At 35.9% G+C, this 246,228-nt stretch overlaps 17 protein-coding genes across 34 annotated transcripts; 11 read left to right on the top strand and 6 right to left on the bottom strand.

Annotated features, from left to right (window-relative positions):
- The first annotated feature begins 34,516 nt into the window (after nt 1-34,516).
- LOC126761806 (uncharacterized) lies at nt 34,517-38,279 on the top strand. The gene is made up of 2 exons (XM_050478213.1): nt 34,517-34,970; nt 37,553-38,279. Exons 1-2 carry the CDS (start codon nt 34,885-34,887, stop codon nt 37,878-37,880), a joined length of 414 nt encoding a protein of 137 aa, XP_050334170.1. The 5' UTR covers nt 34,517-34,884; the 3' UTR covers nt 37,881-38,279.
- LOC126761805 (tryptophan 5-hydroxylase 1) lies at nt 38,184-42,754 on the bottom strand. The gene is made up of 9 exons (XM_050478212.1): nt 42,478-42,754; nt 42,197-42,406; nt 40,520-40,664; nt 40,293-40,458; nt 40,175-40,225; nt 39,751-40,032; nt 39,557-39,683; nt 38,783-39,015; nt 38,184-38,715 (listed from the first exon to the last, which is right to left on the bottom strand). Exons 1-9 carry the CDS (start codon nt 42,592-42,594, stop codon nt 38,421-38,423), a joined length of 1,626 nt encoding a protein of 541 aa, XP_050334169.1. The 5' UTR covers nt 42,595-42,754; the 3' UTR covers nt 38,184-38,420.
- A 5,462-nt stretch (nt 42,755-48,216) lies between these two features.
- Nucleotides 48,217-55,152, top strand: LOC126763266 (JNK-interacting protein 1). Of its 2 annotated transcripts, none has more exons than XM_050480580.1 (5): nt 48,217-48,752; nt 49,163-49,572; nt 50,761-51,542; nt 51,621-51,802; nt 51,878-55,152. In XM_050480580.1, the coding sequence occupies exons 1-5, from the start codon at nt 48,643-48,645 to the stop codon at nt 51,948-51,950; spliced, it is 1,557 nt and encodes a 518-aa protein (XP_050336537.1). In that variant the 5' UTR covers nt 48,217-48,642; the 3' UTR covers nt 51,951-55,152. The 2 variants fall into 2 exon arrangements, with proteins under 2 accessions (XP_050336537.1, XP_050336538.1); XM_050480581.1 differs by having other exon boundaries at nt 50,782-51,542.
- Nucleotides 55,153-58,799: 3,647 nt separating this feature from the next.
- Nucleotides 58,800-75,998, bottom strand: LOC126763265 (PHD finger protein rhinoceros). Of its 5 annotated transcripts, none has more exons than XM_050480579.1 (8): nt 75,829-75,998; nt 74,058-74,559; nt 73,165-73,993; nt 72,843-73,037; nt 72,549-72,765; nt 72,263-72,452; nt 71,631-72,187; nt 58,800-71,422 (listed from the first exon to the last, which is right to left on the bottom strand). In XM_050480579.1, exons 3-8 carry the CDS (start codon nt 73,647-73,649, stop codon nt 60,890-60,892), a joined length of 12,177 nt encoding a protein of 4,058 aa, XP_050336536.1. In that variant the 5' UTR covers nt 73,650-73,993; nt 74,058-74,559; nt 75,829-75,998; the 3' UTR covers nt 58,800-60,889. The 5 variants fall into 5 exon arrangements, with proteins under 5 accessions (XP_050336536.1, XP_050336535.1, XP_050336532.1 ...); XM_050480578.1 differs by having other exon boundaries at nt 74,058-74,619; XM_050480575.1 differs by having other exon boundaries at nt 74,058-74,895.
- A 566-nt stretch (nt 75,999-76,564) lies between these two features.
- Nucleotides 76,565-78,961, top strand: LOC126762757 (BTB/POZ domain-containing protein 10). The gene is made up of 5 exons (XM_050479768.1): nt 76,565-77,204; nt 77,271-77,752; nt 78,002-78,199; nt 78,260-78,577; nt 78,645-78,961. Exons 1-5 carry the CDS (start codon nt 77,032-77,034, stop codon nt 78,839-78,841), a joined length of 1,368 nt encoding a protein of 455 aa, XP_050335725.1. The 5' UTR covers nt 76,565-77,031; the 3' UTR covers nt 78,842-78,961.
- Nucleotides 78,962-83,625, bottom strand: LOC126762755 (glycerol kinase). Its single transcript, XM_050479766.1, has 5 exons — nt 82,965-83,625; nt 82,798-82,899; nt 79,643-80,535; nt 79,344-79,581; nt 78,962-79,284 (listed from the first exon to the last, which is right to left on the bottom strand). The coding sequence occupies exons 1-5, from the start codon at nt 83,091-83,093 to the stop codon at nt 79,075-79,077; spliced, it is 1,572 nt and encodes a 523-aa protein (XP_050335723.1). The 5' UTR covers nt 83,094-83,625; the 3' UTR covers nt 78,962-79,074.
- LOC126762756 (nitrilase and fragile histidine triad fusion protein NitFhit) lies at nt 81,045-82,726 on the top strand. The gene has a single exon (XM_050479767.1). It carries the CDS (start codon nt 81,150-81,152, stop codon nt 82,557-82,559), a length of 1,410 nt encoding a protein of 469 aa, XP_050335724.1. The 5' UTR covers nt 81,045-81,149; the 3' UTR covers nt 82,560-82,726.
- Nucleotides 83,626-83,861: 236 nt separating the features above from the next.
- On the top strand, nt 83,862-89,506 carry LOC126762751 (serine/threonine-protein kinase PRP4 homolog). 4 transcript variants are annotated; one of them, XR_007667516.1, is made up of 12 exons: nt 83,862-84,041; nt 84,133-84,546; nt 84,612-85,713; nt 85,773-86,030; nt 86,111-86,343; nt 86,394-86,502; nt 86,569-87,001; nt 87,134-87,237; nt 87,307-87,583; nt 88,678-88,934; nt 88,986-89,085; nt 89,154-89,506. XR_007667516.1 is itself a non-coding variant. In XM_050479757.1 (9 exons), exons 1-9 carry the CDS (start codon nt 84,022-84,024, stop codon nt 87,508-87,510), a joined length of 2,877 nt encoding a protein of 958 aa, XP_050335714.1. In that variant the 5' UTR covers nt 83,862-84,021; the 3' UTR covers nt 87,511-88,108. The 4 variants fall into 4 exon arrangements, 1 of the variants encoding a protein (XP_050335714.1); XR_007667515.1 differs by having other exon boundaries at nt 89,015-89,085; XR_007667514.1 differs by having other exon boundaries at nt 88,678-88,776; nt 89,015-89,085.
- A 460-nt stretch (nt 89,507-89,966) lies between these two features.
- Nucleotides 89,967-91,384, bottom strand: LOC126762758 (uncharacterized protein C3orf38 homolog). 2 transcript variants are annotated; one of them, XM_050479770.1, is made up of 3 exons: nt 91,315-91,384; nt 90,938-91,166; nt 89,967-90,876 (listed from the first exon to the last, which is right to left on the bottom strand). In XM_050479770.1, the coding sequence occupies exons 2-3, from the start codon at nt 91,065-91,067 to the stop codon at nt 90,083-90,085; spliced, it is 924 nt and encodes a 307-aa protein (XP_050335727.1). In that variant the 5' UTR covers nt 91,068-91,166; nt 91,315-91,384; the 3' UTR covers nt 89,967-90,082. The 2 variants fall into 2 exon arrangements, with proteins under 2 accessions (XP_050335727.1, XP_050335726.1); XM_050479769.1 differs by having other exon boundaries at nt 90,938-91,239; nt 91,315-91,381.
- A 30-nt stretch (nt 91,385-91,414) lies between these two features.
- On the top strand, nt 91,415-92,401 carry LOC126762759 (uncharacterized). The gene is made up of 2 exons (XM_050479771.1): nt 91,415-91,840; nt 91,902-92,401. Exons 1-2 carry the CDS (start codon nt 91,508-91,510, stop codon nt 92,208-92,210), a joined length of 642 nt encoding a protein of 213 aa, XP_050335728.1. The 5' UTR covers nt 91,415-91,507; the 3' UTR covers nt 92,211-92,401.
- LOC126762760 (U6 snRNA-associated Sm-like protein LSm5) lies at nt 92,227-92,844 on the bottom strand. Its single transcript, XM_050479772.1, has 3 exons — nt 92,672-92,844; nt 92,407-92,603; nt 92,227-92,344 (listed from the first exon to the last, which is right to left on the bottom strand). Exons 1-3 carry the CDS (start codon nt 92,718-92,720, stop codon nt 92,315-92,317), a joined length of 276 nt encoding a protein of 91 aa, XP_050335729.1. The 5' UTR covers nt 92,721-92,844; the 3' UTR covers nt 92,227-92,314.
- A 398-nt stretch (nt 92,845-93,242) lies between these two features.
- LOC126762752 (uncharacterized) lies at nt 93,243-101,951 on the top strand. Its single transcript, XM_050479758.1, has 3 exons — nt 93,243-94,330; nt 97,323-97,685; nt 97,751-101,951. Exons 1-3 carry the CDS (start codon nt 94,103-94,105, stop codon nt 99,854-99,856), a joined length of 2,697 nt encoding a protein of 898 aa, XP_050335715.1. The 5' UTR covers nt 93,243-94,102; the 3' UTR covers nt 99,857-101,951.
- Nucleotides 101,952-104,850: 2,899 nt separating this feature from the next.
- LOC126762753 (protein SCAI) lies at nt 104,851-128,091 on the top strand. 6 transcript variants are annotated; one of them, XM_050479761.1, is made up of 10 exons: nt 104,851-106,127; nt 118,898-119,038; nt 119,102-119,284; nt 120,103-120,333; nt 120,417-120,539; nt 121,418-121,561; nt 121,628-121,941; nt 122,446-122,700; nt 122,774-122,977; nt 123,045-128,091. In XM_050479761.1, the coding sequence occupies exons 2-10, from the start codon at nt 118,941-118,943 to the stop codon at nt 123,287-123,289; spliced, it is 1,797 nt and encodes a 598-aa protein (XP_050335718.1). In that variant the 5' UTR covers nt 104,851-106,127; nt 118,898-118,940; the 3' UTR covers nt 123,290-128,091. The 6 variants fall into 6 exon arrangements, with proteins under 6 accessions (XP_050335718.1, XP_050335717.1, XP_050335720.1 ...); XM_050479760.1 differs by lacking the exon at nt 104,851-106,127 and adding an exon at nt 106,754-106,862; XM_050479763.1 differs by lacking the exon at nt 104,851-106,127 and adding an exon at nt 118,350-118,571.
- Nucleotides 128,092-128,825: 734 nt separating this feature from the next.
- LOC126762243 (transmembrane emp24 domain-containing protein B) lies at nt 128,826-130,213 on the top strand. Its single transcript, XM_050478843.1, has 4 exons — nt 128,826-129,130; nt 129,219-129,482; nt 129,578-129,745; nt 129,817-130,213. The coding sequence occupies exons 1-4, from the start codon at nt 128,903-128,905 to the stop codon at nt 129,871-129,873; spliced, it is 717 nt and encodes a 238-aa protein (XP_050334800.1). The 5' UTR covers nt 128,826-128,902; the 3' UTR covers nt 129,874-130,213.
- Nucleotides 130,214-133,803: 3,590 nt separating this feature from the next.
- On the top strand, nt 133,804-221,028 carry LOC126761150 (DNA-binding protein D-ETS-3). Of its 3 annotated transcripts, none has more exons than XM_050477105.1 (10): nt 133,804-133,855; nt 146,717-147,085; nt 147,147-147,484; nt 154,713-154,805; nt 181,112-181,162; nt 186,836-186,919; nt 190,327-190,374; nt 201,968-202,157; nt 220,471-220,679; nt 220,873-221,014. In XM_050477105.1, exons 2-10 carry the CDS (start codon nt 146,853-146,855, stop codon nt 221,007-221,009), a joined length of 1,383 nt encoding a protein of 460 aa, XP_050333062.1. In that variant the 5' UTR covers nt 133,804-133,855; nt 146,717-146,852; the 3' UTR covers nt 221,010-221,014. The 3 variants fall into 3 exon arrangements, with proteins under 3 accessions (XP_050333062.1, XP_050333061.1, XP_050333063.1); XM_050477104.1 differs by lacking the exon at nt 133,804-133,855 and adding an exon at nt 135,276-135,831; XM_050477106.1 differs by lacking the exons at nt 133,804-133,855; nt 146,717-147,085; nt 147,147-147,484; nt 154,713-154,805 and adding an exon at nt 177,847-179,256 and having other exon boundaries at nt 220,873-221,028.
- A 95-nt stretch (nt 221,029-221,123) lies between these two features.
- Nucleotides 221,124-221,780, top strand: LOC126761566 (sericin-1-like). Its single transcript, XM_050477870.1, has one exon. It carries the CDS (start codon nt 221,124-221,126, stop codon nt 221,778-221,780), a length of 657 nt encoding a protein of 218 aa, XP_050333827.1.
- Nucleotides 221,781-224,754: 2,974 nt separating this feature from the next.
- Nucleotides 224,755-236,755, bottom strand: LOC126761149 (protein lethal(3)malignant blood neoplasm 1). Of its 2 annotated transcripts, none has more exons than XM_050477103.1 (6): nt 236,260-236,755; nt 236,077-236,185; nt 226,918-227,055; nt 226,613-226,846; nt 225,755-225,847; nt 224,755-225,676 (listed from the first exon to the last, which is right to left on the bottom strand). In XM_050477103.1, exons 1-6 carry the CDS (start codon nt 236,299-236,301, stop codon nt 224,931-224,933), a joined length of 1,362 nt encoding a protein of 453 aa, XP_050333060.1. In that variant the 5' UTR covers nt 236,302-236,755; the 3' UTR covers nt 224,755-224,930. The 2 variants fall into 2 exon arrangements, with proteins under 2 accessions (XP_050333060.1, XP_050333059.1); XM_050477102.1 differs by having other exon boundaries at nt 225,965-226,846.
- Between the last annotated feature and the right edge of the window lie 9,473 nt (nt 236,756-246,228).

Raw genomic sequence — 246,228 nt, forward strand, 5'->3', positions numbered from 1 at the left:
AAACTATTACTCTGATCAGCTTGAGAATTTAAGGCAATATACATATATAATATAACAGAGATCTTATAAAATTAAATAAATCAATAAAAAGTCTCCTTTTTTGAAGGCGTGAAACCCATGGAGCCTCTCAACTCAAGCACGTTGTCATCGTCGTACCGTTGACATTAGAAAGATAGCAAAGGATCTCAACATCTCTTATAGATTGACTTGACACCTTTTGACTAATGTTTACCAATAGACCTGCATCTTTTGCAAAAAATTACGTTGAGTAGAGGTCGCAAAATATGCTTGATGAAATGTTTTTCAATTTTGCTCAGATGGTAAGTAACTAGATTTGAGCCTAATTTTATACGCACAATGGTTATCCATCGTCGATCTTCGGAAAATAACAAGTTTTGCACATTTAAGGTTAAATTTGAAAGTATGTAATGTTTTTTTTACTTCTTGTTTCTACCACTGCTTTGTAATCTGATCTCCGCTTGATAATCCTCGAAACCACTCAACTATTATCACCACACTAAGCTATGGGCGCTCAAGTGCAGGACAAAACCTAATCCAACAATTAAAATCTCTAATCTGCTAATTGTAACATGTTTTAATTGTTTTTACCGCACTATGTTTTCACTTATTTTTGCACTTTTTCTTTGTTTTTTCGCAGCACCAACACATGCATATGGTTGTGACAGTCCCCGCGAAATTACTACTCACATCCATTTATGCTTAAGCGGAGTATTTGTGTAGGGTCTCCTCATTTACTGCTACGCAGCACATGGACAGACAAATAATACACATATAACCATTTATATCTATGTATAAGTATGTGTATAGAAGAGACTACCAAGTCGAATTTGCTTCAGGTTTCTTTTTTCATCCTCGCGTGAAAATGAAGGAAGCCCACTAAATGGACAAGGAGAGCAGCAGCATTACCCACTTTATAAAATCACTAAAGATAAGCACATGCAATGGATAATGCTGAACGTCATTGAAGGCGACAAAAAGCCACCCAAAGCGGACGCCGGGTGTCAGGCAGTTCACAAATACATTATATCTGCATATGTATGTATGCATTAGTGAGCAGTGAACGTGTGTTGCAACGGCGTTCCATAGACATCTAACTGTTATGGTGCCAATCCTTTGTTCGGCATAATTTTTTGCTTGCGGTAAAGAAGTCGTTTATGATAAAAGTGGGAAAAAAGCAAATGCTTTTGCGGTTAAATTCTGTCTGTCAAATCAGTTGGCAGCAGACAACAAATGCACTCATTTGCTGCTTGACCTTGACTAGCGCACTAAATGCAAAATAAAACAGAGAAAGAAACCAAAATGAAGTTGGAAGATGGTTGCCCGCTTTTTTGGTTATTCTTAAAGTCGGTCATTAGATGGGAAGTTAAGTTTCAAAATCGAAAGTAGAGGTGGTTACTGAGCAAATGTGCAACCACGAGAGAATTAGAAAAAACGATTTGTTTAAATGAGCAAACGATATTTAGATATACTATACATATGTACATAGATAGAGAAATCAAGCACTATAAATATAAAAACAATGGCTGTAAATTTTAAAGAATGAGTGTCAGAGCACTATATTTTTTAATTTATTATTAAGGTCAAGAACTTAACTTTATTAAAAAATAAGGGTTTGAAAATATGTTTTAGAAATCATTTGGAGCAAGTAACCATCGCGGCAAGTTCAAATAATACCAACAAAACTCGCCGATACATTCTCATCCAAAACGTCCATCGTCTTGAGCTTTTCTTAATTCTAGTGGTGTTTAAAAGCATGGTCTTCGAGGAAACGCCACTTGTCCGCGACGAGAGACAATGCGATCTGCAAAAGTTTCCTTAAATAAATTGATTGTTTCTTTCGTTATTTGGCATGTAGCACCATCTTGTTGGAACCAAAGGTTGTCCAATCTTCCATTTAGGCATGAAAAAGTCATTAATCATTGCTCTAGAGCGTTCCACATTGACTATAACATTATGACTCTCTTCATTTTTAAAGAAATCTGGACCAATAATTCCCTCTGTCCATAGAAAATCGGCCGATAACGATAACCAAACCCCCAGATAGTGCGTTTAAGACATGCCATATCTGTACAAAAAACGAAATCGGGTCATACGTTTTCAAGACCCCAGATACCGAGTATGTAGACCTCAGTACCTATATCCGACTTTATACCATAAATACTGATGAATCTTTGACATATATTATTGAAATTCGGATAAAGCGTGATCCATTTCGAGGTTCCCTACTTTTTTAAAGAAAGAACACATTTCAATTTCTTTTGAAGATTATCTCTTTCAAATTTAGTCCGCGGCTACGACTCAGCTAGTCCATTCGTTGAGTATAATTTTCGATGACTCGTTCGAATTCGTTTCGACTGGTAACAGGCGATTGCTACACCTGGGGCCTATTTCACTAAACTACAATTCTACAAGTTTACAAGTTACAATCACAAGTTTAATTTTCACAAGTGTTGATAAATTGCGTTTCACTAAAATTTTGACAACACTTGTAGTTTTCTGCACTTGTAAACTACAATTTCTACAATTACAAGTTCTTGTATACTTGTGAATTTTTAAATAAAATAAAATATTTTTATAAAGTTATTTTGATAAATTAAACATATGTATGTGTAAATATATGTATATCGATAATTTGTTTTGATTGTCATCACATCCCTAATCAATCAAAACACATGTTGTGTGTGTTTAATGTTGTTTGCCCACTTGTTGTTAAAAATTGTTTATTTGTAAAAATGGCAAATGAACATAACAAAATTAGTGTAGTGCGGGAGATCTTAGCTGCCAAAGACATTCTCTTTGGTAAGTTTAGCGATAAACTTACCAAAGTGATGAAAATGGAAGAGTGGGAGAACATGCGTATTAGGTGTGTTGCACTTGGACTGGTTTCAAGTGCAAAAGACGCCAAATACGTACGTGATGTTTTTTGGGCAAACATCAAACGGGCGACACTGGTGAGTTTAATTAAAAAAAAAGTGTTAAAAATTTATATAGCAATTTTTCAAATTAAGGCTAAAAGGGACAACTCCAGAAAGACAGGGGCGGCTGGAGGCAGGGGCTGTAAATTATCCGAGTTGGATACCCTGGTCTTAGAAGTGATTGGGAAGGAGTCACCAACCTGCGATGGTATTCGGCCCCAAGAGAATGATGGTGAGGATATGTCATTGCAAGATTTGATTGGCATCACATTAAATGAAAGCAATGACAGTAACTCACCGTTGGTAATTACGGAAGTGACTGCTACCAAGAAGGAAGAAAAGCCAGTGCCTATACCTGAGAGCTCCCGAAAAAGAAGTGAGTACAATTAAATTATATTTAAAATTTGTCCTATCTTTTTTTTAATTTAGAGCGATGTATGGAAAATGGTTCTTCCGCCCACGGGGAAGCAGAAATTAAAAAATTGAAGATGGATGAAAAGGTGGAGTGCCAGATCGAAAACTTGAAGCTGCAGAATAAAAATTTCCACCTGAAAAATAAAGCTCTTCAGATTAAAATTTTGGAACAACTTTTTTTTAGTTCTTTATACTTTTTTTATTAATATTTTTCTTATTTGTAAATTAATTAAAATAATTTAAAATACTTTGTAGCCTAGCTTGGCCTCTAATGTCTGTTATGGTTTGGCTGTCTTCTTCTACAATATCGGAGTCACTAAGGTTAGTAATTGTGTAGTTTTCATCTTCTTCAGTGCGTGAAAAATTGCAAAGTGTGACCGCACAAGTAAAAACATCGCAGGCCATTTCTGGGCTCACCCGCAAATAATTTAAAATGGGAAATTTTTCCTTTAAAATACCAATTGCATTTTCCACAACTCTTCTGGTTGATTTATGGGCATTGAGGAATCTTCTTTTATTAGATAGTGGAGGAATCAGCCAATCTTTCAGCGGATATGCTGAATCACCTAGAATGATTCCATTCTGAATTGGACGCCAGCCGTTTTCCATTCTGCGGAACAAACAACTATTCCGCAAGACGCGAGAGTCGTGAGTACTCCCAGGCCAATTTGCATAGGAGTAATAAAACTGGAGATTGGGTCCGCAAACCACCATACACGAAATGGAGTGATTACCATGCCTATCAACATAAGCTTCTTCATGCTCTTTGGGTGCATCTATTTTTATTAAAGTGCCGTCCAAACAGCCGCAAACTAACGGCATGCCTCTGATCGCGTAGAATTTAGTAACCACTTGATCCACATTTTCTGGCCATCTTACATACGTTGCAAATAAGGCGGTATTTATTGCAGTAACTACGCTTTTTACCACTCTGCACACAGTGGCTTTGCTCACACCATGCAAGTCACCTATTGCATGGTATGTGGTTCCTGTTCCTAGCCAGCGTAACGTAATCAGCAGCTGCTGTTGCACCGTTAGAGAATGGCTTCTACTTGTCTTCCTCTCCAGTTTTTTTCACGTTTTAGCCTAAAACGCTCATTATACTCTAACGTGGATTCCAGGAATTCATATTCCAGACGTGGCCTAAATAGTCTTCTCCTTTTTAATGTGATTTCATTATCGCTTTCATCACTAAAATCGTATAATAAGTTCATTTTGCAAACACACAAAAAATATGAGCTTCTTAATATAATATAAGTTTCACTTGCACACGTGTTCATTTATTTATAATATATGTATGATTAGTGATGTTGCCGCTTATCGATAATTTGTAATAAACCAACAATGCCATTCGACTAATGTGTGTCATAAAATATTAAATATGTTTGATTTTGTGTTCATTTGAACTAATTTTTAAGAACAATTTGTTATAAATCAAATTCTAAATCAATTTATCATTCACTTGTAACTTGTAAAATGTTTTCTTAGGGTCTCCGTCGACCCTAAGGTTTTTTTCTACAATTCTACAAGTGTACAAGTGCAAATTTTGTTTAGTGAAACAAGATCACTTGTAAAAGTATCATTTGTACACTTGTGACTTGTAGAATTCACTTGTAGCTACAAACTTGTAATTGTATTTTTATGAAACACAATGATTCACAAGTTCACAATTTCACATGCAAAAACACTTGTAATTGTGAACTTGTAGTTTAGTGAAATAGGCCCATGGTGTTTTGTTCCAGAGCCTTAATCGACTTTGGGGTATCCACATGAATAATTCTATCGGTGTGATATCACATGATCTAAGTGGCCAATCGACCAGCCCAAAACGTAAAATTATCTGCTCACCGAAGCGTTCTCTCAATGCGACTTGTGGGAAGCGGCACTTAGCCTTCCTGGCTTGTTTTTGCTTAAAATAAACTGTTGAAATCAAAGCGTTTAGGCCAGTAACTTCACAAAACTTTTATCAAATATCAATATACATTGTTTTAGAAATTCTGATTAATGGTAATTCAATTTCCATAATTATTTATCAAAGTTAAGCATATTTGATGGCTCTACAGTGGCCTAATCTCCTAAATGTACTACTCGTATATGCTGAAATATTCAACCATATTAAATAATAGAGAATGAGCTCAAACGTCTGCCTACAAATTAGCACCAACATTAGCAATTTCGAAATAATCATTGTCCACTTTTTATAACTCTAAAGTACCGAGCATAAATGAAGTCTTCACATTACGTACCTTGAGCGCCGTCTACCCTTTCCAACGCCACCACTCAAACTACCACTTGATCTACGGACCCCACATTTGTTAAAAGCTAATCCTCGTTGTTTTCACAACTTAAACCAGAAATCAGCTCATCTTACGCTGTTAAGCTGTTGAGTTAAAATATTTTTACTATGCTTTCATGTTATTCTACTGGTTTCCGTGCACAACACATCAACATCAAATGCCAGAATATGCCGCATGCCACACGGGCGGTTTACCAAAGCAAGCGCACGCCAACCAAACCGCCACACCGTCTCACCGAATGGCCCATACGTTCACCAAAAAAAGGCAAAATTGTTGCACGAAAAAAGGCAACGGTACTGTAGCGGCACGCCAGCAGTAAATATTTTTGTTCATATCCTTGCTCTGCTGCTTTGTAGCTGTGTTTGTACGGGTATGCATGTGGCCGCACAGCTCGTGCTGTCCGCAAATGCGCCCCTTTGCCACGCGCCCGCTTGTTGCATGGTTTTTCTGCTACTTACTGCTTTGTTGTTTGACATGCTGAATCCTTAGAATAAATTCCTTTTTATATATACAATACTATATAAAATATAAATCTAAAGGATGTGCGCCACGTCCTTTTCATGCATGGCTGCGTCACCGAGACATCAGGACTTCACATTATGTGTGCGCCAGTGTGGATATGGTTGGCTCTGAGAGGCAGGCAGCAAAGCGTGTGCCAACCGTGGCACGCTCTGTTTGGGATGTTTATGCGAGCTTTTTCAACGTCCGAATCGGTGTGTGTGTGTGTGTTAAACCTGTGTCGACACTTGTTCTTTTGAATGCGAGGCGCTAGCGCCAAGCGTCTGCTTAAGTGGCTTTGCTATTCAGCGGCAGCACGTGAGTTAAACACGCGTCCTTATCGTCGCACATTTGTTTGCTTGCGCTTGTACATTTGTATGCGTGTGTGTGCAGTAAATGTGCCGTAAAGGATGCCAATTTTCCGGTCACTTAACCGACAAACCGAGAATGTTGCCACAGAATGTCATTTTTAAACGCCAGTTTGACCGTAAGGTTCACAAGTAAAGCGCGTCGAGCCATAGCAAGCGCCAACAGTTGACAATGGTCAATTTGCGAACGACCGTTTTTCAGTTTTTCGTGGGCACATACTATACATATGTATGTTATATTTATTTTTAACTGTGGATGTTTAATAAAGAGGAGGAATAAGTTTTTTTTTTGACGATGGTAAGAGCATTTCTCGAATTTTTAAGAAAAGCATATTATTCAAAATAGTATATTAAAAAGGTTTATAAAGTGAAAATATGCCGAGACCATGTGTTTGAATCTTCTTCGTTACTGGCGTGGACACCTCCTACGCGATTATAGCCGAGTAAACAACAATTTTTTCTTCTTTTCGCTATGTGGCGCCAATTGGATATTCCAAGCGAAGCCAGGTCCTTCTCCACTTGGTCCTTCCAACGGAGTGGAGGTCTTCCTCTTCCTCTGCTTCCCCCGGCGGGTATTGCGTCGAATACTTTCAGAGCTGGAGTGTTTTCATCCATCCGGACAACATGACTTAGCCAGCGTAGCCGCTGTCTTTTAATTCGCTGAACTATGTCAATGTCGTCGTATATCTCGTACAGCTCATCGTTCCATCGAATGCGATATTCGCTGTGGCCAACACGCAAAGAATCATAAATCTTTCGCAGAAACTTTCTCTCGAAATCTCATCAGATCTTGTCATGGTTCTTGCCTCTGCACCATATAGTAGAACGGAAATAATGAGCGACTTATAGAGTTTTGTTTTTGTTCGTCCAGAGGACTTTACTTCTCAATTGCCTACTTAGTCCGAAGTAGCACCTATTGGCAATAGATATTCTGCGTTGGATTTCGAGGATGACGTTGTTCTTGATGTTGATGCTGGTTCCAAGATTGACGAAATTATCTACGACATCGAAGTTATGACTGTCAACAGTTACGTGGGTTCCTAGTCGCGAATGCGACGACTGTTTGTTTGATGACATGTTTCCCCGTGGAGGTTGAATTTACAGACTGTTGGGCCAAAGATACCTTCCTTGCCTACCCTGGCGTTAAAGTCGCCAAGTTCGACGTGGCCGGGGCAGCTTTCATGGGTGTGCTCTAAGCGCTCATAGAAGGCATCTTTGGTCACATCGTCCTTCTCTTCTGTCGGGGCGTGGGCGAAAATCAGCGATATGTTGAACAACTTCGCTTTGATCCGGATTGTGGCTAGACGTTCATTCACCGGGGTGAATGACAGAACTCGGCGCCGGAGTCTCTTTCCCACCATCGCATCCCGTCCCGTCCATCGCATTTCTTGGACGGCGGTGATGTCAGCGTTCACTCTATCGAGGACATCAAACATCTGGGCAGCGGCATCTTCATTCCAGGATCGTTTCTGACCACTCCCAAGTGAATGGCAATCAGAGAACTTTCCTCACTTGCGGGAACTTCGAAAGAATCTTTTTTAATGACTTAGATTAGAAAACATCAACCTACGACTAGGGCGATTTCTATCAAATTGGAAAACTTGGCTCGCCTTTAAACCCCTTCTGGAGATATAGAGCTGCAGTGCCAGCTGCTATTTAGAATTATCTAAAATTCTTTAACAAACTAAGAAATATGTACCCTCTGCCCATGTAGTTAAATATGGTCATCTTAGTATACATAGGTATACTTATTTTCTGCGCATTCGAATGTTGGCTGCGGCAGTTCAAGGAAGCGACTCGGTATTAGCTTTAAAGATAGTGTTAAAGCGGCTGTCTCTTTTGATGCAACTTCAGGCGTCATATCGACTAGAGAACTAAAAAAAAATAATTTTTTGAGAATTTTTAAACCTATTGTAACCGGCTCCCAAAAGTCAATGAGGAAAATTTCTCAGAAAGGCTCGACCGATTAACTTGAAATTTTCGCACGACCTTCTTAGACATACATATTTGTCAGGTAAAGATCAAAGGAAACTACTTATCAAAAGTCTAAATATTGACTAGTCCTTCCATCATCACCTGTATGTATATATTTATTATAATAATAAACTTATTTGAGTTTTAGATTTGAGATAATTTCCAGAAGAAAAATCTTCCTCACCCCCAGACACTCGTTTTTACAGGTCCTCCTAGAGAACCCCCATGGAATCAAGGAAATCCAAAAGTTTTAAAAATGAATTGCCGACTGTTAAAGTATATTAAATTTTTTAAATTTTTATTAATTTAAAAAATAAAATGGATTTTCAAAAAATTACCTAATGACCTACCCTAATTATTTGTAAATATGTTTACGTGAGTTTATAAAATATACAAAGAGAAAACACTCATTTTAATTACCTAAAATTCCGACAAATAATCGGATAATTGCTGTAATAATAATCACTTCGGTTTTTGGTCAAAAAACAACTCTTAACTGAGCATTTGCATAAGCAAGGGTCGGACCGCCGAGCAGCTTCGCAGCTGTGATCCTTTGTATATGTATGTGCACATATACATATGTCTATTATTATATCTGTAATAAGAACAATATGCGGTTGGGTTAAGCTAGAAGGACACACGGCGGACTTCCTGGCGCGGATTGTAAAAATGTTCGCCTGTGGCGAAAGACAATGCTGATGTGTGAAATTGTTTTAACTTGATTATGTTGCGGCAAGGATTCTTGGCACTTTTGCAAAAACACAGTAATTTGAAATTAATTGAGGACTGAGCGTCAGCAGGCAAGTTTTGGATTATCAGCTTCCGTAATCTGTTATAATATAACATATAATATGTATATAAATAACACTGTGAAACATTTTTGGGATTATTGTCTGGGGGGTGAGAAATTCTAAGTCAGGGCGATGGTACTAGGTCAGTATAGTAAAACCCTCAAAGGGTTTGGCGTTTGTATGTGTCAGTTTTTTTTATGACCTTTTAAATTTTTTTCCTTATCTTGATGTGTTTTCGCTTAGTTGTAACATTTTGGCAAAAACGTAGTTTTTTTTTTATTAAATTTAAAAGGTCATAAACAAAACTGACACATACGAACGCCAAACCCTTTGAGGGTTTTACTATACTGAGCTAGTGCCATCACCCTGATTTGGAATTTCTTACCCCCAGATTAGCTATTGTACTGTGTAATGAGCCAATATAAGTCATTTAACAAAAAAATTATAAGCTGTGTTTTCAGATAACTAACACAAAGTCTAAGTTCATTGTCAGACCATTTCATTTTGATTAATTATTCAATAGACACAAATCCCGAATAAACAAAATTGTTCATGAGCGATCTATGATCTACATCAAAAGTTCAGCCATCCGTAAATGTTTTTTCCCTTAATGTTTGTTATTTTACCTTTCATTTCCGATGGGTTTCAATCGACTATGAATTTCCTTTTTCTCAAAAATCATTTACCCTGTTCTATGTCCATTTTCCTGAAGATATATTGATAAATAAAAAGCTTTCCATACAAAAACTTAATTTTGAGTGACCCTATATGGACAGATGATCAGATTCTTAAGGAGAAAAGTATGTGCGCAAAATATCAGTTGAATATCTCACGAAATGAGAAACTAGTTGGTCAGACGGATCCGCCTAAATCGAATCATCTTGTCACGCTGATTATTTATATTAAATATATTGTATGTATTATTGTCCGACTTTTCTTACTAGATTTTACAAACTTCTACTTAATTTACCATGTTCCGGGTATAGCAGACACGGTAGTAAGTTCCTCAGAAAATATGCCAAGCAACAAAAAAATGCCACACTTAAATCGTTTGCGACATCTAAAATAATTACAAAAACGCATTGTGAACTATCACTTTACTGGAATACATTTCAATTTGCTAAAAAGTATATTAATGGCTTCCCCCACTTGAAGTACGTTGCCAACGCCCCGTCTACACTATTTCTACATAAGATTCATTACCATAGGCCGGCAGGCAGCTGCGATCATTACGAGCTTTACAAGTCTTCCTACGAAAAAATTGCTGTCTTTCCATAAAAAAGGCTTTACATGTGCCTCCTGCTCGAGAAACCAACTGAAAAATGAAGAAAACCCAATAGGAAGTTTTTTATTATAAAAAGCAGCCTACACACATGGCAGGGATATACTTTATGCTTGCAGGGAGACTTGAGAATGGCAAAGGTGTCAGTGTATCCAGTTGCATATCGAAAAACTAAAGCTATTTGGTACTCACACACATTCATATGTACATATGTATGGATGTGTGCCGCCATCTTTCATGATAGCGGAGGAGCTTGCAGCAGAAATGCAGGGGTGAGTAGGGTTTATATGGAGGCTACAGACACCTAGATGACCATCATCAGTATGTGTAAGCATGTATGGGTGTGTGCATGTGTGTCCGGAAGCGCGGAAAATGTGCGAAAATAGATAATTTCATTGCTACTCTTAGTTGAAAGTGGCAGCTACAATCCTACTGTATCTTTAAGTCTTATATACGCGCCAAAGCAATACTAACACCCCTCTAAGTTTGTTTGTTTTAGGCTTAAAACATTCCCATTCATTCACTCGCTCACCAGTGTGCCATATATATGGTAGCACGCTTTCACTCACACTCACTTTTCCCCACTCTATATACAAGTACATCGAGTACCTTATGGAAGGATGCGAAATTGCGCAAAGAAGAAGAAGACAACGCTGCGAAATGATTGATTTATACGAACGAAACGAAATGCACGCGTAGGCGAATGGCCGAAAAAATCGCATGTATGCTTTTAGGCGTCTGTGTGTGTGCGAATAGAGGAACATTGAAGAAAGAGTAGGAAGCTGCCGACCAAAGCATACGCATTTGCACACAGCAACAACATGGACCTCATAAAAGTCGTACGTAGTTGAATCTTGACAACAATAACAACAATTAATCCCGGCAACACACCTCAGCTGCTCGGCAATTGTTGGCGCCTTGCCTTTGCCTTCGCCTGGCTATGGGCCAGTGCCAGAGCTTTCGATGAGGTGGTGTAGACGGAATATTCTTGAACCGAATTCATGCCTTAGACGCTTTTTGCTCGCATGCGATTTTCTGTGGCAGCTCCTACCGCTCAATAATCGTTAGGCACACCCATTTTGTGTACACATACAAACACACGCACAAGTTTTCCTGAAACTTAACACATACAGAGAAAAGGCACACATGAACAGTTACATACTTAACATTTTATACGCACTTTGTTTATTTACGCACACACCCACATATGCACAACGTACTTGCACTTGCACATCAGTTGCAGTTGCACACACATACAAATGTACGTAAATATTTGGCTTACAGGCTGCACTTTAGTTTTAGGCAAATCTAGACATGTAGTTTTAGTATTTGACATACACACAGGCGCACATACGCACACACGTATTCAGTGGAGAAAAGTCACACACACTTGCGCCTGCAAAGATACAAGACGTTAGATAGGCTGTGCAGTTAAGGGCGGAGCTTTTCATTTTCCTTTTTCATAGTTGTTATTGTTGCTGATAGCATGTAGCAATTCATGGCAGTTGCCGCCTTACACGTGCTACTCGCCAGGTTTCTATGGTATATGCTATACCTAGGCTGAATTTTTTCCTCGAATATGGCAATGGTTGGCTCTGTTTATGCATAAATTGATTGCAAACATTTTTTTCAGCGAAACTTTTCAATAATTAATTAAATTCAAAAAGGGGTTTGACATGTTATGCGCTGCCAGAAGAATTACTGAATTTTTCTATCAATTTATCTAACGTATAGATATCGTTTCGTAGTAGCACGTTTCATAGAAGTCTTAAGCTCTTAAGTCAGAAATCAAGACAAGTAACCTGTAGAAAAATATATTCCTAGAAAATTTTTTTTTTAAAAAACTGGTGAATGATATTAACAAATGTTCGAAAAATTCAGCATGTTAAACGTAAGGAACGTATTCCTTATAAAATTATCTTATCAAAATTTCCTAAAAAAGCATACATCAAAAGAATTTTGAGTTAAAGTAAACAAAAAATATCAAAACAACTTTATCTTAGAACATAAGAAATGTAAACAAACTATCAACTAGAAATAAGTAAAAGACTAGTTAGTATAAATAGCAGTAAGGTCCATTTAACAAGTTAGTCATAAGACTATTAATAAAAAAGGCACATCTTGGTGCATCTCAAAAATATATCTTTTGACTAATTTTTACTTTATGTAAACCAGCACTAAATGCCTGAGAGAAGTGTTGAAGTAAATGTCAATTAATTGAAGAATAAATCCTGTACAGCGGACAATACTTTTAGAAATGAATCAACAGCTGATTCTGAAAAAAAGGACCGCGGCGAATTCATCAGGATTCACAACGAACCCTGTAACAGCGGACAACGACGATTCCTGCAAAAGTTCCTGAAAAAGTCGAACAAAGCAAAAGATATAGGTCCTGAAATAGTGGATTATACTTTCAGTAAGATTCGCAATAGACCGTGAAATAGCGGGCAACAAATCCATAAGGATTGTAATTCGAAACGCTCCCTTTTTGTAAGGTGCTGATGAGTATAATGATTAAATGTTTTGGTATACCGTTATTTATATTCCTAAAGGCCTTGCAGTGCTTGTGTTACTCTATATACTATTAAATTCGCTTAGTTTTGTAGTTGCGCAGGTGAAGTTTTGTTAATTTTTTCCCAAATAGTAAATGCGTTACGATATAGAAGGTGAATTAAGTGCGACAGCTAATTACGAACAGTGGTTTAAAGAATTAAAATTCCTTCTGGTGCTAATTTGTATTAATTATATTATTGATTTCTGGTAAGGTTTTGTTTCAAAGTTGTGGTTTAAAATATGTTAAAATATATTATTCAAGTTTTTTAATGAGAAAAAGCTGCAGTTGTACACCTGCCCTGCTTGGTTACATTTTGACCTTCGTCAGTCTGGCAAGACGAACAAAGAAATTTTGAATCAGGTCAAAAAACTGTTTTCAATGCCCTTAAGCATATACAGAATTTTAAAACTATTTCCAATTTCATGAACGTTTTGGAGTGGCCTGCAGAGAACAAATCTGGGTTGATGGTACCAAAAATATAACAAATATGTATGCATTTCCTTTTTGATGAAATTAAGACGGCATTGCAAGCAACATTAGCGCTGTCAGAGTCTTATAACGTCAATTCGCAATAGATGTGAAGCAGTATTAAAGTGAAATGGTTAAGTAACAAAATACTAACTGAAAGTAAGCATTTTTTTAATTGCAGTATTTTTTGCTTATAAAATATTTTCGTTTCTAATTAGCTATCAACAGCTGTAAGAACGGCTGAACCATTTGAATATTTCATTTCTTTAAAAAAAAAAAACAAAAAATAAAAATAATAACGAAAACCTCACATCAATATATATAAAAGAAAGTCCTGTTTGTTACACTATTTATAACTCAAGAACGGTTAAACCGATTTGGCTGAAAGTTGGTGGGGAGGTAGCTTAGATTCAGGGTAAGTATATTTCGTTACTTTTTATAAATACAAAAATTATATTTTAAATCATAATCATTTGTTCAATATTCATGTAAGAATTATTTGAAAATTTTAGTAATTCAAAAATAGAAAGAAAGAAGTAAAAATTTGCAGTGCAGTATTTAAACGGGAACGATGAAGTATATACATACGTACAATTTCAAACTGATTCTTCCTAAAAAATGATAAAATTGCTAAATATTGGCAATGGTAGAATAGAACTGCAAATACGCAGTGCAATGGATTAAAACTGGCTCAGAAATCAGTAGATGAATAATATAATACGTGCATTCCAGAAGACTGATGTCATAACCTTGCCAGCCGTCGCTTGAGAACCGTTTCATAATATGCAGTCCACTAGGCTGACTATCGATTGGACCCGGTTGATTTCACTGGTGCACAGCCCAAATTCAACAGTATTTTTCCCTAAAAACCAATGCTTTATTAACGCACCAAATGCTTTTTGATTCATTTTTTTGTAAACTAACACAAGTTGATTCTCCAAAAATGCTATATCTCCCTAACTAATAATTGTAATCTAAATAATAGATCTCATATAGATGGTATTAGTAGTACTACGTATGTATGTAACAGCCACAGTATAACGTGGACGGGTCCTATAGTATAATATATAAACAAATTGGTTATGATAATATCAGCGAAAGCAAAAAAATTAAATAAATAAATGCACGATAATTAAAAAATTTATGTCTTTTGACTAATGTTTACTTCATGTAAAAATTAACTCTCTGAAGAGACCAAAACCTTCTGAATGACGATCAGCGGTAATGTAATCAAATTTCAAACAACATTTCATAATAAAATTTTATGTCGTTATCTCAAATAGTTTTTGTTTTTCAGCCACCCAAAGTGTAGCCGCTCAGGTCAATCAGTTTATGTTTAAAAAAATTCTCAAAACTACATTTTTCAGGTTTTTTGCAATCATAAATCGGAGACATGTTATCCGATCACTATATAATTTTTCTGCATAGAGTTCTCCGTAAAACCACCTCACAGTTTTTTATCTGATCAAAAATCGATTTTTTAAAAACCGAAAACCAGAGTTTTGGATAGAATTCGATTTTATTTTTACTTTTTTCGTCAACTTTTGATTTTTCTAATATAATTAATATGGACTATATGTTCTATGACGATGTCAAAGACGCTATGGTACTTTTTTAAATTATTTCTCGACCAATCGCCATAAGCCTTTTATTGAGCGATGGACTAATTGTGTAGGATCCAAATGGAATACATTTTTTTGGACGACATTCACGAAATTCGGCTTGGCTTAATACACGACCTCACTCGACGCTCAGTTAATCCACATTGGAAGTTGTAAAAAATAATATTGAGATAATATTCATATTTAAAGTCCGTTTGTCGAGATGAATATTTTAAGTTTCCGCAAATAACATATACATACATATAACGTTCATGTGTCAAAACGTTCTGATTATTTACAGTGTGTTTCCAGATTACAACACCAGGGTTGCCAAATATCGATATATATGAAGCAAACTACTTACTATAGTTTAATACTGAGAATTTGAACAGTCGGTTTACGAATTATTCCTGCCCACATATAATGATTTTCGTTATTCTGGGAGACCTTATGAAGAATGTGTCAGTCAGTACGACAGTTATTTTCATAAAATGGCGTGGAAACATGAGTAGTTTACTGTAAAACTGAACATTCTTCTAGCAATAAAATACATGAAAGAGTCATTAATGTAGCCCAAAGAGTTTGAATTTTTAAGAATTTAAGTGGATATGTTTTCTTAAGCATAATGTTGTAGCTGTAAGTTCTCAATATTTGATACCTCTTTTCCTTCCACGGAAAGGTTCCGAAAGTCTTTCACTAACCAAGGTTTTAGATGTGCAGAACTCTTTTAGTTGTTGTTTGTATCTATCGAATCCCCACCCAAAACTGATCCGAGAAGTAGGCGGCACTAAGGTTGTCTCAATCATAAGGCCAAGGCGAAAGTAGAAAGAGCCTCTATGAGGCTATTTGTTCAGAGCCAATCAGCATAAGAGTGAATCTTTTCAGTCTGCACCTACCACGGCATATTACTGACGAGGAGAGCAAGGTTTTAATGGGTCGGAGGCAGTTACGATATTAACCCTCCAGTCTAATATCGGGTGTTGGGTATCTTCGCACTATATGCAGGTGGCGGAATGACGCAACCAACAGCCCAAGGCTCTACCAAAATCTTAAAGAAAAAAGTATCCTAATCAATGTCCACTTCCAATCTATAATTCTGTTTGCAACAACTTGGAGGCGACCTGCTCTACATGGCAACCTATTAGTAGTGACATGACCTGTAGGGGAAAAAAAGACCCTGAAGAAATCTTACCATGCTAACTGTAAGCATATAAATATATATGGTTAAGTATGTATAAGCTATTGAAGTTTTCTAGTCTTTTCCGTATATATGTAGGTTTGTTTGCAACCCTTTTTGCACCCTGGGTTAGCAAAGTGCCCCGATTACCAAGTTGCATCAAGAAATTAAAATTTTTAATCAGATAATCCTGATCTTGTTGTGATGTCCATACTTGGTATTACCCGAATTTCACAAAACATTTATGAAATATCGATTTTAGTGGAAATAATTTAAGAATTTATCATCCTGAGAACTACCTGAGGTAACTATTTTCGAACTTAATTTTTTAAGTACTTCTAATTTTACTGTCGCGAACAGATTACCTAATCAAATAACACTCCAAAAGCATTTTGAAAAAGTGGCTTATATAATGTCTAATTTAGTCATAAGCACAGCGCAAATGCAGTCGTAAAACGAAAAAAAATACAAAAAAGTCAACGTCGAAAATTAAACATTGCACATCAATCAAAATTATCAAAATCACTTAAAACCCAGCAGAGCTGCAACGCTGAGCTGGCGCGATAGTGGTGGCCGGAGACAAACGTCAACTGTGCGTCAAATGTGCATGAATAATGGAAGATAAATAAGAGACACTCTTACTAAAACTAATATTGTGCACGGATCGGAGAAAAACGAGAAACGAAACGAATAATTTATAGAGCAAAAAGTATTCTTTCAATTTGTCTGCATTTAAATTGCAAACCGAAATCCAGGATATTCGATATAGTCCTTGCAGGATATTTATTTATTTCGTTTTTTTTTGTGGAAAATTTGATTTTGGAAGCATTTTGCACGAAAGTAAATCGGATAATGTGAGACCACTACTCATGCAAGTAGCTGTAAATATTGTATAAAATGAAGGATTCACACACGCACATACACATTCACACCTAGAGGACATTCAAATGAGTGTGAGTAAGGATGGGCAAATAGAAAATATTCAGTAACTCCACCAAAGATATTACTAAAACTAAACAGTGTAAAATAAAAACAACAGCAACAGTAACAACGACAACGACAACGATTTCAAATATTCAAGAGAACACCGTTGTACCGCAACGTTGACAGGAAGATTATTATATTGCAGGACATGGGAAAATATTCGACGGTTAAAAAATTTAAGCATCACTTCACATCGTCCATACGAAATGCAATGTTCCAGTCTTTAGGGAAAATACAACAAATTTAGCAAAGCGTTTGAAAGTAAAGAGCGACAAATAAGAAAATTGCAAGCAAGGACTTGATGGTCCTGATGGCCTGACAAAGTATTTTACAACATTTATACATATTCAAATTTGCTTACAAGCATTCTAACATGTGTGTAATATATTGTTTGAGGATTGAACGTGATTACATGACGGAAGAGTTTATAAAAAATTTAACCTAACCTCACACACACAATCTCACAAATGTGGACTAAATTTAGATGGATGGAATGTTCTGCCTGTTGGCTAACGCTTTTATCAAAATGACATTTACATCTATGTATCTTCACTATGAAATCTTTTTCAACAGTCTTCATGGTCTATTCGTGCATACTTGTCTTATCTAAGTACGAATTGATTGTAAATGCTCAAATTAAAATTTTTTGTAAAAAAAGCTAAAATAAGAATATATTGGTGTTCAACTTCTAGATATCAGGTCAATTGAAAAGTCCCCGACGACCATGGTAAAACACATTTATTTGGACAAAATTAATTTTTTTTATTCAGCGTAGTTCCCTTAAAGGATGATGAACTGATTATAAAGACCCTCCAACTTTTCTATGCCATTTCTGTAGTACGATTTGACCTTTGCAAAAATTGGAGTTTATTACGCTTGAACTGCTCCAAACACTGCTCCGAACCATTAAATCGTCGTCGCTTTTGGTCAAAAGTGAACTCGCGCGTCACCCAATTGGCGCAGAGTTTTCTCATACCCTAATATTGGTGTATGATATGATGTACACGTTTAGTTGATATTTATAGAAGAATGCCCGAACAACTTTACTTTACTGTCATCCAATATTGCTTTTTGATTTTTTCGTCGGTAACATCCTCTTTTGGGTATCCACCGTTCACCGTCTTCGGTGATCATTTCACCATGTCTCAACTTAGCATACCAATCCTTGATGGTTGATTTTTCTATGATAGTGTCACGAAATTCGCCATAATCACAAGTTTTTGTTTCAACTGTATTTTTCCCCTCAAAAGGCAATATTTTAACAACACGCGAAATTTCTTTTTTTACTTTTTTATCAGAAATAAAAAATACTTCATTTAAACTGATATAATGTGTGCTTTTCAGTTGACCTGTTATATGACAAATTTTGTCATCTATCTGTATGTATTGGTCGAAATAAATTTGGGATAAACGCCGTGTGAAGAAAAGCTGCTTATACAATTTGAGATTTTGTCGCCGTCATATTAATCCACGACGAATGAGAGTCAACACGCTTGCTCAATGAAATATCTGAAAACCCTTTCCAAACTGCGATTTTTTGATCATTAAGGGTCTAGGCAGTCCAGAACCTAAAAAAAATTAACTTGAGAAATGAGAAAGGAATCGAATTCGTATTTTCAACTTTGAGACCAAAAATTTATGTATTAATATTTTGATACAGAACTCGCAAAAAGCGATAGCCTGATTTCAAAAACTCCTGTTTCGCGTTTACAACCTTTTCCCAATGAAACATGTGTCAAAGAATTCTTGAACTATTCGAAAACGACTATAAATTTGTAGTCTTCCAATTGTCGGATAACAAAACAAATACTATCTGATCAAAATTGACTTGGACTAGTCAAATATGCGCGCAATTTAACAATTTTGTGTTTCTAAAGGAATAACGGCTACGTAATCATCGAAAGAAGCAGTGCTTGAAAATCAGCGATTTGACATTAGAGAGATAGCACACGATCTGAGCATCCCTCATTGATCGACTCAATACATTTTTGGGTATTAGGCGTGTCAACTATCTTAGATTGTCAAATGTGCTCCAAAAATGAGCCGAAGCCGAGAATCCACGTCAAAGGCGGTTAAACATCAAGATGATGTTCATCGTTTTTTTTTTTGATTATTGTGGTGTGGTTCACTGCGAACTCATTACGCTTTATAAGGAAAGCTACTTGGTCGTTTGAGGTGGAAGATTTGGATTTTTTTACCACGATAATGCCCCGTCACATTCTAACATAATTATGGCTGAAATTTCCTCAAGTGTAGCCACTTCCGGTCAGACGGTCCTGCGCTTTCCTTCTCAATCAGCCCACCAAACTCTTTGCCCGTAGCATTCATTTTGCGTTTCAATATCTAGCTAATGTTTATAACCAATACCCAGTTTTCATGAGAAGTTGAAAGAAGGAGCAGCAGTTTCGAAGACATTATACTTTATTATTAAAATAACGAAAATAATATTATTTTTAAGTACCGAACCAAGGACGTCATAACGCTCACACAGAACTATGACTATGACTATGCTAAGGCAGAATTATGGTATACTTCCATGTTCTACCCTATCAAATAATATATAAAACTCTCTCCAAACATCTCACCACTGTGAGACCCCACACAGATCCCCATTACCGCCAATGCATCAACATAATAAAAAGTTGAAAAACTCTTGACACGGGAAATAACATTGACCACGACTTTACTTTGAGGTACTGAACAGCGATGATGCAGCGACTCGGCATTAGTATGAGATGAAAAATATAGACACACATACTGATTGCATATTTTAAAAGTATTTCTAGAAGAGAAGGGCAAAAACTTAACAGAAAAGAACTATGACCGTCGCGTATAGCCTTCGCCAGGGTTGAGGCTGTCGCTAAAATGCTATGCTCTGACTACGTACAACAAAACCAAGTCGCTTCGAAAGGGTGACGTGAACACAAGCACATACAGAGGCACAACAATAAGCCCACGTGTAAGCAATGTATGCGCTGAGGCAAGTTGAGGGAGCCACACCGAAGGGTGAAGTAGCAACAGCTATGTGGAAAGACGCGCCTAACTGCTGACCGAGCATCGGCGACACCCTCATCATCAGCACCAACAGCTGACCGGCCACACGTGCGGAGCGCAGGATTGGAGATGGAAGCTGTAGGTTTGAACGGCGTTGACTGCGTCAAATAAAATAGCAGTAAAAGCAAAACGAGCGCCGCTAAGCACCTTCACAAACACAGGAGCAAATAGGTGTGTGTGTGAATTATCAGTGTGTGTGTGGTTGAGTTAAAACTTAACTCTTGCACAAAGGCTCACACTCGTGGCTCCCGTGTAGATATGTGAATCCTTTACCAGCTCGAGTTGAGATACGCGCTGAGGTGTTGCTATGTGCGGTGGCATACGAGGACGCGCGACTCAAGCACTGCCATTTTCGCGACGTATTGCTGGCACAAGCCAACGCTCTCCTGTGATGGAACAGTGCAAAAGGAAGGTGTCGAAATGACGTCCTGTTAGTCCTGCATGCAACACAGCAGAGCTCGGCACAACAGCATAGCGCGAATTATGAATAGATGATTGTTAGAGGGTACACATATTGTTTTTGTTGCTATTGCTGTTGCTGTGCGATAGTGAGGTGCGACGTGGCGCAGACACAGCAGGTCGGACAAGTGTAGAAGCAGCCACAACAGCATACTGACGGTCCAGCTAACAATAAGATATACACAAAATGCAGAAATGCAAAAGAAGCAATACAACAACAAGAAAAAATACAACCATGCATGAGTATGCTCCTGTGGCTAGCGAACGCTGCAGACGGCCATAGACAGCCAGCCACCCAAACTTCGAGAAACTCGTCGCCGAGCACATGTGCACTGGCAACTATGCATGTGTGTTTGTATGGATATGTAAGTGTGGGCTATGCTAGGTGTGGGTATGCGCTTGTACGGTTTTCGTACACGGTGAAATAGATTTTCATAACTTTTACTTGATTTTTACATTTGCACAATTTTATTCGCATTTTTATTTCTTTAATGTGTTTCTTGTTTTGCAAAGCGTTTTATTGTCCTAAAATCTTTTTACTTTGTCCGCCAATGCTTTTGCTTAACTTTGTAGTATTAACGAATTTTTTATATTTTTATTTTTATTTTCTTGTTTTGTGCCATTAAGCTTTTGATTTGATTCGCAATTTCTCTTTTTCAATTTTTATACACTTTTCGATTTGATTTTGTTGTCCAGTCATTTCCTTCCTGCGCGCATGCAAATGATGTTTAGCCCGCATCGCAGCACTTGACCCCCTCACCCACACTCGCGCCGCCCGCACACATTAGCTGCCTTTAGCATCTAAGCGCGATTGCACGGAACTCCGTCATCTGTGTCTGCGAAGGAAATTTATGCTGCATTCATTGAAAGCAGGTCCGCATAACATTACCCCCCCTTATCCCCTACCATTCCAATTCAACTATTGGCAATTTCACTGAAAATAATAAAAATTGAAAATTGCAGACAGAGGAGCGCATATTGGTAGAGGAGGGAGGGAGGTAGCTTGTGTTTGACAGCGGTGCGGGTAGTGCAATTCTAACGGCATTGCGCCATGCAGAGGTAGGGCGCATATGATATATGAACTTTTGTTGTCTGCGCTTATTATATTGATTCAATTTTTTCCTACTCTTTACTTGGAAATATTTTCCGCGTTTCTTACTCCTTTTTTACAGCGATTGCTTCAGCTTCAGCGTCATCATCAGCTAACCAATGTCATGAGTACCCACCAACTTCAAGCCACTACAACTATAACGTTATGTTGGTGAGGCTGGAGAGGTTGGCGAGGGCACCTGCTTGAGTAGAGTACACATATTATTGGTTCGTCCGCGTTGTATTGATGCATAGTGTCTGTTGTCTGAAGCAGTTTCTGCCATTGCGCGAGACGTCTATGTACAAATTAAATTTGAAGCTCCAAAACGAAATCGATTTATTGCAATTTTTTTGACATTTATAAGTGAAGGTGTTGCATTATTGAAATCTTATTTCATCAAATTAAAGTTATAATTAGTGACCCTATGCTCCTTGCAGGACTAACAGAAACACATAAGTATATGTATATACATACATATATATGTATATATATATACATATATAAAGTATCTATATATATAAAGTTTTTTACAATTTATTAGTTACAATACAATTTATATGAAAAATGTTTGGTTTATTTATCTTAATTTTTTTTATTTCGATAATTTTATTTGTTGTCTCGAGTCAAACTAACAAATCTTCAAATACTTCTTGACTTGTACCAACTATGTAAAGAACATCTCCAACATATTATAGATATCAGTAAGTAAGAAAAATAGAGAAAACATTCGCCGGCCTACTCCATTCGATCCTGTTATCTAATTGCTGTCGCTTCTTGGAAAGCAAGAGCAAACTTTCAAGCGAAATACTGCCTTGAAAAAGTTTTTCAATAGAATCTAAAAGACGTTACAGATGGCCTAAAATATATAAGTCATTCAATTTGTCCTACTATTTTTTGTAAAATTTAGTCAGTGAGTTCAGTAATTTTCATTTCATTATGTTATATTTCACTTGGAAATTGTCCAAGGCAAATTCATGTCATATCACGTATACATTTTCATTCATTTCATCGAGAAATAATCTTCTCACGTGAGGCCCATTTCTGATTTAAAAGTTTCATCAATAAACAAAGTTGACGCTAATGAAAACATTCAGTGAAGACATCGAAAACTTGCCACATGCGAATCGTTCATCGTAAAAAGTTAAAAAAACAGCTCCTCTTATCTCCGATACGATCGAAGTCGCAGACTTTGTCAAATGATACTTTTAAGCTTTAATTAGTAGGCAGTTTCTTCTCTCTCTTGCTCTGCCTTTTCTCCTTTTCTTCCACTTTCTCTCTGCATCTCTCTTCATCTTCCGTATGTACTTTAAAAGGCTTAACACTTTGATAACCAAGATTCCGACCGCTTTCAGGAGATATTACTTGATGATGAAAAAATTTTCGGAAGTATTTCCCATCTCAGTTCGTTTTATTCTTATAATAACAGCTATAATGAAAATCCCATTGTTTGCAAATAGTTCGTCTTTAATATTTTAAATGAACTCTGAAGAATAGAGTCTCCTCCTATCTTCTGCCAGAATTTCTCCTCTTAAAAAAAATACTGTCGAATCTGAAAACTTTAGTTTTAACATAATAAGCACTGACAAATATATGTTAATTGTATAGTTCTTATTCTTAAAAGCTTAATGAATTAACATACAAATTTCCCACAAAACAACAACAACTACACTCTCAAGAAAATCAGCTGCAAATCTTCAATAAATATTACAATACAAATAACCAAGAAAATCACAACAACTCTCCGCTTCGTATTCCCCCACAATTGCGGCAAATTTGTGCGAACATTATGAACAAAACAACAAAAGCTGCCACAGATTCTTCACACATTGCGAGGTAAATGTTGTCGAACATACAAGTTTACAAGCAATAAAATGGAGCAGTTGTTTTTAAGGAGCGAACACACAAACCAATTATCTGACAATACAAAGCCAATGACACACGCAAACGCACACACACACCCATATATATACGAAAATGTACGGGCTCACTTATAGTACGTGTTGCAAGTGAATCACAATGTGCGCTAAACCACAAACAATGCAGACGGAAGTGTCATGAAGACGTGCGACAGGTTCAAGCGTAAATTGCACAACAACACCAGCAAAGCACTGGGTATTCCCCAAGAATGTCTGCAAGTTGCAAATTATCGCACCAACGCCCACACTTAACTGTGACCCTCCCGCCTTTCAGGCATCCTTATTTTCTTGTGAACACGTCTGTATGTATTTCCATGCCTTTTCACCCGACAAAGTGCTGTGTGCGGTGGCTTTACCAACCCTCGACCACTTCAAGACAAGATATAGCACACAAGAGAAATCCACTTAAATAAAAAGTGCTGCAAATACTTCCTGCAACTCCGCCCCAAATATCCTGTTCCATCTACACTGTCGTTGTGTGTCTGAAGCGGTGTGTCACAGATCAGATGGTTAGGGTAAGGAGAACCAAGAAGTTAATAATGATGCGGAGAAGATGGCTAAGACGAACGACGGGCGGGAAGTTATGTAGTTTTTGAATGAAGCAAAGCGGAAATACACAAGTAGAGCAATTGCAGAAAGCAGCAGTGAGCTGCCGAGTGGTTGGGCGGAAAAGAAGAATGGAGATTTGTCGAAGTAGATTGCAGTTGAGTCCACATGCAATGCAAGGTCGTCTGTTGTCTGTTTGACCAGAAGTTCAAACACTGGCTTTTTGCTCGGATGCAGAAGGGAGGAGGAGCAAGGTAGCAGAGAGCAATGCAGAAATTTGCTGGAAAACTGCTGGAGACATTGCAGCAGGAAATGGGGAAACAAGCAATGTCCTTGACACAATTGTGGTTAACCACAAGCAGCAGACAGCATATAAACGTCTGAGAGAACAAATTACCGAAGAATGCAAACTTATGTGGCAACATGAAGATAATGCAAGCTTGTGTGTTAGGGGAAAGATGCCGTTATGAATCGGTGTGTTGCTGTATATCGTGAGAACCAATGCTTCGTATACGAGATGCAATACAGTAAGATGAGAGGAAGACATTGTGCAAGGGAGAAAAATGTTTTAGTCAAGTTCTAAAATTAGACAAAAAGAAACTATCGTATACTATTAACTACTTTAGCAAATAAGTGAAAGGCAGCAGCAGATTATTAATTCAAAATGTTTAGGTTCTGCCTTATTTTAAGTTAAAAGTCAGGTTTATCTGAATTATTCCATGTGGGAAAGGTATGAATTTTAGTAATTTTTTTCTATATTCTCAAATATATTTTCATAAAATAAAATATGGCCACCACCACCATCTGCATAACGCTTTCCTTTCATGTGATTTTTGGTCAAATAATCGGTCACAAGCGTCGATCGAATGTTGGATTCTGAGCAATTTTTGGTCCTCAGTCAATTTGTGCGGAACAAACCATGCACACACTATTTTGATCACGGATTTTGATTGGCCCACATGTTGATCTTCATTTATGTCCTCACGACCACTTTGAAAACTTTGAAACCACTCGTGAACTCTGCTACGGGATAGGCAATCCTCGCCATAAACTTGTTTCATCAATTGAAACGTTTCGGTAAAAGTTTTACCAATTTTAAAACATAATTTAATGTTGGCTCTTTGTTCGAAGCTCATTTTCGCACCGCTAACACAAACATACTGACACTTAAAACGCAATAACTTCACTTTCAATAGATGAAATGTCATGAAATTGAGCTGGACAATCGATAAAGATAGCAGATTCTAACGCACCAGTCGACATATAGATGGCGCAACCAGTGGGCGCTGGATTCAAAAAGTCCTGTTTACTTTGGAACGCACTTTGTATTGAAGTACAGTCGCTACATTTTTCAAATTCGCTTCAGTCATTACTCAGAGATCATATTTAGTACTAGAAGATCTATATACATATATCTCCATACAACGACCCATAAGCTTTTTGATCCTATCTAAAATCTTATTTTAGAGACCAAAATTTTAAGTAAACTCTAACTATTTTTAATGCCACCATTTTGCCAAATATGATTTTTTTCGGCCGTAGGTCTTTGTACAAATAATATTTTACAGAGAATTTTTTTTTTGGAATGACAAAGTTCCGAATGGTTATTGAAGATATCAACTAGTCTACAAAATATTTATCTCCCGGTAATATGCTATATTTAAAGTGAGATTTCTTGTATTTTACTTTTTTCGATCACAGATATTTCCAATCTTATTCATTCTAAATTGAACCAGTCGAATTAGTGCTCAAAAAAGATACTAAGCAAAATGTTTTGACAGATAGTTCCTTAAATAAAGTTTTTCGGTAACCAACAAAGATTTTATTAGAGAATAAATATTAGGTCCAGAGTATATTTTATACATATGTATGTATATACATATATATACGTATATTACATGGAGAGGGAAAATTACCCACTTTTAAATATAATTTATACTAGAAAAAAAGTTCAATTCCTTAGATCCATCTATCAACCTAAAAATGGAATTTTAAACAATTTTTATTGGCCATACAATACTACTTTCTTAGTTCCAACCTCAAGTTAAATCGATTACGACAAATATTCGCTACAAAAATACAAGTATACGCAACAATGCAACTCCGATATGTATCATTCGTACATAAATACTCTTCACAACCTTTGCTATCCGGCTCATATTTGCTGAGATGACTTACTGAAAAAGGTTTGCGAATAAGTCCTTAGATTTTAATTTACTCAAACAATCATTTAATTTGAAAGTGTTAGCATGCAAATATAAACATACGTACCTATGTATGGATGTGTGTACACTCCCACATATGAATGCTAGTATTAAAATCAAAGTCGGATTTCAAAGATGTCTGGACGCATGGCACCCAAAATGTATTTAACTAATAAGTAAAGTGCAAAGTGTATTATGCCTAACAACAAAAATGACACCCTTAGAAAGACTGAAAATTCAAACTACAGCCATAAAAGATATACTCGTATAGTATGTACACATACACAAGTGCGTGCATAAATGATTCGTAAGCGAGAAGAAGTGCATATGCGACTGGGTGCCGCTTACCTCCTCCCACAGATGAAGAAAGTGCTTGTTCATCTTGATAGTTGGCTGCCACACTTGCAGTCGAAACAATAGACCGGGCAAGAACGATTTCGAAGTGCGCTTAGGAGCACACGAACACACAAAATACTCGTAGGCAAATGAGGAAGTGCAACAAGCAAAAGCATTGCAAGGCGCATTTGACCTGTGCTGTCAAGCTGACCACTAACGCTTGCATACGCCAGCACTGGCTACTTTTATTCTAAAGTTTATTTATCTATATAAGTTATAGATGTGTAATATATTTGTTGTAAATCGAAGCACAACCACGCCAATGCTAAACTAGTCCAAAGAGGTCTGGTACTAGTTATTTCTTATAAGTATTCGTAATATCGTGGGCGTTATTTCCGTGTTATCAACATTAAGTGATTTAAAAGTACAGTGATTGTCCACCAAAAATCTATATGCTATAGTGGTCCGATCAAACATTTTCCTCGGAGCTTGTAGTGTTACCTTGGACAATATTCTATGCCAAATTTTTGAGAGATATCTCGTCAAGTAAAAAGTTGTCCATACAAGGGCTTGATTTTGATCGATCGAGGGACGAATTCGCGTAAAAATTTTCTGTCTAGATTTTTATTAGTAATCCCATAAATATTTTCCACCAATTTGAAGTTTTATGAAACTATTCCAAATTCTACTGCGATAACGTTGGAATTGTAAAACCCCACATACAGTCATACTCATGTGCGTCAGTGCATTCATGACTGGACTGGTATATAATGCAACAAGTGACCACAGGCTATACTGAGCTTAAGTGGCCAAGAAGCCAATATTGAAATTGTCCTTAGCGAAGAACCAACGCCAACACCAAAAACAACAGCACAGCCAACACCGGCTGCCACATACCGACGAAGCCGTTTGTCCCTTCTCAGTGTTAAACTGTAAGCTACTGTTGTTGTTGTGTAGTGTACGTACATTTTCTGTCAGCAGGATTGTAAGGAGCAAAACAGAAGGTTACAAATGACTTAGAATGCATTTAATTTAAACGTTCTCACTTGTGGCTACAAAAACATCAAATAATACATACATATCACTCAAGTGACGAACATGAGCATAAGCATACTTACACACACATACATATTTACAATGTGCGTCCGAGATTATCAGTTGCAAAAACAAAGACAAGGTTGTGGTAAGTTTTACGGGGTAACATCGTCAGCTCGAGTTGATGCCATAAGAAGATTGAGAAGTGTGAATTGAAACAATGTACAAATATAACAAGAGCTCTCGCATATGTTACACCTACATACATACATATGTATATATGTAAATACGTATAAGTGCTAGCCTTCAGTAAAAGTTTGTATTTGAGTTTACTAGAAAATTACCCAATAAAGTTAGATAGCGTTGTTGTTGTTTGTATCCATTGGGAATTGATGTTATGACGACATGACTTTGATTTTAAATCTCTTCAATTAATTGTGCAAACAACTGGACAGGGTCAAGTATGTCATCAATACAAGTTGGGAAAGTGTTGATCCTCGCACCAAAGGACGATCGGAATCCCAAGCTGTGGGCGCTGGTCTTTTTTGATACCCGGTATTTCTAAATAAGGATAACTAGAACCTTATAGAGCAAAAACGGTTTTTTGAGCTTACCATAATTTTCTTTAGGTGGCTCAACGCTTTGGACTCCATTTCTTCTTATAATTAAGGACCATCCGAACTTGAACTGAAAAACAATTTTCAAAACCGGAAATATTTAGTAATTAAAATTTTTCATAAGGCCTAACATGAGGTAACCTTACTGGTGCACGAACAATTGCTTGTAATCGCAAAATCAATCAGTGGGATGAATTTTAAACAATTTTTTTTTTACTTAAAAATTTAAAACTGTTCAGAATTTCGGCGCTAGAATTGTATTTTTAAAAATTTAAAAATAACGAGTGCCTAACTTATCAGGCTTTTCATGTATTTTATATACATACATATGTACATACATATGTATATTTAGTAAAATTATATGTAAGTTAATATTTATAGTATTTTCGCAAGGCAAATTTTTTAAATTAGATCAGCTATGATATAAACTGTTTATGGCTCCATCCAATCCATAATAAAACTCAATATGATTAAAATAAATGTAAAATATATATTGTTTAAGTATGTTATTAACTCGTAATCGTCGAACAACAATCTAAATTATTGTACCAAAGTCCTCACGTAAACTTAATAAGTTTGATATAAGATAAGATTACCATAGTTGAAGTTAAGCAATCGCCTGTAATAAAATTTATATTTAATAACATATTACTGATTAATAAATAAATAGATTACTCACGAGCATATAAAGGTAAACAAGTTATTAATGACTCTCAGAAATATAAGCCAAGTGCAAGATGTTACACTTACGGCTGATTGAATTTTAAAAATCGTTATTATTGATATTTTTTTTGTGCCGGCGCTCCTAAGGTTCACGTTTTAGATATCGTAACTTTTCGCAGGGGTACTCGGCAGAGATGAGGGAATTTCACCACAGACAAATTTTAACCGTGTTTCACCAGAGTTTTGCTGCAGGGGACTCGAAAATAGCAGAATTGAGCATTTTCGGTGTTAAATGAGAAATATAATGCTAATTTCAATGTAAAGAAATGTACGCCTTCAAATTCGTTTATCTTCTATGCGCAACCGCCTCGGCATATAATTTATAGATGATCGGTATACATTTGGTATCAAAGCATATACTTAGTATATGTATAAGTATTAAGGTGGGCCAAAAAAAATTTTTTATTTTTTTTTTCTTAGTTACCATGAAAATCTCATCCGACATGACTAAAAACAAGTTCTGGTAAGACCTGAGCTCTTAATATTAATATTAAGAGGTGCCTCATCGACATTTTCGAGTTCCCATATAAATAACACAGGAAATTTTGTTTTTTTTGTTCGGAGTTTTAATGTACACAAACAAATAATTGGTAAGTGTGGATCAACACTTATTCTTATAGGAAATTTAACGATCTACGAAAAAGGTCTAGAACATTTTTTGGCTGAGTCAACTCATTCAAAGTTATTCGTAGTTAAAGTCCAACAAAAAATTATAAAAAATGATTTCCACAATTTTTCATCTTACAGTAGAGGCCCGCTAATCCGGACACGGCCTAATCCGGATTCCACTGTAATCCGGACAGGGTTAAAAAATTCAAAATTTCTATTATGTTCCTTGTAATCCGGACCGACATTTTCTTTCCGTATCCTCTAATCCGGATCGCATGTTTATTATTCGCTACTTTCACTTTTATGCTTTATTGTTTTAAGTGTTTTGTTTTTTTTTTGGAACATACATATGTATTATTTGTTACAATAAACAAACAGAAATTTATAAATACTTTTTCTTAATACATAGTTCTAATATGTCTTTGGTAATCCGGATTCCCTTATATTCCGGATAGGGGCCGGTTTTAATTGATCCGGATTAGCGGGCCTCTACTGTATATTACAAATTGATGGCTAAGAAGCATAACAAATCATATTTTTCGTAAAACTTATCGAGTGTTTAGCGATGTAACCATAGAATTTTCACAAAATATCGACAATCGTTTAATAAAATCAATTTTGTAAGTACTTAATTTAAACAAAAACTTTGAACTCTACTCTGTGTGAGTGATGACTTAGAAACCTTAATCGTTGCCTGAAAAAATAATGTGTCCTATTTGCTCCTGACTCTCGGGAAATGTAAATTAATAAGAGCCATTTTCAGTAATTTTTCGATTGCATTACAACTTTTTATTTCATATCTCTCACATATTGTTTATTTCAAAATTAAACTAAAGTCTTTCTTGTTACAATCGGGAAATTTTTGTCGGTGATTTTTAACAACTTGCAATAAATATTGCAATTGTTCTTCATTTTTAGTAAGACATTTGTTGTACTCCTCTATTAAAGCAACACCTCTTTCTGCTACATCATTGACCACGCTGAGACGCTTAAAAAATTCCTGATTCTCTTGATAGCTTTCATCCTGTGACCAAGATTCCACATTTTTGTCAATGAAGTCAGTAGGTAAATCGAATGTTTGAAATATCTGATTGACTTTTTCGAAATAAAGTCACTCAGATCTACTGATAAGAATTGGTCTGAATTTCCTGGCTCAATTTCAATTTTTTTTTTTTGGATCAGTGTTTATTTCTTTTTTATACAAAGCTTGAAGGCAAAGGAAGGAAGGGAGTAGCGTTTTTGGCTGTTCCTGCCTGAGAATGTAAAGTATAGACAGAGAACATAAAAGTATAGAGAAGGTGCAGGTTCGACAGCGAACATTTGTTAGATTTTGTGCAAGGAATTCGCCGCATTTGTTAACATTGTAGGTCGGAATTCGCTTCGCAATTTTAATATTTTTTACAATTCTCTCTCATATTCTAACCGAGAATATGAAGATTTTATATGTATTTACGGCATATATTTCCTAAGCAGAAATAGAAATTTTGTTTGTTTATATTTTGTTTCATTTGTTTCACATAATATACTATTCTAATAAATATTTTTATATTATATTATATTTCCTACTAATAGAAATTAAATTTATCACAACAATATATACATATGTATGTATGTATGTATGTATGCATGTATGTACATCTTCTATCATATTAATCTTATGTCTCTGCACATGCTCATATCATAATCTTATTATGTATGTATTCGCATGTGCGCATTCAGAAATTCAAATCATGATTTTATCACTTATCAATATAATGTATTACATGCGCGCGCATTAATTTGCATGTTCATATACATATATGTATTTATATGTACATCTGTATATTTGTATACACTTCCGAACAACTAATGCATAAGCATACAAACATACATATGCGTACACATGTGAATATGTCACCAACAAAAAATTGAAGCATTGTGCCACAAAAACAACAATTGCCTAAATAGCATAAGCACCACAAGTCAATATGGCCAAATTGGCGAGGAACAAATGTAGTAAATCTTACAACAAAAACATTTTCATTCATAAACGCAGGCGCAAATTCCACAAGCGACCTCGCTTCATTCATAAAAACAGACGCCGTAACATCTCCCCGAGCATGCCTTCGCCTACAAGCGTCTTTTCGCGACGATGGCAAAAGCTAAAAATCATAAATTGAACAACTTTCTGATGCTTCTTCACAGAAAGAAGTGACAAAAGTGGCAACATAGCCGTTGTCGATTTACAATATTTGTCTAAAATATTTTTCCGTGACTCGCAAAAATCTGCGTCGATATGTATGCACACTCATACATCTTCATACATATTTACGCTGGTTTGTAGGCGGTTGGTTTGTACAGCGGCAAGGGAAGCGGTGACAATTGGCGGCCATTCGTTTATTTTTTTCGGCACAGCTTGGATTTTCTATCATCACATAAGTGCTGAACCAATGAGCGCGACAAATATTAGAATACACACGTTCTTAGGGACACAGTTATTGAGCCAGTTGCACAACTATATAACTGTGTCCATAAGAACGTGTGTATTTGACAGATGTCGCTTGCAGTCTGTCGTGCTCAATTTGTTCAGCACTTGACTCTTTGACAAAACGCAAGTTTCGCCCATTGGTTGACCGTGACAACGGAGATACGAAAGAAGCGTGCAACACTTGTTATTATGAATGTATGTACATATGTATATGGCTCACATTTGCTTTCGTAAACATACAGACAAATGTGCCAAAGAAATAATATATGTACATATGCATGTGTCATAGAAATTCTATTGGTACAAATATGGAAATGATAACGAAATAATGCGAAAATGCAAATTTCATGAAGGTCATTAATTTTTTTGAAGAAATGAAAGGAATGAATGAAGTGTTTATATGAGCACATTTAAGTTCATTTTATAATAGTCGAAATTAATATAATTTTTGAAATAATAATTTATTGGAAATTATTTTTTATCTAATTTTTTAAGATTTTGTAAAAAACTAAAATTTTTACAATTTTTCTGAAAAAAATGGTTCATATGATACAAGATCACGCATAAGTATGTGTCTCAGAGAATGCTTATTTACATTCGTTTTGTGACTTTGCATATTTTTCTTCCAAGCATTTCTCTTTATACATTCTCGCATGAATTCAGTCGTTTTACATATATTTCTGCCATTGCACGTGCTCAATTCTGCTAAATAGCAGCGAGAATGGTGAAATTCCGTGTCACAATCTTATAAGCTCTGTTCAGACAGAGAACGTAAAGTATATTTTAAGTTCTCTGGATAGACGTTCTCTGTCTATATTATACGTTCTCTGTTCTCTGTCTGTGATAAACGTTCTCTGTCTCTGATATACGTTCTCTGGTCAAGCTTAGTAAAGTCATCAACCCAAATGGTAGGCGTCAAGGAAAAGACATAAAAAGCTACTACAGGGACGGCGAATATAATTGACACAAAAGTTATGGAAAATATAGCCAGTCGATTGTTTTCTAAAGGAGTCTCAAAAAAACAAACTTAATATTTGTTGGACCAAATCTAATATTTGCTAGATTTGATTCGGGGTCTGGTATTTTCTTTTTTATGCAAATAGTCGCAAAAATCTGCTTACTGCATAGGTCATGGAACAAAAATGAGAATGGGAAACAGAGTCTACAAAACACTTCCATAAAGTAGATGCAATTTTCACTTTTATGTATATATGTATGTAAGTATATTGTTACAAATAATCTTTCAGTAATGCAACATACTAGTCAGCAAATATGGTACGACCGAAGTCACACTACACCAAAAAGCAGGAATTTTCCAATTGGATCGGTATTGTAACGACAGATTTTGTTTAATGCTTCATGTACTTCCTTCAAACATTGTATCCACTTTTGGATATATTTTTTGAGTAATACTATATCAATTTGACTGATTTTGAATAAAACCGGAAAAACATTAAAATAATAATTAAATAATTAAAATAATAATTATAATAATTAATAGTAGCAATAAAAATTATACTGTCTACCGACTAGAGATATGGACAGAGCAGCACCAAACAAACATTTTTTGTAACCGAGTGTAATGAGCTACTATAAGACTGGTATATTTATGACCAAACTCTGACAATTGACTTCTCGTGTAACAATATCAAGGGAAAAACTACCACTTGCTCGAATGGAACGGAGACGGTCCGTTGGTATGCTTCAGTATGGTTCAAACTAGTTGCTAAGTAATTTATAACTCGTTGATTTTTCGCATTCATTCATAGAAGTCGGTGAGATGGAAAAAGTCGGTGCACGTGCAACGAATACACAAATTTTCTCCCACTCAATACATACATATGCATATACAAAAACATACATATGGATACGTATGTATATATGTGTATCTATGTTCACGCTCTTTCTAGTAAAAGTGCATGATTTTCTTCTTCCCAACTGCGATTGTTGAGTTCTCAATCCACCACCACTAATACCGCTTATCTTTCGGCATAATCTTTTCGCTATCAGGCAGGCAGTTCCCGGCAACGATCGGTGCTGTGGAGAGAGTTCAAAGCCTGAAAATCTCATCTAACGCCGTTTGAGTATATGTTGCTGGTGAAGAGTAAAACGCTCAGTTGAAGCATGAAGTTCGGCGTAAGCGTACATAAAATATTCATTTCTTAAATAATTTAAATTTCGAATCGGACAGATAAATCAAGGGCAATGCAATATAAGCGACGCGACACTTTATCGCAAAGAAAAAATTAAAACAGTACAATTAATAAAGTGAAATAGAACTCTTATCAAGCATTAAAAAATATTTGTCTACAATATATCAATAGATTTGTATTAGTAAATAATTTAAATAAAATACAGCTTGGCATTAGTTGGAATAAATTAATAGTACGTTAAGCACTAAAATTAAACTCAGCGCTGCATTGAAGTTCATTACTTAAGGAATTCGATCAAAATCGGATTTGTGAACGTATAATTCAAAAATTCATGACTCTAAAGGATTTGGAAGTAATAGTTAGTGAGCTAAGGGTAATTGAAAACGGATCCAACAAAATGATGTCCAGAACCTTCAGGTACGTTTGGAAAATGGCGACGAATATGTGAAATGCATATGTATGTGTAACGATGTTAAACCATCTTTTTGGATTTTTGTGAAAAGAATATCTGTTAAAGATGTAATTGAGACCATTTTAAGAATTCAGTTAACTTGAGCGACACTTTAAAGAATTCTATCACGTTAGAAATATGCCGAACTCAAGGGTTATCGGTTTGCTTGATTATTTAAACCACTTATGGCCGATTGTGTACAATCACTCATTCCTACCTAGTTATTTTATGACGTAAGTATCGCGTGTTTTCCTTAGCTAGACTCCAAAGGTTACCACTTGAAGTTTCTAGAACACATTCTTTGAACTCATGATGAGTTTGTAGTAGATCCCTTACATTCTTAAGATGTTACTCATTTGGATTTTATTTTACATATGTACATACATACATACATATGTCCAGCAATGCAAATGGGTCTGGCAGTGAACGAGGGCAAGACGAAATATCTCCTGTCATCAAACAAACAGTCGTCGCACTCTCGACTTGGCACTCACGTCACTGTTGACAGTCATAACTTTGAAGTCGTAGATAATTTCGTCTATCTTAGAACCAGCGTAAACACCACCAACAATGTCAGCCTAGAAATCCAACGCAGGATAACTCTTGCCAACAGGTGCTACTTCGGACTGAGTAGGCAATTGAGATGCAAAGTCCTCTCTCGACAAACAAAAACCAAACTCTATAAGTCTCAGAGGCTTGGACGATGTCAACTACTGATGAGTCGACGTTGCGAGTTTTCGAGAGAAAAGTTCTGCGAAAGATTTATGGTCATTTGCGCGTTGGCCACGGCGAATATCGCATTCGATGGATAGATGAGCTGTATGAGATATATGACGACATTGACATAGTTCAACGAATTAAAAGACAGCGGCTGCGCTGGCTAGGACGAAAACACTTCACCTCTGAAAGTATTCGACGCTGTACCCGCCGGGGGAAGCAGAGAAAGAGGAAGACCTCCCCTCCGTTAGAAGGACCAGGTGGAGAAGGACCTGGCTACGCTTGGAATATCCAATTGGCGCCACGTAGCGAAAAGAAGAAACGACTGGCGCGCTGTTGTTAACTCGGCTATAATCGCGTAAGCGGTGTCTACGCAAATTAGGAAGAAGAAGACATATGTACATACATACATAGTATATACGTAGACTATATTTTAATATTATTATTACGTATATTCGTTTTCGCTAAAAATATTTTGCTTAGCCACAAGATAATAGAATTCATGAGAAATAATGAGGTATAAAACGATATTTGAATCAATTCCGAGCAGATCTGAACAATTTGTTCGAAGTCGTCACTTGCTTTGGACAATGAGCTATGCCAAATTTAGTGAAAATACCTTGCAAAGTAAAAAAAAACTTTATAGGATCTTAAGTTTGTTGTATCCTAATATAATCGGCAAATTTATGCGTTGGAATTTGTAAACCTCCTTTCTTAAGTTGATGAAAGCTACTTCTCTTAAAACCTTCTAGCGTAAGGTAGTCTTTCTTCCTGTTAATCAAACATAATGTACCAGAAGGTAACAATTCATAAAATATTTCATGGTACAAAATTATTGTCGGATGCAAAGCCAAGAAGAAATATGAAATTAAGAACCAGGGATGAAGTCTCTCGAATTTACCAATTTTGTCGACTATTTTCGTGATATGTCAAATATGGAATGTTTTAGGTTATTTGCCATATTTTTTGTGTACTTTTTAGGTTTCCCGTTACATAGAAATATTCATAAACTGCAAGCGATCTTCAAATGGTTATGTGAAGTACTATATTTTGATGGTGGAAACAGGAAGGGCCACTTTTACTACATTTCCATTAATGAAAATGAATTAATATTGGAAGGGATATGGATCCAAAGATATTGATAATATGAAGATTCTCAATCACCATACTCAACAAAAGTTATTACTGAATATCTAGTACTTCCAATGGGTTCAAATATTTTTTTAAGAATAACCAATACAATAACTCTAAGAATGAAGCACAAAAAATGTCTCAGGGTATAATTGGGTACCCTGCTAACTTAGTAACAGTGAATCAACAGAGTTTTTTTATTAAAATTTTTTCCAAGGTGTCTTCTATTTATTTTTTAGCTTTGTTTTTTTTTCATTAAGTAAATATGAATTTATGTATTATGATGTATAAGCGCTCAAGGAATGTCGCTTCTACAAGCAGCAGCTACTCGTTAACTCACTTGTAAACACACACCGTACAAAGTACAAAACTTAGGTACGAATAAAAATATTTATGATAGCAAAAAGTAAAAGAGAATCCGAAGATATCGACGCACACTCTGAAACATTAAAGAAACGAAAAAAGTTATATACACGTATTATATACATACATACATACATACATACATATGTTCCATACACTTGAGTTTTATCAGCCGATTTAATATTTTGGTTTTTCAATATTTTTTATGCACACATATTTTTATAGCGCCTAGCTACAATAAAATTAGCGTTTAAAAGCATAATTGCCAATGCCCCGTACTCAAGTGATATTTTATAATAATCTCGTGTCTCTCTCTTCCCTTCACAAATATTTGCAGATACTTCAAATTGATGTATATTGTGGCGGGTATTTTAATGAGCAATGAAAAAGTTTGCGAATCTGTTGATAAAATGCAAATCACGCCACGTGTTGAGGTAAAAGAGATTCTACAGCCGAAGAAAGTCTATAAAGGTGTCGAGAAAGCGTCGAGGAATTGGTTTCGCAGCTCCTACTGTTATATAGTTAGCGGCATTAAGCAGCGCGTATCGCCATTGTTGAGCATCTTCAATATTTGGACCATACCCAACTACTTGGTGGAGTGCTCGGCGAATTTTATCAGCAAACAATTCATCGGCAACGATTGTGATATGATTTACAATAGATAAATCGATTAAGGGATATGTAGTCGCTAGTTAAAATTAGTGTATAAGATTTGCTAAAATAGATTGTCTAGAAAAATGATTTCAAACACTAAATATTTCGAAACTCGAAGACTTGCAGAAGATCATGCTTCTGCAGGTGCTTATATTATAAACAAATAACTGTAGTTCTAATCTAGTATTAAGATCGAAACATTAGCTAAACGTATACGAGCGAATACACAATTTTTCTCATATTTGATAAGAAGTTTTACTGACACCATTTCATTATGAATATTTACCATAACTATGCGAATAAGTTTAAGCGCATTTATAATATTTTGTGTAGTTTAACTTTATTACTGTAAAACATTCACATACAGACGGAAATTTTTTAATAAATTTTGATATACATACATACATCCATTTCTTGAGTGTTCATTTTTTTAGTTTTTATGTTCAAAATAAATTTTTTTTTAGTTTTAATATCAATATTTATTCTTCAGAATTTGTTCCAGGGTCCAGCAGTTTCGGCATTTCGTCATCATCTCATAATACTTCAATCCTCTATTCACCAACCGAGTGCTGCGAGTTATCTGAATTATCTGGACTTACCGAGCTGCCGGGCGTTCGATCGCCGCGCACATGCAATGTTGTTTGCAACATATTTGCAATGCTGTCCACATCCAATTGTTCATCGTTTGCGGAAATCTTGCGCATTGCCTGACAAACCAGACTCAAATCGCCCTTTAGCTCACTCACAAAAGCGGTTATCTTCTGGGCATTCGAGAGCACCTCGACCTCTTGGGTATAAGGATTGTAGCGCACACCAAAGGGGCGTTGTATGCTATCAGCGAAATTTCTGATAAACGGAAATACTTGTTTGTATAAATTTATAAATAAATAAAAAAGTATGTGCGTGTATATACCTCATCTGCTCTTTGGCTTCCTCAAATGAATCGGTATAGTAGTAAGCATTTTGATATGAGGTTATGATGCATTCCTCTTGACACGTAACATCCGGATCGAATTTTTTGATTTTCTCTTTAGCGGTTATGGCATGCTGTAATTCAGCTATAGAGCTTAGTAGTCCAGCGCCGTATACCTTGAAAGTGTTATCCTGTTGCTTGCAGAGACCAAATTCCACCGTAAAGAAATATAGCTGGGGGGAAATATTTCTCAATTTATTGTGCTGGTTAAAGTTACAGATAACAAGCAGGAATATGTGGAATAATATTGCTTCCATCCGTAAAAGATGTGATTTTTTCAAACTATTTGATTGATCATCAAGATTGTAACTTTTTTTCTGCTTTGAAGCTTGAAAATTTTAAACAATGGGTTTAAACAAACCATCAAACTCCAGAATTTAGTTCAGTGTTATGTCTGTTCAATTGCCGAGAAATTTCAAGCGTTTCTGAGAAAATACGTTTTGCTATGAAGAATAAGGTTTGTTCGCTTTAAATTTAGCAGAACCAAAAAAACCTAAAGATGACTGACGCAATATGGTTTAATTGATTTGTCTGCTATTTAAGAACTAAAAGAAAAGGTATAGACTAAACAATTTTTTAAAATGGGTTTTCAATAAATTTTGAGAAACTGTAACAGCTATATTGTCTTAATAACTCTCCGAACCCTTTCACTTCCCATTTCTTTAACACATGAATAATAATAAAATATTTTAAGAAATTCAAATATTAACCAACCGTTGCCAACTTTTCAATATCTGCATCCGCGGCTCCCAACGAAGCCAAACCGATTTCCTGTGAGAACTGAGCAAAACTTGAATTAGCTAGTAATGGCATATGACCCAGAAGCTCATGACAGCAGTCACTTTATATGAAAAAAATAAAGAAAGTTTCATATTCTAAATAAACTTATCTAACACTGAAGAGCTTACGGTTCAGGCGTATAAAATGGATCCGATGAGTGTCGAATATACTGTGTACAATGGAAAACACGAAAAGCCAAGCCAGACAAAAAATCGCGTGGCGATAAGTAACCAGCAACTGGACGTAGCTGAAATCCCGTCTTACGCTTCAAGTAGTTACTAACATCCTCCAATTGCGGCACATTATCCTCACGGTAACCGCAGTACTTCACCAATTCAGGCCAATTTTCCATATACTCCGGCACAGCGTGCTTGATATAGAGTCGGTGAAGTTCACGGAAGACAGTACCCCTGTATTAAGATAATTGAGCACCAATAAAGTTGTATAAGAATTTTATCTAACATTTGTCTACTATTTTATCACCCATAAACTCAAACTCATACTATGTATATCTTGCGGTTTTATGAAGTTAGCACTACAACAAAAACTTACCAAGTTTTTATCTCCTCCGGTGTGTAGGTCACACGTGGTATTGCATGTCCACTATAGATTTTTTAATAATTGAGTGAATGTAAAGTAAAGTTAAAATAAATATTTTTTGGACGCCTACCTCTTGTAGTTGTTAGCAATAGCGGAAAATGTCTCGCGACGCTTGCGATAGACCGGGTCTTTGAAGCCTGGGTGGTCAGCATCCAGTTCCGAGCCATACATTAGCACATTTTGTGCTTTATCCAAATCGGATATTTTGCGTGGAAACCAGACCATTTCTCCAAAGTCTACCAAAGTTAGGAGAGTAAATTATTTTTTTCGTATATAAATAGTGGATTTGTGGCCTACCAAAACTGGAACAGGCTGATAATGATGGCGTTCGTGACATCGGATGTATGGTGGTGTAATTTACAGACTGCACCTCGCGGTTTAACATTTGCAGTACCTTATCCAAACGTCGAGCATCGCATTCCACATCGACGAGAACATCAGCCTTTATGTAAATAAATATTACGAGTGAAAGTGTAAATTATTACTATTAGTACTAGAAAGAAGATAATAGATTTTAAACCTCTTTAAGTTTGATTGGATTATGTATTTGTGAACTATTATAAATAAATACAATTATTTAAAAAAATATTTATAATATTTCTAAAGAAAAATAATAAATGCTGATCACAAAAAATTACAGAAAATCAGAAGTCAATAAATGTTTTCATAAGGAAGGGCTAAGTTCGGGTGTAACCGAACATTTGCTTGAAACAAAGCCAGGGACATACCTTAAGGTGCAAAACCAGAGGGGGGTAGTATCGACCCGATTGTTTTTATTTTTTGCTAACACTCCATACTATTAACACGCCACATACTAATAAAATGTTCCCAGAGGTCCTCACATAGCCTCACCAATCGTATGGCGTAAAGTCATCCGGATGTTAGATATTTGTTATATTAGGGCTATTAGGACTTAGCACAAATATACACAATTATCATTAAAACACGCTCTTTAATTTTCATTGAGATACCTCACATAGTCACCCGGAAGTTCGAAAACCTTTACATTATATATTAGAGGGCTAAAGGAAGTATTTATCCGATTCAACCCATTTTTGGCGGACAGATAAATATACCATTATCAAGAAAGGTTTCTCTGCATTTCAATTACATTTCTCACACATTTACCAATATTTTCGGTAAAAAGTAAACTATAAGTACTGTACATATTCGGTACCTAGGGGCTTGAAGAGTTTTTATTGGATTTGAACAATTTTTCGTTTCAGTAATTTTTAACAGTACCGTTATATGGGTAGTGAGAGGGATTATGACCCGGTGTCATTAATTTTCACACTATCGGTAGGGGTTCTTGTAAGATTTTTCTAGAGAATTTGGTTATTTTATCTTGAACAGTTTGAGGGATATGTAGTTAAAACCTAGTTTTCGAGGTATAAAATTGAAAAGAAGATTCCAATATAGAACAAAAGGTATATAATTTTGGAAAGCATCAAAAATTATAGTAAGAGGAAACGAAGGATAATATAACAAAAATAGAAGCAAAAAAATTTACGGGCGATCCAGGGCGGTGGGAGGAATGGGAGGGGCGTGGTTGTATTTTTAAGGATTAAAAACGGTTTACACGATTTCTGTCAAAACTACAAGTCTTGTAGAAAAAGTTATGCCGAAAAGTTGTAGACAATAAAAAAGTCTAAAACTTTTGTATTAACACCTTTTTCACATAACCTCAAAATCTATGAGAAACAATCAAATCTTCAACTTTTTGGGTTTTTTATCTAATACGAACCAATTCTTTTCCATAATTTGGTGTAAGCTTACCTTTTTATGTTCCAAAGACATAATTTTTTTTTTAAATATTAATGAGGTTTCCTTTATTTGGAATTAAAATCGAAAAAACTCTAATTTTCAATCAGAAATTCTCACGTCGAAATATTTTTCTAAAAAAGTTTTATTTTTTTTTTTGTACTCTTCTATCTTCTTAGTTACAAACTTTCCAGTTTCAATCGCTAAACTCACCTGATTAGTGGCCTTCTCCAACGGCGATAATTCCAAATGTAGGACATTAATGCCCAGTTCTTGAAATACTTGCAGTGCTCTAGCTAAATTCCCAACTTGATTCTTCAATGTGAAAATTATGGACACTCGATCTCCTGGTGAACTTTGGCGATTCGAATCGCTGAAATCAATACTACCTTTCTCACTGCCACTCGCGGAATTCGAGGTATCCTATAAGGTTTTTTTTTAAACGAAATAAAGTAGCCTTTTAAGCGTTAAATTTAGAAATCGAAAACGCTTACTAGACTGCGGTGTTCTTTGCGTAACGTATGTAGCGGGCTACCCTGTTTCACAGCCCACTCCTGCTCACCACTACGATAGAGCCAAAGACCCAGCAAACTTTTACCAGAAGCGCTCATTTTAATATAATTTATTTAAATTATTTTTTGCACAATTATCTTTTCTTTTCACAGTGAATTTGTAGAAAGTATGAATTGAATTAAAATCGCTTGTTGTTCAAAGCGAATGCGCGCTTTCGGCACAACTCGTCGGACCGATTTCCGAAAGGATACTGCAAGATCCGCAAGCTGTGCAACGCGCTTTTATAGCCTACATATGGGCAGCGGGATAATGACTGACTATATCCCCGAACTTTCACTTCACCTTCAACTACGAACTGTTCTGCTCGTATTAGCATTTGCCTTTGCTCCCTTCCCACCAGCAGTATCGTCAAAATATTCAACTGAGGCGAGATAGTCGTGCGAACTGACAAACAAACGTGCGTATGCGTGAAGATACATTTACGAGGATATAAAGACTGCAACTGATATTTACACATTGAGTTCTTAGCCCACCCACCGCCCCGCCCTTAGTCGCAGTAGCAACAAGTGAGTATCTACAGTGGCAAATACTCTACAAGTGGCAAGTTGGCGTGCTTAAGTTCTTGTGCTGCAAATATGTATGTGTTTAGTGATATACATATGTATACGAGTATGTTCCTCCTATCTCCCCCTCTATACCACTTAACTAACCGTGTTTGCGTGTTCATACGTTTGTCGTTTGCTAGATATGATTGGCCAAATCATGACACAGTCAGGAGGGCATATTCGACTTGCCACAAGAACACTGTCAAGAGAAAGCCCAGAAGCTGTTCCAGTTGACACTATCTATTGGTGGATGACGTAAAATTGTTGGCCTTTTGCGAAGTTGCATGAGTTAGCAAAAACCAAAATAACAAAAAACAGTCTCGACTCATTTAATTTCAATGAAAGGAAACTTTGTCGTATCTAAATTGTTTTGTTGTTGTCGTTTTTATCCCTTTGCAATCTTCAATTCATTATTTCAAGCGTGGTGGTTCATTTAAAGCAGGCTAAGCCTACGAAGCATGTGTATTTTATGCTGATTTTATCTATAAAATAATGCTGGTAATTAATGTTTCAGCCCCTTTAAATGTAAGAAATGAAAAAGAAATCTTCGATGTTGCTTCTTCTGACGTAGAAGAAGTTTCCTCATAAAGTGAGGCAACCAAAAGAAGTCGGTAATTAGTAAATTATGACTAAAGACGCATGCCCCGATTATTTAGTATGCCAGATCTGTACCTTAGTAATATATGATTTGCTGATTGTTGGTTCATTGGATTGTTTTTGAGTATTACCTTTGAGAAAGACAACTTCCTAAATTTAAAATGTTGCTGTTTGCCCAAGTAACTTTCTTTTTTTAGATGTGGCTTGGATAAGTGACTTAATTTTATCAACCAAATTGAGAATTCCATAAATATTAGTTAGCATTTCGAATCTCTAATTAATTTTATGAAAATAGAACACTCGGAAGAATGTCCTTATCGCTTGAGGAGCGGTCGAATAATGGAGTATAATAATCTTTAACCTCTAGCCTACAGCTTCAACGTTATTTAACACACTCTGAATAAAGAATTAATTATCTAATAATTCTATAAAGAAAGGGAGAAAGAGATAGAGCGAGAGAGAGAAACAGAGATCTCATCAAACATTATGCAAAAATATTTTATAAATTATTTAGTACCGGTGCATTGGGTATACTATGTATGTATAGCATACTGAGGTATTTATATTCACTCTTATCAGCAAAAATTTTAATCTTTTGGGCTTCAGATGCTTGCACTATTTTTAGTAAACAAAGCATAGTTTTTTGAATTAAAAAATGAATTTTTTCACGTGATTTCATTATTGAATCATCGTGAGCACAATAAACAAATTTCACATATATATTTTGATGATGGCGCCCCATCTTAGCCTTTCGCTTCAAAGTTTTTGATTCAAATCCATTATTTAACAAGCCTTTAGGTTTAATACATAATCGGCCACAGTCATTGTATTACCTATTTCGATATTCTCGATGTGAAATATATTTCAAAAAAGTACCATTTTTGTCCTTTTAGTAGAGTATACACCCTGTCTTTTTTATATCCTGAGCTCAGATAAGATCGGTTCATGTTCGGTCTGGTAGCATAGTTTTTCAACAATGACTTCTGCCGTAAATGTTTCTTTTGGGTGATTAGGAATTTGAAATTGAAAATTTAAGCAACTTAAGATTTTTTCAAGCCCTTTGTTGCATTCGTTGAAGCCTATTTTATCAATATATGAAGTTACCTGATATCAATGGTGAGTCATTGTATAAATAAATCGACGTAGATTACTCTAAATTTGAGTAGTTTTAAGGGATGATATGGCATAACATAAGTCCTCCCTTATATTCCTGTATGAGAAATGCAAAGTCAACCTCTTTTTTTATATCATATAATGCACCCTTTGACTTCTGAACTCGTTAAAGCATAAAGAAGCATCACAAAAATCTGTTAGTTCTCAACTGTTATATTTCAGTACATTTTTGAATCTGAAGACGCTATGGAAAAAATAATGAATTTCCAAAAACTATACCGAAATTTATTCTTACTGGATTTGAGATTCATATATAGACATGCTCAAAGTTAAAACAATGGGCAAGTATAGCCTCTGAAGAGTGGTCTGCTGCAACATGACCATTTTTCCATGAAACTTCCCAGCAAAATTTCGTGCTTCCGGAATTTGACTTCTAACATAATTGAGATATAAACTATCCTATATTTTAAGTAAGATCAAACTGGACACAGTATGCTAAATTTTAGTAAAATCGGTGCAGTAGTTTGGGAGTTTACCGTGGACACAACGTGACACATAGTTTCTATGTATATAAACATACTGATAAAAATGCTTAAACGCAACTAACTACTTTAATGAAAAAAATTTGCGCCTTCCTTTCAAACTATTGTTAACAAATCATCAAATGTAGCCTCAAGTAGTCACACTTAACATTGCGCTTCCATTTCCTCGCTCTCACTGAATAAACCGCAATAAATCGTTGATAATAGTCAAAGTGCTTTTATTTGTTAAACGACTCAAGATGTTTACCTTTCCCCGTGCACGGTAAAAAGCGCTGCTTTCAAGTTCATCATCAAAGTAAAGTGAAAGCGAATGCGTGAAGACGGTGTATCCTTCGGTTGGCGGCAACATCACGCTCTTCCAAGTGCTTCGATAGGCGATGTAAATGTAGGTGGGAGATCAATTGTGTGAAAGTGCTTGGAAATGTAAAAATAAAACTAGCTGCTTACTATTAAAATATGCGCATACGAAAGCATCGGACAACATACAATTGATGTAGGTGTGTGAAAATCGCTTGCGCTGCCTGCCAACGACTATTGACAGAGAGACGGACTTAATAAATGACCGACTAAATGATAAACTGACATTTTTCTCCATGCCCATGCAATCTGGTAACTGTGATACATGCATGCATGTGTATGTATGTATGTATGTAAAGAATAGCGGTATACAAAGGCGTATACTTAACGTTGTCCACAATACATCCTTTGGGTCTGCTTGAGCTGGTCTTCCTTTTCCGTTGCATTCAACAGCAAATTTCCTCAGAGGAGTTGAAGTCGCCTAGCATTTTGTACTGTTCTAAACATTTTTCGATTTTCTTCTTTTTCTTTTCATTTATTTTTGTTATTATTTATTTGTATGTCGTGTCTTTTCAATCGTCACTCAGTGATTGAAAGTAATTGTGTGCCAGTGAGTAAAACGTTTATTTGCCAAGCAAACCATTTATAGGCGCACTCTAGGGGATTTATATTATTCGATTTGGCTAAAAGCGCATATGAGCATACGTACACAGACACTAACATTTATATTTGCATGAGTGAATGTAAGTATATGTACATAGATATAAACAGAAACAATGTTACATAATTATGGTATGAAATGTATTATAGTATCTTAAGCAATTCTTGCATGTGTTTGCCGGATTATCCGTCACGGACACAATTTTCTTTAATTTCTATTTCCAAGGCGCCTCAGTTGCGTTAATGAAACGCATTCATAGATTTTTTTTGATCTATACATGATATGAGTAATGGATGCATAGACAACATGAATATGAAATATACAGTTTGATGTAAATTGTCTTATTCTCAGCCAAGCACCCTCATTCTGCAATACAAGAATTTATATAACCTACATACATATTTAGGTATATAAAGTGGAAGTGGTGGAAGGATTTCGCCAGCGTAACCAAATATGAATGGAACTCTCGGATTGTACAGTAAATTATTTATTTGCATACACACACACACACTTTCCTATGTACATATGTATGCTTATTGGTTTAAATACGCACGGAAACAAGACAAGGACTCAGTTATCGATTCAATCAAATTAAAAGTTTCTATGAGTCTGAATCAACAAGTCACATGCAATTGCTTGGGTGATATTGCCGTAACTAGTTGTGACATATAGTATGTATATTACATAGGCATTTATTTTCATACATAAATATATTTTAATTTATTTAATCCTTACATCGTAAGTTACAGTTGAACATTTCTATTTAAGTTTTAAGGGAATTAAGAAATTATTACTGTGTTAATTAACCCAATTAAATGTTCAATATTATTTCGATAAATATTTGTAAATTTTAGCACATACCAATATTCACATTTATTCTTATAAATAAGTAAAAAAAAAAACAACAAAAACCCGTTAACTTCAGAAATAAAATAGTTTTTGTGTGGTAGCCATAGATTAGCACGATATCGACGATTCCAACGAATGAGCAATTTCTTGGGTAAGAAAAGGCGTGTACAAGTTTTCAGTGAAATATCTCGAAAAGGGAGGGACTAGTTCGCTTTCATATAGACGTACATACCTTGCTGCATCGCGCTGATCATTTATAAATATAGTATACTTTATGGGGTCCGCGTTTCGTTCTGGGTGTTACAACATCATAACAAACTTACTATACAGGGTATAAAAATGTACACATAATAAATAATAAATTTTTTTATGATGCAATTGATGCAATAAATAAAGATATGATGTATCCAGAAACTTTCTAACCCTAAAATCGTTACACTTTAAAGATAACCTAAATTTTGACTAATTTAAGTCACAAACAAAAGAACGCAACTATCTATCTAATAAAAAGTTATATAGTCATATTAACTGTTATAATTCGAATAACATTAAATTTATACAACTGTCAGTTTTATGCACGAATGGCTATACTACACTCCACACTGCGCATGCTTGCTTGCCAGTACAATCTGACATTTTTCGCTGAATTCTTTCGTAAGTTCGTCTCTTCATTGTTGTAAACAGAGCCCAAATGTGGCTCAGCTACTTACTTATCGTACTGTCGAGCTTCTGCAAAAGTGACATTTAAATATCCCAAAACATCCCCAAACAACCCTCTGACACAGCTGAACACATGTCGTACCGAGACCGGGGAATGTGGTGGCACTGCTGTTGTAAACAAAAACAGCAACGCAAAACCCCGAACACACAACAGGACGCTTGAGTAAAATCGCGCCACCTCCCGCACGACCCAAATCCGCTCTTTATTCAAACCCAATTTAACGGTTTTACAGTTAAATTTCCTCTTACTGCTCTGAGCACAGCAGTGAGAACGGCCACCCGCCGCTGTTGTTGCGACAACCCCGCTACACTTTAGTCATCAAAGTCACTTCCAAGGCGCTCACCGTCTCTGCCATGGACATTTGCTGCAACCCAAACGAAGTGGAAGCCAAATCAGCCGAGCGACAAGCCAACAAAAACGAAAAGGAAATTATCGATCGAAGAGTGAAAAAGTCATTCGACGCCTGATTTGCTTTGGCAAAGAGGGCACACAAATAATTTTTTCGCAAAAATCATTTAAATACTTCAATTATTCCACAAAATCGCTGCGCAAAATTTTAATTATCGCAAATACAACGATACAAGTGTGTGCTAATATAGCGGGTGTGCTGTATTTGTGAGTGTTGAAAGTATAAAAAAATTGATTGAATTACGGAATCTGGTATTCAGCAAAAGACTTGGCCCGCACACACACACACCAGCAAGGATAAGCCCATAATATTAATAGACACATAGAGCGTAGAGGAGCAACGTTAAAGCATCATGGCAGACAGCGAATTCGAGGAGTTCCACAGGCCCATCTTTGAGCCACATCAGATACAAACTTATATGAGCCCTGGCCAAAAGAAAAATAACGCCCATACATTCTATTCGTAAGTAGTTCTACAGCAAACAAACAAAAATTTATGATTATAAAGTGCTAATGGATGTGTGGATGCAGATACATATAGCGTGGCACTTGAGAGCTCCGCACAAGCATAGCTTAAATAGTACGACTCTTCAGCGGTTGACGTGCGTGTGTGCAGTGTTTTGACATATTTCGTGTCGTCCACTTCTTATGTGTGTGTGCGTGTGTTTTTGTGCGTAAGTGCCTGCCTCAGTACGTGTCTTCTGTGAATGAAAAATCAATTGTACAAAATAATTTCTGAGAAGAAACTCCAAAAATCGTACTCGATTCACCGGCTTCGCATTGCATGGATTCCTAACTGTATACTACATGAATAACCTTAGCGATTTTCATTTAAATATATACGAGTACACTTATATGACTTTACCTCTGCAGCTTAATACCGAATGACGACCTCGAGGATTCTCCATCTTCGAAGAGTGATGCCTCTGATCAGGAAGATGCCGGCGGTGGAGATCTTTGCTGTGAAACAACAAAACTGCAGCGTCAAGTAGAGGATGATGAAATCGGTGACGGTCTTAAGGTGGTATCGCTCTCTTCGGATGGCTCGTTGGACACAAATGACTCCTTCAATTCACATCGTCATCATCCGTTGAATCATCAGGATGCAATTGGTGGCCTGGTTGGCATTGGTACAGGTGCTGGCACGGGCAATACAACCGGCACTGATTGCGTAGTCGGTTCGCAATTATTACTTTCTCCCAATACAGCTGCTGCAATTGGTGCGACCCAGCAGCAACAACGACGTCGACGAAAATTACCGGAAATACCAAAGAATAAGAAATGTAAGTTCCGAGTAGTGGTTCCAATTGTACATACATACATACATCCAGTTGTATGTAATAATCATTCGTGTTTTACTGTTTTAGTGCTTGTGATCTGTTTGTGTACTTGAAATTTGTAGTTTAAAGTTGTACATAGTTGACATGCAATAACTCAACACAAATACTCTAACGCTTTAATAGAATAGAATTTAATAGAGGTTTATACTGCGACCCAAGAACCATTGTGCCCTCCCCTCTATACACGTACTCCCGAAGGCGCAGCACTCTGATGAATTCCAGAAACTTAAACCGTAAACCTGCGTCCACAGATTGCAGTGCAATCTAGAATCAGGTACTGAATAGTTTCCGACTCCAGATCGCATAATCGGCAGTTCGCACAAGAGGCTATGCCCATATTCGACAGTTGCTTCTTGAGCCTACATATGTATATTGCTCAGTGTAGAATGCAACTAGTAGACGGAATTTGTTTCTCTCATTGTACTAACGCTTACAAAATTTTTTTCTAGATATGCTCATGCTTCGAATTCCGGTATATTGTTGAGTCTTCTACAAAATCTAAGTATAGATTTCAACAAATTTTAAAATAATCTAGCCAATAGACGGCCGTTTTTCATAATTTTTTTCAGAATTTTTGAACATTCTACTCGATGCTTTTCTTACTTACCAGCACATTTGAAGTTCACAATCTGATGATCTGTATGGAACGACTTCTCACTCATGCATATCATTCATTCATTCACATTGCATTTGATACGAAAAATTTCCTTCGCCAATTTTATGATTCAACGATTCGTTATTCCATTAATAAGAGCATATGGGGAGGTCAATTCAATATCGTTTATCACTACCACTTGGTAAAAAGGGGGATGATGCAAATCTTTCTAACCTAGCATTTTAAAGCTTGCGCCAAGCATATTATTCATACTCGAGATGACAATACAAGTATATTAGACGAGACAAGATTAAAGTTTGAATAATTCCCCTACAAAATGAATTAAAGTCTAGTCATTAAGAATGATAATCATTGTGATAGACGTATTATACCCACCACATACTGTAGTCATCTCTTCCGTAGACATTTTTCATTTCCTTTCAACAAAATTTGCATCGACTATCATTTGCACCAATTGGAGACGTTTGTTATTTGTAGTGAGTTTTTAATGTGCTCCTCGAACGCATTCGTTGCAGCTTCCATTCTACATCTTTTAGGTGGTGGATATGGGCAGACTACATTGGCTGACGAAATGAATAATGGGCGCAATCAATCGAACGACAACAATAACGCCATCACAGGCAATACTGTTAACGGCAATTTGAACGGTTTAAATGGTGGCACCACAGTACGAAATAATCAACGCTCATTTTTGACACTGAAATGTGGTTATCTACTAGATGAGGACTCCAGTCCAGATTCCGAACGTTTACAGAGTTTGGGCGATGTGGATAGTGGCCACAGTACAGCACATTCCCCAAATGATTTCAAAAGTATGTCACCACAAATCACTTCCCCCGTTTCACAATCACCATTTCCTCAGCCATTCGGTGGTGTGCCCTTCTCCCAACTGGAAATGCTTGAAGCTACACATCGTGGCTTACACAAGTTTATACCTCGTCATCATGATGAAATCGAAATTGAAATTGGCGATGCTATTTACGTACAAAAAGAGGCTGACGATCTCTGGTGTGAGGGTGTAAATCTGCGCACTGGTCGACAGGGTATTTTTCCCTCAGCCTATGCGGTTGATTTGGATTACAATGAGTTCGATCCGACGGTGCAACAGGTGAAGAAGGAGCGTTATTTACTCGGTTACTTGGGTTCGGTAGAGACATTAGCTCACAAGGGAACCGGTGTTGTGTGCCAAGCAGTGCGTAAGATTGTTGGTGAATATGGCAACTCACCAGCCGGTCAAGTGTGCATACTGGAGGTGTCGGATCAGGGTTTGCGCATGGTAGACCGTTCGGGACCAAATGTAAGTTATTGGGTGTATCAATTCCATGAAAATCAAAAACGAATTGGTGACCGTTGTAATTTTTTTATTTACTTACAGAAGAAGGACAAGAAACCCTGCATCGATTACTTCTACTCACTAAAGAATGTCTCATTCTGTGCATTTCATCCACGTGATCATCGCTTTATTGGCTTCATAACGAAGCATCCAACGGTGCAACGTTTCGCATGTCATGTCTTCAAGGGCTCTGAGTCGACACGCCCCGTAGCCGAAGCCGTGGGGTGAGTTAAAATAATTTATTACTTTTAATTGCTTAAAAAAATGTTTTTAATTTTGTTGCTTGCTTACTTTTGCAGTCGAGCATTTCAACGTTTCTATCAGAAATTCATAGAAACAGCATATCCGATTGAAGATATATACATAGAGTAAGCTGTAAGCTATTCGTATTGACTGGTTCATAAAATGGATGCGCTGTGCTACTATTGCATAGAAATTGCTAGTGCTGGTTTGTGGTTTACGCTTATTTTCCCCCAAACACACGTTAACACAAATAAAAAAAAAATAAAAATGTTGTCTTCAACAAGTGTGAAGTGAGTACTTTTAGCGGGTGATATGTACTCTCAAGCTCGTGTTTATTTAAAGAAAATAATTAAATTATATAAAAAATGAAGTGAAACAAAAAATATATAAAGTTTCAAATTATTCCAAATTAATTGAGCAACAACAATTACTTAGGAGAATAATTAGTAATAGTCGTTTAGTTATCATAGTCAGAAGTATTCGTGAAAACACAATTCGCCCGTTCTATTGATCCAAATAGTTTTTTAGATTTGTAGTTGAAGAAGTAGGCTTATTCGAAAATTTCAAGTCAAAGCATGGATGATAAACTTGGACGAAATATTTACATCAATTTAATATTTTTTTTACAAGATTATTATTCATATTTTAATGTTTTTAATTTTTCTAATTTTCTAATTTTTGTGAATTTTGTGTCAAAACGTCAAATCGATTAGAGCAAAATTGACGAAGTCATGAGTATTTTCATACCTGACTTATAAACGTTTAACATCTGATTTCAAAATTTTGGGGCGTTTTCATCCAAACTCACGTTTTCAAAATGATACCCTTTATAAATTGTTCCAACGCACTGCACTTTTTCCGGAGGGTTATTTTCAAATTTAAAAAAAAAATTATTTTACAATAATAAATTTGCGTGATATTTTCGCTAAAAGCCAAAAATTACATTTGGAAAAACCGTCTCGGAGTTACCTAGGAAAACAATTTATTAACGAATGATAATTTCTAATGATCTATCAGCAAGTCAACGAAGTTTTGAGGAACACCGCAAACTTACCTTTTCCAATGGCGCTCCAGAGTAATGGCTTCCATTTTCGTATTTTTAACTGCTTTATAAAAAACTAATTAAAATGAGTCTTGTTTTACAAAAATTTAATAAATTATACTATTTCATATAATTCATTACTTTTTCACATTTTTCTCTTTTCTCTGGAAAGTAAAGAGTAAGGTTCTCTTCGAGCGAATATAACAAAAATTCGAACAATTTTTAATAAGGTATTTGATGTTCATTTTAAAAAATTTGTAGGAATTTAAAAGCTTTTAGAAAATGAAATTATAATGTTGAAGAATATTTGAATAAAATAAGAAAAAAAAAAACAAATAATAATGAGAAGCTGAAGCTGGAGCTGGAGCAGAGTTATAATTGCAGTTTGAGTTCTAATAATTATTCAATAAGTTTGTTATAATCAACGGTCTACAAATTTTTCCTCATTTTATTTATAAAAAATGGATTCATTGTCAACGTTTGATTCAGTAGTGAATGGAAAGCAGAAAACTATATATACAACTCAAAAATAAACTTTCAGAATTTATCATTATAATGGTATATAATAAGATGAAAAAAAATATTATGTTCTAATTTATCCCCCTCGCAATCATTACCGTCCGTGGTTATGTTAAAAACTCATTAGCTCATTTCATTAATCATTAAAGAAATATTATATATTATTAATTGTACATTTCTTAAACTTTAAACTAATTTATAATAAATAAGCAAGTAAATATTAATATGTGTGCTAATATATGTTTATAAGTTCTTACTGACTATGATTAGTTGTAAGCTTTCAATTTCTACTTAAGATGATAGTTTAATATCGGTTAATAAATATTTTTGCAATATAAATACATGCATACATGAAAATCAAAATCGTTTTTTATAACAAATATAGTTTTTCAAAAACATTTCTTTCTTGTTTCTGAAAATAAAAAATTTGAAAATAAGAAGAATGCTCATTTATTTCACCAAAAAGAACCCATTAAATTTTTTTTATAATTTTCGATAACAAATAAGAGTGTAAATAGTATAGAAAATGTGAGAGAAATAAGTTGTAGGAATATGTCGGAATGCGCGCTTTAGAAATGAGTGATATGTAAAAGATGTTGAAAAATCATTTAAATATATTTAATGTTTAAGAAAGGAACAGTGGAGCGACCTTGTGAGAAAAGCATGTCTAAAACTATTTTTTTAAGCAAACTCAAAACAGATAATGAATTGTTGATTTTTTCGAAAAGTACATTATTCTAAAATAAACTACACGCATTTTCAAAAACTCAATTAACACCAAACAATAGCAATCAAAAGTTTTCGAAGAGCTAGTACTATTAAAACACAAACAAAAGCATACATGTCAATACATAAAAAAAGAAAAAATCAAAAACAAAAAAAAATATGTTTATATATGCATATAAAATAATTACAGCTATAACAGATTAAATAAAAAAAATACAATTAAGTTATAAAAATTCAAAAAAATTTCATTACACAAATAGCAATATGAAATGCAAAAATTCAGTTCTATAATTTTTTAAATTTTTTGTGAATTTTCAAAAACATTTTTCAAGGTAGGGCACCTTCATGAGTTCTTCTTCTTTCATTCCACACCATTTATATATGCTTAAGTTTTTTACTCTCTATTTAAATATACTACTCTTTTAGTGTCACTAGAATTCTAAATTTTTTTCTAAATTAAAAATCTTTCCATCAACGCATTTATTTTAGCAAATACGTATGTAGCTCAACTTGATTTCCTTGCTATCAAATGCACAAACACGTACACACAAAAAGCATATGAATCTAAAGCTCACCAGAATTGTTGGCGACTTCAAAACAAATAAAGAATAGCTTTCGAAAGATTTGAAGATTGTAAGTCAAATTTGTTGATATTTGTAGAAAGAAAAGGCGATTTAATTAAATCAACTAAATAAAACAAAACAAAAAAACAATTATATGCAATTACATACAAACATAAATGCATATTTTTAATTGAGTCAATAAACGAAAATTTCTTCTGTGAAAAACAATAAAGAACAAAAACACACACACATACATATATACATATTTACTATCATACATACAGTACTTACGCGTATGTTACACTCACAATTTCGATAAATAGAAATCAGTTACATGCATAAGAATTATTACATAAACTACTAATAAATATATACATACATATATACAATATACAAATATATATTGTAAAACATAAAGAAAAAGAAAAATGAGAATAATATTTAAATAAATGTATATACTACGTACATATACAATTATGAACTTGGTTGAGCGTTTTTAATAGTTTAGAGTGTCCAGCAATTTTGGATTATGATCAGAAAACTGAAAAAAATCAAGGTAAGGAACTCTCACGCCTTCGAATTATTGCAGTCACAAGGTTTAATGACTTTTTGCATTTGCAATATGAGATGTTACGCTCTTTATGATTTAAGTGAAACGAATATGATAAAATAACAAACCTTGCTGAACACACTGACAAAATTGATATAGTAAATCCGTTTGCAAACAAGGTCGTCATCAGCTGTCAAATCTTCGCCATGCCTTTTGATTGACGCGGTATAAATTCTGGGCACCGGTTATGCAGAGCAGAATATCGCTAATAGAAAGCATCAAACATACAACAAACAAAAAAAACTAAATTTTCTATTAAATGCCTAACGCATCTTTGGTTATTAAACGTCGGATCCAATCTGAGCATACATGAGTTAGCAAGTATACATCTGATCAAAAATGATCCGGACTAATAAAAAAGGAACATTTTTATCCATACAAAATAAAAACTCACTTTCGAAATCGGTAATGATGCGTTTGATGAATGTCGGTCGTCAGCTACTGTGTCAAGTAAATTTTCTAGTCTACCATTGATATGGTTCATACCCAAAACTATATATGAGGTGAGTCGATTTATAAGAGATGTTGAGGTCCTCTGCTATCTTTGATGTTATCGTCATTAACAGAGACGGATAGAGGACTGTTTTGGTGACTTCACTACCTTCACTGAATGTTTTGTGCAACTCAAATATTTGTATTCATGATAAATTAGATTCTTCTAAAACTTCTGCAACATTTTCAACGATTCCATAGCAGTGATTCTAAGGGAAACGCAAAATTTCAATTGAGATTGTTGTTAAATTTTTTACATTTTATCGATTCGGTTTGCGCGTGCAGTTTAAATGAACGAGTCCGTCTCAAAAAAGCTCTTGAGTTTTTAATGGTAGTCAAGAAAAATACAATATCGGCTGACCGAACAGCAACAGAAGAAGGGTTTAAAGCGGTAAGCGTTACCTAACACAAAAGCCATGGAATTTATAGCAGTAAATACTTCGTGATGGATGCTTAGTCCTTCGAATGAAAGTTCTCAATCAAGCTAGTATACCGTATATGCTATGCAATATACTCTCGTTTCAAATTAAACCACTTTGCTTTAATATTTATGCATACATTATTCTATTTTCTATTTATATTACAAACTAAATATCTGTACACACTTTTCTTCTGATTACCATCGTTTTCATACTATTTTGTTTTAATTTGGATATTTTAGGCTTATAATTATGTTAATATCAATGTCAATAACATATTGATCTATATTATAGATATTTTTAAATGAGTGTTCTGTTTAACCTACTATATATTACTTAACATACTTTTAATAAAAATACATATGTATATACAATTGTCGAACTTAACTAATTTCATATATGTATATTGCTAACAGCATGTTATGTGTTACTATTATATGCATATGATATATAATATTATATGTATGTATGTATATATAAATGCATATAATTCACGTATATGCTTATTCATTGAGTTTAATATATAGATTTGGTAAGGTTATTTTTATGTTTGCCTTTTCCTTGCCATATTTCAATTATAGTTTAATTCATTTAAATTTTGTATTCATTAGTTAATTTTATGTTTTAATTTTTAACTTTTAAATTTGTTTATTATTTTTTGGCATTTTATTGTTTTATTATTTGTTTTGTTGAAAAATTTATACAAATAGCATGTAAAAATGTAGTAATTGCAATATTCAGAAATTAAATATTATTTCTCATTTTGCTTTTTATTTCCCTAATACGTATGTATGTATGTATGTATCTACATATGTACACAGTTAATATCATACAAGACTCTCGGGCATTTCCATAAGTTTTGTATGTGTTTATTTATATACATATGGATGTATTAAAACATAAAGCATTTGATTGTTGAAGTTCTTTATATTTAATTTTTTTCTTTTATAAGAAATAAAAATAGTTTAAAAAAAAAAATTGTTTTCATAAAAAATTTCTTAATTAATTTTATAGGCATATTTGAGAGGGTTTTCAATCAACCTAATATTTATTTATCAAATTGTTTATGTATTTTAATTTGTATTAATAATATTCTAAATATTACGGGAAATTACTTACTGTCGTGTAATTCGCGCAATGAATTATTGTTTTTTTAAGAGCGGTTTTAACAATTAACAATTTAATTATAATTTATTTTTTTGTTGTTGTTATAATTATATTATAATATATTACTGTTAAATTTTTAATGTTTACACAATTATTTTGTTCCAAAGATTAATATTTACTTTTAAACACTATTTGATCCTCATAAATATATTTTTTTTTAAGCAGAGTTGCCAATATCTAAAAAAAAGTAATTTGAAAATATGACTACCAACAAACTAATTTGGACTTATTTATTAATAAATTATGTATTATTATTTACTACATTTAATGTAACGAGAAGTTCATTGAAATTTCATTTTTAAATTATTTTCAAATTATAGTATTTCGAAGTCCTTAAGAGATAGCCAACTGTATACTATTATTTTTTCACGTTATTGTTGTTCATTTTTTTTAATATTTTCTACTACTCGACTATAACTGTTATCTCAAGGGTGCAACTATGCCATCATATGCATGTATAGTACAGACTATACTATAATACATTGTAATCTCTTTAAAAATATATATATATTACAACAACTACACTTTTCTGTACAAATGTACATTTGTGAGTATTAAGGAGCCTCAGAACGACAAGCAGATAACACACCTCGTCAGTCTTACTTTGCACAATTAATTCTCTATTTCCTTACTACTCGTATTTATTGTTAACACTATAAAGATAATTGACGATTGTACGAATTTACAGGCATCGACTAAATATTTACTCACATCTGATGCTGCACTCACGAATATAACTGCAATTTTCCGTCCTTTCATTAACTTTATTTGAAATGCATTTTAAATAACAACGAAAAATGTGCTTGATTTGGCAAAATTTGGAGAGTAGGAGAGTGACATATTGAATAAAAACTTAAATAGTAGAAAGAAAATATATCATCTTAATGAGACATGTAAAACTGTGTTGCGTTCAATTTGATACAATTTTCCACAAAAAACGAAAGAAAGCTCAAATTTAGCAAACGAGTAGGAACGCATCGAATACGGCAAAGAAAAGTTGAATTTGGTTTAAGCTTAGGAACAAATCCATGAAAACGCTATCACAATTTAACTGGTTACTTAAGCCCTTACTGAAATTCAAAGCAGAAGAGATCGTGACTTTTTGCAAACAAAAAATATATCTTAAAATAAATTTCGATTTGTTATCACGTTGATGAATGAAAATTCTTAAGTTGACTTACCCAATATTATAAACAACGCATGAAGAAGTGAAGAGGAATACGAGTATACTGGGATAATGCAACTGCTCTGTGTTCTCCTAAATTTTATTTCAAAATGACTTCTAAACCGATATAGCAACTTTGCAACCAATCAATTACTTATGGATATAGACAGACCTACATACATGCATACGTCAAAATTGACCAAGACACCTTTCCCCGTTACCCACAAACGTATTATAGTATATAGGATATACATAAGTACGTTCAATTGAAAGTGTTTATTAATTTTGGAATATGTTTATTCTTAATTGCTTGTTTTACTTAAACATTAATTAGTTTCAGTTAATCAATTAATTAAATTTAATACAATAATAAATTTAATATAATAATAATCATCATCAGCATTATCAAGTTTCTATTTATGTTTAAAACTAATTTCTGCGATGCCATTTGCATACTTTACCACTGTATTAATATATATATATATATCATCTATATGTATATATATTAATCGTATTTATATGTATATCATATATTTATTTCAGTTTACTGCGGGTTTTTTGGCATTTTATTATTTAATTCTCAACTGTATTAACATTAACTTTCCACTTATTTGATTTTTTTTTTTATTTTTTTATTTTTTTAATTATACTAACTTTCCATGTAATGTGTGTATGTATTTACGCTTTTTTTATTTTTTAATTTGCCAGTTATAAGTATTTTATATATACTCTTTATATAATAATTGTTTTTATTTTCACTTATGCATCTAAAACAAATTAAAAATTTAGTAATTGAAAATACAAATACAAATAAAAACATACTATTGTTGCCACGCTAAACTCATGCCTTACATATCTACAAATTGGGTGGTATGTACACATCATACAAACATACTCACTGTAAGGACTAAGTTGCTTTTGTTTTTTCGTTTAATTTATAATTTTTTTTTATTTACTAACTGCTAAGGGATCCTTCCTTTTGTTCTAAACTAATACGACGGCGACTTTTGTTTAACAATGCTTTTTTCTCTAATAATATATTTATAATATTTTACAAATATTTTATTTGTGTTGTATGTATGTATGTATATATATTACAACTGCGCATTTAAATGTCATTTAGTTTAAAATTGGAGCTTTCATTAGGACCCAAAATATACAAATGGTATTTAAAATTTTTTATTCTAAAAAATCGTTGATGAAACGTGGTAATGGTTGTGCCAACGCCAACGCCAATACTAAACATGCAAAAAAGCCAAACCGCTGACAACTAGCGCTCAGTATGCCGTTTATCACAAAGGAAATTAGAATAAACTAAAACTATGTAGAACCTGCATTGGACACGTTAGGATCATTGTTTTATGCCGCCTCAGTCAAACAAGTAAATCTTTCAGTCTAATCTAAGTTTGCAATGCGACTTATGAACATACATACAAACATTTCTCGAAATTAGTTTACTAAAAAGCATTTTTATTAAATGGTATTTAAGCATCGAAATGAACAAATCGAGAAAGGCAATTTTAGTTCATAGAAATTTTTCAAATATGTAAAAAAAAACAAGTAATTTTTATTAGACTTAATTTTTTTGGGTTAAACCACTTAGTTATCGGCGTGTAAAATCATCATATAACTAAATGTTGGACTTTAAATAAAATTATTTATAACAAAATATGAACATAATATACAAGTTTTAATGTACAATGTTTTTCTTGCGGAATAACATGTTACGGAACATTTCAATACAAAGAAAAAAATTTCGCCCATCACATAATCGAGCTGACATGCGCTTTCTTTATGTAATAATTGATTCAATAAATATAAAAATAATTTTTCTAATAAAATAATTCAACCTAAAAATATACATAGTTTTAATATAGTATCTATTTTTACGACAAATTTCTTTTAAAGCATTTGAATGCATATATGCTGTGTAACTATGGGCATTTGACTTGCTGTGCACATTTAATGAAAAACAACATGGCTCGGGGAGTGGTGTGTGTGTGTCCCAATCAAGTAGTTAAAAAGTTATACACGTTAAAATGCGTTTTTTTATTTTTTCAAATAAAATGATGTTTAGTTGTGATTCTTATTGTTCTTTTGATAAAATTCTGACATATTATACACTTTTTCCCTAAAAACATACTAAACAAAAATTTTTAATTATATTAAAAGAATTAAGCTCCAACACTCAACCTGTACGCTTCGCTATGCGCCGAGCGATTTTTCTGCTCTCAATGCTTAGCCTTATTTATTCCTTTGCACATGCGCCCACTTTCTGTTCGTTTACTAACTAACTACATATATATATAACTAATGGCGCCCACTAAAACCGCTGATGTTTGAGCGGGGACCAATTTCGTGATTATCATCTGACTTCGCAGTCTTTGTTTAATGGAAGTAAACCACTATTACTGTTGTTATTGTTGTTGTTATTATTATTGTTATTGTGACTATTACTGCTGCTATTGTTGTTGTTGTTGTTGGTATTATTGGCTGTATTGTGGCTGCTGTTTAGACTGCCACCGCTTATACTACTACCACTGGCGCTGGCACTGCTACTGCTACTACTGGCACTATGGCTATGACTGTTGCTGTTGCCACTGCTGTGCTCATTACAGTTAACGGTAAGTGGTGCTATGGGCGCAAAAGCGTTACTCATAGTTCCATTTTCGCCCCCTAAACCCGTGCTTATGGACATGGCTTCGGCCAGGGAGCTCGCCGTGTTGGAATCATGCACATCAACACCTTTACACGTATCGATGACCAGACGGGGGGATGGTGTGCTCGCTTCTTTTGGCGTCGACGAAAGCGGATCGGTTTCTTCGCGATTACTAATGCCACCTGCGATGTTGACGGTGCCAAAATTATTTAGCACATCGACAACATTCGGTGTTGTGCGATCGCCGCTTATATTGCAGTTGTAATTTGCCGAGTCGTCGCCGGTGAAATCGCTAATGGTTTTGGTGGTTGGCGTAGTGTGTGCTGAAGATAATGTCGTTGGTGCCAATTGGTTGATGTTTGTGTTGCCACCAGGTGTTGAAGCGGGTGTGATTGTTGGCGTGGAGGTTGTTGTTGGTGTACGCTTTTCTTTTTTCTTTTTATTTCCTATAACATAACCACCACCATCAGAGGCTCTCGCCAATTTCAAACGTATCGGCGCAGCGTTCATTGGTGGTGTGGCTGCAGCTTCAGCGGAGGTGGAACGTTCTGGATTCTCGGGCACATCAGCTTTTCGTTTACCTATGCGTATAATCAACTTTGGTGGTTCACCTGGTGAGGCACTTGCCATATTCTCAACAACAGTCGCTGCCATACCCATATCACCCACTCCAGACGCTGGAGAAGTTTGCTTCTCCTTATTACGTCTCTTCTCTTTTTTGTCTTTCTTCGGTTTGGAAGACTTTGGTTTTTTAGCAGGTGGTAATATAGAGGTATCTAATAGGCTACTACTAGCACCACGTCGAGTGCGTTCTTCATCATCTTCGCCAAAGTCTTGCATAACCATTTTACGATAGTTCATCGACTCTCGGCGATAATCCTCTAAAGTGGGCGGTGTGTAATTTGATGTCAAACGTTTCTTAGGCGGACAGCTAACCATTCGGCGCGACATATCATATTGATAGGTGTTATCGTATGTATTACCACTAATTGCCGTTGCACTCGCACTTCCATCGGCTAAGCCACGAATCTTGATCTTCAGTTTCGGTGTGGGCTCATCTTCAGAACCCTCAAGCGTTTTGCTGCGTCCCCGTCGCTTTCCAGCACTTGATGCTGCCCCAGTTTTTCCTCCACGCTCATCAGTGCTGCCTGATGAACAAGCGCTACGCCGACGTCCATCGTTACCCAAAACTGTGCTGCTATCATTCAAATCATTAACTCCATCCATTGAACGTAGTTCGCGTCCTGAATTTTTCTTAGAACGTTTCGAACTTCCTTGCAGACCCAACTCGCTACCGTATTCATCAAGCGTACCACCCAAGCCATCACCCTTGCGTAAACTATCAACGGTATTTGTCAAACCTACGTCATTAGGTGGCAGTCCTCCAGATGAATCATCCATATTGGTGTCCTTTTGCACCACATACAGGCTGAGCAACTCCTTTTTACGCATGCGTCGAGAGTTCATGCCACCGCTGCTATTATTCCCACCGCCACTTACGGACGTACCACTAACCACACCGGCCGAAATTTGGCTATGAATTGAAACAGATGTTTGCACAATGCCAGCAGCTGCTTGTGTCATATTGGTCGTGTGTACACTTATCGAGGTACTCGATGAATTGTAACTGTAACTGCCGTCAGGACAAGCAAGTGGTCCTTTGATTTTCAATTTAAGCTGATTACGCGAATCGGAGAGTGAAGCCTTTGTTGTGAGCGTTGTATCCGAATCGATAGAGACCTCTTCGGAGGTGGTCTCCATTGAAGTCTGCAAATCAGCTGGCATTATAAGGTCCGAAATAATGGAGGATGCACAGGTATTCGAGAGACCACTGCCAGTAGTGTTTACGTTATTTAACGCCGACACAGTGCTCGTATTTCCTATTAGACTTGACGCAGTCGCACCAACATTTCCACCGATGTTGCCTGCAGTTGTATTATTGCCGCTTGCAGCTGGTGTTAATTGCTTTGTGGAGATGGTAGAACCTGTTGCACGTAACGCCGATTGGAATTCCTTTTCATCCTCCTCATCGAACTCGGGAAGTGTTTGCTCTGCAGCACCAGAATCAAAGTCACTCAACAAATTATTGTTGTATGTTTCTTGTGAAGCTGATGCTTCGTAAACATTGTAAGTACGCATGTCCACCGGACCCGGCAGCACAGGCTGTACAATGGAATGTAAAAGTGATTGCTGTGTACTGGAGTGATCACAACTGCTCGCATTGTTCGCTTTGAGTGCGTCTGCTAAATGCGATGTGCTACGACTGCCACTGCCGCTGTTGTTACAGTTCACCAAACCACTAGCGGTGGCAGAATTTGTTACGCTGGCGCCAGCACCGCGAACTTTGCAACTGCCATACCCCGATGGACTGGTGTACTTTTGCGCATCGGGCGTGGTCTGTTGATGTGGATGGGACAATGCCGCCTGTTGATTGCAACGAGCATCAAATGAACGTCGACGATCGCGCAGCGATTGCAAGTTCTCGACGCCCGGTGCTGTCAGATCCTCATCGTAATTGAATTCGAATGGCGTACCGACCAAATTGTTCACATAATGAGTGTTGCCATCATGCTGTATCTGCGGTGGCAGCGGTATGACCGCGTTGGTGGCGCTACTACCACGTCCTCGACCACGACCACGCCCACGGCCGCGCGAACCAGCGCCGGTACCACGTGGTGCACGCTGCCGTGGTTTACCCGCCAACGTATGCGTCAATGGATCGTATTTAGGTGGCGGCGGTGGCGGCTTCTGTGGAATGTTTGTGTATTCAGTCAGCGCTTGTTGCTGTTGTTGTGTCTGCTGTTGTTGTTGTTGCTGCATTTGTAACTGCTTACTAAGCAGCTCCATTTGGCGCGGCGATTTGCCAGGGGATTTGTGCTGAATTTGTGGCGACTTGTGCGAGTTGCGTGTAGTTTGTTGTTGTTGCTGATTGTATCGTGAAGATGAACGCTTTGACGGCGACTCCTTTGTGGGTGATGTGTTTTGCGGTGTCTGCGCCTGTTGCTGTTGCTGTTGTTGTTGATGTTGATTCGAAGACGGCACGGGCATTATGGCTTCGGCGCAGGTACTCATCATTTGATTGTACAAGCCAGGCGCGGCAGCGTTATCCGACGGCACACCCATGCCATACTGTGCAGTTTGCGGTTGCTGTTGCGATACCGCGGATTGTTGGGCATGCATGGCATGCTGATGGTGGTGCGGTGAATGATGATCCAACAGTGATGGGCCACCCGGTGTACCAACTATGGCCGCCGTTAATGCCAAGTTGTGCGTTGATGATGTAAATGCAGCGCCGCCGTATTGAGTTTGCGGCGCTGTACCAGCCATGGCGCTGTTTGGAACTGTTGTGTTGGGATCATTACTACGCATACCATACATTCCAACGTCATTAGCCGGTTGCTGTTGTTGCTGCTGCTGCTGCTGAGCAGTTGTTGTTGTCATCGCAACATTGCCACTCATACTTGTCGATGTTGGATACATAGCACCGACGGAAGAATTGGGCACAAAAGGCATTTGACTCATTACCGGCATAGCCGCAGGAGTATTGTGAAAAAGGCCGACAGAACCACCGTTATACTGATTATTACCTTGATTTGGTGTGGTCTGGCGTTGTTGCTGTTGTGGCGTGTGCGTGGGCGTTGTTTGCTGCTGGTTATAGCCTTGATTATAACGCATTATCGAATCGATGCCATTGACCAAAGGCGACTGCTGTTGCGCTGATTGCTGTTGGGTATGGGTAAACGGTATATCGTAGCTGTCAACCCGGTTGAAGTAGCCCTTATTACAATTTTGCGCTACCGCTGCCTGTTGCAGTGAGGCTCCCTGAGTGTTAAGTGCATTGTTGCTCACCAAATCCTTAGACTGCAAATGTGGGGGTGGTTGTTGTTGTTGTTGCATGGAGTGACTCACTTGTTGCAAATGCTGTAGGTTTTGTTTTTGCTGATGCTGCAGCTGTTGATGTTGTTGTTGCTGTTGCATTTCCATTGCGCTTGCTTGGTCGTTAGATTCGGAAACTGAACTAGGTGATGACGAGCGTCGTGCTGCGATCATTTCATTCTCATTCCAGAGCCGCGTGGCGCGCAACGCATATGGCGATTGCATCCGTGTATTCTCATCATAATCACAATCAACCACTAGCTTGTTGTTAGTACTTACACCTCTGTTAGCACCGGTAAAGTCAATATTATTCTTTGCAGTTGCGGCAGCATGCAAATCCACAAAATCTGGCGCTCCAGGCACCGCATTAACATTTCCTTCCGTGGTGTTTGGCATTTTGTTGAAACAAGCTCCACCCTTGATGTTGGCTTTGTTGGCGAGTTCCTTTTCGAGGAACGAAGTTATCTCTGCCACATCCGGTGGTGGTGGTTGTGGCTGTGTCTGTTGTGTCTGTCCATAGTTGCCCGTATGCTGTTGCGCTTGCTGCTGTTGTAACGGTGAAATTGGTACATTGCATATATCAGGCGCGACATTTTTATCCATGAAACCCACTACCGGCTCGGGGAATGTCAATGCACCGAGATTATTATTGCTGTTGTTCGTATTCGGCAAATTAGCGTTGGCAACCACATTCATTGTGTTCATTGAAGCATTCGAGTTCGGTGTTGCATTTGGTGTTGTGACTACAGAATGCGGCGTACGGTTGTATGCATTGGAAGTGGGTGTCAATGTGGCGGGTGGTGTAGTCAAGACATTGCCGTCTTTCACTTCATTAATATTTGACTGGTCTAGCGGCAACAACGATCCACTGTTGGCTTTGTTGCTGTGACGAGCGAATAGGCAACTACTTACATCAGCGACTTCAGCTGCTGCTTCTGCATTCTCCTTTTGTACATGTATAATGTCTTCAGGATCGGCAGCATTGTGGAATGGAAATACTGAGGGTATGGCAGGTGTGGGAGGAGGCTTCAATAGGTCGGCTTCCTTAGGCTCATCAGTGCGTATGCGCTTTTTACGCAGCTTTTCAACCAAATTACGAGTAGCAAGAAAACTATCTTCCTCCGTTAGTTCTTTAGTTGATGTGCCCAAGAGGCTCAGACTATCAGCCGGCTCATCCAGCACCGAATCAGCATTCGCATTTGCTGAAAATGAAGAAGCTGCACTCATCAAAGCATTTGCAAATGCGTTTTGTTGGTGTTGTCGCTGCTTTTGATGTACATTATCTTCCATATCGAGTATGGTGTCTACAATCGGTTGGTGTCGGCTATTACTGCTATTCATTTCGGCTATGTTCGTAGTGCCTTGAGAGTTTTCATCCAAATTGTTCTGAGATTCTTGTAATGTAATGTTAAGAGGTGTTGGCGGTATGCTAATATTGCCTTCGATATTAGATTTTTGTATAGGCGTTCCGCCAGATATGTCAACCACCAAAGCAGGTGAGGACGAAGGCGAGGCAGGTGTTTGTGGTACCGATGTTGTTTGTGTAATTTGGCCAGTAATCTCTTGTTGTTGTTGCTGATCCTCCTGTCGCTGAGAATGTTGCTGCTGCGTTTGTTGTTTTTGTTGGTGAAGAATTTGTGGTGGTTGCTGTTGTTGTTGTTGTTGTTTGAGTCGATCACTACCCGTAGAATTTGAATTCGAATCCAACTCAATAATTTCTGGCGGTTCGGGCGGTATAACGGCCACTGCCGGCGATGAGGATGACGCTGAGTATTTGCTGGCATTAGCCGCCATTTTACGTTCCTCTTCAAGCTCCCGCAATAGCTCCATCTCATTTAGTAAGTGTTGAGTGTGATGTGTATGCTCCTCTTCGGGTGATAATGGCGGACTTCCAGGTCGTGTACGTCGATGTCTTCTATGCAGACGTCGTCGTCTTCTACCGCCAGTAACGGAGCTTCGTTCATCCGATGCATTCGAGAGTTCGTCATCAGACACCGATGTTGCTGGGGATGGCGGGGAAGCTGGCATGGGTGCTGCTGGTGGCCGTTCGTCGATATCCTCCAAATCACAAATCTTACTCGATGGTAGCGTCGTATGTGTCGGTGCCGTAGTTAACTCCTCATCAATATCCATTGGTACCTCACCACTTTCATTTTTCGTATCAATAATAATCTTCGGAGGCTCAGGTGGAACTGCAGGTGTTGCATCAACTATTGGTGTTGATGTTGACGTTGATGTCGTCGTTGACGCTATTTCTTTGGCATCTGATTTTTCGTCCACAATATTTGTTGGTAACAGTGAGGCCGGTAGCGGTGTTCCAGTATCCATTGCACCAAACATGGAACTTCTGCTTGCTTCTTGCTCTAATTTATTTAACAGTTTATCCAACGAACCTTGATTTTTATTCTGGTTTTTGCTGTTACCCTGCTGACTTGTAGCAATTGAGCTATTTGAATTGCTATTTGAAGCCTTTCGCTGCGTTATTTCCTCGGTTAGCGTGAGAACAGTTTTACTCTTTTCACTATCACTTTCGGATATGCGATCAGAAGTTGAAGATATTGAGTGTGTTAACGATATTGACTTCGGTGACTTTGATTGCAGCTTTTGTTCTACCTTTTTATCTGTTTCAGTCGTTAACTGCGATGAATGAGGTGGCGACGACGGGCCGGACTTTGATCGACGCATTGCGCGAGTACATATTGAATTCAGTTGAGCCGAAGCAGTACCTTCCTCCTCATCGTCCACAACAATAGCCGCATCTGTTGGAGCTTGTTTGACCGCCGGCTTCTTTACCTTATCATCCAAGGATAATTTACGTTTGGTCGATTTCGGCTGTTTATTTTCTGCTGCAGACTCTTCAACAGTGACGGCATTACCACTGCTACTACTTGTGTTGCTAATATTGCGTCGCAACTGCTTTTGTGGAGAGCTTTTGGGCGACTTGGTAGTTGTAGTCGCACTGGTAGTGTTATTAGAGGATGAGTTATGTCGTGCCGCGGCAGGTGGCTTGTCAATTGATTTACGAGGTGATCGTTTATTGGCGGCGGTTGCGCGAGTAAGCCGTTCTTCCTCCTCAGCCACTTCACTTTCTGCATCACTGGAGTCACTGCTACTACCGCTGTCACTACTGCCATCCGATGAGGATGAACTAGTGCTACCATCTGAACCAGAACTTGAGGACTCTGACAATACTGCAGCCGCAGTAGACTTCTTGGTAGGAGTTTGTTGTTGCTGTTGTTGTGACGATATTTCCACAGATGTATCCTTAGAGCGACGTCTGCTACTTGTGGGAGTCTTAGCTACTGTTGTTACGGCTTCTTTCGAAGTGAGAGATGTGTTATCCCGCATAGACATTCGTCGCATAGGCGGCATGCGGGTACTTCGACCGTCGGGTGTTCTCAATTTGCTTTCCTTCTCATTGCGTTCTTGTCGCTCTCTCTCTTCAAGCATCGCTTCATTTACGGTAGGAAGTTTACCACTGCTTTTAAGTTGCTCAGCAGCCTTTTTAGCAGCTTGTCTTTGGGGCACATAAGCTACGAGAATATTGTTCGCCTTCAATTCATTTGTTTTAGGAGTCGTTGGAGCACTAGATTTACCAGCATCAACCGTCGTTTGATCGATAGAATGACGTGTACTCCTCTCGGTTGCTATTGGTGCGGATTTTGCATGGTGAACATCGGACGTTTTACTGGCATTCTTTTCATCCTTACGGCCTCGACTCGGTGAGTTGAACTCGTTTTTGGAAGCTTGTTCACTGTCTTTCTGCGCTGATATTGGAACTGTAACGGATTCTGTTTCGCGGTTTATCTTCGGTGGCCGTCCGCGCTTTCCTGTTACTCGTTCCCTTTCTTTATCTTTACTTCTTTCCTTCTCCTTTTCTTTTTCTTTGGAGTCGATTTCAGCAGCCTTACCCACACTACTGCTGAAAGTTTTATCTTTGGCACGCGTTTTGTCAGCCTTATCAGCCTCACTCTTCATGCCAGATTCCTTTGCCTTAACCCTCTCACTTTCTTTGTCAGAGCGCTGTTCTTTGGCCTTTTCTGTTGTTTCTCGATCGGACATATTTAAAGTATTTACCGTACCAACCGCTACCCCAGTAGAAGTCGTGTAAATACCTGTTGAACGCATATTTTCCGACGCCTTTTTCGCCGCCTGTCGCTGTGGTACAACCAATAAGTCCGCTGTTATCTTATTTTGTCGTTCGATTGCCGCCGCGCTAGTCTTTTTACCTCGACTATGAGCATCAACTGTGGATTTACTTAAGCCGCCTGACGACTGTTTTTGATCCGACTTTCGCTCAAGTGTTCTTTGTGTATTTATAGTCTTTGACGTCGACTCCTTCTTCCCACGATTGTTTAAGGCTGTGGATGACTGCTGTTGTTGCTGCAACGTGAATTCCTTAAGTGCTGCCTTGGTACGTATAGTTTGTTGGTTTTGCGAATCGCTTACATTACTCTCCATGGCGCGTTCGTCCTTATCGACTTCGCCGCCAGAGAGGCTCTCGGAATCTGAGTAAATTTGTTGAACAATAGACGCCGTTCGACCCATCAGGGACGAAATTGGGCCAGCATTTGTGGATATCGCTCCACTCGTGCCGTTTGTATTTCTATCAGCCCCTTTTAGTGGCAACAACTCCTCACTTTCGTCGCTGGATGTACTCTCAGAGCCCTTCTCTTGTTGCAACTGTTTGGCCATTTGTGATAGGAAGTCTCGTCCACGATTCGCTGTGACCGGCGGTGCTCCTGTTGTTGGCGCAGTAGATGACGACGTTGTTGTTGTTGTGCTGAGGGTAGTAGATTTCTTCGGACTAATATGGTTTTGTTTTGTTGACTTAGATTGTTGGTGTTGATGTTTGGCAGGTACTGATCGGTTATCTGGTTCGTCATCACTAGAACTGGACAGAACTGTTGGCGCAGAAGTATCACCTCGTCCAGTTCCTGTGGCGGCGATGTTATTGCTAGCACTTTTTCGCCTTTGCTTCTGTCGCAATTCCGCGGATCGCACATAACTTTGCTTCTTTTTATTTTGATTTGAAGCTGCCGCAATGGCATGTGTTGTGCTACCTGTTCTTGCAGGTGATAGTTTTCTTGCGGCTGCTCTAGCGGATTGCGCACCACTGCCGGCACTTGATGTCGATGCAGTTGTGCATGAGCCTGAGTCTGATTCATCATCGGAACCAGAACTGCCCGAATCGGTTGACGTTCCTTCTTCCTCCGATGACGAGTCATCATCACCGGAGGATGAACTCCCTGACGAATTATTATTAGACGACTGACTACTGTCATGCGTGCGTTTTGTCGAGCCTTTAATTGTAGATCTCTTCTCACCGACATTTCCGCTTTTCGTACCACGAGAACGCGATTCTGTTGACATCGTACGATTATTCGAAACATTGCTATTAACTGTGTTACTTTTCGAAGCCGAAAGTCGATTTTTCTCCGGAACTGTTGAGTTTGCGGCACAACCACCCGTGGCACCAGTTGAACTGCGGCGACTAGAATTGATCTGTTTTTCACTACCCGTTCCTGTGCCTGCTGCCGATGACGTAGACGACGGCGCAACCAACGCACCGCCCGCTTGTGCTATTGCTATTGCACCATTGTTTACTTTCTTATTTGGCGAGATTTTATTACTATTGCTATTATTGTTGCCAGCACCCGGAACACTCGCACTAGAAGTGCCCGAGTTTGCACTCGTGTTTGCAGTTGTATTTGCCGTTGCCGTGGAATTATGCGTATTCTTTCGTTTTGTGGGTGATGTTGATGTGCGCGCACCTGTACCTCTGCCTGTTCCCTTATTTCCCTTCACATTACCTAAAAGCTTCTCTAAAATGAAGTTAATATTTTGATATTGTGCAGGAATACTTTCACCGCTATTCGATGAATAAAACCTATCGTACAGCGTTGGGCCGTCATTTGCGTAAATAACGGCATTTTTGAAGCTCTCATCTAAGTTAGCATCAATCACCGCATTGGGCACATTGGAAACACCACTACCAACTTCCCGCAAACTATCATCGCTAAGCACTGAAATTTGCTTGTAAAATACCTGTTCGCGCAGCTTGAAAAGCGATCGCGAGAGCTTTTCCCGCCTACTAACCATATAACAAAGATTTCTTACACGCTCCAAGTCCTGACGTAAATGTACGACCAACTTGTGATTCTCGAGATCCTGTTGTTCCTGTTTACGCGCTATCATTTCTACGTCCTCAGACTTGGGTGGAATCAGAGCACGATTATGCCGCGATTTTCGTTTCAACTTCCAGTAATTGTAAATCGATTCAATGGCATCGTCATCCACATCGAACAAATGGCAACTGATGTCCTTGATGTTGACATGTTTATCAAATTCAGCCTCGACTTCCTGTTAAAAGAACATTATAAAGAAAATTATGAACAAACACATAAAAATGTATATATTAATATTCAAAGTTTCAAAAATAACAGTTTCTCCCTAAAAAATATTGATTGAGAGAGCTTATACAAAAAACAGCTGCTAAGGAAATTTGGATCGCATCTCCCATGTTTACTTCAAAAGCCATTTAATTTCAAATCGAATGCTCTGCACTCACCTGTAAGCGTTGAGCCCGCGCTTGATTGCGTTCTTCTGATGTCATATCGGATTTTCGACTTTTGCGTCGCCGGCAATCGTCCTCTTCATTAGCTGCACCATGTGTACTGTTATGTTTATTTGTGCTACTGCTATGTGTACCACTACCATCCTTTTTTCCTTTACTAACACTGTGCTTTTGGCAATATGAACGCAGTTTAACACCATCCTCCGCGTTACCCTCTTCAATAATTGCTCGCATCTCAAGGCCATGTTGAAAAGCGCATGTCACGTGGTAAGCGGTTTTACAGGTTTTTACCGAACATTGTATGCAAGCTCCAACACGTGCCCGACACAAAATGCAAACAAGTGCCCAACGACTCGAAGGAATGCTCGAGATCTTCGTGATAGGTTCCATACGATCTACACAACCAATGCTTACTTCAGGTATCCATAGGGCACAGGAAACATGCGCCCAATGTTTGCCAGATTTAGTGGATTTCATTGCGCCTCCTTTGTTCGGACATAGTACACAATCCGGTTTAATACCCATCGAACACGTCCGACAAAGCCATTGTCCTAATCAGAAATATGTAAAAATGTAATTAGAAAGTGCGATATTATTTAATCCTCTAGCTTTGGTGGTTTACGAACCTGATGGAATCGCTGTAATACCATAACATGCCTGATGTACGCAAATATTGCAATTATCACAGAATACCATTTCATTCGCTTCCTCAGAGTCGGGAGATCTGCATACGTCACAGATAACGTTTTCATCATATTCGATACCAAGACCTTCCTCGTTTTTCAGGATTACTTGTATTTGCTCCCAACATCGTATCTGCACGCACGAACAAATGAATTATAACATTACAATTTGTTATTTCTAATTTTATACCACTAAATATAAAAATCAACTAAACTAGTTAATACACACCTCTAATTCTTCGATAACGCGTTCAAATTGTGTTTCCGTTATGGAATAAGCACCGTACTGCGCTCGATCGGAATTGAGTAATAGCAGCCAAGCTTCATCGACCGGATCAATATCGTAGGCACATGTATTCTCTGCTTGAGTGACCACATTTGTAAGACAATGTAACTCACTGGAGTAAGTATCGTCTTTCGTAATGCGCAGGAAGCGATTTTTGGGACTAAGAATCAGATGTATATAAATTATTATTACAATACTTGATCATGTGTCTATGTTTAATAAGTTGAGGGTACTTACAGTTTAAAGTCATGCGCAGGTGGCACTATTGGTTCTGGCAGCACGTAAACGGTGGGCTCTGGCAAAGAATCGGGATTTACAGGCACCTGCACACCCTTTTCCCACTCTTGCTTCCACTGATCGTTTACTACGAGATACTCGTAATTAGCCAAAGGCTCTGAATCCGGCAATTTCATTGCACTTATGAGATCCTTGCTGTTAGTAAAATTATAAAGTGGTTTCATATACATAACATAAACGTGATTTCATACAATTTATTTACTAATTGGAAATCATATAACATATAACTTTGGAAGTTAATAAGTTTACCCTTAATACATACCGATAGAGCTCTGCTGGTGCCTCCGTTGAACTTCGATTGTAAATACTTGAAATTTTAATATCTGCCACTGAACGCGGTTGCCACGCTGCCGCCGAGGATGAAGAACCCTGGCTGGCTGCTACTTTAGCACTTGTGGAAGCTAATGCGGCCATTTCTTCTGGTATTAAAGCGACTACGCTGTTTTGCTCATTTTCAGCATTACTATTGCTTATTGAAGAGGAAGCGGTATATGGTAAACTTATAGGTGCACTACCTACTACGCTACCACTATGACTGCCACCATTTCCGCCACCAATGCTGCCATTGAGCCCACTTCCTACTCCACTTCCACCGCCGCCTCCACCACTTCCGGCACTTCCACTGCCATTGCTACCCCCACCACCATTGGGCGGCCGACCTTTGCGTCGCTTTGTTGGCGGAGGTTGTGGCTCGACGTCGAGCCTTTGATGATGTTGATGATTACCGCGTTTACCTCTTTGTGACATCTTTCATTGGTAACAGTTGATTTCTATTCGCTCAAGTGAACTCAAGAAAACACAAATTACTCAACGGTTTACGTATTTTAGGAGAATAAATCTAGTAATTAAATTGTCACTTTTTACACCGCTTTAATTGATGTGTTTAGGCACAACATTAAATAATTGTGTTGTGATTTTCTATTTGGTTTGGTGACTCTTAGTAAATGGTGCAGTTTTTATTTATTTTTTTTATTTTTGATTGCTTTATGCACTAACGCGTAGTTGCTGGATTTTTATTGTGATTGGATAAACACTACTATAACTTTGAAAGTGTTCTCTTTTGCACTTTTGAATAATTTTTATTATTAGACCTGAAATTAGATTTATTATTATAATGTTGTGGAGATCAGTTTTAATATCAGCAAAAAGACTTACTACATGCTTAAATCCTTAAGTGGCTAACCAAATGCTGTCTTTGTTGTTGCTTCAGTTTTTGCTGGAAATGAGCATGTGGTACAGGTTGTACACTGGTCCCCACTTTTATTGAAAAAGTATGTGTTAATATTTTTGCGTTGGGATTCGGAATTTTAGCCACTTTACGTATGCACGTACGATAGTGGCGGGGCGTTAAGTCTCGTACACGTCGTCGCAAGCGTCGGGAAAACATGGAGCGAGACGCTGCTTCTTGTCCGTGCCCGTAACGCGCCACTTTGATGAATTTTGAAAACTGCTCCAACAAAGCTACAGCTACGTGTTTATAACACGTCCCGCCCACTTGAACTATTCAAGAAGAGCGTTAGTGTTTACCAATTGGTAGCAAGGAAATTATGCCGCTGACTAATGACCATAGAATTGGTACGATGAATGTTAGGTATGATATAGCCTTTGATGATTATTATTTGCGCGTATATTATTAACAATCACGTTTATGTTTTCGCTAAGTTACAGAGATAAACACTTTAAAATAATTTGATGTCAGTTAAACTGGGTATTGCAGCTAATCGGGTAAAGTATATATTATTGTTATTGGCTAAATTGTTCTTTTTACCGATTTATCGCCTTCTTTTAGAATGAGTTTCCGTCTTTATTGTGCATCAGTTTTCGCAGTGTGTATTTTGTGTATATTTTCTTTTGTTTTTCAAGATCTCCTTGCACTTTGGAAAATATCTAATGGGTTTACATATTTCGAAAGTCTCAAACACGTTATATCCATCAAATAGTATAATTCAAAAATGTTAGTTTTTTGTTGGCCTTTCGAATTTACATTATATACCTGATTTTGAAAAAGTTAAATATAAATTAAAAATAAATTTTAAGAAATCTCTGCGTTTTACTTTGATGCCTTGCACTGCGTTTATGCTCTTCGCTATTCGTCTTTTCGATTGATATCTACTTCTTGCTCACTCTCACCTATTCACTTTCTCACTCTTACATACAGACACAAATTACTTGGTGCACCGTTCGATTTCCACTTTATATACTATGATTTGGAAGCGATGCACATAAGGAATAACACTAACATCTCAAAGGAGAATCACAATAAGGTGGAGCAGAACGCTCACCGAATTGATCCTCCTTTTCATCATTCATTGTTTTTTACATAATATTATTCAACTGATTACATGCGAATAAATTAATAGTTTACACTGTTTTTGTTTTTTCTCCACATATTCGTTGGCCTGTGCCTTCCTCAAATTCGCCGGGAAATTCTAAAAATTGCATTATTTCACCAACAGATGACACTAATAATATGCGGCGAATTCCGCGCAATTGCAAAACTAAATACACTGCAAAACCACATTAAGCGCACTAGCCGTCGCCCACGAACCCTTTATATACACGTGTGAGTGAACGGGACAGTCACATATGCGGTAAAGTCTTTTGGTAAAATTAAATGGTAAATTTTTGCTCGTATAGAGTACATGCAATATATCCACGATATGAAAATTATTTTATACAAAATCTTATTTTCACCACTAAATTAGGACACCGATTAGAAACATATATTTTATATTAAATTATTCTCTCTTCAATATCTATTTGTGAATATATATTGCGAAGAGCACAATACTTTTTCTACGCTGGTGCTGTTTCCTACTTGTTCCCTTTTTTGCGAATAGCTACAATCGAAAGCTAAGAAAATTAACTTTTGCCGCCGCAATTTCTCGTCGTACACATTTTCATTCACTACACATACAACTTTTACCATTTTTTAATGCGCAAAGCGCACCTTTGTTTTAGTTTATATTTTTTTACGAGAAATTCGATAAATTCACACCGTAGAAATTGCTTTTCTTCAATTTCTTTTATATTTACAAGACGTCGTCGCCATTATTAATTTTTCGACACTCCATTTTTACTTCGCCTTAGCCACTTCTTCGCTGCACTTGTCATTCCTTCAATAAGCCGCCAGATGGCTAATCCGACACTTTAAACTGATTGCATTATTGTGAATGAAATCAATCAGTGATGTGATTATTATCGTCTCAATCATCTCTCGTAATAGCAAGTAGAAAACAATTTCTTATCAGATTAAAACCGTAAATATAATATTGGTATTTCGAAACATATACTCCATATAGTTTGAACTGCAGCTGTTAAAAGAATTAACAGAAAAAACATTATGAAATATGTTTGCCACAAAAACCTTAATTTAAAATAAATTAATGAAAATACTAAATTTGTTAAAAACATATTAGAAGATAAGTTTAGCCTAAAATTTACCCACAATAGTATATATTAACTGAAAAAAATTTTAAATAAATAATGGCTTGTTCTTTAAATACATTTAAAATAATGAATTCAACTGATCACTTATTTTGTAGTGAAAACTTATTAGCTAAGCAAACCAATTATAATTTTGAAAACATCAGTGCTAATTGCATCTCTAGGTATATTGTGGAGGGTATTGTGATGTTGACACTTCAGTTAAATAGATTAGAATGAAAACCATGGTGAATAGTAATGTGAAAATTTCTAAAATTTTTAGCGCTTACTAGACATTTATACTATACTCGATTACGCTTTGGTAAAACTGCTCAAATTTTTACAGCCTTAAAATAATCTGCCAAATTATCAAGTACTTTCTAACAATAACCATTTTGGAGAAAAACATAACAAAATTAAAAGTTTCTTAGTCACTATAAAAACAACAAGATAAGAAAGCAAGCGAAACAAGTCACCAATATCATTAAACGCAGAAGGGGTGTGGGGTTGAATGGCTCATGTAATTTTCCAATTTCTCAAAAACAAAGGAATAGTAAGAAAGTGTTCTTGGTACATTGGACAAATCGGCGAAGATAGACGCGAGGAAAGCGGTGGAAACAACAAACGTCGGGTGACCATCGACAATTAAAAAGAGGGTTGGAGTTTAAGAAGCAATTGTAGCTTCGTCAGTCCAACGGAAACGATGTCAACAACTTCTCCAAATTCTGGAAATAGTAGTAGTAGCAACAACAACTCTACAAAAGCGACAAAACAAAGTCAACTTGACGTCGGCGACTCCTACAGTGACAGCAGTAGTATTGAAGAAAATCTTGAAGCTGAGGAACGACGTCGTAGAATTTTGAAAAATAGAAATAGGTAAAGTATTGTAAAAAAAGTATATTTTTTCTACATATTTCTTTAATTATTCATTGATTCCTGTAGGAGCAGCGGGTATTTACAACGCAACATTTGCAGTAAATCACAGCCCCATCATCAGCTGACACAGCAGAGAATCAATATGAATGCGGCAAGTGGTGCTATTCCGAAACATGACAAGACGGCCACAACAGGCGCTAGTTTATCTAATAATCCTGGTAGTGGTGCTATAATGCGTCCCGGGGATCGTATTGCATTGTTAGTGGACAATGTCCGTTTCGTCATTGAACAAGCTTTGGTAACTGCACATCCAAACACCATGTTAGGAACAATGTTCAGTTCAGGCTTTCAATTTGTCCATCCTAATGAACGCGGCGAATACGAAGTAGCTGAAGGGATTTCACACACAGTTTTCCGTGCAATTTTGGAGTACTATAAAACTGGAATAATACGCTGTCCTCCAACTGTATCTGTACCAGAACTAAAAGAGGCGTGTGATTATTTACTGATACCATTTGATGCGACCACAGTTCGATGCCAAAATTTACGTGAGTTTTTTCAAAATATATCTATATACATATACATACAAAACAGTTAAACATCAAGGAATCGATAATATATTATTATAAGATTTAGAACACCATTACTCATAAAAATCTGTACCAAATTAGTATTATTTAGTAGCATTCTTCTCTCTCCCCTCTTTCTCGTTGTTGTTTCGACTTTTTAATACGTACTTATTTCCCCTTCCCCCATATACGTTTATATGTTCGCACGCATGTATTCTCGTCTAAAAGGAGGTTTACTACATGAACTCAGCAACGAAGGTGCCCGCCAACAATTTGAAGTTTTTCTTGAAGATCTAATACTGCCCTTAATGGTTGCATCAGCTCAACGTGGTGACCGAGAATGTCATGTTGTAGTTTTATTAGACGACGACGTTGTAGACTGGGATGAAGAATTTCCTCCTCAAATGGGTGAAGAATACTGCCAAAGTAAGTAATTGAAAAATATTTGATATTTCTGTTACCAGCTTAAAATATGTATAATTCCAGCTGTGCACAGCACCGCTATGCATCGATTTTTTAAATACATTGAGAATCGTGACGTTGCCAAGCAAGTAATGAAAGACCGTGGATTAAAGAAAATACGTTGTGGAATCGAAGGATATCCAACGCACAAAGAGAAAATTCGTCGAAGACCAGGTGGTAGAGCAGAGGTAATTTACAGCTACGTACAACGTCCTTTTATACACATGTCTTGGGAGAAGGAGGAAGCAAAAAGTCGTCACGTTGACTTTCAATGTGTTAAATCAAAATCAGTAACAAATTTGGCAGAGGCTAATGCAGATCCTCCTTTAGAACTCGACGCAAGTAATATACACAATTATTAATAATAAAATGTACTCATTTAAAAGAAAACGATTCATATATAACTTAGGTGGCAATCCAATAAGGCCTCCAGAAGTGAATATTAATGCTGAGGCACGTGTACCTTTCGTTCCTGAAGTTGAAGTGGCCGGCGGTGGAGGCATTGATGCACCTGTCGCAGTAGCCGTTGACGAAGCGGCAGGTGGAGTAATAATGCTTAACGAACTTGAACAGGCCTCTGGTGGAACTATCGAAGAGTCAATCTAAATCCACATGTCCTAACACACAAAACTTAGCATTTGTGAGAACTCATTTATGATATATAGACGTATGTATTTACTCACTGATTCTTCATATGTATAACCAAATACAACTATGATATTAATATACGTTTTCTATTTACTAAAAACCGATTTTTTTTTTATTTGGATGAATTTAGAACTCAACATTTCATAAGCATGTAAATTTAAAACAGAAAAAAGTTATTCACTATCCGAAACTTAGAAGTCGAGTTTCGAAGCTTCGGTCAATGTTGAAGTATCCCAATTCATACAACGTTCCACAGCCATTTTCCACTTTTTGTAACGCATATTCCTTTCGTGATTTCCAATAGTTGGTTTAAAAGTGGTCATTTGACCTGAGCTGCCAGCAAGCGGTGCAGTGATGTCAAAGCTAGGTTTTACAACCATATAAGCCGCCAAAGCCGCTCCCTAATATAGTAAATACATTTGAAAATCTATATAAAAAAACATTTCTTCCTTAATCATACCAAAGCAGTTGTTTCTTGCATTTTAGCGCGAACCACACTAATGCCTACCAGATCGGCTTGCAATTGTAAAAATAAATTATTCGCGGTCATACCACCATCAACCATTAATTTCGTCATTGGTATGCCACAGTCTTTACGCATTGATTCTAAAATGTCTCGTACTTGAAAGCAGATAGCCTCAAGAGTAGCACGTACAATATGTTCACTGGTTGTTTCTTCACTCAAACCACAAATGACACTGAAATAAGGTGTATCCACTGCGTTTATATTATATCCAAGTATGAGTGTAGAGGACTTACCCGCGAGCCTCTTGATTCCAATATGGTGCATACAGTCCACTGAATGCCGGAACAAAATAAACATCTAAAGAGTTATCGACTTTGCTGGCCATCTCTTCAACTTGACTAACCGAATCGAATAACTCCAAATTATTTTTCATCCAATTTATGGCCGCGCCAGCAATCGCAACACTACCTTCTAATGCATACATTAGCGGAGCTCGTGGTCCCAATTGATACCCGACTGTTGTTAATAAACCATGCTTGGATTGCACCATTGATGTTCCCGTATTATAGAGAAGAAAACATCCCGTTCCATACGTGGATTTGGCAAGCCCATGGCTTAAGCATTGTTGGCCTACAAGTGCCGCCTGTTGATCTCCTAAACATGACGTAATGGGGACACCTTTTAAAATGCCAACCGTTACATCACCATAATGCTCTGCACTTGAACGTATTTGTGGTAACATAGAAAGTGGTAAGCCAAAAAACCGCAACAGATGTGGGTCCCATCTTAACGTCTCTATGTTCATTAGCATGGTACGAGAGGCATTTGTCACATCAGTTAGGTGAACCCCTCCATTAGGACCTCCTGTCAATTTATAAATCAGCCAAGTATCGACTGTCCCAACTTGACAGTTATTGGCTTCCATGGCCCTTTGAACTTCTCCAACATGGTCGCGCATCCAACGCATTTTCAACGCAGAGAAATACGGGGAAAGGGGGAGACCACATAGCGGTTTTAAATAATTGATATTACGTGATTTGTTTGGTATTGTCTCAACTAGTTCATCAACCGTACTAGATGTGCGATTATCTAGCCAAATAATGGCATTATGTAATGGTCTACCCGTCTCCCGATCCCAAACAATAGTTGATTCCCTTTGGTTAGTAATACCTATAGCAACGATGTCCTTAAAATATATAGCACGGAAGTATTTTAATGGAATTAATGCATTAAATGTACATTTTAAAGATGTATGTATCATAAGTCAAATTCATATAATAATAATAAAGAGTTTAAAGAAAAATTGGTTTGCAAAAAATATGTGTATGTATACATACATACATACATACATATTTATAGAATTGTTCGCAGTTAGAAAATTAGTGGAGTATATATGGAGGCGTCATACATACATACATACAAATATACTTCTTACAGAAAAACATTTTTAAAACATTACCACTAGCTTTTTAAAGGTATACATATGTATGTAGATATATCATTGCCTTTAAAATATTTGTGCATAATATACATTTTCTTATTACAATTAAAGTAAAATACAATTAAGTTCGAATAAATTTTTTAATTAAACTGATTCTCATCAGAATAAATATATTTTTGACTATGGAAATAAAAATAACAACCCTGGCCCAATGGTGAAACAGCACAGATGGTGAGTAACTTATTTGTCACTCAATTAATTTGACATTTTTTTCACAAATAGAAAATAAACGGAATAAGACAATAAAAGCAGAAAACACAGTATATACTGTGACCAAGTTTTGAAAAGTGGCCTTATCAATGCTTTTCTTCCAAAGACTAAAGCGATTTGTAGGTGGAACTGTTCCTTCAGACTATTTTGGCTTTGCCAATATTTCATCAAAAATGTCCTCCAACCAAGCATCCAAGGTTATTGCTATCGGGCAGATGTGTGCCTCGAACAATAAAGCTAACAATATGAAACAAGTTGAAGAATTATTTTGCAAAGCGAAAACGCAAAAAGCGACATTTTTATTTCTGCCAGAATGCTGTGATTTCGTAGGGGAACACCGAAAACAAACATTGGAGTTGTCAGAACCTTTGGAAGGTGCAACTATGGCTCAGTATAAGGAATTGGCTAAAACCAATAAAATGTGGGTATCACTGGGTGGTATTCATGAGTCTATACTCGATACAAACAATGATAAAACCGATAAAATATATAATACACATGTACTGGTTAATGATTTTGGTGAAGTTGTGAGCGTCTATCGAAAGTTACATCTATTCGATGTCGAAACAGAGGAAATGCGTTTTCGTGAATCAGATGTAGTGACACCAGGTTCCCATCTGGTATCCCCAGTCAACACTCCTATAGGTTTATTGGGCATGCAAATATGTTATGATCTACGATTTGGTGAAGCTAGTTCTATTTTACGCAAATTTGGAGCCCAAATACTCACGTATCCATCAGCATTTGCTTACTCGACGGGTAAAGCTCATTGGGAGGTATTATTACGAGCGCGTGCCATTGAAAATCAATGCTATGTTATTGCCGCAGCTCAAATTGGTGCACACAACAGTAAGCGTACCAGTTGGGGTCATGCTCTAATCGTTGACCCCTGGGGGAAGGTGTTGGCGAATTGTGAGGAAAACGATTTGACGATCGCAACAGCAGAAATTGATTTAAACAAAAATTATTTTGTACAAAAGAGCATGCCAGTAATGCGACACAAGCGTAATGATGTTTACTCACTAACTTCCTTTGGAATGGGAACAATAGATATTACTCAAGATTATAATTTTGCTAATAATATTATCAAAAAGGAAACTGTATTTTACGAAACCGAGCATTGTTTTGCATTTACTAATCTACGCTGCGTTGTAGAGGGACATGTATTGGTTTCAACAAAGCGAGTGACTCAGCGTCTGGATAGTTTGTTGTGTCACGAAATTTGTGATCTCTTCTCAACAGTTTGTAAGGTGCAAAGAATGCTTGAGAATTTTTATAAAACAACTTCTGCAACAGTCACCGTTCAGGATGGTCCCGATGCCGGTCAAACAGTACCGCATGTACATTTCCACATTCTGCCTCGCCGTCCACGGGACTTTAAGGAAAACGACCATATTTATACTAAAATGGACGATCGATGTTTGGATCAACCTGATCGCTCACTAGAGGATCGTATAATAGAAGCTCAAAAGTACCGCAGCTTCATGAATAGACAATAAACTTATATTGCTGCATCAAGCAAAGAAATAAGCTTTTGTAAAATAGGGATGGGTAATGAAATGTTGAATGTGTAAAAATTGTTATTAATTTGTATTTATCTATGTACATATATACATATATAACTAAATTAATAAAAAAATATATATATTTTCCTTAAATAATAAAAGGACTATTTGAATCATGCTAAAAAATACTAGTTTACGTGTATAGTAAATATATATGTATATTGATATTTACCTCAACCGAACCTCCTAGTTTCTGGAGTTTCTTTACGGCTTCCTCAATGCACTCAATTACCACATTATATATAACAATAGGATCTTGTTCCACCCATCCTTCCTACAAAAATTGTTAATAATTTACTTATATTGTAAATATGCATTTTTAAATATTTTAATCCAAACCTGCGGATAAATAGATGGTACGGGAATTTGGTGATAACAAACGACATTGTTGGTACCGGCTCGAAAAATCATAAAACGGGCTGATGTTGTTCCTTCATCAATGGATCCCACTAATTTTCCAAGAGACATATTATTCAAATTTATTTTTCTGTTGACAAAAAAGGCGACTTCTTTATTTTCGTGCTGTGTGGTTTTTGATGTTTCCACCGTTGAACTTTGATATTTACGCCGATAATAGCAGATTGATATTACTTTTATTGAAAAGTTCTTGACAACAGATATCCCAGTATGAAAGAATTTGTATAATCTGCGTAAACATATGTATAAACAAGCTTTTTACCAAAAGTTATTAATTATTTATTTGCTATTTTTCACTGTTATCGTTGTTTATCTTTTTCCGGTTTTGCATAAATTTATGACATAAGAAACTGATAAGAATTCAACACGGTCGCATTTATAAGCATTGTACTGCAAAATTACTCAACGTGCATGTATGTGTATTATAAAATAATATATTATGATTGTGTTTTATTTGTTTACTTTTGTATGAACTCTTCAATATTCTGACATTTTATTATGTTTTTAATACCCCGGACCTTACAGAGTCAAGATGATGTCAATTTCTTCTTTCAAATTATATTATTAATTTATATCAAGAATTTTAAGTGGTTTCCATGATGACGACGCCTTGAAACTATTATCGATTAGCAAGTTGCTTGTAGGTCACATCACAGCTTTCAATTTCCGTCAATTTTTACAAATAGTTCGTGTGATTAATTTGAAAGCAAGTTCCTGAACATGTAACAGCAGTGAAAGTGCTTGCTGTGAAAAGTTTTATTCTTGTTAAAATAGTACCCTGTATTTCTGGTTTCAATCGCAGCTAAGTTCGCTTAAAGCATTGCAATATTTTATTAGCAAATATTGGTATGGAAAAATATCATTTTACAAAAAATTGTGGAATTTATTTACATAGCGTGCAAAGACATTATTTATATTGACAAAAGCCAATTGGCTAGCTAAATTTTTAGGTGATTCCATAAACAAATACATATATACCATGTCTAGCGAAGATCAAAGGTAAATAGTTATGGAAAATACATTTGAGGTTATGACTCCTCCGTGTTTAATATAACAAAAGTGTGTATATTGAAAAATTTTCACTTCACAGTTATGACTCTAGTGATTCAACCATGGAAAAACGTTTTAAATATGCTTCGGGTTCACACAAAAAATCTAAAAAGGAAAAGAAACATAGAAAAACCAGTAAAAGTGAGAAATCTCATAGGAAGCACAAGAAGTCAAAGAAAAGACACCACAAACACAGCGAGTCGTCAGTTTCTGAAGATACCGGTGACAAACACCGTAGTGGCGCTCTTAATGAAAAGTTCACAGAAATAATGCACAAAGTCAGCAAAGATGTCAATCCACGAGGTGATCAACAAGCAAATGGAGGTGGGTTCAGCATAACAAAGACAAATCTTCAAACTGACCCCGGAAGTCTGGTAGAGGAGATTACCAAGACAATTCAAAATAATATTTATCCTACTATGGAAGTAGCATCATCCGGCAGTGAAAGTGAAATGTAAGTTAGGTGTCTTTAATGTCAAGATATATGTGTTATTGACATTCTTATTTCGCTGAATACAGTCAAAATGATGTAGCTAGTCCAGATGTTGCTATCATAGAAGACGAACTCAATCTCGAAGAATTAATGAAACAGAAGGCTTTACTTCAAGCTCGTTTAGGTGCATATTTATCAGAGTCCGATAGTGAAGATAGTCCCCCCAATGAAGTTCCAATCATAAACCGCAGTATTTACAAAGAAACAGCAGAGGAAACTGCATGCGATGAAAAAATTAATACTAACAGCAAACAGGCAGTCAAAACGCGTTCATTGTCAGCTTCATCGTCAATCAGTAAAAATGTTATTAGTAAACACAGTAAAAAATATATTTCAAATGAACCTGATGTTATATTATTGGATGATTCTAGCGGAGGACATCATACTCCTGAATCTAAGCGCAAATCATCTCGTCCTTATGTCGATAGTAAAGATGAGCGTATGCCATCACCTCGCAGGAAGTCGTTAGGTGACCATTACCAACATCGTCATGCTCACCAGGAGTTTCAGGAAACGCGTGGACCTAGTTCACGAGATCGACATCCACACACCGGCAAACGGAGCCGCAGTCGATCGTTGCGTAGAGAATCGGAGACAAATATTCATCGACGTCGTGACGACAGCCACAACCGTGGCCGGCATCGGCGTGATATACATGATCAAAACAGAAACAAAGAAGATCTTCGACTTGAAATAAATCGCGATAAACAACGCGAACGTGAAAATAGCCGTGACCGTGATCGCCGTGGGCGAGATGATCGAATTAGGCAGCAAGAGCGTAGTGGTGGAGATTGTTACGGTAACTCTCGTGGCCGAGAGCGTGAACGTGATCGAGACCATAGAATGCGTTCCCATAGCCGCAGTAAATTTGAATCGGATCGGCGACGGGTGGAACGAGAGCGTCAACGCGATGGAAAATCCGAACGAGACAGCTGGAGAGGTGAAGATCGTGGTCGAGAACGTGACAAGGATCGCTACCGTGGATCGCTCAGTGAAGGTCAAAAAGCTGAAATCAAAGACACAAGTAGTGATGACGGCGACAATTTAGATATTGACATTAACGAGGATGAAGACGAAGAGGAAAAAATTATAGAGATGAGAAGAAAGCAGCGCGAAGAGTTGTTAAAGGTAATATACTGCGTTTATAATGTATTAAAGCATATAAAGATATTTTTTTGTATTACCAGAAACTTGGTGGTAAAAAGGAGGCATCACCACCAAAAAATTTCACACATTCTCAAAGGGATTGCAGTCCACCTATCAAATATGATTTAGAAGACCCTGCGCCGTTGATACAAAACGCTCCAACAAAGGGTTCAGTTGAAGAGCCCAGCCATGCGGAGGATAAGGACATGGATGAAGATAAAAAAATAAAAAATTCTACAAAAGAAAAACGGCCCGAGTGGGATATGTTTGCAGATCAAGATGTGGATTCTAATTTCGATGTGAGTCGATTGCTTGTAACTGTCTTCATTTCAGCTTAAATCAATTGAAGTTTTCATTAAAAAAAAATTTTTTTGTTCAGTCTCCTAATACAATAGTATTAAATAAAACACAAATTGAAAATCCTGCATTGACTGACAATTGGGACGATGCCGAAGGATACTATCGTGTGCGCATTGGAGAAATTCTCGACAACCGTTATGTCGTTAGTGGGTACACTGGACAAGGTGTATTCAGTAACGTAGTAAGAGCTCGTGATCAAGCGCGTGGAAATGCCAACGTGGCTGTAAAAATTATACGTAATAACGAAATAATGTAAGAAAATATATAATTTTAAATTCCTTTTATGAAACCAATTATTTTAGGCACAAAACTGGTCTGCGTGAATTGGAGATTCTGAAGAAGTTAAATGATGCTGATCCAGAAGATAGATTTCATTGCTTACGACTTTTCCGACATTTTTTTCACAAACAGGTTAGAATCAATCGCGTACATTAAAAAAAAATTATAATTAGTAATAATTTTTGTCCTTCAATTTAGCATCTATGTATGGTATTTGAACCACTATCTATGAACCTGCGAGAAGTGCTTAAAAAATATGGCAAAAATGTAGGTTTACACATCAAAGCGGTGCGGAGCTATACCCAACAATTGTTTTTGGCTCTTAAGCTGCTCAAAAAGACGGGCATACTCCATGCAGATATTAAGCCCGACAACATTTTAGTGAATGAGAATAATTTGTGTTTGAAGCTTTGTGATTTTGGTTCTGCATCAACTATTAACGACAACGAAATTACACCATATTTGATATCGCGCTTTTATCGTGCACCAGAAATAATATTGGGCATTACATATGACTATGGTATTGACATGTGGTCCGCGGGTTGTACAATATATGAGTTATACACGGGTAAAATACTCTTTAGTGGAAAGAGTAACAACCAAATGCTGAAATTTTTCATGGACTTAAAAGGTAATACCATTAAGAAATTTCTTTCCATCAGGCTTGCAAATAATGCATTAATTTAATTTTATAAATCAAGCGACACGTTCCACAAATAATTGTCAAAAAAGCAATAAATATTTTCTCAATTTCTCATTCCAGGGAAAATACCAAATCGAATTATTCGCAAGGGTCAATTCAAAGACCAACATTTTGATCAGAGCTGCAACTTCCTTTATCATGAAATTGACAAAATCACAGAACGGGTAATTATTTTATTAGTATACGTAAATGAATTGTTTTATTTACTTTAGTAAAAAAATTATTATTTGTAGGAAAAAATCGTTGTTATGCCTGTAATAAAAGCTACCCGAAATTTGCAACAAGAACTTATTGCTGACCAGAATTTACCAGATGATCAACAACGTAAAGTAACGCAACTAAAAGATCTATTGGATAATATGTTTGCACTTGATCCATCGAAACGGATTTCCTTGAATCAAGCACTCACACATCCTTTCATTCAAGAAAAGATGTAGGCGGCGTTTTAAATAGTAACGGTTTTGATGCTATTTGAACCGATATGCGAAATAATAACGGACGCCACACAATGTAATTCTTTCCTCATATGCTGCTAGTAATGTATTTTATACATGCTGGCAGTTTTAGTGTTTATAAATTAAGTATTATACAATTATTTATACACAATTTATATGATACATCTTCTACAAATGTTTAATGTACACAAGTGTAGTGTACACGCAGGTATTAGAGAAGGATGACAGAACTGAACACATTGAGTTGCCGTTTAATATTAATTTAGTTTCATTTTGAAATCTCGGCTAGTTTGAGAAGTTATTAAGAATTATTTTTGCCAAAGTACAAAACCAATAGATTCTGTCAGCTCATGTCAACTAGTAGAGTTCTAAGTTTGTCCTACATAATATAACCTGCACTGTTATATAAATTGGAATGTAAATCGAATTGAAATCAATAATTTAATTTGATTAATGTGTCTAAACATCATGATAATATGAAAATCCAGGAGTTTTAGTATCATATTAAACGGTCTTAGTTAATATTTCAAATATTGCAAGATGTTTTAATTTTTATTAAAGTCAACTTATGCATATAATATTCGACAATATTTTGATTTACCATGCATTACAATTAATTTACTTTTTTATAAAACCAGCATCACTATTCGAATTTCTTCTTTTCTTTTAAAAATCGCATATGAAACATTAAAATTAACATTAATTTCTTAAAAGTTGTAATAAGAAATGTTTATTTTTACATATGGAAACTATCCATGGAATGAAAAATAATCGAAATACATATGTGCAAAAATATTGCACAATGTACGTAAAAGTAAAATGGTTCTATTCCAGTTTTGACTGAAACATGTTCATAAGTGGAGGAGTTTTTAAAAATTAGTTGATTTTTTTTCTTTGTCGTACTATTAGTGATATCTAAATATATACATATATATATAATGTATAAATCAAATTTGTATATAATTTAAATTTTGTTTTCCTTTCGAAAACAATGCTCAATTTTAACTTAAAAAAGGATCAAAGTGTTCTCAAAAATAACAAAATCGTACATAAAAACATGTATAGATTGAGGTTCTCCCGCATGTATTAATACCAGTACTATAATTTATTTATGTCCAAACAATGCTATAGTATTTAATTTAATTTCAGAATTGGTCGCTGTGCAACGCATAAGCGCAGGCGTGCTGATGCCTATTACCACATTTTGCGACGAACGAGAGTACAGCATGTTTTATGTTAATTGCGCTGGTAATAATAATTTGGGATTGAAGCTATACTTATTTTGATAAAATGAACCTAAATTAAAATTTCGTAAAAATCTCCATTTCGGAGCAGCGTGAGAATCGATTTGCTTGCACGGATCACATCCCAAATCATTTTCGACGCCATGTGATTGCAATGGAGATGTAAACGAAATTATGAACTTTAAAAAATGTACACTACATTTTTATCTAAAGCAAATTTTGTTTTTCTCTTAATTTTTCAGAAGGCTGTTATACAGCGATGTTAAATGCTTTAACTAAAGTCTGTGTAAAAATTAAATTTATTTCATCGGCAGTAAGTTTATCATTTTGTAAGGTCAAACGAAACCAAATTGTTTTAAGAAATTATTTAAATTTTTTAAGGAAAGGGAAGGATACATTGCCTTTTTCAAAAAACCTAACTGCTGAGCTCGTACGTTTGGAGGAGCTGAGGAATTGGATTGAATGAAAACTGCAAGATAAAGTTCAGAAATTAAGGTAATTTGTTGGTCAAGAAAAGCGATGAAAATATTTTATAATTGTTTTTATGTAACGTTAACTTCGGCTGCACTGAAGCTAGAGAAACCTTCACATATAAAAAAATTCCATAGAAGATTAGATACTAAATTTCGATCGATCAGTTTGTATGACAGCTAAATGGTCCGATTTGAATAATTTCCTCGGAGACTGTACCGTTGCCTTAAACAATATTCCAAAATAAATTTCGTGAAGCCAAATTTTAAAGTAAAAAAGTTTTTCATACAAGAACATGATATTGATGGTTCAGTTTATATAACAGCTATATGCTATAGTGTTCGATATCCCCGGTTCCAGCAAATGAGCACCTTCTTGGGAATAAAAGATGTGTGCTAGATTTCACATAGATATCTCAGACGGAGGTGCATGGCTATATATTTTATAAGGTCTTCAACGTTTCTTTCTGAGTTTGCCTTAGTGACAAACTTAATGTACACAGTTCCGGGTAAAAACGTGTATAATCGAGTTCTGCATCCAGAAATCAGCAAATACTTCGCGTTATAAAGCTAAAATTACGAGCTGCCTTGTAATTTTAATTCATTAACTCTTAGATAAAAAGTGTTTTTATTTTCTAGACATAAATCCTGCAATACACTTATTTCAATCAATACTTTTATATAGTCTTCGCTTTTCTTGCCTCCGACAGTATAACTTTCGAAATATTTTTTAACAACTTTATTTAAACAAATAAATACAAATGAAATCAGACTATTTTAATAAATATACCTAGTAATTCCAAATAAATAATTATAATAGTGATGTTATATGTATATATCCTACGTAATTTCACCTTCCGGTATCGGCAAGCAAAGTGCTTCTTTGAGTGTTTCACTTTCGCATAAGCTAGGCATTGATGCGGCTATCTGACTGCGTAAAATGCATTGCATTGTTTTCACTTTCCAATTGTTCTCAGCAAATGGATCACGTAGCAGTCCAAATGTACATTCAAATACCCCAACGCAATTCTGTTCAGTGTGAAGCGTACCACATGCCAGTACCAACACTAAGCCATGCACATTCATTCGTCCTTGAACGCCAGCATGTGTAAGATTCGGATTGAAGAAGAAACCAAATTGTTCTTTTGATTTTAGAAGATTTGAAATAACTTCGCTATCACCAGCAGCTTCGTAATCATTAATTTGATCCGTAGCAGCTATACGCAGTTGGAGCGTTGCATCTGTCCAAAAATCTTCGACTTTTAATTCTTTTGTATTAAGATTGTTAAAAAACCATTCTGTAAATTTGCGAGCTAGCAAGTGAATGGGGTAAGGAGCCTCTTTATTATTACAGTCGTTAACTGTGGAATCGACCTGACTGAAAAAAGATTTTTCTTGTGATGAAGTCGTTTGATTGTGAACACTATCATTATTATGAGTTATGTGTTCATTTTTGGTTTGGAAAGTATTCCAATATTCTATAATTTTTGTAATTAATGCGCCCTTGGTGAAGTCTGCATTAACTTGAATTTTTCTGTGATGTAGATATTTAAATAGCATTTCTCGAGTTATGGCTCGTTTGTTCAGCAAGGTTAGAGTATCGCCAATTTGTATATATGCATAGTCAAGTGCTTCTGTAGAAGAAAAGTGATTAGGGATTTACTAAATTATGACTAATTTGTTTATGTACTACACCTTGCGCTGTTGCAACGTCGCATATATTTTTTGTGACTGATCTCGCCACTTGTAATAATGCAGGTACATTCTGCTCCTCGCTTACTAAAAAGTCTACAATACCCAATTTTTCCCGCTCGGTGATTGGCATGACTCTTTTTTTCTAAAATTGATATTTGTCCTTATTTTATCCACAACATTATGACAAAAATGTAAACAACTGAATCCGCTGTTTCCTAACTAACCAGAGCTGCATGAAATATAGTAAAAATATTGCGCCGTAATGTTAGACGAGTGAATTTTTTCGTAAATCCTAACAACTACTGTAAATTAAAATAAAAAAAAGAAAATCTTAATAATATTAATGTAATAATGTTAACAGTTAAAATATAACAAACTTTTATTTTAACAACGTATAATTAACCACACAATTGTAGTCATATTTTACATCACTATCGGTAACATTTTATTGTTTGACAGTTGTTACTGTCAATTTAATTGAAGCAGTCTTCAATTTAGTTTGTGCAACTTTTGGTTAAGAATAGAATTTTTTATTGAGATTATCATTGTGCAATAAATAAATTTGAATAAATGAAAATGCGTTTAGTTGAGAAAAACGAAGAACGAGCTTTTATCATCGATTGTCTTAAAGTATACAAGTCTCTTCCAGCGTTATGGGACGCCAAATCGCCGGAATACCGCAAGAAAGATAAAAAGAATGAAGCTTATGAGATTTTAGTTCGTAAATTTCGAGAGAAGTATACAAACATAAATCGGAAAGATGTGACCAAAAAAATTAATACGCTGCGAACCAATTTTCGCAAAGAAGTAAAACGTCTTTCACAAGAAAGACGTGATGTGTCCAAATTATGGTACTTTGACGACATGAAATTTCTAATAGACCATATAGAAATGAAAGAAGAGGTAAGCTACCAACAATATCTGTATAAAACAAAGCTACATTTAAATATGTATATTTTAATAGAATTTCCATATTGTGTACGAAGACGGCGAACCGTTAAATATAGAAATCATTGATGAATCATCTACACTTCCCGACAAAAGTATTAAACTAAATAAAAGTGAATATGGAATGCAGTCGAGCGCTGCGAACATTTCTCATACTGGATCATTAGGCGAGTATGAACTTAAGTTGGCCGAGACTTGGGCTATGGAACTGCAAAAGATGACGCCCGAACAACAGATTTACGCTAAGAAAGCCATTAATGATATAATTTATGAAGGCCAGCTAGGAAACTTATACCGAGATTGTGTACAAATTTACCCGCCATGAATAAGAATGATAAAACTTGTATAACTTTGAGTTGTATTCAATAGTCCTTAATACTAAAGTTAAAACTCTAAAATATATTTGTAAATTTTCCACCACTCGTTATTTCATTCCGGTATATCCCCGCCGGGAACTAACTATAAAAGAAAATATGTAATATTATATAGAAATAAAAGCAGAGAAAATTGAAAGTATTTGCCATTGTTATGTTGTTGCCATTGAGCAGAATTTGGTCGAGTTTAGTGATACGCCTTCCTTCTGGCGTGTTTTCGTATTCCGTCACATCATCCAATAACATATTTACGAAATCATCGAATCCCAATAACGTACCCACCATCTCTTTATCGTTCTTCATTATAATGTGAATCCGAGATCCAATACATTTGTCCACAAGTTCTGCGTAAGCAATGAAAATTAGTTAGGGTTGCTACGATTTGTTGAACGTATGAATATGAGATACTAACCAAGTGGTAATAAAGTTGACACATTTGAAGGTGGTGGTACGGCAGTCATATTTCACTTATTTTATTTATTAAATAAATTTTACAAAATTACTGGTGAAAACTAAAAGACAAAGCAAATATCTGTGTTCTTCTAGCAGCTGTAACAATTGTCACATTTCATGCCGGTAGTGTAGGGTTGCCTACTACAATTCAGACATTTAAAGTATTTGTTTATGAATGAGAGTAATCGGCTAACGATCAAATTATAAAGTAGTAATTTAATAGGTTTTTGATATTAAACTTTTTAGCGTATTAAAAATGTTGCACTTATTTCATTCAAATACTACTTTTTTGTTTAAATAATTATTGAATAAATCTATCTAGCATAAACAGCTGCTTATCGATTGCTTTGTTTATTGTTCTCACCCGATACATGGCGCCTGCGCATAGGCTAACATTTTCCAACTGCAACATGTGCGCTATAAAATCAGTTGTTCAAATGCACTGCAATCAGTATACAAAAATTCATACAGACATAAAATTGAAATGCATATAATATATATGTGTTTGTATATATTACCGTTATACATAGATGGGAGCACTTCCGCTCACTGCTAAGCAGTATTGATGATGTGAATATACATACATGTACTAATAACTGAATGTTGAGGTGGTTGCTTTAAACCAAACATAATGTGATATGACCTCAAAGACAAACATAAATAAATATGTAAATATGTTTTAACCAGTATGTCTGTAGGTGGCATTTGGGCATGACATTATCAATTTCGCCTTTTTGTGGTTAAAAGTACCACAGTATGGTCTATGACTTCGGCTTGCGCAGAACAACGAGCGGAAAACACAATAAAAACTGTATTAAATTAAAAAAATTTATAAGCATTTTTAATAATATCGGAAATATTTATCAAAAGCTAAAAAATCTATAGTGAAAAAATTGAAAAAAGGGGAAGCCGGAAAATATTAACATTTGCATGTTGAATGAGTAAACCCAGTGAAGCGTGAGGAGTTTTTGTTTCTCGTCGCTGCTGCCTGACTTGTGCATTTTTGTACGTTTGTGCGGGCGGATACAAACATAAATATGTATACATATGTATGCATATACAATTAAATTACTTCAATACCAATTATATAATATTAATGACGCGAACTAAATAAAGTACACAAAGAATACCCGAAATTTTATGGGAGATATCCAAATGTCTTTTACCATAAGAGCAAGGACTAATCAATAGCATATACCCATACATATACATATATATAGTGTGTATCCAAGAATATATGCGATTTATAGTTCATAGTTAAGCCAAAGCGAAAGTTTGTACACAAAATGTGAATAAAAACCTATGTAGCGGTTATATAGCCGATAGAAGTGCATTTGCCAAATTTTAACTCATTTAGAAGAAAGTAAAGAATTCTTAATTGAATGCGAGTATGGCCACGGTTAATGCAAATCCTATCAGTAACAGTTGCCAAAGCATCGCCTCGGCTGGCGGCCCGAGTGCTGGCAGTTTGGGTACGATTGTTATTGGCGGCGCGGCACCGGCCCAACAACGTTCAACAACCCACTATGTCAACGGCACTGGCAGTTTGGGCCGTCTCAAGTATCACAATAAGCACAAGAGTCTGGATGCCAGTGATGAGGAGCTCGATTATTCGCAGGTTTGTATGCTAAAGCGATTGACGTTTATTCTTTTCAAATATACATACATATTTACACATACATACATATATGTATGTTTGGCTTGAAGTTTCACGACTGAAGTCGGGCGGGGAAATCCATATTGCAAAGTGCCTATTAGTAATAATAGTTATTTAATTAATTATGTGTGTATAGGCGCATGTATTTCAAAATAATTTGCAGCCAACTGTGCAACAAATATTCCAATGATTATTGTAATCGAACGCTTTATTAAAATATTAGTTGCTGCTAGTCGAAAAATAACTGGAGAAAATGTTTGTTATATTTATACTATAGGGCTAGGTTGAGTAGATTGGAAAAATGGAACGTTTATCATCCTTAGGAATTTTTTATGCAATATTTTATATGTATATAATAATTTGTATTACTTTCCGTGTTGCTGATGATGAATATAAGTCATAAAGCAAAAATCATGCTGTCATGCTGCACATGAAAAGATTTTTCAGTTGAATGGCTTTTCACTAGGGTTGTTCAGTGTATGGGACTCAGTTTATTTTTGTAGGTAGGTAGGTATTATTTTTGTTGTAGAAAATAAAATAAAAATTAAAAACTTCCTCTTCAGTTGCAAAATTCTTATTTTCTATTTTATATATTTAATAAGAACTGATGAGTAAATCAAATGTTATTACAAACATTTTGTATGAAAAATGTTCAAAACATTCGTTTGCACATCTCATCAGATGCTGCACACTTCTGATAAAAATAGACTCCTGAGCCATGTCAAGGCTAAAGCAATTTCTGACATATGTATTGTAAATCTTTTTGACAATTTCGACGCCATATTTATAAACCCATGCCTTTGATGAATTTCGATTCCTCAGTTACGTTGTCAGGGCACTCTGTTGCGACCTCTACTAGATGTCGTTTTTGCAAAAGATTGAAGTATTTTGATATGAGATTAGTAATGACCCAAAATATTAACCAAAATGTGTCGTGTCATTCCTTAAAAAGTTGCTGAGATCCTATGTTATCTCTCTGATGCCAACTCGACGATTTTCAAGCATTGTTTCTTTAACTTTTTCGATGTTATTGTCATTAACAAAGGTGGGCGGACATCTAAGATGAGGCAGACAGGCTCTTAATGACTTCACCTTCACTGAATGTTTTGTGTCATTGAAATGCTTATGCAATATGGATCAGTCGGGGTCAAATTTAATCAGATAATGTAGGACCACAGCTCCTTCAAACAGCCACCACTTACTTACTTATTTATAAAATGTTAAAAGAATCAAACACGTGCACCACATAGGTCATCAGTGTCAAACTGGCGGTGATATGTGTGGTCAAGATCATTTGCAGAGTTTAGTCATGTGTTAATAATCGGAAAGGGGTGTCAATGGCACACGTTTTTAACTTAGCGTCTCGTGTAATTGTTACTGCATGTATGTATGTATGTACATACATACATATAAGTATATATAGTTTAAACAAATATATAATTAAACTATTAATTATAGCTCTGGTACTGAAATTTATCCTCAACTCTGTCCTAAATGAACTCTTTGGGAATGGAAAGCAGAGCAAATGAATTGGCAACTAAGTATATACATAGTATATCAGATACTTTTTCAAAATTTTGATAAGATTACCATCTTTCTATAGAGGACGTCATTTCTAACATAAAAAGAGGTGCACCCATTATAGTGCAAAGAACTTTATTTTAGCAGACTTGAATAACTTTAGAATATGAATCAACTGCGCTGTCCTTGAGTTAAATTCCATACGACCAGATTTGTTTAAACTATATAAAATCGTTTCAATATCTCTCAAAAAGTCGTAAACTTCACTGTGTGGTTATCTAGCAATGGATTCCATTCAAGTTGTCAAGAATACAGAGAAGTGCATTACTACACAATTTGATTTATCTGTAGTTACTTAAAATATAATTATAATTTTCAAATCTATTTGCCTTCAACTCATTAAAAGTTGAAGGTTTATGGCGCCACTAATGAATACATGCAAAAGTATGTATGTATGTACAGGCTTATATACCTGTGGCTAAGTGGTATATAGTGACATATTTAAAACATACAGTTTGTGAACAAATGTTCCCTAGTTGTTTGTAATTTATATACACTCAACTATAGTAACATATAAATATATAAATAAATATGTATTTATGTACATATGTAGTTACCAGGGGATGGCTTAGGAAAAGTTGTCATTAACTAACGAGAATTTCATGCGCTTAGAAATGGTGAGCAATGCCTCTGGGCGTGACAACAACCAACAAGAAAATTATTTCAATGCTCATTCACATGTATGTAGCCAGGCTGTATGTAAGTGTGTAGGAGTACTATGATGTTTTACTGCTGCTTTTTGTTTATTAGAATTCTTGATGGACTCGTAACATGAAAAGACTTGCCAGTTTTCTAGTTATTTATAGTGAAACAACGTTACCTATTTATTAATCCGTGAATTGTTTGGCTCTCAAAGGCTCACCTTGTATCAACAAGATTTACCAACAACAAGAGAGCTCCATCAATTCATTATATTTAGACAAAAACTCTGAGTTTTTTGCATCTACAAGTATCTTAACGGAATAATTAGTTTTCAAACTGGCAAAATTAATCAAAATGGTCAGTTATGATCACTTATTTTGACTAATAGATTCTATAATCCAGACAGCTACTCTCTCAAGTCTACATATTGACCACGAAAAATGTCTTAATGTCTTTAAATATGATCCTTAATTTCATAGCAAAAAATTCCCATAATAACCGTCTTTCAGATTCCCCTTGGAGACCGCATCTGAGTCAGTGCATTTTTTTGGAGAAAGTTCGCCGGATGAAAACCCCAATTTTTTCCCTAGTCTCTGTTGTGTACCAGTGGGTCCGAATTTCGTTGACTTTATTCAGGCTACGGTTTATTTGTATAGTATTTCGTGCATTTAAATATAGTAAATTGTTACGTTTAAAAAACTAAACTCTCTTCTCTCTTGCTCCGTTCTAGATGTCACAGTCAACGCATATCATTGGACGTGTCAGATCGGAACGTTTTCTAGCAATGAAACCCGATGAAGATCGTCGTAGACGTACCATTATCATTGAAAAGAAGAATGACTCGTATGGCTTTACACTGCAGAGCTATGGCATACATTACAAGAAGGATCAAGAAGTAGAAATGATCACTTATGTCGATTACGTGGAGTATGATGGACCGGCTTATAAAGCTGGTATGCGTGAAGGTGATGTTATACTCTCCATAAACGGTAGTGATATGGAGAAAGCTGATCATAAGACAATTGTCGATTTTATAAAGAGCTGTGATACGCGCATGCGTATGGTTGTGCTTTTTGAAGACTGTGTGCGTAAGGTATGTATGAATCCATAATTTATTGTAGTAATATTTTGTTGTAATCACTTACTTGCCTCTCACAGGTGGATCTCCACATGCGCTACATACAATTACAAAACTTATTGCACAGCAAAATGAATGAACTGGAACGAATTTGCCTGCGAGAACGTGAACTACTCGAAGGCAAGTGGAAGACACATAGCTTACCAGCGCGCAAAAAAGCCACCACGTCACCGACTGACGCCGAAAGCGGTACATCGCCAACAGATGGTGAGAATGTGGCGTACTATCGACCGGCACTTTCCACTGAAGATGTTCCCAGTATGGCAAGATTTCAGTCGCAACAGCAGGCTATCATACCGCCACCAGCACAATTTACGCTCACCTATCATTACTTGGATCCGACCTATCGTTATGTAATTAAACCGGTCACATCCAATAGCAGCGGCGAGCATTTAGCTACCTCCAGTGGTGGTCCTGAGGGCATACAGCGTAGTCCAAGTGATCAGCACTTCATTTTACGTCATACAGAATCGGTTGACACGGCCACAGGCTTGGCGAGTCTTTCCCATCGCAGCGCCTTGAGTCAAGGACAGAGCGGAGCCAGTGCACAAGCACCAGTACCGCCACCGCGAACTTGTGAAAAACATAAGCCGCCAAATAAACAGCACTCAGTGGAACAACAGCATTACCAACAACAACAGCAGCAGCAACATCAACAAACTACAACGCCAGTTATGGCACAAAAAGCACACAAGTCCTCAAAGCATTGCTATGGCCATTCATGTAATCCCTGTATCGGTCATTTTCGGTGGAAATCGGCGGAAAAAGCAGCAGCTACTGCTGCGGCTGCAATGGGTGGTGCTGGCGGTATGACCGTCGCAGGGGGCAATGGTAATGGCAATGGCAATGGCGACAATATCAGTTTAGATGCCTATGATCTGGCAAGTCCGTGCTGTGATGCGCATTGCGTGCCAACGCGACGTCGTACACGTCATAAGGAACACACACACAAGCATAAACATCGTGATCGCGAGCGTGATTCAAAGGAACGTCAACCTAGACCTAAGTCGCAGACTTCACACACCTCGCCGAGTATTACGCGTCATCACATGCATCATCATCATCATCATACTGCACAAGACATGCTACAACAGCAGCCACAGCTACAGCAACAACAACAACAGCAGCAACATCATCACCACCATCATCTTTCACCACAACAACAACAACAACAGCAACAGCAACACCAACATCTTCAACAGTCACAGCCACAGCCACACGGTAATTGTGATTCTCACAATGGCAGCATGCGCTCTCGTTATTATGATTTGACCACCGGTCTAATGAGCCATTGTAGTCTACATTCTTGTACATCGAGTGAGTTCGCGCCAGCCGACTCTACTTCTTATACCACATCGCTTAGTACGGACACCTTGTACTGGGATCCAAAGAGTGAGCATTCAGCATCCCGACAACACTCCACCAAATCTCGCCAGTCTTACCAACAATACCCGCAACAACATGCACAACAGTCACAACAACAGCCGCATACACAACACCATCAACAGCAGCAACAGCCAACGGCGCACGTACACGGCGTCTATCAACAACGTTATCACATTACTGCCACACAAGTGCAACCTTCGCAGATCTATCCGCAAGCCACATACGTGCAAAAGCCGAAGTCATGGGATAATCTGACAACCAAAGCGGTGGGCGGTTACGGCTTTGGCTATGGCTACTTGGACACGGTGACCGTGAAGCCCGCTATGAAACTGCAAATCGCACAACAACGTCACTCCATACCACGTAAAAATCCCTACGGTCGCTACTCCACTTACACTGATGTGGAAAACTATGCGCCACCGCCATCACAATTCGTCGAAGAACTTATTACGACAACGACAACAACGAAGATTATGGCTAAATCAACGGAAGAACTCATTGCAGCACCGGTACCGCAAACAACGTGTGATTGTATGACGAAGCAGCAACAACAAGCCCTCAAGGCGGCACAATATCAAATTAATCAGGCGGCAAAAGTTTCGCATCACAACAACTGTCAGATGGGCTACTATTCCCACTTACCACGTCCGACATTGGACGCCGGCACTTCCACAGTGCAGACGACAACAACTGGCGTTTCGGGAGATGTGGCGACGGTATCCGAAGTGACACGATTGTAGGCCACGCTCGTTTAGACCAATCAAATAGGAAAGTGAAAATTGGTCTAAATAAGAATTGTCTACATTGGAAAGGATGAGCTAGTAGAGAGTGGAAAAGTGGAAACAAAAATTAAGTTAAGGTCGGCCACAGCAAATTTAGAAGCTTATTGAAGATTTGCAGACAAAACTCTGTTGTTTTAGATTTTGTAGGTACAGGTTATGTAGTTTAAATAAGATTATTTTATAGCACAATATATTGGTGTGACTGGCATTATTCAATTGGCGTTTTTTAATTCCGATAATAAGTCCGTATAAATTAAAAATCATCGGCGCTTCGTAAGCTATTTAATTTCTATTTGTGGCTTAACATCACGCTAATATGGGATCTGGGTTTAAAATTCATTAAACCAAACAATTTTATACTTCAAGCTGCTACAAGTCTGTTGATAATCTGATGGCATAAGTGTGCTCTAAGGAATATACGATAGGAGCGAAATACAATAGAACTACAAAAATATAGTATGAAATAATCATGAAGAATCTTCTTTAGGAACCTCTATAAATTTGAAGAAGTAATATGTATCAAATACCGGACAGATATGTGTAAAAACGTGCTAAGAATTTTTAATAATAAGGCAGTAATAGATTAGTTCAGTTAATATTTAGTTAGGTTACGTTGAAATGCCAAGTCATAGTTTTGAAAAAAAAATGTAGAAAATAGCCCTTTTTTAAATTTAACTGCCTTAGTTGGGTGTCTATGTAGATAATGCCAAATTCCATCTCCTACAAAGTTCTCTGCATAAATAAATAAAAGGAAAAGTAAAATCCGAACTTATGACTATGTTCATATATGTATGTATATGTATGACCTTAGATATTAAAAACATTAAAGAGACAAAGAAACTATTATAAAACGTACAGCCAAATATATTGACATATTATATTGCACAATATACTGAAATTTTACTCATCCGTTACATACAACGATATTACAAGAAAACGAAACGTTACACAAGCCAAGTTTTAAGCATTTTTAACGAAACTCTCGAACAAACTTTAAAACGTAAAAAAAGACTCGAAAAGTAAACAATGCAATAACAAATTTGTAGGAGTTTATATGTATTATATGCATATAGTGTTTATGTATGCTTGTGTAGAGTAGAGCCGTGGGCAGTGTTTTAGACAAACCGAAGTAATAATAATAATAGAGTTCCGAAACAATTACTTTAAAGTTCAAACAGCCAAATTAAAGATAATTACAATATATGCCAGCAACAAAACGATTTCGTTCATACAGTGAAGGGTAAAATAGTTTTTATAGTTTTTTTATTAGGGTAACTTAACTATAGTTATTGTATATACATACATACATATGTATTACGTATGAAGTGTTATAACTAGTGCTCATATTTAACCAAAGATAAATAAAATTTTAACGTAGCAATACAGGAGTAACGTTATAAGCTTGCACTAAACTGCGAATACGTATCAGTAGTACTTATTAACCAAAATTTAAAATATTATTAAAATTTATTTAGTATTTTGCCTATAAATTATAGTTATTATCTTTTTTATTAAAGACTGAATTGCATGCCCACCTTTAGGTCTACTTATGTCTGCTAAGCTTAAAATTTGTTGTTGCAACAACTTTCTCAAGATTTTAACAGAATAATTAAAAGCAAATGATTTTATTTCAATGAATTGTGATATTACATAGCACATACTTAAATATTATATACTTGTAAAGTTTCTGATGTATGAAGCAGCAATTTCTGCATTTAGTTTAACAATACTTAATAAGCACAAGAATATAGATAATATTGAGGAATAAACCAAATATATACACACACATACTTATATGTTACATACATATGTACGTTCATACATACAAAGTGTAAGTTATATAATTGTGACGCATACAACATATTACTTTGCATTTTTTAAGAGGCACACACCGTAGGTATGAGGTACATATGTACATATGTACATACATATATATACATTGAAAATAGCTGCATATGTGTTTAAAAGGAATAAATTGCAAATAATAAACTGTGTTAAATATAGGAAAAATTTGATTTGTGTTCGGAAACTAAATATCGCTAATATACAAGTATATTTTTTCAAATCATTATTTTACGAGTTGAAGAGGTAAGCAAACTACTAAAAAACCAAAAAAAATAAACTCTTGGAAAATTAATATTTCATATGTAGCAATAACTAGGAAGAAGCCGTATAAAGGATTTCATCGACGGCATTTTGGTAACGACCTATCGAGCCCCAAATCTGTTCATGCGCTGACTACTCACTTTATTTCATTTCTCTGCAAGCGCATTTTCGCAAAAGAAATGGGACGATTCTGACAAAACTATAAAAGATGTTTGAAATCTTTGGTGACTGTTTGTACGTGCAAGCCAAACTTAAGATATTTTAAGGAAACCATCGGGCCACGCCCACAAAAAGCCAATAATCGAATGCTATAAAGTGTCATAAGTAAGCAGGAAATTGAGATATACATTGTATAACAGTCTGGACTAAAGCTCTTTAAAAGGTGGGCGTGGCCCCACCTTCTAATAATTTTAATTTATATATCCCGCAAACCATGCGTGGGGTTGACTTACCATAGGCCTCTTTCTAAACCTCATATCCTTAATAAAATAAATGCAGATTCTCTGGTTGACGTTTGGTTTTGACATCAACTCAATATATTAAATTTAACCTTTCGTTTGGAAGTAAAATATAGCAATAAAACTAAATAAGTCCGTAATATATGATAGAACTTAATTTGGTTGCAATCCATTGACGATATCGTCGAATAATGACGGTCGAACACCTATAGGGAACACCCTATAAATAAAATGATCTACATGAGTTGAGTCGATTTAGTCAAATCCGTCCTTTTGTATTTGTGAAGATTATTATAGCTTCGGTGCAACCGAAGTCAACTTGTTTCTAGGTTTTCTTTTTTTTTTTTGTGAAGTATGATACTGATGTACACAAAAGGTCATTGACTTTATAAAATGTATAACAAACACTTCATCGACTTCATAAACTGTAAACAAAAGGGACATTGATTCCAAAGGTTGTGGGCTTGGCTATATGTAAACAAAAGGGACACTAATCTCATAAAAAGTATACAAATAGGTCATTGACCTCTGAAAAATGGTCTACATGTATACAAAGGGGTCATTGACCCCAAATGTAAACAAAGGTTGTTGACTTTACTAAAAATAAGTGAAGGTTGTGGACTTGGTTAAATGTAAACAAAAGTGCCATTGATCCCATAAAAAGTAATCAAATTAGCGTATACCTGCCATACAAACTGATCGATCAATGTCAAGATAAAAATCGTTTTATACCCTTTATGTTATAAGAAATGGCCCTGTGAAAGGTATTGGAGCTTCGATGTAACTGTAGTAAAAGTTTTTTGAGTTTAATATAATTTAATATAATTTTTACTTCACCAGAAGGTATTTCCCCTGCTTTGATTCTTGCGAGTTGCAAGAGTATAAAAGTTTTGTTACACCTGAACTGCACTTTCTTATTTGTTTTAACTTGAAAAACATTGTCAAAAAATGCTCTTTTCAAATCGCTGCCCTTCCGATTGGATTTCCAATTATTTAAGTAAGCTTGGATGTAGTTATGGTTATAAATATTAAGTAAAAAAAATTGTTTTTTGGTTTCAAGATCCTGAGGCTAAAATTTAACAAGAGGTCGACTATGTCGCCCCGCAGCGTTGCGTTCATGAACGCTTCAAGAATTTTGAAACAAGGTGTAATTTTGTATGTCAAAGTTTAAGAATTAACTAATGAAATAGAAAACTTGCGCGAATATAAATATATAAAAATGCGACAAGATAATAAATCAAGATCGGGAAGTATTGTTGAAGCCATTTGGTACTAATGAAGGTTTAAACAAGTGCCATCGTTCTCTTGTCATCTAATGCTAAAAAAGCTCTTCAGGTTCGCTTGCTCCGCTTGTTTACTATAAAAAAAAATAGTAGGACTTTGTTCATAATTTTAAAACTCTTAATTTATTTTTCAAAATATATGTCGTCCTCCTTAAAGTAATACCCCTTGGTTTTAATATACTTGTGCCAACGTTTTTTTCAATACTCGATACAGTTGTTAAAGTCAATTTTCGGAATATGTAATGTCTTCAATTGACTCAAAATGGTTTCGCCGGAGCGGTCGTTTAGTTTTCCAGAGGTCACTCGGAGCTAAATCAGGTGGTTCGTCGTCAACACGTTCTCGGGCATTTGACATACATATATGTCACTGACAGTCTTACCAACCTAGAAATCATATTTCCAAGAATGGGTTTTCGCGCGTAATTTAAATTAAAAAGTCCTACTAATTTTTGCCCACAGTAGTAAACTGCAAACGCCACAGATCTTAGTTTAAGGTACATACATACATATATATACAATTTACAGTATTTAGTACCAGGATTAATACCGAAAACGTAAATGATATTATTAATAGAAATAAGTAATTTAGAGGGCTGTTGGCAAAAAATAATTAAATCGCTGCAACACTTCGTAGAAGAAATAATTTTGAATTTCGTTATTTTCAAAATGAATTATTATATATTTTTTTGTGAATATTATTATTTAACCATTAAACAATCTGTTGAGAAAGTAAATACAAGCACCTTTCCTTTAAACACATTCGTCGTTTATTTTTGTAAAAGTGTAACTCTGCAAATATATTTCTATGACATTTGGTGAACCCTGTTGTAATTGTAAGGCGGTGAGTAATAAACGATTTTGAAATATCTGCATTTACTTTGGGAAACGTAAGCTTAGTACAATACTCACTGTGAGCGCTAAAGCAGCGCCCACACAAAAACTACGAAACTACCCTCAGCAATCAAATTGTTGGCGAAATGCTCAGCACTTTCTGCTCACAATGCTCACAATGCTCACTGCGCATGCGCATACTTAAGTTAGGTCGTTGTGGTGTGTGCGGTGTGTAAAAAATCAATAAGCCACCCTTCGTTAAAAATGTAAATCCGAAAAAGTTCAATATCGAAACAATACGTAGACGTAAGTGAGCACAATTTTAAATAGGAAAAAATCATCAAATAATTGCTAGTAAACTAGTTTTAAATTAATGAAAACCAATTAATCATTTAGTGTAAAAGTATAGCCATTAAAAACAATAGAAATTTCATTCAAAATAACGATGAAAAGTTGATATATTGATGATGAAAACTTTTTACATGCCAAGTAGCTAGTCAGTGTGAAATAGTGAGTTACCAACAACAACAACAATAGTTACACAAAAAAGAAAAAGCGAACACCGAACGAAAGAACACCACAGAACCGGCAAATCCGCACATACGAACATATGTCAAAATTTGAACGACAGCAGTACAAGCAAAAGCAGCGACTAAAAAGGCACACATTTCGAGTCCGAGTTCGAGGACGGGTCCGAGCCAGGCGCAGTAACGCGAAATTGGTCAGGCGAACGCGTGTACAGGGCAGCAGGGCACAACGGGAGTCGCCGTAAATCTACCAACTGTAAGCGCCACAAAACGCTATTCGTGGACTCACTAAAATGCCGCGAATGCCGATTTACTTCCAGTTTTTAATAGAACTCTGCGATTAGGTCTCGAAAAAAATCCAAAGCAAGCGGGCAAATGCTATGAATTTATTGTTTCAAGCGATGCCTCGAAGTGTGCTCTCATCAACGGAATCGAACAACGGGCCGAAATTGTTTTTCCGCACCGCGAAGTAAAACGTGTGGGTGTTTAATATCGCTGTGATATCGTGACGTATGTATGTGTGAGCAGTGGTCATTGCAAAAAAAATCTAAAATATACATATATGTATCACGCCTAAAAGCACACTGCAGGTTTGCTATGCGAGCATGTGTAGGTGAGTCTGTCTGCCGTGCAGAACATGTAAGGACCTTAAACACAAAGAAAGCAGTAACAAGCGCGGCAAAGTGTGAAACAGCGAAGTAACGTTGAGTCAAAGTAAACCGAAAACAGCAGAATTCATGCGAAAAGACAACGACGACGAAAAGGCATTCAAGTGCAGAAGACGAATTGAATGCAAAGATAAATACGAAGACAGCAGCAGCAGCAGCAACTGCAACAACAACAACAGCAAGCTAGCCAGTCAGTGAAGCCGGGCAGCGCTGGCACGGAAACGCTTGTAGTGGGTGTCTCGCCGCGGAGTGGCAACTGCTCAGCGGCAGCGTATTCGAGTAAGCGGCAGCGGCGCTAAGGATAATGGCGAAGAGCAAAAACACGACAACACAATGAGCTGCGGTTTCACAAAAAGGTAAACGTGTTTGGAAATGCTTCCGTATTAACTGCAAACACACACATACATACGCGGTTAGTGGTTTGTGGAGTGCGAGTGTGTGTCTGTGTGCTTGTACGCGTGCACGCGCAGGACTCGTAGGCGCCAGCAACGGCACGGTGACTCTGTGCGTGGTTGCAGTGGTCAAGTTTTGTGCTTGTGTGTATTTAGAAGCGCCAAAAAGATTTGTGTAAATTTTAATAAGAGTCAATAAGAGTTTTAGCTGTTGTTTAATTAATTCATATTCGCATCCATTAATATTATATAGCGATAATTACCTCGTTTAGAGCGTGCAGCATATGCGATTACTTTGTCAAAGGTCAATATGCCACTTCCACTTACCAATATACTTACATACGTATATGGCTAAGTGAGCATGTGTGATTTCTGTCTGTTGTGTTAAATTCGTTGAATGAAGTTCTGAAAATCAGTTCGTATTGCAGGGGTAAATATGTATATTTCCACTACGATGCCTTCACGAGCTCGAATCGGAATCGCAGTCAATGCCGTTATCGCCAGTAGAACGTGTGCCGATGCTAAATGCAGATGCGGAAGTGAAACTAGAAAGTCGTGTAGTTGTCAAATGAGTTGTGAGCGAGGTGCGTGTGTGGAGAGTAGTTGCTTGAGTGGCTTTACGAAAATGTTGGCTGTCAAATCGTGCCAAAAGCAAATATTTATAAATGTTAAATAAATTAGGCTAGGTCAATAGGCATGGTAAGTGAATGAGTATGCGTGTGTGTCTTTACGTACATAAACCTACTTATGAATAGTGAATAAAAGTGTTAATTGAATTAATGGTTACTGAAATATAAAAAATCGTAAAAAGGTAAAAGAAAGTCAATAACCGTAACAAAAGGCTAAAAAAGTGATTCAGATCACAATGAAAAGCGGGTCTAACGACAAATAAACAAAAGTTCTAAAGTGAAAAAAATAGAAAATCTAAACCACTAAATTAAACAAAATAGGGGTGAAGAGTGAGTGATCTATTTCCACATTAATAAAAATTAAATCAGAAATATACTCTAATATAATATCATATATATGTATGCACGTATGACAAGTGATAATATAAAAAATATAAAAACGCTTTATATATTTAAAAAGAATGTTTAAAAATCAACTATTTATGACGATGTATATATGTATGCAATTGAGCACATTGAGGTCCTTTTCAGCATCACAACCACAAAAAACACAGAATCACCGCCTTGGCACCCTAAAAGTAGGCCACTGCATTTGTATTTCCGCATACATAACTTAAAACGTACACAACTCTATAAATAATTTATCTATAAATATATTTGTGTGCGTGTATGTGAAAGTGTAAAAGCTTATTTACACATTATTTATGCTTGCATATTCGTCTATGTACATATTTGGCAATCATCTAGCGTACTTTCAAAATTAAAATGATGTGTATGTATACACGTGGTTGCCATACAAACCAACCGATAAAAATCAAGTCAAGGAAAACTTTTTTACCACATATCTTCACGAAATTTGACATCGATTATTATCCTAGGTAACGGGAAGATCGCTATAACATACATCTGCCATACAAACAGAGCGATCAAAATCAAAATAAAGATCTTTTTATAGCCTCTTATGCTAACTATAAGAAATACACCTGTTAGGGCGAAGTTATCGCCTTTAAATAATTGTGGAAGTTTTAATGAGACAATGCTATTTTTTCATTACAGAATATTTTACTTTATACCTAGTACTACTACCAGTAAGGTCGTGTATATTATTATAGTGTAGTATACCGCAAAGCCTTCATTTCGTATTCGCTGAATTGCGTGACTTAATTTCTATTATTGAATTAAATACCAGCTATAATTAAATCGAAAAACCCGTTACATTACTGAAGTGAGTGTGTGTGTTTGAAATGTGTTAATTGCTGATAGTATTCTATTGCTGAGCAATTAAAAAAGTGTTTTCTTGGAAAAGACTTAATTGTGAATCACCATCATCTTACACCACATACAGACTCTGAAAAAGCAACGTTGAAATATTTATTTTCTTTAGAAATATATGGTAATCATCAAAAGCAATAGTAACAATAAGTGAATACACTTTTATAACTTCTTACCGCTTGTGTGCAGAATTAAGTCTGTTGAGAGCCATGATTACCAAGCAGGTGTTCGGAAGCCAATAAATAATTATGGAAGTTGTATTCTGTCTAAAATCTAATTTAATTACCCTCAATATTAGTATTCAAATTTGAGCTTCACAATAGATTTATATTTTCCATGCTTCTTAAAGGAGAACTAGGATATTATAGTTGTATACCGCCATCCATATGTAGTCATCGTGAATGTGTATATTAAATGTCTGACTAATGCTTAAAGCCCGGTGTTTTGTGTTTTGGTTTTTAACAAATCCAAATTCTTATTAAATTGCTTATCATTAATATTTCTTAAAGTTTACCAAAATTTTTATAAATACCTCATCCCCACATAACCAAGCGTCATAAACGCCTGGATAGTTCTTGGCCTAAATCAAAAGGACCATCTAAGTAGTGTATCGTGAACTATCAAAGTAATCAGAAATTATCCGTACTATTTCGAGATAAAAATTATTAGGTTAAGAAGAATTGAGAGAAGGGATTACGCAGGATGGTGTTCTTTGCCCGCTACTATTTAATTTTTTATCTCAAAACTCTCGTAAACACCAGAGAAAAGAAAGAATGATCTCTACGTATAAGTAGATCTTTATATCATACCGATATGATGTTGAAATTCCGACTAAGATTTTAGGCAATAACTTGAAAACCTGTAATTCGCTACACCGCATACATAGCCGCAACAAAATCCTCAAGTCGCTAGCCGTTACCATACAAGAAAATCTTCTGGCCGATCTGGCCTACGTAGCACCGATATGGTCGCCTGGTTGTAGTGAACAAAGCTTGAGATGTGTCAGAATACTTCACTCCGTAAGACGTCACCTGGCGAAAACCTATATAGACCTACATGATACCGGTTAAGGAATACAATGCACTCGCTTCCAGCATTTCTGCTTAAATGTTTTCATAGAAATCATCATGTTGTTGTTTTTATACCCTTGCAACCTGTTGCTACAGAGTATAATAATTTTGTTCACCTAACGGTTGTACGTATAACCTAAAACTAATCGAGTTAGATATAGGGCTATATATGCATAAATGATCAAGATGACGAGAAAAGTTGAAATTCGGGTGACTGTTTGTCTGTCCGTGCATAATGTAGCTTGTATCTTGATGAAACTTAGTACGCGGGTTGCTTAGTACAAAAAAATTATGAGTACGGAGATGAGCGTAATCGGATTTTTGCCACGCCCACAAAATTCCATTAACGAAAGTATATAAAGTGCCTTAGCTAAGCACAAAATATAGATATAAAACTAGCGATCGCAGTAGCAAGGCGCACCTGTGACCCGTGTATAATAAGTTAAACCACTAAGGCTAGAACAACCAAATTTTCTCAGCGCAAATATTATAAGAACCAACTAAAAGTGTGAAAATAACCCCGGTCACCCCCCCATATACAAAACAAACTAAAAACGCAATAAATCTAATAACTCATTGCATTAGAGACATTAAATTTTACTTCCGAGATGGTATGAGAGGGCTTTTGGGAGCTGATGTAAAAATTGGACGAAGAGCTTGGCACCGTGGTACCGCCCATATTTTGTTGATATCACATATCTCGGGACCCGACCAACCGATTTCGACTAAGCTAGGTACTTAGCATTCTCCTGTATTCCTATGTTACAGTGCGAAAATGTGCAAAATCGGACTACAACCACGTCTGAAAATATCGATCAATGCGGGAGACATAAAATTGAAATTCAGACAGAATCCTTTCCTGACAATACTAATTCTGTGTATCAAAAATGGGTTGAATCGGGTCACCACTTCCCTGAGTCCCCACTTCCGGGTGACTTTTTTCTGGTTCTTCTGGATCGACCAATATTTGAGTTATCTCAATGAAAATTACAAAACATGTTTTATTCATAACAGTATGTCGTTGTGCTTAAAAGAGATAAAATTGGGTGAAAAATTCAGCTAGCCCCATATAACGATTACCAGGATTTTCGAACATCCACTTGACTTTGTTCCATATGATTGGTGATTGCATGTAAGGTACCTTAATGAAACGCAAGGAACATTTTTTGAGTATGTGGTATATTAATAGTATGTGGTTCCGGTTGATACTACCCTCCACTAATATTTACTACATATGTATAGTGATTTCCATTTTTCTAACAAATCTTATGCCGAATATGTCGGCCAGAGTGTGAGTTAAATATATAATATATGTATATATAAAATTGCTTGGATTCCGATCCTTTGGTTGACATTTTCCACCTTAAGGTATTTCCCTGGCATTGGTTCTTCGAAGAGTGTAAAATGTTTGGTTGCACCCGAACTTAGCCCTTTCTTACTTGTTTCGTTTTGCAATTGTTATGACTTTATTAGCAAATAAATAATGTAATATGTTTATTGCGTGCCAACAATTTTTGTATAGTGGCACATATACACATACATCCGAGTTATTCGCTGAAATAATTATAATAATTACGTATCAAATCAATAAACCTTTAAGACAACCATTAAATGCGCACAAATAAACAAGGAAATTGTTTAAGTAATAAAATCATATATAAAAGGTTTCTACACTAACTAATACATAGACATAATACTGAAATAAACTTCAATGTAGGTTAATTTCTTTTTTGCATACTCGCTAATAAACCGTTATATGCATATGTAACGTGTCAGTGTAGACTTGCATGTGACAAATATTTCTCACTTTTCAATACTGAAAAGGCTGACAACAACCATAAAGCACATCTATAAACAGTAACAAGTCCTTTCAACTCTTTCGGCTGTCGTCGAAATTGCCGTTAAGGACGTATGTCTACATATATATTTTGAGTATATTTATGTGAGGATTTAATTGATTTGAGCGCGTAAAATTAACCAATTTTTGGATCGATGCGAACAATATATAGACGCACATATGTATGTACATATACACCGGTATGCATATACATACAGCACGCATGTATAAATTGATATAGAAAGCTTACTACCATCCATTTATGGTAGGTAGGTTATCGAACCCAGTAGTATTATCCACAAACAAAATAATAAATGACCTGAATAATGAATATGAACTCAATTAGAGCGTGTTTTTTAATTCAGAAAAGTTCCAAAATAGCAAATAAGGAATGGGTAGGTTCAGTTGCAGCCGATTATTATATAACAAACTCACATTATGTCAATAAAATGTCTCGGGAAAGTTCTTCCCTTACACCGGTTTCATTTAATTTAAAACAAAATAGCCTCAGAAAAATTGTCAATCGTACTTAAGATAATTGACAATTTTATCGATATATGTATTTGGCATAAAATCATCTAGAATAACGAGAAACATTATATTTAGTATACATATAAGTATGTAGTATTTGCGGGCTGTACTAACTCATAGACTGAAATGGAGTGAAAGACTTTGGCAGAGTACATCTCCGAAAATTCATTAGTTTAATTTTTGATGTTAACCGAACTCAAACGGAAATTTAAAAATCACATATGTATTCCCCGATAATTTCGCTATAAATCTGCAAATGCACGGAGAACTTAACATTCGGTATCAAAGCTTCAAAAGTTATAGTCAGATAGTGACTAATTGAGGGTTAGGGTAGTTATCATCCGATTTTACCTGTTTTCATACCGTATTAAGGAATGTCAGAAAGAAATGAGTGGAAAATTGATATTGAAGTGATGGCGGATTGGGAAATATGAGCATTAAATCTACTAAAGTGCGAGGCCACGTCTCTTTTGTAAGAACCCGTAAAACTTCAGTGCTCCTCTCGCTATAGTTCTACGCAATAGTTTTAGTCTTTGTAGCTTAATTTAAAGGCATTGATATTTTTCCGGTTAACTGTATTTTTTGTATCTGCAATATAGACCTCTTCAAAGTAGCAAGGAATGTCTGAAGGAAGCTTCATCTATCTCAATTTATATTCAGACTTCAACTCGTCTTAACTTCCTTATCAAATTGAAATGTGTTACACTAAACCTATCTCAATTGGTTTTAGATGTTACAAACAATGGTAACAATACTATTATACCCTATGCATCAAAATGGCACATCAAGTGTTAATTGAGCCCGATAGGGCGGCACTCCTACCTACCTACCATTATACCCTATGAATCATTTTGCGGGAGTATAAAATATAAGTTTGTCCATATTTTTGAGGAATTAAGTGTGGAACAGTACTTATCTAAAAATAAATGTTTTTCACGGATTCACGGAGCACCAGCGTTGGTGGACTTTTTGAGTTTGTGTGCTTATTTAAATACATACATATGAACAAATAAGTAACTTCCATTATATATACAAGGTGCGTTCCAAAGTAAACAGGACTTTTTGAATCTAGCGCCCCCTGCTGGCGCCATCTATATGTCGACTGGTGCGTTAGAATCTGCTATCTTTATCGATTGTCCAGTGAGAATTTCATGACGTTTCATCGATTGGTGAAGTTACTGCGTTTTAAGTGTGAGTATGTTTGTGTTATCGGTGCGAAAATGAGCTTCGAACAAAGAGCCAACATTAAATTTTGTTTCAAAATTGGTAAAACTTTTACCGAAACGTTTCAATTGATGAAACAAGTTTATGGCGATAATTGCCTATCCCGTAGCAGAGTGCACGAGTGGTTTCAACGGTTTCAAAGTGTCGTGAGGACATCCTTGTAAATGGCGATCAACATGTGGGCCAATTAAAATCCGTGATCACCGGAAATTCCATCGAATAAATCATTGAAATTCATGGAAATGGAATTGAACATCGCCAAAACATCGATTTATCGCATTTTGACTGAACATTTAGGCTTACGATAGGTGTGTGCACGGTTTGTTCCGCACAAATTGACTGACGGCCTGGTATGGCACCGTGCGCCTTCTTTATTTTCGGAAAAATGCAGTGCCCACGAAAGGAAACGTTATGCAGATGTAGAGGCCATTCAAAAGGATTGCACCGGCATACTGGCGGCCATACCGGCCAACGAGCTAAAATACTCGTCCGACATGATTTTGGATCATGAAAAAAGCTGTATTGGAGCAGAAGGAGACTATTTTGAATAAAATAAATTGATTTGACCGAAAAAAACAGTTTTTCTGTTTTTTATAAGTCCTGTTTACCTTGGAACGCACCTTGTATTTAGTAGTTTGGTCGACGATAATAATATATATAATAAGTACAGTTTGAAATGCTTGCTATTTGCACAAAACCGTTAAACTAACTGAGCAAGCAACTGAATGAAAGGCAGGTGCAGACAATGACTTATGACGTGGTAGACTGCAGAACACTAGACAAATTGGGAGCAACGTAGACGAGAAGGCAGATGAGCCAGTGTGACAGTTTAGACGATGCGTTGAAACTGTCTTAAAATTTTATTATCTTCCACTGTTAGGCAACTGCTAACGCACGCCGCTCAAAATTTAAACATTTCAGCAGCCTAAATGATGATTTTATTTATAGCCTGCCGCAGGTTAAAGCGTTATAGTATATACAGAGTACAGGTTGAAAAAGCACTTAAACGAATCCAGCAGCACACATACACATACACGTGCATAAAAAATACCTGCAAATAGTTCAAAAATATAAAGAGGTGAACCAAACACACATTTGGAAATAAATAAGTTAGATATGTATATGAATATGTATGCATGAGAATAGCTACTGAAAAATGCTGCATAGTTTGAGGCGCGTCCGCTGGTTTGAAGTACGATGTAACAAACGTGTTGATGAGCAGTAAGTGCGAATATGAGTTTTTCGTTTCGCCAACTATTCAGCGTTCTCTCGCTGCTCGTTAGACTACATTTATTCTGACTCTTGCTATATATGCACCCAGTGATATGTACAGTATACATACATACATATATGGTATGGGTTTTTATTTATTTTTTGGTGTTTTTTTCTTCATGTGATTCACTACTAAGTTGGATTTTCCAGTCAGCACGTACGTACTTTGAGCAGCTTTCCACTATAGAAATAGAAAAATACGCTATGAAGTTTATTTAGCGTTGGCGGCATGCTCTATGCGTCGGCGACGAGAACGATGGCGGAGCATTCGTCTGGATTTGTCGACATTTGCTGTTTGTTGTTCTATAGCAATTGAAAGGCAGTAAGCAAATACTTGTACAAATACTTATATGAATACATATATACACATATGCATATATAAGTATGATTGTGCAGGTTAATGAATTGATGAGATGTTCCCAGTGAATGATAAATGTAGTACGAAACGAGTGAATATTGGGCGTTTTGGAGTGAACTATGCTTATAATATTTTCAAAGGGCATATAACTAATAACAGTTATAGGTAACTTTAAGCTGTTAACTCTCTTATAAATATTTACATATATACAATAATACATTTTACAGGTGAATTCCTTAAAGCATAAAACAATGTAAAAATATCTTTATCTCGATTTTGATCGGTCACTTTGTAAGGCAGTCATATTCAATATTTTTGAAGATTGTAGTGGTGTCGTAGACAGTCATCCGTGCCGAATTTCGTGAAGATGTCTTTTTAAATGAGAAAGTTTTTCATATAAGAACTTGATTTGATCGGTCATTTTGTAAGGCAGCTGTATGCTAAAGCGCGCCGATTCTGACAAATAAGCAGCTTCTTGTGGTGAAAGAAACGTGTGCAAAATTGTTATTTAAACAAGAAAAAACGTTAACTTCGGTTGCACCGAAGTTAAATGCCCTTCACAGGTGCATTTTTGTTAGTAACTATGTGTTCAGTTGGTATGGAATCTATATGCTATAGTATTCCGTTCTGAAAAAATTTTTGGGAGATTATATTGTTACCTTAAGCAGTAATCCATGCCAAATTTCGTGAATATAACTTGCCAAATGTGAAAGTTTTCCATACAAGAACTTGATTCCGATCGTTCAGTTTGTATGGCAGCTATGAGCAACTTCTTGAAGAGAAAATGACGTTTGCAAAATTTCAAAACGATATCTTAAAAACTGAGGGAATAGTTCGTATATATACAGACAGACAGACGGACGGACAGACGGATATGGCTAAATCGACTCAGCTCGACATACTGATCATTGATATATATAGTTTAGAGGGTCTCCGATGCTTTCTTCTGGGTGTTACAAACTTCGTGACAAACTTTATAAACCCTGTTCAGGGTATAAAAACTGAGGGATTAGTTCGCGTATATGCAGGCGGACGGACTTCTTCGAAGTTTTTTCTGGGTGTTGCAAAGTTCATGGCAAACATAGTATACGCTGTTCAGGTTATAAAAAACAATAATATTGCAGTATAAGTCTTAGCACTTATAAAACTCAATCAGTCCAAATGTGATATAATTTTTCACTAATCCTCTAAAACATGTATTTACTGCTGGGTGAAACTGTGTAAACTTTGGAAACTTGAGTCGTCCCTGTCAGTTTGTCAAACTGTCTACCAAATGCTGCATTATTTATACACAAAGATGTATTCATAGCCATTATTGTTATTGTTGTTACTATGTACACTTGTTGTACAAGCATCATTTACTACTATTTGTTATTGTTGTTGGAACTTTTTCAACGCATCTTTGTATATACATAGTTGTGATTATTGTTTGCCTGTTTTTGTTTCTCTTCATTTCCTGTTCTCAAACCATAGAAATTTAAATATTGGAAATTGAACGCTTTAAAAGTAGTGAAACTCAAGTGTACAATATAGGAAATTAAAATCAAATTTTCTTTTCAATTTAAACGAAAATTTGTATGGTATGTATTTGAAAATTGTATATTCGCTGTTATATGCTTCTTTAATCATGAAAATTATAGAAAATTTGAATCTACTGAATTTTTCGAATTTATCTCCGCTGTTTATGGTATAACTGAAGATTGATTAAAAACTGTGCCGTATTTAAAAATCATTATAACCTTTCAAAAATTTAAGAATCCTCAGTCATATTTAAAATTATTCGCTTAACAAAAACAGTTTCCTGTGCGCAAAAGCCAACCGCAGCCAAATAACAATGCGTTTAAAAACTGCAATGAATGCAATAAAAGCAACAATTGCTGGCAACAAAAGTAGATAAGCGCCAAATTTCGCAGTTTTCGTCCAAACCCTTTATGCAAGTGCAGCCTATTTCTTTGTGTTTTGAAATCAATGCATTTGAAAGCAGTAACCATGCGAACGGCTGCGTGTGACATCCTTGGCGTATACGTAATTTTTTCATTCTCATAGACAGTTAAAGAGCGCAACCGAGTTTCCGCACACATTTCGGCACATGCATTTTGAAAATGTTACAATGTACCAGTTTTGGTTTAACCCATTTCATATTTAACTGTTTTGTTTGTGTGCAAAGGCTCTTTATTTTTTGAATTTTTAGTTGGCTACTAATATTTCCTCGTCTATTTCTTGCCTCATTGCATATGACGCGTGACGCGGTGTTCGCACTTGACTTAATATTAACACAAGCACATTCTCCTCTCACATATATGTATATATATTATTTATATATATATATATATGTAATGTATATGTATATAATGTATATGTATGTATATATATGTATATTTAATGTCTCACGTGTGTGTGTGTGTGTTAGGTATTACTTTCTCGCTCTTATTCCGTGCTTTCGCATTAGTGGTTTTTTACAGAAGTATTTTTATGCTTTCTGCCTACTCTACATTTTATGTCTACACCCTTGTGTAGTTGTGTGTATTTGTATATGTTTAAAATAGGTGCACTTTTATGTTGCTAAAATAAGTAAGTCAATAGTGGCCCCGTAGCACAATAACAAGGCGCTAGAGTTTTGAGGGCTATAATGAGCGGCGTGCACTTAAATACAAACATACATATATGCAAATATGCAAATGGGGCATTCCACATGCGTTAGGCGACCCCGATTTTAAAGTGTTTGTGTAATTTAATTTACACATTTTATGAGGGAGAAATGTTAGTCCACCTTATTTCTTCGGAAAACTTACATATTAGGATTATTTTATAAATACAGGTAATAACACGAGTATATTCTTTGCAGAATTGAGAAAAATGTTCAATCACTAAAAGTTTAACTAATTCGTAGATACTGATCTGATCTCTCAAAGTTGCAAGGAAAACTTCTTTATTTGACAAGATATAGATATAGATATAGATCTTTTTGTAACATTTTATGTTATAAAAATGCACCTGTGAAGGATATTTAAACTTCGGTACTGTGGCTGCAATGTTTTCTTATTAATTATTGTTTATAATTTTTTTTTTTGCAAAAATATGTTTATATAACAAGATGTACTATATGTAAAACCAAAAATTTTATATAAAAATTGTATTGGCATAAAATATAAGACACATGTGGGAAAATCGCCCAATAAAAAAATAATTCCACTTTAGAATAAAATAAAATATGAATTATTTTTCTAATAAAAAATTTAAGCATTTGCTTTGAATTTTTTGATTTCTTTTACAATATCCAAATACAACGTTATATCCATTTCGCTTGGAATCACTCACATTCTAATCTAAATACCAGTGCCTTAGCATGCAAAAATATTCGTACGTATTTTGTGTTTCTTCTCCATTATGTACATTTTTGTATATTACGAAAATATTTACCACTATCCAGCAGTTATCGATGTATCGAACACAGAAAATAAAACAAAATCATCGAATACTTGTGCTAAGTTACCCCAAAAGCCGATGCTTCATCTCCCCTTGGCACGTCAAGTGTGACACTTATATTCTACATTTAACCGCACGGTGCCTCTCGTGCCTTTGGCACCACTTTTACTGCCACAGCAGCACCTACGCCAAGTCGCCTTTCACTCGTGTACGAATATGTAATTGATTCTCCCGGCAGCCTGTCATTGAGTGCAGATTTTTCATATTATCATTTTTTTCCATTCCCATATTTTGTTGTCTTTCAAGTGCAATCAGATATGTAGCTAATAGTACACACGAGCACATATATAGATATGTGCATATGTCTGTGCATAGTTGGCAAACAAATGGGTGTACCCACCTCGCTACATACATGTGTATGTGTGTGTATGTGCATATTCATACAACAGCTGCTGTTGATGATGATGATCATATCGGACTAGTGTTGTTGCCGCCAAGTTTGGCGTCGATGATGCCTTCAGCAGCGTTTATTGAATCAAAAGATGATTCAGTTTGTTTATTTGAGCCACTGACGTCTACCACGTTCACCGCACCGCGCCGAACCGCACGTGCTCGGTTTCTTAAAACTATTTTGCTTTGAACGATTTAATTGGCAATGTTGGTGAGTACGCGTGTGTGTGTGTGAGAATATTAGATACATTCAAGTGCTTAATCGCTTTTTCAATGTGAGTGCCACTCATAGATATCTGCTGCAGGCCCCCGCACACCCGGTAGATGGTCATCACTTTCGTAAGTATGCCACAGACGTCGCCGCTACAACCGCAATTCGCATTTCCCCATTCATTCGGTATGCCAGTATTTCATAGTTCAGTAGACAAATGTGAAAGAGCGCAATGAGTTTTTGAATTTGTACGGTGAGGGCGATAATACAAAAAAACTGAAACAATTTTGTATTAAAAATGAAAAATTGTTTTTATGTAAAGCCTGCACCGCTTGCTTTTTGTATGATAACTACACTTTTCTTCTAATGACCAATATCATTTCAATTAATCTCTACCTAAATTACTTGTACTCATTCATATTTTGTATTCCCACGTCTTGGTACTACATTTCAGCTCCTTAATAAATTACACATAACACATTAGAAATTGAAACGGTATGGTGAAAATGGAATCCACAGAAGAACAGGATCGAAAGTTAGTATTGGAGTTTTGTCATTTGCTCGAAAAGTCTAAGCAACTCTTCAATGGACTCAGGTAAGCTAATCTATATTTTCGGTCAGTAAATTTGAATATTCATATTTAATTGTTTCCCTGCAGAGACCTGCCACAATATGGTCACAGGCAGTGGCAGGCGTATTTCGGACGCACTTTTGATGTTTACACGAAATTATGGAAATTCCAGCAACAGCATCGCATGGTATTGGACTCGAAATACGGATTGAAGCGTTGGCAAATAGGCGAAATTGCAAGCAAAATAGGACAGCTTTATTATCATTACTAGTAAGTACTCTAAAATACATTTGTTATTGCGAAGCGGGTGCATACTTAGAAGTCTCTATTTCTTTTTAAAATTTAAACTTGAATCGTTATAAATTAGAATTTAGTAGAAGAAATCTTAGATAGATGATCAAGGGATGTGTTTGTAAATTAAGTAATTTACGTCACATTGTGAACATAGTCTTGTAATAGATGTGGATATTGAATGTTACAGAAATCCATTTATCCATAATTTTACGCACGAAAATCGTTTGTTTTATAACTTCTGTACTTTCTACATATTTTTCGCACTTTCGATTATTACCCATTCTCTTTACTGAAAATATATTTAGTTTTATTTCTCTGCATAATCCTTAAAATTAAGAAAAAAAATTATTTCCAAGAAATTTTATAACAATACGTTTACTTTAATTCTCCTATATAGCCCTAACGTTAGGTTTGGTTAGGTCGTAGGGTTGATCCTAATCGTTGGATCTTAATTAGACCTTAAATCTCGCATTCGCACAAGTTTTGGTTGTTAACAAGCGCTAGCCAGGCTCACTTTAGGTCCATAAGCTCAGCGCTAGCATTCAAAAGACATCGGAATAGCAACTCGCTTCCAATCGGATAAAAGGGTTGATGGAGAGCTCCGGACAGAGGAATGTAGACTTTAGATCTTGAAAAAAAGTTGAGGTATCGATAGATTTTCGCACGATCGATTATTTTCTAGAAAACACATAAAACTGAATACTGAATTAACAGAATCAAGTTTTTATAACTAGCAAATTCTTTATACCGGTATCAAACTGTTTATAAATAATCATTACTCTTTTATTTCCCAGCTTAAGAACCAGCGAAACGAACTACCTGAACGAAGCTTATCAATTTTATGCAGCTATTAGGGGTAGGGCTTATTACTCGCGTGCGATCAAAGAAGATCGGCCCGATTTAATGGTGAAGAAGTTGCGTTACTATGCGCGATTTATTGTTGTTTGTTTGCTGTTGAAGAAAATGAAGCTTGTTCGTGAGTTAGTGACAGAACTGGAAAAGCAAATACAGGAATACACAACAACGTAATTATGAATAAATGCAAAGCATACCATTTTTGATTTAAAAATAGTCTAAGAATTTCAACAAAATCGATTTTTCATTGCAGTTACGAGCCAGAAGACCATTTAGAATGGTCATTAGTTTTAGAAGAGATCAAAGGTTTTATAAAAGCTGAAGCTGCCGTGGCTGTTCTTCATGCGGATTCCAATCCCATCATACTTTCACACAGGTGAGCCAAAACGCAAAATTAAACACGGACGCCGTTAAAACGCCGTCGCCCGCGCCCGTGCTTTCTGTGGGAGGAAATAGAATTTAATTAATACCTAAAAAACTAACTTACTAACTAACTAAAAAAAGAGTAAAATAATACTGCGTGTTGAATTGTACATATTTATTTTGGGAGGTACTCTGGTTACATATTAGTTTCGAACTTTAATTTGATTTGGCAAAAACAAAAACAAAAAAAGAAAATATTCTTTAACAATAAGTTATGTTTATGGTTATTAATAACATTTTGTTGTTTTAAGCGATACGATATTTATATATAGGTTATTGTGCTTATCACAGAAGACTTGAAACATCCGAAACAATCATATAACAACATCAAAGTCATGTATGCATACATTATTTTCATTCTCAATCGCCAGCACATTTCACGCATTCATTCATAATTACATAATTACATAATTACAGCGCATAACTGTTTTATTTTGCCGCCACTTTCGAACACGAAATGCTATTTTTATTTTGTTCTGCATGTTTTATGGTTTTCACGAGTAAATTGCTTATGACATTGTTGTTGTTATCATTATTGTTGTTAAGTTAACTCCATCTCACCGATCAACGCGCCACTTGCACACACATGTCAGTCAGTTGATCAGTCAAATCACAACCTCACTTCACACTCCAGCAAATCCCTTCGCCGCAATTTTCATATTCAGTGCGTGTCGTGAAACAATCGGCACGCCCACTGCCCACTTCCACACACTCACCACCTTCCCACACACTCACACCATTTATAGCATCACATTCTCAATTCTTCTGTGAAAGCACGGGCCCACACTGCCGTCTCTTTAGAATAGCTTGACTTCACCAACTGATATTCAGTGGTTCCGGTTCTAGGTTGTCGCCGCTAACGACGCCACCATGTGAACGTTCGCCGCACATGACGTTGAGCCTGCAGGAGATACTCATTGTTGGCTCGGCGTGCGAACAAGCGAAGTTCTCTGAGTTAACAATGGACATGTTTAGGTAAAGTCAAATGCAGTCTAATTTAAACGTTGGAAAATTGAATATTTATTCTTTTTATTGTTGTAGAATGTTACAAACGCTCGAACGGGAACCAACGGAATCAACGCATCCGATGAGCATCACACATGGCATGCACGGGCACGATGCCAGCCCGGCTGCCAGCCGCATACCACCATATGGTGTTCCAGGTTCTAAGGGTTACTTAGAAAATGGCCGTCATTATAGAGACAATCCTCACAAATATTTACTATACAAGCCTTCTATTAGTCAACTTCTGGTGTTCTTAGCTAGTGGATTTAAAGAATTGCCTCCAGGAGGCGCATTACTCTTATATATGTCAGCTGATGGTTGTTTCTCGACTACAAAACATCCAGAGGACTGTAAGTAACAGAATCCTTAGTTTCTAATTATTCTGACTAGATTTTCTTAAATGAGGAAAAGTTTCTTACTAAAGTGGTTCTATTTGTCATGCAAGTCAAATTTTTTAGTGAGCAATCCGTCGAACATGTACTACTTTTTAAAGAGTACTTTGATTGTCATTAAATAATATAATGTATTTAAAGAGGTTTCGGCAGTCACTGTGGTTAAAACTATCCCTAGTGTCTGTTAAACTATATGGAAACGTCTCAGAACTACCACATTTTGTATATAATCTTTGACATCACTCTGAAGTCACTAGTTGGACACAACATAAAAAGATTTGAGAAATATTGTATTTGATGAAACAACATAAACTATCCTGATAGAAATTTTAACAAATTAAGTACCGAACCTATTTCTTCGCTGTGCTATTCTGTCAAAAGAAAAATATACATATTGTAGAACCTGTGCTGCTAAAATGTTAAATATTGTTTCAGTGACTATTGTATTTATTAAATTTATAGATGGCTATGAATTGGGTGGCCTTGCTACGAGCGTCAAGCGTGATGGCGTCGAAGGCGGTGGCATAGCGTGCCGAGGGAAGTCCTACAAGGAGAATCATTGTTTGTATCCCGGAGACTTGTATCCATTCACACGAAGACCAATGTTCATTATCATCGATTCGGATAATTCGTTTGTCTTTCAACACATCCCCCGGTACTTTGGCCAACCATTAGTCATATTAATGTCACCGCAGGATGTACCGCCCGCATTCCAAGGTAATCAAATTCATATCTTCCACATAAATATGTTACCTACTCATCACTCATAATTTCAATTACTTTTGTACAGCTGATGTCCAACATCATGGTTCACTGTTCACATTGTTCCTGCATTCCCCCCTGACGGCGCTCTGCTACATCTGTAATGTCGGTGATGTGCCCATACATCATTGGGAGCGCTGCCAATCGCACGTAGACCGCTTCATAACAGAGGCATCAAGACTTGTGACGCGCTGTCGCATCGATGAAATCGAGCAGGGCATAGGTTTTATAGGTACATACATACTTCATTTGAGTGTAGGTAATAAGATTGTGTGTGATTAAAATGATTTGCTTTGCAGACTCATCGTACGTACAGTTCTTCGGTGATGACTTCTTACGAACGCTAATACTACGTTTCGTCTTCTGTGATGTTGTACTGAGATTGCATCGTGGCTTTCGTGGACGTCATATGAGACCACGATGCGAGCCACCATTGCCATCCAATGAGTTACTCGAGCATCCATCACTGTCGCATATTATATTCCAATTAGCGTCGGCGCTCGATGTGCGCGGCCATTTCTCCGACGGACCCGAATGCGACTGATGATTTTTTAGTAATACTTGTAAAAATATTTATTATTTAAATTTTCTTGTAAAGCAAACAATAGTCATTAGTAGTACAGCAATAGCAAGACAAACACGCAAGTTGGCAAAAGTTAACTCTGGCAATGGCAATATGATTGGGAGTGATTATAAGATTGCGAGCAGAAGAAATAAATTTAATTATTACGATATTTATTATAATAAAATTATTGTAATTTTCTATGAAATATATATAACTATTTACATTTATTTTTTTCTTAGTATCGGTTCCATAGCGACTTTTTTACAACATACATACTTAGGTGCATACAAGAAAGTTTGTAAAAGAAATATAATTAATTACAAATGCAGTAATTGTAAAAAAACTAAAAATGGAAAAAATAAAAATAAATAATTTTATTTCTTTTCTCACAATTAATTATAATAAACTGTAGATAAACTTTATGGTTTATGACAGCTAACAAATTTTACAACTGAGCGAAATAAAAGAGATATAATTATTGCGATAAATTAGTGCTAAACCAGAAAAATATTGCTGAGCTTCAATTGATGCAGAATAAAAACAAAGTCTTGAAGACGTATTTACATGCATACATGTAAAACTACGTATGTATGGATAACGCTAAGAAAAATTTGTAAAGTTAAAAGCCGAAATATATTTATATGTATATGGGCAGTATAGAAAACTATCAAGAGTATACGCTTTGACAAAGAGGATATACAAATTTCTACTTGCTGTGCTTAAATGACTTGCAAGTAATTTATTTATAATTTTTAAAAAGTAATCTATTTCTTTTTAATACTTTCCTTTTAAAAAGCTTAACTGATAAAGTTAAGCATAAGTTCAGCCTGTTGATAGGTCATATATACATATGTGTCAAATATTATTAAGTATTTGTTCTACAATCTGTGAAAATTTGGTTCGAGCAGAAAAACACTGTAGTTGTTGCCATTTTTGCGATTCCTGTTTAAATTATAGAATTTTAGACTTTTTCAATCTGAAAAATAATTTCTTGATAAACAAAGAAATACGTACATGTTTAATACTTTTCTACATTGGAATCCGAAGAAAGAACAATCCAGCTTGTTCCAAACTTTGATTATCATTTCATTTAAAGTTATATAACAAATTTGTTTCGAATTAAATGGCAAAACATACCAATTTTAATATTTCTATTTGAATTTTGCAAAATTTGTTAGATATTTATTTTTGTATACGTAGAAATCAGGTCTATTTAATTAGTCACAATTTATCTAGCAATTTTGCGTTGGCATTTTACTGAAAACTTTAATAATTTTTTTTTAGAACTTTGAAATATTCTTTTTATTTATGAATTGTTTCGACTTTTAACTTATTTAGTATATAAACTATACCATCTTTTAAGTTGGATCAAATCGGTGCATAAGTATTGCACTATACTCCGGACAAAACGTGACCACGTATTTTTAGTTGAGATATAAACAATACTGTCCTTGAAGAGTTGCATGAAATTGGACATAATGTGCTTAATTCGACCAAAATTGTTACGTATCTTCATCCATTCAAACTTGTAAAAATCTACATTCGGGCGCATAAATTTGAATAATTAGGGCGGTCTTTTTTTCAATAATTTTTTTCTGTGTCCAAATAGCTTTTATATTTTAGAAATTAAATTTCAAGCCAGATTTCTCTGTGTTTTTTTAACAACGGCTAGCAAAGTCATTTAAGTACAGCAATCGCTGTTGTTGCGTCCGGGTATGAGTATAAAAGCTTTAAATATTAGGATGCCTACAGGCATCCAGTGCTGTTAGTTAAGATGAAGCTTTAAAAGCTGCAATTAATTCAGTTAAGTACTTACATGTATCTATTATTCTCTACCTCTTATTTAACTAGTCTTTCTGCCAACCAAAAGGCAACTAGAACAAAAACAAACAAAATGTCCTTTATGCTCATGACTGGTCACACAAAACACAACAGTTGAACACCGATTTGCTAATTCATAAGTTGTATGCAAATACATGAAAAATGAAAACGCAGAAAAAATTTAATAAAAATACAAATAAAACTTAAGTATTATAATGAAAGAGAAGTAAATATTATAAAAGCCGGAAATACAGTTAAATTTAGCTCACTTTCTACATATACGCAAATGAAAAAATAAGCATTAAAACTTATAATTAATACATAAAGCAAAACAGAAAACTAAAAATAATTACAAATAATTCAAAAAGAAAAAGAAAATCGAGCAAAAACGTACGAAGCAAACTGTATTTTTACTATATGAATAAACAAAAATCGCGGTAGGTTTGTGTGAATGGCTACACAGGAACAACATTCATTTGTAATATACATAATGCGCTAGGTATGTTGATGATAAATATGACAAATTAATATAAATACATAAATACATAAAAAAATATACTCATTTTATAATATATTTTTGCGGGAAAAATTTTATACGATGCAATGAAACAAAAGTATATATATAAATACCATAACTATAAATTTAAATTACGATAAAATAGCATATACATACATACTTATAATTATATATACATACATATATATAAATAATAGATTTATACTAATGAATTATGATATATAGTATACAAAATCCAGTGAAATCAGCAAAGCAAATCAATAGCATTAAATAGGCAAATGAGAGCAGCAAATAGCGTGGGAGACGAACGAAATTTATATATACACTCAAACATATATGTGACATCAAACAAAAGAGCAAAAGCGTGTAATAATGGTGAAATGGCAAAATGACTGTAGTATGTATTGACAACATTATGCTGACGATGATTATTACAGAAACTAAAAATTAAAAAACAATAGCAAAAGTGTGGAAAATCGGACAAAAACGTTTGATATTTCTTAGGAAACTGAGATTACTGGGGGATATAGCAAAAAATGTCTATACAAATTTGTTTCATCACAAACCTCTTCCTATGCTTTTTCGTAAATGCAATGTTTCCACAATGCGGCTGAGGGGGGCTGGTTTTTAAGCAATTTGAGGAGTCCAAAATATAACTCGCATTAAATCTTTGATCTTGTTGTTTGAGCAATACTTATATTTAAATTTTTTAATTTGGAAACTTATATGACCATGTGATTTTTAAAACTATATAAATTTCCATAAATGCATATTTTTCAAGACGAATTAACCCTCAGTCCATTGTAAGATGTTTATCTTGCTAAAAAATGTTTGCCTAAAATTGCCAGCATATTTATACAAACATAGTTATTTACCTTATATACATACCTGTAGTGTACTGCAATAAATTTCGATTATAACCTTTGGAGTTTCTATTAATTACGCTTTGTTAAATGACCGTTATATACTATATACTGTTCGCGTGCAAAAAAAATTTACAAGTCAAAATCCTTAGTAGTATATACAAAAATACATAAGTTGGTGGAATTTATAAAACCCAAAAGTACTTACGTAACCATGAAGTAATTTCCTCTCTCAAAAAACCAAAAAAAAAATAAAAATCGGAAAAAACCACGCCCATAAGAGTTTCAAACTTGCCACCTACATTTGTTTAATCATTTTCAAAGTGAAAACGAAAAAAAAATAAAACAAAACAATTATGTAATAACTTAAAGTAATATTAAAAAATATACATACATACAATATATATATATATATATTAAATTTTGTAATTAACTGGTGGGTCATGCAGGGCAATCTGGTTGGCGTTCAATGAATGAAGACTCGCTTGAGAGCCGGTAAAAATATTTAATAAATTCAACATAAATCTTAGCAAATATACTAAACTGCGAAAGTATAAACAACAAATTATGGCAGCCAAGCAAAAAAATTTATGAAATAAACAATATTCTGCATTTAATCAACTAACATATTGATATACAAACTCATTGCAAGCATTTACATAGGAGCAACAACTACATACTTATGTACATACGTGTACTTTCAGCCAATACACACATACACATACATACATACAAAAGAAGTCCAAGAAAGTTAGTTTCTAACAAATTGAGAATAAATTTAAGCGCTTTCATCCATTTGTACCCCCCAAATCTGATCAATGCATATATAAGTACAGTACATACATACAAACAAACAAACAAACATACGTAGTAGCAAATTAGGGGTTCACTGCCGTAATGTCCGGCCAAAGGCTCCACTTATTCATATACTCCCACGCAAACGAACATAGATAATACATTCATACATATTACAATAACAGTAAAGTGTGGCAGGTGTACCATATAAATAAAACAACAAAAATCCTTAATGCATTTAATGTCAAACAACCAAACGAATTGGAATTAACTGTATTAATTGAAGCTGTTATGCATAAATAATTACATACGTCATATACATACCACATACATAGATGCGAAGTGCAGGCATGCTAACATATACATACATACATATTCGTAAATGCACACTAGTACATGTGCACCAATACAAAAGGCAAAAACATCATCATTATCACGTTCATAATCATTAGCAAAACGAATTGGTAGTGGAAGGTGATTTCTTAAGGCAAATACAATATAACAATAGTTGAAGGCAGGCATACATACATATGTATGTATGTATTTGAATCGAATTCATTGCTCGATTACTCGAGATATGACAACAACAAAATTGTAAACAATAATAAGAAAATGTATAGAAGATGGAAATGATAAAAGGTAAATAGCATAGCAAATCAAATAAATGAAAAAGTAATAACGAAATGGCAAATGCAAAACAGCAAAATATTATACATACAATATAAAGAATAAAATAAAATGCTGAAAATGCGAGAAAAAATAAAGCACACGTTCGAAAAAATGCACTTGAGTTTCTATTTACTTTAATCGAAGCAGGGCTGCGTATATTTTACTTTAATAATTTTTGATTGAGAAGTAAAGTTTCAATTCCAAACATTTTAAATAAAATTTAAAATTTCTATTTTATTTTGCGATTAAAAGTTAATAGTCAAATTAATATAATTAATTTAATTAGAAATTAGATTTTTAACTTTAAATCAGAAAGAAAAGTTAATTGTCTAATTTATGCAATTAATTTCTAATTTATTAGACTTTCTATTTTTTGATTCTACTTAATTCGATTTTTAATTTTTAATCCAGAATTTCGGCGTTAAAATACAAATAATTTTTAATTAATAAATTATGTATATTAATAATTTTTGATTGGAAAATAATTAAGTAACAAGCTTTTTAATTCAAAATCCAATCCGTTTATTAGTCAAAATGTCCTCTCCTATTTTAAAATAATAATTAAAGATATCTGATTTATAAGAAATAATTATTTTTTATACCCATGCAGGTTTCAACAAAAAAAGAATTATTTAATTATGTTTATTCTCCGTCCAAACATTTTAAAAATAATACTATTATCACAAGTACAACATACTTAGCATTCAGAAAGTATTCGGTTCAAAAAATAGCTGCGCTTTTTGTGGTGGTGGCAACCTTTATGTTTACAAATAGGTTTGCAGCTGTCAAAACGACGTTGCACTGATTTCAGCGATTTGTATACATAGCCTTGTTTTTGTTGTTGTTTCATTTTGTGCTGTCATCCGTTGTTTTGACCACAGCGCTTACAGCAAGCGAATCAGAAACAGTGAAAGTCAAAACAAAAAGATGAGTTTTTTGACGTGGCACACAAGTTTATTACTATCGGCATTTATTTTAATTTGTCTCTTAACATTCACGACGTCGAATGATGAAACAACACAGGAAATACATAAACCGTGGTATGAGAATCTGCCAGCGGTAGCCATGGACTATAAGGTGCACATTGACGCTGGCAAAGAGGATTGCTACTACCAATACGTGCAGGCGGGTGCCACATTCTACGTATCGTTCAGTGTAAGTTCGGAGTACAGCTGTTTGGCAGGAACTCCAAATATTTGAATGTGTAGTAGTGTTGATTTGTTTGGAAATTCCTAATATTTAGGTTGTACGCGGCGGTGATGGTATGGCCGGCTTTGCAGTGCGCAATCCGCAGAATCAAATTGTGAAGCCATATCAGTGGCAGGCAACTGCTGATTATACCGACCAAGTATCGCCCGGTGGTTATTATTCCGTTTGCATTGATAATCAGTTCTCACGTTTTGCCGGCAAGTTGGTTAACATTTACATCACAGTCGTGAAATATGATGCGTGGGACAAATATGCCAAAGAAATTGAAGAGCTGCAACTGAATTTGCAAAATTTCACAGTAAGTAGTGGAACTTATTGAAAATTCTCCAACAGACTGGGAAGATTGTTCTTTAAAACGATTTTCTGTTATTTATTTCAAAATATTTATTTAAGGTTACTCTTGGCACTGTGGAGCGTAACATCAACGACATGTTGAACTATCAGTCCTACAGCAGAAATCGTGAAGCACGTGATTTTGCATTACTCAATGATAATAACGGTTACATTCAAACTTTCTCCATCTGCCAAATTGCCGTCATTATTGTGGCATGTTCCATACAGGTTGGTCACGTTTACAATTTTCTTAAATTTAAAAGTGTAAAATTACATAATAAAATTTAATTAAATTTTAGGTCTTTTTCGTTCGGAAACTTTTCGATGTGAAATTGTCATCGAAATCACGAATTTAAATTTAAGTGACTTGTGCTTCCAACATCTAATTTTATTTGTTGCTACTCAAGCTGCTGAGCTACGAACAAATACAAGGAGTTCTTTGAATTTTAACGCATTTTTGTAACCAAACACTACCATTTTTGCACTAAGAAATTTCCATTTTGCCACTTATTTACTTTTCGATGAAAGGAGGAATTAAAAAGACTTAATTGAAGCATTCTTTGAAATCATATACTAATGTGCTCTTTTTGACAGTTTATCACATAAATGTTCATAAATATTTTCCAGCTTAACATGTATGTAAGTGAGAATGTGTGTATTTTTATAAAATAAAAGAAGTTGTATGAAAAAGGGAAAGATATTTTTGTGTTATTATCGGTTATCATTCTAACATAATTTTGAGGAACTTTGACTGTCATTAACCAGATATACATATGTATGTACATATAGTCATGGACTGAGAAACAGCACAAATATAATTATTTAAATCAGTTTTTATTTTTATCAAATAAGTGCATCGCAGTAATTTTTTACGTTAGGGCGCCCACACAGTGGACGCTCAAAGCCGAGCCGAGCGATTTTTCCCATTTACGCTCTATTCGGATTTGAACGTTGAACCTACGGGCAGCCTAAGTTTATCTCTTGATTCCCACAACTTCTAACGGTAAATTGGGTTTAGCGTATCCAGTAGATTTGTACAAAGGCGCCTCATTGATGCTCAGTTTTATGGACGAATGTGCCGAAAACAACTATTGCTATCCAAAAGAAGCGAAAGAGCAAGGCTGAACTTTAATAAGGAACATTTAGAAAGGGACATACAATCTTGGAAATGAGTACTTTAGAGCGATGAAACACAGGTGAATCGTATTGGATCCGACGGCAAACAATTTTTTCATCGCCCAAGTATTCAGGCATATATGTATCTCCAGATACACAACTAAAACCGTTAAGCATGGTGGTGTTATAGTCTGGGGTGCGTCCGAGATTGCGTTTTCCTGGTACGGCATTTAAACATTGGTGATGTTATATGATAGAATGGGCAAATTTAATTCTCAAAATTACTATGGAAGAATTCGAACCGATGCCTGTGAATAGAATTTTTACGCATGATTATGATCCAAACAACGTAGCTAAAAATGTGAAGAATTGGCTCACGGTAGAAATTATTGACGTCCTGAGCTAGCCAGCGTAAAGTCCCAAATGAAGCCCCATTGAAAATTTATGGAGCGATCTTAAGATTGCTAAGAAAAATTCAAAAATGGACTGGGATCGAGAAGGCATGGTACGCAATTCCTCAAGGTTGGTGCTGGAAGTTAGTGGAGCGACAATGCCAAGCAATTTTGAAAAATTTTTGCTAAGTATTAACGTTGTGAGTGCTTAAAAGCAATAACACTTAAAACATTTCTAATAAATTTTCTTAATTTCTGTAGAAGCGGTCTACTGTGCTACTTCCATGTCCACACAAAAATACGCCATTGGGAATCCTCCTGACTCGTGCTGGCTTTGGGGCCAACCCGGGCGCGGAGGAATTCTTCTGCAGGTTTCAACATTTTACGTAAAGCTCGCGATCGATTTAATGGTGGAGGCCTAGCCTTCATACTGCACAACACTGTGCAATATCGTCTTATCGATGGCGACATCGACCACACGGAAACTACCCGTGAACATCAGGGTATATAGGTGATTTTAACGCGCACCACGATCTTTGGCATTTCTACCTGTCATTCTGCCTGACATTCTTTACAATGAATTACGAAGCTCCCACCAGAATTATGGGCAACTGTAATAGCTCGTCCGAGATTACCATTGTTAGTGGAGGTCTGATAAATAGCATAAACTGGTACCTTTGAGAACTCTCGCATCAACACCTTCCCCGCTTTACGCATTCCTATGGACATAATTGTTGGTGAACGCAAGTTGATCTCAAATGATCGCAACAGCTACGGCTCGCTTCATTCTGGCTGAAAGAATAGCGGAACTCCGCCCTAATTTCCCGGGCGAAGCAGCTGTTTAAGCTAACGAGCGCGACACCTTGTGCCATGTCGATCCCTATGATCCCCGAATAAGAGATTTCAACTTGGAGATTTGGCAAATGATAAACCAATATAAGCGGACAAAATGGATAGAGCACTTTAAGTCCTATGGCCTCTCCACCGGTGTGAGTAAGCTTTGGACTACTGTGAAGGCTTTGTTGAAACTCAATTCAATGGCTATGCCTCTTCGGACCCGAAGAAGTGAGCGCGCGTGCTATTTTAGCCGGCATTTACGCTGCACCCTTCGGTAGACAAAGCCAAACGATGATTGGCCCTGGTGGAATCAACATGCTGATGGTAAAACAGCTAGGCTCGCTAAAGTACAGAGCCGCAAGAAAATCCTTAAGCCGCTAGCCGGCAGCACAAAGTAAAGGACAAAGAAACGTTGTTGGCAACTTTCAAGGCAATCAGCCGGTCAGTCCGGATGTTAAGAAACGCAGGCGAGGAAGCTTCTACGACAGGATGCGTATTGGTATCTCCTATGAAACACCTGCATAATGAACTCCTCTCCAAATATTTTTGTTTTATTTTATAGTTACGTATTTAGTGTGTTGTGTCTTTCCAAACAAAAGAAAAATATTAAAAATGAAATTACAAAATGAACCGAAATTTTTTTAGAAAAAAATTAAATGAATTAAAATTTAATTAAACTTATTTTTTCCCGCTCCATGATAACTTTTTGGTAATAAATGTTTAAAACAAAAATCCTTTTCCAAAATTTTTAAAATATATGTATGTGTGTTATTTTTGATTTTTCTATCAAATAACCATCGTCGATCCAACATCGGGATGCCCTTAGTTCTCTCGCATAGGACTTCTTTAATTGTTATTGCTTTAGTGCTCCAAATTTTTTTATATTTTTTAAAATTTTGTTATTTTTCAGTTAGTTATTATTTGTTATTATATTTTAGAAAAGAAAAACTGCTCTCTATACTAGAGTAAATCACACCACTGTAGGCTTGGGGTCGTAGACAATAAAATTTAAAGTTATAATTAAGTACAGTGTGTTTTAAAACTGTTATGAATACATAGTAATGAGATCATTTTATAATATTTTATTTTCTTAAAAATCTTGGTCATTTGCTTTACATATGTATGTATATATCTTTAAATAAAGCCTTAAAAAATGCATTATAATTTTTATATATACAAATTAAATGCATATTAAAAATAAATAAGTCGATGAAGTCGATGAAGTTTAGCAAATTCACTCACTCAATGACGTGACAATTATCACAGACACTGTAGAGCTTAAAATAATTACTGCAGAGCCATTGCTTCCAGCTTCAACCCCCAAAAGCTGGACGCGGGAGCTTGCTGCGCGTAAAGTGCGTAAACTCCGCCCACCACGAAGAGATAAAAACCCAAATAGTCGCTATGGAGCTGCATGCGTGAACGAGTGTGTGCGTGGTCGTGTACGTGTGTTGGTGCTGTTGCTCATCCGCTCGTTGGCTAGCAAGCGCATTTTGTTTGCTTATCAGCTTTGCGCGGCGCATGCGCTGCATGAACATTTAAACTAACCACATGTTTTATGATATGTCTGTATATATGTTTGTGTATGGGTACATATGTGTATGTATGGGTATGTGTAAATGTTAGAGCATGCAAGTTCAACCATTCGGGAAAGATATCTATGTGGAGGGTTAACATCCGTCGCATCCTTATAAGGATGAGATAACAACAACACCACCAACAAAGTATTGTTACAAAACCTAGTAGGAATAGCAGCAACAACTGTGGTTTCTAGTTGCGATTATCTCGCTGATGGTAAGACGGTCTGTAACAGCAGCTGCAGCAACGGTGGTGACAATAACAAAGACGACACCGGCGAGCGCAGCGAGAAATGTAGGAGGAGTGTGCAAACCGCAAATGCCAGGACGATGGCACACAGTACACAAGTGCTAGTCTGTGTGTTGGTGTAGCAAGTGAGACGCCATCTTAAAACGAAATGGATGATCTGCTAGATGTAAGTATGCATATACATACATACATATATACATATATGTATGAAGCAGTATTACTTACATATTCACGACATGTATATGTACACGCATGTAAACTAAAACGCTGTGTAAACTGCCTGGTATGGCCAGCTTTGCTTTGTGTTGCAACAACAACAAGCACGCCAACAACTTTGGATAAGCGGACTGGAGCGAAAAAAAACACACATAAAATATATTTAATATTATTTGAGAGTTAACTACAGCAAGAACAAAAGTAAAAGTATACAAATTGCGGCTGCCGCGTCAAAAAAGAGCTGCGCAACCGCCGCTGCGGCCATAATAATGTAAATTACGTTATTTTGCGGTTAAATTTCGCCGCCCTTATGTGCGTGCCGCTATGCTGCAGCACAACAACCACCGAAGGAGTGTGAAACAGTAGGAGTTGCAGAAACAACAGCCACCCGAGCCACCGCCGCCGCCATCGTCGACGAAGCTGCAACCGCAGATGCAGCGACCACAAATCCTAACGGCGCTCCATATACTTACCGACAATATAATATAAAGAAATTACAAACCACACATAAAAATCACTAAGTACATGTATCCTCCGGTGCGAGTATGTGTGTGTGTGTGTGGGTGGGCGGGTGTGCGGCAGAGTATTGCACGCTCAACGCTGCTCATCAGGACGAGTTAGAGCAAATAAATAACTAATAGTGCATGGCAGTCGCATAGCGTTGCACGAACGGACAGTGCGCCAGTTAGTCAGTTACCGTTAGGCGGGTAGTTCAAAACAAATCATAGCAAAATCATTTCCACACCAACACACACACATAAACACAATCGTTGACAACTACCAAATGCTCACACAAACGCCAAGTGAATGCCAATATAATGTATTTTCAAGCACACACACAGATACTGGATGCCCAAGTTAACGAGAAAATGGTGTTCTGGCAATAGTGTGAGTGTTGCAAATAACAAATAACTATAATAAGAAAAGAGCGAAGAAATTGTTGAGCCGTTCATATGTCAATGCGGACGGTAGGTGGATGCTCTTAAATCAAATTTGGCGGCTAGACTATATTTTGGCATTTGTCGCGATTGGCGGCGTGAAGCAAATCTAATTAATCGAAGAAAAAAGCTGGTGTTTAAATTGTGGCGTATAAATATTTAGTGAAAACAACATTTTAAAATACCGTCGCTTGGCTCTTGCTCTCACATATTCGATCTCGTTTCACTGAATTTTTTGATTTATTCACTATTAATTTCACTTTCCTAGACATAATACAATTTCGGTTTCCTTCAGACGTCGCTGTCCGATTTCGTGTGCGATAATGCGTGTATTTACATATGTGGTTGTATGTGTTTGCATGAAAAAAATGTGGTATTTACGGGAATAATTGATTTTGAACGCAAAACTATAACAACAATAACAAGAAATATTCGTGAATCGCGCCAACATATTAATTGTTTGTGAAATAATAAAAAAATACACTGTGCAACCAAATATAGTAAATAGTAAAGAATTTAGATTTCCGTGCAAATAAAACTTTGCCGGCCTTGGCTTGCATTGCTGACAAATTCTCACTTCCGCTTTACAACGCGTGTCATTTGGAACATGGCGTCGGCAATTGTCGTGTTACGTATACGCGCTGGTGAACGACTCTGCACAATTGATTCTACATTTATATACAAACTAACTACGATTTTATAAGAAAAATGTCAAAATTATTTAAGTAAATCGTTGGTAGTGAATTTAGATACCAAAATATTTACAAAAGTTTAAAACATAACAAAGATGTTCAAGAATATTTTTGAAAAAAAAATTCCATTGAAAAATAAAAAAAAAATATATTAGTATAAAATATTTAACAACTTAGTTTAAACTATAAAAATTTAAATTTAAAATTTTATAAAAAAAGAGGAAACTTTTATTAGAAAACCAGAGAGGCAATGTGTTTCTTTGTTAAATCGTTTCAGTAAATCACATCAATATTAGGTAAAGTATAAAATCATTTCACGAATTACAAATGCAATAAAAATAATAATTTTTATACCCTGAACATAGTTTCTTAAATTTGCTACGAAGTTTGTAACACCCAAAAGAAAACGTCGAAGACCCTATAAGGTGTATATACATATAACTGATTAGCATGATGAGTTGCGTCGATTTAGCCACGTCTATCTCTAAAATTTTGCACACGTCTTTTGTGAAGGGTATTCTAGCCTTGGTGCAACCGAAGTTAACGTTCTTTCCTGTTTTAATACAAATAAGTTTTAAAAACAAAATTTTCAAGTTGAATATGTTTTAAAATCCAAGTTCTACTAACCATAAAAAAAAAGTTAAATGTTTCGAAATCACTTCTCGACTTCTAATTCGTATCAAAAAATCCATTTGTGCTGAATAAATGAGAAATGCTCTCTCAAAGTTATGGATGTTTATTTGTGCTAACTTTTTGTAAATTAACTATTTGATCAAATAAGATTATCGAATTGTTTTGCCTTTATTAACTTTGGGTGTCCTTGTCCAGTTAGTACCTATGCTGTACTTATATGACTAAAAATTTACTTGATGAAAAATGCTAAAGAGCTGTTTCGCAGATGTTAAGGTGGAATCATTTCCCCACTTACTACCTGACAGTCTCACTAATACAAGATCAAGGTTAGATTATTTTGGCCCTCATTCTTTTATATCTAAAAAAATCGAAATCAATCGTTTGAGATGATTATTGATAAAATATTTATTATACTTTCCATCGACAAATTAAGGCTTATTACGCATTCAGGAATATTTTGAATTTACAAAGGATTTCGTGTTTGTTCGAAACCGATTTTGATAAACTTTTAAATAATTAATAAATAGGGGAAACTACGTCTTCGAATTGTGAAAAGATAGTTTTGGGCTTCCTAATTTGAAATAAGGCTAATTTTTTTGAGTTTAATTGAACGTTGTTGGGTGGAGTCGCCAATAGTTTCGATTAATGTAAGAAAATAACAATACGTTTATGCGAATTTTTAGCTGTTGACTGATATTCTTGAATGATGAAGGTTACAAGTTGGTCAGTTCTGAAGGGTGGTAAAAACCTCTCGTATTCGCAGATAGGAAAGCAAAATAAATAAATCTTCCACAAAAATGATAACATGAAAAGTAGCATGATTACGTCGATAAAAATAACGAATATAACTTTTGACTCTTGCATTTAAGATATATACTTTCAAATCGTGTTTATCAAAGCTGACTAATGGGATCGAAAATTGTTTTATATTAATTGAGAAAAGTTGTGCTCATAACCGAGAATATTTTGGAAACATTTAAACTAAGGTCAAAGCTCTCTAAATTGAAATAAATTAATACAAAAATAATAAACCTTGAAATGTCTAACAAATCGGGCAAATGTATAACCCCCAAAAGCAAAAAGTTATACATTATTTCCAGTGAACCACAAAAATCATAAAAAATCAAAATCGGATTCATCTTATTTTCAATAAAGTTTTTAAAATTTATTTCTTGCATACAGACCGACTTGCAAAATAAACCATTGCTTACACAGGACAAACATACATACATATGTATGTACCTATATTCTTTCTTTGGCACATTTGTCCGTATGCTTACGAAAACAAACCATAAAACCATATTTTCCCATAAATTGAACAGCATTTCGAAATCCGTTCAAATTGCTTTGATTGGAAAGATATCTGAAATATTCAGAGAAGTTACAACATTTTTCAAGTTTCAAGATCGAAACGTAACACTGTTTTACCTCTATTTTTGGGCAAAAAAATTGTGCAGCTTTGTGTGAAAAAGTGGGTACAAAGACAGATGCCGTTCTACAATTCACAGTCACCCTTCCAGAAATCGTTCAAGTACTGCCAAAAATAAGCGAATGGACGAATAGGAACGACTGCAGTAAAAGCGTCGAATCTTGAAACAGTGCTGTGCAACTTCGAATTTATTACATATTGGAATTTTCTGATGTTTTGTCACTGACGCAGCCACTTAGTGTGATTCTGCAGAACGAATCAATCGACCTTGCGAAAGCATCAAACGTTATAACAACATTGGTTGCAACACTGAACACACGAAGAATGCATGCTGATCATAACTTTAATAAATTTTTTTTCAAATGCTACATAGATAGCTGGAAATTAGACTCTGTGAAAAAAACCCAAAAACATGTGATCGTCAGAGTCAACGAAACGATTACGAAACTCTTACAGGTTTCTGCAGGTTTTCCCATGAAGTTCTTGAAAGTTTTAATTTGAATCAGCTGTTACCAAAATTTAATCTAAATTTGGAAGAGAAGGATTTAACTGTAATCATTGAATGCCTAGTTAGACGTTTTGGGAAAATCTTTACCGGAAATAAAGAACTGCAAAAAACGAAGCTCAAAGCAGAAGTAGCGCTTTATCAACAACAATGGAAAAAGAAAATGACTACGAGAACACAAATGCTTTTTGCATTAGAAACTCTCAGCACTTGCGAGGGCTCAGAACAACGATGCTCCAGAAAAGATTGAACGGTTTAGCATTCTTCAACATAAACTAGGTCATTACTGTGGAACCAGAAGAAATAATAGAAAGATTTAGTAAAATGAGCAAACTCCGTATTGATTTTATGCTGTAAATTAAGTGTTGAAATATGTATAGAAAATCAAATTATAGTTTAAAGCTCAACATTTCTCAAAACAATTATAAAATCATAAAGTTGTGTGTAAAAGTTTTCGGAGATCGCTTCAACTGTGCTAGTTCGCCAATATTTGCATGCTTTAATACGCAAATTTTTTATTAATCAGACACAGTAAATATAATAAAAACGTTATTTTTTTAATAATGTTAAATATGTACTTTAGAGCGGGCAAATCGGCTTGCTCTAATGTATATATAGTACATCTGCTATATTTGTTTAAAAAATGGTTAGGTTGTACCCTTAACAGGGTTTAAACGTAAACGTCGGCAGCCTTATGAAGTATATACTTAAACGATCAGAATGATGATATGAGTTTATTTAGCCATGTTCATCTGACCGTCTCTCTGTCTATATAATGGTTGTCAAAAAAGTCTTGCGGTATTTTTATTGGATTTTTTTTATTGAAATTGAAATGAATTTTTGATGACTCATGCCCAGCTCTTGACCGATGCTACGGCTGCTACTATGTCGGTCTCTTTCGACCAATTCAGCCTTCCGGAGCGTGGCGCATCTTCGACCACCTCTACACCAGAACGAAAACGTTGAAACCATCGTTGTGCGGTGGAAATGGAAACTGTATCGTGTCCATAACTGCACAAATTTTATTGGCGGCTTGAGATGCATTTTTGCCTTTATCGTAGTACTACTGTAAAATATGCCGTATTTTCTCTTTATTTTGCTCCATGTTTGCGACGATATAACTCACGAACGCCTTAAAAGAATCGACAATCAGTCAAACACGTGTTAGCGCGTGAAATGAGCTTTCCAAAAAGGTATAGCATGACGATGCGACGAATATAACTAGAACTACCCGCTTTCAGCGCCAACTAGTGAAAATACCACAAGACTTTTTTGACAATCTATTATACGCCAATTGGGGTCTCAGATTTTAAGAAACCGATCAAAAGTTTTATGACGTCCTGTCTTCCCTAAGAAGCTGCTCATTTGTCGCAACCTCCGATATACTATATATATAGAAAAAAATTATTTGACAAGTTATCTTCAACAAATCCGGCATAGAATTTTGACTGCAATCTGTTGCAATCTCTGAATAAATATTGCACCACTGTAGAATATAGCTGTCATACAAACTGACCGATTAAAGTCAGTATATATAAATTTATTTTCCTTTACCAAGTAACATTTTTGATGGAAATCGTTGGCTTGTTATTAATAAAGTTCTGCAGGTACAAAAAGTGGATTGATCATTACTTAAATACGAAAGGATTTAAAACACGAAAGGGTTCTGAAAGACTGTAAAAATAATCAAAATAATAATGGGGATATGTGTAAGCTCTATGCGAAGTGGATACTGATCCTTTCTCTCCAATCATGGATTCATTAAATCCGGATCTTGCTCTGGTAAATTTTCTGTATTCTCAGATCATAAGCAGTGGTTGTTGGAATGAATCACCTGAGGCCTATTTTGAACCAACAGGCTGGTTAAGGTTGGCAAAGTAAGCGTTGCATTGGTTTTAAGGAGGGTATATCCTGAAGCCTCAGTAAACAATTTCAGGCATTTTTGCATTTAAAATTTTCAATATAGAAAATCTTCGTAGATATTAATTAATTTCAGTTGACAGACGCTAATTGCAAAGGCGAAGTTGAATAAAGAACTAATATGTGTTTACTTGAACCATATCGATTAAAATATCTGCAGCAGAAAAAGTAATCTTAGAAAAGGAAAAAAAAACTTTCAATATCTTAAATTTTTTGGGAAGCATGAGACAATTTGGGGAAAGTAGTTAACCAAATCATAATATTGAATCTTTTTTTCAAAATAAGTTTCAATAACTTGAAAATTCCAATTCCATCGTCAATATTTCACAAAATTATATAGTTACTATAAGAACCTCTTGAAAATTAGTCATATAATTCAGAGTAATCTGATATGAATACATATAATCTCATAATTTGTTTATGCTACCACCCACTTCTTGCTCCTGGGCACACGACCTCTTTTTAAGTGTCATAAAACTGAGATTACAAACCATTAAGGCGCTGCTACCGTCATTGTTAATTAAAAATAAAGTGCACTGATTAAATAGATGCTGCTATCGAGGGTTGTAAAGTTGTGTGTTTGCTGAAGTACGAATTGTAGGTTGGCCTTTCGAATGCCGAGGAGTTGCCGAAAAAAGTGATAATGATGTTGAAACATATTTTTTGCATTTATCGGGCCGCAACAATCACACCGTCAACTACTGTCTTAGCAACCACCAAGCAGTCAGTGCCGGTGCCTTGGTTCGCCGACATCTCGTTACGCAACACGCGCTAAGCCATCCGCCAGCAGCTTCCGGTGCGAACGGCGATAGCAGCCGAACACATTAGCTGTTGTATGACCGTTTTGCAGCGGCGGTATCGACTCCCCCTCATCCTCTCAAAGTGCTTTCAATGCTTGCTGGTATTGGCTGATGATATATGCTCGTTTTAACTTTACTCACATAAGTATAAGAGGGAGGGGTGGGATATGTGGGATGGCAAAGGCGTGTGTTGGCCGTTTATTATAATGTCAAATGCTTCATTTTGCATAGAAAGTTTGTTGTTTTGCTGTTTGTTGGTAAATATAATATTTTTACTTTGTTGTTTTTGCCTTATAAAGTTGTTATCGATAGGTTTATTGAAAATTGTGTTATCATTAGAGCTTCGGAGTTTGAGTAGTCTATAAAAAGTGTTATATTTCCAACTCATTGTATCTAAGGTTGCTCTATATTTTCTCATAAAAGAATAAAAAAGACATGGAGTGAGGCTCTTTAATAGCTTTATGATGGGAATATGGAAAAGGTCTCAACGATATTGAACAATCGATAATGAATCTTGGGAGTGCTGAAATTGTAGAATTTCAGTGGGACGACAACATTTTATATTCAAATAGAATTTAGATAATATATAACAAAGTTATTCACGAGAATGGTACAAGTATACTGCAATATTATTTTACGGTTTGGTTAAGCTTTTACATCTAATTTTGAAAGACATATGTATAACACATTAGAAGAGGAAAATTCAAAGAAGTTAAAAAAAAATTACCAGGTTGATCCATTTTCCATTATAACGTCTGATCAAATTTGACCTGGACTGGTCCATTTAAACTGGACGCGAATCGAACAGGCAAAATTTTTTTCATAGATTGGTTCAATCTTCTTTCTGTGTTTGCCTTCGACACGAAAAGTGTGTTTAGCGATTTTTACCAAAAGTAGTTGAACAACGAGTTTGCTAGAAATTTGTTGTTTTCAATTGAACAAGTGCTACGGACCCTAAAAACACAAGTATTCGAATGACACAAAGCATTCAATGAAAGTAATCGAGAGCTTGGCTCATGTGAGGCGTCTTTCCACCTCTAGCAATGGCAAAAACACCGAAAAAGTCAAAGAAACAGTGCTCGGAAATCGTCGTGTTGGCATCAGAGGGAAAGCATAAGGTCTGAACATCTCTTGTGGATCTTCCCAATGACTTTTGGTGTGTGAAGTCGATGTTAGACTCTACCAAAAGAGCAGAATCTTGCACAAAAACTACATCCAGTAGAGGTGGCAAAGATAAGCTTCACAACATAGCAGAGGGCCTTACATTCATCAAACGCTCTCTTACTAGTGATGAGTCTTGGTTTTATGAATAAAAACAGAAGATACTGAAGACTATCTCGACCGAGGCTTGTACTTGTTCGAAAGGGGTCTATTTTGCAGGCGATAATATACATTTGAATTAAAATATCTAAAAACGACGCCTACCTTAACTTAAAATTTCGTCACTTAGCGGCATTTTCTCCAATAATATCGAAGTTTGGCATATGAAATTCAAAAGTGCTATGTCAGATCAATTTAAAAATTAGGCAACCAATACCTTGTTATAATTAAAACACTTTTTTTGCTCCTGATAACCGAAATAAAGAGGTTCGAAGGACTAATCTTTGATGTACAGAGAGACAGGGGAGGAGCAAAAATGAGTACAAGTTTGTGCTTCATGTTCGTTCGTTGGATGAACGCTTAAGGTCACTCGAGATCTACACGCACTTAATTTTTCCGAAAATGGTCGGGATGGTAAGGATTTTACACATCGGACTGCTATTAGAAATTCAATGGAAAAAATCTCTCAATTTTGAAGCCTTCGATTTACTCAATTTCATTAAGATCAAGCTAAAGCTATAATTTTATTTAAGTACAAATACACATTTTTGGAATATTTTGCACAGACCTTTATTAGCCAATTTCGAGAATAATGGCTTTGCTCACACATTTGGTTGGTGTATAAATTTTGGAGGCATAAATCAAACTACTACCAACATCCGATGATATCTCGAGGACAAGCAAATTTGAATATGAACAACAACAAAACATTGTAACAACAAATACGTGGGCAGACCCAAAACACCTACTCGTAAATACGAGTGTACATATACCATAATTTGTTTGCGAAATCTATGCACATAGGGAAGTTAAAACGTTAAGCCCTTCATGAAAAGCACACAGCGGATACAAGATACCCGTTGAACGCATTGCATCTGCTTTTGTCCGAACTCGAGTTATATGTGAGGTTATGTGAGTTTGCAAAGCCATTCAGAAGAGCAGTGTTCCCATTGCAATTTGCGAGAGGTGCAGTAGAGCTGGGTGGTGGGTGGCTTCGGTTACTAGCTGGAATGGAAATTTACGCTCAAATAGTTGCGCACGAAATATGAGGCACACAAACGTATTCATGTATGTATACTACATAATATGTGAATATCCAAAGACCGTCATGCCCATTGTAAATACATAACTATCTATTGCAGCATTGTGTAAATTTAAATGGAATAATGTTGCTGTGCCACTTTGCAAATGTTATGTTTCTGCGTTTGTTTGCAAGGTGTATTTCTGCATATATATACGAGTATCTACAGGTTCTACAGTATAGTGGACCCACCTCACAAACAGGATAAAGCAGTCACCTACGCATTATAGTTATGCCGTAAATTCGGCGAGCCCATAAATTATACGCATAATTTATGCAGCAATAACAATAACAATGCAGAATGTGTAACAACAATAACAACAATGGTAGCGAAGAAACAAATAATTATTTTAGTGCAGCATGACAGCTGACAGTTAACGAAAATATGAGCCGTGAATGGTTAGAACGTGCGTTGTGGAGCAGGTATTACTACACGTACAGTATAGGAGAGGTCAAAAGTAGCCTGCAAGAAATAGCATTGGTTTAAAAATTTAAACTCTCTCTTTTCCATGTATTTTTTAGTGTTACTTCTAATTTTAAATTTGTTCAAATTCATATATAGAAGATCTACATTATAATTAACCATAGTTGGAATAATGAAATTCTCATGGAAATCCTTGTACCTATTGGCAAAAGACTAACCAGCCAAATCAGACGATTTCCATTATTTTAGCGATATTTTCGGCAATTGGTCTTTCAGAGCAAGGCGCATCTTTGACATAAAATGAATGCATGATTACTGCTATGGTATTTTGTCTTGTGTGTTCGCCTTCATGGAAAAAATGTATGATAGTAGTATTTTTTGTTTGCTGGTGTCCATTTGTCACGGGTGTGAGAGATCTGAGAAGAATTTCTAGTACAAAATATTATCTTTCTAACGCGAGATATACATATGTATGTTAAACCATTTAGTGGAAAATTATTGAATTTATTTCACTAGTCCTCATATACATATTTTAATTTGCAGTACATATTATATAAAGATTCTTCCTTTTGGAAAACTTTCAAGATGCTTCAGATATTGTTATTTGAAATTGTTATTAAGAGATTAATATTAAATACTGAGTAAATATCGAAGAAAAAAAAAAAGAAGTTCTGACCAGATTATGTTGAGCGCGCCTCTTAATAGGGGTCCTTAAACATATTTATTTCATTAAATATAAGTATACATTTAGTATAAATACTTTTCTCTGATAAATTCTTTATTATACCCTGAACAGGGTATCTTAAGTTTATCACGAAATTTGTAACACCCAGAGGGAAGCGTCGGAGCCCTATAAAGTATATACATATATAAATGATCGGTATGTTGAGCTGAGTCGATTTAGCCATGTCCATCAGTCTGTCAGTCCGTCTGTCTGTATATATACGAACTAGTCCCTCAGTTTTCAAGATATGGTTTTGAAATTTTGCAAACGTCATTTTCTCTTCAAGAAGCTGCTCATTTGTCGGAACAGCCGATATCGGATCACTATAACATATAGCTGCCATACAAACTGAACGATTTTCACAAAAGTTGGCTAAGGCAACAATGTAATCTCCGAAGAAATTGTTCAGATCGGTTAACTATAGCATATAGCTGCCATACAAACTGAATGATCGGAATCAAATGCTTGCATGGGAAACTTCCTCCTTTGACGATATGTGACCTGGTCTACGAAAAGGGAGCTAACGTGCGAAAACTAGTTTTCTAGGAAAAGCTGTTAAAAATAATCGTCAGTTTCTCGTTATCTCATTAATTGTTCTCCTTTTTTTTGACACCTAAGCCCCCTTTCCGTAGACCAGGTCACATATAGATATGTATCTTCACGAAATTTGGTATGAGTAATTGTTCATAGAAATTATGTAATATAGGCAGAATTTATTCAGATCGGCTCACTATAGCATATAGCTGCCATACAAATCGAACGATCGGAATCAAGGGCTTGTATGGAAAACTTTCGCGTTTGACGTGGTATCTTCACGAAATATGACATGGATTACTGCTTGAGGTAATAATGTAATATACGAAGAAATTGTTCAGATCGGCTTACTATAGCATATAGCTGCCATGTTAATTGAACACATAGTTACTAAAAGAAATGCACCTGTGAAGGATATAATAGTTTCGGTGCAGCCGAATTCAACGTTTTTTCTTGTTCTAAATAAATTTTAAAACGGCGTTACGAGCTCGCTATGAAACAGTCGAGTGCTCAGGGTTTACTCCACTTATAATTATTCCCGCCAGCCTTTTTTATACTATATGTGTGTAACTCCTATATATAATAATGCTACTATTTATAACCATGTATGTATCTCTAGTGGGAAGCCTATTTATCTCTGCTAGATTTCATAGCTGCTACATAATTACATGCAAATATACCTTGGCCTTATTTACTATGGGGGAGTATAGCATGAAAATGACTGTTAATTATATCTGCAAAGGTAAACGCAGTTATGAATAGTGGCGATACAGTTATGCATTTAAATGGGAAAATGTATGGGTAAGCGTATATACTATATAAACATGGCTGCCATTTATCAAATACAAACACATTTGTAATTTATCTATGCATTCATTCTCGCAGAATTGCAATACAGTGCAAGCGCTGGCAATTAAAGTTGCAATTTAAATTTCGCAATAATTGCAGTCATAATTTGAAATTCGGAGAATTACGTATGGAAATTTATTCTTGAGAAATGTTTCAAATTATTTTTGTGAGCTAAAAGTCCTGGAGCTCTTTCCACAAATAAAGGAAATAGTTTTTTTACCCCGTTAGTAATAAATAAAATTAATTCTTCGCTAGAAATTTAAGTGCTCCCATGACGTTTGAATGTGTGATGAGGTGAGCACTCAACTATGAAAGTTATAAACGAGTATTTAATCGGGTTCTTAAATGAAAAAACTTCGAGTAAATGTTTGTTGATAGTAAATTTATAGGGGGATGACGAAATTCAAAAAAAAAGTGAGTGGGATCATACTAAAACTGACTTAAGCAGGAAAATTTCCGTGAATCAATAGATAATTTGTTCGAAATTCTTAGTTTTCTATTCTGAATTCTATCTGTTAAAGAAGAGAACGGTGGATAAATTTACACTACTTGTTTTCACAAGAAAGCTATAATAACCTTCGCAAATGAAGATGTTTTCAATACAAGGAATTGATTTTTATCGATCAGTGTTTATGGCAGCTATATCCTACAGTATGCCGATATCGGCGGTTCTGACAAATGAGCAGCTTCTTGGCTAGAAAAGTCTGTGTGCAAAATTTCAGAAGCATAATCCAAAAACTATGTATGTAAGTCTTTATAGGGTCTCCGACGTTTTCTCTTGTTCATACTAAACTTTGTGGTAAACTTGTTTAGGGTATGCAGCAATTTAATTCTTGAAAAATATTGTTGTCAACCTTTTACCAGCTGTTTAGCTGTATCAGGTCTCTTCCTCCAACTATTTCTCTGTTCTCAAATCCATATATCACCACTCCAGCTAATGCTACTTTCTCTTTATTACCTAGACTCAAGTGGACAACAGGTGTTCCGCCACCAACTCAGCATAACCCGCACCAACAGCAGCTCGAACACATCAACAACTTGCAGCAACATTGTCAGTACGCGCGGCAATTAGCAAACGAGCATACATACGACACAGTCATGTATGAGAATTCCTGTTCATATCAAACCGCGCTCGATCTAAAGCGCGTCTCGCCGCCCACACTGGCGCAGGTGAAGACCGAAGACTGCTTGACGCTCGGCCAGTGCTCACCCGATTGGTCCACATATCGCTTCCATCAGTCCACGTTCGAGCAGCTGAAGCAAAGTGTTGAGAAAGCGAAGGCGGCATTGCAAGATCGCAGCAGCTTCTTCGGCGCTTCCAGTGCGTTTAGGTGAGAGACATAAAATAATAACAAAAACACAATATTACAAATTTTTAACATTAATATTTAGTGACATTTATTCAACGCAACGGCTGAGCGATACGCTTGGCGACACTTTGCCTAATGTGCAACCGACAAATGGGAGCAATTGCATCGGCATTGTGCACAACAGCGGCGGCATTAGCGGCAATTCGGTGGCGAGCGCGCCGAGTTTAGTGCTGAACGGCAATTGCATCACCACCGTCTCATCGGCCACCACGGGGCAACGCTATCGCTTAGATAGCCTACAACCGGTGACCGGTTGTTCACCCGTCTCACAGCATGGCGTCATCAGCGCGAACAGTGCACCGCCACCGCTGACACCCGGCGCACACGAAGCGGTCGGCGCGGTGGAGGGCAAGTCGAGAGGTAAGTGTCCAAAGAAGACATCAAACTTTCCAAAAAAAATAAAAATAAAAATAAAAATAAAATAATAGTAAGGATATTTAATATTTTAGTTACTAAACACAGGATGTGCATTTCCTCAGTAGTAAAAATAAAAGGAGAGCGAGTAAAACATTTCACTTAAGTGCAACTTTAATATATGCATATCCCTCGAATACTATATTTTACCGAAGGTAGTTACGAGAATTCGCAGGATCATAACTTGCTAATTCAATTTCCACAAAGGTGGTGTCTTCTTTAATTTTTTGTTTTTGGCCAATAAACAGGCCACTCGAAGGTCGTACGTACACTGCTGCTGTCTGCCAAAACTGTAAAAACATCATTATACTCGGTGCAACTTTTTTTGCCACATTTTTTGTGATGAATTTGTGCCAAACATGCAAACCGCGAATAACACGGACATTTCCCATTTAAAAAGCCTACAGACACGAGCCACACAACTACCCACTCGACGCTGAACATCGTGTGATGGGTCTATTTGTGGCGCTGTACAAATTGCACCAACGAGTAAAAAGTTAACTTGCAACAAAATCACTTAACTCGTTCGAGATTAAAAAACAACATTATAAAGCCAAAAAAAATCGAAGTATGAGAGAGGTTGCTTGTGGGCATGTCCTCCTGCACATATGCACACAAACGCTGGTTTTACCTTCGCTCCATTCATGCCATCTATTCTACGCGGTGGCAATAAAATGGTCACTTGGCCTGAGTCTTCGCGTACCTTATGGCTTGAGTTACAGGTTTCATCCGTTTTATACGACGACATCACATCGAGCCAACAGCTCCCATGTGCGGTGAGAGTGTGAGTCTCGGGCGTGACAATTCGCGGTTTATCACCTACAATTGGTGTATCCACTTTATTTTATTATTTTAAAAATTCATATATTTTGGCAGGAAAAGGTTTATTCTCTCGTCTGTTCTTTTTTCATCTGTTGCACTTGTAACACCATAAAATGTTAGTTGGTAATGTCTGAATTTCTACTAGTACGTATATTTATTGTAAATCTAAAAATAAATTTTAAGATTTGTCTTATCTCAGTTCAGACTAACTTTCCGCTTGACATCAGAAATCCTGACATTAATCCATGTACATATTTGGCACTGAGAAATTGCCACGCTCTTTCCATGGCTTAGTTAATTTCAAATATCTGCTTGACAACTAAAGGTTTTTTATTGTCAAAGCGAAGGATGGGTTTACACACGTAAACATTCATTGCAGTTACACGGGCGACAAGAGTTCAGCACCTTGAGTCGGTTAATCCTCTGCATTTCCTTTCATATCATACGCTTCATTTATGGAGAGGAGAAAAATATTTTTAATTATCTAATTAGAGCCCTTTCATCGTCCTTTTGAATACAAAGAACCGGTTTGGGCGCCAAAGATATATAACATCAGCGTCATTCTGAGAATTTCAAATCAGCACATAAGCTTATTAATATCTACCTACTTAATACCAGAGTCTATAACTCTTAAACCATCTGGTAGTAGAGGAGCTTTACTCGATGTTTCCAATTTGTTTCAACTAAAGAAGTGACCCCATCAAAAAAGCTTGAGCGGTATACTCCAATTTAAAGAAGTATTTGCTGAAATTGAACCGCAGTTGAAAGAATTTATTTCGGTAAACCTCACTCAAATATGGTGAACTTAAAAATTTGTTTGCTTATTTATCGCAAATAAAGTTAGTTTGATTTAGATTATTCAATATTATTCCGATTTCATTTGAATGGCTATTAAACAATTAGAAAAATATTTTGCTATATCCAGCTCCTTTACCAACTCTCCCCTCAAATCCATTATTTTTGCGACCATTACTTCCCTGTTTAGTATGTTGATAGTTTTTTTCCTTCCTGAAGATATTAGCTACCCGGACAGAGATATTCCACGTACATAACTACATACATAGTTCTAGAAACATAACATTTGATCAAATTTTACTCAGACATACCAAAAAAATTCATGTCAACGTATTTTAATATAAAAGTACAAAAAATTGGCTTCTGAAATTAAATTTTTTCTTCGCCTCTGCCGGCGTATGGAGGACATATGGAGATCAAAGTTCACACGAACATAAAGTACCAATCAAGGAAAATAAATTTAATTGGCTGTAGTGGTCATCACTCTTTTAAGTGATGTGTTCTAAGCCTTGCATTAAATATTTTTTATGTAGAGATGCGAAACTCATGTTGGCGAAATGTTAAACTATTTCAACTTCTGTTGATCCTTAAATATAAATATAAATTAAATTGATTACACAAATCATATTAGAAGACTTAGACTGCAGCTCCGGACTAGAGATTTCAGGCACTTTGTTATTCAACGTTTTACTCAGCCAACATTCTCTTAAGCTTCACATGAATTAAAATCTAAATGGTATGAAAAACGTGGTATACATATGTATATTTTTAGCTTCAACCATTGTGTAGAAATTTCATAAAAGTAATTTAAAAGAAATTTTACTTTAGGTTCGGACTTGTGTCAAGTAAATATGAATCGCCTATTGAAATGACCTCTCCTACAAAAATTTCCAAGAACGGCTATTAAATCATAATTAAAGCGATTTATGTGACAAAAGAATGAAAGGAATTCTCACAAGCAGTCAAGCAAAGATGGATGAGCTTTGATTTGAATAAATTGCTCGTAAATTCTTCAACGCATACCATTGTGAGTGGATAACGCAAAGCGTTTGCCGTTGGCCACAAAACTCAAAGCTTTTGGTGCTCAAAACAGCTTCACGACAGCGCTATGGGGCCACATAGCCAGTGATATCCGTTCTCCGCTTCGAAGATGAGGTGTGCGGAGTTACCTCGGCGAAATGCTTATTTCTCGCTGCCCAAAAATTCTGTCGGACCAAAGTGGAAGTGAAAAGTTATCAGCATGGTAATAAATAATAAAAATCGCTGTAATAAAAAATGTGACCAAAATTGTCAGTCGAAAGCCAAAGTTATGTAGATGGCCAGCCGGTTACATAACTACTTAACATACATACTTTTCCATAAGCTAAGTGGTGGCGTGCACGCCCTGATGACTTTGCAGGCTTTCACTGGTCGTCTTTATTATGCTTTTACTTGGGTGATAGTAAATATTTCCTTACTGTTTCGTTTCTTATGATAATTTTTGCAAATTGCGAGGGTGGCGCTGTCGTCCAAGCCAATATGCGCGTGGGTGGCTAGAGAAAAGGGTTCAGTCGCAATACGCACACTTATAAACAACCACATGTACACAGCTAAACGATGGTGGCATTTTCATTTCGACCTTTTCTTTATGCCTCATATTTCGTTTGCTGGTCGGTTGCTGTTATGTGGCCCTTTGATGGCGCGCGGTACCTAAAGATGCCCCGAAGAAGTTTATATGCTGGAAAATAACAAAAGTTCGCCCACAAAAGCGCAAAGTATAAATACGTATAAGATACAGGGCATGGGCATAGATATATGTAAGTACAGCCATATATGTATGTATGCATGCGTTTAACCTTTGTGTTTCTTCCATATGCGTGGGTGTGTGGGTGCAGCACGCATTGTGCTCTGCTAGCGAATCCTTTTTGTGTACTTTTATGATCATTATTATTGTTATTACTGCTGTTGTTGTTGTTGGCATGCTTGTTGGCCTGGCTGTCGTTAAGCCAAAGTTATCTCATGCCACAATTTAAGCTTCCTAACAAGCGTGTTCTGTAGTGTGCATGTAAGTGTGTGTGTTTGTGAAATGTATCAGTGTGCGTTGATGCGCTATGCTTGGCTTGCTTGAAAAGAATCTCTCATGCGTAACTCATTATTTTTCTTTCGCAGTGAAAATAATTGCAGAAATTGTGAAGATGGCATTTTTTCTGTTTTTTCTGTTTTTGTTTCGTATGCAACCACCCGCATTAAATACACATGTGTACACATACCATATAATCCTATAGAACCGACCGCCTATAACTACTATATACTCGTATTGTCTGATTTATTCTCGTACTCTCGGGTATGTAAAGATTCTTTAATCAGAAAACTTATGAATACTTAATTGGGGAAGAGAAAATTTATAAATTAAGAAAATATTTTTCTATGATATATGTATGTACATATGAGTATTTTGGGTTATAATTAATATAGAGTAAATCAGTACTTTCTGTAATGGCTTTCTGTAAAGAAAAAAAACTTTTTCCGAATGAAAATGTAACTTTATTCTTCGACATAATATATGTATATCTAAAGGAATTTATTTGTGAATACTGATTCGATCTACCTCTCTCCTCTATCACACGTAACCACAAAAGCTTAGTACTCTCATGGAATCCAGAAACGTGCTGTGAAGTGATATAATTCGTATTACAATACAAGAATCCGATGGTCTACAGATTGCTGTGTATTCTAGAATCAGACGATTAGGAGTTTCTAGCTCCATTTCACAAATCCAATAGTTTTCACAAGAGTATACTATATCTACATTCGACATGTCTTTCTTAAGCCCTCGTTGTCCAATGTAAAGTAGCAGTAGATGAAATTTGTCTCTGTGAAAATTTATAATGTTCTTAACCCCGGTCGAGACCAACGGTTTGATACACTTAGTCGAGACCAATGGTGTTTGGCTAGGCCAAGTGGTGTTTACATACATTTGTATGGAAATACGTGTTGTATTTACGCTCATATATGTATGTACAATATACATAGATACATTTTTGAAATTTCTTACCTCTCAATTTGGTTGAAATCAAATTGACTGCCTTGTTCACGCTTGGCGTGGCAATAGCGTTCACAAAAAATATAACATTTTGAGAAAAATTACATTTTTCTTAACCTTTAAAACGCTCTAGCGGCTAAAGTATTTGACCTACATAAACATACAAACCAATTTATACATGTAACGAACATGAAAACAGATAAATCAACCGTGCGAAGTGATAGAAACATACCAAAGTTCATACATTTTCATACAAAATATATGGGGTCCAGCCAAGCACCATTGGTGCACTAAGGTGTAATATTATAATATCCTTTTTTCGTCCTTTTCGATACGATATCCTTGAATTTTTTTTCTGAATTCTATAGACAATAAAATTCTAGGAAGCTATCTGGAAGCGCAAGTCGATTGCTACACTCTAAATATATTTAAATAACATTTAAAAACAAAATATGCCTGGCCAGACCCGAGGGTCTCGATGAGGGTTAAACTGTGTTATGTTGTAATCCTTCTAATTAGCACATGTCTGCTGCTTTCAGTTCATATCTGTCCTTGTCCACAATCTCCTCCTTAGAGCATGCAGAAAGAGGGGTAAGTTCATCTGCTAATTCATTGTTGGCTGCTGCTTTAAGACCCGGCACTCACATGAGGTGCACACGGTTGCAGACCGAGAGGCTCTTGAGTCAAGCGTCTTGACTATCGTTCGTTGGAGATTTATATCCCTCAGACCTCAGTTTTAAATATGATCGGAGAACATTCTATGGGTATGAAAAGTTTAGATTGCCTTTCAGCTTTTGTGTGAAGTTTACCATTTTGGTAATGTTGTCCTTTCAACTTCTGGACTTAGAAGTCTGCGATGCTTTTGATGCCCGTGCAATCGCGCTTTATGTAACTGTCGGCCTTACGATTATAGTATAAGAGTACAACCATCAGATGATCTTTGGCTTATAGACCCGAAAATTTCCACCTACGCGTTTGCAAATCATGAGTGCATTTGTGGCTTCAAGTCAGTGCAAGATACATACACATGCCTATTCCACCTTGTGAGCCCCAGGTACATTATTTGATCGCCTGCGGCGCTGCGAGTGGTAATAGGCAGGATCAAATCAGTTTCTTTAGGACTTCTGGCTATTTTAAAATACAGAGAGATAGGTATGGTATTGGCTTTGTGTCTTTAATTTTTCAAACTCAGGCCAGAAGTACATATGTGCGAGGTTGGAAAATTAAGGAGTAATTTAATTTATCGCTGACCTTTCTTCTTCAAAATTGAGGATATACCAGAGAACTTAATTGGCTTTGATTTAACAAAAAAACCTCTGAAGGAACCAAGTAGCCAGCCAATTTCTAATTGTGCCTTGGGAAAAAACACTCACAATTTCCAAGAGTGAACTTTCTGATGGAGCAGTAACAGAACTCAAATTTCTTAAACAAACTAAACAAATGTTTGATAAATTCTTTTCATTCATAATTTGCCATTATTTGCTAAAACGAAGGGAAACCCATTGTTTGTGGGCTAAAGAAGTGCTCACACATCGGCAGTATTTAAAGCTTTCATGGTATCCTTATCGACGCGTGTGCTTCATTGTACAACAACTTCATATACACAAACACATTCACCTAAGCGTAAATTCAATTGTCCGCGTATGCGTGTGTGTTTCGGCGTGTCACGCTACAGAATCAATGAAGAGCGCACGCTCGCACGCGCATTAAACAGCTACTTGAGCGTAACGCGCATCAATACACCGTTAAAAGGATAACGTGGCATCTTTGTTTGTTTCTTGCTGGTCACATTCTAACATTTTAATCTCAAGTTTGTTTATACTAAACAAAGATTTACGCCAATTAGACCACGCTATTTACAACAACAATAATTGCGTGCAACATACTTGTAAAAGAACATCAGTCAGCTCCACCCCTTCGATTAATGAGTTTGCAAAAATGTTATTGAATATGAAACGTTATCGATAGTGGTGGTAGTGGTGGTGCCGATACTGGTGGATGTGTTATTAGTCGTGTGCGTCCTTCGCTCTGCTTCGGTACATTAGACGCGTCCGGCCGCTTGTTCCTATATGTACCGTTCTCTTCATTTTTTCACCCTTCTGCATATAAGACCAACTGGTATACGGCTTTGAAGAGATTTCTAAAGATCTAACCGTAGCCATTCAGCAAATTGTCAATATCAACATCCAGAAATAATTGCTGTGATTATGTGACAATTATCTGTGCAACAATAACGATGTCGAAATTTATGTCACTAGGGATCGGCTGCTTTGTGGGAAAATGAAGCCACTCGACTTCTGATAGTCCATAAATAATTGCTGTGAGACCATGTGGCTCGGAACAAATTCAAAAGGGTGTTTTGGTATTATTAAAAAGTAACTGTACATTTTAGATATGCAAATCAGTTATGCAGACTCAAAACGAAAATAAATACAACTTAAAATAATTAGTGGTTATACTTTTACTTACTTATAAAACATTATCTAGATACATACATACATATTATGCATAATTCAAAAGGATTTTTTTTTACAGAAAAATTGTCCTCTCTGTGTTCGTCTTCTTCCACGCCACATGCGGTAAGCACGAGTAGTGAGAATCATCGTAGCTCCAGCAAATGCATAACCGGTAAGTTCACCAGTTTTTATTTTATGCATATAAATTTGTAAAGCATAATTTTATAATTAATTTAACCTCAAATCTACCTATCACCGCTATGGGAACTTACGTGCGTAACAATATGCATTTGCTGCTGAATTCCTAAAAAAGTTTTCTTGCCGTTTCTGGGCAGCTTTTTATGACGCAGCTTTTTATGGCGCAGCTAGGACAATAACCCATAACGGTAATAATGTGTTGCATAAAGCCGACGATAGAGCGCGTTGTGAATTAACTTTCTTGGGGTTGCATAATCAATACGAAATTCGTAATACCTATATATATTTATATGGGGATGTATATCCATGATTGATGATTGAAAATTCAGTATATCGTCCTTAGACACAGCTTAGTGACCAGTTGATATTTTCAAATACTGATCTATAGTATAGATCAACGTAACAACCCGTGTTGTTTATTTAGTAGCGATTAGTAATTGTATTATTATTATGGTCCAAAGCAAGCAAGTTTTTACAAATCTTTCCTACATTTTTGAAAACCATAAATAAAAAAAATTACAACAAGCTGTTGTCAGTAGGGGCGGTCGTATAAGTTTTGGCTTCGATTTTTTTAGGTTGCCTTTTATATTTCGGGATTTCGCAACCCTAGTTTTGCAATCTGACAACTCAAAACGTTGTTTACAGTTACCTAAAATATTCATCTTGGTCAAAAATTGGAATTAAAAAGCGAATATTATCGCGCGACTATTTTTTACAACTTTCAACGACTACAGTGCGTCAATGAACTTAATTCAATTTTTGGCGATGAAGTTCCATCAAGAGCCAGTGTTTATTGGTTGTATGGTGAATTCAATTGAAGTCGTAGTACACTCCAAATTCAGCTCTTGTTGCGGAAACTATTATTGTTGTGCGCAAACTGATATTGCAAAATCGTTATGTTACCTATCGTGAGATTGAGACAATTATAAGCATTAGTGGGACTAGCATGTAGTAGATTCAATATTGCATGAATTGTTTCATTGTAGAAAAAAAATGTTCCACTTGGGATACCACACAATTAGTTGATCGCTTAAAAAAAGGCTGGTGTCGATTGGTCGAGCGAAATTTTAAAAACATATGATAACGGTGCTTCAAAACATGTATATGACAACGCGACAGATGATGTAGGGGCCCGAAAGTAAACAGCAGTCTACTGTATGGTTATTTCAAATGAGCCGAATCTGGCAAAAGCTGCTCGACCACGAAGCACTTCCAAGCAAATGGTTGCCTATTTTTTGGGGAAAATGGATCAACGACACCACTAGAACAACGCATTCGATGAATCTGACCTAATGTTTCAAAGGAGAGAATTGGTTTCTTTTTTGACTGCATTCACGACGGACTCTTTTGTCTCTCAAGCCGGTTTTTTGTAGGCGAGGGAACGACAAGGAAAGGCACTTAGTCGCTTATGATCGGGTGGCACGCTTTGTGTTCTTGTTCATAATATTCCACTATTACTAAATTCGTTATTCATTTTCATTTTGAAATTCTTAATATGGTTGCAATTGCGCTCGGTTTCATCTGAATACTTATGTACAATGTATTCGGAAATTTAAACGTTATCGTATACAAATATGCCTAAGATAATAGAAATATTTAATGAGCGACATAAAAAAAGAGAATTTGCCGATAAAGAGCGAAAAAAGAGTCCGCGTGGGAACGCAGTCTTTCCGAGAGCTTGCGATTTAGTTTATGAAAATGGCGCAGAATACACAAATTTGGCATCAGGGTTATTAGAATTCATCGGTGGCCTGGGTATATTTTCTCTACATCTCTTAAGTAATGGTTAAAATAAGAGAGATAAATAGATAATTGATGAAGCAATGAAGGAAGGACTCTCATCTTTTTTCTTGACTTCTCACACGGGAGTCAAATTATTTGGTGTTCCTGTCGCTGTATCAGGTAAACGATGGTTCCCTTTGAAATCTCTCCTATGCAGATTAAACAGAAAATTGTATGTTTTTTCTCTGCCTCAATATTTCTTAGCTCTTCTTTGGTATTGTGAGTTTAGTAAACTATTGCTTGAAGTTTTTATGTAAAGTGTGTACGTTTTATGTAAGTTAATATAAAAACTTCCGGTCCACTTAGTCAGTATTGACCAGCAGATAGGCGTAAAAGTCTCTATCTGGGGTCTTTACCGAGATCGCGCTATATAGTTATTTTATCAAACCAACCATATTATAATTATCTTAATTTCTCTCAAAAAGGCTAATCGTTTATTAGAGAATTCAGAGTTCCGAAATGATTGTTTACTTAGATTTATGAGAGCAATCGAGATTCTCATTAATAAATAAACAAACGAGGTATCAGTGACGACTTTAAGTACTTTAGCTTGACTAATCGTCGATTTAAATAATCCCCTTGACATACACTTCAACGTTATATGCTTGACAGTGGGAATCGCTCTCATCGCTGAATGCAGCTCAGATAGTGGGACGCGTGGACGCACAACGGGGCAGTGCAGTGGGAAAGTTTGTAAACAATTGTCAAGATGATTTGATTAACACATTGCTACTGTAAACATACATGCGAAAAAATCACAACACAACAACAAGTAATCGCTCGCTTAAGTGCACTTCAGCGGTAATCCTATTAAAAATGGCATGTAACAGACGTTCACTGACAGTTTACTGGCTGAAACACCCCAAAGAAAGTAAAATTCGACACACACACACACACACACACACACACACACACACTAATAATAGAATAGACTGTGTCATACAAGTCAGTGCAGTGCAGAACTATTATTGCTGTTGTTGTTGATGATGGTGGTGGTACGCAGTAAAGCTGGCTCTTCGTATTGTTGCTGGAACAATGAAGCTAATCGAGGAGATCATAAAATGATCAAAACGCAATTGCAAGGCACGCGAACGCAGTGGAGTGAGGTGAGATGTGGGTTGAGCGGCAGCGGGTTAGGGAGCAAGATTTAGCTGGTACACGAATGGTTAGCGTGGGAAAAGCGGTACGAGTAAAAAAATAGCAACAATTAATAAAAGTGTGCGTTTGTAATAAATTTTCGTGAATTGATTTGTTGAAGTGGAATGAGAGAGTCCGTGAACGAACTAGTTGAAAGCGTGATTCAGCAGCATAATACATGTGTAGGGTGTTCTTAAAAGCTTTTTAGGTGATTTATGAGCATAAGTTAGTGCTGCATATTGAAATTGTGATTTCATGTGTAAAAGCCAATTGAGTATTAGGAAAATATTATACATAAATATTGACTAAACTTGAATAGGGAATTCATTGAAAACAGTTAGAATGCAGATTTTCAATTTTATATCAAAAGATGACTAAAATGAGTCTAATAAGTTAAACCAAGACTATTGAATAGACTAAAGATAATACAACGTCAAAGGCAAACATATTTTTTTATGAAAATATAATAGCGGAATTGGATTACAAGCTTGTTACAAGGACTCTTTGAGAGTGGATGATCCCATTTTTGAGGGACAAACAATTGCAAACACTAATGAGAATTTTCGTGTTTTGAAAAAAATATTTATTCATTCTTCTAAGTTAATGTTGTCGTCTACAAAATAATCCCCTATCGATATTATGCCCTTATGCTAGCGCTTCTTGCAATCGTCGAAACACTTCTCAAACTTGATTGTTGGGATAGCCATTAGCTTTTTCAGCGATTTTCATATACATATCTTGTAAAACGACGACTCTTTCTTTTGGTTCTCTCTATTTTTGGAAATAGGAAAAATTTACATAAAGCCATATCTGAATATGGAGGCTGGTGTGGTTTCAGTATTATTTTTGGCCAAAAATTTACGAACAAGCAACGTTTTCACAAAATAAAATCGTTACAGCTGAAAATTTTATCGTACTTCAGGGACATCTCTATCAAAAAATTTTGACAATCGAATCCTCCTGCGAAATTTTAAATTTTTATTATAGATTATTCTCAGAATACACGTAAACCTTTCAATAATCTTTCTATTTTCTATATTCTACTAAAGGACCCGTCCACGTTTTACTGTGGCTGTTACGTATATACATACATAGGTAGTACTACTAATACCATCTTTATGATTTCTATTATTTAGATTATAACTATTAGTCAATGAGAAGGTGAGGCAACATGTGTTAGTTTACAAAAAAATAAATCAAGAAGCATTTCGTGTCTTAATAAAGCATTGGTGTTTGGGGGAAAAGTAATGTTGAATTTGCTCTGTGCAATGCTTCGAAAATATTTCTGTATATCTCAAATTATAATAGACCTTTATATCAACACTCCAGTTATTCTGCTATATTTTTATGCTAGATATCGCGTTTGGTTTTTAAAAATGCATTTGCATGCTTCGCCCATAATCTAGCAAAGTATCCGCAATGCCTTGACGACTAAAATCAATCAATTGATGCCACACTGAATATAAGAGCTGGTTAATTTGGTTCCTTTCATTACTATACCTATAATAAGAGAGATATGCTGACAGTCCTATAAAGTTCCTTAAAGAGCTCTCTACATTTCTAATATTCTCTCAGTTCAAAGTAACAAGTTACCAGTTTAGGCCAGAGTGAGAAGTGATGGAGTTGGTGTGCTTGAGATACTGGACGGAAATATGTTTCAAGAATGTTAGAGTATATCCGTCTATGGACGTTGCTTATTTGAAGGAGCTATTTTGAGGGTGCGAAAAAGCCCTTTATGAATGTTAAGAATTTCATTATTTGTAAAATACTTAGAAATTTGCCAGTTTCGGAAAATATTACTATAATAGTTATAAATTTCAATTCTCAAATGAAAAAAATGTTTCAAATCGCAAGTTTCCCAGCCTTTTTGACCATTTCGCGAAGGCCCTTCCACCTCACTACCCAAAATATAAGTTTAGCGCTATTAAATAGTAGAACATTTTCCATATTGTTTCGATCAGCATTAATACCAACAAAAACTAAGCTCAATTGGAGTAACAATGAAAGCAACAACAATTACATTATCGACAACATCAGCATGGCATGATTTATGATGGCAACTCGCGTGCAATCTTGGACACTCATTGCTTCTAACACACACATGCCCATATGGGCATGCATATCATTGCCGTCACCACCGTTCGACCTGCAACGGTAACACGCACCGTCAAGCACCAAATCACCAACTCATGAAAGCAAACGAGCAATAAAGCCAAAAGCAAAAAGGTCCCAAGGGATGATAATGACTTTGGAAAAAGTCAAACGTCGGTTTCTCCTAGGGCGGAGAGTGAAAAGTGGCTAATGGTCGCAAGTGAAGTGAACTGCGAAAAGGGCCATGCATAAAAATATTTACACATATAATAAAAATTCATGCGAAAAGACTAGCACCCATACACAGACACACACATTTACTATATCGGCATGAACAGATCGAGCTTCTCGCATGCTGTGTCTCATATTGTCGGAGGTGGTAAGAGCAGAACTACATATGTAAGGTTAGATGCCCATTAATTTTGCGAAATGTGAGAAAATTTTGCGGTGCGAACTATGAAAATATAATATTTAGGAAGCTTTTTCTTAATGCCTTTGTTATGGAAATTTTAATTGCATGGCGAACAAAGTTTTACTATAAGCTATAAAGGTCATTTGAAGTTCAATACAAATCGTGAACTTTGGAACTGACTGGGGGAATTACTGGTATTAAAAAGATTTCGAGGGTTTATGCCTTCTGCGGGGAGGAGGGATGTTAGATTTAGTTTTTGTAACAAAGAAAGAAAGAAGAAAAGAAAATTTTTTCATGCCAATTTCATAATCGAAATTTATTATTCATATATAAAAATATGAAATTAAATATATCCTCGTAGATAAATCACCTTAGCCCACATTTATATCTCATTTGGCTCCCCACAAATGTTTAAAGTCACAACTTATGAAAAAATCAATGTAAATCTTTCTACAGAACTTCCAGATTAGAATGGTTTTGGAATTCCCCCGTTCGATTTGCTTCATTCAAGATAGCCTCACAACGAGTGTTATCTCTCAGAGAAGGGGAGAGGATAACCCACCATCTTGTTGTGTTATCCTTCCGCTGACAGAGACGTGTAGCGCTGTGCTCATTCAATCTTCGACTCTAAAGCTAAATAAAAGTAAAGCTCCCAAATTTTTTTTTCATTTCCAGAAGTAAATTAAGTCGCCTGCAATTAAAGATGAGTCTTACAGCATTCTAGTTGAAAAAAATGCAAATATTTTTACATTTGCATCTCTGACAAGCCGTCGACAGACGTGCCAACAAGCTAAGCGCGTCAGTGCGCGAAATATGACATGAGAAACTTGGCACCGAATTTCATTTCATAAAATTTTAGTACCTATTGTACAACTCACAGCACAGAAAATGGCCAAATATTAAAAAAAAGTTGCTACTGCTCATCTCCATTCACCATTTTCCATTTATTTACGGAGGATATACTCGTTTATACGCATGTTTCTACATATTTATATAGGTACGTGCTGCCAAAAAGGCGACGCTTTCATTTGGTGAATTAAATTTCAACTTTAGCGACACACGCGGTGCCAATAAGGACACCGTGGATAAGCGGCTGCCCAAAATGAATGCTGCTCTACTCTATACTATAGGTACAAAATACCCAGCACTGACGCTGCAAACTAGTCTAGTTATTTATACTGGTTTCTAACTACAATTTTCTGAATAAAATTAAACTAGCCCGAAAAACATTCTATATACATACATATATATATATACATATATATAAAATTGGTAAATTTAAGGCCACCAAATTTACTACATCTTTAAGTACATTTACTAAAGAAAGCTTTACTTAGTGGGTTAAAAATTATTCTTGTTTTTGGTGGGTCCGTTTAATTAAAATCTGACAACAGAGATCTTCTATGAGACAGACATGTAAAAATCTCCAATTGTTTTAGAAAAAAAGTTGTTTGGTGGACTAGTTCGACTTGTAGCTGGTAAAAGTTGAAAATGACTAAACTTTTCCTTATACGAGTACTATGAAGGTACTGAGTAGGATTTAAAATACTAACGCTTTTCTAAATCTATTTTAAGGAATGGGTTAAATATAATAATTAATGCTTACATCTTTGCTAGCAGTCTGTTCTTTATGTGTTTTTTGCTTTTATTCGTCAACTACAGGGTCCTACAAAATTTAACAAATTTCAGAAACTGAAGTGGTTTTTATGTCGAAAATTGAGCTTTAGCCATTGGGGCGGCTTACATTGACCGCAAGGTGATAACAAATATTAGTATATAGATTTAGTTTCGGTCGGATTTCGACCTCTTTAATATCTACTAGGCAGTCACTTAGTTCCTTCGTTCTCTCAAATTTGAAATTATATTATATGTATGCTCAAAACTCCTTTTGTCAATATTCTAAATATTCTAAAATGGCACTAAATGTGCTGCGAATATAAAATTTAACGTTGTATTATTTTGTTTAAATATATTTCCATTTAATGTTGAGACAATTTAATTTATATTACTATGGAACTTTTCAAAATTCAAATCTGGACATATTTGACGGGGAAATTCGCACCACTCGCTGCATGCTGTTAGATAATTTCATGCTGTCCTATGTTATGTATGCGCACATGCCCTGCAGGAAAAACGACCAAGAGCTGAATGTGCGCAATTATATCGCATTTACCGGCAGTATTACATGGTATAACGTTTTTTCCACAAAACTACATCGATGGTGAGTGTTGCTACATTTCTTTATAATCCTACCTCTGGGCAGTTTGATCTAGTACCAAAATTAATATTTGAAAGTAAGGAGCGGTAAAGTTCAGTTCAACCATATACAATATAAGCTGCCTTCGTTTCGATAAGCATTGGATAGTGGAGAATCGAACAAGCTATAATAAAACTTGCGCTCACCGGTAAATTTTATTAATTTTTTACACTTACTTGTCTTTTAAACCATTTACTGTCGTAAAAACTGTTAAACAAAACTTATTAGCATTGAAGATTGTGGTTATACCACTTTAATAAGGTGTACGTATACTTTCTAGAATCGAATTTAACTCGCATTTGTCGTTGCAGTTAAAAGTGCGTATCTTGACGAGTGAGAGCGCATTCACAAATGGCGAATCGAAGACAGCTTTTGTCTATTATGGTTGAGATATGTTTGCCAAATATGTATACTTTCGAAAAGTGGATTTCATCAAATTTCTAATAATAATTTTTCAATGTAATAACAAAAGATAAACGTATATAAGATCAATTAAATATCTGCCCGCCTAATTAAGGCTCACCCTACTGGGTATACACAAACAATAAAGTCATGAACATACATATGTTTGTGTATAATATACATATGAATTTGTTTGCACTTGCAGTTACGAATTCGACTTCAGTCAGTTGTTTTTGTAAGAGCAGCTGTTGGCTGAGCCCAGCTCAAATTGTCTGTTCGCCTTGGTATCAGCGCTGGTGCCGCCACTACTGACGACGCCGAAGATTATGTCGATTATTCAGGCTGATGATTATCAGCTAAATGTTCTATGCAATGCCATTTGTGCCGTGAAGTTTATTAAAATCCAAATGCTTATGTTACAAAATTAAATTGCGAATCGCTGTGCTGACTGCTGAGCGCTCACTGGTGTTTTGGCCCACCATAAAAAAGGGGAGGGGAAAGTAATTTGTGCCTGAATATTTCGTTGAGCGGCCGGAAATTAAATTACGTAGATGGGTGTGGTGTTACAGTAAATGAAATTGGGAGCAAAAACGGTTGTGGAGTGGCAGGCGTGTCATGACGAAATATGTTCAGACTGTCAAAGTCTGAAATTATTATTAAATTGCTGAGAATTCGTTCAGCACTAACGATATTGAGCAAAAATGTCGCAGATATTTAAAAATCTGATCGCAAATTTACACGGGTTAAAAGGCAATTCATTCCAAAAAGCATCAGGAAAGCACGCTCATCAAACCTGGATATGTGCAATTTTGTATGTATTTCGCATATAAATGTGTATATTTATGCACAAAAATACACGTATATAATTGCGCGTTCCTCTAACATACAAACACCGTTTACCTCAAAACGGAAACGGAACTTCCAACCGGAGGTAACGCTGTCGAAACGTCTCCGGCTGAGAAACCACATTGCCGACGCGCGCAACAGTCAACGCGCACAAATCGCTATTGCCATTGCATTGCCATTTCGAAACGTTTGCATTAGATTTGTGGCCATTTTCACATCTCCCGTCCCTCAACCCGGTGTGGCGGCATTTTTCCTCTACTTGAAGTGACCAATAAATATTTGTTGACCATTTGCGCGCAATTTACTTGTCAATGCGATTTATGTGTCTATGCGATTTTGTCTCTACAAAGTGCGAGTGAAGCGTGTGTGAGCGCCGTAAGTCTAAGTCGAAGTGTATTGCTAAATGTTGTGGTGTCGATAGCTTAATTTATGGCTATTGCCCTGACAAAGTGAAATTGTGGCAAATTTTCGTTGAGGTCACTCACTTTCGTTAGCTGACGTTGAAATGTTGAAATGGGAAATACTAGTCGCTGTTGTACGGTGGTGAAAGAGTTTAACAATTAATACTTTACCTATGGATACTAACTTTGCTTAGAACTCTCTTCCCTATTGGCAAAAAAACGGAACACAAGCTTATTTTGAGGCAAATTTTTAACAACCAAAATCATTCTCAACAAAGAGGAAGAGATAGTAATCGTTTGGTGCCAGATCCGGATTGTAAGATGCACGAGAACTCCCGTTAACACATGAGACTTTAATACACTAAACTTCTTCTGTAACTATAAAATATGATATGTTTTCCCTTTCATTCAGTTTTGACACTTGTTTAAACGATACTGAGCTAGACAATACAAAAACTGTCCCAGAGGTTTTTTCGGCACAAAATCGATAAGATTTTTTAATCTTATAAATACAGCGTAACCCGATCGCACTTTACAACGCAAGATAAGGATTTCTAAATCATCTTTTGCCCAAGCATCGCCACAATTTCCAAACTGGTTGTTCGGATCTATTTAAACAGATCGATCAAAATCGGAATAAAGATCTTTTTCTACCCCACTTATGTTTTCTTAACATTGCGTTTAAACTCCTTAGAAGAAATACTTTATGTGGTTTCTTCATTTATTTCAGGGAATTGACGCCATCAATACATATGTATATATTACCGCTGTCTTCAAAGTTTTATATTCGGCACACGCATCTAAATTCTATAGGGAATTGAGGTTATGTGCTAATGAAGACATCACGACCCAATAATACATTTTCGTTAACTAAATAGAGATGACAGGCGAATTTTCGTTTTATTTATAAATGTGTAGTTTATTTAGCGCGTGGGAAGCATATTGCGCTCTACTGAAGGGATGGCACGCAAGTGGCAGGTAATATAAAAATCATGCACGTTCTTATTGGGAACTCTGCACACACATAACTACCACCTAAGATATGGATGTCTGTGTGGTCGTCGAAATGACAAAGTCAATCTGCGCAATTGACAGTGGCCATGGCCTGTCGACAATTTGCCTATGTGCGCACATATATACGAACACCCATATCTATACTATATATGGAAAATGTGGCCTGTGTATCGAGTTACCCAGCCGTCTATGGCAAGCTGTAACCGCAGTAATTTATAGCGTTTGACACGTGAACTGAACTGGTAGCGCCGCCACCCCTGCAGTAGCTCGCTGCGTGGACACACGACCGTCACCAGCCACCAGTCAGTAGATAGCAGACACTGTACGCTGCTGTCAACCTGAACTCATTGCATTGCTGTCTCTTCGCTCTGGTTGCAATGTTAATTGTTTGTTTGCTGTTTGTTGTTTGTTGTCATTGCTGGTTAAGTGTTGGGGTGGGTTTGACTTAGCGATGCCACAATATGTGATTATCAGTTTTACTAGATGATTTGTCACGCATTTTTTCGGGTACTCTGTTCGAGAGTGTGTGAAAGTTATTGTGGCAGAAATAAATTTCACAAAGAAGTCAACAATGCAACATTGACATTTTTTAATATGATCATAGGAGAGTACTGCTGTTTGTTGTTTTCCAGTCGGGCAACAATTGTTGTAGGTCAAAAGGGTGCATTGGCGTCTTTTGTGTCAACCAATTGCGCAATTATCGGTTGCATTGTTCAGTCGCACTAGTAATCGGACAGTGACAATATGTTGAAGGTCGTTTAGGTTTTATAATTTGTTTACAGAGACAATATATTGTTGTGAGGGTCCAGGTGCGACAGTTAGATAATTATTTAGTGTGGGAAATTCTCAAAAACTTTTTGTAAATTTTTCTATGGGAAGCTTATTTTTGTGTGTGTGCGTGTATTGTAACCTGAGCGAAGTTGCTAATTGGGGGTTACAACCTCAGCAGGTTTAAATATGTAATCAACCTTCCTAGGCATAAACTTAGACTACTTGTCGCGTTCTACACTGGCCACTGCAAACTGAAGAACCACTTACACAACATGGGCCTAGCTTCTAGCGTAAATTGTCGGTTCTGCGAGAGGGAGCCTGAAACAGCAGAACATCTGCTAATTGACTTCATACCAGTCCGCAGACGAAGGTTAAAGACCCTTGGATTCATGTTTCTAAGTAGGAATCATATCGCATCGCTGGCACCCAGCAGTATATTGGATTTTATCAATATGCTGGGACTAGGGGAGTCTTTGTGATTTAGGAGAGGGCACAATAGACTTAAGGTCGCGGTGAATTCCTCGTCTATCAATCAGTCAATCAATCCGATATATTCGGAAAGTTAATTTGTTGTTGTATTTATAATTTTATTATACTTTCGCAACAATGTTGCTAAGAGAGTATTATAGTTTTGTTCACATAACGGTTGTTTGTAAGTCCTAAAACTAAAAGAGTCAGATATAGGGTTATATATACCAAAGTGATCAGGGTGACGAGTAGAGTCGAAATCCGCATGTCTGTCTGTCCGTCCGTCCGTCCGTGCAAGCTGTAACTTGAGTAAAAATTGAGATATCATGATAAAACTTGGTACACGTATTCCTTGGCTCCATAAGAAGGCCACAAAATGGCGGAAACCGAAAACCTATAAAGTGTCATAACTAAGCCATAAATAAAGATATTAAAGTGAAATTTGGCACAATGAGGGGCATATTTGGACGTAATTTTTTTGGAAAAGTGGGCGTGGCACCGCCCCCTACTAAGTTTTTTGTACGTATCTCGGAAACTACTATAGCTATGTCAACCAAACTCTACAGAGTCGTTTTCTCCAGGCATTTCCATATACAGTTCAAAAATGGAAGAAATCGGATAATAACCACGCCCACCTCCCGTACAAAGGTTATGTTGAAAATCACTAAAAGTGCGTTAACCGACTAACAAACAACGTCAGAAACACTAAATTTTACGGAAGAAATTGCAGAAGGAATCTGCACCCAGGCTTTTTTTTTTAAACTGAAAATGGGCGTGGCCTCGCCCACTTATGGACCAAAAACCATTTCTCAACAACAACTAATCTAATTAATTTTACTGCAAAATAAAAAAATATGTAAATGACGGATAATGAAATCTCGATTATCACTTCATCATGCGAGAGTATAAAATGTTCGGTGACACCCAAACTTAGCCCTTCCTTACTTGTTATCGAAGGGTTTTCTCTATCTACCAGAAGACACTTGGTTACACTTTGATCGAATGTAGTTTGTTGTTGTTGAAGAATTGTTGGGTGCATTTAAAAAGTTTTACGAACAAGATGGAGATTTCGGCTGCACAGGTTCATTTCTTATTACATAAAAGGGTTATAAAAAGATATTTATCTTCATTTTGATCAATCAGTTTTTACGACATCTATACCTTATAGTGGCTTATTATCGGCGGATCCCACAAATTAGTATCTTCTTGGAAAGAAAAGAAGACTGACATTCTCAGTTCGTTATAGGGTGCCAGGGCTGGAGAATTCTGTGGATAGGTGTACCAACATAACGCAACAACATTCGAAAATCGAATATATGTAGCATACATAAAATTTAGGATACTATTGGTAGAAATCTCGTACACCTGTTAATGATTCATTAAAATGTGATTATGTATTTTGCTTTTATTATTCTTCCAAATTCGAAAAATGAAAAGTTGTGCTTGGTGTTTTTAACGACAGGGTGGGCTAAGAAGATATCTTTGGTACAAAAGTCGGAAAATTCTGCCTCCATGGCGGAACATCCCCAAATGGGTTGAGGCTGATCGATTTCGCAGGGACCCGAAATATGGTTGTTTTTAGTACCAGATTACATTAAACGAAAATTCTTCACGCTAGTTGTCTATCCCGGAATCGAAAAGTATCTTGTAGCGAAGTTACGCACCCGACTGTGTACATACATACTTATGTACGACTTCGAAAAGCTACTATCACAACCCACAGTGAAACGGTCTTCTACTCTACTCGAATTGCACTCCTGAGAGCACTCATTACCAACTCGGTATAAGGGAACTGTGGGACGGCATTTCAAGCCCCTTACGTACAGCTGCAAGCGAAACCATTGGTTTTCGTAAAGGTCAAAAGAAAAGCTGGTACAAAGAGGACTGCCGTGCCGCACTTTTTTAGTGAACGGTAGTGAAAGTGTAACATCTGGTGATGGCTAACGCGATTATCTAATCGACGACGATGAAAAGATGTTCCATTGCCCGCCTATGATGAGGTTCGAAAAGCAATTACCTGCCTCAAGAACAACAAAGCGACAGGGACCGATGGCTTACCGGCCGAGCTGTTCAAATACGGCGGCGAAAAACTGACAGGGTGCAAACATCAATTTCTTTGCAAGATATGGTCGAATGAAAGCATGCCCGACGATTGTAACCTAATATGCATAATCCAAAAAGAAGGGCCAAACAATCTGTACCGATTACCGTGAGATAAGCCTCCTGAATATCGCATGCAAGGTCTTATCGAGCGTAGTGTGTAAAAGACTGAAGCCCACCGTCAACAAACTGATTGGACCTTATTAGTTTGGCTTTAGAGCTGGAAATCTACTATTGTCCTGATTTTCACAGAAGTGCTAAATAGGGAAGGTACCATCTTCTATAAGAGTTTACAGCTGCTGGCGTACACCGATAATATTTGTATTATTGGCCTCAACAACAGTCGATAGAACGATGAGATGTACGAGATATATGGCGGCTGCGCTGGTCAGATCATGTTGTCCGGATGGAAGAGAACACTCGAGCTTTGAAGGTTTTCGATTCAGGACCCGACGGTGGAAGCAGAGGAAGAGAAAGACCTCCACTCCGTTGGAGAGATCAGGTGGAGAAGGATCTGGCTGCACTTTGTATCTCAAATCGGCGCCAAATAGCGAAAAAATGAATCCACTGGCACGCTGTTGTTATTTCGGTTATCTACGCCAGTAAATAAGAAGAAGAAGACAAATATAAATTTGAGAAATATTTTAATTTTGATTATTAAGCATGTTATCTACACTAATATTATAAAGAGGAAAGATTTGTACCTATTTTTGTATGTTTGTATGTTTGTAATGAATAGGCTCAAAAAGTACTGGGCCGATTTAAAAAAATCTTTCACCAATAGAATGCTACATTCTTCGAATTTGACATAGGCTACATTTCATTTTGAAAAAAATTAGGGATCCTTGGTAAAATTTGAACAATGCAACCGAAGGTGTAGAAAAATGAGTCTTAAAATGTCTTTCGTCGAATGCGCTGCCGAAAATATTAGCGATAGAACAAAATAATGTACAAAAAACTCCGCGGTAGCATATGTCCAACTATTGTAGTTATGTCACTACAACAACTTTTTTCATTTTAAATATTAATGAAAATGCTAACCAAATTCAAACCATGCTATTTATGGGTTTATATTAATGTGTATTTCAACTCAAAGAATACAGTACAGCCAGTGGAAACACCGCCACCAACAAAATTAACATTGACGAGTTTTTTCTCAACTTTCGTCAGTGATCCGTTTACGAGAACGTTGCTCTATTCGGAAATACCCTGATATTATACATGGAATGCATCGTCGAAGAAATAGTTGCGCAGAAAGCAAGGCTCTCAACAAATGCATTAGGACGAATTTACACAATCCACCCGAAAAACGACGACTGCTTCTACCTTCGGTTGCTATTGATTAATGTACGCGGTTCAACTTTATTTGAGTCATTGCGTACTGTGAATGGTACGGTGTGTGCAAGTTTTGGAGAAGTAAGCCAGCAATTACAATTGCTGGAACACGTTAATCACTAGAATGAAAATGAAGTTCGCACACTTTTCGTGATAAATCATTTCGACATATCAGCCTTCAAATCCGCGTCAATTATGGGATACGAACAAAAAAGACATTGCCGAAGACATTTTACATTGTATTCACTAAAAATTGTAAATCGTAGAATTTCGGTTGATACTTCCGGTGGTTCGATACCAATTCCATCTTCCCTTTGTCAATTCACGAAAGATGAACTCATCACAAATGTTCGGACATTGGCCAAATTATCGTAACTACGATTCCTTAAGTGCACGCGCAATGTTAGCTGCCAAAAATACCGATGTTGTTGACTTAAACTGGAAGATTCAAAGTCAAATTCCGGGAGACTTGCGCACATACAAATCGATCGATCGTCTTGACAATGAAGACGGCGCCGTGAATTATCCAGTGGTATTTCTAAATTCTTTGGACAGGCTTGGTTGCCACCGCATCATTTGCGTCTCAAAGTAGGATCGGTCGTTTTTATGTTTCGCAATCATCATGCCACGAAACTGTGTAATGGAACCCGACTGATTGTGACGCACCTATCGAATACAAGGGGCAGAATGCTTGATTCTACGAATTTCTTTGAGTTCTAACGATTTCCCATTTCAGTTCAAACGTATTCGTTTCCAGTGAAAATTGCATGTGAGATGATAATCAACAAGACACAAGGATAGTCGCTAGAAGAGTGTGGCATAAATTTGGAAATTCTATGTTTTTCACAAGGGAAGGTGTTCGTGGCGTGCTCACGAGTTGGAAAACCATCTTTTCGGTGCACCAGAACAAAAACCAAAAAATGTTGTTTATCAAGCTGCGTTACATGGAAAAAAAAAACAAAAATTAAATGATAAATTTAACTTTATTTTCATTTCAAAACACATAATTTCACGCAGGACAACGGCTGCGGGGTCAGCTAGTAATCTATATGAGAAAAGAATTCCAAATTTGGTTATGAATTATTTTACTATACTAACATGTAATTACAAATACAGAACCACTTGGCATGAGCAGTAAAAGTGTTTAGCCATGCGCCATAGCCAAAAATTAAAGAATAACTGCGTAACACATTAATGGCGGAAATAAGTAGCTGCCACTCAACAAATTCGCATTATTGCATTTTGATCCGCAAAAAATGTCTGGTTTACGCACAGCAGCGGGGCATGGTCACACCACGTGTGCGACCAAAAGTACCAACATAAATGTAGGCACAACAACAAATGCAACAATAACAACATTTATGCTGAAAAAGAGCAAAAAAAAATCAAAAAAAAAAATACTAAAAAACAGCAATGAAGCAGCGGGCGTTGCTAAAATCATAATAACAACAAGAAGTTTATAAGCCAAGGAGCAGTTAAGTTACTGAAGAAATGAGCAATAGTTGGTGGTGGAAGCTGGTGGTAAATCGAGCGACACGTGCCAATCGCGTGTTACATCATTCATACGTCATTAATGGGCACGTGTTGTTGTAACAACAACAATAACGCAAACAAATATGCGCACACGCAAGCCTATCAAGCGTCTATGTGGATTTTGTTGGTATTGGTGTTGTTCTTGTTGTTATTTTTATTATTTATTGTTGTTGTTGCGTGTTAGTTAATGTTTGTTGTTGATTTAGCAGAGCGTTGGCAGCCGTACAAATATCGTGTTGCATCAATATTGCTGCAACACAGCGACAGTCAATATGTTGCTTAAGAAAACAAATCGCGCACTGATTGCGTTCCTTATTATTAAAACGGTCGCGCCCAATCAAGATAGCGAACGCAACGTATATCTGCGTACAAATAATACTACGACGATTTGTGGACCAGCGACTGGCGACTGGGTACTGGTCCCTCTGGCTTCGGTGAACATTAGTAATGCCGGTTGATTGAGCCATGAGCGAGCTGTGATGTTTGCGTTGATGTCTGGTTGACTTTCGGTGTTAGATGATCAACACGCAGCAAGTGTGGGCGGTGGCAGGGACGTGCTGGTGGTGATGCACAGTCTCAAGCGCAAGAGAAGGCGTGTTTTTGAGCCACCCAACAACAACAAAGAGGGTAAATCGCATTTTGGTCATAACACTGAATGGTGTTTAATGGATTGGAGTATGACTTTAAACGCGTACCAGTGCTAGCAGTGTGTGTATGTATTTGTATATATGTATTGCGTACATTAATTCAGAAAATGTGTCGGTAATTAGCATACAACGCCTCGAAGCATTACTTGAATGTGCCACACTCCTCCCGCACTTAGCTCCAAGGGTTATTATTTGCTGCTCGGACATTTTGCACGCTCGGTTACGCTTAATGCGTTCGACAGCAAATTGCTTTTGGACCACCCACACAACTTTAGAGCTTGGTCACGCTGGCATGAAGCATGAAGTAAATGTCTAGAATAATACTATATACATTCTATATTCTAGGTTCTTTGCTTAGCACGTAGCTTAAATCCCATGAATGTATGTGCTTGTGTGTGTTAAAACCTCTCATTAGTTACCACAAACGCCTTTATTCTACACACCCAGAGCAAAATATTTAATTATTTACCATGGCGTATGAGTAACGTACTCTATTAAATATACATAAGCCCTTGTAGGTGTGTATTGGATGGTGTATGTGAATGTGAAGTTAACATTTCGCAACGGCAAATAAATGATATTAAACTTCGGCAACAATTTGATTTGAGTGACTACACCAACAATGTATATATATATATATACATATATATTCTTTTAGTATTTCTACAACTACAATTTTCGTTATTCTTTAAGGCGTTCGTCTGATATGCTCCGTTTGCCTTTTCTTGTTATAAAAAGCAGAAATTTCAAGTGCGCAAAAGTTCAATTTACGAGCCGCTTTAAGCCAACATACACACAAATCCACAAAGCACTATAAGCACACTGCCATGGTTGTCAGTAGTTGCAAACAGAATTGCGCTTTCTGTGTGGAGCCATGCGAGCTATTGGTGTGGTTGAAATGAATGGCTCGTAAAGAGATTGCCTTTGGCGTTTGCAAAAGTTTGCTTTCTATTTTTGCATGTTTTTGCTTCTCAACTTTGTTTGTTGTTGTTGCTTTGAGGCGTTTTTAATTTTGTTTTTTTGTTTTTCAATGAACTCAAAAATTAATTAAATACCTCACACTTTTCATTTCCTCTCACAACGCCGGCTGCTGGCACGCTGGCGTCAAAATGAATTTTCCAGTACACAGCCTAAGAGGAGCAAAATCACTGGCTGCTTTTGTATTGGTGTGTGTGCATAAGTATGAAATATGTACGTATGCAGCAAGACTGGTAGGAAATTTAAGATTTGTTTATGAAGTAATCTGGTAACACCTATTTTCCATTTAGCACAAATTTCTGGAAACTCAATGATTTTACTTTCGCACTCTCTCGTTTTTCAATTTCATTTGAAAAGCAATACTACTTTCTTTAAGTAATGAAGAAATCTTAGGTTCTTACTGAATTCCTCTATAAAGTAAATAAAAATGTTGTGAACTTGAGAATCTTAACAAAACATTGTCGAAAAAGGTTTCTATAAGCTCTTTTTAGTTAATATGCTCTCATTATTCTGACATTACACTCCGAAAAATATGTATATATGAAAAAAATGGTTTTCTTTAGCCATCAAATCGTATTATAAGGTGCTTTTTTAACTTTATACAATGTAATAGGACGGTAAATGCGTCGAAATAAGTATTTCACCAGGTCGCTTCTTATATTTCGGGAATAACAATTTGATATTTTTGATATTATTTCATACTTTTGACATACGACCGTCATTTGCGTTGTTTACAGTAACTTAAAACATTTATTTCGTCCAAAAACTGGAATAATATTACGAACATTTTTGCTCTCTTATTTTCTGCAGTCTTCGTCGTGGATTAACTGAGCAACAGTTTATCGGTGAATTTAATTCATCTGCATAAAGGACTAGTGTTTAGCGGTTGTACGGTGTGACTATCGAGGTCGTAAATTACTCTAAAACGAATTTCGTGAATGTCGCCAAAATTAGAACTTGTTCCGGAAACTATTGATGCTCTGCGTAAACTGATACTGAAAGGTCGTCATGTGACGTTTTTTGTCATTCAAGATGGTAAACCGGTCAGAATATGAGTGCAAGCATTTCACTAAGTGTTATAAAATCCCAAGTTATATGAAATAAGTCGATTCGTATCTTTTTCTATTCTTATTCTTCCTTTTTGATATCGAAATTGTGTAAAGTTTTCTAAAATGTCCAGCAGAACTGACATAAGTTACGAAACAATATAATATCCTTTATATGAAAAACCATAGAAAAATTGATAACCTGGGGTTTTGGACTGCGCCGAATTCTCCGAATCTGGCTCCCAGAGACTTTTTCCTCTACTCAGACTTCAAACAGATGCTCGCTGTATAGGAATCAATCAAATCAACGGCAATGTCTTCATTCTTCTTCGCTGAGAATGAGACACATTTTTAAGCAAATTACAACTTGACACAGCAAAGATTTCGACGACCAATTGCTTTTTGGCTCTGGAAGGCAACTAAATTGATTGAAAACATGGAACTTCGCAAACAGAAACTAATTTTCTTTAAATTTTGAAATAACTGAAGGTCAGACTGTTGGAAGATATTAAAAGTACTACTTTGATGGAAATCGTTTATTTGCGTATCGTATTTAGTGGGTAGTACCGTTATCTATCTTTGAGGTAGTAATTAGTGCGGAGAACTAAAAGTTTTTGAAAAAGAGTGTTAAGCAATAAGAGAGCTTTGAGAAAATAGGACCTCATTAACATGGCACTTGTAGAAGCTTTCATAGAAATTGTCCTACGAGGCCCTTTACATATGTATACTATATGTATATCAATATTTGCGAATTGTGCGAACGTACAAGGTATTTATACGCTAAGCTACAAGCTTTAATATTCCCATAACTAAATGACGTGCTAAGGGCACATAACATGCATACATATGCACATTATATATGTATATGCGTATATAAGCGCTTGTAGTTATGTTGAAATGTTTAATTTGCAGGCGTTACTAATGACTTGCATACACCGTTGCACACCCAAATATACACATTTACACATATACTATAAGAACATACAATGCTTACTACAATCAGCCAGTAAGTCGGCGGCGTGAGTGGGCACCACTTAACTGTTCCTTCCTCTATCATATGCCAACGGTGTGCGTAGAACTCATTCGCATTCCTAGCCATTCATTCTCAAAGACTCCTTAGCCTACAATCAAAAACACTATGACACACGCCCAAACGCTTAAGGAAAGTTAGAGAAAAAATCGTACTTATTGAGCACAGTGTCGCCGGCCCGCCTTGAACCGACCGCTCAATCGTCCCGTTAGTACTTGGGCGCTGCACCCACGCTTTGCGCCTCACGTTTGCGGCTACATGAGTGTTTAAAGTTAGTAGCTGTTTGCTTGCATTATGAGCACCATAATAGTTGCCACCAACTAGTAGCATATCCCTAACTAAAGAAATATGTAAACATACACATACACACATACATATTGATATATATCATAGTTGTTATACCATGGTGCTAGAGCCACCATTGTGTTGTTCAGTCTTCGCGCTAACGAAGCGCCCCACAAGTCACTGCTCAACGCCACCAAGTCTTGTGTCAGAATGAAGGAAAGAGCAAGCCAGCGTCTGGGCATGCGAGAAAGAGAGTGCGCGCGACGCGAGGAGTTTGACGTGGTGTGCGATGGTGGATACCCATTACCCTAGCAATATTTATGTGTGTGTTGGATACGTGAGTGAGTGTGGAGTGCGGCGACAATGACGACGAAACGGTAATATCCTTGTGTTTGGTGGAAGGAAAAAGGAAGTGGATAATACATCCGTCCTTGTTGCTTCGTGTGTCACCCACTAGAAAGGGCACCGCACGCTTACTTCGTGCTGTTGGTGCTGGCAATGGTGTTCTTGTGTGGGGAGCCGTTCTGCGGAGAGAGGCTTCGACTTGCCATACACATCCAAACAGAAAATGGTGTGTGAGAAGTTGATTACGGAATAGGTATTAATTTTTCCCGAGTTGTGGCCCTACGATAGAAATTTTATGCTGAAATTTTGAAGCCTTTTTCAAGTTTTGACTGGTCTTGAATTTTTAGTATTCCCCTTTTTTCTTGTTCTATTCCTCTGATATTGTCCCGGAAATTCGCCAGGTATACTGCTAATAATATCCCTGTTCTTGTCCTTAATGTGAAATAAGCTGTTATATTAGGAGGAATAATTCTCGGTTATGTTTTACAGCGATGATTGAGAGACAGTGACATTGATTATAGCTTACGGTGGTTGTATGATATTTTTTGTATTAGAAGTAGCTTTTTATTCAGTGATCGTAGGCTGATACTGATGGAAAAGATTTAAATTTTTAAAAATAATATCGTATTCGGTCATTAATGACTACGCCGAAAATTAATAATCAAATCGTTGATATGTTGGAGTTCTTCTATAATTATTCATATCAAATATTTCGATAGTTAATATATTATAAAACAGGTCTGAAACTGGAATCTAATTTTTTTCCATTTATCAAATATTTTGTCCATTTGTAAAATGCTTAAATTTATGTGGTTAGATATTTTCCAGAACACAATAGTTTCTTCTTGTATCATAACAGTGCCTCGATTGGAATGAAAAGTTAGTTTCAGGCTATATTTAATCTTTATTTAATGATGTTAGCATTTTCTGATTAGTTTTGATGATAATAATATCAAATAAAAAAAAATTGTGTTCATGAAAATGGCTCTAAATATTTGTTTCACTTTTGCTAACAGTTTTTATTTGTAATGTTTAGATTTAATAAGAATTTATATATTTTGAATATTTAAAAATACTAAATATGTATATCTTTACTTTTGACAAAAGTTCGATTTCCACGTATAACCACAATACGAGTATTATAGGTATAGTGATGTACGCTTATTAACCCAGATCGCACTTGCAGACTTTCAGCGGTGCGCAATTTTGCATATCACATTTGTATATATTTTTATTTTATTTTTTTGTTTACATATTTTTCAATATTAATTTGTATGTTTTTCAATAATTTGGCAAAAATTTCCGACTATTTTCCTTGTGCGTTTCCTTTCTTCCTACCCACATATCCTGCCTAGTCGCACGCCAGCACCGCACGCGCTCTCACTCTCTCCGCAAGCAGTTGAATCTCTCGTCAACTCATTGATGCGTAGAAACATTTGTAAAGCTCGTTTTTGTATTGAGAATAATCAGCGCACACGCACGCAGTATGTATGCGTATGTATTTGTGCATCTAGAAATGTGTGCGTACGTCGACTGTTTTTGTGTGCGCGCTGTGCATGTGTGAGTAGGCCACACCTTGTCTTGACGCTGATTGGTGTACCAACGGAAAATGGGTTGTTGGTGTGTGAGCAGGGCTTCAAGTGTTGGTGTTGGCAGCAATATGGGTGCTTTATGCATGTACCGTTATTAATGTTGCACGTATGTGTAGTATTAGTGCTTTAGTGTATTTCTCTTGATATTAACGCGCTAACGCTGGGATTAAGCGAACATGCCTACAACAAATGCAGAGCAACACCCCTAAAGTGTAGTTGAGGCTATGAAATCGAAACGACACTAGTGAGCAAAACCAACTGCGCAAACCTTTGGTGGGTGGGTGTTGTACATGTGTGTGTAGCGAAGTCAAGCTTCGAGCCAACCAACCCACATTCACCACATCCGCAAACTCACCCCTGTTGCTGGTGTGCTTTTCGCTCAATGCGGTTGGTAGTGGGTGTGTTGGCGGTGCACAGCATGGCAGGGGGTTGTTCGGTGTGGCACGATGCGGCGACTGCAATCGGGCTGCGGCAGAGCCCGGTAACTGGGCAGGATATGCGCGATTTGGTGACGGAATGAAATCAATTGTTACGTTGCCGTGCCACAGATCGGTCGCAATCCGGTGTAATAAAGACGAACGTGCAAAGTATTCCATACATAAATATATTACAAAAATAATACGAACTGAACTGAAGTGTTTGTTGTAGTTTTACATAATCCACATTGTACTTTAAGGCCTACAGCGCCACAGGTGTAAACATAAGTACATAAATATTAGGAAATAATCCTTGAGTAAAAGCAAACATTTTCAGAATTGAAAATTTTCAAGGGAATTTCTATTGATGAGGCACAGCGTTGCTAAAAAGACTAAGCAAATTGTTGTACGAACAGCGCCGACTTAATTAATTACATATTTATTCACTTAAATACAGACAAACCTATGCGCAAACATAACGCCAATACGATTACGCACTTGAAAAGATATAAATAAGTAGTGCTGAAGTGCTTGTGCCGACAACGAACAGTCAGCGTTCCAGCGAAGGCGGCGGCAGCGGCAGTGACCATAGTTGTCCGGAAGTCGAGGTGTCCGGTAACGGTAACCGGTTCCGATCGTCATTTTTCCCGTTCCTTTTCCTGTTCCGCCAGTGTGCCAAAGTAAGGTACCATCTAGCCCGACCGCGCGCTACCAGAGGCCAGCGCGCTCTTACACATCTACGCTGGTGTGTAACATTTGAAAGCGCTCACCTATACATTTACACTTAATATATGTATTACAAATACTTAGGCATAGTCACATATAAATAAATTCACATTCAGTGAATGCGCGTTGCTACATTTGAAATAAATTAAATTGAAGGAGTGTCGGTTACGGCAATTCACATCTTGTGCCGACCGCCCACAAACATTTGCGAGCGCGCATTAAGCATTAGAAAACCTTTTGTGTGTAAGTTAGTGAAAACGGCGAACCAAATTGTCGGTCTCCGGTGTTATTACCTTCCGGTGTGACCGGCACAATTACATACAAATATAAATATTTGAAGGATTCGGTTGCGGTTTGACGTGAGCGCATGTTTCCACATACTAATTTTGCCATTTTATTGCTCACAAGTGTATAAACTTGAAAGCTGTTAAACATTTTTTGAGCTATAAACCGTTTTGTTCTTTCGAATTCTTGCGACTTTTATGACTAATTTAAATTTGTGTTCTTTTGCGACCAACAAAATTGTTTTTATTCAATTAACATTGTGCTATTCGCTCTCAAAAACTGTAAAAGTAGAAACTGAGCTGGTTTGGTGCAACTCTTAGTGGAAAGTTAACTGTAAACAATTGTGAGCGCATCGCGAGTTTTTTGGTGCAACTGCGCACATTTGCCGTCGGCGGTGTGCTGGATAACGCAAAAATTGCCGCCGCCCATTTGTGTCCTGGTGCCATGATGCTTGACATTAAAACATCAGCTGATTATTTGTCACGTTCGACGGGAAGTTTTAGCAATTTTTCAATGTTATTCGCAGGTGAGTTCCGCAATATATTGTAAGATGTTTTAATTTTAAGCAGTTGTGAAGTCTTATAGTTGGCTAATAGTGAAAGTAGTTTTCTGGATATATGGTGAATAAAAATATTGAAGAGATTTTGTGACGAAATGAATTGATGATTATATAAGGTAAAACTTAATGTTTTATTTAGCATAGTTAGAATAATCCGATAAAATATCCACCATCAGAAATGGATCTATTTTATTGCGATTTGGTAGTGATTCGCAGATGGAAATTCGGTCCATGGGGCTTTTTTCGGCGTTAAGTATAAGAAGAGCGCAATTTTATACTTTTTTTAATGAAAATGTTAAAAAACCAATTATACATTGTGACAATTGAAGAATAATCTGTTAAATTTTCATAGAGAATTATTAAAAAATACGGCAAAGACAACAATTTTCCTGGATCTTCTCGGAAAAAAGTTGAATTGTGCTGTCTTTCATAAATTCGTACCGAAATATGTGAAATCAAAATCATATCGTTAAATAATCGATATTTCAATTTTTCACTTTTTGGAACACTTTGAAGGAAAAAACGAGATTTTTTTTTAAAAATTGGTTTATTTGTTATAAAACTCTTTACTCGTATTTCGTAAATTGTAAATTACATTTAAAACTTGAAAACGTTCAGGTCAGTAGTTTTGAACTTATGAGGGATACTGAAAGCGTGAGGTTCGAAAAACACATTCTTAAGCTCTGAAATCTGATGTCACTCGTATACGCTCAAAAGACAGGTATAAAAGTACTCATAACTTTGTCTAGTTTGCTCCAAACATCTTGAAATTTAGACATATCATTCTTCAGAAATTATGCATTAATTTCAAATAAAATGGAAACCACTTAACTCATGTGACACTTGTACATCGAACTACCTTTTCTTATTTGCATGCTTTCAAACGGAAATATTTAGTTCCTGGACAATCGAAACAGTGCTAACCAGACGGTTAAACTTGTCGATTTCCACTATTTTATCGATTATCTTAAAAATTGATCTTTCAGATATATCAAAGTTATCGGAACTGAATCTTTGTGTGAAATTTAGTACGAAATCTTATTGTCAGGCGATCTTTACCACAGAAAGAAATTTAACAAAGCTACTTAAGTGTTTTAGGTTTTTAATGTTATCAAGAGCATAAGTATTTGAGAGGCAGAAAGCATACAGTGAAGGTCATGAAGTCAATGAAAGCTTGTTTTATTCGAGTCGTCCATCCAAGTTAGAGAAACAGAGCTTGAAAATCTTCGTGTTGATATTGTTTTGTGTACGAAGCGTGCATCTTAGTTAAAACGGCGTCGAGTAGAAGTCGCAATAGAGATGCTTGATGATGGAACTAAGCGCACTACATTCATTAAACGCATTATTGTTGCTGATGAGACATAGGTTTATGAATATGACGTCGCAACTGTCTAAAAATTAGCCGAAACCGAAAAAACCAAGTATACCATGAATACGTTCCACGGGGCCAAATGGTTCATAAATAATACTACTTGGCCGCGAAAAGGCGTCTATGTGAAGCAATACGTTTCCAAGTACCGGATTTGTGGGCGGAAAATTCATGGATTTTCGACTACGATAATACGCCGTTACATTCGAACCCCATTGTGACTGACTTTTTAGCAAAACATGTTTATCGTTCAGCCAATGTATTAAATATATTTGTTTCCGCTTGACTTTTTGCTGTTTTCGAAATTGAAAAGTCCTCTTCACACAGTGTCTTTTTGAATCCGCGTACTCTTCCTATTTCAAATATCTGGCATATTTCTTTATATACATACACATTCTTACATCCTTCCTTAATTATAAATGTTGTAATTGCATTTTATCGTTTTCATTGCAGATTCTTCGTACAAGTCCTCTTGGGGATCACATGGCTCCTCGCAGTCGCAGGGTAAGTTAAACTACATTCTATAGACTTTGCCTAATTTATTATTGTATTTGCGCTGTAAGAGAATATAACTGTTGCATTTGCAAAAGAAAAATTTAACAGTTTGCTTTTTATGTGAAACCTGAACGACAATAAAATGTGATTTGTAATTTAAGGCTCATATGGACTTAGTGTTTACTTACAGTAAAAAAATAATGTAAATAACTTATACATATGTATAACATTGTTAATAAACTTTTGAAGTGCCTAAAATTACTGAAAATTCACTGTAAAACTTCTAAGTGGCAATAATGAAAGTTGTTCTTGGTTTCAAAGTTTCTCAGCACCTGCGGTAGAACGCGCCCATTTACAGGTTCACACCCATGATACAAATAGTACATATACACCATACATAGATGGAGATGGGTGTGTGTGCATGTGTCTACCTTAGTTCAATAAACCGCCGCCTACAAGAAAGACACACTCATACACACATATATATCTGTTAAAATGACAGCGCAAAGGTGTGAAAATCATTTCTTGTATTCGATTAGTCCTTGTGAACACGCACATTAAAGGCGTTGCCCATTCATGTGTGTAAACTTAAGCAAATGTATGCATAGAGGAGAAAAATACACTCATACATACATATGAACATAAGTACCCTGCAAGAAAGTGTCATTGGCAGCAGTTGGCTTACAATAAATATTTTTCACTCCAATTCATGCCATTTATGCTTTTCCTAAAGGGTAGCTGGGCATTATTAATGCGCCTAAATGGTTATGCCCTTTTTCCCCTCACAAAAGCCATACACACATACATACATATGTATGTATTTGTGCATTTTGTTTGACATCATTCGACAATTTTCTACAATAAGCTCACTCAAGCGTGCAATTTAAACAAATCGACAATCAATAACAACACATAATATATTCATACAAATGGGCTCGTACTTGCACACACACTTGCATACATATGTTTAGTCAATTGAATGACTGGTTGAAAGATCGGATGGAGAAATCGTAATCTTAACCAGAAACATGGGTTTTGCACGTAAATATATGCGCATTTGGGTTGGGCGATTTGTTTGAAGATAATGGCGTGAAAAGATGATTGTGTATGAAAGCGAATTTACTTAAGTTATTTAGGTGTGAGGATAGCTCTTGGTTTGTTGATTGACATGTAGTGCGAGGGAGGGGAACTTATTAGCTCTCTAATGTGCTCAATCTGATTGATCTTTCAACTAATAAAATATTTTTTTTTTTTTTTTTTTTTGCGGGTGAGGGGGTGGAAAATGTCTTCCGCATCATCGGTGCTATCGTCACAGCAGCGGTATGTGCCACTTGCAGGTCACTAAAAACCCCCCCTCTAAGAAACCGTCGCCCACCCTGGGACCGCGTTTGCATTACTTCAGGGTGGCGTTCCATTTTTCTCATTGAGAGATTTACATCTGCGCACCTGCGTCCAGGTCCTGCTTTTTGCTGCGAAGCAAAATCGCTCCGAAATTCTTGGTGATCTCCCAGTTTGCTTCACTCTCCAACATGACTAAATTGTCCGCGTTTATTGGGCCAACCAGGTTTTCTACGGCGGTGCGTTCTTGTTGCCAGCGCACACATTCAAAGAATGTGTGTTCAGCGTCGTCTTCTGCCGCCGATACTGTCCGGTACGCTGATGCAACTCTGAGGACTGCGGTGCGGTGCACTCTGGCCATTACCTTACGCCGATTTTCCTTTTTAAGAGCGTGTGCCCAGATCTCGGCTCCGTATAGTAAGAAGCTTATTGTCGTCGACATTAGGAGCTTTCTCTTTAATAAAATAAATATGTGTGATATAATATAGATAGTAAGTACTCATTTCACTAATTTTAAAGTAATCTATCAGTGATATTTTGATTACAATTTAGTGGAAGGTAATCAGAAAAAAGTATTGTCTTTTTGATGAGTATGCTCGACATGTCTTTTACTTTTCAAACATTGTTAAAAAAGTAGAAAACTGAAATAGAAGACGTTATAAGTCTCGACTAGGATAGTCATCAGTGCCGTCTGCGAAAGACTCTTAATGGCTTCAGTGGACAGATAGCGCGTTTCGCGAAGCGAATTTTTAGTTTCAAAAACAAAAAAGTCATAAGAAGCCAAATATGGCACATACGGTTGCTGAGCCAGAACCTTTGTTTGGTGTTTGGCCAAAAAGTCAGTCATAATCATTCTTGAATGAGACGGCATAAATTTTTGAATTTTCAGTACTTTACGATAAATTGGTTTACTTAGACGACTCAACACTGCCAAGTAGCATCTTTATTGACCGTTTGAACCTGTGTAACGATTTCATGGGGAACCGCACCACAATAATCAAGAAAAGCACCGACTGCGGGTTGGGTTCATTTTTAGAGCACCATTCGCTAGATTATTGAATACTTTCGACATCATATTCATAAACCCACACCTCGTTACTAGTGCTGATGCGTTTGATGAAAGGTTCTCATTTTCGTTGTCAAGCATTACTTTTTTGACTTCTACTCGGCGTCATTTTTGTAAAAGATTCAGCTTTTTTGGTACGAGTAGAGCATTAAAACGCTTCCTACCCAAAACATTAACCAAAACATGTTGAATCGATCCCTAAGGGATGTTTTTAAAGTACTGTTCCTTTAATTAATTTTTTTAAGTTGTGGCAGTCAACTACTTTTTTTCTTAATAATTAAATCTTTTCAAAACTCTTCTACAATATTTTGAACGATTTCATAACCGTGATTCCATTAAAAACACTAAATTTCAAGCAAACTTGTTCTTTAATGTTTTTTCTTAGTAAAAATCGTCTGACTAATTTCTCGTGTCGTAAAGAAGCAAATAATTGGTATATGACGATCAAACCTCACACGAACATAAAAAAGGCTTATACCAAATCTGGGAAAAGGATACAGATTATAATATGGCTCTTCATTTAAAATTTCTTTTTACCAATTTTTTATATTTACTCAAAATTGTTGCCATTAAATAAATTTTGTGCAACATTTCATATAAAAAGTCACTCTTATACATCGCTACGCATAAGTAAGTGAAAAAGTTTGTATTCAATCACTGCATGTCCTGTCAAGTTTCAGCTTCGTTGCATGTGACTCACAACATAAAGCACAAACTCAATGGAATACGAAAACCCAAAAGTTTGGCTTTAACACCATCACACACGGCCTTAAAGTCACTCCACCTCCCCGTTGTGCGTTGCACGCTTGTCGCTTGAGTGGCATCACAAAGGACATCATCAGCGACATCACTGTCACACCACATCACACCAATTCGCAACGCCAGCAAACACATTGTTGTTGCTGCACAAAGTTAACTGTGATTGCGCTTTTTGTTGCTGGCTGCGTACACTCGTGCGTTGTTGTACGCGTGTTCTCGCAAAGTGACAACCAAAAGAGAAAAATAATAGCACGAGCATGTTGTTTTTGTCTGCCGTATTGCTGTTGCTGTTGCTGCCGGCGGTGTCACAGTTGTGTGCCATCGCCTGTGGGTGTAATTTCTATAGCGCCTACTTTTGTCACTTCTTCTTCGCTTTTTTGGCAACACAACAACTTTCATTGTTCTTCGGCTGGCCGCTTTGTGTTGTGTGCGATTGGCTGTGTTGCGCTCGTGGTTTGTGTTGTTGCATGTTTTTCTTTCGCACTGTTGCGTTCTGGAACAATTTTAAATTGAATCGCTTGCGGCATTGTTTCATCGCTTTGTAATCACAATCTATTAAAAAGTTCCTCATGCCAACAACCTTTGGTGGTGATTTCGCTTTTGTTTTGGTGTTTTTGTTTTTTACTATTTTGAGTGTCATTTGGTGTTTGTGCAATGCTCTGAAAAAGGGTATTTTATGCACCGATCGGTTTGCGGTTGATAAGATATTAGCCCCGAGGTGGCTTCTTAAGCTGACAGTCATAATTTGATGATTTTATGTCACTTTGAAGTGCTCTCTGCAGAAGACATGCTTTTGTAGGGAGAGAGTAATTTAGTTATGTATGTACCATAATTTAGAGTTCAGGGTTTTGTGATATTCAGCATATTACGGTTTAGTTTTCGGTTGACTGAGGACCCAAATATTTTGTACTTTATGAAGGTTGTATGTAATTTGGATTTGTTTATAACACCAAAGTATTGAGAAAAACCTTTGGACGTCAGTTTCTAGTCGTTCTTTGACAATGCTAGCTTGTGGAATTTTATAGTAGTATTCAGTTTCATCTACTTGGCCGTGGTTAAAAGGATTCTTCAAACCTATATAGTATGTCTCCCCATAGTTCTGTTTCTCAGTTTGTTTTAACGGTATTTGAACTGAAAAATATTTACTTTAGTAAACATAACCAAAATGACTAAAATACAATACGGTTCCATACTTTTGCTTTATTTCTTGAAATAGCATGAGGTCTATTGAAATAACCCAATGGGATTTGATTCGACGGTTTTGTGTGAATGGAAATTGCCGAACTTTTCTCTAGAGTTTTCATACCATATACTAAGTGAAGTTACATAGGTGCTATTTAAACTGTATATGGATTAATACATACATTTATTTGTAGCATATAAAACATTTGTTACCTCTTGTTACCTCATCTTGATTTATGCTAATGCCGTTACTATTGCTTGGCTTCAGCATTCACCAAAAGCTGACACAAATAGATTTTCTTTTATTTCCAAGTTCGAAGCAATGAGGATCTTAGCGGATACAGGATTCTATAATAAGTTTGCCACCAAGTTTGTCGGAAACTCTATAAGGTGTGTATATAAAAGAACAGCGTCACGGGCTGACTCGATTTAACTATGATGTTTGTCTGTAACATATCTACGCGAAATAGTCCCTTAGTTTTCGGGATGTCGTTCTGAAATTTCGCACCGTCTATATCGGATCACTATAAATTAGAGTTGCCATAGAAACTATCCAACTAAAATTAAGTCCTCTTTGGAAAAGTTTTTATTTTTAATATATTTTAACGCAGTATGACATGAGATGATCCGGGACTAGTCCTTAAATCTCCGACTAAATTGTTTAGATCGGACCTCTGTAGCATGTAGCCGTCATACACACCGACCGAACCAAATCGTCATATAAGCGATATTTTTATACCTTTTTATGCTTTAAGAAATGTACCTGTGGAGGGGTGTGGTCGAAGTTACCGTGTTCTCTTGTTATTTTTCCTTTTAGTATAGACTTGTATGTAGGTTCCAAAAGTTGAAAAATCCCTTCAATTCAAATTCTTAACTAGCACTCGAATAATATTAAGTAGTCGAAAAAGCTTTTTCGTATTTCTAGTCAAACTTCAAGCTATTTTTTTACATTTATAATAAAAAAGAAATAAACAAATACTATGTGTACCATTTTGATCACCTACTTTTATAGCGAATTTCTTCTTTATTTTCACTCATTTTTGAACAGCTGTAACTTTTTTTCAACTTCTACTAGATATATACGACTGCAACGACATCTGTTGACAAAATACGAAAAGACTTTTTCGACTACCCAATATTTTATGAAAAAAATCTGAGCATGTGAAAATATGTGATGTGATAATTGCGCTAATTAAAAGTTGTCTGGCACCTCTCTCTCTTTTTATTGGCATACTTTCTATATATCCAGAATTGAGAAAAGTTTAAAATTGTATGAAAATTAAATTAAGATACTAACCTCAAATTACAAAATTTAAAATTTTTTAAATTCCTTTTAGGCTACAGCTCAAATGCGCTAAGCAGCGTGGGCGTGAGCGTCGGCAAGTCTTCGCTTGATCCGCATTCACATCTCAGACAGCCTGGTAAGTACAAAAAATTTATTTTTTAACTACGAATAATTTGAATACGCTCCATTCTCATATTACGCTCGAAAAGAATGAAAACTAAAGAGATTTGGAATATTTTACCCTCATAGTGTACTGAAAGATGTGGGATTTTATGCCAAATTGCCGCATGCCAATTCCACTGAGTGCCACTTAAATGAAAACCTTAAAACGAGAACAAAAAATAGAAGTAAATATTTTAAAAATGCTTTAAAAGCGCTGCAGAACGAGTGAAATCTATTTGTGTTGCATGCGTGTGTGGAAATATTGCCACAAAACAATGCGAAATCAAAGCGACATTGACACAGAGACGAAACAAAAAGCGACAGAACGACAACAACACTTAGGCCACCACACGCATCAAGTAACTATTGTTGCAAGTGAATGTGTGCAATTGTGCGCAAGGTAAAACACTCCATACACTCCACTTTAAAGTGTGCCCAAATACTCGAAAAGCAAAAAATCCAAAATAAAAGCAAAGCTACTTCGTATTGTGAGTGCTTTGAAGGCTGAATGACTGGCTCACTGGCTGGCTAGCGCATTAAGGTTGCCACATTTTATAAACATATTTACATGCAGTAGCAAATCAAACCGAAATTCGCCACTTCACAGACACTCGAAAGACAAATAAAGAGTTTTATATTCGAGAAAGAGAGTGTAAAATGTGGAGGAAAATGAAACATGACTAGAAGCGACCGAAATGAAACAATTGAAATGCCTTGAAACGTTCTCAATTAAGGTTGAAGCTGTAGAAAAACTGCGAGCTAGCGCAGATTAGGTGAGCCAGGGGTGGGCGGAAATCAGCGAATTCGAATATAAAAGTGCAACGAAGTGTAGTTGAATTCGTACACGGAGGCTTGGTGTTTGAGTTAGTGCTCATTTGCGGTATCTGGCTTGTCAAAATTGACATTCAATGCGTTTTGATTTTTATGCGGCATACATATATGAATGGGAAAAATACAGTTACAAGTATATGCGTGAAATGTGTCGAAGTGTCACGAAGATGAACGCGTGCCATTGTGGACAATAGGAGGCACGCGTCAGAAGGTCGTACAACGACTAAAACTAACATACTAAAAGCCGAATGTCTGACTTTTGTTAAGATTTCAATGGAGAAAGGTTTTTTGGTTCGCAAAAATGCACAAAAAGGCAGAGAGATGTGCATATATGTACCATATAGTAAAATCTACATATTATCGGTTATATCATGCGTGAGTAGACTGATATATTGAACAAAGACTTATGCTAGAAATTCAGTCTGCTCCGGACAGGAAGCTGGACTGACAGGCTAGCAGCAGAGTATACCAGTTATAAGAGAAAATGCGATCTACGAGCGCGTGCTGAGCGTCAGACCAGTAATTGTTAAATAATAAATGCAAAAAAACTCGACGCATATTAAGGAAATGTAACCTTCCTGCAGCTATTGTGCAAGCCATTAGCGAGCGGCGAGCACACATTATTGCGTTTATTTTGCAAATGCAATTGCTTTCCGCTGAGTACTTACATACATAATACTCGTATGTATAACATATATGCTTGTATGAATATAACATTGAAACAATGCGAACGCTGAAGCCTCGACAGTAATGCCGCTTAATAAAGAATCTGGGCAAATTTTAGTGAATGTGTGCCTCATGAGTGCTTACAAGTGGTGGTGGCAGGATATGAAAAACATAAATACTGTATTTCAGCGCATGACTGCCGTCGCATACATATTTACGAATTCATTTAGTCGACAATAGTCGCAATGTTGGGCAACAGGCTGAAAACTTTCAAGCATCATACGCTTAGAAAACAACACTCAAGTTTCGGTACTCGCAAATGTATTTTCGAAATGCATTTAGGCAACCGTCGAGTGCTCTGCTGTGTATGGAAAACTTGCGAAGAAGGATATGCCTGTATAAATGTGCGACCAGAAGTCCTTGGGTACACTTATTGACGTGCCATTTTTTTAATATAAATAAATCGGAAACGCTTGCAGGCCGTACCGGAATGGCACTAAGTAATGCATATTTCTGTATTCCGTTATAAATATAAGTTATAAGAACGTATAAGTTTTTTCTTTTTTCAATCAGAAATGGAATTATGCAGATATTTTATTCTTGCTTCACTTCTGATGTAGGAAGACTTCGTAAAGTATGTGCAAAGTTCTGAGATTGTCATATATCATCATCTTTTATACTCTTGCAACATGTTTCCACAAACGGTTGTATGTATCACATAAGCCAAAGCATCTGTCCCGCTATAGGGTTATACATATATACTATATATGTATAAATGATCAGGGTGACGAGAAAAATGAAAATCTGGGAGACTGTCTGTCTGTCCGTCCAAACAAGCTGTAACTTGAGTAAAAATTGAGATATTTTGATGAAACTTTATATGCGTAATCGGACCATTGCACTCCCACAAAACGCCACTAACCGAAAACCTATAAAGTGTTATAACTAAGCACTTAATTAAGACATAAAACTTTCATTTGACACAGGGGATTGCGGCAGCAAGGGGCACCTGTGGGGAACAAATATTGAAAAAGTGGAATGAATGAAACTAGTTTAACCCGGCGTAAAATACACGAAAGTAAACATGAAAGTTCAAATTTGGGTTTCCATAGTGCATAGCATATCAGACTCTCCAGGGCACAGAAAGCATCGATGAATGAAATATTCATCAATATTTTGTTTTGTAAATACTTTTCTCTGGACAACTTTATATCATCTATCTATCGCCTTCAAAATAGTTTTCAGAGGCAATAGAAGCATTGTAACGCTCGTGGTACGAGTCACGTTTCATACCAAAAACGTTAACCAAAATGGTTGAGTCGACCCTTGAGAGATGTTTAGATCTTCTTCCTGACAAATCTTGTCTCAAATAATTATGTTTGTAGTGTTCGTAGACTCTCCAAAACACTCTTGCAACATTTTCAAAGATAGGAAATCATTTTCTCGATTTGGTTTGCACGCATGGTTTAAATATACCCGCCCGGGCCATATTTGTTAGATGGTATGTGTACTCATATGCATCGCTTAATGAATGTCTGAAAAAAAAATTTCTGAGATCCCTGTTCAGTTGAAACGAGGTCATATATATGTATATATTCAGTTAAGGTTGGTCTTATAATTGTGAACTGAAAATTAGACCTTCGAGTGTTTCCTCTGATAGAACTTGCTTTAATTTTCTTGTAATGTATTTATTACATACATATAATTTTTAACACAAGCAAAGTGTTCATTTCATTATTACGTACATTTATAATAATACTTGTAAAGGGCCTCGCCTATAAAACGAAGTATATCGTGCGAGTGCCGCTTTAAATATATTTTAGACATATAAAGTATGCAAATTAAGTATTAACAGTATTTATTTATTTAAATTGTTTTTTCCAGATCCATATCAAATGTTTGGGCCTACCAGTAGTCGACTAGCCAGCTCTGGTGAGTGACGTAATGCTATACATATGTATATAAATTTATACGGAGTTGTGCGAATACAGTTATTATACTATTTAGTTGAATGTTTTAGGCGCGTATTGGTTTTAAAGTCATAAAAGCATAAAGATGCAGGTGTTGAGATTAAATCGGCGCACGCACGCCAACAGCTCGAACACACTCCAATGTGACAACTAAAATGTCAAGCGGCTGTCAAGTGAGCACGTGCACAACTTTGGTAAGAGTATCGAGCCAACTTATTGCCTGGTGGCTGCATTCGGATGGGAGTTTACCCCACGCATTTTGCAGGTTAAAAAGTTTCTTTGTAAGTGCGTGTGTGTGCACAGAAGTAAGTTAATAGAAAAGCTACTTAAAATTCACTTTCAACATGCTATTACGAAAAATTCGTGCAATGCTGTTCATTTGCATAAACATATGTACATTTGTATGAATGCAGCTGAACGAAATTCTTGAAAATATTTATTAGTGTGAATACAAATCCCTATTAGGTGTAACTGAGCCAAGTGTGTGATTTTTATCACTCAAAAGTCATTGTCTCTGGCAAGCGACCACGGCACTGTCTGTCTGCGTTCAGGGGGTTCTCCCGAAACACCTTTGAATTAATTATAGTTTAACGCAACTACAAATTATTTGAGTTACCCTTGCAGATCTCCATCCATAACGAAGTGCGACTGGGTGTGTGGCGTGCGCCGACCAGACAAGGTGTTTCGTGAAATTATCCCTTTCGTAGTTCGAACTAGCTACATTTTCATAGGGGTGCGGCCCGAATTGGGTTACATGATTTTTTCTTCCTGCCTTTGTAAAATTATCATATTTTTATTGTGTGCAATTTACTTGTATTTTTGTGTGTGTAAATATGGCGCACGTGATCTAGAAAGTTATCATTTGACTTTTGTGAGAAAAGAATCAAGTTCTTGTTTTCAGACAGTGCGAAACGGTTTGGCGCATTGTATGAAAGGGTTATGTGTTAGGTGGCATTTAATGAACTATTATGTTTGGTTACGTGGTTCCAGATTGTAGCTGTCATCAATTACAGCTCTTTTTGATCGAAATAAAGTGTTAATGTAGCGCGCTTCGAGTTCATTAAAAATTCATAACGTATGCCTTTTGTATGTTTTATGGGCGCGGCTGGCTTAAATAAATGCCCATTAATCTTGTGGGCCTATAGGGTGGGCATATATATATATTTACCTCTTTAACGGTCAGTTGACATTTTAAGCTTTTATATTCGGAGCCAGAATTTTATTAACTCATTAATGAGTTCTGTTAGAAAATTTTGTGTGTGAGATATATATAAGGATCAGTGAAAACCATTTTGAAAGATAATTTGGGCATAAGAAACGCGAAAGCTCGATTGGTATCAAAATCACTTAATTTTTTCGAAAAACAGCGTCGTCTGTGAAACAATGTTTTTCTACTCTCGGGATATCATAAAACGTATTATTACTGGCGATGAGCCTTGGATATATGCTTACGACTTAAAAACAGACTATTAATCGATCGAATATCGGGGCGAAGGTGAGCCGAAGTCGAAAAAACCACAAAGCAGGTCAAAAATCAAGGTTATGTTGACAGTTTTGTACAGTATCGAGGTGTAGTGCACTTCGAATTCCTTTCGACCGGTTGAACTGTTAACAAGGAATACTATTTGTGTGAAATGCGCAGTTTGCGGGAAGCTATTCGCAAAAAGAGGTCGGAAATATTGGCCAAAAACTCCTGGTTTCTGCACAACGATAATTTTCAAAGAATATCCTGCCGCAGCCATCGTATTCGACTGATTTAGCTCCTTGTGACTTCTGGCTTTTCAGCAAACCACTGCGGGGAAACCATTTTGTGTCAATTGAAGACATTAAACGTTGAAGGCTTTTCCGGATATTGAATTTAACAACTGTTTCTAGGATTCGAAAAAGCGTTGGCACAAGTGTATTGGGGCCAAGAGGTCTTACTTTCAGGAGGACGACATGGATTTCGAAGAATAAATTAAGAATTTCAAAATTACTATCTTTTGCCCACAGCAATATATGTATGACCAAAAACTTGATATGACAGAGCGTAAAAAAGTTTTGGAGAGATAAAAAATGTAGTATCTTTCTTTTCGTATGTGCAGATTAATTGATACATTTTATTAGTTTTTACTTCAAGCCCATACATTATTAATTTTGGACTCTTGAAGGATCCTTTTTGACATCGGCTACTACTTCGGTTACAGGTTAGGTATACTAGATCAAACATTGGCCTTATAAAATGAGCAGTGAATTTTGGTCAAACTTATAGTACAAGTAAAATGGTTATAGAATCACCCAAATACCTGTTCCCAAATCAGAATCCACATATAACTCAATACTTAATTGCAAACAGAAGAAAACGCGGAAGTATCCACGGATATGTTTAGGCCTTCCACTATCGATTCGGTCAGAACTTTAAAGAAAACAAGAAAAAACCGTTTACTTTGGCTGCACCGAAGCTATAAAACCTTTCACTAATCAAAAAGATCCGGATAAAAGGGCGTGTGGAAAACTTCAGACCGATATCTCAAAAAAGAAGTTTGATTTCAACTCCTTTTCGATAATATTTGGAACAAGTTAATAACTTCAGAATTATTGCAAACAACCAATGGTTTGGCACATTTTCTTCTAAAATTGCATTATAACATTACTGCCAACTATATTTAAATGTTCATTTATTTTCTGAAATGATCTTTCCTATGACGCTTCTAAGAATTTTAATATCAACAACTTGTTAGTATTTTCAAAAATAAATCTGACAAAAAACAAATGTGCTAGCTTTGTTCTAGTTAAAATAGTCGGATATATCACTAACAAAACTCACGTAAAGTCGCAATCAACTCATTTAAAGAATTTCGATACTGAAATAAAATCTTGAAACCCACTTTATTTATGGATTTTCAGCACGAAAATTGTGTTCATAACGGTAACAAAACGACACCTTTGGCTGCTCAAGCAACGGCATTAGACGAAAGAGTTAGCAAAAACATGAAATTTAAGAATACATAGGCACACAAAAAGTGGATTTTAAATGTCCCACTTCTACATATTTTATTTCTGACTAACAGACGAAATAAACAAACAAAACACGAGCAATATTTATAGGCAAGACATAACCTGGCTGACTGCTTGGCATATGCTGACCTTATTTTGCATAACCTTTACAACCGTGAACCACAATTGCGAAATGTTTTTGACTCGCCAACCGCCAGCCGCCAACAACCAAACGGCTACCAGCGCCAAAACACGACTGCTGCACACACACATACTTAAGTCTTTGTATGCGTGTATTTACATGGCTTCGTCAGCTAAGGGCGTGCATGGGGTTTGTGTCTCAAAAATCCATACTTTCTCCAACCAATTCAACGTCGAAAACGCCATTTTATAACGTCCTCGTCTCCCCTGAAAGCTAACGGAATTAGCATAAAAATGTCCTATCGCGCCCACTATTTTCCGGCGCGACAACCAAATTGTGTCCATGTGCGGCTGCACGACACTAACAACTGCATGTGCGTGCGTGTATACCATATATAGTATATAAGGTTGGTTGGACTGTGAGTGGCCCGCCTGGTCACAGTTGCCTCGTAATGGTGGCGCGTTTGTGTGTTCGCGTGCATTTAAATTTGAGCTCCATTTTGATGAACCTACAGACTGACTTGCCAGAACGGAAGGACGGCTGTCTGAGTGGGTGGTCATGTTGCGCTTTCGTCTTTTATGTTATTCTCATTCAATTTTCCTTCTTGCCACAGCAGGCTCGTGTTGTTTCTTAAAGTTGTCGTGACTTCTCGAGACTTGCACGCTATCAAGGCGTTGTATTTCAGTACGAAGCGCCAACTTGTACTCTACTGCCTCGTTGTACCTTGTTGCTGGCCTGCTCACAGACCCTACATACAAGCGCTTGTGTTAATTCTCTGCAGTTTTTTAGCTCCACGAAACTTATTTTCTTCGCTGCCTTCCTTATTTAACTGCACTCAAGTTGTACTGTCGTTACGACTATGTCTAAAAAAAGAAAAAAAAAAGAAATCGTGGTAAAATATTGTGAAAACTCATTTTCAGCTCCGGTTTGACTGCCGTGCGCTTTCGCTCTGATGGTGGCAAAAATGCTGTTTTTGATTAATTATGGCTTCCTTTTTACACGGAACCGCTTTGTTACAGCAGGTCCGGTCCGCTTGGACTACGTGCTTGGGACGCTTGCTTAGACCCTGCCACGGAGTGACGTTAGCCTCCAGCCAAGTTTCGCCTAAATGCACTTAAGCATGCAACACGAAAATTATTGCAACTTGCTTTTGTTCAGATTTACTTCTGTGATATGTGTATGCGAAAGTTATTGCTTCACTTTAGTTTAATATATTATTTTTTTGAATATCCTTTTTATAACGGTGCAGCGCACTAAGTGAAATTGTAAGATAAAGAAATTAAGGGCGTTACTTGCAGAGAGTTCCTTTTTCGGTGTTTTTTAAAGTTTAAGGGAGATAAATGTCTAAGATTTATATATAAATATATAATATATATTTTTTGGGGTATTTGTTCATAGTGTACTCTCGATACTCAGAATATTTATTTGACGTTTGATGACGTCACTAATCGTTTTGAAATATTTTGTATGGAGTTATATTGATTCTGTAATGGAAAACTTTTCACAGACCAGAAGAAGTAGAGTTTGAGTACGCCATATGGCTGCCACACATAAACATCATGGACCGAATTTCCACCTGTGTATCGCTTCCGTTTCAGAAAAATGGTTAATTTATGACAATTTCAAGTGAAAACGGTCTGGTCGAATATTGGTGAGCCGACGCAAACAGAGTCCAACCCTGGACTGATGGTCAGAAAGGTTTTGCTATATGTTTGGTGGGAGTGACAGGGAAAGTGACATCTATTACGAACATCTTTCTTACAGCAAAACTCCTATGTCAGACCTTCTCTATCAACTGCTGCTCCATCAGAAGGAAGAAATCGCTTAGCAAATTTACCAATAGGAGAGGAATTATGTTTCATATAGACAAGGTCAGGCCACACATATCATTAGTGACGCGCCAGAAGCTCCAGAAGCTTGGTTCCTGTTTATGGCGAATGATATTCGTAGTGAAAAACTTGCCTATAGGGACGATGGTTTCTATGATATAAAATTACCTTCAAAATTGCAACAAGTTATCAACCAAAACGTTGCGTATTTGACTTAAATCCAAAAAAGGGGATTTCTTTTTGTTAATCCTTATAATAAAAATTTTAAAAAAGGATTGGCTCAATGTCATATACAGAAAATCTCATCATGCCTAATGAGATGATTTTTTTTAGATATTCTCTACTTCCATATTTTTATACCTCTCTGTATTCATTAAAAATGATGGTAACATCGACTCATTTCTTTTCAATTATGAATCATTTTATGCATATCTATAACATATGTATGTAGGGTTTTCACAAGTCTCATAAAGTTATAAGTTATAACGATTCCAAAACATAGCATTGAGAATTGTAAATGTGTAAACAAATTTTTTTATGAAATCTAACAACATTTTTTTTAAACAAGTGTAAAAATTTATAATTTTACGATGCTTTACGGCGGGTTGTGAGTACCCCAATATACCAATAGTATAAGTACATACTTATGTAAGTATATGTTTTAGATTCTTTAGAAATCTTCTCAAATACTGCGACTTTTTAGAATGTAGTTTTTGATATTAATACTAATCCACTTAAAATTTAAAAATATTTACATTTTCGATCCAATTAACTTCAAATTCAATAATATTTCTCAGAACAAAATATACATATGTATATGTAAATATTTAATGGAGTCACTGAAAATGTTGAAGGTGAATAATACTATAGAATATTGCTTTATTTACGCCATGCTTTTCAAAGTATACGCAATCATAAATCGCTTAATCATTTGGCAATTAGGTGCTTTGTGGCAAACAGTAAAAGCGTTGAAAAGGAGATCGAATTGAATACAAGTAAAAGACGATAAGACAATACCCCATAGGAAAATCAAAGGTAATATTTGCTCAAAAAACCATTAGTAACATATGCTGGTCTTAATTTACAGGCTTAGACAATAATTGAATAGAGGTAAAAAATTTCATGAAAATAACATGTTTCGAAATAACTTATCCCAACTATTTTTATACCCTGAACAGGGTATATTTATTTATAAATTCACTTGTCCGGTTTACATAACTTTGAGTGCTGCTGAAAATCATTAATTCATATTTCCCAACCGGGTTCAAACTCTTCGCAATGAGTGTGCGCAGCAATAAGGGATGAATGATTCTGAATACACCACAAATTTCGAATGAAAATGTCAGCCCCAAAAGAAAGTGCGCTGTGTCTTTTAGTGTATGTCTGGGCATAGCTTGACTGTATGAATGAAAGTGTGGTATATATATAAATATCTATGGGCCCTTTTGTTATTGAGCCTTTCATGCCTTTTTAACACCACTCATGTGTGATAATGCCAACAACATCATGAATATTGCGTTAATTGCAAATCATCGTAAGCACTGACAAGCAAAGAAGCAATAAAAACAGTGTACTGCCTGTCTACAGCAGAACTGTGAAGATGGAGACAGTTGGGGTATTATATTTTAGAGATCTTAAAGCTGATTTGAGCAGAATTTGCACGTAGCTTATATTTCTGTGGCCAATAATTTGATTGTAATAGAGAGGTTTTAGGAGCAGTATGAAGGTATGTATATTCTGCGTCTATTTCTGTACACAAGTATGCTTGAACATCATACATATAAATATATTTCTATATATGGATTTGTACAATATCGTCATATTAATAATCTATTGTTTCTCATGATTTGCAACATTTTACGGTCACGTGGCTGTTAATTGCTTTTAAATGTGTTGACAACATAATTACTTCAAATAACAACAAAACAATTGTCTTTTTAATATAACTGACTTCTATTTTTCACTTTTTGCCGCTTCGATTCTGCTCTCATGAAAAAAAAACATATGAAGACGATAACTAAATTATCAAATCGCTTTGAAAAAAGATAACATGTAGATTGCTGATTAGAAAGTTCTTAACGGATCAATCTTAATTCGATTTCGGCTTATTTTTTAACATCGGCTTATTCGTTTCGCCTTTTTTCTCAGTTTCCTTGAATCATATGTCTGACCGTTAAAGCTAAGTTTTATGAAGTAAAACGAGAATCGCACTTTTAGATCCATCACTATATTACAATTAAAATCGTAGTTTACTCCGTTTTCAACGTCAGCTATGAAAATAGGTAGATATTTCTGATATAGCGATGGTTGCACTAAACTAAACTAAGAATAAAGGAGCTTCAATATTAGTACAAATGGCAAAAAAAATTTCTAAGTATTGGAAAAATACGGTTTTATGCAATAGAAACTTCGAAATATCAGAACTTCCGGAAATAGTAATGTAAATAAAATTGCAATAAGCAAATAGTAACCATCCGTAAATGTTGGAAATATTCAAATCATCGGAATTCAGTTAGTTTTACTGTTGTATTGCTATTCTGAATGTCTTTGAAATCGACAGCAGAATAAAAACTTGAAGAGCTGAGCCGATTTGGCCATGTAAACGTACTTTTCTTCTCAAGAAGCTGATCATTTGCTGGAACCGCTGATATCAGACCACTACGAGGTGTGTTCAAAAGGTATCGCGAATTTTGTGTTTTTTCAAAAATTATTTATTTATTCATGAATATCTATTTTGGCCCCTTGAAAGTAATCCCCATGAGATATTATACACTTGTGCCAACGGTTTTTCCAATCTTCGAAGCACTTCAAAAAAGACGGCTTTCGATGCCGTCTTTATCCCGTCAAGAGAAGCGTAACGTCGTCCTTTCATGAGCCTCTTCAGTTTAGGGAACAAGAAAAAATCACAGGGGGCCAGATCTGGGGAATACGGTGGCTGCGGCATCATTAGTGTGTTGTTTTTGGCCAAAATGTCGCGCACAAGCAACGATGTGTGAGCAGGGGCGTTATCGTGGTGCAAAAGCCAATTTTTGTTCTTCCACAAATGCCAATCGATATATTTAGGTCCTCAGCTACTTCTCTAACGGTGATTCGTCGATTGGCCAATACCATTTTCTCCACTTCATTAATTTTTTCAACTGTTTTTGAAGTGCTCGGGCGTCCGGCACGCTCTTCGTCGTTCACATCTTCTCGCCCTTCTGAGAACATTTTGTACCACCGATAAACGTTGCTTCGGTCCAAGGTAGCTTCTCCGTATACCACAGTCAACATTCGGAATGCATCCGCGCACTTAATTTCGTTTTTCACAAAAAAATTTGATACAGGTTCTTTGATCCATTTTTTTGAATAGGTAAAAATCGAAGACGATCCAAAACACGTGCAAGCAAGGCAGCTGTCAACAATTAAATGAACATTCAAAATGGCCGAGCTTGTCGGCATAAGTGAGAGATATGAGTACCAACATAACGCCACAAAAAATTCGAAATTCGAATATACGTAACCCGCGAAAATTCAAAATTCGCGATACTTTTTGAACACACCTCGTATATCGTATAGCTGCTCAGTCAGCTTTGTAAGGTTAGGTTAGCTTTTAAGATTAATCCCAAGGATACAGTTTGCACGTGGACAGTAAGAGACGTTTCTAAACCCGCACACACTGACAAAATTACCAAAAGTGGTTTAATCTTACTTCTTAAAGCGCTGCGATATACATATTTTATTTCAGTTTCTCGGAATACGCGTATATGTATCAATATTGTTACCGCTGGAGCTTTATAAATTAGATGCCGCTTTAAACATTTATCTCATTGGGAAACTGAACGTATCGAGTGTGATCAGTAGATTACTCTATCCGATGGTATTTTTGCATCGCCGATTTTTCTTCGATTATGAATCGGAGTAAAGTGCTCGTATGGAAAATTCTTTTATGTGACGAGATATCTTCACGCCTTTTGGCAAAACTTATTATCCAAGGCAACGCTTCAACCTTCGAATATTTTGTTTGGATCGGACTATTATACTGTCGTACAGACTGATGGTTTATAACCAAGTTCTTTTATGTAAAACTGTTTTCTATTTTAAATAATATAAAGAGTATTATAATCGAACTTAATTTGTTTCTTATTTTAATGAATACATGTATATGTATTAATAAATGTTATATATACACATATATAAAACCCCTCCCACTCATATAAATTTCATTTACTTTAACATCAAAGCAAAAATAAATCAACTAATTGCTTCCGCTTTTTATTCAATTAACATTTTTGTCGCGGCTTTAAGCGCAGTTACTTTTATGTAGCCTCTGCCTTTGAAATTAACACAAACTACTAGGCAGCCGCTAGTCAGATTACATATGTAGGAGAGAATACTTTTTGGCCTTAGCCACTTTGATGCCACATTCGTGTCGTGGAAAAGTGGCTGCAGCTGAAGCAAATTAACTGAAACAGAAGCTCAAAGCAAAGTACCAAAGCTCTAAAGCACTTTTGCTCTGGCAGTAAGTGCCTTTGAAAATAAAAGGGTAACCTGAAATAGTTTTTTGACTGCTTTTTACTGTTTACCTGTAAGTGTTGGAAAGTGGAAAAATGATGCAAATATTTTAATTTATTACTATAAGCAACGCTCGCTGACTTGCTTGCTTTCTTCTTATACTTTTCATGTCCTTTATATAACACATAAGTAAATTTGTATGAGTACAGTTTTGTGCACAAAAAGAGCCCCAGCTGGCAGCGAGGGTTAGAGCACACCAGAAGGTAGTAACGGTCCGTCTCCTACTGCTCGCACGTAATGGCCTGACGTGGGTAATTAAAATATTAGCGCATGAATTTTTATTGCAAAATTATTTTCCGCTGCAAAAGTGTTAAAAGTTTAAGAAAAACTTGACATTTTAATGTACGCTTTGATGTTGCTGGTGGAAAAAATCAAAAATTACAGGAAATGTTGCATTAGCACACGTAAGGCAAGCAATATGCAATTATTGTAGAGAAAATGTTTAGTATTACAAAAACGCATATAAAACTGTAAATGTATGCAATATTTTTTCATTGGCTTGTGATTTCGATTCAAGTTGATGGATGATGGAATGCATATGAAAAATGAAATTATAAAGAAAATAATTGTTAAGTTGAAGTAATGGACTTAATGTGGCGAAGTCCATTACTTCATGGTACTCTCTTACTACTACCCTAAATATGTTTAGCGTAATCAATTTTTACAGTTTTGAGCTTTGCTTTCAAAGTGATGAAGCTCCACCAAATGTCATATGTATAACAGCCTCTCAGATCGATGAAGTTTATAATTTTTAGTTTTAATTAGTAAAACTTCAATGAAAAATTGCTCAGGCAGCTTTTATAAAGAATTAACGAAAAATAATCTAGAAACCTATTAAATATTCACATATACGAGTATACTACGGCCAATAAAGGAAATCCTTATACAACAGCTAAGCATTGTGAGTTTAATGATTTTAAATGCATACATGTGTTTATTATTATATACTATATATGTATATACATATATAAAGGAAATTGTACTAAGTCATTTGTTGGAGGTACCGGATATGACTTATGGTGAGTTAGCATGCTAAAAGTAAAGTACTGAAAAAACTAGGCGAAATTGCTAATTCCACGGTTATGGTTGTCGACTACCAGCGGCGACGCAGTGTCACACTTTCAGGCACTAGTAATTTGGAAATGACGCAAAGTGGTCGACGTCAGAATTTAATTAATATAAATGGGGAAGGAAATTTATATTTCGTCGGGGTAAAAAGAAAGAAATTAAAAACTATGTAACAGAAATTTAATTAAAATCTTAGTTTTTGAAAATCCCAATATATATTTTGCTATATATACATACATATGTACATCTTATTATAAGCTCTAATTTTCTATATGCTATAGAATTATACTCAAGAAAGGTATAGGTTGTAGATATACTTTTTATTTGATATTTTTTACACTTTAAATATTATCTTTAATATGACAGTAACTTCTTTGGTTTATTTCCGGGGTTTAAATGAAAATTGGTGACCACGTATTTTTATGCCTTGCACAAGTTTGTAGCACCTAGAGAAACGAGAAGACACTACACTTATGAGTTGAGTTTTTGCACACGTTTTGTTATCTCCAAGAAGCTGTTCATTTGTCAGAATCGCTCATATCGAACCACTATTGACAAAGGCTGCCCTACAAAGTGATCGATCAAAATCAAGCATTTGTACGGATCTAGTTTATTTGACACAATGAATGACAAGATTTGGCATGGATTACAATCTCCGAAAAAATTTATCAGAACGAGTGACAATATCAACGATCAAAGATCTTGAAATAAATCTTTGGTATTTGGGTTGGGTATTATGGAAGTCAATGCTTTTTTGAATCAGAAAATGAGGAAGCAAACGTTAGATGGTAGATTTGTTTTGATATGTGGAAATTATCCGATTTAGTTGACACCCGTTAGATAAAAATTGATTTTATTACCTCTTTGCATACACAATATTTTATAAAAAATTTAAAAAATGGAATATGCATTAAATAAATATAGACTTTTATACTTTATTTATAAATATATTATTATTAACCTATTTTTTTTTATTTCACCTCAAACAGGTTCGGGACAAATACAGTTATGGCAATTTCTTCTTGAACTACTATCCGACTCCGGCAATGCGGCTTGCATTACCTGGGAAGGCACAAACGGTGAATTCAAATTAACCGACCCTGATGAGGTGGCCAGACGTTGGGGTGAACGCAAATCAAAACCGAATATGAATTATGATAAGCTGAGTCGTGCGTTAAGGTAAGTTGAATGCACAACAACAATAATCTTTTATGAATTAGAAAAAAACGACTCATAAATATGAAAGTCTGAATAGAGCAAAACGAAGAAAAAAATCAAAACTTTTTTTCCTTACTACAATTGTTGCTGCGACGCACGGCACAAAGCACTGACAATCGACTGAATCGACTGTGACAAATCCGATTTGTGACAAAACAAAAATAAAGGATGCGCACATTAAAAAGACAGTTGTTAGTGTGGTTTAGGTACAGCGAATTAAATGTTAATACCTTCAGCGTTACATAAACAAATTGAAACGGAGCAGGGTGGTTCGTGGAATTTTCACTGTGACTATATATGAGTAGATATGTGTGTATGTGCCCGTTAGGCTCACCCTTCTCCATAATGATGCCGCTTTAGTGCTTAATTAGTAATCACTGCGGCGCACAAGTGGCCACATAGCGTGAATGCCACATTGCCAGCGCTTCTGTGATGACTGCTCAGCTTGAACCGCTTTATTAAGGTCGGTCTTTAGGGCACATGATGAGCGAAATTATTGTGTTCAACGGTTGTGATTGGAATACTTAACTAGATTATGTTGTCTTGAAGACTGTGTGTACAATACATAAGGGCATATCAGGCTCATTACACACCTTTCGAGCGCTATCGAGCTCATTGCTATCTAGATTGCACATATGTATGTACACTTAGTAATAGCAACGTTGTCCTTGTGTGAGATTAGCTCTCTCAAAATGCGAGCATGTGTACAATTTGCCGGCATTTATCAGGATAATTGGGCATTGATTAGTGCTATTGGTCTTTGTAGACATCCATCGATTGCTTATTTTTTCAAAAAAGAAGCAAAAATCATGCAAAAATTGCTATTTTCAAACCAAAAATCAAAATGTTATATTTCTGCATTTTCATTGATTGATTTGTGTGCTTTGCGATTAAAGTGCCGAACCGCCCAATCATTCTGAATGCAATAATATAAATTTTGTTTGTATTCTTACGTTTACTAGGTAAGCTCACATATGCCATATGTCACTGTTTTCCGTGCGTATGTATGTGTATGTTGCAACAAATTGTTTTTCGTCTGCCAAAATCAAATAAAAGAGCACAGCATACTTTTCGGATTGGAAATGAAAAAGTAAATGAAAAATTGTGGTGTGTTTTGTGCACCCGCAGTGGTGATGGCGAAAGCAAAAGCCAGCAACAACAAAGATGAAATGTAATTTGAAAATTTTTATTTGACAATAAATGCCCACTGTGCAGTTTAATTGCATTTATAAAGGTTTTTTAACAGCAAAGGGGAAGTAGAAGTATAGAACAATCTTGTATTTGCGAAGTGGTAATCTTTTTTTGACACATCTTTGACGTCATATCTTTTTTCCTAACGAAAGTTAACCTAACTTTTATTAGAAATTTTTTTGAAGAAATCAATATTTTTTCGAAAAATACTATTTTAATTTGTTTTTTGATATTATACAGATATCAATTAATTCTCGCTCATTTCTTTACTCCCCAAGGAGCTGTCCAGTTGGCGGAACCTATTTGGAAATTCTCTCAAATTGTTGTTTGATCTCTTTCAATATTTATAAACAAACAAGTCATTTAAACTCTTCACATTCACTTACAAATAAAAAATGGATCCACACAATTTGTACATAACTATACAGTTTTCCGCTAAAACTATTTACTTTTTCAAAAAAGTTTTAGCTACGAAATTCGTCTAAAATCAAAAACTGACCGAAACACCAAACTAATTGAAGAATATGAAAGACGAGAACTACAATTCTGCCGTTTAACTCCCTAAAAACAAAAACAAAGCAATCAAGCTAATCCAACAACACCCCTGAGCAAGATTGATTGGCAAATAAACAAGTAGAGAAAAAAGGATTAAAGTAAGCCATTTAGTGACAGCTTCAAGTGTCCAACAGTCAAACAACACCGAAAAGGACAAATAACACACAACACACACATGCAAACACTGAGTGTCAAATGCTGACAACGACGCTCCAAGGTACCATACCATTTTAGGGTTAATGTTGTACATTAACACATGAATAAACAGCTCAAATGAGGCATTAAGGCGACAGCCAGACACTTTGACGCCAACAATGAGGATGTGCCGTACATGCTTAAAAGGATGCCGCGCTGATCTGAGGTTGATGTAGCTGATGACTAGCTTTTACTTAATGCTATTGTTGCCTGATTGAGCTAGTGTTAATCACAAACACTCCCATGACACATATGTGCCGCAAACACACATACTCCCACACATATGCACCGTGGTATGGTATAACAAACACACCGTAAACGACAAGTGTTTGAATGGTTAATTTTGTGCGCATATAAAAATGAAAGCATACTTTAGGGCACATACGAGCATCTGCAGAAGCCGCTGACTTGAGTTTCTTAGTAAACATCAAAGTTAAATTGAGCGTTGAACAGCATAAGAATGATGCACTTTTAGCTGTCTACGCGCGATGAGATGCATTAGTGATTCGCTTAACTCCTTCACTGCTACCGCCTTTTAAATGCCAAACATAAAAAGAAGCCAGCTTTGACATCACACATACTCACACACACACTTCTGATTGTGAGTGAGATGAATGTGGTTCAAGTAAGCATAATCGGTAGCTTCATTATCAGCAACACCAACGCTGGCAGCATTATCACTCACATTATCACCAGTTTTCTTTCAGAGGTGTGTTGTTGTTGGCATTTCTGCCAACGACATCAAAGTGATTGTGGACTGAAAATCATTGGCAGCCGCAATTTCACTTGACAACATTTGCATGCATTATCGACGACTCCGCTTTTGATTGTTGTAATATACACACATATCTACATATGTTGTTGTTGTGGTTGGCAGTTGTGTGTAAGAAAATTCGCAAAAATCACAGCCACCAAATTGGCTTAAAGATACGACAATTCTTCCATTTTTTTGCCTTTATTTTTTTGTCTGCAAATCCGCTGGCACTTTTCCACTTGAGCTGGCATTCCAGTTGAGATTACTTTGGCTTATTTGCGTATTTACACATGCGAAGTGACAACAATGACAGTACTTTCGGTCATACTCGTATGTCTGCACTCGCACACCATTTGAAGTATAAGTGTGTGTTTGCATATACATATATGAATATGTGCGTGTGTATTGAAGTGTGTATGAGTACTTTTTCTCTTTGCTGATTGCAAATGACAGCCCAATTGACAGCATTTTTTCTCTCATTTTATAAAGGATTCTTTAAAAGGGGTAAGTAAGGCTCTATTTTCTATTCGGACAGCTTTTACTAAATAATATGTACATAGCAAATTGGGTGGAGAATTGGTCAATTGGCATTGATTTGGGCACTTTTGTGTAAATATGAAAATATTGAAAAGGACGCTGATAAAAAGTAAATACATTTTCCGCTATTCGCTATAAAAATATACATGCTAAAGACAGTTACTGACCTTACGCTCCTACTAGAGTTACACAAAATACTAAACTCAGCTATATTTCAAGGAATAGAAGTTTTGGAAGACAAAAATCTTAAAATATAAAAGAACACTTTATAGTATAGTAAAATTTTTTGTTGCCCTGGATATTTTGATAGTTTCAAGTGTGCAGATTAAAGTTATTCATGAAATATTGAATGACTAGAAGTTTTTATAATATTTGTATTTCTTGTTTATTGATTAGATATTGACTTTTTAATCACGAATACTAAAATCTCGTGATCCCCACTCTTAGGTTCATTACGGGGAAAAATTATGCGGAAGGCTTTAAGATTTAATAAAAACTAGCTGACCCCGCAGCCGTTGTCCTGCGTGAAATTATATGCTTTGAAATGAAAAAAAGTTGAAATTATATTGTGTCGAAAATGATTTATTTTCGATTTTTCTACATTTTTTTAATGTAGCGCAGCTTAATAAACATCATTTTTTTGATTTCTGTTCTGGTGCGTAAATATAGAAAGAAGATGGGCTTCCAACTCGTCAACACGCCACTGGCCAATTTTCCCTGGAAATTGAATACGTTTGAAAGGAAATGGCTGTCCCTTGTATTCGATAACTGCGTCATAATCAGTCGGGTTCCATTACACAGTTTCGGCGCATGAAGATTGTGAAACATAATAATGACAGATCCAACTTTGAGACGCAAATGATGCTGGGGCATACCAAGGCTCTCCAAAGAATTTGGAAATTTCACTGGATAATTTACGGTTTCGTCTTAATTGTCAAGACGATCGATCGATTTATATGAGTTCAGTTTAAGTCATTAACATCGGTATTTTTATACTCTCGCAACAAAGTTGCTAAGGAGAGTATTATAGTTTTGTTCACATAACGGTTGTTTGTAAGTCCTAAAACTAAAAGAGTCAGATATAGGGCTATATATACCAAAGTGATCAGGGTGACGAGTAGAGTCGAAATCCGGATGTCTGTCTGTCCGTCCGTCCGTGCAAGCTGTAACTTGAGTAAAAATTGAGATGTCATGATGAAACTTGGTACACGTATTCCTTGGCTCCATAAGAATGTTAAGTTCGAAGATGGGCAAAATCGGCCCACTGCCACGCCCACAAAATGGCGGAAACCGAAAACCTATAAAGTGTCATAACTAAGCCTTAAATAAAAATATTTAAGTGAAATTTGGCACAAAGGATCGCATTAGAGAGTAGAGATTGGAAAAGTGGGTGTGGCCCCGCCCCTTACTGAGTTTTTTGTACATATCTCAGAAACTACTATAGCTATGTCAACCAAACTCTATAAAGCCGTTTTCTTATGGCATTTCTATATACAGTTTAAAAATGGAAGAAATCGGATAATAACCACGCCCACCTCCCATACAAAGGTTATGTTGAAAATCACTAAAAGTGCGTTAACCGACTAACAAAAAACGTCAGAAACACTAAATTTTACGGAAGAAATTGCAGAAGGAAGCTGCTTCTAGGCTTTTTTTAAAAATTGAAAATGGGCGTGGCCTCGCCCACTTATGGACCAAAAACCATATCTCAAGAACTGCTAGACCGATTTCAATGAAATTTGGTATATAATATTTTCTTAACACCCTGATGACATGTACGAAATATGGGTGAAATCGGTTCACAACCACGCCTTCTTCCAATATAACGCTATTTTGAATTCCATCTGATGCCTTTTCTGTATAATATATATGTACATTAGGAACCAATGATGATAGCGGAATAAAACTTTACACAAATATGGAATTTGAAAAATATGTAAATGACGTATAATGAAATCTCGATTATCACTTTATCATGCGAGAGTATAAAATGTTCGGTGACACCCGAACTTAGCCCTTCCTTAATTGTTGGCAACTAAAATTGCGCGTGCACTCAAGCAATTGCAGTTACTATAATTTTTCCAATGTGCGGATAAACATTCGTGATGAGTTCATCTTCCGTTGAAGTGAATTGACAAAAGGGATGTGAAATTGATATCAAACCATTGGAAGTATCAACCGAAATTTGCCCATTTCCAATTCTTAGCGAATACAATGTAAAATGTCTTCGGCAATGTCATTTTTTCGTATCCCATAATTAACGCGAATTTGAAGGCTGATATGTCGAAATGATCTTCCCGAAAACTATGCGAACTTCAGTGGCATGCGAAGTAACTATTGCATTGTCCTTCGTCTGTTTCCAGTGATTAGCATGTTCCAGCAAACGCAACTGCTGGCATGCTTCTCAAAAAGTTGCACACACTGTACCATTCAACTTCGATGTGTTGTTAACGTCGATATTCACGCCTCTAAATGCTAAATGTTCTGCCATTGTCGTCTGGTGAGCGACGCCGATACAGTGAATATCCATCATTTCCCACTTCCGTTTCCGAAAGAAAAGCGCATGAGTAGTGTTTCGTGCATTTATTGTCAGACATACAAACCAAAGTGGGATTGTAAGGTTCCCAAAGTCCATGAACCATATTGGTTTTCACCACTTCGTATAATTCTGGATCTATCTCTGAATCAGGAATTTCCGCTGAAATGAGTTCATCAATTTGATCTGGTGTAATCACCATCTGCATCCAAGGAAGAATGTGTGCGTGCGGCAACACGCAACAGAATACATTCAGCATCTAACAGCATTATATATATACCATAGGTTGCTTCAAGATAAAGACCGTCAAACATCGCAGCTATTGTTTAAAAAGTCGTGCTGTGATATCGTTACGATCGCTAGCTGATTGACCGCGATCCATAATTCCGCACGTATGTCATCGCATTTTGGGAGTACTTCTTGCCATTCTTTGGGCTGCCATACGTTGATGGCAAAAAGAACACCGACCAGTATTAGCGCGACCTCTTCGTGGCTTCGTAACAAATTTCAATCAGTAATTGATCACTTCGTCTGAAACACACATAAAGTTTTCACTGAATAATTTTCAATAATTTTTCCTTTGGATAGCCGGAATAAAAAAGCAAGCGACCGCAATTGAACGATTCAAATAATTTACAAATCAAAATATTGATAAACAAAACAAACAAAAATTGAAAAAAATGTGTATGGAAAATGTTACTTTTTGGAATTGTCCAATTTTCCGACTTCTCCTCATGAAAAGTATAAGGTATTTGTTTCTAAGCCTTTCCCGATCCACAACAAACAACCTTTAAAAATTTCATTAAGATTGGTTCAACCGTTCTCTTAGTGTTACTAACAAACATTCATTATACTCTCGCAACAATGTTGCTAAGGAGAGTATTATAGTTTTGTTCACATAACGGTTGTTTGTAAGTCCTAAAACTAAAAATAACCCTATATCTGGTTATATATACCAAAGTGATCAGGGTGACGAGTAGAGTCAAAATCCGGATGTCTGTCTGTCCGTCCGTCTGTCCGTCCGTCCGTGCAAGCTGTAACTTGAGTAAAAATTGAGATATCATGATGAAACTTGGTACACGTATTCCTTGGCTCCATAAGAAGGTTAAGTTCGAAGATGGGCAAAATCAGCCCACTGCCACGCCCACAAAATGGCGGAAACCGAAAACCTATAAAGTGTCATAACTAAGCCATAAATAAAGATATTAAAGTGAAATTTGGCACAAAGGATCGCATTAGAGAGGGGCATATTTGGACGCAATTGTTTTGGAAAAGTGGGCGTGGCCACGCCCCCTACTAAGTTTTTTGTACATATCTCGGAAGCTACTACAGCTATGTCAACCAAACTCTACACAGTCGTTTTCTTCAGGCATTTCCATATATAGTTCAAAAATGGAAGAAATCGGATAATAACCACGCCCACCTCCCATACAAAGGTTATGTTGAAAATCACTAAAAGTGCGTTAACCGACTAACAAAAAACGTCAGAAACACTAAATTTTACGGAAGAAATTGCAGAATGAAGCTGCACCCAGGCTCGCCCACTTATGGACCAAAAACCATATCTCAGGAACTACTAGACCGATTTCAATGAAATTCGGTATATAATATTTTCTTAACACCCTGATAACATGTACGAAATATGGGTGAAATCGGTTCACAACCACGCCTTCTTCCAATATAACGCTATTTTGAATTCCATCTGATGCCTCTTCTGAATAATACGAGTATATACATTAGGAACCAATGATGATAGCGGAATAAAACTTTACAAAAATACGGTATTTGAAAAATATGTAAATGACGTATAATGAAATCTCGATTATCACTTTATTGTGCGAGAGTATAAAATGTTCGGTGACACCCGAACTTAGCCCTTCCTTACTTGTTTTTATATATGTACATATGTATGTATGTATGTATGTTTCGTTTGTATGGGGGAAAAGAAAAGGGCTGTTTTTAGGGGTTTTCCGGAAATTATTCGAATTTTTCGCGCCGTAAAAACCATCTTTGAACTTCAACGAACATTTAAGAAAAATAATTAGCAAAATTGGTCCAGGCGTTATTGAGTTATGCGCGTACATACATTTTTGGTATTCATTTTTATTAAATAGACATACATAGATACATATGTAGATACATAGATTAAATGTGAAGATGTCTAGATATAAATTGTCTAGTTGAACTCAATGAAAATCTGTACATTTCAAAAGTAGCTTTCATTCCTTTAAAAATAAATGATCCCGAAATCATTACAATATATTAAAATCGCACAAAACCAAAACAAAAACACACCAGTTTGGGGAAAATGCGTTAAAACCAAGATACTTTTGACAAATCCTATGTAGAACATATTTCTAATTATGTATATCTATATTATCAATCAGCCAAAATGCGAAGGTAAATGACCTCTTTAAATAAAAACTCGCTTTCAGAAGAACAATTTTTATATAAGGAACCTTTGTCCTCTTCAGCAAGGGCGAAATGGTTTGGTTGGTTAAATATACATAAATGTTTATTATTTGACGGTAACAGAAAAAGGTTTATTGAGTTTGGATTGAGTTTCATCAATTTTTTTGATAAATGTCCTCTAACAAGATTTTTAATTCTTATATTATTTACTAATACTTAAGTCGCTCTATTCTTATTTATATAGTAAATACGTAGTAACCGTATAGGGCAACTTTCAAAGTATATAGTTTCAGACAGGACATATTAATATTTTACTTGAATTACTACGCAATTCCTTAGTATTGACAAATTTGTATGAAAACTAATGAACACTTAGAAAAGATTGAAGTTCGCCTGGCATTTTTACATATGTCGTTCAGTGTATAATTTCTATATACATATACAATAGTATAAACAGTATATATATACAGTTGAACTTCTATAATTCGAAATTTCAAATTTCATATAAACTTCATTCCATAACTCGAAGATTATTTAACTCGAAGTTTTTTATGTATTATGGTAATTCGAGTTAGGGGAATTCAACTGTATATATAATTGCTTGGATTCTGATCCTCTGTTTGACGATTTACATTTTAAGGCTTTCTCTGGGTATGATTCTGGAAGTTGCAAAAGCATAAAATCTTCGGTTGCATCCGAACTTAGCCCTTCCCTACTTGTTAAGTTTAAATTCTTTGCTTAAAACAAATGTTTATATCAATTTGTCATTTGAGGCAATGACAATCGTAAATTTTGGTCAAAACCTGTCACAAAATCTAGATAGCATTGAAGATGGCAATTACACCCCATTAATATGGCATCCCCAAAATTAAATATAGTAGCTAATTGTTGTCTACAAGTAATTTTTTTAATAAGAGGCCAGTTGTAAAGTTAGAGAGCAAAGAATTGGCAAATCGATGAAGGAAGCTAAAAATATCTTTTTTCTTAAAGTAAATCTACACTAATATTATAAAGAGGAAAGATTAGTACCTATTTTGTATGTTTGTATGTTTGTAATGAATAGGCTCAAAAAGTACTGGGCCGATTTAAAAAATTCTTTCACCAATAGAATGCTACATTCTTCCAATTTGACATAGGCTACATTTCATTTTGAAAAAAATTAGAAACAACTTTTTTTATTTTAATGAAAATGCTAACCAAATTCAAACCATGCTATTTATGTGTTTATATTAATGTGTATTTCAACTCAAAGAATACAGTACAGCCAGTGGAAACACCGCCAAAGCAAGGCCAACCAGTAGATTGAAATCAAGATGTGTTCTCAACTAATGCATTAGGACGAATTTACACAATCCACCCGAAAAACGACGACTGCTTCTACCTTCGGTTGCTATTGATTAATGTACGCGGATCAACTTTATTTGAGTCATTGCGTACTGCAAGTTTTGGAGAAGTAAGCCAGCAATTACAATTGCTGGAAGACGTTAATCACTGGAATGAAAATGAAGTTCGCACACTTTTCGCGATAATCATTTCGACATATCAGCCTTCAAATCCGTATCAATTATGGGATACGAACAAAAAAGACATTGTCGAAGACATTTTACATTGTATTCGCTAAAAATTGGAAATGGTAGAATTTCGGTTGATACTTCCGGTGGTGCGATATCAATTCCATCTTCCCTTTGTCAATTCACGAAAGATGAACTCATCACAAATGTTCGGACATTGGCCAAATTATCGTAACTACGATTCCTTAAGTGCACGCGCAATGTTAGCTGCCAAAAATACCGATGTTGTTGACTTAAACTGGAAGATTCAAAGTCAAATTCCGGGAGACTTGCGCTCATACAAATCGATCGATCGTCTTGATAATGAAGACGCGCCGTGAATTATCCAGTGGTATTTCTAAATTCTTTGGACAGGCTTGGTATGCCACCGCATCATTTGCGTCTCAAAGTAGGATCGGTCGTTATTATGTTTCGCAATCATCATGCCACGAAACTGTGTAATAGAACCCGTCTGATTGTGACGCACCTATCGAATACAAGGGGCAGAATGCTTAATTCTACGAATTCCTTTGAGATCTAACGATTTCCCATTTCAGTTCAAACGTATTTCGTTTCCAGTGAAAATTGCATGTGAGATGACAATCACCTAAAGATAGTCGCATAGTGTGAGGCATAAATTTGGAAATGTTATGTTTTTCACACGGCCGCACAGTGAGACAACGCCGGCATCAAATACAAGGAGTCATTGTAGAGCTCTGAAATTTTGCACAGGTTATTTTTGAGGCAATTCCAGTTTAAAAAAAAAAAATTAAGAAAATTCGCCCACTTTTACGCCCACCTGCCATACAGTCGAAATTTGTAAAATGCCGTATTGTCCGTAATACTTTAGGTATAACTTTCAATTTTGGTATAGTTGAATGTTATATAGTTACAAACATTATTTGAAATAAAAATTGAACTTTGGCCCACTTTTAACCCCATCACCCATACTACCTCAACATAAAAAGTGCCATATTTTCTAAAATATATTAAATACAACCTTCAAATTCTATATTACTGTAATTTATATCATTTAAAATGTTTCATGCAAAAATTACAATAACACGCCCACTAATACGCCCACCTCCCATTGAAATGCAATAAAAAAAAACAATATTTTTTTTTCATTCAATCAATAATTTTTTAACATCATCATGGTATTCTAATTTTTTCAATTTGTTTCTCATTCTAAATGAATTAATATAAGGATCTGATGATATTTGCAAATAGTGGATTACATCTTCATTCGTAGAAATACGTGAATTTTTACGAGAATGGAATAGCCTACAGTTTCTATACTCCTTATTCATTGCTTCTTGCGCTTCTTCGGATAACATTCCTGTAGCAAAAAAAAAGTACACGAGTACACAAAATGAACATATGTTTGAGCAAAAAAAAAACTGGTTTGGCTCAGCGGATGGAAAAAATGCCCAAAAACCAACAACAACCAAAACCAAAATTATGCTCACTATATTAGGCTGCTTATGAGCTTTGGACAACAAAAACAATTATAATGCAAGAGACTATTTTCTATTTTCCTGTCAGGCGACAAGCGGCACTACAATATAACAATTAAACTAACCACATTAGAAAGTGATCATAACACAACTTAGATAAGAACAATATCTCGCACTATCAATTTAAATTAAAAATTATGTAACTATCTAACCCAAAGTCAATGACCTTCAACAAAATTATCTATCAAATTAATAACGTTAATTTATGTAAACAAGAATATTTTTATTAAAACATAAATGATCCTTAAAGCATAATTCTGAATAACTAACAAAAAACAAATGTAATTTATTACTATTCTCTTGCACAATAAGTGAATAGTAAACAATTAAAAAAAATAAAAGTAAAAAGTTGTAAACATGCTATTGAATGCTAACATACGTATAGGGACAGAATGTGCGCGTTACGTACTTTTTGTAGTTTTTTGTATGTTTAATGTGCTTTTGCAAACTTTTGCTATATGTCCTCTACTTTAAATTAAAGCTGAGATTTCAAACTTTCATTTGGTATAAGTCTTCACCTAGGGCAAAATGCAAAATATTCAATTTTTGCACCACAATTCTGTTGTTAAGAAAAAAAAAATTGTGTTTTTTTTTTAAATTTATTTTTTCATTTACTCATTCTACAATAACTAAATTAATTAAAAAAATACTTTAAAGTTACATTTATTATGTATTTTTATTTGAATAAGCTTTTGATTATTACATATTGAACTAACATATTTCAAGCGCGTTGGCATACCTCAACTTTGACCTGCTCTAGATCAAAAAGTAATGAATTTATGAGGCTGAAATTTCAGGGAATTGTTACTCATATATCTGTTAAAATACTGTGAAAATTTCATCCAAATTGGACGACACGTTAAAAACCATTTTTTGTCGCGGTTACTATTGGGCTGTCTCACTGTGGGCCGTGGCGTGCTCACGAGTTGGAAAACCATCTTTTCTGTACTTGTTGTTTATCAAGCTGCGTTACATTGAAAGAAAAAAACAAAAATTAAATGATAAATTTAACTTTCTTTTCATTTCAAAACACATAATTTCACGCAGGACAACAGCTGCGGGGTCAGCTAGTTTGATAATATAATTATAATATTGTGCGAATAGTGTAAAAACTGATGACATCAAACTAAGAGTTCTGTAATAAATAATTATATGTATGAATGTACCAGCAATACATATATCTAGTAAAAACTTAAATAAATATGCAAATTACTATAAATGCATTAACTGTTGATTCACGATTAAAATTGTGTACATAAACAAACATTTTCTTTGACACATTTTTAAACAAAGACATACGTAGTTAATTTGCAAGGTAAATTGTTTTTTAATAAATATGTTAAATGGAAGATAGAGCCAGCGGAGACAGTGATCGGCACATTCTTAATACAAACATAATTACCATTTGTATGGGCGCAAATGACATTCAATGGCAACGTTAAAACCATAAAAGTAATAAAAATAAAGACAACTTTTATTTTCTGTTGACAACTGACAATTTTGCTGTCACTAATTGTTTTCTTTTTAATTACGACAAGCAAGGTACTTTTTTATTTTATTGCTCTTTTGTCAGCTTCTGCTCAATAAAATGGCAAATGAATGCGCCTGTCGATTGTCAACTGGTTGTTGCGGGTAAAAATAATAATATAAATAAAAATGAAGAAATTCGAAACAGAAATAATTGTTTCAAACAAATTAAATTCGTGCCAATTGCCATCGAACGCTTTTACGAACGGATGAAAATTGAAATCAAAAAATTCTTCAAAAGATAATGAAAAATTGCGAACTCCTCAGCTACTCAGCTACTCAGCAACAAGCTACAAAATAACCATAGACATTTTTGTTATTTTCTCTGCTTCTTCTTGCTCGTTGCTGCTGTTATTGGGACACACTGGCGCTTGCAGTTTCGGTTGATTGCCTGACGGGCTGCATTTTGTTCATTCCTTTCGACCGGAAGTTGCCTCCACTACTCAACTCAGGCGAAAGCTTGCACTCATGCGTGTACATACATACTTTAATACATATGAATATATGCATGTACATATGTATGTCTGAGTGTTGCAGAGCAATCAATTTTCAGCCAACACAACTCTGTGCTTTTTCCAATGGCCACCTTCCATTTACTGTGCCAGCCTGTTGTTCTTCATAGCACACTATATATGATACTCGTATACATACATGCATAAGTATTGATATGGACGCTGTAAATATAAACATCCATACATTTGCTGTTTCCATTTCGTTAACATTTTTACTCCGAACGACACTGCCGTTGCTTCAATTATTTGTTTTTGTTTTGTTCCATTCAATGGTTGCGCCACTCGATAGAAATTGGCGACGCCATTGCTGTTGTTGCTCCTCCAAAACTTTTACAATTGGATCGAGTTGATTTTTCACTCCCCTTCGTTTGTCAGACTTTTCAATTCATAGCACCACTCCTCCGGGCTGTACATTTTTTCACTTTCTCGGTTTGTCTCCTGCATTTTCCAAAGCCTTTGTTCTTACTTTTTGGTATTCGCTCTTTGTTCTTGAGAAGAGGGTATAAGCCCATTCATCGTGCCAATTACTTTTTGAAATAGTCAGATCTTTTGTGTTTTTGGCAACTTTTAATTGTCAACTTGTTTCATGTTCTCACTTTATACGGAATTTATGAGGAGTTCGAGTGTAGTTCTATACGAAAACCAAATATGGACAGTCGTCAGTGGTGACCAATAGTTCATTAACCAGCAATATAAAATATTTCGTTATATTTTATCATGGAAAAAAGAAAAAAATATTAACTTTGGTTGCAACGAAGTTATAATACACTTTACAGGTGCATTTCTTATAGCACGAAAGTGTATAAAAAGATCTTTAAAGTCGTGTTCGACAATAGTTCATTTTAAATTTTATGAAAATAACTTGTCAAAGAAAAAAACTTTTCCATACAAGGACTTGAGTTTGAACACTCTGTTTGTATGGGAGCTTTGTCCTATTGTAGTCCATATTCGACAAATGAGCAGTTTCTTGAAATGAAAAGGATGTAGGCAAAAAAAAAAAAAAAAGGGTGTCCGCAGTTTCCTTTTTGTTGTTACTTCGTGGCAAACTTAATATACTACGTCAGGGTATAAAACAGTGACTTTAAATATGACCACAATACGTAGGTTGCCTTTTATATTTCGTGATTTGAGAATAAAAACATAATCAAAAATCGCTTTACAGTTTTTTCAAAATATTCTCCTTTAAGACTCAAAACACTGAAAAAATTTGCTTACAATCAAATCCTCAAAGAATATTGATTGTTTCACTAAATTCGTCTTGGAGGGATCTACGACCTCGATTGAATTAACCACTGTTCCTGAGATAGTCCTAGTCGATAGTTGCTAAAATAATTCGCTCGAAAATTCTCCTGTTTCAGTTCCATTTTTACCGAGATGAGCTTTTTAATTTACTGTAATTGTAATACAAATAGCGCTCGTATGTCAAAATGTTCTGAGTACGCCAGAGGGCTACCAAATCCCGAAATATAAAAGGCAACTTAGATTAAAAATCTTAACAATAGATCATTCAAGTAAACTTAATCTTAAATTATCTTTTATGTATCGATTAACTAATTTCACTAAATATAGTTACCACGTGATATCAAAAGTTGTATTTAAGGTTACCATACGAAAAAAGAACAAAGGACGAAATAGACAAATTGTTTTCCATATTTTTTGTTGCCTTCGTGGGACGCCATTTGATTGCATTTTAACACCCTCTAGCAATTACAGAGAATTTTTATTACATTTCGTATTTGCAAAAACAATATTTACATAGTAACGGGATATGTGTGTGTAGAGATGAATGTGCTTGTGTGCACAGTAGTAATCTCGGTGACTTAATTACTTCGCACAAAAGTCAAGCAAATAAATTTGAAAATGGCCAAGGACGAGCCGCAGCGCACAAAAAGAGCGCAACTACATATGAAGAAAGGGGAGGCGTACAATTTGGCAATCAACAAAGGAATAGACATTTCCAAATATGTATAGCTCCATTTATATGTGTATGTATATAATCATAAATATTATAGGAATATGTGAATGTAGAGAATAATATGCGACATAATACAGTCCCAGATACAAAGGGATGCATGCACATATTGTATATAGATTACAAGATATACAAGTATAAATATATAAAAGTGACTATGATTAAGTAATTTTATAGCATTTTAAGTTTTTTTATAATTACTTACTTTGGAAGAAAAGTGGTTTTATATTCTAATACGAAAGACGTTGATCGACACTCTCATTTTAGTCACCTTATTAATGGATAGCCGTCTTAGGCAGTGTTTTAGTTCGATATTTCAAATAATGATATTGCACAAACCAAACTGATAGATAACATATTGAATAACTACTTATAGTATTGTGCAGAAAATATGGGAGGGGTCATGGACGAAAACACTCCAGCTCTGAAAGTATTCGACGCTGTACCCGCCGGGGGAAGCAGAGGAAGAGGAAGACCTCCAGTCCGTTGGAAGGACCAAGTGGAGAAGGACCTGGCTACGCTTGGAATATCCAATTGGCGCCACGTAGCGAAAAGGAGAAACGACTGGCGCGCTGTTGTTAACTCGGCTATAATCGTGTAAGCGGTGTCTACGCCAATTAAGAAGAAGAAGAAGATGGAGTATAAAAAGCCAAATTTATTTCTTTTATATATGCAACTTATATATTATACAACTTCTTCCGAAAACAACTCACGAAAATTGAAAGGTTCAAACAGTAAATAGCCACAATTCTTTTTGAAAATTAAAGGGTTTTATAACGGTATTAAAAATATTAGTCCTAATTTTTGTTAAAGGAAAACACACATAAAGATTTGTTTGTATGTCCAATAAAAGTATGAAAGTATGCAAACTTTCTTAAAAAATTTTTCTCAACATACTGGATTTTCAACTTTTGTTTTCTTATCAAATCAGATTTGAATAATTAATTAACATCACATTGTCTACATGCTACGCACACTACGTCTCGCCTTGCTTTATGCTAAACATCATATTTTTGCATAAAAGCTTATGTAAATTTTCGCAACAATTTATGTTTGGTCCACACTGCACGTTTTCGAAAAACAAAGTTGGAAATATTCTACCACTCCAGCTCTCGCTAATTAATTCTTAATTTCAATTAATTTTTTCCAGTTTTTGATTTTTTCCTGTTATACATATAGTACATACATACTACGGCTCTTAAAATTATTCGAATAACCTCAAACCCGGTTATTCAAATATCCTGTTTGTAACCGTTCGTATGAATATAAACCGGTGGCATACTTTAAAGGAATTATTAGAGCAAAGTTTTATCTCGTTATATTAACTACTTCTTGATTTGTGTACCAGAAAGTGAAAGAATCAAGAGGATTTTAAAATTGTGTTATATGGGAAGTAGGCGTGGTTGTTGTCCGATGTCGCCAATTTTCACACTGTGACATAGGAATATGAGTGAAATGTTAAGTACTAACTTTAATCGAAATCGGTCGGTCGGGTTTCTCTCATACCATCGCGGAGGTAGAATTTTATGTCTCTGGCGTATTTAGTTATTGATTTATTGCGCTTTTAGTAGTTGTGAACAGTACCATTATATGAGGAGTGAGAGGGGTTATCTTCCGACTTCATTCATTTCCACACTGTCGCTAGGGGTTCTTATAATATTTGAGCTGAACAAATTTGGTTGTTGAAGCTTTAGTAGCTTAGGAGATATATTGTATACATTAAACTTATTGGAGAGCGCGGCCACGCCTACTTTTTCGAAATTACCACAGGTGCCCCCTGTACTAAATTACAGTTTTATACAACCGTTAGGTGAACAAAACTATTATACTCGGTAGCAGCAGGTTGCAAGAGTATAAAAATGTGTAGAAGTCGAACACTTACTATTAGAATAGTCGACAACGAACGGTTAACCATGACTATTCGGATACCGCGAACCGAATATTAATATTCGAATAATGCTCTATCCGGTTAGTCGATTAGTCAAATACCAAGAGCTCTAGTACACACATAGTATATGTATGTAAGTATATGTACGTGTTCATATGTAAATTTATAACTAATTTTCGGCATTTTTAAATGGTTCGACAGGATTGTAGGTTGTAAACAGGTTTTGTCAAACTGAACTTGTAAGCGTGCCAAGCTGTGAAGGGTCACAAACCTTATATTTTAGTGACAATAAAAAGTTCGAAATTTGCCAAGAGCGAATTGTGGGAATTTTGTTAAGGTGTTTGAGCTAGAAATGATAGAAGAAGGCGCAAATATTCAAATATACAGATATATTTATTAGGCGTGCGTCTGTAATTTAATTTTCTTAAAAAATTTCTACCACAAAAAGTTGTTTGTTCGTTTGAGAGGTCAATATGGAATTTGATGCACAACTGCAAGAGATTCCATATACGAATATTTTATTATTCTATTACAATCATACTGAAGGTATTGATGCTAATATTTAAACTTTATTTAATTTGAACAATTATTCAATAGTCGTTTTTCGTTCTGAATCCGCTCATATTTATCATAACTTAATCTAAATATCGGTGAGTCGTCAAAAGTTTCTAAAGTCATCAGGTTGTTAATAGTATCAGTTGGTGTTAACTTCTAAGTCACGTGTACTTATTCATTGAATAGTAAATATATTTCTTCTCAAGCAGATTACCTTGATTACCAAATTCGAATATCATAAACAGATCATAACTAGAGCTGCCACAGCTTCCCTTGCGACGAAATATTTCCTGTAGAAATAAATTCGATTTTATGTGAATGATTGAAAAATTAATATTCTCTGCCTTGTTAGTGAGTGAACCAGTTTAGTTTTAGCACTTTATTATGCGGAGGTAAGATTTTTAAAAGCGGCTCCCGCCTTAATTGGCTAAACGTTTATGAATCGATTAAATGAATATTAAACACGCCAAATAGTACAGTTTTTTATTATTGCAGCCTTGAGCATAACTCTAACACATACCGTTATAATGTTTTAGCATTACTAAATATAATACATTCTTATCTCACCAACAGATATTACTATGACAAGAATATTATGACAAAAGTGCATGGCAAACGTTATGCGTACAAGTTCGACTTTCAAGGCTTGGCCGCCGCCACACAACCCGCCGCCAGCGATCCCACCTACAAGTACCAGAGCGACTTGTTCATGACACCATATCATCATAGCGCCAAACTGAGCTCATTTATGAGTCCGCATCATGGTATGACATCGTCATCAGGTAGTTTACACGCTTTACTTTCCTTCTCATTTTCCCAGCACCAATTATTGTTTACGTCTTTATTTTATTGCCTTTGAAATCGTAAACTTTTTATTACACTATACTGTTAGCAGAAGTTTTTTATTACCCCACTGATTTGAATTTCTAATAACACATACCCACTTCTCTATTTCTCTTTATTTCTCTATTACAGCATCGATATTCCCATCGGCCGCTTCGTGGGGCAATTGGGGCAACCCGGCCACAAATCTCTATCAGCCGCACTCGATGGGCCATGTGACGCCGTCGCATGTTGCGCCTCACCTCAGCTCCTATCCGCATTATGCATGACCATCATCGTCCGGCGGTGGCTTCTAATATGAGAGCAACGCCATCGTTAGCGGCAGCAGCGCCCATGCTGCCCACGCCGCGCATGCAGCTGCCGCAGCCAGCAGTGTTGGTTCGATGAGTGGTGGAGGTGGCGGAGGCGTTAGTGTGGGCATCAGCAGCGGCAGTGGTAGCGGCAGCAGTAGTAGCAGCGCGGCTGCCATCAATGCCGCTGCCACATTGCATTGTCTCACCTCAGTGGGCAGTAGTCATAGCAGTGGCGGCAGCGGTAGCATTAATGGCAGTGGCAGCAGTGGTGGTGGTGGCGCCGGTGGCGTTGGCATTGGCGCTAGCAGTGGTGGCAGCGGTCTGGGTGGCGGTGGTGGTGTACATGCAAGTATAGGACTCACGGCGATGGGCATGGCAGCGGGCTGCGGCGGTGGTGGCGGTGGATTGAGTGCTTTCGGTAGTGGTGCTGGCAGTTTAGCGGCGTTTGGTGGCAGTGGCGCTAGTAGCAGCAGTTCCAATGGTAGTGGCGCAAATCATCACCATCATCATCACAATAGTGTAGTTGGTGGCATTGGCGGTGGCGGCAATAATTTGAATATAGCAACTGCAACCCTAACGGCTGCTCCAACGCATAGCGTCGGCGCGAGCAGTGGCTTTGGCAGTTTGGGCGGCATTAGTGTGGGTGTGGGTGTCGGTATGGGCATGGGTATGGGCGGTGGCAACCTCAACTCTCTTGTTGTTGGTAATCGATTAATGAACACAGGCTTACCGACGATATTGAAATGATGCCATTTCAATGCGGAAAGTTTTGCATAACGATGAGGCGAGCAGCGCGCCCAACCTGCCAGGCGTCGTCCCAACAAATGTGCGCAACAACAATGCTTATGCTCGTATAACGACCAGTAGGAATTGGAAAAAACAATGGCAAGCAAGCCACTGCTAACCGACCAGCAACCCCAAATCGCTTACCCCATATGTATGTGGGTGTATCTATATACAAGTATTATGTTTATAAATCACAAACTGGAGACCCAATACCATTACACCATTTTACATTCATTTCGAGTACAAAACTAAAATCGTTCATGCTTAGATTAGCGGAAGAAGAAATATGTAAAATACGAACATTGAAAGTATTATCGTTAAGAAGAAGAAGGTAAAAACGAACAAGCAACAGACGTTAATAGTCTTTGATGTGTAAATGTTTCTACACATGCGGCAAAAATATGTAATCTACTGAATTTTGTTGCAAAATAATTTTTTATATGAGCATCCCTCTTTTGTCGTTAAGCTTCTTTAGCGCCATTATCATTGAAATATACCCCGATTTAAAGTTAAATCAGAAACTATTAGATTTACTCGTGATTCGGATACTTTCATCACTCTTCGGCTTTGAAGCATATTTGAGAATACTTTTAGCATTAACCCCTGAAACAATGAAATTTGTAAATTTGTTTTTCGATGGTAATTACTATAGAATTCCTTGAGAATGTAAATTTTGGCATACATTTTCAATAAATATTTGTACGTATGTATGCTTCGTGTATTTTCAGCAATATTAATTTCATTAAACGAAATTTATAAGCACAGTTTCTCGTGTGCTATTTTATTAATGAAGAATAGTTAAACAATAGCTGTAAGAAACCTTTAGCGTAAAAGACGCTTTTTAAAAATAAATACATTTGCCCATAGGTAATTTTAAGTTTAAAATTAACGAAAAATTTAAAAATTATTATAAAATGTAAATATGTATGTAACGAGAAAAAGAGTTATGTAAAGTATTAATATTTATTTATTATTTTATGATTCCATTATGATATTAAAATGAATTCTTTTTTTCGATATTTCGTTGTAACGTTTGAGAAAAAATGTTTCAAAAATAATCAAACTAAGTATATATTTCAATAGCGATTTCTTTCAGAACACAGAGTCTGTCAATTTTAAAAATTTCCTCCTCAAAAGCAAAGTTTCTATAAAACACTTGGCGCAATTTTACCAGATAGGCGGGTTTTTCCGGATGTGCCGGATCTTTCGAGAATTTAAATCCGAAGTTTATGACAAAGATATTGAACCGATGTCGTTTTATATAGATCTCCCTACTCCAATGATTTCCCGTCGATGCACAGATTCACAGCAGTTTGGGGAGAATTCACTTTAGTGGTGTAAACTCTTTTTTAATCACTATATTATTTTTCTATGCTATTTGATTTGTATTAGTTGTTTGATCGATTCGCCACTTTCCAAGGGGTTGGGTACATTTTTTAAAGCTGTTGATCACATCAAGAATTGTTAAAAGGCAGCTCAATGTTTCAACTCCCGAGTTTTTTCTAACGCCATCAATAATTTCACTTTCACAAATCACTTACCAACGGTTGAGTTTTCGGAATTCTTAAATACAAGTTTCACAAAATATTGTTTAAATATATATCTCTGATATACTAAATTGTATAAATAAAATATATGATTATATAAATTGAACAAGGAAAAAACTCGTGTTTGAACCTCTGAAACCCAACTAACATTTTAATAGTTTTGAATTTGAAAACAAAAATGGTCTGTTTAATTTTCAAATGTTGATGTTTTCCGTTTCTTTACTTTTTCGCTGCCAATTTTCGCATTCCTCTTCTTCCTGATTTCTAGCAGCTACTACTTAGCATTTCAGAAATAAACCTACTAAAGTTATAAGGCAGTGTGTGAGCTTCGATTGCCACTATGATAATTAATAATTTGAGGTTATTCAAATTGTATAACATTTTAGAACTTTTCGAAATAGTTTTTTCTCAATCCAAAACGATTATTTTAGTTGAAGAACTTTTAAAAACTACCTATTTACATAATTCTAATTACAAGTGTGTGCTTGTGTGTAGCTGTTAAATAAAAATATGTGTATACAGTATTTCATGTTTGTCTTAAAATGGTGGACTGTGATAGATGAATATGTACAGTTTAAATATAAATAAGTAAAAATAAAAAGTATTTTATTGATTTTAACAAACGAAAATGAACAAATAAAAGAAAAAAAAAATATATATATATATAAATAAACAAAATCACGAAAAATATTACATATGTACTTTAAATGTATATTTAAAAGTTAATGTTTAACGGTACTCATAAGTCTTAAAGAAAATAGAAAAGGAAGAGCATTAAGATTTCTGTGTGTATTAAATGTCTGTTCATATCTTGGTGTATGATATTATATGAAATAAATTATGATAACAGTAAATAACATGTATATCTACGTATGTGTGCGTGTAAGTGTATGTACAATTGACGGTAAAAAGAAAAATGTCAAAAAGACACTTGCATTCTAATTAATTACTGTGTATTTGTCAATGTTGCAATTAAGAAATCGAATCGGATATGACAGCTGCATAAACAAAAACAAAATAAATGTATAAAATAATGAAAATGAAGTAAAAAGGCCAGTACTACAAATGTAGAAAAGAAATAAAGATTAGTAGCAATTCGCAGTAACATTTCTCTAATTGTATGTATTTACAAATTAATAACATTCATTATTATAAAAAATGTAATTTTAAAGTCATCTCGATGTGTATAAATGAATTAACGGAACTCCTCACATTTATTATACAAACGTAAGATTTAAAAAATTAAATAAACATAAATGTGCAAATTACCATTGATTGCAGTGTATTTGGAAAATTAAGTTTTAGTGTGATTAAGAAAGCAAAATAAATTATAAAGTAAATGAAGTTACAAAAATAATTAAAAATATATAAAAAATCAGAGTGGAAATAAAACGATTTCAAAATTCGAAATACGCTCTCTTTTTCATTGCATTTATTGAGTATTCTCTTTCAGCTGCCACTCCGCTCATACGCTCGCTGCTGCAACAGCAACTTCAGCATAAATAAATTAAACAAAAACAAGAATGTAATTATAAATTATTTAGCGACATCATAGTTCTGGCGCTTATGCCTTTTTGAACCACACGAACTCGTAATCTTTCAGCGTATTCTCTTTTGCTTGCACAGGCGCGTCCAATTTACGGAAACGCACACGCGGCTGGTAGCCGAATTCATTCGCGATATACTCAATGGTGCGTTCCACATTGTCATCGCCAATGGCGTAGAAGCTACCTTCCTTATTGCCACTATGCGAGCCGGTTTCCCGGTGACCATTGTAGTCCAGCAGATATTTGAAGCGGTACAAATCTCCCGCTTCGCCTACAGCACTGTCAGATTTACTGCCAGCTGGACCGCCAACAAGGCCTGCAGCGCTGCCAGTTTTACTGCCAGTCGAACTGCCGCCAAAACCTGCAGCACCACCAGCTTTACTGCCAGTTGAACCGCCACCAAAGCCGGCAGCGTTGCCAGCTTGGTTTCCAGGAGAACCGCCAGCAAAACCTGCAGCGCTGCCTGCTTTACCTCCAGGCACACCGCTGCCAAAACCAGCGGTACCACCTGCTTTAATGCCTGCAGCCCCTTTTGCTGCGCCGCTTCCACTATTTCCGCCAAAGTTATTGGCTCCACCAAAGCCGCTATTTCCACCATTAGCACCACCGATACCTGTACTTGCGCCGCCTGCGTTGCCTTTTCCGCCGCCAGTGTTGCCAGCATTAATCGCCGGAGCCGTAATTTGTGTGTTAGGGGTTGAAATGCTACTGGTTGCACCCTTAACGCCGCCAGAGGGTTGATTGCTGGGAGCTTTGGGAGCTGCTGCGGTTGTAGAAATAGAAAATTTCAAGAATTTATAGCAAACAGAAATTACTGGTGTGTGCTCTTCACTATACTTACCGTTTGCACCGGTTTTACCGGGTGCTTGTGGTGCATTTGCGCCGGTGGTTGAGGTCTTCGCTTTTCCGGCATTTAAAGCGGTACCAGGTGGTGCTGTAAAAACAGCAATATTATAGTAACAATAATTCATCTAAAAAGTATTTTTGTAGCGAAAACGACGAAAATGCAACTCTGTGTATTGAAATATAAAGTTTGTTCTTGTGTACTCACTTGCTACGTTCGGCGCAATGACAGGGCTCAAATGGTTTGCGTTTGTGCTAAATGTTTCTAATGGTTTTGGCACTTTTATCTGAGCTTGTGTCGCGGGTGTTTTAGTATTTTGCGGAATTGCGACTGCGGAAGGAATTTTGAGTGCTTTGTTCTGTACAAAAGCCGGGTTCAAATGATTGCCGTTAGTGTTTAGTGTTTCTAACGGTTTGATTTGTGTGCGTGTCACGAGTGCTGAATTGTGTTGCGCAGGTTTTGAACCCTGTGCTTTTTGTGTTGTTGTTAGTTGGGGTTTTCGTGTGATTGTGTGTGCATTGTCTGAAAGATTCAGGTGGTTAGTGTTTGTGCTAAGTCCTGCAATTGGCTTTCCGGCATTTATATTATTTGTTTGTGCCGTAAGTGGGGCAGCGGATTGTGAAGTTGGTGTTGTCTGTGCTTTGAGTGTTGTTAGCTGAGGTTCCAGAAATCCAGTGTGTACTTTTTGTGTTGTTTGTTGTTGTCTATTCTTCTCTGATAATGCCAAATTAATAGCTGAGGTTGTATCTGCAGTTACCCTAGGTACCACATTTGTGGTTGTTTGTTTCAATCTTGTTTCGACTAGTTGTACCTCTTGTATCACTTGCGGCAAAACTTGCGAAACAGTTTGCTTACCAATAAGAGGTGTCCCTTCTGGTGCAAGCGGCTTTGATAGGAGACTTATGTCATACTTTTTATCTTCAGGCTTTTGTGTTGTTGTTGGTGCGTTATTTTTAATAAAACAGCCGGAACAACCTTGTACACTGAAATTGTGTTTTTCGAAAGGTTTTGGTTTGGCGCGCTCTGTTGTCGTGCTAGGGGAAGGTGTAGTCGGCTTAGCCTTCGGCCGCACCACCATTTCGATTGTCTCTGTGAAAATAACACAAGTATATAGTTGTATTTCTAAAGATTGTTTGTGTACTTTAATCTTAAATACTCACTTGGATTCTCCTCATAGGGATAACTGCGCATAGCTAATATGCGAAATTTGCCCTCCTCATCAGTTGCATAGACTGTCACGTGATAAATGCCGTCGGCGGTTATGAAACCAAACTCTCCCATAACAATACCGCGCTCATCTAGTTGAATTTGATCATATTAAAGTTGGTGAAGCATTTAAAAATATGTATATTTGGGGTACTCACAACGTGTCATAAAGCATCGTAAAATCATAAAATCATAATTTTTATACTAGTTTAAAAAATGTGTTGTTGGATTGCATACTAAAATAAGTTTACGCAAATACAACTCTGAACGCTATGTTTTCGGATCGTTATAACTTATAACTTTATGAGACTATGTGAAACCCCTAATTAAAATAAAATCGGCGAAGATTTGAAGACGTGCTTCTCTAGAGAAGTATTGGATGGATTTCAACTAAGGTTGCTGCTTCTAGAGAAATATATGCTTTGAAAACCAAAGAAATGGAAAGTCTTATTGACTGCTTGACAGACAGATTGAAAGGCCTTTGGGATAACGACAACGTTGTGCGACGTTTGAAGCTCAAAGGTGAATTTGAATATTGGCAGTGTCATTGGGAGCAGAATCAAAAGTCAAAAGACAGCAAGTTATCGACTACTATTATAGTAGTGTTGCAGAACTGCGATGTAACCCTATATCTCATAATTCATAGTTTTATTCGCATATTCTGCACATCCTGTGACGAATGCGAGCTCTTAATGCTCTTTTTCGACACTTCGCCGCATGAAAACGTGACTGAGGACGCATATGCTTCAAGATAGATTGATCAGCATGGCCTTGCATCGGACGCAGAATGACATTGAAGTCACTGCAGAAGAAGTTCTCGGAAGATTCTCAAAAGTTGGCCCACATCGTTTTGTTTTGTGAAATTTTTCTATTCAATAGACGAATTGATTACAGTATTATATATTGCAATAAAGTATGTCATCCGCACGTCTATGATTTATAATGTTTTTTTTTTTTTTTTTAATTTAGTAGAATTTGATATTAGAAGGTCTATTAGAAATTTTTCCACCATATTAATATAAGAATCTTCATGTTTCAAGTAAATGTTTAATAACCAAATTAGGTTTAAACAAAATGTGTTTGATTATTTCAAACGAAAGTCGTTAATAACATAATGCTAAATATTCAAATCAAATATAAATTGATATTTATTTTCAAGTTAAAAGAGAAGTAATAAATAATCTTATCAAATCTTTTTAAATATCCTCTATCAGATCTTCATAACCTATTGCAGCTTGAATGTTTACAAAAATATCACACCCCAAGGTACAAAGCAAATGGCATAGTTCTTCAATACGAGATTTTTGTACTACTTCCTTTTGCAATTTAGAAGTATGTCTATTATACCCAATATCAAAATACAGGAATGGAACTTGTTCAACAGCTACATGTTATCATATTTTTTATGTGTATATTATTTTCGCATTATTTGCATTTATTATTTTTTGTTTTGTATTCTGATTATTTCGGTTCTGCAAAGTTTTGATGTTTCGCCTAATTAGCAATAGTCTGCTATTCATTGGAAATAAAGTGCTATTGTTCCTTGTTCAACTTGATTTTTGGACATGCGCAGATAGAAAGCCGTAGAAAACAGCGTCGATATTTATTACATAATAAGAGACTTTGTATGGATTGTGTTAAAAAGCACTTTCGCTGACAAATTTTGTGCATTTTGACTAGCGAATTCGGGTATCTAGTTTCTACTGTCGTGCATCAAGTGTATGCTGTTATACCAAACTATTTGCTTATGAAATTAACAATCAAAATTTTTTCTCTTATATCCAAATTACATATATACATACATGTGTATATCCAGAAGAGAACTTATTTTTAATACTACTTTTAGGTCCCGTCGGTGCTCACCATAACTTCAGAACTACAGCACCGATTGCTTTGCAACACTATTTCTATACAAAATTTTGGAGGTAATTGGAGAGTGTTTTTTAATTGGTTTTTGCAAAAAATCGCGTTTTCCCTTCAAAGTTCCCAAAGAGTAAAAAAATTTAAATCGAAACCCCTTTCTTCGACGTATTTTGAACAAAAACGATTATCTAACGATATAATATCGATTTCTTGATTTCAGATGATCCAGCACCGAGTTATGAGTGGCACTACAATTCAACTTTTTTCTGAGACGATCCATATAATGGCTTCCATTGCCGTATTTTTTTTAAATATTTCTCCAAGAAAATTCAGCAGGATATTTTTCAAATTATGCATAATTAACGGATCATGACTGTTTCATAAAAAACCATTAATATGGGCGTTCCTTCACACGAATTAATCCTAGCTTTACTTTACGCCTACTTACCACAGAATACAATTTTAATTTCCATGTGGTTCATTTAGTTTTTAGCGTACAAATCAAGAACCAATCAATATATCCAGATAAAACTTTGTACAATTATTACCTATGGAATGTGTCTGAATGACTAAAAATTGTTCAAATCAAAGTATAACTATTCAAGCCCCAAAGAGGTTGGCTGACTTTTGCCGTAAATGTCGGCCAATATGTGAATTATCTTAATGTTAATAAAAGGTAGAAATGTCCAAAATAGATAACATCGAATCAACACTACATTTATATCCCTTATACCTATTAAACTAGACTTTCAATCTTCCGGGTGGCCTTATACCGTATATATGTATGTATTGTCAATTCCGATCTTCCTTGTTGACGTTTTGCATATTAACTCAATATACAAGTATTAAAATACAGTTATTAAACTACCAAATAAAAGTACCAAATTTGATTACAATTCGATCCGAATTCGATTTACTCGAATAATTAATATTGAATTATTAATACGGACGGAGACGTAAAAATGAAAAAAATATGAAAAGGGGTCGTCTTTCTTTTTGAATATATCTCATTAGAATTCAGAGGTAAACGACATTAAGATATTTGTTGCAATAACCGCTTTGTCTTCTGTTCTGAAACTAATAGCGTAATTATTAATTTGAATGTCTTTTTTAAAAATCTGTAAAGGCCGACAATATAAATTGGGCAATCGCTCTCTATATGACATATCAATTACTTAAAGGGCTATGATAAAAAGCGTTTCCTTTATTGTTGAACCATAAACATTTCAATTTCATTAAAGTAAAATACTTGTAATATTTTTTTGTCGCACTGTTATGGCGCAGATAATCCAATTGTAGCGATTTCGTCAGCTGCTAATTTTAGATGTCAATATCTTTGAAAAAAATAAACACCGCAAACACCTGTTTCGATATAATGCAGTTACGCTTCTGATCGCAGATTTTAGATTATTTTCTACTTGATATTCACAAATTTCACCAGCCAAAATGTCAACACCTCAAGATGATGGTGTGTTATCTAGCATTCTGCGTCTTGCTAATTGAATTCCTAATAATTGCGGCGTATGCCTGAAAGATCTATAACAATAACTGGTTTCGGAAATAATACAAAAACCAATTTATAGCGATACAATTTCATTTATGAGCGGCGCATTCGCAAATCCATATTTACTTTACTCATACGCCATAAAAGGCTGTCTACTATTGATTTAATTAAAGAAAACGCGATGAGTTGTGCGTGAGCTAAATTTATTTGTATTATCTTTATTATTTAAAATTAAAATTTAATTCAAACTAGACATGCATAATTTTTTTTAATAAACGGATTAAAATGAGAAAAGATTAACCTTGTTTGCACTTAATTATTTGACACTAAATAATAAATTACGTCGAGAATTCAATTATTCACAAATCAGCTACTTAGTGCCAATTGACAGTTCTTTAGCACAGCGAACGTCTTTCAAGCGCCAGTAATAATAAAATTTATCAATCAATCGGCAGTTAAAAGGTGATTTATTGACACTCTCAAATTAGCCAAGTCAGTTTCATTACCGCCCAATTTGTCTATGGACGCCAAGTGTTGGAATGCTTACTGGTTTTTGCCGATTTTTGTGTGGAACGAAATGGTTTTATGCAAATTTCAATTCTAATCTGGGCATGAATTATTCGAAAAGCCAAATAAGTACGCAATTTGTTCATGTTTTTGTATTGCTTGTCGTTTAATTGTTTTATTGACAAATTTTGCAAAAGACAATAGCACACAAGTTGTAAATTTCATTCTTAAATAGAAAACATCTGCACAAAAAAGAGCATACAAATGATTTCAAAAATTTGTTAGACGAATTTGTCGGGTCTTCTTGACAAAATCCAAGAAGGGTAAAAGAGAGTTACATATACTTAAAAGGTAATCAATCTAGGTTGTTAAGTGCGCGTAAGTGATTTTCTTGAAACTGTGTTTTCACGGTCGGTTGTCAAGATTTTTTAAAGCCACTCAACCAATCTTATTGAAATACAAGTCACCGAGATATAATTTAGCAGGTATTGAATGAATAAATTTTTAATTACAACTATTTAAAAGGAAAGTCGAGAAATTTTCACCAAACTTTTGTAAAAACGCCTGCCAAAAAAAATGTTCACTGTTTTTCCTTCAACCAATTCTTACATATATTTGACAAAATCTTTGTAAAATACGTGTATTTGCAATAATACAAGTTTTGAATAAAACATTTCATTTTATATTTGAAAAAAAAAAAAAAAAATTATTGAAAATAGTAACCCCATGTAATCCATTAATGCAACTGCAGGAAGTTTTAGAAATGATCATTAAAATCTGCAGGCTTTAAATTTTTTCTATATAAAAAAAGTGATGCCGAAGAGTAACCTAGTAGCCTCCATTTTGCATCAAAATATCTATACAAAAAGTATTTTATACACTCAAATACATGTTTAAAGCGACATGAAAGAAATAAAATGCTTCTTCTTTCCATACTCTCAGAAAGAAGTAGCAACTTTAGGCGTTTTAAGCTCTCTAGATTGGCCCCTTATTTCTATGTACTATTACAATTTTTATTACAATAAGGTAAGCTGCCAACAGATGTTTAGTATTAGCTTAACTATTGTCCAATTGAAATATTAAAGAAAGAAGTTTTTGAAGTTATATTAGTTCTATTTACAACTAATTGCTCTTCATATAAATTTGGTTTGTTTTGAAAGCAACCACTATGGATTAAGTTATTGTATTTTCAAAAACTTTCAATACACAATTTTTTAATCCAAAAGTTTTCTTGAAAATTCTACTGAACGAGCTTAAAAATATGGCAGAGACTCCTAAAATATACAGTCAAACCTGGATAAGCGTGAGTTCAAGGGAGCACAATCTCATTTTAGCTTATAGAGGTTTCTCACTAGCCCAAACTTCTCGCTAATGCAGTTACATGGGTAGCGTTTCTCTATCACAGAGGTACGCAGTAATAACAAGCCACAGCAAGTACGAATGTAGTAAATGTGTAATATGTTAAAATTATGTGCTTAATATGCACAACATTTATTATGTACATTTTTATACTCTCGCAACAATGTTGCTAAGGAGAGTATTATAGTTTTGTTCACATAACGGTTGTTTGTAAGTCCTAAAACTAAAAGAGTCAGATATAGGGTTATATATACCAAAATGATCAGGGTGACGAGTAGAGTCGAAATCCGGATGTCTGTCTGTCCGTCCGTCCGTCTGTCCGTCCGTCCGTCTGTCCGACCGTCCGTCCGTGCAAGCTGTAACTTGAGTAAAAATTGAGATATCATGATGAAACTTGGTACACATATTCCTTGGCTCCATAAGAAGGCTAAGTTCGAAGATGGGCAAAATCGGCTAACTGCCACGCCCACAAAATGGCGGAAACCGAAAACCTATAAAGTGTCATAACTAAGCCACAAATAAAGATATTAAAGTGAAATTTGGCACAAAGGATCGCATTAGGGAGGGGCATATTTGGACGTAATTTTTTTGGAAAAGTGGGCGTGGCCTCGCCCCCTACTAAGTTTTTTGTACATATCTCGGAAACTACTATAGCTATGTCAACCAAACTCTACAAAGTCGTTTTCTCCAGGCATTTCCATATACAGTTCAAAAATGGAAGAAATCGGATAATAACCACGCCCACCTCCCATACAAAAGTTATGTTGAATCACTAAAAGTGCGTTAACCGAAACAAAAAACGTCAGAAACACTAAATTTTACGTTGCAGTTTTTTTTTAACGGACTAACAAAAAACATATCTCAGGAACACTAAATTTTCAATGAAATTCGGATATAATATTTTCTTAACACCCTGATGACATGTACGAAATATGGGTGAAATCGGTTTACAACCACGCCTTCTTCCAATATAACGCTATTTTGAATTCCATCTGATGCCTTCTCTGTATAATATATATGTACATTAGGAACCAATGATGATAGCGGTATAAAACTTTACAAAAATACGATATTTGAAAAATATGTAAATGACGTATAATGAAATCTCGATTATCACTTTATCATGCGAGAGTATAAAATGTTCGGTGACACCCGAACTTTGCCCTTCCTTACTTGTTTAATAGTGTGTATATGTTTTATGTATCTATGTATTTTATTGGAGCTATAGTTCTTCCTAAAAAATATACATAAATAAATAAAGCTCGACTGTCGCTCGTAGAGGTGTAGATAAGTTGCAGTCTCAATTAAGGACGTCCATGAGAGAAAAATGACTCTCTCTTGCAGTGGTTTCTGTTTCTCGCTAATAGAGGTTTTGTGAGGTTAAAATGACTGGTCCTGACTATTACTCTCACTTATAGAGTTTTCTCACTTATCCAGTTCTCACTTACCCAGGTTTGACTGTATACATATGTATATCTTTTTATGTACATCAAATTAAGCTTTTAAGAAACATTGATATCAATAAATATTTATCTGAGAAAATATGTATAAGTTTGTTAATATTACGCTATTATGTAGAAGATGTATTTCTGGATTATATTTTCTTTTTATATTCCTCATAAAGCCAATTTTGTAAATTTTTGTTAAGAAATCTTCAAGTCGAACTACTTTAACACCTTTAAAAAAAAATAGCAATTAATTGTAAGAGAATTCTCATTACAGTGTTACAGGGCAATGCTTCCTTTAAGTACAATAGCAACCTTAGCAGATTTTTTTATGGGGATAAATCTCATTGCGTTGAAACTAAAATCTATAACATGAATATTTTCATCTTTCGTTAACACCAATACGTGTAACTTAAAAACATGTATCTATTATGTAAAATAAAGAAAATTATGAATATGCATAAAAACACAAAACTTGGAAATTTCTGTGTCCTTTTTGGTAAGATCAGCTCTTCGTCTTATAAATAACCGGTAATCATTTCAAAATTTGCATTTAGTTTTTTATCGTACCAGTTTTTTATGGCGTTATTTCTTCGGTTTGTTTGCTCGTTCTTTGTAGTTCAAAATGTTGTATAAGGCTTTCGAAATGCTATAAAATTTCATGCCATAAATTACACCAACCTCCATGTTGCATAATGCCATTTCTAAATATTCTACACATTTTACTGACCTTTCAGCACTATTCTGAGCATAATGAGGCAATTAGTGTGCGCTCATACACGTACGTACACGTTTTTGACACCCACACACAGGCATAAGCAACCAACGAGATTGACTAACTGGTGTCTTTATAATGTTTTCAAGCTGACATCTCTGTGAATTATTGTTTGTCGTTTAAGCTTAGCGGTGTCGACTATACTTAGCCATAAGAAGATTGATGCTTTTCAAATGCACACATGCGAACGTATGTCGTTGTTTGTTGGTTTACTGCTGCAACAATTGTTGATTGCTGCATCGACAGACACAATGATGAGTTGCTAAATACTCGACCGCGTCGGTATCGAAAGGTTATCTAACTGCAAAAGTGCAAGTGCACGAATCCATACATATGTATATAGAATATATATAATATATGCGTGGCTATCTATTATACGAGTATTTTCATATAATGCATGTTTTTAAGAGTAACATGAATATAAGCGCAAACAGCTCACCGAGGTAATATTCCAAAATCATAAAGTTTTACACAATCAGCACTTTTATTAGTGGCATTTTACTAGCTAATTCGTAGTCACGGGCGTGCACATACAGACATACAAGTATACTTATATACTTACTGGAATGCATAAATATATGTAGTCAAGAGAGCTTACTTTAGCATCTAGAAATGATTTAAGCCATCATTTCAATATGACTTTGTGTTTATTTATATTGCTTAGTTATCTTTGTAACATTCAATCTATTGAAGTAAGATAAATATGTGACTAGCTGTAATTTTTATTTACACTTTTGTTGTAAAGAAGACATATAATATTTGTTCTTAGTCAGGACTGAACTTCGAAAGCATGTCGATGTGAGTTTACTCAGCGAAAAGCTAAAACAGCCGTGGGGAGAAAATACGAAAGAAATTTCCTTTGGAACAGGAGTCGTAAGCTTGTGCATTGGAAAATTCTAACTAAAAAACTTCTAGAATAGGGTGATTTAACTGTATAGCGTCTAAATCTGCTCAGGCCATTTATTTCTGGACCTGTGGGAAGTGTGAATAGTATTATCACTAAGTCGTTGATGATACCTATCTTGTCTTAATAAAAGACTTCTTTCGAATAACTGAAGACCCTCAAAAGAAGAGAACACCATAACTATGGTTGCACGGAAGCTAATACTTTTAACAACTGCTTTTTTTATGGGGATTATAGCATTATGTTTGGCAATAATCTATACCAAATTTCGTAAAGATATATTGTCAAATCAAAAACTTTTCCATACAATTATTTAATTTTGATCGATCAGTTTGTAAGCCAGCAGTACATTATAGTGGTTCTATATCGGCGTGTTCAGTAGGGTCTCCGAAGTTTCCCTCTTGTTTCCACAAACTCCATGACAAACTTAATATACCTTGTTCAGGGTATAAAAAATATAGAAGAACCGATTGCTCTAATTAACTCCAACTTTTGAATGTTCTTTTAAATGGTGCTTACTGTATGTATGTTAACAGTTAATATTATTATCTACATTGAAACTGTAAATTATGTCCAAAAAAAAAAGTATCATACTTGAGGTTTGACTACTACTTTGAAAATTTTTAAGCAACTGAACTTTCTATCGCCTAGTTAACTACCACCAAAAAGTAGTAAACGAAGTAGAACACATTGCAACAACAGCAACAAAACAATAGCGGCGCCACATCTTTAGCATGCCACCATTGTAATACGCACCTTTTTTCTCGTGACGATGCTGCTGCTTCTCGATTGTGAAACCAAACTCGTAAGGTCGTTGAGTTGAGGCAGCCTCTGTGCTGGGTAAGTAACCAAGCAGTACCGTTAACTTTAAGCAAAATAAAAATAAACATATTTAGTGCCAAAAAGTGCCAAAACTCGATGGGTGAAGAAACAACTTACGACCACCGCGCCAAGCAATGTCGACACTAAAGGCAACTGCATTTTTTCGGCTCGTCAATATTGATGAGCAGACAAGTGAACTATTGCGTAACGGTAATTATGTACGCACAAGTTAATTTATTTCTCTTATTTCAATATTGCAAGCAATAATTTAGCTTTTCTTACAACCTATTTATTTTTTTGCACACAAACTCAAATTATTTATTAAGATTTTGGCACACTTTAAGGTTAGGTACACTTGTTTAATTATTATGAATTAAATTTTTGTTGTGATTTTCTATATTTTTTGTGGACACGCACTGCACTGCACTCAGCCGACAATAGCACTTTGCTGCACTTCGTTCTACGCCTGCGCGTTCGTAACTATTGGCGCGTTCAATTGGGTGCTCGGTTTTGAATATTGTGTGTGAAGACGTTTTTAGCGAGTTTAGCAATAGCTGCGCGCCTGCCTGTCTGTACGCTTACTTAGAGCAACGTGTCTGGCCGCCGTTTTGAAACACACCTCGTTGTGTTCTGAGCGAAATTGACAAAGTTAATAATATTAAATAAATATTATAAAACATTAGAACAGCACAAACGAATGCGCAGCCGCAGACGCAACTTTATGATCTTCACTTGCCCTGGTGTTGGTGCTGATGCTGTTGCTTCCTTTCTTGCTTTGCTATAACCACCAACACACACAGGGATAGTAATGCTAGTAGACTTTACTTTACGCCTACTACATGGCGTGTGTGTATATGTAGATGTCACCTGCTCACATAGAACGCCAGCGACAGCGGCACTTTTACTCGCGCTGGCGGTGTTGGGTGGTTGCGCTCACAGACACAATGCAAAAACAACGTGCATGAGAACCTGTCATCTATTGTGAATGCGTCGCACGTGCCAAACGAAGCAATTCATTGAATTACTGTAAGCTCTCGGTGAGCATTTATATGTATGTGTTTGTGTGTGGCTACGTTTGTGAAGCTGCTTACTCAAAAGTCTGTGTTATCTTTTATCAGCATTTTTTAGCTTAGTGGTGCGAAGGTAAAACGTGCTTGTTTGCGGAACCGCAATTTGTTGTGCGCTTTTGAAAGCAAAAACAAAATAAATAATTAAAAAATTTAAATTGTTTGGCTTAGCAAACGTCTTAGTTCTCGCATTGTTAGTGTAAATTCATTATTTTATTGTAATGAATCATCTCGTCATATCTTGCGCCTTATGGGTGCTATCGGATGTGAACACAACCTTTTCGGTATTCTTGTTCGATGTAGGGAGAAGTGATTTTATTCGTCTCAAAACGTCAGTTATTTTTCTAATATATCACGAGATTTTTTAATTTTCTATTTTCTAAGTAATTTTTGTTTTATCTTATGGGTCTCGAATTGTTCATATGATTTTCCCATGCGAGTTGTTCATTCACCTCTGACAGCAAACATAAAAGTAAGTCTAGCAAGGGTGCTCCTTATGGATCGAATGCAAATTATTTGTTTCTTTCTCTATAAGTCCGATATTCCGTAATTATTTCTTGCTCTTAAATATTCTGCCTGGGAAACATCCCTTTCATCGATTTAAATCGCCGAAAAGATAATTTGTGGTACTTAGTGGTACCAGTGTCTTGGCTTTTGAATTGATAAATATTGACAAGTTTGATTTGCAGCAGACGGAGAGGATAATAAAGATTTTTAGGTGTTGAAAAACTGAAAAGGCTTCAACCTCAATATTGCAAAGGATGGACAAAGAAGGATAAAGTGCTTAGTTGTTTCCACCTCAGTTTCCTTCATTAAACTTTGACAGTTAGCTTCCGACAAAATTTTAGTAAAGTAGTAAACCACTGCGGCAAGATGAATCCTATTGAATAGGAGTCTATACTTGAGAGAGAGCTCCTTACAGATATGGAGCACCGTAACGCTAAATGACTTTCGGTTTTCACGGCCTTAGGCTCCTACGGATTTTTCGATAATGCTCTCGTCAAATTGAATTTTGAATAAAAATGAATAAATGTGATTTTACAACAACAGCAATCAAATTACAGCAGCTAATATAATAATGTATTAGGCAAACATGAGAAAATAATTTTAAATAGCTGCAACATATGCTTAGCTCCTGTTGATTTTCCTCAAAAGAAGACACAATATATTGTGAAATCTGAAAGTCTGAGAACCAAAAGGCAAAAAGTGAGAATGGCATGTTTTTTATTTTGCTTTTTAATGTAAATACATGCATAAAACCTGCTTTTAAGATATGTTTTTGATAAACAATTAAGCTTTATTCTTCATTCAATTCAAACCATTTGCTGTAACAGTAAACTCTTTTCATATGAATAAGTCATTAGTTCTGATCAGACGTACTAAATGGCAACTATCTTTTACACTTAAAAATCATGAGAAAAATAGTTCTTATTCTTTCTCCTCTTCTTTTAATGCCGTCTGCTCATTCCCATATAAAGACTATAGAACATTGCAATATTGCCATTAAATTACAAAGCACACCACATAAATCTTTAGAATGTAAATAGTAAATTGGCGCCAAAGACAGATGTTGCAGATAATATGTTGTTGCGCAAGCGAAGTTGCCACATTGGTCATACTTTACAAGTAAATACCGGCGACTTGGTTCTACCTTAATTGGAAGTACAATCGGTACTCATACAATTATGCAAGTGGCTATTATAATTTGATTTTATAAATATATTTATTGTATATAAGCAATATTTTATATGTATCTATATAAATAATGTAAATTGTTATGTTAATTAATACATCCGCATTTTAAATGCATCATTGTAAAGAAATAATAAAATAATTTATAAGAAAAAGTAAAATACACTATCTACCACTATAGCATGCTGGACATGCTAGTATTTGAACTTACTTGAAAACGAAAGCATCGAATCAAAGACCTCTTCTGTACTAATTCATATGCAGAAACCATATTACTAGACTCTCAGTAGGCAACTCGCTAAATATCATCAGGAACACAATTTCCCTAAGCTACTTCAAGGGTTGGACCCTTGGAACTCTGGATGAACCCCTCAGGCCTTGGAACACTAGCAACACATATGCCCCACAAAGGTATTTTGGGGTAGTGTTGCTAGTGGAGAGACAAAAAGCTCCTACTATTAGGCTTTTTAGTAATATTGAAGAAGTCATCACAGGCCACGTATTCATAAGATCTTACTTTCGAAAATTCTTAAAGTAGATTCGGCGACAACAAAGCATGTCTTTGCGAATGACCCGCCTAAACCCGGCCGAAGGGAATATCTTCCACGTCTCTCAATGCTTCGACTTAAGAGACATCAGGTATTTTAGTAAATTCACTTCGATAACGTTTATTTTTTTGTTTTTTATTAAGTTTAGAACACTTTTGGAGTTACCTATCAGTGCCCCTCTTTCAATTTATTAAGATTCTATATTGATTATAAGTTTATAAGAAACTAGATATCGAAAAAACGAGGAAAACAACCGGTACCATTAATTTAATAGTGACCTAGTTTCCAACAATCTTTAAGTCAAACCGAAATTTCAACAGTAGAGAGAGACTAGTTTTGAACTCAAGCCAGATATTCGGCCTTCAGCCATTACCTGCGCAATTGCAACCGTTCTAAATGATTATTTGTTGTATTTCCTATGCAATTGTCTACAATAGTTTTGTCTGTGGAAATCCGCTAAGACTGGTGCACCTGTACTTTGGCAATTTATTTAAATAATTTCATTTAGCAGATTCTTTTCTGTACAAATGTTATTGCAGCATTTTGTGTTCACCTAAAAAGCAACCTGTCTTACAAGGCTACAAATGGCTTAAACACTGTCCTCACAACGGCTTAAAGGAAATTATTTTGTAATAGACTTTTAATCGCACTGCCCATCAACGAAGCAACAGCTAACTGCATTTAAAGCCGGATTGCCATTTTGCCACACCAACATACATACATACACAGCAGCCACATTTAAGTGCCATAAAATCAACGGCTTCAAAACTTCTGCTAAATGCTGTCGATATTAACATTGATTACTTTTTATTTGGTCAATGGCATTGGCGGTGTTGCTTGCGACTGACGATGCCCAAAATGCATTAACTGCATTATTCACTTATGTCCGTCTATGAATATTTCATACGGTTATGCACATTTAGCGAGTATCCATCGATTTAGCTGCGTAATTATTTATTCTTTATTTTCTGTTTTGACTAACCCAACCGTGTCTTCAATTTACTTATGAATTAAAATATTTTGCTTGGATATATTACTGGGAGGTCGTGTCGATAATTGATATCGTAGCTAAATGACAATTATTGGCACATATAAGTAGATGTTAACAGACTGGTAAGTTAACATACTATAAATATAAATACACGAATTTGTCGATAATTTAATGGCAAAAAACACTTTTAGTAACACAAATAAGATACCCCAAGCTACTTAATTTTAGTTCGTCTTCAATATCACAAGGGTGTAACAAGAAAGATTTTTATGATGTCGATATAATATTAAATTTATACAGGGTTTTCCAATAAGAGTGATATTATTTCTTTTCAAAAACAGAAAATAGCATAATTGGAAATTCAAACGTTTTTTATTTGATACAATTTGAGTACAGTTTTCGACCACCTTTTCTACTAAATCAGATTGTATGCCATGAATAGCACATTCAATATTGACTTCTAAACCTTGAAGAGAGTCTAGTTTATTGCTAAACACCTAAATAACTCCACAAGAAGTAGTCAAACCGTATTAAATCAGAATTTCTTAGAGACCATTCAATGTCACAATTTCTTGAAATAAGCGAATCGCCAAACTTTTCTCGCAATAATGCGGTTATTGCACGTGCTGTGTGGCACGTTGTTCCTTCGTTTATCTTTCCATGATGAACTTATGAACATTACTGAATACAATAAAATATTACAGATCATGACATATTAAAAATCTTTACACTATCAAAAAAGACCAATGATTCCAAGTGGAATAGTCCCCCTTGTGCCAGCGCTTCTTCCAATCATCGAAACATTTCTGAAACTCGATTTTTGTGATAGCCTTTAGATCTTTCAGCGATTTTCATGAAACTTGTAAACCGACGGCCTCTTAAGATTCATATTGAATTTCTGGCTCTCATGTTTTACTTGTCAAGAATTTGTATGTAAAAAATGTTTTTGTATTAAAGTTTTTATATAAAATAGAGGCTTATTGATCTGAATTCTGAATCGTCTTTTTCAAGAGGACCTCGACTGGCAATTGGAACTACTGCGATCTGAAATATAATAAAAATATGATATTGTATATTTAAGGCTTGCTATTCATATACATACATACGTATGTTTTAATGTAATGCATCAAACTATTTATTAAAAGAAGTTGCAATAATAACCAAAAATCGAATTACACACAAGATAATGCTACTGACTACATTACAAACCTCAAGTGGATATGGGTAGTTTCCGAGTACGGTCGGAGCCCGATTTGAATAACCCGTTTTGAGAATCACGTGCTGCGACTGAAGTTGCCTGACCCGAAAGCTTTAACATTATAGCGGATTGGACAAGGAATTTTTTTGTAAATGGACAGTAAAGATTACTTCATTGCCAAAAAAATTAACACATACACATATAAATTGGATGTATCTATGCAACGGGTATCCATTGAATATACTTGTAGTTAACATCCTCAACGTGTATGCGGGCTTAAGACGATTGAGTAACGATCCTCCGTTATTATATACCCCTTAAAAGCAACTATTCCGATCAAAATCATTCGGCATTAGCGCAAGTCGAGAATTGGAATGGTTATTTCGATTAACTGTTCTTTAAAAGTACAAGACTTCTTGTAATGGCGTTATATTTATATTTTTGGCCGCAGAACGAGCCATATAAGCTACGGGCCCAAATATGTTAGTCCCGGAGTTATCCCTCTATAAACTCTTAATTTCAAGGAAGAGCGTTTATTCATAGTTTAGTAAAAAATAGACACATCTGATTACATTTTCACATACATCATTCCTCCGCTAATTCACGAACCTTCACAACAGACGCTTCTGGTATTGCTCATTTTGTACTTCCTAATTCCAAGTGACGAGTCATTTTTGATAACATCAATATTTAGACATCATGACACCAACAACCGAAGCCATATCTCAAAATCACTTGCCCAATTACACTAATCCACGCAATATCGCATTAGACATACGAGTACTTAGTATTTGCGCATGCACAAAACAAGAATGCAGGAAATTCATTGAAAGAAACACGATTTGTCAAAAATGTTGTTTTCCTCCACGAATCTCTCACGACTCGTAAGTATACTCAAAGTTTGATGAGAGAAGTGAAGAAAAAACTTCACATGTGTGTAATTTTGCATTACTTTGCTAGTTACAAGCAAAAACTTATGAATGTGTGTGTGCGCAGATGCAGATACGAGCATGTTTGTATGTATGAATAGGTGTGAGGTAGTGATGAGCATATTTGTTTTCATATCAGCGAATAAGTTGATTTATGCAAAGCAAAATGCTGCCAGAGCGATTAACCAAACATTGTCGTTTGTCAATCGAACAGCAGAACGAGATGAGCCGGTGCGAAATCAAGTGGCAAGCTAAGCCAATGTGTCAATGGGCAAACATAAGCGAGCCGGATGCGCAAATAATTATAAAGTATAATATGTGAGAAGCACAAGTTTATGGTCATATGTGAGCGCATATGTGCTTCTCTTTTCATAGATGTATACTTAAACACATACGTGTATCTACATAGTGATAGCTGCAACAGGCAAGCAAAAAAAAAATGTTGTGTAATAATTATGATGTAAACACTTTGCAGCTTTGCATATTAATTAAAAAGCTTGTGTTTAATTTAATGGCGACACATTGCCAGAAATAGAATATAATTTTTCGATAATGGTAAACACTTTGAAATACCACAATTATGAAGAACCCCAGCTGTGATGAGGTAATGTCATATTTATTTTTCCCTTTTCGACCTGGCAATTTTCCAATACTGGTCCTGATGTTGCTGACAGTGCGCACAAGGTTAATAGAGGACTGTCTGACCTCTTTAGCAATAGCATCAAGTCACTTCGTTATCATCGCTAGAAACTTAATGAACTCGCACGAAAGGGCACTTAGGCTAATCTTATCCGGCTGAGAATCAGTCTCCGCTAGTAGATCTGTTGAGCATGTGTGAGTCGGTAAGGTTTAAGATTTTGAAGATTGCAAATTATCAAAGTTGTATGGAAGAAGGGGAGGTGGAAACATCAAAAGCACTTTTCTTCCACTGTCCATTTGAGAGCATGTCGGTAGTCATACCTTCTGCAAACCAAGTAAGATGGCTGAAATTAAATTATGTGACATAATGTAACTTTCCGACTACTTGCCAACCAGTCCACTTGGTTACAACCTCATTTAAATCTGCGGTTGAATGCATTTCATTGGCATTTTGAATTATCGCTGTTGCAATGACCTCGCAAAACAATTGCTTGTTCTTAACGTTCCGATCAAAATGCGATAACAATTGATTCGTCTCTGATTAATGTCGCTGTTTTGTATATAATTATGTATGTATGTTCGTATGCTAATTTAACAATGCTGTCAAGATGCAAAAACAACTGCAAGGAGATGTGTGCTTAAGTTTATGCTTATATCTAAATTATAGATATATTTTATTTTATTACTTAGTTATTACATAATAATAACATACTTTTTAGCGATGTTTCTGCTACTCGATGTTATGAATGTAATCAGATATATTTTTTTCTGTCGTTTGCCGCAGGGCAACTGTAGTTGACTTTAATGTCATTGCAGCGCTTAAAATCCACGCGGTTGCAATTACCTTACAACTTTATCAAGCATAAATCCGTTATTCAAATGCATGTGCCACAGCATAAATATTTCCTGGTGTCAGTTTTCAAATGTTGACAGCTTGGGAAATGCAAATTAATAATAAATCTAACTGTAATTTAATAAGTGTTGTTGATGCAGATAATTGCTATTGATTGATGAGTACACTAATTTAACGTCGCTGTTGCCGTATACTGGTGAATATGTTTAAAATAAAAAATGTGCATAATAAGGATGCATACAACGGCAACGGCACTGTTTATAATCTTTTTCGGCTTCCTTGCTCTTTGATACTATTTGCAGATTTCTTTACATTTTATTTAAAGCCCCAGTTGAGTTTATAAATAAAAATTTTTTGGCTTTAAAGACCTAAGTCTAGTAATATATACATCCGCATAATAACGCTTCTATTAATATCAAAAACGAGAGCACTTATTTCTGTTATACTAAAAATACAGTATTATATCTGTATACGGTTTTTTGTATGAGACCTTTGAGCTTCAAAACTAAGTATTTGGAAAATTGTTTACATTTGTACCAAATAATACTTAGGTTTTAAGATGAAATTGTTAATCGCTATCTTTATTTTAAAATCTAAAATCTGTATTCAATGGTATAAATACAATGGCTGTTCCTAAGAAGAGAAGATAAAGAGATATTGTGACTGCAAAGTACCCGGAAATTGTAAATTAAACGTAAACTATTTCATTATTCATGAATTCCCACCAAATGTAATTCACTTATGCCAACGATTTTTCCAGTTCTCGAAACACTTTTCATAAGCACTTTTTGAATGGCCTTCACCCCTTTCCGCGAATTTTGTGTATGGTATTCATTGCATTTGTGGCTTTAAATTTAGTCGCAATCGTGGCTCAATGCAAAACAAAATCACTTTTACCGGGACGAGTGGATATTTTCATTAGTTGAAGAAGTCGAATGTCGTCTAGAACGAGACATGTCTTCAACGATCTCTCGACGGTCTTCGAAGGTTTTGTGCTACTCGTAGGCTTGTGTTTCTGATAAAACTGAGCCCTTAAGTCTTTTCGAACATTCGAAACGATTGCGCACACGAAATTTGGTTAGAAATACAAAATTTGAGAGAAATTCTTTGTTCGATATTTCACTCCATTCTAAAAATCACAATGCCCTACTGAGGTGTACCGACTTAAGCAGCTGCTGTAAACAAACTGGCTGACAGATCGCACTAATATTTGGCATACTAATTAAGGAAAGCCCTACCGGGCTTAGGAAAACATTTTTTTGAAATATCGTTTAGCCGGGGAATTTAATTACAATTTACGGGTGGTTTTTTGTCACAAGTATGAAGAAGACGGAAGAAGACTAGAAGAATTTATATACACATTTTTGGTTATTTTGGGATCCTTAAATTATAATTTAATCAAAAAATTGGTTTCCCACCCTAGATTTGGTTTCTAGAAACAGTATATATCAAGCCAAGGTACGATGGTACTCGGAGTATATGGAAAGAATTCATAATAAAGTTATACCTGCTTTTAAGGTATTACGGACCTAAACACTTAAAATAAAAGTTAAGTTAAGTTAGAAAAGTGTTAAGCTAATAATATGAGCTTAACATTTTTCTAATTTACATTTTTTATTTTGTTGAAAATTAAAAACTTTCTCCAGTAATTACCGTTGATCAATTAAGAAAAAAATAAAATTAAATTGCGTTTGATAGGTCTGGTCTTTCTTTCGTTGTCTACTTTACTCCATTCGTATATAAATACTTCTTGACAACAATTAAGTCCCTATACGAATTCTATTTAGTTTGTTAGTATAAAATAAGTATTTTTTTAAGTGTATATTTCACTAATCACAGCTTTAAGCTTTATAATGCCTAAATGTATACTATGATTCTACAGCTCCTGCTGTACAGTGAAACTTTTTAAAATCGTCACCCATGTATATGCCGCAAAGCTGTTTTCAGTTGTCTAAATTTGATTTCTATAGGCATAAAGCTGTTTTTATTTATTTAGTTGTATTAATTTCAAAGTTGATTGCGTAAATTTCACTATGATTTAATATACATACATACATATGTATGTATGTAAGTAGGTATATTCATATTTGATTTAAGTAAATATTAGAAATAAACCTCAAATTATAACTGTTTAGCTGAAATATTCTCGTTGTTGATAAGCATTTTTTT

Source organism: Bactrocera neohumeralis, chromosome 6 (genome assembly GCF_024586455.1).
Source record: "Bactrocera neohumeralis isolate Rockhampton chromosome 6, APGP_CSIRO_Bneo_wtdbg2-racon-allhic-juicebox.fasta_v2, whole genome shotgun sequence".
In the NCBI taxonomy this organism is placed as follows: Eukaryota; Metazoa; Arthropoda; class Insecta; order Diptera; family Tephritidae; genus Bactrocera; species Bactrocera neohumeralis.

Coding starts and splice junctions, on each gene's coding strand:
- LOC126761806 (XM_050478213.1), top strand. CDS start 34,885: ATGACTCTAAAGGATTTGGAAGTAATAGTTAGTGAGCTAAGGGTAATT. Junction 34,971..37,552: donor ATGATGTCCAGAACCTTCAG/GTACGTTTGGAA, acceptor AAATATTTGCAG/ATACTTCAAATTGATGTATA.
- LOC126761805 (XM_050478212.1), bottom strand. CDS start 42,594: ATGAGCGCTTCTGGTAAAAGTTTGCTGGGTCTTTGGCTCTATCGTAGT. Junction 42,407..42,477: donor GCAAAGAACACCGCAGTCTA/GTAAGCGTTTTC, acceptor AAAACCTTATAG/GATACCTCGAATTCCGCGAG. Junction 40,459..40,519: donor ATCAGCCTGTTCCAGTTTTG/GTAGGCCACAAA, acceptor TAACTTTGGTAG/ACTTTGGAGAAATGGTCTGG.
- LOC126763266 (XM_050480580.1), top strand. CDS start 48,643: ATGGCAGACAGCGAATTCGAGGAGTTCCACAGGCCCATCTTTGAGCCA. Junction 51,543..51,620: donor TAGACCGTTCGGGACCAAAT/GTAAGTTATTGG, acceptor ATTTACTTACAG/AAGAAGGACAAGAAACCCTG. Junction 51,803..51,877: donor CCCGTAGCCGAAGCCGTGGG/GTGAGTTAAAAT, acceptor TTACTTTTGCAG/TCGAGCATTTCAACGTTTCT.
- LOC126763265 (XM_050480579.1), bottom strand. CDS start 73,649: ATGTCACAAAGAGGTAAACGCGGTAATCATCAACATCATCAAAGGCTC. Junction 72,453..72,548: donor GCGTTATCGAAGAATTAGAG/GTGTGTATTAAC, acceptor TCGTGCGTGCAG/ATACGATGTTGGGAGCAAAT. Junction 71,423..71,630: donor CGCGGGCTCAACGCTTACAG/GTGAGTGCAGAG, acceptor TTCTTTTAACAG/GAAGTCGAGGCTGAATTTGA.
- LOC126762757 (XM_050479768.1), top strand. CDS start 77,032: ATGTCAACAACTTCTCCAAATTCTGGAAATAGTAGTAGTAGCAACAAC. Junction 77,205..77,270: donor ATTTTGAAAAATAGAAATAG/GTAAAGTATTGT, acceptor TGATTCCTGTAG/GAGCAGCGGGTATTTACAAC. Junction 78,578..78,644: donor TCCTTTAGAACTCGACGCAA/GTAATATACACA, acceptor TATATAACTTAG/GTGGCAATCCAATAAGGCCT.
- LOC126762756 (XM_050479767.1), top strand. CDS start 81,150: ATGCTTTTCTTCCAAAGACTAAAGCGATTTGTAGGTGGAACTGTTCCT.
- LOC126762755 (XM_050479766.1), bottom strand. CDS start 83,093: ATGTCTCTTGGAAAATTAGTGGGATCCATTGATGAAGGAACAACATCA. Junction 80,536..82,797: donor AACTAGGAGGTTCGGTTGAG/GTAAATATCAAT, acceptor ATATATTTTAAG/GACATCGTTGCTATAGGTAT. Junction 79,582..79,642: donor TGGAATCAAGAGGCTCGCGG/GTAAGTCCTCTA, acceptor ACCTTATTTCAG/TGTCATTTGTGGTTTGAGTG.
- LOC126762751 (XM_050479757.1), top strand. CDS start 84,022: ATGTCTAGCGAAGATCAAAG. Junction 86,503..86,568: donor GACATTTTTTTCACAAACAG/GTTAGAATCAAT, acceptor CCTTCAATTTAG/CATCTATGTATGGTATTTGA. Junction 87,002..87,133: donor ATTTTTCATGGACTTAAAAG/GTAATACCATTA, acceptor TTCTCATTCCAG/GGAAAATACCAAATCGAATT.
- LOC126762758 (XM_050479770.1), bottom strand. CDS start 91,067: ATGCCAATCACCGAGCGGGAAAAATTGGGTATTGTAGACTTTTTAGTA. Junction 90,877..90,937: donor CGACGTTGCAACAGCGCAAG/GTGTAGTACATA, acceptor TTTCTTCTACAG/AAGCACTTGACTATGCATAT.
- LOC126762759 (XM_050479771.1), top strand. CDS start 91,508: ATGAAAATGCGTTTAGTTGAGAAAAACGAAGAACGAGCTTTTATCATC. Junction 91,841..91,901: donor ATATAGAAATGAAAGAAGAG/GTAAGCTACCAA, acceptor ATATTTTAATAG/AATTTCCATATTGTGTACGA.
- LOC126762760 (XM_050479772.1), bottom strand. CDS start 92,720: ATGACTGCCGTACCACCACCTTCAAATGTGTCAACTTTATTACCACTT. Junction 92,604..92,671: donor GTCAACTTTATTACCACTTG/GTTAGTATCTCA, acceptor TTGCTTACGCAG/AACTTGTGGACAAATGTATT. Junction 92,345..92,406: donor ATGGCAACAACATAACAATG/GCAAATACTTTC, acceptor TTTCTTTTATAG/TTAGTTCCCGGCGGGGATAT.
- LOC126762752 (XM_050479758.1), top strand. CDS start 94,103: ATGGCCACGGTTAATGCAAATCCTATCAGTAACAGTTGCCAAAGCATC. Junction 94,331..97,322: donor AGGAGCTCGATTATTCGCAG/GTTTGTATGCTA, acceptor GCTCCGTTCTAG/ATGTCACAGTCAACGCATAT. Junction 97,686..97,750: donor TTGAAGACTGTGTGCGTAAG/GTATGTATGAAT, acceptor TGCCTCTCACAG/GTGGATCTCCACATGCGCTA.
- LOC126762753 (XM_050479761.1), top strand. CDS start 118,941: ATGGTGAAAATGGAATCCACAGAAGAACAGGATCGAAAGTTAGTATTG. Junction 119,039..119,101: donor CAACTCTTCAATGGACTCAG/GTAAGCTAATCT, acceptor GTTTCCCTGCAG/AGACCTGCCACAATATGGTC. Junction 120,540..121,417: donor CCCATCATACTTTCACACAG/GTGAGCCAAAAC, acceptor ACTGATATTCAG/TGGTTCCGGTTCTAGGTTGT.
- LOC126762243 (XM_050478843.1), top strand. CDS start 128,903: ATGAGTTTTTTGACGTGGCACACAAGTTTATTACTATCGGCATTTATT. Junction 129,131..129,218: donor CATTCTACGTATCGTTCAGT/GTAAGTTCGGAG, acceptor CCTAATATTTAG/GTTGTACGCGGCGGTGATGG. Junction 129,746..129,816: donor TTGTGGCATGTTCCATACAG/GTTGGTCACGTT, acceptor ATTAAATTTTAG/GTCTTTTTCGTTCGGAAACT.
- LOC126761150 (XM_050477105.1), top strand. CDS start 146,853: ATGTATGAGAATTCCTGTTCATATCAAACCGCGCTCGATCTAAAGCGC. Junction 147,485..154,712: donor GGTGGAGGGCAAGTCGAGAG/GTAAGTGTCCAA, acceptor TTTTTTTTACAG/AAAAATTGTCCTCTCTGTGT. Junction 154,806..181,111: donor CTCCAGCAAATGCATAACCG/GTAAGTTCACCA, acceptor TTTTCATTGCAG/ATTCTTCGTACAAGTCCTCT.
- LOC126761566 (XM_050477870.1), top strand. CDS start 221,124: ATGAGTGGTGGAGGTGGCGGAGGCGTTAGTGTGGGCATCAGCAGCGGC.
- LOC126761149 (XM_050477102.1), bottom strand. CDS start 236,301: ATGCAGTTGCCTTTAGTGTCGACATTGCTTGGCGCGGTGGTC. Junction 227,056..236,076: donor GCATCGTCACGAGAAAAAAG/GTGCGTATTACA, acceptor AAATTCAACTAG/ATGAGCGCGGTATTGTTATG. Junction 225,848..225,964: donor CATTGCGCCGAACGTAGCAA/GTGAGTACACAA, acceptor CTGTTTTTACAG/CACCACCTGGTACCGCTTTA.